At 47.3% G+C, this 275214-nt stretch overlaps 3 protein-coding genes, 1 long non-coding RNA gene and 1 other non-coding gene across 8 annotated transcripts; 2 read left to right on the forward strand and 3 right to left on the reverse strand.

The window, feature by feature from the left end:
- Window positions 1–709: 709 nt before the first annotated feature.
- On the reverse strand, window positions 710–88420 carry RASGEF1C (RasGEF domain family member 1C). Its single transcript, XM_058739716.1, has 14 exons — window positions 88265–88420; window positions 38403–38585; window positions 38125–38247; window positions 36778–36915; window positions 29682–29882; window positions 28502–28576; window positions 18177–18266; window positions 16498–16600; window positions 15928–16007; window positions 15749–15844; window positions 11024–11119; window positions 9066–9189; window positions 1883–1955; window positions 710–1410 (listed from the first exon to the last, which is right to left on the reverse strand). The coding sequence occupies exons 2-14, from the start codon at window positions 38577–38579 to the stop codon at window positions 1386–1388; spliced, it is 1401 nt and encodes a 466-aa protein (XP_058595699.1). The 5' UTR covers window positions 38580–38585; window positions 88265–88420; the 3' UTR covers window positions 710–1385.
- Window positions 81897–82002, forward strand: LOC131489490 (U6 spliceosomal RNA). Its single transcript, XR_009250602.1, has one exon. It is a non-coding gene; the product is annotated as a U6 spliceosomal RNA (small nuclear RNA).
- A 13723-nt stretch (window positions 88421–102143) lies between the features above and the next one.
- Window positions 102144–160790, reverse strand: MAPK9 (mitogen-activated protein kinase 9). 4 transcript variants are annotated; one of them, XM_058739749.1, is made up of 12 exons: window positions 160563–160790; window positions 143674–143844; window positions 132157–132286; window positions 129204–129262; window positions 124765–124903; window positions 115121–115286; window positions 114140–114211; window positions 110463–110645; window positions 109189–109313; window positions 108067–108130; window positions 106972–107043; window positions 102144–105230 (listed from the first exon to the last, which is right to left on the reverse strand). In XM_058739749.1, exons 2-12 carry the CDS (start codon window positions 143793–143795, stop codon window positions 105088–105090), a joined length of 1275 nt encoding a protein of 424 aa, XP_058595732.1. In that variant the 5' UTR covers window positions 143796–143844; window positions 160563–160790; the 3' UTR covers window positions 102144–105087. The 4 variants fall into 4 exon arrangements, with proteins under 4 accessions (XP_058595732.1, XP_058595724.1, XP_058595750.1 ...); XM_058739741.1 differs by lacking the exon at window positions 114140–114211 and adding an exon at window positions 113722–113793 and having other exon boundaries at window positions 160563–160789; XM_058739758.1 differs by lacking the exon at window positions 114140–114211 and adding an exon at window positions 113722–113793 and having other exon boundaries at window positions 105091–105235.
- Window positions 160791–161135: 345 nt separating this feature from the next.
- Window positions 161136–166889, forward strand: LOC131517541 (uncharacterized). The gene is made up of 2 exons (XR_009264638.1): window positions 161136–162364; window positions 165855–166889. It is a non-coding gene; the product is annotated as an uncharacterized LOC131517541 (long non-coding RNA).
- A 3998-nt stretch (window positions 166890–170887) lies between these two features.
- Window positions 170888–218750, reverse strand: GFPT2 (glutamine-fructose-6-phosphate transaminase 2). The gene is made up of 19 exons (XM_058739726.1): window positions 218101–218750; window positions 202600–202707; window positions 201155–201253; window positions 200500–200625; window positions 196873–196931; window positions 196096–196230; window positions 193479–193540; window positions 190708–190787; window positions 190147–190264; window positions 185627–185790; window positions 183920–184015; window positions 183742–183839; window positions 183342–183462; window positions 181001–181158; window positions 180724–180838; window positions 176855–176982; window positions 174919–175086; window positions 173663–173824; window positions 170888–171765 (listed from the first exon to the last, which is right to left on the reverse strand). Exons 1-19 carry the CDS (start codon window positions 218105–218107, stop codon window positions 171721–171723), a joined length of 2049 nt encoding a protein of 682 aa, XP_058595709.1. The 5' UTR covers window positions 218108–218750; the 3' UTR covers window positions 170888–171720.
- Between the last annotated feature and the right edge of the window lie 56464 nt (window positions 218751–275214).

Consider the following 275214-nt stretch of genomic DNA (forward strand, 5'->3'; position numbering starts at 1 on the left):
CCTCTCTGGGGTCTTGGATGAAAAGGGGGTGTGCTGGGCTGGGCAAAGAGCAGATCCTGCCCAACCCTAATGTTCTCATGCCTTCTGTGGCCTTGCTGACATCTGGGGTTTGCTGGGCAGAATTCCCCAGAGAGGAGGCACTTGGAAATGTTGTGGCATTGTCTCTGCCTGTCCCTCTCAGATGGGACCCAAGTCCATGCTACCAGGACAGCCAGGTCTGGGACTGAGCAGGGCCTGAGACTGGCCAGGGTGGGTCAATGAACTCCAACACACACCCCTCTCTGCCCAGCAGACCCTGACTGTGTGAAAGGTACACATCATACTCCCTGACTTCCTGGCTGGGTGACCTGGTCACATGCCAGGTGGGGGCTCAGCAGCTCCATGGCCCATTTGCTTCCTGGCACAGAAACGTGACTCAGTGTATGAGGGTCTGGGGCAGGGGGTGGGGTGGGGGCGCGGGTAATGGGAGGAGTCTCATGGTAGGTTCATCAACCCCATCTCACCCCCACCCTCCAGCCCTCATAAAAGAAGTGTCTGGTCACATGTAGGGCTGTTGGGTGTCCATTCACCAGGCCCTGTCAGTGCAACATGGGGTCTACAGAGTGGAAATGGCCACCGCATCCCCAGGCCCGAGCTGGGAAACTGCCCTTCATCCTGCCAAAAGTTTATGCCAGACCCACGAGTGAAAAGCACAGTGTGGACGTGGATATGCAGGGTGTATGAACATGTTTATACCAATTCTAGAGTTTACAATGTACTGTACATGTTGTCATTTTTGTGACTCAAATCTGTCCCATGACCTGTGTCACAGCTGTCACCGGAAAGCTATCCCCTGATACCAGCAGGATCCAGAAAGGGAGTGAATTGGGCTGCAGAAACCAGCCCATCTTGGGGCCAGGGGAGGGGGACAGGGTAGGGTCCATCAGCAGAATGGCAGGGGCCAGCGGCGTGGTGCCTGCTGGAGATGTAGAGGCTCCCAGGCCACCTGGTGACAGACTGGGGGTCAGCCCCTGTGGCACTCATCACCCAATGAGAGTGACACTGCAGTCACCCGGCCCTCTGGGGGTCGTGCCGTGTCCTTGCCGAGGTCACAGTAATGTGACCCCCACCATCCTGAAGGCAGGGCCCCTGAGGCACGTGCCACCCACATGTCAGGAGGCCCCTGGGCCTGCCGGGGCCGAAGTTCCACAAAAGGTGGAGGAAGGTCTCCTGTGCCGTGTGGTTGCTGGGGCGGGCGCCAGGCCGTGGGGGTCACGGTTTGCAAAGCAGGGAAGCACCAACACCTCCACTTTCTGCTAGGCCGGCTGAGGCAGGGCTGCGGAAGGCTTCTGCTGACTTCCTCCCCTCTTCCTCCTCCACCTCCTCCTCCTCCTGCTCAGAGCTTCTCACGTCTTCCCCAAAATAGAAGATCTGCAGATTTAAACATGCCCAGGGTGGTGATTATACTTCCCTCCAGCCAGTCCCTGCAAGGCAGGTGACTCCCACTCCAGAGGGGCTCTGTACAACCCTCTTGGCTTAGTCCTCAGAGCCCACTGCTGCAGGCTTGGTCTGACCGCTGGGCCGTGTTAATAGGCTGAACGAGCAGGAGGTGGTGTCCCACTTTCTGGCATAAGAATATGGACTGGGGTTTCCTGGACCTGGACACACATCCTGACGGCCTACAGGGCCAGCCTCCGGCCATGGCAGTTGGGGTGGGGGTGGGTTGCAATCCTAACCTCCCTTCCACCCAGTGCATGAGTCCCACCCCCACCCCTAAGAGCCTGGCCTGTCCTGCCCCCTCCCCACGGACCTGGGTATCCACAAAGCCCCTCGGCCCTGGCCTGGCCCCAAGCACCCACCTTCTCCCCCATGCCAGTCTTTACTCCCGTCTTCACAGACTCACCTTAGAGATTTCCACCTCTCTTTTTCTGTTTGGTTCTCTGGGCTCTCACTTTCATAAGAAGCCAAATAAAGACCTGGTCAGAAAACGAGGTAAAATCACACAGTTATGGCCTATGATAATAGCCTGCCCTATACCCAGAGTCTGACCTGCTTTTTATTCTTAAATTAAACCTGTTGGGAGGTACACATGCAGTTGTATGTGCTAATTAATACAGAGAGGTCGGTGTACCCTTTCCCTAGTTTCTCCCAGTGGTCTGGGAGAAACCAATGGTCTCGCATTTGCAAAACTATAGCACAGGACCACCACCAGCATGTTGACGGTTTGCAGAACACCCTCATCACCACCAGAATCCCTCACGCTGCCCTTTTAAGGACCACCTGCTTCCCTTTCTTAATCCCTGGCCACCACTAATAGGTTCTCCATGTCCAGATTTTTGTCATTTCAAGAATGTGATATAGGGGCACCTGGGTGGCTCAGTCAGTTAAGCGTCCAACTCTGGATTTCCACTCAGGTCACGATCTTGTGGTTTGTGAGATCAAGCCCCATGTGGGGCGCTATGCTGACAGCACAGAGCCTGCTTGGGATTCTCTCTCCCTCTCTCCCTCTCTCTGCCCTTCTCTCACTCTTGCTGTCTCTGTGTCTCTCAAAATAAATACATAATTTTAAAAGAAGAATGTGATATAAATCGTATCAGTATGTAACATATGGGATGGTCTCTTTTCACTCCGAGTGATTCTCCGTGTTTCATCCAAGCTGTAGTATGAATCAATACTTAATTCCTTTTTCTTGCTGAAGACTATTCCGTGGCATGGATATACCACAGTGTGTTTAGCCACTCACCCACTGAAGGACACCTGCATTGCTTCCAGTGTTTCGCTAGAACTATTTATGCTGCTGTAATCATTGGAGTGCGGGTTTTTTGTGTGAACATGAGTATTCGTTTCTCTGGGATAAATAAATGCCCAAGAGCACATTTACTGAGTCAGACAGGCGGTGCAAATTTAGTTTTATAAGAAACCCTTTGTCTAGTTCTACATCCTGAAGATTTCCTGTTACTTTTATTCTTCCTAAAAGCTATACAGTTTTACATTTTATATTCGAGTCTGTGATTCATTCTGGGTTAATTTTTCATAAAAGGTGTAAGGATGAGGTCAAAATTCATTTTTTGGCTTATGGATGTTCAGATGCCCCTGTTCCATTTGTTGCAAGGGCTCACTTTCCTCCGCTGAATTGCTTTTACACCATTCTCAAAAATCCCTGGGCACAGTGGGGAGTCTGGGTGGCTCAGTCAGTTGAGCGTCTGACTTCGGCTTGGGTCACGATCTTGTGGTTCATGAGTTGCAGCCCTGCATCTGGCTTGCTGCTGTCAGCTCAGAGCCCGCTTCGGATCTTCTGTCCCTCTTGCTCTCTACCCCTCCCCATGCACACGCTCTCTCTCTTAAAATTGAATAAACATTTAAAAAAAGTCACTGGGCATTTGTGTGGGTCTATTCTTGGGTTCCCTATTCTGTCCCATTGATCCACGTATCTGTCTTACCAAAACCACACTGCCTTGATTATTGTAGCTGTATAATATCAGCTTTAATATTGGGTAGAGTAATCCCCCCCATTTTATTCTTCTTTTTCAAAATTGTTTCAGCTATTCTAGTTTCTATGGCTTCCCATATACATTTCATTTAAAAAATTTTTAAAAAATATATATTTTTGAGAAAGAGACAAAGTGTGAGTGGGGGAGGAGCAGAGAGAGAGGGAAACAGAATCCAAAGCAGGCTCCAGGCTCTGAGCTGTCAGCACAGAGCCCAACATGGGGCTCGAACTCATGAACCATGAGATCATGACCTGAACTGAAGTTGGATGCTCAACTGACTGAGCCACCCAGGCTCACCCCCATATACAATTATCTTAGAATAATTGTATCTTTGTTTGCAAAAAAAAAAAAATACTGTCTTTTGATGGGAAAATCCTGGATTTTGATAGGAAATGCATTAAATCCGTACTTAAATTTGGGGAGAATTGGTATCATTGCTATGCTGAGTCTTCCAATTCATGCATGTCATGTCCCTCCATTTATTTAGACCTTCTCTGATTTCTTTCATTAGCATCGTGTAGATTTTGGCATGCAAATCTTGGATATGTTTTGTTAGATTTATACCTAAGTATTTAATGTTTTTGAGTGATTATATTGAGTGATGGTGTTGTATTTTTAATTTCAGTGTCCACATATTCATTGTTAGCACACAGAAATATGATAGATTTTTGTGTCTTTATCTTGTATTCTGCAACTTGTGCTGAACCCACTTAGTTCTAGGAGTTTTGGAGATTCTTTGGGATTTTTTACATTTTTTAATAAATAAGGACAGTGTTAATTCATCCTTTCTGATCTGTCTTTATTTTCTTATCTTGCGTTATTGCATGAACTAGATCTCCATTACTATCTTGAACAAAAGTGGTGAGAGTATATATCCTTGCCTTATTACTGATCTTAGTGAGAAAGCAGTCTTTCACCATTAAAAATGATGTTAGTGGAAAGGTTTTGGTAGGTGCAGTTTATCAGATTGATAAATTCCCCTCGATTCGTATTTTTCTGAGAGTTTTTCCCATGCATGGGTGTAGAAATCTGTCAAATGCATTTTCTGTGTCAGTTGATATAATCAAGTCATTTTTCTCTGTTAGTCTGTTAATATGGTAGATGACACTGATTGATTTTCAAATATTGAATAGTATCGTATCTCTGGAATAAACTCACGTGGTCATGATATCTAACTATTTTTCAATATTGCTAAATTCTATTTGCTAATATTTTGTTAAGGAATTTTTGCATCTATATTCAGAAGGGATCTTGGTCTTTACTTTCTTTGTTTTACTACCTTTATCTGGTTTTGGTGTCAAGGTAATACTGACTTCATAAAATGAACTGGGAAGTTCCGTCCTCTTCTGTTTTTTTTTTTGTTTTTTTGTTTGTTTATTTATTTTTGGGAGAGAGAGAGAGAGAGAGAGAGAGAGAGAGTGTGAGCAGGCAAGGGGTAGAGAGAGGGAGACACAGAATCCTAAGCAGGCTCCAGGCTCCAAACTGTCAGCACAGAGCCCAACACAGGGCTCGAACCCATGCACTGTGAGATCATGACCTGAACTGAAGTTGGATGCTTAACTGACTGAGCCACCCAGGTGCCCTGTCCTCTTCTATTTTTTGAAAACGATTGTGTAGAATCCATATTAAGTCTTCCTTAAATGTTTAATAGAATTCTCTAGTGTAACTGCTGTCTGAGCCTAGAGATTTCATTTTTGGGATGTTTTAAAATTACAAATGCAATTTCCTTAATGGTTATAGGGCTATTCAAATGATCTATTTTGTGGCAGTTTATGCTATTCAAGGAATTGGTCCATTTCATCTAACTGGCCAAATTAATGGGTCTAGAGTTGTTCACAGTATTTTCTTATTAGCCTTTCAATGATGACAGAGGCTATAGTGACATCTTCCATTTCATTCTAGATATTAGCATTTTCTGTCTTCTCTTTTTCTTTAAGAGGTTCTTTGCTGGAGGATGGCAATGTTACAGTTCTTTTCAAAGCACCAACTTCCTGTGGGTTACTTGAACAGTTTTTAGAATTCCATTTTGATTTATGTACAGTAAATTCCTGAAGGATATTTTCACTGGATATAGAATTCTGGGTTGGCAGCTATTTTCTTTCAGCACGTGAAAAATATGCCACTGCCTCTGGCCACCATGATTTCTGATGAGTACTCTAGTCATCCAAATTGTTTTGCCCTTATAGGTAAAGTGTCATTTCTTTCTCAGTGTTTTCAAAATTTGTGTCTTTTTATTTGGTGCTCAGAAATGTGACTATGATGTATCTTGGTATGGGTTTTTTTGGGTTGATCCTTTTTGGAATTCACTTGGCTTCTTGAATCTGTAGGTTTCTATCTTTTCCAAATCTGGGAACTTTCCAGCCATTACTTCTTGGATTATTTTTTCAACCCTGTCCATTTTGTCCCCTTCCTTCCCAGACTCTGATGACAAGAGTGTTAGATCTTTTGTTATAGTCCCACAGGTCCCTGACACTGTTGTTCAGATTGTTTAATTTCTATTGTTCCATCTTCCAGCTCATCAATTCTTTGCTTTGTCTTTTCCATTCTGCTGTTGAGACCATCTACTCAGTTTTTTATTTTAGTTATTGTATTTTTCAATTCTATAATTTCTACTTGGCTCCTTTTAATATCTTCTGTTTCTTTGCTGATACTTTCTATACTGTCACCTGTTTCAGGGAGCCTCAAGGCTGGCTGTATTGCTAGGCAGGTCTTGCCAGAGGAAGCCTGGAGCTTAGTGCTAGGCAGGATTCTGTCAGAGGCTGTGACTAACCCAGTTGGGGCTCAATACAGCTTAGGTCCCTTCTCTTGCTTTCTTCAGTTATTATTATTATTATTATTGTTTTTTTTTGGTGGGGGGAAGGAGAGGATGAAACAAGGGTCACTGGAAGGAGCTCCTTTCTTTTTTGATTTGTTTTTTAAAGTTTATGTATTTATTTTCAGAGAGAGAGAGAGAGAGAGAGATAAATAGAGAGACAGAGTGAGAGTGAGCAAGAGAGACAGAGAGAGACAGAGTGCAAGTGGGGGAAGGCAAGAGAGAGGGAAAGAGAGAGAGAGAGAGAGGGAGAATCCTAAGCAGGCTCCATGCTGTCAGTGCAGAGCCCAACACAGGGCTCAATCCCATGAACCGTGAGATCATTACCTGAGCTGAAATCCAGAGTTGGATGCTTAACTGACTGAGTCACCCAGGTGCCTTGGAAGGTGCTCCTTTCTAAGGGCACTTCAGAAGGGCTAAGTTTTTTTGCTGTATGTTCATGGCTAAATCACTGCCTCACACACAGCAGGTTCTCTAGAGATACCATTGGCTGAAGGAGTGAATGAAATGCCCTTCTCTTGGGACACTTGGGTGGCTTAGTCGGTTAAGCGTCCAACTCTTGATTTCAGCTCAGGTCATGATCTCACAGTTATGAGATGGAGCCCCACAATGGGCTTTACACTGGGCATGGAGCCTACTTAAGATTCTCTCTCCCTCTGCCCCTCCCTTGTTCATGCTCTCTCTCAAAAAAAAAAAAAAAAAAAGAGAGAGAGAGAGAGAAAGAGAGAGAGAAGAGAAATGCCCTTCTCTCACTCCTCTCCCTGCCCCCAGGCTCTCCCACCCCTTTCCTAATACGCTTTTGACACATTACTGCACAAGTTCTATTGGTTAATGACAACAGTTATCATAGTAACTAGTAGGTTAAATAATGGCCCCCAGAGATATCCAGATCCTACTCCCCGGGACATGTGAATATGTTAGCTTCCGTGGCCAAAAGGGACTCAGCAGATAAGATTAAGTTAAGGATGTGGAGATGGGGGGATTATCCTGGATTATCCAGCAGGGCCCTAAATGACACTGCAAGTGTCCTTCTAAGAGCGAGACAGAGGAGACTTGACCACAAGAGAGAAGATGATGTGATGGTGGAAGCAGAGGTTCAAATGATGTGCTTTGAAGATGGAGGAAGGGGGTCATGTGCCAAGGAATATGGGTGGCCACTAGAAGTCATAACAGGACAGGGAACAGTCTTCCCCTCAGAGCCTCCAGAAAAAACCAGCTCTGTTGACACCATGATTTCAGCCCAGTGGAACTGACTTTGGACTCTAAGAGAATAAATCAGTGTTGCTTTGAGCCACTTAGATGCAGCAGGTGAGGCTTAGAGAGGGTGAAGCACCTGCCTAGAGTCACACAGCTTGCTGGGGTGGGAACAGCCCAGGCTGGCTTATCCATCAGGCTGCTGAACTTCTTGTTGCAGGTAGGGATTACTGTTTCAGGTGAACACTCCCCTCCCCCCAACCCACCCCCAAAAGTTAATGGCTCCAAAACATAACATATAAAATGGCAAACTTGAAAGTATTAACAATTAAAAGCAAAATCATTAAAAACTCCTTTCTCCTAAGTTTTTGTTTTTGGCAGAACATGTTCTCTCAGGCACGGGTGTGGGTCCCTTTATAAAATGCTTGCTGTGGGGACGCCTGGGTGGCTCAGTTGGTTTAGCGTCTGACTTCAGCTCAGGTAATGATCTTGTGGTTTGTGGGTTCAAGCCCCGCATTGGGCTCTGTACTGACAGCTCAGAGCCTGGAACCTACTTCGGATTCTCTACCTCTCTCTCTCTCTGCCCCTCCCCTGCTCACGCTCTGTCTCTCTATCTCTCAAAAATAAATAAACATTGGGGCGCCTGGGTGGCTCAGTCGGTTGAGCGGCCGACTTCGGCTCAGGTTACGATCTCGCGGTCCTTGAGTTTGAGCCCTGCATCGGGCTCTGTGCTGACAGCTCGGAGCCCGGAGCCTGTTTCAGATTCTGTGTCTCCCTCTCTCTCTGACCCTCCCCTGTTCATGCTCTGTCTCTCTGTCTCAAAAATAAATAAATGTTAAAAAAAATTAAAAAAAATAAATAAACATTAAAAAAATTTTTTAAATGCTTGTTGTGCTCAGTGGGGACCTCCTGGGGTAGGTTGAGGGTCTTGGATCCAGGAAGCAGCTGACCATGGGGCCACATTGCCTCCCCTGAGATGATCAACTCAGGACCAAATGGCCACTTGCTTCCAGCACTTTCTCTTCCTGGAGTATGCTTGCTTAGAAAATTCACAAGCAAATTTGTCACATTTGATAAATGATCAGATGGGAATGCTGATTTACTGGAGGGCACAGACATTAATGGCACTCTGGAGAAAAGATGCCTCATCACACACACACACACACACACACACACACACACAGGCATGCACGCACTCACACAAACATGCACACACCCCCAGCTGTGGAAAGACCCATGGGGAGCCCAGGGCTCTGCCTTCCCTATGTGAGCACGGGGAGGGTAGTTCTCACCATCTTGCTTATTTTACCAATGAGGAAAGTGTGTGGGACCGATGGTTTCAATTTATGATGTCCAGCAGCAACCATACTGTGTCCAAGGGGAAGCCTGGCCCTGGGGACCCTGGAGGTCCCCAGCCTGCAGCTCCTCAGGCCCTGACTGGTGCTCAGCCTTCTCTGCTCCCTTTCACATCCAGCAAACATGGGCGTGATGCATCCTGCTCGCAGCAGGGGCCCCATATGGAGATGTGACTAGGAGACCACCCCAGAGTCCCAGAGCTGGGGGTGACAGAGGCCATAGGGTCACCTTACCATCCTCGCTGAAGATGGGGGCGGTGTGCAGGTAGTGGGTGATGCTGGGGTCTTGCTCAAAGGGACATTCCACTTGTTTCCACGTGATGAACTCTCCAACCTGCTTGGCCAGCTCCAGAAATTTCTGCCAGGGTCATTGAAACACAAATGGGAGCCCCTTACCCCGCCTCCACGCCTCAGTGCCTGGAGGTCACCTGTGAGAGCGGGCCAGTCTCACTCATCTGTCCCTGGGGGCCCACTCCTGGGCAGGGCAAGGCAGAGCACTGGGCAGTAAATGACAGACCCCCCATTAGGAAACCTGGGTGTTCGCCACATCTCTTCATTCCCTCTGTAGAATCTGGGGAGAGAGAGCATCTAGGGCCAGGTCATCGGCAGGCAGCACATCCAGCGAGAGGCGAGTATTACTTTAGTTTCATTCTTTTTCATGATTATCCCTGAGTTTGTTTATCTAGAGAATGATGCAAATAAATTTAAATAAATGTATTTAAGGAAGATTTAAGTGGATCCACTTAAAGCAGAATTTTATTTAAGTAAAATTTAAATACATTTATTTAAATTAAAAAAACATCTGTGCTGACTTAAAGAAGGCTTTTAAATAAACTGCCAGCATAAAGTCATGACCCGGTGGGAACGACCCTCTATGGCATCTTTCATCAGTCCTGGTGGCTGGCTCCAGCCCCCACTGCCCCTGCCCCAAATCTGGGGCCTCAGAAGCACTTTACAGTCTTGCCTTTCCTCCCTCGGTCTCAGGTCTGAGGACCAGTTTAAGAAGAGTGCAATACAGGGCTTTCCACAGCTGGTATGTGTGGGGTCTTCTGGAAAGTGTGATCTTGGGCTCCCGGACCCCTCTGTTAATTTAACCCAAGGCCAGCCTCCTCCATGTCACTTCCAGTCCAGCCTGTCCTGAGGATGCGGCACCCAGGCTCCCTGCTGGACTGGACTTCTCCCTGCTACACAGGTTCTCAGGGCTAACCAGGCCTGCAGGCAGCACAGGAAAGTCTGCAGGGGAGTCTGTGTGAGGCCCCAGAGCAGAGGCAGCTCCAGGCCAGAGGGCCCAGGCGTTGGGTGGGGGACCCACCAGCAGGGGATGCTGTCCCCACAGAGCCCTTGGTGGGCTCTGTGCCAAAGCCCTGTTTTAGAGAGGGAGAGACTGGGGCTCAGATAGCGCAGGGGCCAGCCCAGGACTGACTGTCCCTTGGTGTTGGAGGCTGGGTGGGGCCAGCACGAGTGTGGGCCAGCCTTCCTAGGGAGAAGAGTCTCCTCCTTCTTGCAGATTCGGGGGTTGTCACTGCTGCATGGCTGGCTTTGTCTATCTGACTCAGTGACCACTTGCTGTCACTGCCCAGGGCTCTCAGGGCTCCTGGGCCTCAGCTCCCACCATGCCTAGCCCACCAGCCACTCCAAGATATGTGTGCTGGGTGGTCCCGTGTGTGTGTGTGGGGTCAACCTGCCTTTGCTTCTAAGGAGCTCAGGGACTGGAGAGCTGTGACCAAGGAATGCCCAGTCCACTGAGTATGGGCTGGGCCACCCTCTGTCTGGGAGGTCAAGGGGAGCTTCCTGGAGGAGGGGGACACTTGAGCTGATGGCAGTGAGTGTCTGCAGAGGGAGTAGAAATCTTTCTTTCTCTGCCCACACTACTTGCCCACCTCCTCCTGTGTTCAGGGAGGCCTTCTCTGACACATGCCCTGTGCCCTGTGCGGGTCACAGCATCTCACCCATTGTCACTGTGGGTCCGTGGGGCTTTCTCACAGCCTTGTGCTCTTCGAGGGCTGAAAATGAGTCTGCCTCACCTGTGGCGGGCAGTGGGGGATCAGTGCCTGCATGAGCCTCAGTCTCCTGTGGAAGGGGTGGGGTGGGGAGACCCTGATAATCCCGCCGTGATGTCTTGTGAACCGTCCCCAATTCGTCTGGTGCCCCTGCCCTGGGGGCTTTGATTGTCGGGGGCCCCTGGACTCTACCTCAAAGTTGACATGTCCATTGGGGAGGCGGTTGGCACAGCCCTCGTTCAGGAAGTAGATGTCTTTGATGAGCAGGCTGAAGAAGGGAATGACGATCTGGAAGAGAGAGGGTACAGGTCAGCCTTCAGTCGGCAGGAAGCACAGGCCCCTTTACCCTAGCACCAGACTCTTTCTTCCCAGGCCCCATCAGACTCCAGTGCTGACTGAGCACCTACTGTATACGGCACCCCCCCCCCCCACACACACACACCGCCTCCCCGTGTTGGGGCTGAATGAAAGATGCATGGTTCTCATGCCTTTTGAACATTTCTTCCACTCTCCGCTGGGAGAGGCTGGTGGCAGTTCCCCTCGACCCTCCACCATCCAGGGATCTGCAGACCACCTGGTTCAAGTGTGCCAGGAGGACTTCAGGTGCATGCAGAGCCCACCATGAGATATGTATGGAAAGTGAGTCACCTGTTGTGAAATTCTGCAGCCTACTTTTTAAAATATATATTTCATGATTTGTCATTTTATGCCTTTCTTGATGCCTGAAGGAACAGACTTTGGAGCCCGGCCTGAATAGGGCGGGGGTCTCTGCGTATCACTGCCTGGATGTCTCATTTCTCCCTCCCTGCTCTGCACATGCCAACTCCTGGTCCCTAGGGAAGGGACACCCACTGCTGACAGCTCTGGCGACCCGAGGGGAGCTGGCTGGGTGCACGCTGCTGCGGTGGGTTGGACTGTGTCCCCCCAAAAGATACATTTGAGTCCTAAACCCTGGTGCCTGTGAATGGGACCTAGTTTGGAGATAGTCTTTGCAGATGGAATCGGGTTAAGAGGAGGTCATACCGGATAGAATGAGCTCTCCTCCAGTGACTGACGTCCTTGTGAAAAGAGGGAAATTTGGACACACACAGGAAGGATAGCCATGTGAAGACAGAGGCAGAGATGGGAGTGATTTGGCCACTGGCCAAGGAACACCCAGGGCCATCAGAAGCTGGGAAAGGCAAAGAAGGATGCCCCCTTTGGAGGGAGCACGACCCAGACAGACTACCTTGATTTTGGCATGTGGCCTCTAGAATGGGGAGACAATACATTTCTGTTGTTTTTTTCTTTTTATAATTTTCTAATGTTTATAAATTTATATATAACATTTATAAATGTTTATGTTTTTGAGAAAGAGAGACAGACCGTGAGTGGGGAAGGTACAGAGACAGGCGGAGACAGAATCCGAAGCAGGCTCCAGGCTCTGAGCTGTCAGCACAGAGGCCAACACGGGGCTGGAACTCATGAGCCGTGAGATCCTAACCTGAACCGAAGTTGGACACCCAACCAACTAAGCCACTCAGGTGCCCCTGTTCTTTTTTCATTTTTAAGTAGGCTTCACACCCAGTGCGGAGCCCAACACAAGGGCTTGAACTCATGACCCCAAAATCAAGACCTGAGCTGAGATCAAGTCAGATGCTTAACCGACTGCACCACCCAGGCGCCCCAACATTTCTGTTGTTCTAAGCCAGTTCCTAGGGAACTAACACGCCTGCTGTGCCCTCAGGCTCCAGAGCTGGGCATGTGCTGCCAGTCCGGCCAGGAGTGGCCTTCAGCCCATCACCCTTGGGACCAGGCGCCAGGGCCTGACATTTCTGGCTAACCCCTTATCTAAGTTGATAAAGGCTTTGAGATCAGGACCTGGGTATGACCACTCTGCACAGTACGGATGCATGGATGGCTCAGTGGGTCAAGGAAGATGGGAAACTGAGGCCCACACAGTGGCAGGGCCTGGCCCAAGGTCACCCAGTGAGTGAATGCTGAGGCTGGGACCAGAGCCAGATTTAGCAGGGAGATGAATTGCCTGGTTTGTCCAGGGCTGAGGGGTTACATGAGATACAGTTTCAGTGCTAAAAGTGGAGCCATCCCAGGGAAACTGGGACAAACTGGTCACCTTAGATTTATGTCAACTCCTCAGACATTTGCTCAGGTCTTCACTGTGCTAGGTGCTGGGGCTTGGAGAAGAGTGAGGGTATGTCAGACACATCCAGTGTAGTGGAGCCTTTTCCCTGAAGTCTTTGCTATCTATAGGCTGGGTTTAATTCCCATTTGGGCCCCTAAAGAGCCCTCCACTCATGCCCTGTCACAGGGGCATTGGTGGCCGGCCTGAGTGTTCCATTATGCCAAGCTATACATGCATGGGGATCGAGTTTCATCTCAGCAAGTTCTGAGATGCAGGGTTCTATTACCCTAACTTACAGACAAGGAAGTCGAGACCCAGAGAGGTTAAGCAACTCACACAAGCTCACACAGCAGTAAGTAGCTCAGGAAGGACTAGCCCCTGTCCTGCCTGCTTTCTCACTGTGCCAGGAGGGAGAGCAGTCTCTGTGCATCTCCCTATGCCCACCACAGTGCTGAGCCCCAGGCCCAGGGTTGGGGCATGATGGCTGCGTTGGGTTGTAATGTGCCTGAAATGTTCCAGGACAGGGAGGGGATTAAGGGCAGTGGTCCTCAGGGACTCAGTGCAGGCTTCCTAGAGGGTGGACATTGGAACTGGTCCTCAAAGAGGCAGCATTTTCTGAGAACTTCTCACCATTTCTGCCTGCCCACATGGGCTCAGACTACCATCCTATCAGGCTTTAGCATCCTGGCTGGTCTTCCTGCCCCCATGGGTTGACTGTAACCCACTGATGTTGTTTTCTGGAGTTAAGCGGTGGCATCAGGGGGTCAGCCAAAGAATCCTGTGTGGAGTGGGCCCCATCACAGAGATGGGGAGAAAGAGGGGCAGATAGGAACTAGCTATAGATAAGAAGAAAGCATAGAATGCCATGACCACTGAGACCTCCTGGCCTCAAAATTTCAGCTGTAGCAGTGAGGAACTGCGAGAGCATCAGCAAATATCCTTCCTTCCTTCCTTCCTTCCTTCCATCTGTCCCTCCATCCATCCAACCAACCATTCATCCATCCATCTTCCAGTCTTCTATCCATTTATGAAGCACCTTCTGTGGGCCCAGCCGATGATCCATATCTCTTTGGACGTTAGAGGAGAATGCAGAAAAATGAAAGGCACAGCTCTGTAAATCACCCATCTCGAGCCCCTGTACCCCAGAGCTGGAAGGGGGCTCAGCGTGCAGGAACGGGACATCACAGTCCACCCCACAGCCACCTGGTGATCACGGATGGAAGAAAAATAATGCAGAGTGCCAGTGCCATAATTGACATCTTGGACCAAAGGTGGCAGCCAACTCTATCTGCCCCCACTCCACAGTCCCACTCCTGGGCCACAGGCGAGGACCTCTGTGACTGCCACACAGCACCTGCGCTCTGGGAATAGGACGAGGCCTGGTGGTGCGCTGGAGAGGCTGACTCCTGGTTTTGCCACCTACTTGCTGTGAGACTGGACAAGTGAGGTCTCCTCTCTGAGACTCAGTCTTCTAATCTGGGTAATGGCACTGCTAGAATCCACCCGGTAAGTAGTCATCAGAATTGAATGGAAGGGAGAGACAGAGTCAAGTAGTCCTCACGTGGTAAGTGTTCAGTGAAGCAAGGTCTCTGTCCCTGCCACTCTGGTTTTGCAGCTTCCTGGCTCCTGGGGGACAGGCTCACTTGCCCGGGATTTTGAGGTTCTGTCTCACTGAATGCTGCTCCCTGGCATCAGCCCTCCTCAGACCCAGAGCTGCTGAAGGGCTCACAGCCTGAATAGGAAAGGCCAGCTGGATAGGACATAGCCATCAGTGGGGCCAGGGTCTGTGAACACCCACCCTGGGAGGGCCGGCTGGGTGGCACAAATGTGCAGGTCTTGGCCTGCTCCCCAGACTTAAACCTTGGTAGCCATCTCATCTAATTCCACAGGGACTTTGAATTTCAAGAACAGCAACTTGTTCTCAAACTGGAAACAGACCTCCACAAACACGGCAGAGACCTAATTCTGCCAATATTCCTGCCAGGAGATCAGGCAGAAAAGGTCTTGGTGTTTCTTCCCCATGGATATGATAACTCTAATCATCGGGCTGGTGACAGGTTTTAAGCCAGAGGTTCCCTGCAATCCCAGGGCCCAGTTTCTTGTATTGGAGGCCACCAGGAGAATTTGGGAGACAAATACAATTGATCAGGGTCAGCGAGGCCCCCAAATGCAAATGTATAAGAACAGAGCCTGTGAAAAGGCAGTTCTAGTGAGCGAGAAGCTTGGTTCAGTCATTGCCAAAACCGTGAATGTGATCTGAAGCTATATCAATGAAGGTATTGCGTTTAGAGTAAGGAGGTGTAAGACCCTATGTACTTGTAAACAATTTGATCTGAAACAGAAGGGACTCTGACAAGTCACACTGTTCAGGGACCAAAGAGATCCAAGTGGGGAGTGGACTGGAGACCGAGTATGGCGGGGCAGACCTGGGTTGTTGACTTAGGAGGGAGGGGAAGGGGACCCGGGGGTGCCGAAGGACTGGTGGGTAGAAGAGGGAGCAGCCTCATTCTGCCTGGTCCTCCAGAGAGGACAACCCTAGCCCCATAAGGGAACACTTCCTACCAGCTAGAGCTGCATGAGCATGGGCTGATCTGTTCTGTAAGGTGGTGAGTTGCCCAAAGTGGAGGCAAAGAAGGAACATGGCTGCCTATACAGATGCTGTAGAAGGGCAGGGGTTTGGACCCAGTGACGTTGGAGTTGGCATAGAGGCTCTCTGATACAGCCCATCTAGGCCAAGGTAGGGAGTAGGAAGGAGTAGGGAGGAGCTCTCAAGGCCAGGCAAGCCTCTGACCTACCTTCTCCCGGCTGCTGTGGGCAGTCAGGGAGCGGTGGGCTGCCCCCCGCAGGGCTGTCCTGTAGTTGCAGAAATTCCCTGTCGGGTCCATCTGGTGCTGGAAGGAGACAGGGAAGCATGTGGGGGAGCTGCATCCCAGGGTCGGCCAGTTCCAGCCGGCAGCCCGGCAGCCTTGCTTACCTCAAGGATGAAAAACTTGGCTGTCTTCACTTTGGCCCAGGTCTTCTTCAGCCTGGAGACAGGGCTCATGTTCATGCCGGCTGGAAGAGGGAGGGTCGAGCTAGGGGAGCGTCTCTGGGCTGCACAGTCTGCTTAATTCCCTAGGGCGGGAGGCCTGGGGGGTGGCCCCAGGTGGCCGCCTGAACCAAGGTTGAGGCCTCTGCAGACGGCCCGATGGTGGTGTATGGGTGCTGGGGACACTGTGTCTGGGCGAACCGGCCCATGTGTGCAGGCCCCTGTCCCAGTACCCGCCAAACTGGCCCCACACCATGACCAGGGTCTGCTTTGGGCCCCTGCTGTCCCTGGTTCTGGGGACACACTGTCCAGCCCTCACCAAACACCCTGGCAAGGAAGGCCTCAAAGGGGGGGGGTCAAGTCTCCAGGACCTCTGGGGCAGGGGAGTATGGGCTCAGCAGCACCAACCTTGCTCAGAGGAGGGCCCTGGTTTCCCCCCCCGCACCCCATCCCTGGCCTGTCTGCAAGTGCCTCTGGGGGCGCTCCCACGGGGCCCGGGCTGGCTGGCCTACTCACAGATAATGGCCATCAGAGAGTTGAAGTTGCCAATGTTGAAGCATTCACGGGCCACGTCAATGAAGAACTCCACCACCTGGGCCCTCTGCTTCTTCTTGGCCGGCTGGGGACAAGGCATCTGAGCCTTAGTGGTGACACGGCCCCACCCCGTCACTAGGCCAGTCCCTCATCAACATTCTCTCAACCCAGTTCACGGTGGAGCCGCTTGATGCTAGGTAGTCTGCAGCCAGAGAGTTCAGGGTCTCTGCGCGTCCTTGGCAGAGCCCGTAGAGCCCACCACCATGACGGGCTGCGGGGGAGGGGGTCTGACGGGACTCCATGGGGCATCCAGAGTGCTGAGGGGCTCTCCCTCCAAGACACAGCTCCTCCCTCCAGGCCCAGCTCCAGCATCCTCCATGGCTCCCTCACCCGTCCCCCGTACATCGAGCTTGCTCTCCCCACACTGGGGCTGCACGGACCCCGGCCCTGTCCCCAGAGTGGCCCCCTCCACTGCTTCCTGTTGAATGACTGCATGACTTCACCTCCAGCTTGTGGCCAAGTGCTTGGGACCCTGACTTCTCTGATGGCTCCAAACAATGTTATCCCCTGGGGCGTCCTAGACTGAGGCACTGCCTGACTCCTGGGAGGGCTCAGTCCAGCTTTGCCTATGTAAAAACTGCCACCTGAGCTGCCAGGCCAGTAATGCAAATGCAGGAAGCAGGTGGGGCCCGTGGAACCCTACCCTGTGTTCTTTCCATATGGATTTTGCCGGCTTGCTCTTACGTGCAGCAGTGGTCTTTACTGCCACAAGGAAGCATGAGACGTGCTGCCCAAACCCCGTTCAGAAAGCCTCCCACCCGAGGTCCTTCCTGTCCCTATCGGGGTGTCTGTACAGTGGTGGAGATGGCTGAGCCTGGCGGGGATGGAGGCCAGGCATTTCAGCCTGCTGTGGGTGCCCAACAGGAAGCACTCCCAAGGCTGAGGCATCACAGACCAGCTTCTCCTTCTGAGCAGGCCTGCCTCTGCCCCTTTCTCTGCCCCTTACCCCAGTTTTCATCTCAGCATTTGCTTCCAGAGAGCCCCACCTGGCACCTGTGTTGCCTTTAGTCTTTCCTTCCCTGACACAAGTGGCCCCAGGGCCTTACCTGATGGTGACAGGGGGCTTGGAGGAGGTTCCTCCGCTCTAAGGAAGAGAAGAGGGTGGGTAGGGTCTGGCCCTGAGGGACCGTGACTTGGTGACAAGGGCACCTGGCTCAGTATTGATGTCTTCCTGCCTCCTGGGAGAAGCTGGAGACCTGGGCTTTGCATGTACAATCTCCCAGTTCTTAAAAGGTTGGGGCATTTCTATTCTAAATGCTGAGAGAGCCAAACACAGTGTGGCAGCAGGGCAGGCCACGCCACCCAAGGCAGATAGGAAGAGATGGGGGCGGGACCACTTGGCAGATCTGACTCTTTCAGCAAGCCATCTCTGACACTCTCTGTCAGAGTCCAGTGGATCCGTGCCAGGCTCCATCCAGAGAGAAATGTCACGGTAGGCAAGCTGGGTGGTGACACCTGGTGTCCCAGAGAGGTGCCCAGCTTGGTCCCGGGCTTGGACACGGACAAGCTCAAGAGGCCCTTCTGGTTCCCTCCCAGGTGGGCTCCCCCAACCCCCACCACCTTTGGCTAAGCCAGGTCATACACCCCGGCTTTCTACGCACCATGCAGATCTCAGTCGCCACGAGGTAGCACAATCTGTTGAACCATTTCACATAAGCCTCCAGATTGTTGGTCTTGTCACTGAAACAAGGCTGGGAAAGACACAAGGATCATACTCAGTCTTTCTGTCAATAACTTTTGGAACATGGAGTCAGTTCATTGATCATTATTGTAGATGATCTGGAAACCGTTGAAACCTCAAAATCATCCACAAATACCAATGGTTTGAAGTGTATCCTTCCAGTCTTTTTTCTATATACTCGAAGATGTAAGTTAATATGATATATATATATATATATATATATATGTATATGCATAGCTCCCCCACATCTGATTGTCATTTTTCATGGATTCTGTCTTTGTGAATCTGTCTGCTTCCTAAAAACGTATTTGTAGCCCCAAATCGCTACTCATGTCACTGTCACTTGCTGTCATTCATGGATATGTGCAGAGTGGCAAAAAATTTGAGTCACGTGGGGTGCCTAGGTGGCTCAGTCAGTTAAGCACCCAACTTTGGCTCAGGTCACAATCTCACGGTTCATGGGTTCGAGCCCCACATTGGGCTTGGTGCTGACAGCTCAGAGCCTGGAGCCTGCTTCAGATTCTGTGTCTCCCTCTCTCTCTGCCCCTCCCCTGCTCATGCTCTCTGTCTCTCTGAAAAACAAATAAACATTAAAAAAAATATTTGAGTCACTCAAAGTGCCTTTTTGTTCCCAGCAGAGGTTGAGCTGACACCCTGCCTTCTCGTTTCAGCTCCCCTACTGTGAAGAAACTGTCCTTTTTTTTTTTTGTGGTCTGTTCAGTGTGATGGTGAGTTCCCTGCTTAACGTGGCTCCAAGCACAGTGCTGCAGTTCCTGAGCACATGAAGGTTGTGATGTGCCCTAACGAGAAAATACGTGTTAGATAAGCTGCACTCAGACATGAATCATGAGTTCAATGTTATTGGAAGAACAATATATGTTAAATACGGTGTCTTTGAACAGAAACACGCACAATGCAAGGTTATGTATTGGCTGGTCGATGCAAATGTGGTGGGAGGCTTGCAAGGAACTTACCCCTGTATTTCCCTTGGGAGCAGTGGCATTTGCTAATTCTGTGTTCACGACAACTTCATGGATATAATCATGTTAAATTATGAGAGTCAACTGTATGTATCTATCTGCACATAACTGTATATATGCTTCCGTATTTTTCCACATGAACCTTTTCATGTGTCATAAAATATCCCTTGGAAACATAATTTTTCGATTGATGTGGAATATTCAGCTGTATAAATGTACTGAAGTTTAAAAGATTTAACTTAACTTAAATATTCATGTTGAAATTGACAGGGTGACTTTCAATAAGTAGAGGGGGAGATGGAATTGGGGATCTATTAATCCAAAAGAAGTAAAGAGGAAAAAAGACAGGGAAGAGTTGGGAAGACAAGTCAAAGGTGCACAGAAATGGTAAAACCTGATCCATATATATCAGTAATTATAATTGCTGTTTTTTTATTTTATATTATTTTATTTTACTTTATTTTATTTTATTTTTCAGAGTGTGTGTGTGTGTGTGTGTGTGTGTGCATGAGCAGAGGAGAGGGGCAGAGGGAGAGAGAGAGAGAGAATTTTTTTCTTTTGGTTTATTTATTTTTGAGAGAGAGAGAGCATGAGCAGGGAAGGGGCAGAGAAAGACAGAGACACAGAATCCAAAGCAGGCTCCAGGCTCTGAGCTATCAGCACAGAGTCCCACACCGGGCTCTCATGAGCCATGAGATCATGACCTGAGCTGAAATCAGATGCTTTAACCAACGGAGCCATACAGGTGCCCAGAACCATTTTTTAAAATGTTTGTTTATTTTGAGAGGGGGAGGGGCACAGAGAGAGAAGGAGAGAGAACTCCAAGCAGGCTCCATGCTGTCAGTGCAGAGCCCGATGTGGAGCTCAATCCCACCATGAACCATGAGATCATGACCTGAGCTGAAATCAAGAGTTGGATCCTTAACAGACTGAGCCACCCAGATGCCCCGAGAGACAGAATTTTAAGCAGGCTCTGCACTCAGTGCAGACCCTGACTCGGGGCTTGATCCCATGACCAGAAGAAATCAAGAGTTGGATGCTCAACCAACTGAGCCAGTCAGTTGTCCCAATTGCTGTAATTTTAAAACCCCAGCTACTTGATATTTTCAAGTGGGACACCCCAAATCCAAAGATATAAGTTAAAAAAATGGAAAAATATATATGAAAAATATCACATAGCTGTACTAATATTAGACAAAATAGATTTTAAGGCAGGAAAAAAAGACTCTAGGGCAAAAAGCATCAGAGAAGATTAAAGGGTAACCACATAATGGTAAAAGTTTGATCAATTGAGGGTATGTCACAAGTCCAAACTTGCTTGCGCCTGACAACATAGCTTCAAAATATAAAGGCAAATGCAGTCAGAAAGTAAACCTCTTTATAGGGAGAAATCACATCTTCTTGCCACAGTGGAAGATTTTCACACATTGGCAGTAATCCACAGATTATGGAGACAAACAAGACAGTATAAATATAAATTTGAGCAACACAATTTACATAGTTGAAGTAATGGACAGATATGGAAGCCTGTCTACCCTCCAACCTATGAGAATGTGCATTCTTTTCAAATAGTCGGAAATCTAAAAACACATTTTAAAATGATCTATGGGTCAAAGATGAAATCGTCACGGAAATTAAAACAAGAACGAAAATGTTGAAAAACAAAATGTGGAGGATGCAAACAAAAAATATATTTAGAAAGAAATGGATAGTCTTTCATGCTTCTATTAGAACAGGGGCTCCTGGGTGGCTCAGCTGGTCGGGTGTCTGACTCTTGATTTTGGCTTGCGTTATGATGTTGTGTTGTGAGATTGAGCCCTGCGTCAGGCTCCATGCTGAGCAGGAAGCCTATTTAGGATTCTCTCTCCCTGCCCCTCCCCCACTCAGGCTTGCACACATGTGCTCTGTCTCTCAAAAAGAAAAAAAGAAGAAACGATAACAACAGGCTGAATATCCAACAATAAAAAATAATTAGAAAAGGAAAAAGAAAGAATCCAAAGCTTTCTGGATTTTTGGATTTCTACTTTCTTTAAAGTAGATGGAGGGAAATAATAAAGATTAGAGAAAAAAATGAAATAGTAAAGAAAGATGCAACACATAGGATCAAGGAAGCTAGAAGCTCTTTATTTGAAAAGGCTAACAAAATTGACGAACACTTAGCCAGAGGGATGACGGAACAAGGACGGATGTAAATACAGAGAATATTAGAGGTGAGTATGACTTGTTTGTTTAAAACAAACAAGGAAAATCTTGAATCAGTACATGAAAGTCTTCCCTAAATGGAAATAGCAGGCCCACATGGTTTCGCTGGCAAATTCTAGCCCAATGATCCAGGAGGAGGAAATTCAGTCTTTTATACAGAAGAGAGAACAGGGAAAGAGAAAAGAAGAGGGGCAGGCAGGAAAATAACAAGACCATCTCATGATTATAGCTGCAAAAATCCTAAACAAAACAAGAGCAAACGGAATCTTAGGATGTACAAAAAAGGTAACGATCACGACCCGATTTCATATATCCCAGAAATGCAAGGAGGGGGGGCTCCACATTGGAAAAAAAAAAACTAATACAGTAAGTAGTTCCCCTCTTATCTGTGGTTTGTTTTCTGTGGTTTCAATTACCTGCCATCGAGCAAGGTCTGGAAGCAAGATGATCCTCCTTCTGACAGAAGGTCAGCAGTAGCCTAACACCACGTCATTGTGCCTACATCATTCACTTCCCTTCATCTCTTCACGTAGGCATTTTATCATCTCACATCATCACAAGAAGGGTGAGTGCAGTGTAATAAGATATTTTGAGAGAGAGAGGCCACATTCACACAACTTTTGTTATAGTATGTTATTATAATTGATCTATTTGATTATTGTTATCTCTTACTGTGCCTGATTTATAAACTTCATTATAAGTATGTATGTATAGGAAAAAACATAGTATAGAGTTCAGTACCATCCGTGGTTTCAGGCATCCACTGGGGTTTTGGAGTATATACCCTGTGGATAAAGAGGGAGACTACTGTATAAATGATCACTTAACAGTTTAAAAGAGAAGAGAACCTAGGGTCAATCGATCCAGAAAAAGTAGTTGAGAGGGGCACCTGGGTGGCTCAGTCGGTTAAGCGTCTGACTCTTAATTTCGGCTCAGGTCATGATCTCATGGTTTTGTGAGTTCAAGCCCCATGTCAGGCTCTGCACTGGCTCTGCAGAGCCTACTTGGGATTCTCTCTTTCCTCTCTGCCCCTCCCCAGCTCATGCTCTCTGTGTCTCTCTCAAAATAAATAAATAAACTTAAAAAACATTTTTAAAAAAAAGAAAGAGTAGTCAATAAAACACAACAACCATTCATGATAAGAACTCTCTGCCAAGTAGGACCAGGATACTGCCTTAAGCTGATAAGGGACATCTAAAAAAATGATCTTATAGTAAACACCATACTCTATTGTGACCTGTTAAAAGCATTCTGTTTAAAATCAGGACAAAAGAAGGATGCTGGGTAGCAACACTTCTATTTAGCATTTTACCAGAGGTCCTAGTTAGCATAATAAGCAAGAAAGAGAAATTCTTATTAGTCAGAATTAGCAGGGCTATTCTGCAGTGACTAATAATCCCAACATTTCAGAGTTTTAAAAACTAGGATCCGTCTGTCATGTCCATTTCCTATCAGTGAGGATTCTTTGTATGGATACCATAGAAATAAAAAGAATAAGGATTGGAGTGGTGCCTGGGTGACTCAGTTGGTTAAGCGTCCAACTTCAGCACAGGTCATGATCTCATGGTTCATGAGTTCAAGCCCCATGTCGGGCTCTGTGCTGACACTGCAGAGCCTGCTTGGGATTCTCTTTCTCCCTCTCTCTCTGCCCCTCCCCTGCTCATGCTTTCTGTCTCTCAAAAATAAATGATAAAAAAATATGCATAAAGTACTCAGAGGAAAAAAGCCTAACAAAATCTGTTTAATATTTTTATGGAGAAAGTTATAAAGCATTAGAAAGGTATTACAGAGGGGTGCCTGAGGGGCTCAGTAGTTTAAGCATCCATCTTTGGCTCAGGTCATGATCTCATGGCTCATAGGTTTGAGTCCCGCGTCGGGCTCTGTGCTGACAGCTCAGAGCCTGGAGCCTGCTTCAGATTCTGTGTCTCCCTTTCTCTGCCCCTTCCCCACTCATGCTCTGTCTCTCTCTCAAAAATAAATAAACATTAAAAAAAAAAAGAAAGATATTACAGAGTAGATCTAAGTAAATGGAGGGACTCACCATTTGTATGGATTGGAGGACTTATTATCATGAAGATGATAATTCTTCCCAAACTGGTCCACATGTCATATATCTTAACAAAATCACAGTAGGATTTTTCATTGAATTTGACAAAGGATGTAAAAAGTCAAACAGAAAAACAGAAGGCAAGGGCACCTGGGTGGCTCCGTCGGTTAAGCACCCGACTCTTGATTTCAGCTCAGGTCATGATCTCTCAATTTGAATTCAAGCCCTCATGTCGGGCTCTGCTGACAGTGCAGAGTCTGCTTGGGATTCTCTCCCTCTCTCTCTGCCCCTCTCCCACTTGCATGTATGCACACACTCTCTCAAAATAAATAAATAAAACTTAAAAAAAGAAAAAAGAAAAACAAAGGGCCAAGAACAGCCAAGCCACCCCTAAAGAAGAACAGGAGAATTTACTTCACTAGACAGCGAGACTGATCATACAACTATAAAAATGAAGACTATGTAGGGGCGCCTGGGTGGCTCAGTCGGTTAAGCGTCTGACTTCGGGTCAGGTCATGATCTCGTGGTCCGTGGGTTCGAGCCCCGCGTCGGGCTCTGTGCTGACAGCTCAGAGCCTGCAGCCTGTTTCAGATTCTGTGTCTCCCTCTTTCTCTGACCCTCCCCTGTTCATGCTCTCTCTCTGTCTCAAAAATAAATAAATGTTAAAAAAAAATTAAAAAAAAATGAAGACTGTGTATATTGACACAGAGATAGAAAAATTGACCAGGGGAACAGAAGAGACAGTCCAGGAACGGATCTACACATGTGTGGAAACCTGACACATGATAGTGACAGAACTGTCTGGGCATATTGGTGGGCAAGGCAATCCATAAATTATGGTGTAGGAACAATTGCTATTTGTGTGGAAAACCATGAACATGGATCCCCACCTCAATCCATAGCCACAGAGTGGATTTCAAATCCAAGACTTAAATGTGAAGGGGAAAAGTTTTAAAACTTCTAGAGGAAAACATTGGAGATTATCTTCATGACCTGGGTAGGGAGTAGGGAAGGATTTCTTTACTACCTCCCCAAAACCTAACTGACAAAAAATAATCACCTACTACATATTTAAAAAAAACAAAAACAAAACAACTCATTAAAAAAAAAAAAAGCTCTTGATAATCCTTAAGAAAAAGCCAAATCACCAAAAGGAAACTGGCATTTCATAGAAAACAAGAATGTCCAAAACACATGAAAAGATGTTCCCCTTAATAGCTTGACATTTAAAAGTCTGACAATTTGAGGGGTGCCTGGGTGGCTGAGCCAGTTAAGCATCTGACTCTTGGTTTTGGCTCAGGTCATGATCTCACAACTTGTAGTTTTGAATCCCACATCGGGCTCTGCGCTGACAGCAGGGAGCCTGCTTGGGGTTCTCTGTGTCCCTCTCTCTCTGTCCCGCCCCTGATTTCTCTTTCTGTCTCTGTCAAAAATAAATAAATAAGCATAAAAAAAAAAAAAGGTGGGACAGTTTCACGTGTCAGTGAGGGTGTGAAGCAAGAATGCCTCCCTGCCAGTAGCGTGAATGGGCATCGCCTGGTAAGGCTGGCCATGGGCCCAGCCTGTGACACAGTGCTTTCTGTCCTAGGTATATTGTGGAGCCTAGGGCACAGCTATTTTCATATTCATACAATGTCATTGTCTTTTCATTGTGTTGACATTTGCACTGATGTGTAAAAGAAAATCGTGTAAAATGGCTTCCTTCTTAGCCCGAAGCAAGGCAGAGTCACCAAGCCATAATCAGTGGTCATTGTGTTCCTCACTATCACATGTTCGAGGTCAAAGAAGTGAGTGTGACTTCAGAATGTCCTTGAGGAGGCAAACATTTCAATTTTATTAAATCTCCATCCTTGTGTACACATCTTTTGGGTATTTTTTTTAATTAAAAAATTTATTTTTATCTTTTAAATTATTTTTGAGAGAGAGAGAGAGAGAGAGACAAAACATGAGTGGGGGAGGGGTGGAAAGAGAGGGAGACACAGGATCCAAAGCAGGTTCCAGGCTCCAAGCTGTCAGCACAGAGCCCAACACGGGGTTCAAACGCACACACTGTGAGATCATGACCTGAGCCGAAGTTGGTTGCTTAATGACTGAGCCACCCAGGTGCCCCTCTTTTTGGTGTTTTAAGTGACTAAACACAAAACACTTCTGATGAATACAGAATTCAGGTCTTGAGGAAAAGCACTGGTGTGATTGGCTTGTGAGAAGAACTGGCCACTTTTCTCAGGAGACACCATTTTTACTCAAAAGAAGGACTGACCAACTATGGTTTTTCAGACTTCAGTATTTGGCTAATATTTTCTTGAAAATCAACAAGATGAGTCTGTCACTTCAAGGAAGCAATTGATAGTATTTGTTGCCAATGATAAAATTCAAGTTTTTAAGAGAAGGTTTGGAACTTGTAAATCATGTATCTGTCTCTGTGACCTTGACAGTTTTCCAATACTCAAGGGCTGTTTTGGAAGGATGAGATCAGTAGTGATATCAATGGATATGATTTTAAAATATTGTATGATGAGGGGTGTGTGGGTGGCTCTGTCCATTAAGTGTCTGACTTTGGCTCAGGTCATGATCAATGGTTCATGGGTTTGAGCCCCAGGTTGGGCTTTGAGCTGACAGCACAGCGCTGGTTGGGATTCTCTCTCTCTCCCTCTCTCTCTGCCCACCTCCCTCTCTCTAAATAAACTTTAAAGAAAAAAAAGGATTTAAAAAATATTGTACAATGAAAGGTACCAACATTTGGAAGATCTGCCTGATTCAGTCAACTCCTATTTTCCAAATGACCAACATATGATGTTATAAAATCATGCATGAGCAAAAGATACATTCCGGATGCAAGACGAATCAATAGATTTCAATATAATAGAGTGCAGAAAGTCCACGGATATATTTTCAGATTCCAAATTGCAATTAATCTTAAAAAACTACCACCTGCTGAGTTTTTAGCATAGTATCAAGGAAAAATATTCACAATTATCTGAAAAGGCTTAAAATACCATTCCCTTTTCCAACTACATATTTGTGGGAGGTTGGATTTTCAACCAAAATAATGTGGAGCGAATGTGTTAAGAGATTGAATGCAGAAGCAGATAAGAGAATACAGCTGTCTTTTAGTTGTGTTGGTCATTATTGAGATTTGTAAAAATACTATAAAACAACGTCACTGTTCCCAATTTTTTTTTGCTTTGGAAAATCTAGTTAAACTTATGTGAACCTATACTAGGTTGTTATTGCTAATTTGAATAAATAAATATCTCTAAAAGTTACCAGGTTTTTTTTAAGGTTTATTTATTTTGAGAGAGAGAGTGAGCATGAGCAGGGGAGGGGCAGACAGAGAGAGGGAGAGAAAGAATCTCAAGCAGGCTCCATGTTGTCAGCGCAGAGCCCGATTAGGGGCTCTATCTCAGAAACCATGAAATCATGACCTGAGCTAAAATCAAGAACCATCCACTTACCCGACTGAACCACCCAGGTGCCCCTAAAATTTACTGGTTTTAATGGCTAATATGATGAATATCGGTAGATATAATCTCCATAATCAAAAGTTCTTTGGGGTCCTTCATACTTTTTAAGAGTATAAAAAAGGCCGTAAGACCAAGTCATTTGAGAATTGATGCCCTAGAAAAATATGCCCTGATGTATATGAAAACTTGTAAGTGTTCGTAGCAGCAGGATCTATACTAGCAGGAGGCTGGAAAGACCACACACGTTCCTCTACCATAGAGTGGGTAAAGAGAGGTCACTGCAATCTTGACGTGGTTCACAATAAAAAAGTGATACTTGGATATGGCCAAAAACCCAAACCCAAACCCAAATGTAAAAAACAATCTGCTACGAGTGGTAAAGTCTCCTTCCTACTCCGCCCGCCCGCCCCCCGACACCCCTCTGGTTTTCCTAGAGATCGTCTACATGCATGTGCTGTGCAAGCAGACATGTATCATGAACCTTCCTTTTTGTTGTCACATGAATGGTCACATCCTCTTTGTCACTCTCTTTGCTCTTGCTTTTTGTCTCTACAGCGGATCTGGGGGATTATTCTATACTTCCAGTTGTTCTTATTCTTTGTAAGGGTCGCACAGCATTCCATGTGTGGAGGTACCGTGATGTAATCCAGCCCCCATAAGGTAGTTCGCTTCCAGCCTTTGGCCATAATAACCACAGTGTATCCCAAATATCTTAACACATACATCTTTGTGTACATGGGTGTGTAATCTGTAGGATAAGTTATGAGGCATGGGAAGTTGAGGTCAAGGGTGTACATGTTAAGTGTTGGTGTGATTGCCAAGTGGCTCCCCAAAGCGATCATGCCAATTTCACCCCCTACCAGACGTATGTGAGGGTGTCCCTTTCCCTACACACCCACAACGTTTAATCTTTGCTTATCTGAGAGGTGAAAAGGCATTCATATTTAATTGCTCTTCTTTTATTAGGTCAGAGGGCAGAAGACAACAGCGTTTCCAGTTCTGATTAGAATTGAACCCGGTTGATAAGCACCAAGCACCCTGCTGGTTGGGCTCTGAGGGAGGAGGGGCAAACCCGAGATCCGGTGTGCAGATGCTGTCTGTAGCGCACGTCCCAGGGGCCACTGCACCACTTAGAGGGGAGAGCACACGTTTACCTTTCTTGGGCAGTGGGCACTAGCACGCACTACCCCGGGTGGCCACTGGAGGGCACCAGTGCCCACCGAAACGCGCAGGGAGAGCATGGGGGTCTTGGAGAGCATCTGGTGCCCCTCCACTTTCCTTCTCACCCAGGGCCTTGGCTCTGCCCCTCCCCTCCACCCTCCCTGGGTAGGTGACCAGCTGGCTTCCCCAGGACTCAGGGACTGTCGGGGTTCGAGGCCCTTGGGCTGGGTGGCAAGCTGGGTGGACACAGGTGGAGTGGACACAGCCCCTCCAAGCCCATCTGCTCTACTCTGGGCTCCTCCGAAGATCCTGCTGACACTTGTGACATTCCAGAGGGACCAGTGGGTGGGGGGGGGGATGCTGCTGGGACAGCCGTCCAAGGGCCTTCTACCTTTGTGCTGGCCAAAGGATCCTTGTTCACAAAAGCCTGGACAAACTCCTCAGGCCCGATGTGTCGTAGGCGTTCCTGCACCAGAAGGGAGAGGAGGAGTCGGGAAAGGGGGGAAGGTATGGAGAGGGTGCGCACTGGGGGCCTGGCATGGTGCTCCTGTGGGCTCCCTCCCTCTCAGCCCACCCAAAAGGGTCTCTGGACACCTGTCCTTCTCACTAGGGCTCCACAACCCCTATACTGATTTGTCACGGAGCTCAAAACCAACCTGAAGGAGGCGCCCTGCCTTTCCCATGCCCAGGGGCTGCCATGGTTCATGGAGGGCAGGAAGCAATGTCTCCATAGGGGGTGTGATACCCAGGAAACTAGGCTCAAAACTGGGTAATTGAAATGACCAGCTCCCTCCAGGGGAGGCCTGGTAGCTAAGAGCATGGGGTCTGGGTCAGAATTAAATCCCGGCTCTGTCCCTTCTACTGTGTGACTTCTGGCAAGTCACTTAACATCTCTGGACCTTGGTTTCCTCATTTGTGCAAAGAGGAGAATAACAGTGCCTACCGGGCAGGGTGGTGGGAAGACAAAATACAACAGCGCACCTCACATGTTGAGTCTAATGCCAGAAAGCAGTAAGGGGGCCATAAATGGTGGAGGTTTAAAAGAGAAGAAACCTATCCCCCCACCTCCCCCTCTCTCTCTGGGGCAGGCCCCTTACCCTCTGCATCTATAGGGAATCCACCATGCTGGAGGCTAGGCTGGGGTATCCCCTTCACAAGCAGAAAGGCCTATATGGACTCCTCTGGGAAGCTAGGGTGGGTACAGTGTGTCTGTGAGTCCTGGCTGGGGAAACTTAGGCCCTGGTAGGGAAGACACTAGTTGGTGGAAGATCACACAGCAGGTGGTAGCAGAGCCAGTATTTGAACCCGGGTCCTCTGCCCCAGGCCCAGACTCTCAGGCAGGCCGAGCGTATCCAGCCCTCCTGCTAGAGTGGCGAGACTGTTCCAGAGCTAGGGAATCCTGGAGACGCTGGCTGGCCCTGCTGTGACAGGCTCCAAGCCTTGGGTTATGCTGACACAATGCGGGGCGGTGGAGGGGAGGAGGGTGAGGAAGGGGGTTGGGATCAGGGACAGCTGGTTCTCAGCTGTTCCCGGCTCTGGGTCCCGGTAGAGGATGGCACAGGCCTGCTCACCAGCTCCACGTGGGTCAGCTGCTGGGCCAGAGTGTAGGGGTCACTGCAGACGCCGAGGAGCTCCCTGTGGATGGAGGCTGGTGGCTTGGTCCTGTAGGAGATGGGCTTGTCGGCCCCCAGCAGGCCTTCCGGGCCCTGGCCCTGAGCTGCCAGCTTCTGGTGCAGAGCCTGCAGGAGTTGATGCATCGTCTTCCGGTACGCCTGGAGAGGAGGCGGAAAGAGAGGGGCTCATGCCCGAACACCCATCTCCCCATGTCCAGCGTCTGGGGCTCCAGGCTGGCAGAGACAAGCTGTTGCTTGATGTGCCCGTGCCCGTCCCCTCCTGTGGAAGCTGGAAGATCACACATCGGGGAGGGTGACCGTGGTCCAGGGCCGCCCCGCCTCTTTGGGCTGGGGTGTGCACTGCCAGCGGGACAGAGGCAGGGAGAGAGGAGGGAGATGCCGCAGGTGCTGGCCTTTTGCTGGGCTTTAATGGGGGCCCCTCCACTGGGGGCCCTCCTCTTTCCTGACCCAGAGTGGCCTTCCTGACTAGCCATGCTGTCCTATCTCTGCCCCGACAGTACTTCTCCAGGTCACTGCGTGTGACTTCTCTATGGGGCCACTGCGGGAGGTGATCGGGGTTGTTTACTGCCCCACCAGAATGACAGCTCGGCAGGCTCAGGGAAGCCCGTGTTGCCACCTCTGTGCTGTCAGGGCTAGGCCTGGCTCTGGGCACACGGTGAGCCTTTAATAACTACTGACTGTACTGACAAAAGTGTCTCACCATTCAGCTCAGACAGATGCCTTCTTGCTTTGGGCTGCCCTGGATTGGGGAAGAAAGACCATGGCCCCACCCTGGAGGGGCACCCATCCTCCCCTCCCACATCCACAGGGAGATTGATTTTTCCCCCCCATCAGAGACCCTATTTCCAAGGAAGGCACCATCAGACTGGCTGTGTTTACTAAGCCTGACATCACTGTTCCCAAGGGTTTTCTCAGTAATCCACAGAAGGAGCCCCTGAACTTGTCAGCAAATGGCCCCCCAGAGGTTGATTCAACCCCCACAGGCCGAGGAGCCTGGGTGGGAGTGTCTGAGGCCTGGCCTCCTGGCCATGATGAGCCATCAGGCAGGGTGCCCAGAGGGCCTAGAGGGCTGGGAGAATAATGGGTGGTCAGTCATCAGTACTTTAGGTAATTTCATAATTTTTTTGATGTTTATTTTTGAGAGAGAAAGAGAGCGAGAGCGAGAGAGAGTGAGCACGGGCAGGGGAGGAGCAGAGAGAGAGGGAGACATAGAATCTGAAGCAGGCTGTCTGCACTGATGGCAGAGAGTTTGATGTGGGGCTCTAACTCATGAACCGTGAGATCATGACCTGAGCCAAATTTGGACCCTTAACTGACTGAGCCACCCAGGTGCCCCTAGTGCTGCCAGGTTATTTCAGACAGAAGAAGTGTGCTTTCTTCATGCTGCTTTGAATCACACAAATCCAGCAGCATTTTGCAGGTGGGGCGTCTGGCAAGCTGGGCCGAGTGTGCACGGAGAGGCGTCAACACTGAATCTGCCAGGGCTCCAGGTGGGGCGGTTGAGGCCCAGCATTGTTGTGGTGCCCAGAGCTCTGGGAGACCAAGATGGCATCCGCTTGGTGCTCATGGAAGTGCTTCTCTGTCAAGCGGTCATGGGCAGAGCCCTCAGGACATGGGAACCAGGATGAGAGGCTGTCAACCCTAACTGAACCCGAATGCTAAGCCTTGCTTCCAGAGTCATGGTGGGCAGATCCACTGGTTAGCTGGATAGTATGTGGATAAACTGAGGTTGCCTGCAGACTAGCTGTGTCAGGTCCAAAAGTGTGGTCAGCACGCTGCCTATCAGATCTTTATTTGTGTGCTGGGAAAATGGGGAGTTGGGTCCATCCTGTGAGCCCCGATACCTGCACTGGCCCCCTATCTCTGTCCTCACTCAGACTCAGATTTAAGCAGTCACACTGTCATCATGTTCCCTCCTTCCCCACTCACCCCTCCACCACCCCACCCCACTAGTCACCCACTCCTGTCAGCCTTCGGACTGGCCCTTGCTGCCTCCCTGGACCTCCTGTCAGGAGAGCCCAGGGCCCTTTCTCAGGCGGCATCTGCCTTGGCCTCATTGTCTCAGCCTCCAGTTCCTCCTGCCTCAGGCTGTCAGCAGGCTTGTCTGCATCATCCTTCGGGGTATGTGGGGGGAGTGGTCCTCCCTATCTCTGTCTGGTCCTCCCCTTCCCCTCAGTCATACGCTGTCTAGAGTGTCACTTAGTGTTTGTGTGTGGACAACATCCAACTTCTCTGATCTCCAGATCAGATCACGGCTCAGGGGTCACCTTGACCCAATGCATGTAAGTGGAAGTCACCCTCACCTTGTCCAGAGCTGCCCCCTCTGTCTGCAACCCTGTCTCAGTGACTGGAGCACTGCCGTCAGGCACGCAGGCCTGGAGCCATCCTCAAGCCACCCTCTCCCTCACATCCCTCCCGGTTATCACCAACCCTCTTGATTTTGCTTTCTGACATTTCCATGCTCTGTCTCTGTGGTCCTAAGAGACCTCAGAGGGCCCCCCGCATCCATGTTGGCCTCTCTAGACTCCACTCTGCAGCCAGAGCCGTCTGTCGAAAATGCACATCTGACCCCTGCCTCTCCCTTCTTTAAAATACCTCCATGCCTTTGCAAAGACAGAAACCCCGCAGGATTGGGGGGTCCTGAAATCAGACTCTGTTCACGCTCGATGGCTTCCACACAGCCCCTGCCTGCCTTCTCAGTGCTCCAGACACATGCAGCTCCTTCGTCCCTTGACCCCTTCCCTGCCCCCGGCAGGGCCTGTGCAGCCTTCTCTCTCTTGGCATGCTCTTATCCTTGGGACCTCAGAGCACCAGGCTTCCTTCAAACCCTCGGCCAAGCCTCGATCAGGGGATTGAGTATCTCCTCTCTCTGGACTATCAGCTCCATGAAGATAATACCGTGTCACTCTTTGCTCCTCCCCAGCGTGAAGGACACGGGGACTCACACACGTGCTGATTGGATTAATGTGGCCTTCACCTGCTTCTCATTGGTTGGCCTCTCCAATGTAGATGTCGGAGCCCTCCTGAAGTCAAGGATGCAGCGTATCCGTTCTAGTTTGCTAGAATCACGTGCTTACCCTATTTTTAAAATACACACATAGGGGCGCCTGGGTGGCTTTGTCAGTTATGCGTCTGACTTCTGCTCAGGTCATGATCTTGCGGTTCATGAGTTCAAGCCCTGCGCTGGGCTCTGTGCTGACGGCTCAGAGCCTGGAGCCTGCTTCAGATTCTGTGTTTCCTTCTCTCTCTCTGCTGCTCCCCTGCTTGCACTCTGTCTCTGTCTCTCAAAAATGAATAAGTGTTAAAAAATTTTTGAAAACATGCAGGTAATTTAGCAAGACTTGTTTGTACTGAACCAATATTCACTCCAAATGGTTATCATTTTCCTGTTAGCTCATTCCTTTAGAATTTATCTGGTGGTGTTAGCCTCAAGCTTACTGTTGGTTCTTTCCTGAATCTTCTGCACCCCCTTGGAATATGGGGATGGTATTTACCCTTCATTTCCTCGCTGATTCCTACACCCTTGTGGATACAGGCTGAGAGATCCCCTAGGTGCATCCGAGCAGGCTGAGAGAGACCTAGCACTGACAATGTTGAGGTCGTCTTTGTCCCCGTCAGGAATCCACATTTCGGAACACGTGGCTTTCCTGCATGCCATCCATTTCCACAGAGCCACCTGCTGTGTGCACAGAGCTGGGTTTCAAGTGCAGAGGTTGTCCAAGAGTGAAGGCTGTGTTTCTCCAAGGTGCCTCTTGGACTTTCATGGTTAGAACTCATCTCTGGCTGGACAGCCCTGGGCCTCTGTTCTTCGGAGTTCTGGCAAATCCCACCTGAGCCAGCCCAGGGTGCCTTGCAACGGGCTTGGCCCACCTTGCATGGGCAGGAGCTTGGCACCTGCTGCCAGTTTGTTCTCCATGTCAGCTTTTTGGTACCTGTGCCCTTGGGTGCGGGTGAGGTTCCAGGGGCAGTGGGTCAGCCCAGCAGACAGTTGTGTGAATGGCAAAGCAAGGTCAGTCCCCCGGAGAGTCCATGGTATCAGCTTCCTGTGTGGTTGGCCCCATGGGTGAGGCCAGGGCACCAAGATCCTCCTGTCCTGTCTCCCTTACTGGGGCTATGACTTTGGGGCCTTCCCTGGCTTCTCCTTCAGCCTCAGCACTGGCCTCCTTGAGCCAAAACTGCTGAGTCCAACCCACTGGAAGCCCCTCTAAGGCAGGGTCCTCTCCCTAGCACAGGGTGGCCCTGAGCAGGTTCAATGCAAGGGCCAGGTGCTGGGAAGACTTCCATGTTCAGTCATGAAGAAAAGCCTTTTCAGCTCCTCTCTGGCCTTTTGTTCCCAGATAATGAGAGGCAGTGGGCAGTACAGGGAGGGACATGAGGGTTCAGGAGAGGAGGCAGCTCATAAGAGAGAAGTGTCACCTTTCACAGTCCACTAGTGGGAAAGCCTCCTTGGTCCTGGCCCTGTGCTGTTTCCTCTTCTTCCCTGAGCTCCATTGTTATGTCACAGTCCTTACCATGCTCCCTCATTATAGAAAGAAGTTTAAGGCTCAGAGAGGTTAAGTAACTTGTCCAAAGACACATAGCTCTGAAAACACTCGTGCTCATTTCATGGATTTATGCATGGCATTTTATATCATTTGATCGTATTCCTATGTGAGAAATCTTTTATAGGATGATGCTGAAATATTTTTGGAGCCAAAGATATAATGTTTATAATTTGTTTAAAAATAATTTGGATGGACGGCACCTGGGTGGCTCAGTTGGTTAAGCATCCGACTTCAGCTGGGGTCATGATGTCACAGTTCATGAATTCGAGTCCCACATCGGGCTCTCTGCTGTAGGCCCTGCTTCGGATCCTCTGTCCCCCCCTCTCTCTGCCCCTCCCCTGCTTGTGCTCTCTTTCTCAAAAATAATAAACATTAAAAAAATAATTTGGGGGCGCCTGGGTGGCGCAGTCGGTTAAGCGTCCGACTTCAGCCAGGTCACGATCTCGCGGTCCGTGAGTTCGAGCCCCGCGTCGGGCTCTGGGCTGATGGCTCGGAGCCTGGAGCCTGTTTCCGATTCTGTGTCTCCCTCTCTCTCTGCCCCTCCCCCGTTCATGCTCTGTCTCTCTCTGTCCCAAAAATAAATTAAAAAAAAAAGCGTTGAAAAAAAAATAATTTGGAGGGAGGGGGAAGTGTGTGAAGGGATAGAAGAAACTATTTGGCAAAATGTTGATCATTGTTGAACCTAGGTGATAAATACACAGGTGTTCACAGTTACTATTCTCTGTGTTTGTGTATGCTTGAAATGTTCCACAATAGCAACTCCATAAAAGTTAAAAATAAGCCCCATATGCCTGAATTTTGGAAATAATTTGTTCCCCATCACAGCTCACATTTACCAAGTGCCAAAATAAGAACACAAGTAACTTCAGGGATTCTTTGCTGCAAAGTTGTGTAGTGGGAACAGTATTTTTGCTGATGAACAAACTGAAGCTCAGAGAGGTGAAGTAACTTGTCCGAGGTCACACAGATGTGGTTTCTGAGCCTGGATCTATGTGCGCTCACATGGTATGGTCCAGACCTCATGCTCTGAGAGTTCTACTGGTCCTGCCTTATCAGTCTGGTCACCAGCTCCTTTCTGAGCCCAGCCTTTGCCCCTGCTGGGGGGCAGGGAGCAACCCATAGCCCCATCCAGGCGAGGGGAGGTTGCACGTAGAGGACATCTGCTTTGGAGGGGCTGCTCCTGTGTAAGGGCAACTTGTGGATCTCAAAGACACATGGAAGCACCCTGGCCTGGGCCTGGGCGGGTGGGGAGGGGGCCACAAAACCCATCTACCCATCAACCTTTCCACATCTGCTCACACCAAAAGTCCATCTGTCTATCAGAATACCCAAACATCTATCTTCCCCCTCCACCCATTCACCAAAGTAGCCAACTATCTATCCAGCCAGTCAGCCAGTATCTCCCTCCCTGCTTCTGCCCACCCTCCTGATTCATCCAATCATTGAGCTTTCTCTGACCCTATTTCCTGCTGCAACCTAAGCCAAGTGTCAGGATCCCCAGATGGCTTAGGGGAGGCAGAGGAGGAGGAGAAGGAGGAGGAGGAGAGGGAGGAAGAAGAGATGACTTATCTCACTGAGCCCTCAGAATGGCTAAGTCATTTGTCTGCTCTGTGAAGTGACCCACAGGCAAGGCCTCCCTCTCTGAGCCTCAGTTAGGTCGTGGACCTTATGGCTTCTTATTGCCCAGCCTGATTTAGTTTTCCTTTGTTTCACAAGCACCTGGTTCTGCCATGTCCAGACCCACTTTGAGGCACATGACTAGCTACCAGCTTGCCACATGCAGTCTCCTCCCAGGGCAAGTGACGTGCATTCTCCCCAATGTTCTCTCCTAGGTAAAGCAACATCAGTGCTGGCCACGGAGTCATCCTGGAGATTCTGATAAACCTGCCCCTTCTAAATGTACCAGGAGATCTCCATCCCCTTGGCCGGGCCCTTCTCTGTACTCTGCTTAGAGGTGGGGACTTTTGCCCTTCTTTTACCTTTAAGTGTCTTCCCCAGAGTAATGCGGCTGGGAGAACAGGGCAGGGTGTGGGGTGCGGAGGCACCTGATGCCCAGTACACTGGCTGCATTCCAAGCCACTAGAGCATTTACCCTGGGATGAGGTTTTGGCCACACGGGGGCGCTCTCTCCTCCTCTGCCACTACCAGGGCCCTTCAGGTCAGCCTAATGGATCACTGACCAAGGGCCTGATCCCAAGAGCCTATGAGAGGGTCCTTCCTCGCCTGCCATCTGATGCCATGTATGAGTACAGGCCAGGAGCGAGGTCAAGAGACGCCTGGAACCAAGAGACGCCTGGAACCAGAGGCGTGGTTTCCTTGCCAGCTCTGTAGGGCCTGATTTCCTGATGGGGCAGAAAGGGGCTGATTTTAGAGGAGCTACAGTGTACAGATGGGAAGATGAGGGTCCTGAGGTTGGCCCAAGGAACGGGCTCAGGTCCCGGATGTAGGGGTGCAGACGGGGTTGTAGGACTCGCGCTAGGCCTGCCCACCTCGTCACAGGGGGCGATGCGGCCCATCACGTCCTTCAGGTGCCCGATGGTCGACTCCTCCTGGAAGTCCCGCGGGAATGTCTCCGTCCATTCGGCCAACAACTGGAGGAGTTTTGGGCCAAACTTCCGGACCCGGGCCTGCAAGGCAAGCCAAGGAGCGTCTGCGCCAGGTGAAGGGTGCCTGGAGGCGGGGCCACATCAGCCGCTGCATCAGCCCCTCACCGCGCATCCTCTGCTGGGGTCTGGACCACCGAGGCAGCAGCGCTGGTGGCCAAGGGAGGTGTGCCTCGTGCCTTCTCTGTGTCAGGTGACAGGGATGTGACATGGGGATGGGGCTGACCACCGTGGGACAGGGACAGACACACCTTTGAGGCAGGGTCTTCTCTTATTTTTGCCTGCCGGGCATATGGTCTCCCTTCCTCTGGTGATAACATCTCAGTTTGCTTTGGGGGTTTCCCCTCTCACTCATTCCCAGTCCTTGGGGTTCAGTGGCAGCTTACCTAGCTTCAGGTCTCGTGGCATGGGACCGGCTCAGTGCTGGCCAATCAGAACACAGTACACACCCATCATGCACAGTGATTGGCTCACACATGGACATGGCGTTTAAGCTAAGCCAATGAGATAGAGACTTTTATTGGGAACTATTTAGAACGCGGCATGCTCTTTCCACCCAAATTGGTAAGAGTAGATGGTGAGCCTAGGGCAGCAGAGGCCACCTGCCACTGTGCAGAGAAAGGGTGAGGCTGGCACAGAGGAAAACAGGGCGGAGGGTGGGAGGGAGAAAGACCACGTTTCAATGCGGGTCATTTGAGCCCCTGGAGCCAGAGGCACTTGAGACTTTGCAGTTACATGAGCCAGTAAATCCCTTTGTCTTAGGCCAGTTGCAAGTGGGTTTCTATCACTGTAGTAGCAGAGCCTGATCGACACACCTATAAATAATCATAGCCCGCGGGATCTGGCCAGGGACGGATGTGGGGAACCACAAGAAGGCTAGGCCATCAGAGGACCCCACAGAGGAGAGAAGGTTGGAACAGAGCGTGCGGAGGGCAGGAAGCCCAGTAGAGGCTGCAGAACCATCCCACGTGGCAAGGGTCCTACTGACGGGGCTCTGGGGGCCTGGGTCTGGACTTGGTGTAAGCCCAAGGGCTCCCATAGGGCATTGGAAAACAGTACCTGGTTAAAGGTTGCAACTTTGTCCCCTCTGTCTCTGGTCCTCTGATAAGTCAGAAACCCCTGTGGGCTTCTCCTCCGGAGAATGGGGACTCACTGCCACTCCAAGATGCAGATGTGTGAGGACACGTCAGGGGAGCGCCTGCGTACTCAGAGGGCCCCTGCCCTGCCCCTCACCTTGTCCAGCACCGGCTGGTCCAGCTGCTGCTGCTCAATGCACAGGTGGCAGACCCGGGCCAGGAGCTCCCGGGGCTCGATGAAGAGGCGGGAGCTCAGAAGGAAGGTGAAGATGTAGGCTTTCTGGGGGGACAAAGAGAAAGGCAGCATGTGCTCCCCAAGTCATGGCAGGGATGTGCCCTCAGGCCCCAGCCCAGCCCCAGCCCTACTGTCTCCCCATGCCTGGTGGAAGAAAGCCCACTCTTAGGCCCCTCCTCCCCACTGAGTGGGCCACCCACCTCGGGGTAGTAGTCAGTCGTGGGCACCAGGTGCTGGATGAGGGTGTCCAGGGAAGCTGAGGAGGGAGCTCCGTCCAGGAGGGGCTGCCCGGCCTGCTCGCCTTCCGTGGGCTCCGTGGGGGGTGGGCCAAGGCTGCCTGGGGTGACCATGTCGGAGGTGCTCAGTGTCCGGGGCATGCCTGCCTGCAATAACAAGGAGAAGTTGAGGCACGCCTGAGCTGGGGCCTGCTGGTCCTCTGAGCTCCTGGCTGCATGGCTCTGCCTCCTACAGGCACTTTGGTGTCCACCCAAGTCCAGTGATCACTTCCTGGGAGGCCTTCCAGGGATCCTTAGCCCCGCAGCACAGCACTCCTCAGGAACAAACCACCCTCTACTCTTGGTCCAAGCCATTTAGGGACTAACCCCTTCCACTCCTACCCCAAAGCAATGAAGGTTGCTTTTGATAAGACTTGGACAATTAACATATTGCCCCTACCCCTGGCCACAAAGACGATTAGTTCAGGGATGGGTCTGATCCAAACTGGAGAGCTCATGTGCAATCCCAGAACTTCTGTGGTACTCAGAAGTCTCTTCCCCCTGGAGTCCCTGAGCAGGCAAGAATGGCACCATTTGGGCCATCTTGGCCCCACAAGGAGCCAGGGAGGTGGGCACATTCCTGAGTTCCTTGGGTGGGGCCTTGCGTCCTGCTGTGCTTGAAGCTGCTGTGTGGACTCCTCCATTGCGTGAGCCTGTTTAACGTGCGGTTCTCTCAGGTGGCCCTGTGTAGCCTGGCGCTCCAGACTGTGTGATTCAGACCCACTGACCCATCCAGCTGTTTCCTCCACAGAAATGCTCTCCTGCCATGTGCACTCGCTTATCCCTGTGCACCTGGCTAAAATGCTTCCTCGTCTGTGAAGCCTTCCCTTCTTCCCTACAGTGACCCCCGCCAAGGCTGGGCCTCACTTCAGGTGGGCAGCACCAGATTCTCCTTGTCAGCGCTGCTGGGTGCTTGCGATGTGGCTGGTGGTGTCTGGTGCAGAGAAAGGCCACCTGTGGCCTGTTTGTATAGTGACTTCACCCGAACCTCATCCAGGTGGGTCTCAGCGCACGTGCTCTGAGCTGGCACTAGTCAAGGGCTGGCCTGTAGCAGGTGCCCATCCATGTGTGTGATGTGGACCTGGGTTTCCTCCCCCAGGTTCTTCCGCATATCCCTGTAGGCCAGTCTTCCTGAACTAAGCCTTCAGGGCACTTATGTCTGTGAGTCCTGGCCAAGCCTGTGACTGTTTAACCATCCCCCATGCTGGGCATTGAAGTCACCCCACAGTCGTTTAATTTTTTTTTTAATGTTTATTATTTTAATGTTATGTTTTTTAAAATGTTTTTTAATGTTTATCTCTCTGTTAGAGAGATAGCCAGAGCAGGAGCGGGGGGAGGGGCAGACAGCCAGGAGGGAAACCAAATCTGAAGCAGGCTCCAGGCTCTGAGCTGTCAGCACAGAGCCCAATGTGGGGCTCGAACTCACGAACTGTTAGGTCATGACCTGAGCCGAAGTTGGACACTCAACCAACTGAGCCACCCAGCTGCCCCTCTTTTTTAATGTTTATTCATTTATTTTGAGAGAGAGAATGAGAGAGAGAGAGAGAGAGAGAGAGAGAGAAAGAGAGCAAGCAGGGGAGGGGCAGAGAGACAGGGAGAGAGAATCCTAAGCAGACTCTGAGCTGTAAGTGCAGAGCCCAACCTGGGGCTCGATCTCCTGAACTATGAGATCATGACCTGAACTGAAATCAAGAGTCAGACACTTAACCGACTGAGTCATCCAGTCGCCATCACCCCCACATTCTTAACCAGGGAGTCCTGCAGGGTTCCTGTAGGGACCTTCCAGGAAACAGAGTCCCCCCATCACCCTGCTCACTCTGCCTCTGCATTTCCCATGGCAGACTGGAACCCAGGCCCATTTCTGTCTTTCCTGACCCCTTGGGTGACCTGGCTCTGAAAGTAGAGACAGGGGTGTGCAGAGTCAGAGCTGAGGTTGAGGGTTGGAGGGAGCCCTGAGGAGGGCTGTCCTGAGGGTGTACGGGGACTGGGTCACAGCACACACCCCACGGGTGGGGGTGGGGGGTTGGCAGTGTGGGAACCAGCGTGGATGTCTGCCGGCACAGTCCTGGCCCTGAGCACAGCGGCAACTTTATTTTCACCTCCCTGGCAAAGCTGTAAGTGTTCAATTTTCAGCTGATGCAACTGTGAAATGTCACAAAACCACCTCTTGCCAACCTGTGGGGGAGGCCGCAGGTGTGCATGTGGGCACACGGGAGGCTGCTGAGCTCACTGAGGGGGTGGCTGTCAGCTCTGGGATGAGCGCCAGCTCTGCCCCACACCCAGGGCCTGGTGTCTGAGCCTAATTCCATAAGACAGAACTCATGCCAGGCCGGCAAAGCGTGGTCTCTCCTGCTGGATACCTGGCACCTTCTCTCTCCAGGGATCCCAGTCCAATTTTCTCAAAGATGAGCCACTATCTTGGGTGGAGGTGATTCTAGAAACCTCTCTGCAGGGCAGGGTGGGAGAAGCCCTTCTGGGGAGGCCAGGATGCCACTACTTCAAGAGGTGAGCTGGGAAACCCCCAGATCACCTCCAGGCCTGGACTGCCACTGGGGGCTGGATGCGGGATGCTGGGCACGTGGGAAGGTGGGTGGGCTCAGACTCAGCTCTGCTTTGGAGCAACAGGCTCACACTGGAGGCTGGAGCGGAGCTGGATGCCAGAACCATCGTGGTCCACAGGGATGCCCAAAGAGTGGACAGGCTGCTGGCATCACCCCTCTGACCTCCAGCTACCCATTGTGACCTCGGCTGGGCCCAGGCCTGGGGCTCAGTGGATGGGTTTGTGTTCCTGCTGCTGCAGTCTCTGGCTCCCTCTGCACCATTCTAGGTGCCATGGACTCAGTGGGATCTCTCAGAACTGGCGGTGGGAAGTAGACCACGAGCAGACCAATGTGTGCAGAGAGAGTGTCCCACGGAGGCATGTGCTCTGCAGGGTGTGCCCAGGTGAGGGGAGAGGGGAATGGTGGTGCCCCACCAATCTTTCTGCCCCTTCCTGCAGGTGTGCTGGGGAGCACAGGGCTGTGGGGGCCCTGGGGGCACAAGCCAGCCTCCTCCTTCCTCCAGCAGGGGCTCCAGAGAAGGAGCCCAGAGAAGGGCTGGGGGCAGGTGGTGCTGTCTGTGCTGAGGACTGAGGGCAGGAGGCAGTCTGTCTGGAGACTTGCCAGGCCAAGGGGATTAGCGTGTGCAAAAGCTTAGGCAAGCTGGGGGTCAACACGCTGTGGTCATGGGAGTGTGTGCTTGGGTGGCAGGAGCCAGGCTGTGGTTCCTGGAGAGATAGGGGTTGAGTGACCTAGTAGGGGATCAGGGAAAGTACTGGGTGCTGGGGGCATCCCACGCCCATGTGCAAAAACACAGCCATGTGAAGACAGAGCCCCCCTACCCAACGCCCCAGTTCCATAAGCAACTGCTTGTAGGAGAGCTTCCTTATGCAAGGATGAAGAATATATATATATATATATATATATATATATATATATATATATATATGGCACCTTTTCTGTCTTTATTAGAATATTGTACGCATTCTCCTGTGCTCTTTTTACTAACAATGTATTTTGAAGATCTTTCCTTGGCAGCATAGAGAGTGTTTGTTCTTTTCTTTCTTTTTTTTTTTAACCACCTCATGGTTTTCCATGCTTTAGATGTCTAGGGATAATTTTTTTTTAAGTTTATTTATTTATCTTGAGAGAGAGAGAAAGAATGCATGAGCACAAGGGAGGGGAGAATCCCAAATAGGCAGAGCCAGACATAGAGCTTGAACCCAAAACCATGAGATCCTGACCTGAGCTGAAATCAAGAGTTGGATGTTTAATTGACTGTGCCACCCAGGCTCCCCCAGGGATAATTTTTAAAAGCCAGTGTTGGGGCGCCTGGGTGGCTCAGTCGGTTAAGCGTCCGACTTCGGCTCAGGTCGTGATCTCATGGTCCGTGAGTTCAAGCCCCGCGTCAGGCTCTGTGCTGACAGCTCAGAGCCTGGAGCCTGTTTCGGATTCTGTGTCTCCCTCTCTCTCTGACCCTCCCCCATTCATGCTCTGTCTCTCTCTGTCTCAAAAATAAATAAACGTTAAAAAAAATTAAAAAAAAGAAAAATAAAATAAAAGCCAATGTTGCAGGGCACCTGGGCGGCGCAGTCAGTTAAGCGTCTGACTTTTGCTTAGGTCATGATCTCACTGTTTGTGAGTTCGAGCCCTGCATCGGGCTCTGCACTGACAGTGTGGAGCCTGCTTGGGATTCTCTCTCTCTCCCCTCTCTGCCCCTTCCCTGCTTTCTCTCTCTCTCAAAAAAAATTTTTTTTAAAAAGCCAATGATACAGCTACTCAAGTGTCCACTGATGATGAATGAGTGAACAAAATGTGGGCTATCCTTACAACGGAATATTATTCAGCCTTAAAAAGGAAGGACATTCTGACATGTGCTACAACATGAATGAAGCTTGAGGACATTATGCTAAGTGAAAAAGGCCAGCCACCAAAAGACAAATACTGTGTGATTCCACTTATTCAAGGTACTAGAGTAGTCACATTCATAGAGACAGAAAGGGGAAGAAATGTGGTTGCCAGGGGCTGGAGGGAGGGGGAAATGGGGAGTTAGTGTTTAATGGGGACAGAATTTCAGTTTTGCAAGATGTAAAGAGTTACGAGGATAGATGGCAGGGATGGGGGCGCCTGGGTGGCTCAGTCGGTTAAGCGTCCGACTTCAGTTCAGGTCACGATCTCACGGTCTGTGAGTCCGTGAGTTCGAGCTCCGTGTCGGGCTCTGGGCTGATGGCTCAGAGCCTGGAGCCTGCTTCCGATTCTGTGTCTCCCGCTCTCTCTGCCCCTCCCCCGTTCATGCTCTGTCTCTCTCTGTCTCAAAAATAAATAAATGTTAAAAAAAAAAAAAAAAGATGGCAGGGATGGCCGCACAACAACATGAATGTATTTAATAGCATTGGACTGTGCCCTTAAAAATGGCTAAGATGATAGATTTTATGTTATGTGTATTTTACCACAATTAAAAAATTTTTAATATGTATTTTTGAGAGAGAGAGAGAGACAGAGTATGAGTGGGAGAGGGGCAGAGAGAGAGAAAGAATCCTAAGCAGGCTCCAGGCTCTGAGCTGTCATCACAGAGCCCCATGTGGGGCTCAAACCCACAAACCATGAGATCATGACTTGAGCTGAAGTTGAACTGAGCCACCCACACGCCTCTACCAAAATTTTTTTAAAAGCCAGTGATGATGGGAAAATTGTTTATTGTCACAATTTCCCTTGAAAAATCCTTGAAATCACCAGTAAGTCTTCCAATCTGTGTTTCTGTGAACACAGCCTGCATGGTGTATGTGCAGGGATTTGGGGGTCTGGGCATAGACAGGGTCTGAGCCTGAGGGGCTCACCATGGCTGGGGACACTGGGCAGACTGGCAGGCTGCTCTGCCTGTGACCTCTAAAGAGAGGTTTCGATTCTCTCCTTCTGCCCTGCTGGGGGCCTGGGGCTCTGTGTGTGTGAACAGACACGTGCATGATATGGCTCCAGTAGGCTTCTGCTTTATACCCATTAAATGCACAAGACTGCATTAAACAGCCGGTGCTATCAGGTATGTTGGAGCATCCCATTAAATACAGCTGGGGGGGGGGGCGGGTGTACTGTGTCACGGCCCCTTTGAATCGTACAAGATCTGGCTCCATGTGCCAACAGCCTGAAGTTTGATAGCGCCTTTCACCTCAGTCAAATGCTTGGAAACGCATCCCAAGAAAATCATCTGAAGGGGAAAAGCTGGGAAGAGCGGTCTGCTTTGGCATGAACTATAAGCAGGGGATTAAATCCAGAGCACAATAGATGATGAGCGAAAGGAGATGGGACAAGAACATTAGCATGCACCTGTTAGCGCGGTGTCTGTTGTCACCGATAATGGGGTAATGAAGACTTGGTGGCAACACAGAAGCGGTCATGGTATAGAAGGAGAGGGGCGCCTGGGTGGCTCAGTTGGTTGAGTGTCTGACTCTTGATTTCCGCTGAGGTCATGATCTCAAAGTTCATGAGACTGAGCCCCATGGAGCCTGCTTGGGATTCTCTCCCTCTTTCTCTGTCCCTCCCTCCACCTCTCAAAACAAGCAAGTTACCATTAAAAAATTATATAAAAAAAGGAGAGACCACTGCACACATAGAGCGATACAAAACATATTGGAGTGGATAAGACTACAATGGGGCACTGCAAAAGGTGTCACTGATATGCATCCCCCCCCCCCCACTGTTATTGTTTTAGTGTCCTTTATTCCAGCCCAGTCATCAAACAAAGCCTCGAGGATGACAGGCCCCAGGAACACCTGAACCAATCCCAGGGCTGCAAGGGGTGCTGGGGTCAGGGGCATGTCTACCCTGTGATGATGTCACTGAGGGGGCACAGATGCCTGGCTCTGGCTTACAACCGAGAGTGGTCAAGCCACACTGTGCACTCTCTGACCTGCCCAGGGGAGGATCCCTGCACTCCGGGATGAACGACTCACCAGGCCTTGGCACACACCAGACCTGCCTGCCTGGTGGCCTCCCAGCACCACGTGGCTCTCCCTGTGCTGCAATTCCTCTAGGAGGGGACTGGGTTGCTCACTGCTGCACTCCTAGGGTCAGCCCCCCCACCTGGCACATTCATAGTGGGTGCTTGGTCAAGATGTGTGCTGTTCAAGTGACTCAGTAATGCAGGTGAGAAGCAGTGAAGCCTGAGACTAAATAGTGCAAAGGGGATGTGGCTAACATACAAGTGGAAGGGATTCAGGTGGTAGTCAGTGGGGAGGAAGAAGCAGGGGAGATGTCTGGGGTCCTGGCCCAGGAAGGATGATGGGGCCACTTCTCCCTGCCTGCCCCCTCATCTCATCCCTTAGCCTTCCCATCTTACAGATGCAGAAAGTAAGGCTCAGAGAGTGAATGGTCAGTGCCCAGCTCACAAGCTAAGTACCCAGCAGAGCTGAGACTTGAGCACAGGTGTGTCTGGGTCCTGGGCCCTGTTCTGTCCACCAGCCCACATGGGCACTGATGTTGGCATCCCCAAACCACAGCCTCCAGGGGACTTGGCTGGCAGAGGGATCACCGCGGCCCCTCCTGGGACAGGCCAGCCCTTCCAAACATTGTGTTTGGCCTGTGGGTGCCAGCCTCAGGTGCTGTGTCTCTTTCCCACCCCAGACCCTAGTTCTGGACCCAAGTCCATCCTCCTGGTGCCTCCATCTGTTGAGTCTGCCTTCTCAGCATCCATTTCCTTTCCCTTCTGGCCAGAACACCAGGGTTTTGCTTGGGGAAATAACCACCACACTCTCTAATGAACACTGAACATCCTGGTGAGACTGTCAGGAAGGCTATGTCTTCAGCAGGCCAAAGGGTGGGCACCATCACAGGCTGGGCCAATCAGACGCTGCCATACTGAAAAATGCACCTGAAGGGAACCTGACCCGAAGAGGCCTAACCCCTGAAGGCAGGCTTCTGAGTCACAGCTTCCCCCAACTAGGCATGCACTTCAGCCTCCATGTCCCTGCTCATATCCCCTACTCTGGCTGCCCAGCCCACACCTGTCAGATGCATCCGTCTCTTCACATTCAGGTCTCCAAGCCCAGTATCTGGAGGTCCTGGGGCACTCCTGACAGTTATGAGGCAGCCAGTCTGCATGGCATCTGTAGAGGGGGGGAAGGCCTCCCTGGAGACCCACCCTGCAGGTGGGCATCCTTCCTTCTTGTGTTGCACGCGGTTCAGAACCGGAGCCCACTGGCAGCCAGGATCTAGTGCTGGACATTTTGGGACTGTGTGGCCTGAACCTAACTCCTTTATGGGAGACAGGGGGAAGTGTCTGCAGGGACAAGTGTTGGACCAGATGGGATTATAAGGAAGGCCCAGACCCAGAGGATAATCTTTCTTTCATTTCCTGTTTATTTTTTTCTTTTTTTTTTAAGAGGGAGTGAGCGTGAGAAGGGGATGATCCCACGAGCCTGGGATCATGACCTGAGCAGGACGCTCAACCGTCAGAGCCACCCAGGTGCCCCTCGTTTCCCAACTTAAAAAATTTTTTTTTTAAACTTTTACGCAGTTTTGAGAGACAGAGAGCACGAGCAGGGTGGGGCAGAAAGAGAGAGGGAGAGAGAGAGAATCTTAAGCACCCAGTGCAGAGCCTGATGTGGGACTTAATCTTACAACCATGAGATCATGACTTGAGCAAGAGTTGGACACTTCACTGACTGAGCCACCCAAGCGCCCTAATAATTATTTTTAAAAAGTTTTTAACATTTATTCATTTTTGAGAGACAGAGACAGAGTGTGAGTAGGGGAGGGGCAGAGAGAGAGGGAGACACAGAATCCAAAGCAGGCTCCAGGCTTTGAGCTTCCAGCACAGAAACTGACATGGGGCTTGAACCCACTAATCATGAGATCATGACCTGAGCCAAAGTTGGACACTTAGCCAACTGAGCCACTCAGGTGCCCCCCTTTTTTTTAATTAAAAATTTTTGTATGTTAGCCAATTTGACAACAAACTATATTAAAAAAATACAACAGACATTCCTTGTTTCACGCAAAATTTTTTTTAACATTTATTCATTTTTGAGAGACAGAGACAGAGTGTGAGTGGGGGAGGGGCAGAGAGAGAGGGAGACACAGACCAATAATTATTTTTTAAATAAAAGATGCATTAGTCTACAATATCATATAGAAAACAAAAAGTGGAGTAACAAAGTTATCATAATACAGGATTTTATAATTGCCCATGTACGTATCTTTACCAGAAATGTTTATATGGCTTCAAGTTACTAATTAGTGTCCTTTCATTTCAACCTAAAGATTCCCTGTGGTATTTACTGTAGAGCAGGTATAGTGGTAATGCACTCCCTCAGCTTTTATTTATCTGTGAATGTCTTAATGTCTCCCTCATTTTTGACATACAGTTTTGCTACATATAATTGATAGTTGCTAATTGTTTTACTTTCAACACTCTGAATAGATCAACCCACTACCTTCTGGCCTCCAAGGTTTCTGATGAGAAATCTTCAGATAATCTTATTGAGGATTCCTTGTATGGGACAAGTCACTTTTCTCTTGCTGCTTTCAATATTCTGTCTTTAGACAGTTTGATAATATGTTTCAGTGTGGGTCTCTTTGTTTTTACCCTACTTGGAGTTCATTATGTTTCTTGTATGTTTATATTTATGTCTTTTATCAAATTTGGGAAGTTTTGGGCCACTAGTTCTTCAAATAATCTCTCTTCCCCTTTCTCTCTTTTCTCTTTCTGGGACTCTAGCAACATGCATTGCGGTTTACTTAATGGTGTCCCCCAGACCTGTTAGGTTCTGTTCATTTTTCTTTTATCTTTTCCCCACACTGTTAGTGTGGAGCCTGACATGGGGCTCAAATCCACAAACTGTGAGATTATGACCTGGGCCGAAATCAAGAGTCAGGCACTTAACCTATTGAGCCACCCAGGTGCCCCAGGGATGGCTTCTTTGATTAATTTCCTCCCTTTAATTTTCTATATCTTCCTGTTTATTTGTAGGTCTTGTGATTTGTTGTTGTTGTTGAAATGGGATGTTTGAGTCTTATAATGTGGTAACTCTGGAGGTGAGATTTCTGCAGGGTTTTATCTATTTCTTTTTAAAAAATTGTTGTAGGGTGCCTCTGGGCTGGGATATACATTTAAGGTCCTTTTGGGTCTTTTCTGAGCCTATGCTTTTCTCTGCATGTACAGTAACTTTCTAAATTCCCTTGTATATGTGGTTGGTTCTAAATAACCAAATCCTTAAAAGTCCAGCTTCTAAAAGGAGAAAAAGGAATAAATGAAGGGGGAAAACAATAGGCCCTTGAAGTCCCCTGGAAGCCTCTTCAGCCAGTACAGATTGCAGCAATGGTGGCCTGCCTCTGTATCTGCACTTTTGTGATCAGAAACAGCAATAAGCATCAGATCCTCCAGAATTTGCAGACAAGACCCTTATTGTCCACCTTGGCTCCCACAAGCTGTGGGTAAACTATTCCAGGAACCTGTGTATGGCTGCCTGTCATGAGGCTGGGTGGGGTGAGGTGGGTGGAAGATGGGTAGCTGCTACTGTGCTATGATCTTAAATTGACCAAAATTAACTGAACATTTCCAAGCATTCTGATGGAAGCTGCAGGTCTTTGAACAGGCTCCAGAGTTCTAAGATAGTTACACCAGATGGATTCTGCCAGTTCAGCTGTCTGGCTGAAAAGTCTTGGTGCTTCCTGCTCCACTGTCTTCCCTGATACCCTCCTCTTTCCATTATATCTTTAACTGCATATTGGTATTGGATTTTACATGTGGGTTTTATATCTCATTAGTTCTAACAGTCTTGTTTTTCCAGAAGGCAGTTATGTCTACAATTCATGGTAATTTACTCTTTTCCTTTCTGGTGGTTAAACCTCACACACTTTTCTTATCATAACACATTGGACAGAACTTTTCAGGAGAAACAAAGAGAATAGTGCTGGTGAGAATAAGCATCCTATACTGTTCTATCTTACTGTCAGGGCCGGGTGTGCCGTGGGATAGAGCTCAGAGCCCTTTTAGGATGATGTTCCTAGTCCCCCTGCAGCTTTTTGGGAGGAGCTGAGGCACACAGCTCCTGGCACTGTGTGTGTCCCGAGAGCCCCAGCTCTCTTCCTTCCCTTGACATGAGAAAGAGTGCCTACTCCTGTCCAGCTATACCTCTGCAGAGTCCATGTTTCAGCATTGTTCAGTTTTACTTCTATCTGTGCAGGGCCTGCAGAAGCTCCAAGAAGAGGCCTGAATTACAGGTTTCCTCATAGGGTCCACATCAGACTTGCTCCCCAGATAGCGTATCTGAAGCTCCAGCCAGACCAGGGCATTATTAAAAGAGTCAAATGGGCATCTTTGCTTGGGACTACTTCTGCAGGAACAGGGACAGTCCCTGTGTCCTTGGTTGGGTGGTGGTGGTGGGGGTACTGAACTTGGACTCTTTCTCAAAGGTCTTGGGCAAAGTGCCTGCTCCACCTGACCTGGACAGTTTCTATGTCCCAGGTTTCAGTTCAAGAGAAAACATGTGTCATGCTTTATGTGTCTTTTGTTCTCATATGTCACCTAATCCTTAAAACAACACATGGGAATGATTACCTACTTTATAGATGAGAAAATCTGGACCCTAAAAGGTAAAGCAGGATGGGCAGGGTTATCAGCTCAGTGACTAGTACCCCAGGCCCCTGGGCTCCTGACTCTAGGCCCAGCTCTTGGCCCTGTCCCTGGGAGGGGAAACTGGTACAACCTGAGCAGAAGATAGATGTGGTCTAGAGATTCAGCAAAGGAGTGGGGCTCAGGGGCGGGGAGCTTGGGGAGGGCAACCTGAATATTGAGAACCCCAATGTGGCCTGGCTTCCAGGAAGTAGGGAGCCCACTGAGCAGCCCCTAATGGACTCAGCTGAAGAAGAGACCTTAGTCAATAGCCAAATTCTCCCTGACTCTCATAGGAACCTTAGGGGAGAAAAGAGTCCACCCTGGGTAGGGCCCTGGACCATGTCAACTCATGCCTGCTGCTCCGAGCAGTGGCAGTATCTTGTCCAGTGTCCACAAAATGCTGTGGTCCTCCACTTCTCCCTCCCCAACAAAGCCTGGGGCTGAGGCACTCATCTCATTCCAATTTGGGCCCCATAAAGGGCTCCTCCCTGTTTTCTGGTGTCTGAAAGGATGCCATGGAGGTATGAGGGCCTCCCCCAGGCATGAGCCCAGGGGTTCTGCTTGCCTCAGCTGGGAATGCACCTGGCTTTGACTTCAGGAGGCCACCCAATAGACCTGGCTGTGAGGGGAGGACTGGCTTCAGTTATTTTTATGCGCCATATGGCTCTCAGCTCCTGCTGACAGAACCTGCTGCTTCCACATCTCAGGAAGCTCCTGTGTCTGCAAGCTCAGGGTCCAACTTGCAGCCAGTCTGCCACATGCAGGTTGATAGCACCAAGACCCACCATAGGCTGGTAACTGAAAATAGAGCTCTTCAAAGAGGGAACAGTCGGCCCCTCTGTTGCTCCATAATCCATAGGGTCCCTCACTCTTGGTCTCCATCCTCAATTATTTCCTGAGGACACACTTCTATAAGGAGAGCCATTGGGCTGAAGAATGGTAGTCCTTTCAAGGGGATCAAAATATACTGCCCGATTGCTCCCCTGAACCACAGAGAAGGGGTTTTGTTTTGGATTCCCAATCGTCATGCTTCCTTACTTCCCGGGACAATTTCTCACCACTGGATGGAATCCTGGTTAGGGTGGGGTGAGGGGTTAACTAAAGCCTGGCCAGTGAGAGTTCAGCATCCCCTTCTCCCATCCCTGAGCAGGGACCTGGGTTATCTAATCAGGATAAATCCTGGGCCTTGTTTGGAGATCAACCCAGAGATGATCCCTCAATATTTTTTCCTCTCTATACTTTTATTATTTTATTAAAAAAATTTAATGTTTATTCATTTTTGAAAGAGAGAGAAAGAGACAGAGCATGAGTAGGGGAGAGGCAGAGAACAATGATGACACAGAATCCGAAGCAGGCTCCAGGCTCTGTGCTGACAGCTCAGAGCTGGACGTGGGGTTTGAAACCACAAGCCATGAGATTTTGACCTGAGCCGAAGTCAGATACTTAACTGACTGAGCCACCCAGGCACCTTATTATTATTTCTTAAAGTTTATTTATTTATTTTGAGAGAGAGAAAGTGTGTGCGTGCGTGTGTGTGTGTGTGTGAGCTCACGCACATGCGTGTGAGTGGGGGAGGGGCAGAGAGAGAGGGACAGGGAGAATCCCAAGCAGGCTCTGCACTCTCAGCACAGAGCCCCATGTGGGGCTTGAATTCACAAACCATGAAACCACGACCTGAGTCTAAGTCAAGAGTCAGACACTTAACCGACTGAGTCACCCAGGTGCCCCTCCTCTCTTATACAAAAATTAAACACAAAAGAGTTTATAAATACATCTACAATTTAAATTATAACAATTTTTTAATTATTAAAACTAAATGAACATCTGTGAACTGATATCCAGGCTGATATAAAAAGCATTATCAGTACCTTAAAACCCCTTATTCACCTTCTGCAAACAAGCTGACCTCCTAACCCTCAACTCTAGCTGATGACCATCCTTTCATGCTAATTGTTTCCTTGCTTTTCTTTATAGTTCCACCTGTGTATCCATTCCAGACAATATACCACCTATTCTTAAAAACAGAGGGTAAGCACACTGGACAGAGGCTCCAGGAGAGGGTGAGGAGAGCACTCTCTGGGTCGTGGGCTGACTTCCCCTTCGCTGGGAGCTGACAAGGCCCCTTCTGGGGAAGTGGCAAGCAAGGTCACAAGTGAGTCTGGGGAAACACAGGGCTCTCCACAGCCAGGCGACTGGCAAGGCTGAGGTGTGCACCGGGCACCCGACAGAAGTATGGCCAGAGGGAATGGGCTGCCTTGTATTTTCCACTTCTGAGCCTGCCATGGCCCTCTGGCTCTCGGGGAAAGCCAAGAACTTCTGGGAGTGATACATGTGTCCTCAGCAGAGCACGAGGGGAGAAATCCTCAGCAGCACATGGTCAAGGCAAGCCAAGTCCTGATGAAAATCTGGGCCAACCTCTCATGGGTGATCTGTCCTTGGGTTAAGAGCATGGCCCGATGGAAGTGGCAGGGGAAGGGGGATCTTAGTGATGACCGTCTGTCTGTCTCTTGTGTCACACAGAGCCAGAACGGCTCAGCTGCCCCCACATCTGGAGCAGAGCTGCTGATCTGGGATCACTCCGTCATCCTTTGAGGAATTCCCTCCTCACTTCCTCACTTCTTTTACTGGGTCTCCTGCTTCCTGTATCTTGTCTCCTCATTTTTCTTGGCTTATTTTCATTTTGATGGAGCACGTCCTTCAGTAGCTTCTTGCGAATAGATACTTAGGAACAAAATTTTGAGACCTTACATGCCTGGGAATGTTCTTACTTTACCGTCATACTTCTAGTATGTTTGAAAGCTCAGCAGGGTATAGAATTCTAAATCAGAAATCATATTTCTTGGGAATTTTGAAGACATTGTCTTGTGGCTTACCTCTCTGAGCTTTGTAGAATTTTTTTTTTTGGTTCTCAGTAGGATGACCGGTCATTCTGGCTTTCCCAGGACCATCCTGGCTTTAGCGTTGAAAGTCCCATTTCCTAATAAACCACTCAGTCCTAGGCAAATCAAGACAGTTGTTCATCCCAGCCCTAAGTGCCCTGAAATTTTACAATGATGCACCTTGGTATGGGTCATTTCCATCCCTTGTGTGGAGCACTTTCCAGATGGACTCAGGCCCTTCAGTGCTGGGATATTTTATTAAGTAATTTCACAGAAGACTTTCTTTTTTTTTGTTTGGGACTCTTAGTATTCATGTTGGACCTCTTGGACTTGTCCTCCAATTTTTTACCCTTTCTATTTAAAAAAAATTTTTTTAATGTCTATTTATTTTTGAGAGAGAGAGAGAGAGTGCAAGTGGAGGAGGGGAAGAGAGAGAGAGTGAGACACAGAATGTGAAGCAGGATCCAGGCTCCAAGCTGTCAGAACACAGCCCAACATGGGGCTCGGACCCAAGAACCACAAGATCATGACCTGACCTGAAGTTGGACATTCAACTGACTGAGCCACCCAGGTGCCCCTCTTTCCTATTTTCCATTAAAAAAAAACCATATCATTCTACTCTCTGAACATTTTTCAGTTTTGTATTCCAAACCTTCTATTGTTTATTTCTATTGACATGTTTTGAATTTCTATGATGTGTTTTTCCTTTGAATGTTCCTTTTCAAATGTATGACACTCTGTTCTTTTCTCACAGATGTAAAATCCTCTCTTACTTCTCTGAGGATATTAGTAATCTTATTTTTTAGTGACTTCATTTTATTAGAAATTTTCTTCTTCCTTCATTGCTTTTGTTTGCCCCAATTTTCCTTCCCCCCTCATTTGTCTTGGTCAACATGTTCCCTGTTGGTAGTATTCCTCAGGTGTCCGGGAATCTTCGGCTGTCACATAGAGACTAAGAAGCTGACTGGATATTCTGAGGGAGAGGGCAGGGCTTGCGGAGTAGCTCCTGGTGGGGAAATCATGGTGGGCTGCTTGGGGGAGGAACTCTAACAGGAGTCTGGAAAAGAAGCCATGGGCCTGACTCCTCACCGGAACCAACCCCCTTACTTAGTCCACTGGGCTTTGACTTCTCAGGTCTGCTCTGTCATTGGTTACTCATCCACCTGCTTTCCAGCCTCCTAAAGTTTCTTGCTGTTGTTGCTACCCCATCCTCCCTGTGTGTGTGTGTGTGTGTGTGTGTGTGTGTTTAACAAAAGTGTATTTTAGTGGAGGTTTTAGTGGGGGCAGGGTGTTCAGCCTGTCCTCCCGATGCTCTCTTTCCAGCAGGAATGGAGGTTGAGCAGATACAGGCCTGAGCTGTTGGTGGCCATTTGGTCACCAAAGGGAGGCTGGGAAGGCCCCTTTCTGCCCCTGAGAGGGGGTAGGGGGAAAAGCCTTGAGCACCGTGTTTGGGATCCAGCTGCACTCAAAGTTAGCCCCGGTGTTAGGCTTTTTTTGTATATGACACAGTTGATTCCCTTTTTTGTTTTGTTTTGTGTTGGCCAACTTGACCTGGGCCGGTATCACCGGACATGGAAAGAGTCTTGATGCCCCAAAATTGCTCCAGTGACACTTTGCCTGCAGGACTCGTGCCCGCCCACCTGTGGCCTCATTTATCCCATGAAAGGTGGAACTCTTTGGTAACTTGGAGGTACTCCCTGCAGATTCCCCCTAGTTCCTGGTGGCTCAGCACAGCACCCCTCCCAGATCCCTCCTGCAAGAAGCCATTTGGCTCTGGCTGGGCCTGAGGAGCAGAGAGGGGTCAGTGAGGGCTCCGGGGTCCAGTCAAGGCACCATTTCCTTCCATGTGCACTTGGCCTCTGGGTACCCCCAGACTGGCTGCCCCCTGCCTCCCACACACCTGGGTATATTGTTCTGCAAACTCAGACATCTTTCTCCAGGCTGTGTGAGGGGTGGGCTCCACGCTGGGAAGAATGTCCCCTGTGTCGGTGACACACACTGGCCACTGCTTCACTGCCTGGGGTCACTCCACCTGGCTCCCTGTAGCACAGCCTCCAGGGAGAGACCCTCAAGCTGCTCTCACACAGATCCCTACCCTAATGCAATTCCAGCATCATCCCCAGCATCCGTGCCAGCCTTGCGTCTGCAAGGAAAAAACCTGGCTCCCTACCACAGATAAGCCATATACTATATGTCCATCACCCATGATACAGTGTTAGAAAAGCCTTTAAAATGCCTTTAAAGGTAACAAATAGAAAGTTAACCTTGGGGCGCCTAGGGTGGCTCAGTCAGTTGAGCGTCTGGCTCTTGGTTTCAGCTTGGGTCATGATCTCAGGGTTTGTGGGTTCGGACCCGGCATCGGGCTCTGCACTGGCAGATTCTCTCTGACTCTCTCTCTGCCCCTCCCCTACTCATTCTCTCTCTCTCAAAATAAATAAAAAAATTAAAAAAAAAAGAAAACGAAAGTTAACCTCTAGCTAGGAGCACAAGAGGGGGCAAAAACTGAGAAAAATATCTCCTTCGCTGAGTCTCTTGGCAGCAATAATCCACACACGGCTTGAGAACCTGCCTGTGAAAACCTGGCAGATCCCTAGGGTGGATTCAGAGGTACTTCCCACAAATGCTTTAAGGCGTGTTTGCCTTGGCATGCTGCTGTTTACATACACATCCACGGCATCCGTATTTACGGCATAAAGGTGGTGGCATTAGAGAAATGTGTCAACGCAATGGACGACAGAAAACCTGAGCAGGGGTACATGCCTCCATTTGGCCCCTTCCCCTGGAAAGTCGTGGATACTGAAAGGAGGAGGGGCATCACTTAAGACCCTACCCCGCCTGCCCCCAGCCAGGCTTTGCTCAGAGCCCCAGAAAGGATGTGAAACAGGCCTCTCCCAGGCCTCTGCATTTTATATGCCTGGGACAGATACCATGGGTACAGGCAGGTCTCCTCCACAGCCTCCAGGCTAGAGAAGTGTCTCTCAGGCTTGGGGGAGAGAGGGAGGGGTTGCAGAGAGCCATGGGGCTGAAACATGATTCACCTGCATGGCCCAGATGGGGCCACGGGGATTCCCAGGCTGAGGGGCCTCTGACATCAGTGCCTCATCCTAGTTTCCTACACTTTAGTGCCTTGGATGCAGCCTGGAGGGCAGATGTCCAAACAGACCTTGATCTGCACTCCCAGGTGGGTGGGGATTGCCAGGACTCTAAAGAACAGCTGGAGGGCAAGAGAGGTCAATCAGATACAATCTGCCCTCCGCTGGGCTCAGCCCCTGAAACCAATCTGCCAGGAGCACCGTCCCCTCACTTCACCTGGCTGATTCCCCATCATTCAGGGCTTGCTGGGATGTGTCTCCCAGAGGGGACCTCTGTGATCTTGTGATTCATAATAAGAAATACATTCATCCCATGGGGCACCTGGGTGGCTCAGTCGGTTAAGAGTCCAACTTCGGCTCAGGTCATGATCTCGTGGTTTGTGAGTTCAAGCCCCAGGTCAGGCTCTGTGCTGACAGCTCAGAGCCTGGAGCCTGCTTCGGATTCTGGGTCTCCCCTCTCTCTGCTCCTCCCCACTCATGCTCAGTCTCTCTCTTTCTCCCTCTTTCTCTCTATCTCTCAAAAATAAAAAAAAAGAAAAGAAAGGAGAAGGAAGGGAAGAAAGAAAGAAAGAAAGAAAGAAAGAAAGAAAGAAAGAAAGGGAAAATGGCAAACTCACTGTCAGTTTGGTGGCACTTCAAATTCTGCTCTTTTTCTCCAGCCTGCCTGCTATTATTTACTTTTCCAAGTCCCCAAATAGCTGTTCCATGCATTCTGTCAGATTCGAAGGCGCATTCAGTGGGAGAGGTAGAATGGAGCCATCCTAGAACCAGAACCCTGGTATTTTTATTTTTAATTTTATTCTTTTTACAAATTAATAATGCTTGTTTTTGTTGCATTACTTTTTTTTGTTTTGTTTATTTTGTATTAGTTTTGAGAAAGAGAGAGGCAGAGAGGGGTTGGGTGGTAGAGAGAGAGGGGGACAGAGAATCCAAAGCAGGCTCTGTGCTGATAGCAGAGAGCGCCAAGCAGGGCTCGAACTCATGAACCGTGAGGTCATGACCTGAGCTGAAGTCGGGCACTTCACTGACTGAGCCACCCGGGTGCCCTGTTACGTTAGTTTTTATAGTCACTTTCTATTTATGGTGATTTAGGTAGGAACATAAACTTTCATTATAAGATACATTCATTTTATTTTTTTTTAAATTTTTTTTTTTCAACGTTTTTATTTATTTTTGGGACAGAGAGAGACAGAGCATGAACGGGGGAGGGGCAGAGAGAGAGAGAGACACAGAATCGGAAACAGGCTCCAGGCTCCGAGCCATCAGCCCAGAGCCCGACGCGGGGCTCGAACTCACAGACCGCGAGATCGTGACCTGGCTGAAGTCGGACGCTTAACCGACTGCGCCACCCAGGCGCCCCTAAGATACATTCATTTTAATAAATAAGTCGATTTTACAAAAAAACAGTAAGACTACACTGGACCTATCTGCCTGCTTGCTGTGCCCAAAACATGCTGTCCACACTGCCACCTCCAAGTCAGGCTCTTCATGGTCTCCTCTGTTTTAGAGCACCCTTCTCCTGTTCCCCTGGGAGGTCCAGATGCCATGTCCCCTCCCAGAAGAGACCTTCAGAACTGCAGCGGACAGGGGGCAGGGGCCAATGACTGCATTTGGAAGATGCACAAAGGGTCCTCTGAGCCAGTGGGGTCCCCGAAGAGGACATGTCCGAGGGTTGGTCTGCTGGGAGAGGAAGAGCTGTGTCAGGTGGATGTGTGGGGCAAGGGAGTGTGCAGGCACCTCACTGTGCCTCAGTTTCCCCCCATGCACAAGGAGGCTAACAAGCCTGTGTAAGCTTGGAGAGCTTGGAGTGATGATTGGCACCAGCGTTGGTGACATCCCGTGACATGCCTGGGCCTTTCCCTAAAGTCCTTCTCGTGGCCCATGAGCTCCCACCTCTCTGACCTTGTGTCTAATTCCCCCGCCTGCCCCCCACACCGCCCTCTGGCACACGCTGCACTCATTCCTGCCTCAGAGCCCTGTGCTTGCTGTGCCCTCACTGGGAATGCTCTTCCTCCAGACCCTCACCTACTACCGTCCATCAGAGCCCACTCACTGTGCCCTGGGCCCCGTTTCGTGCGCCTGTGGCATTCATCCGAGTGTGAAGTTAACAGGCGTCTTTTTATCTACTTGTTTATCTGCCTTCCTCCCCACAGGGCTGTGAGCTCCTCGGGGATACAGCTTTGTCCGTCCTGCTCACGGCATCTGGAACAGAGCTCAGGCAATCAACACTTGCTGGCCGAATGAATGCATGGGTGGATGGATGGATGGACAGATGGACGGCTGAAGGAATGACAGTTACCAGGAGGTGACTGGATGCAGGGGCCGATGGAGGAGATGGAAAAAGGGCTCCGCAGCGTCTGGCCACCAGCCGAGGTTGACAGCGGTGACCAGGCTGCTCTGCGGCCTGGCCAGCAAGGCAGCAGCTGTCAGGGAGCAACATGGCCTGTTTTGTGCAGGGAAACAAGTGTCTTATTTACCATCACGGAGAATGACTATCAGACTGTGTGAAGAACACATTTGCCACTGAGACGTGTAAGGGGAGGGCCAGGCATGAAAGCGCTAACTGTTCCTCCGCTGAGATGCTTTTAGCTCCACCAGCCCCCTGCTAGGCCACTCTCCCAGCACTGCCTGCCTCATCCCTGCAGGACCACTGCCCTGGCTGTCTCACCGGCCTCCTGTGACCACCCAGGGTCAGATGCTCGAAGTTTCCTCTCCCACCAAACCTTTCAATGGCTCCTGTGGCCTCAGCCCTCCCTCCTTGCCATCCTGCACTGGGGCCCTCCAGACCTCCACCTGCCTCCTCTGGCCTGCACCCCCTCTCTGTGTGGCACCTGCTCATCCGCTCATGTTCCTCTCCTGCTCCCCTCGTCCTCAGGGCTGAGTCGCCAACATGTTGGCAGCTGTGGGAGCTGTCCCCAGGTCCAACCTGGGTATGTGTGTCTCCCTCCTGACAATAGAGTCAGGAGGACCCCTCTGTGGCTCCTGCCCGGTGTGGGCCTGGAGGCAAGGGGCTCTCGTAAGCACCGCAGAGCCTCTCCAAATTGAAGCCCTTGAGTCCCAGACAGTGGGGGACAGCCTGGGTTAGAAGGCCACAGCCCTGGCTCCAGGATGTGGGGACCACACTGTGTGACACTAGCCACGGCCCTCCAGTCTGGGTATCCCCACTCCCTTAATTTCTTTGGGGAGGGAGCACCTAGTGGGAGCACAGAGGAGATAAACCACCCTGTGCTGAAGATGTGTAGCTCCTGGGCCACAAGAGCTTGGGATTTTCAGCTTCCACAGCTGCAGCCACAAAGGGAAGGCTCAGACGGATCTGGAAGAAAGCATGAGCCATCTGGGGGCACACAGCCTGGAGTCGGCAGGGCAGGGGGCGGCCACCAGAGTCACGGTCCTCTCTCCCCACAGCCTGGAGCCAACATAGTCCCTGAGAGGGCGGGAGACCCTGGGGTTGACTGGCACCCCAGGGAACTCAGAGCCTGCCTTTTGGGCTGAGGGGCTTGTCTTCAGGCATGCTTACAACCCTGGGTACACTGACTTCACGGCCCTGTCTCCTCCACTGTGGGTCAGCCTGGGCCACCTGCTCACCTGGCAGAGATGCTGCCCATAGCTTGCCAGAGTCTGGGACAAAAATAGCCAGTTCCATCTCTGCATGTCTGCATGAGTCACCCACACCTCCTGACAAACACCTCTCAGGCGCCTTCAGGGATGGGGAACAGTTGGCAAAAATAAATGTTTTGTTTTCTCCCTGCAGCTTCTGGGAGTTGTCTGAAAGAATGGTCTGGAGAGGTAAGCCTGTGGGACCAGAGACCGGTGCTGTGACCAAGGGGGGAGGCAGCGTGTGGCTCGCTGGGGGTCTTCCTCGCTGTCTGGTTGTGAGACAGCCCCCTCACCTGTCTGAGCCTCAGTTTCCACATCTGTAAAGTGGGTTCATAATACCCTCCAATAGGTGGGTCCACTAGGGTTGGGAGCAGGCATCAGTGTACCCTGCCCTGTTGCACATGAAAGGGGGCCAAGGAGGACCAGTGGAGCTACCTAGTCTATGACAGGACACACTGAGGCCCCCGTCATGCCCAGACAGCTGGGTGGTCGTCCCAGCCTGCTCTTGCACCTCTACCCATGCAGGAATGTCCCCCCAGCCCAGGCTTCCTGACCTTCCATTGCCACTTGCATTGTCTTGCTCCCTCTGAGTCTAGACCCAGGGCCTGGCCACATGAGCGTGGGGCTGTCCTGGTCAGGGCCCGGGGATCACAGGATGGCTAAGGAAGTGGGGCCCAGAGGTCCAGGGACGCCCAGCAGCCAGGACAGAGTTGAGGCTGCACAGACATCACCCTCTGGAACCATTCATTTCCTTCTAACTGGAGATGTCTGTCAAGGTTCTGGAAAATCTTCAAGGACAGAGAAATCATTTCATTTCTGCCCTAAATTTGGTAATCTGGGGGAATGAGTTGGAAACTGTGCAGGTTTTTGTTAATGGTGACCTGTGACTGGCATCCACAGGTATGGGGGCCACTCATATGGGGAAGTCCCAGGGAGTCGGTGGGCAAGTGACCAGGACAGGGGCTCCTAGCCCTTCTCCCCATGGACAGGAGGAGTTGGAGACCTGTTGTGAGCCCAAGTGAGGCCTGAGTGACACCGGGAAGGGCCACTTAGCTGAAAATAACTCCAAGAAGCAAGAAGCTGCCTTTAAATACTTCTCATTCTTGCTATAAGGGGGGGCTTTCGCAGCTGAACTTTAACAAATTCGTCATCATCTTTTCTCGGAAGAACAAGGATGGATGAAGTCATCAGTGTTATAATAAAACAAAGAAACATACTGTTTTTCTCCGGCTTCTCTCAGAAACATCCAGCAAACAGAGAAAAGGCCGTTGTCAGAAAGGCTGGGACGACATGTGCATGTGTGCATCTGAACCACCCCCCCCAGCTTGGCGGCTACACTCGCAATTGTGGGTTCAGTCCCCGTCCTGGGCTGCAGCCAACACCCAGGCTGCATGTGCACAAACACACCATTGTGAATCTGCTGTCCCCAAGATTTGCCGAAAAGCAGTTTCGTCCTTCTCTGCATTTCACAGAAGGGGAAACTGAGGCTCAGGAAGAGGACCTGACCCATGCTAGGTCACTCAGCTGGAGCATGATGGGGACAGAATAGCCCCCACCGCTTCCATGGACTCAAACTGATAGCAGGCTTTTACTGTCTTCTGCAAGCGGGTCCAGAATAGCCTGAAACAGGGACTGACTCTGACTTGGGAGGATCTCTGCATGGAGACCCCAGGCAGCTCGTGTGGGGAAAGGCTCAGGAAGGATGAAGGATGACAGGCTACACTGACCACAGGCCCTAGAGCCTGCCCCCCTGCACAGGGTCAACCCCAGGAACCTGGGAAAAATGGAGTCTCCCTAGCCACCGTCCTGAAAGATGGTCAAGGAGGCAGCTGGGTTAGAACCTGAATCCTGGCTTGAAGGCCACATGGTCGTGTCCACCACTGCAGAAGCCAGCAAGTCCCTGCCTCAGAGGCCAGGCCGTCTCACCACTGGGGGAAGAGCCACCTGCTCAGCTGCGGGCATTGGACATTTGTCCCTGCTCTCTGCCTCCAGGGGGCTCACAGATGCTTCTGATCTTGGTCAGCCTGCATAATTCTGATGCTCAGGCTGGCAAGAACCTTAAACCAGCGAGGTCCCTGATTTGAGGCCACAGACTTGGGTCCTCACCTGGAGCCTCCTAACGAAGTGGCCACCAGTGCACTGCCTCGTGCTGGTGGAGGGGAGGGTACAACTGTGAACCAGCCACTTTGCTTCAGACAAAGTCACAGTCCAAACATGGCTGATACACACGTGCTCGAACATGAGCATGTGATATCAGAAAGCACCACAATGCCTTGGAAGAAAGGGGTCTGGAGCAGTCGCGAGGGGGAGGAGCCGTCATCGTGATCACAACAGCAGGAGTCTGGGCTCATTGCCTCCTCTCCAGCAGCCAGCACTGTCACCTGCACTTGCCCATCTGCATGAGGCTGCTCTTGTTCTGTTTCACATGACGAAATTGTGGTGCCTGACTTGCCCCTGCAGGCGAGGGAGCCGGGCTGTGGTGGTGTGTGACTCAGAACCCAGCTCATCCCACCTCCTCCGTGGTGAGCCCTGGGCTACAGGTGGCAGCGTGTGGAGTCCCTGAGGAGTGCTGGAGGAGCGAGGACCCCCACCAGGAGGGGGGCCTTCCCAGGATCGGGGACACCTGTATGCCAGGTACAGGTGGGTGACATGGACGGGGCTCCCCCTGGGCACACCTGTCCTGGGCAGCACCTAGGGTCCCTCCAAGAACCCTGAAGCCTCAGGCTTAGGGCCTTTGGGAAGTGGTCCCTCCATTTCAGCGTTTGTTGAATGAGGCACTCCAGGGTCAGTTTGCGGGTATTTCCAGGCCTGACTGCTTCCTGCACAGCTATTCAGTCAATCACGTTCCTCATATCAATCCACATTTTAAAATCATCATCGTCCTGGGGCACCTGGGTTGCTCAGTCAGTTGAGCGTCCAGCTCTTGACTTTGGCTCAGGTCATGATCTCATGGTTCGTGGGTTTGAGCCCCTCACTGGGCTGTGTGCTGACGGCGCAGAGCCTGCTTGGGATTCTCTCTCTCTACCCCTCCCCTGCTCGAGTACACACACTCTCTCTCTTTCTCTCTCAAGATGAATGAATAAACTTTAAAAAAATGTTTATAAAATTAGCATCGTCCTTACCAACAGTATCTATGACCTCATGGGTCTAATGTGCTGGCTGTATGCTTTTCAAAATGTGTTAAAATAACCACATCAACACGTAACAATGACTGAACGGTGAACAAACACATGGCTGTATTTAATCCTCAGTCCAGCCTGAAGAGGCAGCATCACTGGCTGCCAGTGGGGTGGGTTTTGGGACCTCCTACTCTGGGGTCTCTTAGGCAAACCAAGCTGGCTCCTTGACATGCCTGAACCCTGCAGGAAGCCTGGACCTCAGCCGGTGACACCCTTGGGCAGCAGATGGCCCTTGAGACAGAGGCCACACCCTCCCCGCAGCCCTCCTGGCTTCTGTGGGCTCCTGCAGATGAATGGCCAGGGAGGGCACTGGATGAGCCAGCCTCGATGACTGCCTGCTTCATTCTTGCAAAGACTCAGCTTGAGTGGCCATCCATCCTGTCATCAGGGTAATGACTGTGGGCTCTGTGTGGACCGTAGGCCAGGCCAGGTGTCACCCATTACACCTCCTGGCCCTGTCGGGCTGCACCAAGGAGGAATTGCTGCTGGTCCAGACAGGCCCCGCTGCTCAGGTGACAGGGGGGCCCTGGTTTGCTCAGGCTAGTATCTTTCTTCAGAAAAGATTTAGCCACACAGATTCAATGAAAACATTGCTGCTCTGGCAATCGCTTGGCAGAAGCCAGTGCCTGCGTGCATCCCCTCCTGGCACACCTTGGTAAACCTGGCTTCCTGGAGGAGGGGGCTGCAGACAAGAGGGGCTTCCAGGGATGGATGGAACCGGGGTGAGGGCAGTGAGACCCTCGGGGTGAGAAGGAGGGGCTGGGTGAGAGGCAGCGATGGGGAGGCTGGCCTAAGGGCCATAGAACTACTGGGGGCTACTTCCAGAAACATCCACCCTGGGGGAAAGCATGCCTTTGGGGCCAGCTGTGCATCAGACCCCTGACTCAGCAGCCCTAGTCCTTTCCCTCTTGGGGCCTGCCCCCCTCCCGACACAGGGGCTGGTCTGCCTTAGTCCCTTAGTACTCAAGCTGAGTTCACGGAGTGCTCAGGCTCCGCTCACCTAGCAGCTTCCCTAAGGAAGTAGGCTGTTAACTGGCTCCATTTTTAGCCTCCTCTCAGCTCCAGCAGCCCCAGTGAGGGCACTCAGGTGAGTGTCTGCATGATCCCTCCTGCCAAGCTGCAGCAGTTAATGGATTGAGGAAGGCCAGGGGGCAGCAGGTGCCAAAGGGAGGCTAGGTTTGCCTCCAGGTTTCACGCCAAGACCTGACCCTGCCGCGGCTGCCCAGGGTCCCCGGTCTCTGTGGCTTCTGCTTGCCCATCATCTGTCCCTCCTTCTTCTGTCAACAAAACCCATTTTGTCCTTCCTCTCTTGTCTCAGGTAGAAGGCTCCCACGGCTCTGGTAGCCACTCCAGGCAGGAGCTGCCTTGACCTGCAATGGTTTGAGATGGGCATGTGATCCAGGCCTGGCCACTCAGCATATTTCATCCTTCCAGCTTTTGAAATTGATTCATGGTAGGCATGTTACCTGGTTGGGCCACTGCACTCTGTTCTTGGAACATGTATTTCAACTGTCAGAGCAGACACTCTGTCTTTCTGCTCAGGTCATGGAAAGCATAGGAAATAAGTGTGAAGCTGCTGGGGCTTCCTTGTAAGAGGAACCCATGTGGAGAAAGCAGAGCCAAAGGCAGAGAGACTGAAGCCATGTCCTAGATCTAGCCATGCCTGAAGTCCATCCCCTGGGCTTTTTATTTACAGACACAAACAAATTATCCCTTTGAGCTTAAGTGTGATTGAGCTGAGCTTCTGCACATGCAATATGAAGAATCATACTACCCCAGACTCTTGAGATGGATGGAATATGCCTATCTGGAATATGCCGTCACCAGTAGGCAGGAGCTGTGCTGAATTGGCAATGGCCTATGGGACCAGAGAGTAGAGGTGGGCTTGGTCCTTGTTGGCCAGGACACTCTGAGGAGGTCACTTTCCCTCTCACATTCTTGTCTGTAAAATGGGCCTAGTGACCCCAGCTCCCAGGCTGATGTGTGGAGGTGACATCTGGTCAAACTCAATGGCAGGAAGAACCAGCCTTGGGAAGGACATCCGGGGACTGGGAGGAGGGTGTGTGGAGGGGGCCAGCTAGTGCCAAGGCCCAGAGGAGGGAGTAAGCCAGGAAGGGCAAGGTTACTATGGCTGCAGCAGGGTGATAGGGACCCTTGCCATGGGGCACAGGATGGGGAGGAGGTAGGTTTGGTCAAGTGCTGCAGGATGGCCTGGAGGGTCTCTGATGGGTCTCTGACTGTTGGGAGAAGACCAGGTGGAGGGAGAGCCAGGAGTATGGAATGAGCTGGAATTGGGGTGGAGAGTAGTGGCTGCAATCTGGACAGATTGGGAAGGTGAGGCCCACAGGTTATGCTGATGTTCAGATGGCAGGGGCATTGCTGATGGGAAGGTCACTCAGCTACTTGGGTAACACTTGGCCACCGGGGTGACTTGATGAAGATGAGGGAGACTGTAGGGAGAAGAGACTGGAGGGGTGGGTGGGGAGAGATGGGCACCACAGCGGGAGGAGGTTGGGGGAGAGGGTCTTGGAGGCCTGGAGGGGGGTGGTGCAGGACGGAAAGGCTGATCAGTGGGTCCAGGGTACAGCCAGGGGCAGGGGACCACAAGGCACAGTGACCCCACAGGTGATGCCTGAGGCTTTGAGGACCCTCCCCAGACCCCCTGGTGGATGGCATGAAGGCAGAAGCTGGCCTGGATCAACACCTTTGACCTTACACAGCAACTACTCAGGGACCCAATCCAGCGTTGGGGTGTGTGTGTAACCATCAGTAGCACCTCACCGGGCTGAACATGAGGGGAGCCCAGAAACAGAGCACTGACCAACAAAGTGTGAGCCCATTCTTCATACCACCTGGCCATCAGAGTAGCGCCAGAGCCTCTGAGAAGAATATCTGCCAGCGGTGGAGTGAGAAAAGCCAGTTATAATTCAGGCTCTGCTTTCATAGGAATGGATCTTTGCAAAAGAAAATGACACTTCCATGCGCCCAGAGAAAAAGCCCCAGTACGTTCAACGATGAGAGGGATCATCTCATTTAATGGGCTAGTGAGGGGTTTTAATTTCTCATTTACCCCTTTCTGCATTTCTGACTTCTTTGTGTTCCTTCAAAAAGAAAGGAGAGAGCCAACAGGTGGTGGGGGTGAAGTGTGGGGCCTCAGGTGGGCGGGAGCGCTGGTCACTCTGCAGGTGCCAGGTGGAGGCCACCTACGGGGCTGCACTTGTCTGCTGCTCTGGGAAAAGCAGCCAATTCCACTAAAAGGCAACGGCCACTGGGTGGCTCAGTTGGTTAAGCGTCCAACTTCGGTTCAGGTCAGGATCTCACGGTTCGTGAGTTCAAGCCCCGTGTCGGGCTCTGCACTGACATCACAGAGCCTGTTGGGATTCTCTCTCTCCCTAATTCTCTCCCTCTCTCTCTGTCCCTCCCCTGCTGTCTCTCAGAATAAATAAGCTTAAAAAATAAAAGGCAACAGTCTCCTCTCTCTCCAGGCTTGTATGAATTCGTGGAGGTAATAACATGCAGGCGCATGTAGGGCACATTCGTGTTTAACAAAAGGCAGGGATAACTGATTCCAAGTCATCTGTCAAAGCAGAGGCTGGCCTACGGGGTGGCCCGGCTGCTGCCTTCAGACACAATAGCTGCAGGGCCCCTCTCCTCTAAACCCAGAGCTGCCACCACTGACCAGAAGTAGTCGGAAGGCAACCTGCTATTTGGGGGTTCGGATGGGTGTGTGCAAGCACTTTACAGTTTGCAGAGTCCTTTAACAGTTGTCATCACCCCTGGGTCCTAGGTCCCTGCCTACAGGCTCAGGGAGCTAAGTTCTGGCCCCAAGCCGCCCCTCAAGCAGGTTCCACACTGTCAGCGCAGAGCCCGGCATGGGGCTTGAACTCACGAACTTGAGATCATGATCTGAGCTGAAATCAAGAGTCAGACGCTTAAGTGACTGAGCCACCCAGGCTTCCCCTGCCCCCAATTAGTTTAAAAGAATCAGAAAAAGTAAAAGGAATAAAGAGTACATGAAACAACTAAAACACATAGCAAGATGATTTAAATCCAATAATATCAATGAATACACTAAATGTAAATGGTCTCCACAACTGGATTAATAACCAGAAATTTTCAGATTGAATAGGAAAGCAAGAACCACATAGATGCTGTCTACAAGAACCCCTCTTTATTAAAAAAATTTTTTTTAATGTTTATTCATTTTTGAGAGAGAGACAGAGCATGAGCGTGGAGGGGCAGAGAGAGAGGGAGACACAGAATCCAAAGCAGGCTCTAGGCTCTGGGCTGTCAGCAAAGATCCTGATGCAGGGATTGAACTCACGAGCTGTGAGATCATGACCTGAGCTGAAGTCAGACGTTTAACTGACTGAGCCACCCAGCACCCCTATAAGAACCCCTCTTTAAATATAAAGACACAAATAGGTTAAAACTAAAAAGATGAGAAAAGGAAAGAAAGTTGGTATGTCCACATTATCATCAGACAAAACAGACTTCAGAGTAGAGGACATTATAATAGATAAAGAGGGCCATTTCATAATGGAAATTGCAGGTGAGATTTGAACACCACTTACTCATTAATGGACAGAACAAGTAAACAGAAAACCAGTAAGAATATTGACCATTCCAACATTACCAAGTAACTTAACCTGATTTATATTGATAGAACCCTTCACACAACAACAGCAGAATCCACATGCATATTTAACAAGACAGACCATATTCTGGGCCATAAAACAAATCTCAATACATTTAAAAGGATTCAAGTCATAGAAAGTATGTTCTTTGGCTGTAGTGGAATTAAATTAGATACCATTAACAAACCTTTTGAGACTAAAAGATACGCTTCTAAATAACTTATTGGGGTAAAAGAAAAAATAATAACAGAATTTTAAAATATTTTGATCTGAATGAAGAAAGAAACACAACATGTCAAAGTATGTGGGATGCAGCTAATATGATACTTAGTGAAAATTTTACATATAAATGCCTATATTAGAAAAAAAAATAGGGGCACCTGGGTGGCTCAGTCAGTTGGGCATCTGACTTTGGCTCAGGTCATGATGTCACAGCTTGTGAGTTCAAGTCCTGAGTAGGGCTCTGTGCTGACAGCTCAGAGCCTAGAGCCTGGTTGGGATTCTGTGCCTCCCTCTCTCTCTGCCCCTCCCCTGCTTGCACTCTGTCTCTCTCTCTCAAAAATAAATAAAGATTAAAAAAATAGATCTTAAATCATATACTCACACTGATGACCTCAGCTTCTACCTTCAGAAACTGGAAGAAGAACAAATGAAACACAAAGCAGAAGAAAGGAGATGATACTATTCAGAGCAGAAATCAATGGCGTATATGACAGAAAAACAATAGAGAAAAACAATGAAACAAAAAGCTGGTTTTCTGATAAGATTAACAAATTTAATAAACTTCTAGTCTGGCTAATAAGGAAAAAAGAGGGGATACACAAATTAGCAATATCACAAATGGGAGAAAGATATTAATACAAGTTCTAAAGATATCAAAAGAATAATAAGGAAATGTCATGGACAACTTCATGCCAATCGATTGACAATTTAGGTGACGTGGAAAATTTACTTGAAAGATACAAACTACCCAATTTCACCAAACAAGAAAAAAATGGAAATTGTAGTTAAAAACCTTCTCATCAGGAATAGGACAAGGATGCCTGCTTTTATCACTGCTACTCAATATTTTATTGGAAACTGGGCAAGAAAAAGAAATAAAAGGTATTATATTAAAAGGAAACAGTAAAGCCATCTCTATTCACAGATGGCATGATCCCATATAGACAAAATCCCAAAGAACCCATAAAAAAGCTACCAGGGCTGATAAACAAATTCAGGAAAATTGTGGAGTACAAGATCAAGACACAAAAATCAGTCGTGTTTCTATACACAAGCAATTAACACACTGAAAAGGAAATTAAGAGAACAATACCATTTTACAATAGCATCCAAAAGAAGAAAATATCTGAGAAAAAATGTAGCCAAGAAAGTGAGAGGCTTGTATACTATAAACTACAAAATATTATTGAAAAGACATGAAAGAAAATCAGAATTTTAAAAAAAGACGTCTCATTTTCATGGATTAGAAAATTTAATGTCATAAAAATGGCAATACTACTCAATGCAATCTATATATACAACGCAATCCTTACCAAAATTCCAATGGCCTTTTTTTTTTTTTTTTTTTGTTACAGAAATCCAAACCCATTCTAAAATTCATATGGAATTGCAAGGGGTCATGAAGAGACAAAAGAATCTTGAAATGAATAACAAAGTTGGAGGGCTCACAATCCTGATTTCAAAATTTACTACAAAGCTACCGAATGTACAGCAAGTAGAACTTCCACACATCACTAGTGGGAATGTATAATGATTCAAGCACTTTCAAAAGGAATTTGGCAGTTTCTTATAAAGTTAAACATGAACTTACCACATAGCTTAGCCATTCCACTTCAAGGTATTTATCCAAGAAAAATAAAAGCATATATCCACACAAAGACTTCATATAAATGTTCACAGCAGTATTGGGGCGCCTGGGTGGCGCAGTCGGTTAAGCGTCCGACTTCAGCCAGGTCACGATCTCGCGGTCCGTGAGTTCGAGCCCCGCGTCAGGCTCTGGGCTGATGGCTCGGAGCCTGGAGCCTGTTTCCCATTCTGTGTCTCCCTCTCTCTCTCTGCCCCTCCCCCGTTCATGCTCTGTCTCTCTCTGTCCCAAAAAATAAATAAAAAACATTGAAAAAAAAAATTAAAAAAAAAAATGTTCACAGCAGTATTATTTATAATAGTCCCACAACATGAACAACCCAAATGTCCATCAGCAGGCGAAACAGATACATGTACCAGTTTCTTATGGCTATGTAACAAGTGCCACAAATTTTGTTTACAATTACCATGAACTTAAATAAACACAAACTTATTATCTCCCAGTTTCTCTGGGTCAGGATTCTGGAACATTCTGGTTGGGTCCTCTGCTCAGGGACTCACCAGGCCGAAATCAGGTTTCAGCAGGGGCTGCCATCTTATCTGAGCATTGGGACCCTCTTCCAACCTCAATGAATTTAGTTGCTTGCACTTGTAGGACAGAGACCCTCAACTCTAAGATGCCACCCACTTTCTGATCACCATGATAGTTTGCTTCTTCAAAGCCAAGAGAAGAATCTCTCTCAGGCTTCAAAGCTGTCTTTTGGGGGACTCAGTTCATCTTTTAGGGTTCACCTGATTTGGTCAGACCCACCTAGAATAATCTCCCTTTTTCAGTAACTCAAAGTCAACTGACAAATCGCCAGAAATTTCTTCATATTCAAAGGTCCTTCCCACACTCAAGGGGAGGGGATTATCTAATGTGTATCTATTGGGGTGGGGAGAACCCTGGGGGCCATCTTAGAATGTTGCCTACCACAGAAACAAATTGTGGTATATCCATGCAATGGGGATCTTGCTCAGCAATGACAGAGATGAAGCTTTCTTTAAAAATTTTTTTAATGTTAATTTTTGATTATTTTTGAGAGACAGAGAGAGAGACAGAGAGAGAGAGAGAGGGAGGGAGAGACAAAGCATGAGTGGAGGAGGGGAAGAGAGAGAGGGAGACACAGAACGTGAAGCAGGCTCTAGGCTCTGAGCTGTTAGCACAGAGCCTGACTCAGGGCTCGAACTCAGGAACCTTGAGATCATGACCTGAGTCGAAGTTGGACACTCAACCAACTGAGCCACCCAGGCGCCCCAGGAATGAAGCTTTCAATACACACAACAATTTACAATGACCATGCTGAGTGAAAGTAGCTGGATAGATACATGGAACATTTTGTGGTGATGGTTTCATGAGTATTTACATATGTTTATATATGTTGTGAGTGTTTATTATACAACTATACAGATGTTTAAAAAATAACTAAAAAATCTGATATTTGATACAGTTATTAGAAAACATTTAAGTATGCTTTTCAACTTTTCTACCATTATTTTTATGAAATTTAAATTCAGGTCAATTATTTCTTAAAAAAATTTTTTTTTAATGTTTATTTACTTTTGAGAGAGAGATGGAGCACAAGCAGGGGAGGGGCAGAGAGAGAGATACAGAATCTGAAGTAGGCTCCAGGCTCTGAGCTGTCAGCACAGAGCCAGATGCAGGGCTCAAACTCATGAACTGTGAGATCATGACCTGAGCCGAAGTTGGATGCTCAACCGACTGAGCCACCCAGGCGCCCCCCAGTCAACTATTTTTGATGGAAACTTAACATTAAAATTGAGATGTGTGGTAAGCACTAAATGCACATCTGATTTTGAAGACAGTATGAAAAAGGCTATATCATTGTATTATATTGATCACAGGTTGGAATGGTAACATCTTGGAGATACTGGGTTACATAAAACAGGTTATTAATCTTTTTAAAAACATGCTTATTTATTTTTTTGATAGAGAGTATGAGTGGGGGAGGGACAGAGAGAGAGGGAGACAGAGGATCTGAAGCGGGCTCCACGCTGACAGCAGTGAGCACAACGTGGGGCTCGAACTCATAAAATTGCGAGATCATGACCTGAGCCGAAGTTGACACTCAACCGACTGAGCCACCCAGGCATCCCAAAATAGATTATTAATCTTAATTTCACCTTTTTTAATGCGGCCACAAGAAAATTTCACATGACTCACAGGACTCTGTGGTATTTCTACCGGACAGAGCTGGTCTAGATCAGAGTACTCGGTGAGGGCAAGTAGGGGGTTCACAAACAAGATCAACAACACCAGGAGACAGACAAATGCAGAAGAGGGGCCACTCTGCAGGACAAATGTCCCTGTTTCTCAAGGAAATCAGTGGATTAAAGACCAAAAAAAAAAAAAAAAAAACCCAAACAAAGCAAAACAAAGAAACAAACAAAGTAGAGGAGAGGGAGAGAAGGACAATTCCAGAATAAAGGAGGCTTAAGAGTCAAAAGATCGGGGTGCCTGCCAGCTCAGTTGGTTAAGCGTCCAATTCTTAGTTTTGGCTCAGGTCACAATCTTGCAGTTTTGTGAGTTGGAGCCCCATGCAGGGCTCTGTGCTGACAGTGTGGAGCCTGCTTGGGACTCTTTCTCTCCCTCTCTCTCTGCTCCTCCCTCACTTGTGCTGTCTTTCTCTCTCTCAAATAAATAAACTTAAAAAATTTTTTTCAAAGAAGTTAAAAAATCAAATGCAATGTGCAGAGCATGTCTTAGATCCTGGTTTGAACAACCCAAGTGTGAAAAGATATTTTTGAAGTCATTGAAGCATCTGATTATGGACTGGCTTTTAAACGATATTAAGAAATTGTTATCCATTCATTAGGTGTGTCAGTGGCATGGTGCTTATACAAATACAAGCCCTCCACACCGGAGTCACGGCAGGGAAGGGGCAGGCTGGGTGCACACATGGAGGAAAATGAGCTGTGAGTTTAGCAGAGGAGCTGGGACACGGGTACGTGGTGGCGGGTCATGTTTGCCCTATTCTTTGCATGTTTAAGTTTTTGAAATTTTCCATAAGAAAAAGTTAGAAGAGAAAAGAGGGGCGCCTGGGTGACTCAGTCAGTTGAGCATCCGACTTTGGCTTGGGTCATGATCTCATGGTTTGTGGGTTCAAGCCCCGCATCAGGCTCTGCACAGCTTGGAGCCTGGAGCCTGCTTTGGATTCTGTGTCTCCCTCTCTCTCTGCCCCTCCCTTACTAGTACTCTGTCTCTCTCTCTCTCTCTCTCTCAAAAATAAATAAAAAACATTTTAAAAAATTTTTCTAAAAAGAAAGAAAAGAAAAGAGAAGCAAGCCTATGACTTTCTGCCTGAAAGTCCCATGAGACATGGGTGCTGTGTGACCTTGGGCTGCCCTCCCTGACTGAGCCAGGGACGAAGACGGCAGCAGGGACACAGGCGTCCTCATTAAGGTGAGTGGCAACACTGCTGATCAGTTTATTACACGCAATGTGCATCTGTCAACAACTCTGCTCCTGAAATTGGTTACAGCCAATAACCTAATTTGTCCCCCACCCCCTTTACACTTGCTGTTTGCAAAATATAAGGACATTTTCCCCAGCAAACATTTCAGAACTGCAACATGCAGACACTTAAAGCCCTTTTCATCATCCAAAGTGCTAATACAATTTGGCTGCGTTCATGCAGAAACATCTGTTTTCAATCCGCAGGCCACCGGGGGCCTGCAATTCACGCCCGGAGCAGCTGTCACACACTCTGTCACCTCAGTGTCTTTAACCCTTTCCACAATCCCCTTGCACACATTCACACAAACCGCCAAGTGTGCAATGTTTGATTCTGAAGGGGCTTGTCAGAACAGCCCTGGTATCAGAACTGCTGAGCCGTGAAAGCCCCTGGCGTGGTCAGGACACAGTGCCCCTGGGTGACTGAAGGGCACCACCATTAAACTCGAAAGGACTAGAGACTTCATTTCTCTGGGGATATGTCACAATAGTGCGGGCCTTCGATGCACTATTAACCTCTGAGGATCAGAGCCAGCCAACCCCCGCCCCCCGCCATCACCTGCCCAGGGTGGGTCTGGGTGTGTGACCCAGTCTAGAGCCCCAGCCCCTTTCTCCTGGCTCCTCTGCCTGCTTCTGTTGTGTTTGTGTATGCTGAGGGTTGACAAGGAAGCCAGGAAATGGCTTAAGAAGGTAAGAAGGCCCAGGAGTGCCTGGGTGGCTCTGTTGGTTGAGCATCTGACTTCAGCTCAGGTCATGATCTCACAGTTCGTGAGTTTGAGCCCCACATTGGGTTCTGTGCAGAGCCTGCTTCAGATCCCCTGTCCAGTCCCCACCTCTGTACTTCCCCAGCTCACGTTCTCTCTCTCTCCAAAATAAATAAACACTAAAACAAAAAGAAGGTAAGAAGGCCCAGAACCCTCCCATACACCCCATGCCACACCCCCAGCCTGTGTGCATGCAGGTAGCGACAGTGGTCCAGTGTCTGTCCTCAAGCTGCACACAGCCATACTGCCCGAGTCTCTGATACTGGGGGCCTGGACCTTCCTCCCCTCCTACCTGACCACCAACATTCTGCCTGGGCTCCTGGTTGACCCCCTCCAGAGCAGCCGGGGCATGGGTGCCCCCAGGGAGCCTCCCTTGAGTTGTCCCCACCTGCAGCCCTCCTTCACTGGGGTGTGAGCTCAGGGATGCCCTGGGCCTGCTGCAGAGGGGCGGGGGCGTGTGGGGGCTGGTGACCTCGTGGTTGGATGAACTTAGTGGTCTGCCAAGGGCAAAGGGTGTCCCATAGCACAGACCAACATGAGGAGTATGGGAAGAAAATATGAGAACTCCTTTTAATATTTTGCATTCACTGAAAGTGATTTTGTTACATGGGCGCCTAAGTGGCTCAGTTGGTTAGGTGTCCGACTCTTAGTTTTGGCTCAGGTCATCAACTCATGGTTCATGAGTTCAAGCCCCTAGTTGGGCTCCATGCTGATGGTGCAGAGCCTCCTTGGGATTCTGGGTCTCTGTGCCCCTCCCTCACTCATGCTCTCTGTCTCTCTCAAAATAAACTAAAAAAAAAAAAGTGATTTTATTATGTAATGGTTGCTATGTAAAAAGATTACCTGTAACATATATGTTATGAAGCATGATAACAAGTTAGATGCCTAGAGGCCCTCCACCCAATCAGGCAGGGAAACATGATCAATCCCTCCATTTCGTCCACCTGGGCCATCCTCCCTACCCACCCCACTTCCATCATTCCCACTATCCGCAATTTTTAAAAAATTCATTAAGAATATTTTATCTAACTCATATAACTCAATAGCAAAAAGCACCCAAACAATACAATTAGAATGGATTAATTATGATTAATTAATGGTTAATGATCACTTACACTTTAACTTTAAAATTTGGGTTGAGGATCTGAATAGATACTTTTGCAAAGAAGACAGATGGCTAACAGGCACACGAAAAGATGCTCAACATCACCCATCATCAGGGAAATGCAAATCAAAAGTACAATGAGATTGGGGTGCCTGGGTGGCTCAGTTGGTTAAGCATCTGACTTCGGCTCAGGTTATGATCTCATGTTTGTGGATTTGAGCCCCAGGTCAGGCTCTGTGCTGACAGCTCAGAGCCTGGAGCCTGCTTCAGATTCTGTGTCTCCCTCTCTCTGCCCCTCCCTTCCTCGCACTCTGTCTCTCTCTGTCAAAAATAAATAAACATTAAAAAATTTTTTTAAAAAAGTACAGTGAGATAGTAGCTCACACCTGTCAGAATGGTTAGTATCAAAAAGACAAGAAATGACAAGTGTTGGTGAGGATGTGGAGAAAAGGGAGCACTTGTGTGCACTGTTGGTGGGAATGCAAACTGGTGGAGGCACTCTGGAAAACAGGATGGAGGTTCCTCACAAAATTAAAAATAAAACCACCTTATGATCCAGTAATTACACTAGTGGGTATTTACCCAAAAGAAACAAAAGCACTAACTTGAAAAGATATCTGCGCCCCCATGTTTATTGTATCATTATTTACAATAGCCGAGATATGGAAACAAACTAAGTGCCCACTGATGGACGAATGGATAAAGACAATGTGGTATGCCACCGCTAACATATCCTCAGTGGTGAAAACCTGAGAGCTTTCCCCCTGAGGGCAGGAACAAGACAAGGCTGTCCACTCACCACTTTTATTCTACATAGTACTGGAAGTCCCTCCACAGCAATAAGACAACAAAAAGAAATAAAAAGCATTGAAATTGGTAAGGAAGAAGTAAAACTGTCCCTATTTGCAGATGACATGATACCCTAAATAGAAAAGCCTAAAGACTCCACCAAAAAACTACTAAAGCTGATAAATGAACTTAGCAAGTTTGCACCATAAAATCAATGTACAGAAACCCATTGCACTTATATACACTAATAATGAAGCAGCAGTAAGAGAAGTCAATAAAATAATCCCATTTATAATTGCACAAAAAATAATAAGATACCTAGGAATAAACTTAACCAAAGAGAAGAAAGATCTGTACTCTGAAAACTATACAGCACTGATAAAAGAAATTGAAGAAGACAAAAAGAAATGGAAAGACATTCCATGCTCACAATTGGAAGAACAAATATTGTTAAAATGTCTATACTACCTGAAGCAATCTACACATTTAAAGCCATCCCTATCAAAATACCACCAACGTTTTTCACAGAGCTAGAACAAACAATACTAAAATTTGTATGGAACCAGAAAAGACCCTGAATAGCCAATGTAATCTTGAAAAAGAAAAACAAAATGGGAGGTATCACAATCCCAGACTTCAAGTTATATGACAAAGCTGTAGCAATCAAAACAGTATGGTACTGACACAAAAACAGACACATAGGTTAATGGAACAGAATAGAAAGCCCAAAGATAACCCCACAATTATATGGTCAATTAATTTTTGACAAAGGAGGAAAGAATATGCAATGGGAAAAAGACAGTCTCTTCAACAAATGGTGTTGAGAAAACTGAGCAGCTACGTGCAAAAGAAAGAAAGTGGACCACTTTCTTACACCATACACAAAAATAAACTCAAAATGGATTAAAGATCTAAATTTGAGACCTAAAACCATAAAAATTGTAGAAGAGAACACAGGCAGTGACTTCTCTGACATCAGTTGTAGAACCTTCTAACTAGATATGTCTCCTGAGGTAAGGGAAACGAAAGCAAAAACAAACTCTTGGGACTACATCAAAATAAAAAGCTTCTGCACAGCAAAGAAAACAATCAACAAAACTAAAAGGCAAACATACTGAATGGGAGCCTGCTTGGGATTCTCTCTCTTCTTCTCCCCCCACTCTCTAAACATTAAATAAATAAACATTAAAAAAATTATAAATTAAATTCCTTTAACAGAAATAGATTTTCTATTTCTCCTTGTGTCAGTTTTGGGAAGTTACGTCTTTTAAGGCATTTGTCCCTTTTATCAAATGTACTGGTATAAAGTTCCTCATAAAAATCTGTTATCCTTCTAATGTCTGTGGGATTTGGGTAACTTGTGTGTTCTTCTAGGCAGTCTTGCTAAGACTTGATCAATTTTATTAATCTTTTCAAAGGGTTTTTTCTCTTTTGCTTTCTATTTTATTTATTTCCTTTCTTGTGAGGTAATGTTTAAAAAACAACGTGGCACACACTGCCTGATAGATAGTAAGCACTCAGACAGGCACTCCTGGCTGCTTAGCACATGTCTGTCCAGTGGTCAGATGGATGGACAGCTGGGTGGCTCAGCAGAGTGGAGGCCCCATGAAGACAGAAGGAGCAGGCAGGTCACACCACCTAAATGTAAACATCTGAATGTGAACAGCCCTGAATGCAAACATCTCAGAAATAAACACACAGACCAAGCTCTAAGGCTCGCATGGTCTGGATGACCCTGTGAGGTCCCCTTATGTCCCTGAACCTCTGTTTTCTCATCTTTTTTATTTTTTAACTTTATTTATTTTGAGAGAGCGGTGGGGAGGGGCACCGAGAGAAGGGGAGAGAAAGCAAGCTCCGTGCTGCCAGCGCAGAGCCCGACGTGGGGCTCAAACTCAGGAAACTGAAAGATCATGACCTGAGCTGAAATCAAGAGTCACCTAACTGACTGAGCCACCCAGGTGTCCCGTTCATTTGTTTGTTTTTAAATCCAAACAGCATCCAAAAGCAACAGAGTTTGGCTAAATAATAATAATGAAAGGGTCACTTCTCTCTGATGCTTGGAGCACCCACACAGGGCCACCGTGTACCTGTGGCCTCAGGCACTTGTCACAGCAACCTCCGTCTGCTTCACGAAATGAGAGAACCAGGGTTCCCTGGGTGGCTCATTTGGTTGAGCATCGGACTCTTGATTTTGGCTCAGGTCATGATCTTGCAGTTGTGGCTTTGAGCCCTGCGTCGGGCTCTGTACTGACAGCTCGGAGCTCGGATTCTCTCTCCCTCTCTCTCTCTGCTCCTTCTCCACTTGCACTGGTTCTCTCAAAATAAATAAACTTAAAAATGAACAATATACTGACCAAATAAGTCAAGGAAATCTTTACTCTGCAGGGGGCAGTGTTTTGCTGGTTTCAAGAGGCTGCGCTCCTTCCCACTCTTGGTGAGATCTGTTTCGTGTAAAGCAGGAATTCACCAATTAGGATGATCCTGGTGCAGGATGGAAAGGCTGTTAACTGGCAATATTGGAGCCTGTGTTAGCTTTCTCCAAAAATAATAAAACTGAGCACTCCTTCCACCCCCAGTCATGGGCCTTTCACAGATTAGTCCATAAGACTCTCCCTGGCTGAGTTTACGTGGCTTGGGGTTTGGGGCATCCTTGATGGCCAGGTGGCAGTGGACTGGGTAGTAAGGCCTTCCAGAAGTCATGGAGACAGCGGCGTCTGGGTGGCTCAGTCAGTTGAGTGTCTGACTCTTGGTTTCATCTCCACTCATAATCTGTTTGTGAGTTTGAGCCCTGTGTTGGGCTCTGTGCTAACAGAACCTGCGTGAGGTTCTCTCTCTCTCTGCTTCTCTCTGTCTGCTCCTCCCCCGCTTGCACCTCTTTCTCTCTCTCAAAATAAATAAATAAATAAACTTAAAAAAAAAAGGAAGCAATGGAGATAGACATGACATGCATGAGAAGGCTCCTTTGGGAGCCCACAGAGCTCTGCTGGGCAAGGGAGCGCCAGGCCCCACTCTTGCTATTATTACTGAAAGTGACGCACACATGCTGGGTCTCCAGGAAGGGAAGGAAATGAACACAGAGTGGAGGCCTTCTCTGCACCAGAGACACTGCCATTATGAGCCCCATTTTGTGTCTGGAACGCAGGGTGATCCTGGGAGTGTAAGAGCAGTCCCCCAGCGAGGAAGCAAGGGGTTCAAAGCCTGGCTTTGGTGATGTGGGCATCTTCTGCTACCTCTGGTTCCTGGAGGAATCTTTGTGGGGTCTGCATGAAATGGTGAGCACCTTTCCCGAAAGAAGGAACCTGCTAAGGCAGAGCCTGGTGCATAGGCCAGGCAGCCTGCTGGGAGGGCACAGTGACAGGAAGGGGACCAGGAAGGAAGACAGGAGGGTGGGAAGGGAAACTGAGACCGGAGCCCAAGAGTACCACAGGACACCCCAGTAAAGCCTGCAGCCCCAAGGCCCTGGCCTCTTCTCCCAACAGCCCCTCCCCACGTTGCTGCTGGCCCCTGTCCAGCCCCCAGGAGGGTACAGGATGGGCTGGCAGAATATGGGGTGGACTTCTCTTCCTAGGTGTGCATCCTTGTCTGTAACTTTATTTTATTTATTTAAAAAATTTTAAAAATATTCATTTATTTTTGAGAGAAAGAGAGACAGAGCCTAGCAGGGGAGGGGCAGAGACAGTGAGGGAGACACAGAATCCAAAGCAGGCTCCAGGCTCTGACCTGTCAGCACAGAGTCTGACAGGGGCTCGAACCCACCAACTGTGAGATCATGACCTGAACTGAAGTTTAACGCTTAACCAACAGAGTCACCCAGGCGCCCTTATTTTATTTTATTTTATTTTATTTTATTTTATTTTATTTTTTATACATGTTTATTTACTTATTTTGAGAGAGAGAGAGAGAGAGAGAGAGCATGAGTGGGGTAAGGGTAAGGGGACAGGGCGACAGAGAATCCCATGCAGGCTTCATTCTGTCAGTGCAGAGCCCAATGTGGGGCTTGATGTCACAACTACGAGATCATGACCTGAACTGAGATCAAGAGTCTGACACTTAACTGGCTGAGCCACCCACGTGCCCCCTGTCTGTAATTTTAAAACAACTTCAACCCAAAACACTTTGCCTGAATCGAGTTTTGAGGAAAGAGTCCAACAAATCCAGATTATGGGAGAAAACTGATGTGGAGCCTTCATGACACCAGGAAAGACAGACAAACAATATGGAGGGACTGTGGTAGATTAAAAGACTTTAATAAACATGACAAACAAGTGCAATGCTTGATCATTGATTGGATCCCAGATGTAAAAATAAGGCCCAAAAGGACATTACTGGGGCCACTGGGAAAAGTTGAATATGGACTGTATAAGAGAAATGTTTTTGTGTTAATGTTTCCTGGGTGTGACACCCGACCTCAGGTTTTGTAGAACGTCCTTGTCCTAAGGAGATACTGAAACACTTACACTTAATGGCTCAGCTAAAGTTATGAGGGCTGAGATAAAACACACACTGCCAGATGTTAATGAGGAATAGATTGAAGTGGGGTGTACACCATTCCATACGAAGTTTTCTGAGTAAAAAGCTTGGGGGCATCTCCAAGTCCCTGTAGATAATGGCAGCCACCTAAAGGCAAACTTCTCCATACAGATTGACCAAGAGCGCAAATAAAACCACCCACACTGGGGCCTAGAGCGTGACCAGGAGACAGGCTGCTGCCCACCTGTAGTTGGTGTGAGCGAGGTGAGAGACCCCACCTGCAGAGCCCGCTCCAGAGAACCGCTGGCATGGCAGGTCGGGCAGAGACCAGGTGGGAAAGAGGAGCAGGGAACTGGGGCCAAGAATTTAGACAAAATGACACCAGAAGGAGAAAGTCCCACTAGAGTGGGGCAGTTCTGAAAGCAGATGTGAGACCAGGTGAGAGGCAGCACTGGATTCTGGGGGGATTCAAAAGGGACAGAAAGCGTGCAGGACCAGGGTTGGCTGTCTTGGAAAGGTCCTGCTTCTAGAGGATGTGGCTCAGAGGTGGAGGCCTTTAGAGGGTTGGGGGTAAATGGATAGGGTAAAAAAAAAAGTAGTATGGGGAAATCAAAGGCCTATAGAAGCAAAAGTGAATGGTAAATTTGGCAGACACCAAACCATCCCACACCGGGTAAGACTCCAAGTAAAGGAGTCCTTAAACCAACAGAAGAGGGCACTCCTGAACTAAGAAATCTGATGTTACCCAAATCCCCAAGGCTAGCCTATGATTGGTCTATTATTCCCACTACCTGCAAACATAAAGACATTTCTTTTTCTTTTTTAAGTTTATTTATTTATTTTGGGGTGGGGGGAGAGGCAGAGAGGGAGAGTGAGAATCTTAAGCAGGCTCCATGCTGTCAGCCTGGAGCCTGACACAGGGCTCAATTCCTCAAACCATGGGATTGTGACCTAAGCCAAAATCATTCATCAGACACTTAACCAACTAAGCCACCCAGGCTCCCCAAGACACTTCTATGTTAACAGAGGGTAACAAACAGTATCTATACAAAAGCAATATAAGGGGCTGACAATCATTCTCCCCACAAACTAATTTACATGGGAATAATGTAACACAGAATCCTGACTTGAATAGCCTTACGAAAGCGTCTGAGACGTGACAAAATACCTTACATATAAACTTGAAAACTCAAAACGGAAATGGGCACACACACAAAAAAGGTACACACAAAACTAGAATTCCCAAACTCAGGAGAGAAAATGAAAAACACAACATCATCTCAGAAATGAACACTAAACTAGACGCTCTTTTAGGGAGAATAGATTTGACTGAAATTTTAATAAAGTTCATTGAGGACATGAATGAAAACAACCATAAAACCAAAATTAAATAAAAACAGTAGCAAAGAGGATTATATAGAAAGTGATAGATACAGAAGATGGGCAAAAAAGATCTAGTGTATAGACATAGCATTGGAAGAAAAACAACATAATTAGCAGCATAATGATTTTCCAAGAAATCTTTCTGGAAATAAAAGCAGACTTGAATCTGCATAGTCAACTTCCCCCCCACCCCTTGCCCAGTGCACTTGAGAAAATCGATACCGAATGGGCAACTCCAAGATATTTCTTAGTAAAATGATCAGACTTTAAAGGTAAAGAAAAAAACAATCTTCTGGAGCTCCAGGAAAAATGATCAAGTGACTCATAAAAGGAAGAAAAGTGTGTTTACATCAGACTTCTTGACAACTGCATGTAAGCAATACAACCCAGAGCAACGTTATAATGAATTCAAAGAAAGCAAGTGTGAGCTAGGATTTTATAACCAGCCAAACTATCCTTCAGGTATCAAGAGGACAGAAAACAATGTCAACATGAAATGAATCAGGGAACGTCATACTCATGAGTCCTTCTTGAAGAACCTGTCAGAAGCTACACTTTATCAAACCAAGGAATGACTAGGAAAACTAGTAAAAATAACTATCAGCAAACCAAATCTAACACCATTGTGCTGGATGGACTAAAGCACCTGCCATCCCTATCTCCTGGAGTTCACGCCCTGGAGTGTGGATGGAACCATTGACTTTCCTCTAACCAACAGAATATGGCAATAAGCTCTCGTCCTGCAACTAAAAAAAGGTGAGTGTTGCTGGCAACTACATAGGTAGAAGAGCAGATCCATTCCTACCTCAGCCTCTAGATGAGGATTAGTCCTGGCCAACACCAGTAAGAACCCAGCAAAGCCACACCTGGACCTCACATCCAGATGGCTAACACAATCATATTGAAACATAATATATCATGCCCAAGTGGCTTCCATTTCAGGAAGGCAAGGATGGCTTAATATTCATATTTAATAAATTCTGTGTCTTATTGTTTGCCTTATCCTCTCATCCTGGACCTGGTATCAGGAAATCCATTAGTATGATTAATCTTATCGTGCTTGCCTTGGCAGCACATATACTAAAGTTGGAACAATATAGAGAAGATTAGCATGGCCCCTGCACAAGAAGAGAGGTAAGTTTATGAAGCCTTCTGTATTTAAAAAAAAGGTGGGGGGCACCTGGGTGGCTCAGTCGGTTAAGCATCCGACTTTGGCTCAGGTCATGATCTTGTGATTCATGGGTTCGTTTGAGCTCTGCGTCAGGCTCTGTGCTGACAGCTCAGAGTCTGGAGCCAGCTTCAGATTCTGTGTCTCCTTCTCTCTCTGCCCCTCCCCTGCTTGCATGCATTCTCTTTCTCTCTCAAAAATAAATAAAACATTAAAAAAATAAAAAAATAAAAAAATAAAAATAAAAGATTCATCTTATTAACGGTGCTAGGAGAAATACCATATAATTATCTCCATATAGGTCTTCAATGAAAATCAATATTCATTCTTGATTTTAAGAAACCACCCAATAAAATAGGAATTAATGTGCACCCCCACATATACATACATACATCTCCCTATCTCTGTTCTAAAGTCAGTACCTCTCTCTCTCTCTCTTTTTTGACATGCAAGGCAGAATGTTATTCACTTTTGTGTTGAACAGGGTAAAAACCACAAAATCTGGATTGACTTTAGGTAACAATAATTTAAAAGATAGAAAGCCCCTATTACAGAAATTTTTAAATTGACTATTTGACAATTTATACAATAAATGAAGAAAACTAACACTAGAACAGGCTAGGGATCAACCAACACAATGCAACATGTTAACACATGTGGCCAAAGGATGGATGTGTATCATCCATCACCTTCCATGTAACATCCTGGCTGGTGTTTGTTTTATTTTGCGGGGGGGGGGGGGGGTCGCTAAAGTCAGCATCTCCTGTAACAGGAGAAGTACTAGAGACTTTTTTTACTAACCTCAGGAACAAGGGAAGGAGGCCCATTATACCTAATATTTAATATTAAATGGGAAGGGTGTCAGGTAGCTCAGTCGGTTGAATGTCCAACTTCTGATTTCGACTCAGGTCATGATCTCTCAGTTCTGGAGCTCGAGCCCCACATGGGACTCTGTGCTGACAGTGTGGAGCCTGCTTGGGATTTTCTCTCTCCTTCTGTCTCTGCCCCTCCCCCACTTGTGCTCTCTCCCTCCCTCTCTCTCAATTAATAAATAAAAACTTAACATGTTTTTAAAAGTTTTTTTAAATGTTTATTTATTTTTGAGAGAGAGACAGAGCGTGAGTCGGGGAGGGGCAGAGAGAGAGGGAGACACGGGATCCGAAGCAGGCTCCAGGCTCCGAGCTGTCAGCACAGAGCCTGACTCGGGGTCGAACTCATGAGCCACGAGATCATGACCTGAGCTGAAGTCAGAGGCTTAACCGACTGAGCCACCCAGGTGCCCCAATAAATAAAAACTTAAAAAAATAAAAAAATATTGAATGGGAGGTATTTAGCCAATTTAATTAGATAAGAGAAAGCAAGTAGATGCATAAAAATCAGTAAAGAAGAAGTCAAACTATTTCAAGTTTCAGATGATAGAATCCCTAAACTCTCTAAAAGGATTAATGCTGAAACTAATAACAAAATAAATTCAGTGAGGTAGGTGCACACAAAACAGCACACATACACACACATACACACACTGACCCATTCTAGACAGGATGGAAGAAAAAAATTATAATAACAACAAACAAAGCCACATCCTCATGAATAAACTTAATAAAAACATGTGAGGAAAACTTCAAAATGCTCCTGAAAGTGGTCTTGAACAAATAAGACTAAATAGTATTTTTTTTATTAAAAAAAATTTTTTTTAATGTTTATTCATTTTTGAGAGACAGAGCACAAGTTGGGGAGGGGTAGAGAGAGAGGGAGACACAGAATCAGAAGCAGGCTCCAGGTTCTGAGCTGTCAGCACAGAGCCTGACGCGGGGCATGAACTCACGAACTGTGAGATCATGACCTGAGCCCAAGTCAGACGCTCAACCGACTGAGCCACCCAGGTGCCCCAAGACTAAGTAGTCTTGAACACACAGAAAGATGTTCCTTGGTTTTGGATAAGATGGCTCAACTTGATAACGGTGTCAATTACTCTGAAGTTTGTCTGTAAATGTGATATCCCAACAAAAGATAGTGGCCACACGCAGGAATAGCTAGGATGCCCTGACACGGAAGCAGACAGAGGAGGTCTAACTCTACCATATATTCAAACACAGTGATGGGAGTTGAGTTCAATCTCTCCCTCCTATTACAACAATTGTGGATAAAGCCCTTCCTTGTCGTTTGCACACACACGTGCAACATAATGACGCCTTTACAATGCCCACCATGGGGGACCAGCACATGAAGAGGCAGAGCTAGTGAGACAGACTGGAAAGCCCAGAATTAGGTCCAATGCATTTGGGTGTTTATTATATGACACGGGTGCATTTCAGATCACTGGGGAAAAGACAGCCTCTTCAATACATAGTGCTGGGATAGAGAGACACACATTTGGAAGAAGATTCAACTGGATCCATGAACCAAACAAGCATTAGAAAACACACGTAGGGATGGGGTGCCTGGGTGGCTCAGTCGGTTAAGCGGCCGACTTCGGCTCAGGTCATGATCTCGCGGTCCGTGAGTTCGAGCCCCGCGTCGGGCTCTGTGCTGACAGCTAGAGCCTGGAGCCTGTTTCAGATTCTGTGTCTCCCTCTCTCTGACCCTCCCCTGTTCATGCTCTGTCTCTCACTGTCTCAAAAATAAATAAAACCTTAAAAAAGAAAAGAAAAGAAAAGAAAACACACGTAGGGGCGCTTGGATGGCTCAGTCAGTTAAGCATCCAACTCTTGATTTAAGCTCAGGTCATGATCTCAGGGTTCACGAGTTCAAGCCCCGCTTGGGCCTTTGTGTTGACAGCTCAGAGCCTACGTGGGATTCTCTCTCTCCCTCTCTCTCTCTGCCCCTCCCCTGCTCACTCTCTCTCTCTCAAAATAAAAAAACGTAAAAAAAAAAAACCAAACATGGGTAGATTCCATACAATCAGATATAAGAACAGTCTTTCTAACTAGGATTCAAAATCTAGATGCAATAAAAGAATAATTAAATCAACTATGTGAAAATAGAAAGCTTTTACTGGCAAAACCTGCCATTAACAAAATTTTTAAAAAACTGGGAGCAACACTTGCAAAAAAAATAATAATAATAGATAAAGCACTAATCTATGTATTTAAACAAACTTCAATCCAAGGGGGAAAAAGGACCAAAAATCCAATAGGAAGCGGGCAAAATAGACAGGCATTTGACAGAAAAAGATAGTTAAGTGACTTGAATTCGTATACAAAGATGTCCAGTTGCATTCATAATAGAAAGGTAAATTAAAACACACTGAAATACTATTTCCTGGCTCTGAGAGAGGTTGCAGGGGAAACAGACACAGCCATTCACTGCTGGGGAAAGGGGAATTTGGGAGTAGCTAACAAAACAAATACATATTTATTCCTAGGAATTAAAGATACACCTTCACAAATGGAAACAACATGTATGTGAGGCTATCCTTAACCTACTGATTGTAATAACAAAGGCCTGGAACAAACCAAATGTCCCTCTGCAGGGCACAAGCCTGATACACACAAGTATGATACAGCCACTCCGTAGAGTAGGTCCTTGTACAAAACCAAGAGGAAAGTCTCTATTAACGGTAAGGAGACATTTTTAATTGCAAAAAGCAAGGTGCAAAAGAGATGGATATGTTAATTTTGTGATAACGCATAAATGGACGAATAAACCAGAAATGGTTTTAAGTGGTTACACCCAGTGTAGGAACAAGGAGGAAGAATCAGGGACCGGATTGAGACTTCTTGGTATAGCTTTTTTTTTTTTTTTTTTGAAATTTTGGCATTGAACCATGTAAATGTTTTACGTACTCAAAAAATAAAATTATATCATAAACACTAAAAAAACCCAAATCTCATGCAAACAGAAATAGCTGAAGCTATTGGTATAAACAAACTGATAACATGCTCACATAGGGCCGACTACACACCCAAAGACATCCTGAACTTGACCTGGTAGGTTTTGGTAAGCAGTGGTTTGGATGTAGTGACTCTAAAACTCTTTGGGATATATTCTAAGACTAAGCGAATGATTACCTATGTTGATGTTTGGGGAGAACCAGGTTCTTACTGTGGGAGGAAGATGAAAATACAAATTTTTAGTTAAAAAACAAAAACCTGATTTCTTGCCTCGGTGTACTGAGAAGGCCTAGAGACAATGACGCCAAGCACTCTGAGCACATTGAAAGTCCAGATACTAGTTTCTGAAGCCCACCCCCCACTCAGAGGTATGGAGGCTTCTTGGAGAAGTGGCTGACTCTAGGTCTGGGTCAAAATACAAGTGAGAGCTGGAACAACGCGCCAAGACCTCTAGGGACATGTCAAAAGGACGCAGAGAGACCAGCCTAAACACCCAGCCCAAGTATCCAGCAGCACCCTCTCTTATCTTTGTGAACTCCCGGCAGGTGCCCTGCTTCCACGGGGAGGTCTGAGAGCAGCGGGGGCCCACTGGGGACATGCCAGGAGTGGGGCAGTTGCTTTAGCCCAAACCAGGCTCCTCTGGCCACTACCGCTGGCAACCCCACCACCTGCAGAAAGCCCCTCCATACTCATGCCCTCCTTGCCCTGTGAGGAGGGAGGAAGCCTCCACGTGGCTGCAGCCCCACTGGAGTGAGGGTGACTCCACATTGGGTTGGTTTGCTCCTCCTCGAAAATCCTTGGTGGACTCCAGCAGCCTCCTCCTTGCTTACTCCCTATCCTGCCCCAAGTCCTCTCTACCCACTTGGGGTGGGGGGGGGCATCCTTGCAGTACACAAACTGTAATCTCTCCCCTTCCCCCCTCCCACTGGGACTGTGCATCGCACCCAGAGAAAAACCCAAACTTCACAGCTCTGTTCCAGCTCCTTCCACCCACCACCTGTGTCTGCCTCAGGGGCCTCGCATCTGCTGTTCCCTCAGAACTTTTCAGTGGGCTCCCACCTTGTAACTGCATCACAGCTAGTGGTCACTGCTCAGGGACCCTTCCTGATCCTCCCCTTACCAGGCTAAGTCTCAGCCCCCACCCCAGTCTCTCTCTCTGCAATAACTCTGTTTTGTTTTCTTCCTAGCAGGTATCCTCGGCCATGACCTCAGTCTTCAATTACTTGTTCAGCTTCCCTAAGCACTTACTGGGGCTGGGAGCAGACAGCACACAATAGGGACTCAGTGAATGCCCTGGGTGAGGGAGTGGACAAACTCACCCCGGTCACCAGGCATAACGGCTGGAGTATGGCTTCCGTGGTTGGAAAGCCAGCTTTGTCAATTCCTAGTCCTGTGACCTTGAATAAGTCCTGTCACCTCCCCAAACCTTAGTTATTTCCATGGTAAGATGAGGACATAGCTGTTGCCCGCAGGTAAGCCTCCCCAGGGTGCTTCTTGGGCTACTGAAGCCCAGCAGGTCATTTGCCTCAGGGGCCCAGGAGGCAGGAGGGAAGAGGCTGGGGTGAGCCCCTCCACCACGACCCCAAGCTGCCAAGTCTGCTCTCTCCACACTGCCCCCTATACAGAGCAGAGCATGGGACAGGGTTGGGAGCACACCTCACCACCTCCCCTCCAGGCCTGCCTTTCCCTACCTGAACACAGAGAGGAGTGGACTAGGGGTCCCCTGACCCTGTCCGCTGCCACCGTGTGAGGCACCACTCAGAATCCCAAGCTGACTCCACTGTCCCTGCAGGCTCTCTGATCGTAGCATTGATCCTTTCCTCAATCCGATCCCAGCTTCAGAGACAACACCCTCTTTCTCTCATTCACAAGCAACCGGCAGGTCAGCTGTTCCCATTTCATAGACCGGGAAACTGAGGTCCAGCGCGGGGTGGAGGCCTTGGGTCCAGGCTGGCTTTTTCTGCCACTCCGGTGGCGGCAGGAGGTGGCTGCTCACCCCGAGTGAGTGGCGGGGGGCTTGCAGCAGAGCCAGTCTCTCGCCCCGGCGGGCGGCCGGGGGGTGTGCCCTCCGCCGGTGGCCTCCCCGCCGCCGCCCTGGCGCACGCACCCTGCAGCCCCCTCCCGCCGTCCCCCCCCCCCCCCCCTCAGCCGCTCCGGCCGCACACTCCCGCGCGCCGCGTCTCCGGGGCCCGCCAACCGACCGGCCACGCGCACTGTCACCCGCGCGCGCACCTGTGCTCCGGGTCAGGCCCGCGCGTCCCCGCGCCGCGGCCCGGACGCCCGCGGTCCCCGCCCGTTCGCCGCCCCGCACCTCCCGCCTCGGCACCCGCGCCCCGCCGCCGCCCGCAGCCCCTCCCCAGCGCCCGCAGCCCCGCGCCCTTGCCCGCAGCGCTCGTGTTCCGCCCGGCCGCGCCCCCACTCACCGGCTCCCGGCGCGCTAGGACCCAGGGCCCGGCCCATGGGCAGCGCCCGTCGCTCTCTCTGCGAGCCGCGGCGCCTCGGACCCGGGGCGCTGCCGTCGCCCGCTGTCAGCGCGGCTCCCAAGCGCAGCCCGCCGTGCGCTCACGGCCGACCCCGGAGCAGCGCGGCGCGGCGCCCCCTCGCGGCCACACGGGGAAGTGCGGGCCGCGCGGGCCGCGGGGTGGGGCTGTGGGCGCCCTGGCCAAGCGGCGCCCTTGCAGCTCCTATCCTGGGGCCTCCGGTTCCGCGGGCCGCCCTGCCCACGCGCCTCTCCTCTGCTCCAAGCCTCAGGGTCAAGGCCGAGCGTCTAGCCCTACGTTCAGGGCCCTCCTTTGCTGCTCACCTCCCACCCCTGTGGCCAAGACCCACTATGAGCATCATTCGCTGCGCCTCCGAGCGTGGCTCCTGCTGGATTCTGCACCCGAACTGCCCCTCACTGACTTCCTCACCTGGCAAAGCTCTGGTACCCTAAGACCTTGGTTTACCCCTTTTCCTCATTGTTGGGCTCTGGCCACTCCTCTGGCCTCTCCTCCTTCTGCCATGGCCACTCAACTGTGGTTTGTGTCCCTGAGTCATGTGGGCACAGAGTGGGCATCAAGGGGGTGGGGAAGACTGCATGTAATCCCCCGACTGCCCTCCGTGGGAGAGGGACTGCAGGCCCAAGAACTGGCCGACAGGGAGGGTAGGTCACCACTCTGAGGACGCTGGGTGCTAGAAAGAAAATGGTGTGCTATTTCACTTTTAGAATGGTGGAGAGAACCTGAAGAGGATCTGGTGAAATTCCTCAACTGGCTCCACCTGGACATTGAAAGCTTCCTGGTTTATTCCAACATAGATGTCAGGACAGCAGTCCTCTGTATCAGTTGTAACCTGACCAATGAGATGTGGCAGCAAACCCAACCCAAACAGCTCAAGCAAAAATAATTTATTGGCTCATGAAGCATTTTTTTTTTTTTTTTAAGCCAGGGCATGCTGCTTTCAGGAATAGCTAGATCCAGGTGCTGAAACAATATGAATAGGAATCTACCTCTCCCATCTCCTAGACCCGCTGTAGCAGAATTGACCCCAGCAGCCTTGGGTTGACACCCTCAGAAAGAGCATACCTGCCTGATAGTTCTGGTGAGAGCCCGGGCTGCCACACACAGGCTCAGAGGAGCCTGGCTCAGGCCATTTCCAGAGACCTGGACAGTGAAGATCACAGGCCTGGGTGTTGCCTCCCTGGAGCTGGGGTGAAGTTAGGTCTGTGTCAACCCTGAGAATGGATGGAGTAGGGCTCTGTCTGCTCCAAGCATGTCTTGAGGGCTGTTTCCAGAATGCTGGACAAGTGAAAACAACAGAGTCCAGCCTGTGGCTTGCGTAGTTGGGGAAACTGAGGCCTGGAGTGAGTGAGCAGGTGCCTGCCTGGGGTGCACACATGTATTAGGGTTGTGGCTTGGTTGGACTGGCAGGGAGGCAACAGGGCCTTGGGACAGGACCAGGCCAGAGGCTGACCCCAGTGAGGCTGATGCCCAAGACCAATGTCAAGGGTCAGGCTGGGGTGAAGAGGCAAGGGGAGACAGAGGCAGGCCGGGGACGACGGCAGGTGCTGGGGCCAATCCTTAGGCTGGTGTGTTTGCTCCAATTCCCACCCCACACCCCTGGCCCTCAGGTGTGTTACCCAGAGGCATGCTGGGGGTCTAGGAAGAGAAGGTTGCAGGAGGGAACTTATAAGAGCTGGCCCACTCACCTGTGACATGCAGGGGCCAGAGCAGCCATGAGGGACCCTCTAACTGACTGTAGTTGCAGAGAAGCAGGGCAGTCTCTCCCTACCCTGTCCCGTCTCTTTGAGCAAAAGCCTGGGGGTGACTGATGCATGATTGTCCCGCTGAGTGAGGGGTGGGGTGCTGGGAGTCAGGGGACAGGGCCTGGGAGAGCAGCTGAAACCCGAAAGCAAACTTTTTTGTGGCCGCAGTTCATGTCCCAAGTGGGTGAGTGGGCGGGGCTCTGCCCTGTGATGAGAGAAGGTGGCCGTGTCCCCTCCCACTGCACAGGAGGTCAGGTCAGCGGTGCCCAGCAGTCCCTTGGGCTGAGTCTTGAGGCCAGCATGGATTTCTGGCCCAGGGTAGTACTGGCTGCTGGTGTGTATCCGGGCCCCGGGAGAGGTCTGGCCCAGTGTTGGTACCAGGTTTCCCCAGCCCCCTCCTAACTCCTCTGAGAACACACTGTCCAGCAAGGCCCCTTACCCTGCCCCGCCCCACCTACCTTCCTGCTCCCCAGAGTGTGGGGCCTGGGATGCAGGGGTAGCCTCCTGTGAGCTGTCAGCTCAGCTTACCTGCCCCCCACCCCCCCCCTGAGATATCCAGTGAATACTACCTGAAGCCCTGTGTGTGCCACAGAGAGCCCTGCCCCCTCAGAGCCCACAGTTTAGAGAGGAGACACTGAAAACTAACCATACAAACAGAAGAATAACAAAAGCAATCTTTTCAGAGAGTGCTTAAGTGCCATACATTAATCAGTACAGGGTCAGGTGGTGGAGCGGGGCTGGGACTATTTTAGAGGGGAGGCTCAGGGAAGGACCCCTCTGCCCAGGGCATGTAGGGTTTGGGTTGAGACCTGAATAAGGAGCCAGCCCCACAAAGTCTGTGGGAGGAGCGTCCCAGGTAGAGGGGATAGCAGAAGCAAAGGCCCTGTGGACAGTACATGGTTCTCACCTTTGTGAGGAAGGAAAGAGGCCGGGTGCCTGGATGGGAGAAGAGGGTGGTGGACAGAGCAGGATCCCAGGTGGAAGGAGGCAAGGCAGGTCGGGGCCTTCTGGGGCATGAGAAGCTGGGATTCTGGCCCAGGGGAGGCGATGTGCTGTCCCCAGGTGTACTGGTCCTGGCACCCATGAGCCCTTTCTGGCACCCCGTGGCCCAGATGGTACCTGTCACACACAAGCGACTCTGAAGCCACCTGAGTTTGCTCCACTAGCCCAGCACTGGGATGGCAGGGCTGGGGTCCTTGTCCCCTGAGGAGGCTGCCCCTGGAGCTGCTGTACTGAGGGTGGGTGAGAGGGAGGGGGTGGTGGGCAGGGGAAGGAGGCTGGGGGAGTCCTGAGAGTTATTGCTGGGGGAGAAGCCACTGGGTGATGGAAAGATGACAAGGATGTGTGAGGGGTGACAGAGGCGCCTGGAGCCTGGCCAGAGTGGACAGGGGGCCTTCTGAGACTGTGGGGCCAGGGCGGCATTTGGGGGACGCCTGGAGGCGGCCAGATTTAGGGTTGCAGGGCCTGGTGTGGCCGTCATGGGTGACAGAAGGAGACACCAGGGTTCCAGTCGCTGCAGACACTCAGCCCCTGGACCCTGGGAGAACTGTCTGCCCCAACTCTTGGCTCAGCCAGAGCAGGTGACTCAGGGAGGAGCCTGACACCAAGAGGGACTTCTGAGCAGTGTCACCAATAACCTCAGAGAATGGTGAGGACAGAACTCTGGGCCCTGGCCCGTGTGTTTATTAGTGTAACTAACTCGTAACTCATCTGTTCTTGGGTCTGGGAAAAATTCTTCAAATTTACTATAAGAGCAAAGCTCCAGGAAGAAGTCATCATATTGGCAGCCACTAGTGGGGGGCACTGTTAGGGACTGAATGTGTCCTCCCACCCCCTGCAAATTTACATGTTGAAATCCTAAACACCAAAGTCATGGTGTTACAAAGAGGTGGGCCTTAGGGAGGTTACTAAGTCAAGAAGATGAACCCTCATGGGGTGCTTGAGTGGCTCAGTTGGTTAAGCGTCTAACTTCAGCTCAGGTCATGATCTCATAGTTTATGAGTTCAAGCCCCATGTTGGGATCTGTGCTAACAGCTCAGAGCCTGGAGCCTGCTTCAGATTCTGTGTCTCCCTCTCTCTCTACCCGTCTCCCTCCTTTGCTCATACTCTGTCTCTGTAGCTCTAAAAAACAAATACACATTAAAAAAAAAAAAAGAAGGTGAACTCTCATGAATGGGATTCATGCCTTTATAAAAGAGACCCTGGGGCACCTGGGTGGTTCAGTCGGTTGAGCATCCAACTTTAACTCAGGTCATGACTTCAGTTCAGGTCATGATCTCACAGTTTTGAGTTCAAGCCCCACATCAGGCTCACTGCTGTCAGCACGGAGCCTGCTTCAGATCCTCTGTCCCCCTCTCTCTGCCCCTCCCCTGCTTGTGCTCTCCCAAAAATAAATAAATAAATATTAAAAAAGAGAGAGAGAGAGAGAGAAAGACCCCAAAGATTTCCCTTGCCCCTCTGCCTTGTGAGGGCACAGGAAAAAGATGACCATCTATGAACCAAGAAGCAGGCTCCCACCAGAACTCAGTGATACCCACACCCTGATCTTGGACCTCCAGCCTCCAGGACTGTGAAAGAGAAGTTTCTGTTGTTTATAAGCCGCCCAGCCCGTGGTACTTTGCCACAGAGGCCTGACTGAACTGAAACAGTCACATTCGATTATTGTTTATAGACCAGGGCCCTGACTACCCACCGATTCCCACTGGGTGAGGACCCGAGAGAGAGAGTGAGTGTGCACATATATGTGTGCACTTGTGCTGTGTGTTCCATGTATGTACATGGTGCACGTGTGTGGTGTGTGTGTGTGGCTCGTGTCTGGCATGCACGTGTTGGGGGGACACATGTGGGTTTGATCCCCTGCTGGGTCCTCCAGCACAAGGCTCCAAACAGGGCTGGTCTGAGGACAAGGGCAGGCATTACAGGTGGGGTCCCCCGGGAAGCAGAGCCTGAGACGTTAGTGCAGGTGGTTTATGTGGGTGGGGAGCCAGGGAGGACAGAGAGGGCTAAAGGGGGAGGGGGGACAGCCCACACAGGGTGCATTATTAGGATGGTTCCCATCATGGGTGTCACAGGCCCAAGCTTCAGGGAGCTGCGTAGGAAATGTCTTCACTTCTCCCGCTGGGCAGAGGCTTATCTGTGTCTCCTGACTTCCTGGTGGCTCTTGCATGAAGGCTGAGCAGACTTCACATCTGAAGCAAAATTTCTGAGGCTGAAAAGCAGAGCGTGAGGTGGGCCTCTCCTGGCACATGCACAGAGCTGTCCACCCAGCTCGGAGGTAGGCGAGACTCAGCGCAGGGTGCAACGCTTGCCTGCAACATGTCCCCTGTCTGGGAACCCTCAGGTTCCCTCAGGTGCCACGTAAGGGTCACATGCTCACCCCTCCTCTTCTGCCAGAGTCTCCTGCAGGCAGCACTTCCGCCAGCCTGGGTGGCCACTAGGGGCACCCAGTGTCCCACAGGCGTGCACTGTGGTTCAGAGGAGCCCTTACAGGGTCCCGGAGGCAGCCTAAATCTGCAGGCCTGTGAAACACCTCCTGAGGGTCTTCAGCCTCCAAGCTTGGGGCACAGTTGCAATGTAACAGGCCCGCAGGGTTCTTGGGGGGACTAATGGCATAAACGTCCTGTCTCCTCCAAGTGCTCCTGGCACTTGCCACACCGGAGACCTCACTTGTCCAGGCTGTCAAATGTCCCTGTGCAGAGGCATCACCTGGAACTTGAGGAGAGGCGGTACCCCAAGACCCCCATTGAGACTCGGGTTTGGGGGGTTGAGATGTCCCCCAGTCTGTATGTGTCACAAGAGCCCCAGGTGACACAGATACAGGCAGAAGATGGGGCACACTCTGAGAAGTGCTGATGGCCAGGGGTACAGAGTGATCACCCCATTTGTGGCAGGGAGAGGAGAAGCCACCCAGAGATGTCCACATCCTAATCCTTGGAATCTGCAAATATTTGCTCTTATACAGCAAAGGGGACGTGACAGGTGTGATTCAGTTAGGACTCTGAGACGGGGACCTTATCCTGGATTATCTGGGGGAGCCCATGGATTCGCATGGGTGCTTGAAAGCAGAAGATAGGCAGAAGACTCAGAGAAAGAGATGTGTAGACGGAAGCAGAGTCAGAGAGATGCCAGGCTGCTGGCTTGAAAATGGAGGAAAGGGGCCATGAGCCAAGGACTGTGGCCAGCCTCTGGAAGCAGGAAAAGGCAAGGAGCAGATCTTCCTCCTAGAGCCTCCAGGTGGAACTCGCCCTGTGAACACCTTGCTTTAAGTCCACAGACACCCACGTGGGACTTCTGGCCTACAGAATGTAAGCTAATGCACTCGTGTTGTTTTGAGCCATTAAGTCTGTGGTAATCGGAGAGAGCAACAATAGGAAACTAAGACCCCATTCCACAAAAGAGGCTCAGAGAGGGCAGGTGGCTTGTGCGGGTGGCACAGCAGAGCCAGGGCCCAAGCCCTCCATGCTTTCCTCTGGCTGCCCTATGTGGGTTCAAGCCCCGTATCCGGCTCACTGCTGTCAGTGCAGAGTCCACTTCGGATCCTCTATCTCCCTCTCTCTCTGCCCCTCTCTCACTCTCTCTCTCTCTCTCTCTCTCAAAAATAAACTTAAAAAAAAATAGAACTGACCAACAGGAAATCACAGAAGGTGGTTTGAGGACATCCATCTGTCCTAAATGTGATGCTGGCAATGAGCAGGATGGCAGTGGGAGCTCAAGTTTGAAAAACACCTCGGGAGGCAACTGGGGGCCCACGGAGACAGGGACACGGTGGTCACAGCCGCATCCTAGGAGGCTCATTCCAGGGTCGGGTGAAGGACAGACAGTAGCTGGGCAAGAGTGGCAGCCAGGAGACCCTTTGGCCACTACAGCCATGTCCCCATGCACAAGGGCTGGTTTACAGTCCGGGTGGTGGTAGAGATGGGTGATAAAGTTGGGGGTTAGATCTTCCTTCACCCAGGCAACTTCTCTTTGTCTTTAGCTGTCAACTGACTTGCGTTAAGTATTTGATGGCAGCCACAGAGTGAGGTCTCCAGAGGCAGGGGCAAAGTGTCAGATTTATGGCCCACTTATTTATGAGCTGCCTGGCAAGCATTTGTCTAAATGAATGAAGGAATGGCCTGTGGTGGAGTGAGGTGAAGAGGGGACAGGAGGGGTCCTGGAAGGGGAGCCTGAAGAGCACTACAGCCCAGCTGAGGAGTCTGAACATGGTCCTGGGGGAAGGATGCATTTAGATTTGCACAGAGGTGGCAGGATTTCCCTGGGCATCAGTGCTCTCTGCCTCCAGCTGGGCTGCTGGCTGTTTCTAGACAGGGGCAGGGGTGGGGGTTGGCAGGCTAAAGGGATGCCAGCACCGAGCTTCAGCAGGGCCGCTGATCTGAGCTCAGCAAGGCTAGGCCTGGTCTATGTCCTCTTGCTGGGCACAGCCATGGCCTATTTGTCCTGGTCAGTGGTGCCAGGTGGTCCCATACTGGTGGTGTGCGTGCATTTCTGGTGGTGAGTTTGCATGCGTGTACATGCACACACACACACACACACACACACACACACACACACATTCACTCCAGTCTCCATCAGGATGTATCTTCAGGCTGTGGCTTTGGGATGTTTGACATTTTCTGCTTCCTCCTGCTCTTCTCTGAATAAGCCTGGACACTTCCCAAAGGAAGCTCTTTTTTATTCAGAGTTTTGTGGGCAATTTACAAAAAAACAAAAAAAAACCCAAAAATAGGTTATTTATTGCCACAGTTGTGTTGAGTCACCCTTGAATTCTGGAATAAACCGTACAATGTTGGATTCAGTTAGCATCTCTGAAAAGGGCACATAATCTTGATCTTTTTCCAGTTTTCGAATCAAGATTATACCAACCTCCTAAATTGAGTTGGGTGGTTTGAAAATTTTGGATAAGATAGGGTTCTTCTGTTTTTGTGGAAGTTTAGTAAAAATCGACCTGTAAGACTGATGGGTCCTGGAGGGATTTAGGGGTGTAGGGGTGGGCTTTGGTTGCCATTTTCCTTTCTCTGATGATCACTGGTCCATTGGAGATTTCTGGAGGCCATCCAGAGCATACTTGTCCAGCCTCAGACCCTGTCTGGGCACACACTGGTGTGGGAACTCATGCAATCTTCCTGCCTACGTTTCCCCAACTTTACAATGGAGAAAATAATATTGACCTCACAGGAACTGTTGAGATTAAATAAATTCATGTGTATGATGTACTTAGTGTTATCATTGTTTTTTTCTCTCTTAAAATTTTTTTTTAATTTTTACTCTAGAGAGAGAGAGAGAGAGAGAGTGGGGGAGGGGCAGAGAGAGAGGGAGACACAGAATCCAGGTTCTGAGCTGTCAGTACAGAGTCCGACGTGGGCTCTAACTCATGAACTGAGAGATCACGACCTGAGCCAAAGTCAGACGCTTAACTGACTGAGCCACCCAGGTGTCCCCATAGTGTTACCATTCTTGAGACAATTTCAATCCCTTCTATTTCTATGGAAAATGGTCTGCTTCTCTTCACCACAAGCATTAGAACGTTGTAAATATTACTTCTACTGGATCCTGGCTGGATATACCAGGAAAAGACTTTGGGGATACTGGGGAAACCCCAAGGCCTAGGTATTAGGCCAGATGAGAACTTATGGATGTGGATGGTTGGAGATCGGTAAAGGAGGACTGCAGGTTATAAAAAGCACATATGGCATGACTTCATTTGGGCAAAAAAACCAAAACCAAAAAAAAAAAAAAGTCCTCCAAACAAAAAAGAAAACCATCTAGATGTTCACATGTCCATAGAAAACCATGTGAAAAATACACAAATAAGGTTATTAACAGTGGTCATCTCTGAAGGGGGGAATACGGTAGTTTCTCATTCTTTTTTCTTGTTAAGTTTATTTATTTATTTTGAGAGAGAGAGAGAAAGTACATGCTTGGGGGAGGGGCAGAGAGATTGGATCCCAAGCAGGCTCCACGCTGTCAGTGCAGAGCCTGACTCAGGGCTCAAACGCATGAATCGTGATATCATGACTTGAGCCAAAACCAAGAGGCGGACACTTAACTGACTGAGCCACACAGGTGCTTCCTAAGTTTCTCATTCTTGATTGTATTTTCTAACATATGTATACATGGAATATACATATTTTGAATTTAAAAAATTTTTTAATGTTTATTTTTGAGACAGAGAGAAGCAGAGCACGAATGGGGGAGGGGCAGAGAGGGGGGGAGACACAGAATCAGAAGCAGGCTCCAGGCTTTGAGCTGTCAGCACAGAGCCCGACGCAGGGCTCGAACTCATGAACCATGAGATTGTGACCTGAGCCGAAGTCGGATGCTTAACTGACTGAGCCACCCAGGAGCCCCTTTGCATTTTTTGAAATAGGGAGCAGATGGGAGGAGAGGAGGTGAAGAAAGGGAATATAGACTTCTAGTGCAAAGAGGAGTAATCGAGGGTGATATTAGGTGTTGAGCTCACTCTCTCTAACTTGGCTGAACTGAAGTTGGGATACGGAGGAGAGGGACAGAGAGATATCACACAGCACAGAGACTCCGGTAGGAGTGAGGGTTCTGCAGAGGGTTGGGTGCAGGAGCGGGTGAGGGCAGGGGGGCAGGCCGTGCTGGTCCCTAGCACTTCCCCTAGCCACCACCACTGAGAAGATGTGAGAATAAACACGTACAGGTGAGTGTTGCTGCTCAAATATTTATTTCTTATAGCTTCTTTTTTTAAAATTTATGTTTATGTATTTTTGAGAGAGAGAGAGAACATGAACAGGGGAGAGGCAGAGAGGGAAGGAGGCAGACGATCAAGACAGAGGATCTGAATGAAGCGGGCTCTATGTGGATGGCAGAGAGCCTGATGCGGGGCTTGAACCCACGATCCATGAGATCATGACCTGAGCAGAAGTCAAACACTTCCAGGCACTCCATCTTATAGCTTCTTTGGTCTGTCAACTGACTGCTTGAAAGTACTGAAGAGATCTACTTTGAAACAGAGAGCTGTCCAAATGTACCTCTGAGGGTCTGTATGGAGCTCTAGGCTGGATTAAAATCAGATGAAAACGAAGTAGCATGAATATTTTTAGTTGAAAAGGAAAGCAAACAGGCGAAGCCTCAGAAGAGGTTACTCAAGGCGCTAAACCTCTGAGGTCACACACACACACACACACACACACGGCTTGAGCCTGGCTCTGCCCCACGAGAATGCTGTCATCAGCAGGCCCCTGCGGAATCACGGTTACAGACTTCCAAACACACCCTGCCTTCATTCACCCGGAAACAAAATAAGGCCACCACATGCTACCACCCTGCTCCCCTCCCCAATTCACTTAACTGGGGACATGGGAACAACTGGCTGTGTTTTCTAAGTGGCCACAGGACATCAAGAATGTAGATATAGAAGGGGAAGCTGGCACTCACTGCCCAAGAGAAAACAAAAGAATGAATTCGGAGCACCAGCACGTGGTGACAAACTGATTTCTCTTCTTGAAACGTGACTAGGAAGTAGATCAGAGTGTGCTGCCAAAGTGCCTTCGTGATTTTGGTGTGGGTCCAAGACCCTTCTTCCTGACCTCGTGGCAAGATAAGACTCCACATGGGCTACACGACGTTGCCGTTGAGGCCCTCCTCCCCCAGAAGGTGACAAAACACTGGCCATGTGGGTCCCTCTCTGTGGCTGCTGGGGTCTGCCCTTGGGCTCTGTCCTCCTGCTCAAGGCTGTTAATCACCACTTGGATGAATTTTCAGAAGACCCGCTCGTGCTCATAAAACTGACAGAGGTCACAAGCTAGCAGAGAGAACCCTTATGAAGAATGACAGACCCTGGATTAAGTGCAATGTCACAAAACCCAGCGGTTCTGATGGACTACAGGTGTTGGGTGTAACTGGCTGTTAAAGCTAAGGCCAGTTGATGTGCTAATTAGCTGGGGAGGCCCTGGATGCAGAGCACGCCCCTCGGGCTGCATCTGGAATATTACACGTTCCCCTCGGGGCCCATATTTGCAGGGTGAGCCAAGGTGGTGAGGCTCTGGGGGCTTTTTCACGTGAGAGAGACGTGGATGACCTTTGGGTTCAAGCTGGAGAAAGGAAGATGTGGAGCTTACTCTTTCGACTAACGTAGTCAATCCTGTCTCATGGGATGGATCACACCCACTCTGTTTCACCCAAGGGGAAGGCCTGGGGTCCAGCGGTGGAAGCTTGGGAGTCAGGGTGCGGTTCTGATTAAAGAAGAACTTTCTAATGGTCAAAACTACAAAAAACTCCATGGGAAGGGGGCCCTTCCCTTCACTAAAGCCATGTGAGCACAGGCTTGGCGGCCATCTCTGGTGGATTCCGGCTGTGAACGAGGTGTTGACTGGAGGGCCTCTCCATCCATCGTCATGTTTTATGAAAGCCAAGTGAATGAATGAAATGAAGTTTAAAGCATGCTTATAAAGATTGTAAGAAGGTCACAGGGATGCTTTAGGAGAACGGGAGAAAATATTACTGGAGAATCAACAATTTAAAGTAGGGATTTCAGGGGCGTCTGGGTGGCTCAGTCGGTTGAGTGTCTGACTTTAGCTCAGGTCAGGATCTCACGGTTTGTGAGTTTGAGTCCTGCATCGGGCTCGCTGCTGTCAGCAAGAAGCCTGCTTTGGATTCTCTGTCTCCCTCTCTCTCTGCCCCTCCCCTGCTCACACACTGTCTCTCAAAAATAAACATTAAAAAAATAAAGTAGGGATTGAAGCGCAAGTTCAGTTTATCTCAAAGCTCAGCACGAACTTCTTTAAAATGAAGAGTTGGATTTCATTTTATCCGCATCTCCACAAAGTCTGTATAAGCTTGTAGCTCCTTTCAATCTTGCACCTAAATTCCACATGGAAGGAATTGAAATGACCCATTTCACTGGACCTGGACCCTTATATTCTCTTTTTGACATCAAATAAGCCCTACTGAGTAGTGCTGGGGCTCAGAGTGAAGATATCCCTGGTTATGTCCCACGTCACCCCACGTGCAAGTGTCAGGGCCAGTAAGAGCAAAACAGGCTTCTACAGTCTCTGCTTCCCTCGATGGACACAAAGCATCTAGAAGCTGCTCCGGGGATGGGAGCTTTTAACACGGTTACCTACCAGGGGCAGTACCCCTCGGAAAGTGTGGCAGAATTTTGTGCTCATGGCATTTTTCTTGGGAGAGGGGCCCTGTCTGCTTCAGACCACCAAAGGGGCTTATGAATAAAAGAAGCCTGAGCTCTGCACCTGCAGGAACATAAGGCAGCGCGTAGAGGCTCTGCACTCTCTCTTGACTCCGCCAGGGCTACAGCCTCGGGGTTGTGCGGGGCTGGGGCTGTGTTAGAGAACTTCCCTTCCCACTTTAAAGTGCCAGCAGAGGGGGCGCCTGAGCGTTAAGCATCTGACTCTTGATTTCGGCTCAGGTCATGATCTGATGATTTGTGGGCTGAAGCCCCACATCAGGCTCTGCACTGACAGTACCGAGCCTGCTTGGGATTCTCTCTCTCCCTCTCTTTCTGCCCCTCCCCTACTCATGTACTCTTTTTTTTTTTTTTTTTTTTGTCTCTTTCTCTCAAAATAAATAAATAAACTTAAAAAAAAAAAAAAAAGCGCCAGCAGAGAAAGGGTAGTGGCAAACACTCTTGTTCACAAGAACCCTAGGCCCCCAAAATCTTGGTCTTTCCAACTGTGAAGGAGCGTGTGGCCAAAGGCCTTGAGGACTCCGTTAATGAATAGTTCCCAATGGCCATGATGGGCACGTCCCTTCTAAATCCTGGTCACATGGTCTCAGCAATACATGACTGGCCACTCTGTTTGTTACCAGTTCTCCTGATTAAAAACAAAATATTGAGTAACTGCCTTATTGCCAAAGGTAACCTTTGGCTTAAATTCATATAAGGCACCATAGCATCTTTAGGACATTAGGTTGTTTTGAACGATTACCCTCCCCCCTACCAAAAAGCCCCACCCCAATACAGTCACCATTCCATTCAATAACTAAAAAGTATTTTAGTACCATCTGTACTGAAGGGGGTATGCTACAGAAATGGAACCCAGACCTATATGAGGGACATGTGTTCCTTCTTTACAGAACTTTAGAAATAAGACTGATGAACTCATCTATCTGGAATGATTCTAGCCCTTTTATTATCTGTATTATTTTTTATTTTAAAAATCTTTTTCTGTTTATTTTTTTGAGAGAAAGAAAGAGAGAGCAAGCAGGGGAGGGGAAGACAGAGAGACAGAAAGAATCCCAACCAGGCTCTGAGCTGTCTGTGCAGAGCCAGATGTGGGGCTTGAATTTACAAATACTGAGATCATGACCTGAGCAGAAACCAAGAGTTGGACGCTTAACCGATGGAGCCACCCAGGCACCCCTGATTCTAGCTAGCCCTCTTAAAAAGCAGAGAAAAGAAAGTGAGCTGTGAAGGACACTTCTAGTCCTGTGGGTTTTTTTTTTTTTTTTTAACGTTTAGTTATTTTTTTTGAGACAGAGCATGAACAGGGGAGGGTCAGAGAGAGAGGGAGACACAGAATCTGAAACAGGCTCCAGGCTCTGAGCTGTCAGCACAGAGCCCGACGCGGGTCTCGAACTCACGGACCGTAGGATCATGACCTGAGCCGAAGTCAGACGCTTAACCGACTGAGCCACCCAGGCCCCCCTAGTCCTGTGGTTTTTAAGTCCTGAACATCTTAAAGTGTCTCCGAAACAGAAGCAAAGTCAAGGTGGCTCATCCCGTGCACAAACCCACAAGCACACAGGCACCATTAATGATTTAGGATTTTATGTAATATGAGGAAAGACTGATGAGCCATGCCTTGTGAGAAAAACAATTACACCAATACTGGGAATACTCGATTTTGTACTTGCCTAGTTTTGAAAACCGAGATTCAGAAAATTGCAAAATATTTTCAGGGAGAGAAGTCCAAGACATGTTTTGACTTTCAATTAAAAATATCTGTTAATATTGCTGGAAATGATGACACTCCGACATTGACCGTGTTCACGTTAAATCTGTAATCGGAGATGGTGACGTAGAAATATAGTCAATTGTCACTTAAAAACACACAAAAATTGGACATGCTATACACTTGTCTTTTAAAATGTATCTATATTATTTTCACCAATCAAAACACACAGAATATATTTTATTATAAAACATTAGGCAATGTTACTTTTGAGATATGCAGTCTGAAAGGTCACACCTGTATTTACTACCAGTATGAAACACCAGTGGAGTACATTAGAAATCAACCAGACAAACTCGTACATCATTACCATGACTCACACGGTATCGAATCTGGATTAAACCGGGATCCCATCCAGGGATGTCAGCAAGGGGCCCCGCTAAGAGTTTTTTCCTTTCAGCACTGAGGCTCTGAGTTCTGTGTCCCGAAGAGAAAAATAGAGCCCCACTTCTGTTTCCACGACCACAACTGATCAATATTGAGCAGTCTGTGTTTCCACAATGTTCTCCTACTCTGATAGACTCTACCTGCTCTTGAGGTCAAGACCCGACGTAGGGGGAGGCAGTCATTTCCTTTTTGACCAAAAAATAAGCCAACAAATAAAATAAACCTAGTCCAAATTCCAGGCTAATAATAAATTACCTGGTTTATAAAAATATGTGTCCAAAATAGTTACTTCCAGGGTTGTGTACAATATAAATTACAAAAATAAAATAGAAAAGATGAAAAAGTTGAGCACGTTTTAGTTCTTATCTAACGTCAGCATTCACCCACGGAGAGCGGTTTGAAACCATCTGCATTGCACCAGGACTCTGGTGCATCTCGGCTCAGGAGGGAGGACCCTGAAGTGGGGTGAGGTATTTCTGCGGAGCTCTGCTATCTGCAGCCCTGTGGCCTGTCCTCGGTGCCCTCGCTGCTACCTGGTAGAAGGTGGGCTCGGCAGGAAACCCATCTGCACCAATACAGGCTCCCCCCATGAACGCACGGAGGAATGAGTAAGCAGGAAGCCAGTCTGCGGGGGCACCCAGCTCCGCTTACAAATGGTGCCCAGCGAGGAGCTGAATGTGCCCACGGCATCCCTGTGCTGGGTTCACGTAAGCCTAGGGCAGATAAAGCATTTGAAAGATTCTCCTCTTTCTTTGCTTTTCTTTTTAAAGATAGATTTAGTAAAGTCTTTTTGAAGAATGAGTATTAGTGAGAAGGCTATTGTAAATGTTTGTATGTGTATGATGATAACTTTCTTCACTATACTATCAGGCCTCCGAAACCAGAACCACCCTAAGCCATCTAATAGGTGTTTCTACTTCAGTCCAAGTTAGTATTTCCATCTTGTACTTGAATGTGTCTAAACCTCACAATATAAAACTATTTCTTACTTCAGTATGATTTTTTTTCATCAAGGGTTCCAGTTTCCAGTGATAAGACCAACCAATAAGATACGCAACTGGTACAGACAGAATTGTATATATTTTAGGTAATATTTGTGATAGACTTTCTTATCAAAGTTCCTCTTCAGAACACATTCTATAGAATGTTAACCCAGTCGATAGCTTCTGCAACAGTGAAACACAAGATATGAATCTGTAACACAATAAGCTCAAGGGACAAGCATCATGAGCACAGGTGGCCAAAATGTGACCATTGTAACTCCATTTCTGCAGTGATGCTTCAATACTCAGTATGTTAGTGAACTCTGAATGATTTCCATATCAGAAAGTCTGAAAGCATCAATTTCAGGTGAGCAGTTTTAAATCAGAAAAGACTCAATAGTTAATCACTACTCTTGAGGGTGCTTCCTCCATATCCCCGTGAGGAGTTTTTCCCAGAAAATTCATGGGTTTCCCTCAGGAAAAGGAAATGCTCCATAAGTGGAAAACACCACCACCACACAGGCCTTCCAAATCACCTTGCTTCCTAAAACAGACCCAAGGGAGGGGGGGCATTTAATGTGGTTTCTTTCAGCAAAGAAAGAAAATCGAGTATGAACGAACGTTAGATTAGAAACCAGAAACGCTGCCTTGGGAGATGGTGAGTCTCACCTTGAATGAGGGAAGGTAAGAGAGGACCCTGAGCAGTCTCGGGCAAAGCAAGCACTTGGAAAGTGACTGCGGTCGCCTTCAGTGACCATTTCACAAAATTCTACCCTTGCCGCTGATGGATTCAAGAATCTGTCGGCCATCATGTCATTGATGTGGAGTGTTAGGTGCCTGATAAAGAAGGTGAAGTTTTAGGTAGCATTTTAAACTAATACGTCCAGAAGACCAGGAAAACAGAGCAAGGGTAGATAGGATTTTAAAGGTATATATGGCCTAAGCAGCACAAAACTTAAAATTTTATCATGCATTAAAGCTGAATGCACAGTCATCCCAGACTAAGACAATTTAGAGGAAATAAAGTGTCCCTATAAGTGTCTTGGTTTTAGCAGTGATAATTCTCAGCCCAAAACATGACAAATTTAAGAAAAGTTGTATTTTTTATTAAATAGATTTAATTATATTCCTTCTGAAATACAAAAGATAGAATAAATCATACCATAAAAGAAGGTAAGATATGATAATATGATGGTGGCCAATTAATACACATAAATCTATTTTTTCTGGACAGACACCAAATCACTTCAGAGGATTAAGAGATCATTCTAGAAGCAGCACTACCTGGAAGATTATTTGGCATTTAGATACTGATTTCCAAAGTGCTAGATGGCAAGAGCAAGCACATGTGGTCACATGCATAGAAGTCCCAACAGTTACTGAGGATGAGAAATTGTCACCACTATTACCGTACAACTTAAAAAAAAAAATCACCTATTCTAATTGCTCACCTGAAATGACCTTGGAACATAATCTCTAAGAGTGTGGCTTGCACTTGTTTCCTTCAGACATGATCTGCTTCATTTTATAATCTAGGCAGGCAATCTTATTAGAACTGAGTAGGGGCAAGGCATTGTGTTTCTTACATGCAGAACATGGAGTTTTTTCTATTTGGTTCCATCAACCCCCCCAAGCATTTCAGGCCCATGGAAGCGAGAATTCCTTCACTGATGACAAGCTCTGCTGCTCATAACTTATCATCGACAACCTTCCAGGGGTCCCGTCGAGGCATCGAGGCTGCTGTCTGTGTCTGAGGCCAACGTCTGCTCGGTTGACATGGATGAGATGTCGTTGATGGAGGACGACTCGGAAGGAGTGGCGTTGCTACTTACTGGTGCATCTGTGCTAAGAAAACCAAATATAATAAAATCTGAGGCACGACATTGCTGCAGGTTCGGGCAGTGAGACTTTAGGCCATCCCTCAGCTCCGTGCTCGTGCGGTTCCCTGGCCCACCTGCAACATTCTTCTTTTCTTCCTAGTGGCAAAACGTCACATATGTGCATGTGTATAATCATCTTAAAAAATACCTGCTGCTTTAGGGGTGCCTGGGTGGCTCATTTGGTTAGGCGTCCGACTTTGGCTCAGGTCATGATCTCACGGTTCGTGAGTTTAAGCCCCATGTTGGGCTCTGTGCTGACAGCTCAGAGCCTGGAGCCTCTGCTTCGGATTCTGTGTCTCCCTTTCTCTCTGCCCCTCCCTGCTCACGCTCTGTCTCTGTCTCTCAAAAATAAACATTAAAAAAAAAGTAAAAAAAAAAAAACCTGCTGCTTTAAAAAAGATTTTTAATAGAAAAACTACTGAACCTGTCCTACAACGATCAGTGTCACAAAAAGGCTGAAGCCCAAATAGAGTTCAGGTGTCCATCAACACTTTGTCCAAGGAGAAAAGCAGTAATCTTTGAAGAATTCTTTTCTAATAAAAACACCTGCTAGCAGAAACAAAGACTGTATACAAACAAAACAACAAAAAAAAAAAAAAAAAAAGGAAAAAATTTAGCGGCCTCTTGTTCATTTTATTTTATACATCCCCAAAACTGACATTTTGAATTTTTAAGGTATGTGAAACTATCCTATTTCCTACCGTCCATATTTTAGTCTGGTTTGAGCAAAAATAAAACATCCAAGCTCTCAGAGGTCAGTGCTTGCAGTCTGAAATTTGTGCTTAGTTAACCACAAGCACCTAAAGTGTGGAAGTTATATAATCTCTAGATGCTTGACACATAGATCATGCTGAATACAAAATTCAAGAAAAGTAAGCAGTGCAATCTGCACTTCTCTGTGTGTGTGCACGTGTGCTTTTGGGGAGGGGGGTGCGAGGTGAGGAAGTAAATATAACTTGAAGGATTTCATTTAGGAAGCAGGTGGGATCCTACGGACCTAAATTAACACCACATATGTCTCTAGCAGTCATACAATGAATCTACCACTAGGTAGATCAAATAGAAATATGGGAGAATTATATGAACAGTTTTTCTCAAAGAAAACCAAATTCCATTTTTCTTAGATTTGCACTGATTTTCTTTTTAAACTGGGTGGGGCCAATATGAAGAGGGTCATGCACATAAGAAATGTTTAAAAAAATTTTTTTTAATGTTTAGTAATTTTTAAGAGACAGAGAGAGCGAGCGAGCAGGGGAGTGGCAGAGAGAGAGGGAGACACATAATCTGAAGCAGGCTCCAGGTTCTGAGCCATCAGCACACAGCCTGACGCGGGGCTCGAACTCGTCAACCGTGAGATCATGACCTGAGCAGAAGTTGGACGCTTAACTGACTGAGCCACCCAGGCACTCATTAAATTAAAACATTGGAAGAGTTTTAAATTCAACTCCCTCGTTTGTAAATGGAGCTGATGGCAGCAGTTGCAAGCATGAGACGAGACTGTCTATAATGCAGTTAGCTTAGTGCCTGGCCTGTCAGTAATATGTTAGTTGTCACAGCCAAGACAAACCCAAACAGGAAGACTACCTCACACAAGGAGCTTCCAGATCCAGGGCCGGTCGAGCTGGCATTTAATGCATCACTGCCATTTGGATAAGTTGTACAGGGAAAAGGAAAACATCAACTATTAAAGCAATCACTAACCTGAAGGCTGATCTTTCACAACACCATTCTTGCTTCTTTCTTCCCAGTCCAGTACTTCTTTGTAAATCAGCTCTTCAAACAGAAATGCAAGTTAAAAGGCTCCATCAGTTTCTCTGCATCTCTGAACCCTGCTTCCAAATCAATTGAAACCCCTCCAAGGGCACTGTGGTGTCTTATTTTTAATTGTGATATACAGTTAATTCAATAATATCTTTTGCCTAGATCACAACATCCACACTTTGTTGATCCATTACATCTTTCAGCCCAACTGTTAAGGCAGCCAAAAATGCAGGCAGTTGTAAATTCACATGTGGGTTTTACGAGGGGCAGGGGACTAGAAAAGTGACTCTCACAGAACATTTTAAAGGATTGGATGCTTTTGTACTGTTTGCACATGTTTCTCTCCATCGTTACTTGGGATTCTCCAAATGGAACCAGTATCCATATGTCGGCCAGAAGCCCCTCCAGAGTGGCCAGAAATTAATCCAAATTCCTCAGTCATTTCTTGGCTTCAACTTCAGTTTCTTCCATCCTCCCTGGTGAGAAAAGCTAACAACCTACTAAAGATGCATTAGGGGTTTCTACAATTTTGGTATTTGTGAACCAGGATGAGCACCTTGCAAGCATTTCCTGAGGCTCACAAGGCCGCTCTTGGCCAGAGTGTGGCCATGTGTGTCACCCTGTTGAGTGTTCATGAAGGTCACGGCATCCCCGATACCCTGGGGAAAGCAGACATAATCTGCTTGGGCAAGACCCGTTGCCACTTCTGACCTGCACTGACCAGGGTTCTTTCTCAATGACCCCTGATTCTTCTTTTTAATGAAAAATTATTAGTTCAACCTCCTGATTACTGGCTGAATTTGCGGTGGGTTTTTGGTCAATCTTACAATCTTTGGAAGCAAATGGTATGCAGTTCCAATGTGCTCCTCTCTAATTCTGTTATCTTCAAGTTCCTTCTCTACCAGGGAGGGGCAAGAGATGGGCCAAGAGAGACTCTGCTAGCCTTCCCTAGAAAGGCTACTGCAACAAGTGAAAAGCCGCCCCTTTACAGAACTTGAAGAAGTGCCATGAGTAAGGGGCAAAATCAGCCCTTACCTTTCCACTCCTCGATTGCATGCTCTCTTTCTTCCAACTGGGCATCATAAATCTGAGGTGGTGGCTGAAAATTAAATCACAGTTAAAGTCAACGGTTAAAACAGGAATGAGGCATGAATAAGACCATAACATCACTGTGAAGATTCTAATCTATTTGTCATGTGGCTTTCATGCAATATATGGCTTCTTAGAGATTTCCTCCTAAGTGTGATATTACATCAGTTTTGGAATCAAAATAATTAGGGAAAAAATTAACCAAAAAAATATGGCCCTCTTAACAATCACATGACCTCCACTCTAATGACATCTGCCCAAATGGAACTAAAAAAGTGGTAATCAAAGGCTGTTTTCTGGAGACCCGCCCCAGACAAGGGAAGGGCTAGGAAATCCGGAAGGTACAGAATAGAGCTCAGGTTTGCAGTGCTTCATGGTAGAGCCCCCAAACCCAATCCTCAACTCAAATGGGCTGTTCCCAAAACCTGCTTAAAAATCACATGCTTATAACTAGGATTCCTTGCACACAAAACAGTGTTTCATGTGATGGTTAAATCCATAGGCCAAGTCATAAAAATGTGCTCTACGGTGGCATAAAGTGAGCCTGCCACTATGTGGTTACTTTGCTCGTAGTCAGAGGTTATCCACACCAGTGCCACTAAGGAAAAATGCACCTGGGCACCAAACTCGGAAGCGGGACTCCCCTGGCAGGTGCCTCGAGGGAAGGATAAATAAACCTGTGATTTTCAGCGAGTTTCTTAGCCTCTCTGATGGGGTGGCCTGAAGAAGGTGTTCTAACCAAGGCGCACATGGCACAGTGCCAGGCAAACAATGGAAGCTTAGCAAATGGCAATGTTAGTACAATCACACATGAGCATCTGCGTAAAGGAATAGTATCTCCACCGCAGAAGCATGTTCCCTCCCGAGCTACACTGAGCTGCAGCCCCCGCAGCAAGTGTCCCTAAAGGGAACCAGGTCCCAGACGACTGTAGGCCCCTTGGTATTCAGGGGTCCTTTGAAATCTAGAACTTACTATCCTTATGTGGCCACTCTGGACTAACAGACGGAAGACCCGAGGGAATGTTGAGCCCTGCCTTTACACACAAGCCTTGGAAAACAGGTGCTTACCGCTTCTGCTTCAGCAGGGTCATACCAAACAGTAATGTAAGGGTGACGCAGAGCCTCGTCTACAGAGATGCGCTTGTCAGGGTCTATCACTAACATGTTCGATAACAGATCTCTGGCTTGATTTGCTGGGGTGAAAACAAACATTAGATTAATAAACTAATGCTCAGACACAGGAAATTGTATAAAGACAACATGACAGTACAGAGAGAACAAAGATGTGTGATCTTTGAGAAATTTGTGACAGGTTCCTGATCAATCGAGCCTTTTTCTTGAAGAATGAGCCGAGCAGCCACTTTCACTACACATCACTACACTACACTTTCACTACACAGATTTTCAAATGTGGTTTCTTGCCTCTGGATCTGGGAGGAGAGGAGGGGTGGCAGGGCCTGGGGAAAGGGTACCAGGTGGACACAGGCCAACCGGAGGCTGAAGGGGGGGTCCGGGGGTAGAACCCACCAGGGAAGGCACAGGATGCAGCTAAGGGCGGCACTGCCTGAAGTGCAGGCATAAAACACGGGCAGGCTTTTTTTCCCGCCTGATGTCCCATCAAAATGAAATTAGAGCAGACCTTTTAAGCCATACAAATAATCTCACGTTTGCACACTAGACAACACTTCGCAGATACCTCTGCTATGCTGACCTGTATAGAATGTTGGCAACAGACACTTGAAAAAAAATCTAGAGATCAGTTGTTAGGAAAAAACCCAACAAGTTCAATAACTCAGTCAAATATAAGGCTCACCTAGGTTTCAGCAATTAAAGCTCACATGGGTGGGCAAAGGACAGATGGGGTTTTTCTGACTGAGGCACAGTTTTGCCCTGATGTGGAGAGAAATCTGTTCTTTGCCTTAAATCACATTTTTAGAGGTGGGCACAGGTGGAAGGGAGGAGAAACTTTTTAAATTGAACTGTAATACAGTTTCTGACTCTTCAATTGGGCGAGAATCGTAATTCAAGTATTCCTTATTCCTTATGCCTGAAAACTGTGTGAATTCCAATTGCTGTAATTAACATCAGAGTCTTTCAGACTGACGTGAACCTTTTTATTTGGACCAAAGGCTCAGTGAGGCCATTTTATCGAGGATAGAACTTTTAGGTCTTTTAGGCTTTCTCTCCACCAAGCCTTCATTCTAGTAAATAACTTTGAGACTTTCAACTATGTTATCTCCTAACGTTCGTAGCTGTCAGAATGCAAACCTGAAAAGGTGAAAGCGGCCCCTGGATTGAGAAAACCGATATGGGGGGGGGGGGGAAGGGGAAGGGCATCTTACTTTTTATTTTGTCTCGTTCAGATTCTGATGGGAATATCCAATCTGGGAAGAGTTCTTCAAATTTGATTCCAGGGTACTTTGGTCTGTTTTCTACATAATTTCTCACGGTCGGCTGAAGTTTCTTCATAAAATCCGCAGACGGCGTTCCTAGCTGCTCAATGACTTTATTCCACTGATCAATATCTAAGGAGTCTCTTGAGGAAAATACAACTGAAGGGGCTTACAGTCACGTTACACGGAGTAGCATTATTCAAAGAAACACTTAAATCCTATTTTCACCTACTGACAGGTAATTAACTAGGCTGTCCCACTGGGGCAGCCGAGGTATTCTAAAATAATATTCACATGGTGGTTGGGGTCTCCAAAGTTGACACTACTTTTAAAAACTCTGCTCCTTTATAAACTCTGATCATGGTTTATTAAACCAACACACTGAGGAACGTATGCCTTCCCTTCTAGATCAAAATACAGTTAATCTTGTAACTGAAGAATACTTATGACAGAAGTGATTAAAGATGAAATTAGATATTACTTAGGCAGACTGAAATCAATTTTCACATCAAAGTTACTTAGATTGGAAAGCTCCTTAAAGTGGACAGATCTGAGTCCTCGGTCTAAGGTGGGGTGCGGCACGTGAGCTGGGGCTTTCTGAGCCTTGTCCTCTCTCACAGGACCACATGTCTTCCTGTAACTGGGCTTAGACAGCTTTGGGAGGTCATTGTGTTTTACTTGGCACTGACCATGCCCATCACTGCAGTACCTTGGAGCACATTTTATCTCCTTTCAAAGTACATGACCCGGGTTCCAGACTCCACTGTGCACTAGACATGCATCAGGTGCCGGGCAGTCAGTCTCCCTTGGGTCTCAACTCCCTTGTTTGTAAAACGCAGAAAATACCAGCTTTGCCTGTTTCACAGGGGGCTTGGAATAATGAGGTGGAGAGGGATTCTGAAACTGTTAACAATTATATGAGAGAACGTAGGACAGAAAAAAATCATGTAGGCAGCAATGTTTAAAAAGCAGTTTTTAAAAGTTTTTAGAAAAATCTAATAGAGGTTTGTCTCAGAAAAATCCAATTACATCATTATGGAAGAACCCAGGCGGCAGAAATGCTCTTAGAAGAACAAAGAAGACAACTCCGTTCTTCCAGAATGTTGGCCATCTGCAGTCCTGCTTGGGAGAGGAGTCCTGGCCATTCGAGTCACTAGTGTATTCTCTTCCCTCACTCTTTTGTTCCTATGTGATGCCGAAGCAGAATTGTGCGGCATTCAAGCCCTTCTCACCGAACAACTGAAACAGCCCCTCATCTCCCTGCTTCTGCTCATGCCCTTGACAGTCTGGCTTCGGCTCAGCAGCTGCAACAACTGTTCCCAATGTGAGTCAGACAGGAGCCTAGAAATGGGTGGGCGCTCAATAAATGTCTAGCGTGTTCATGATAAAGGGTCGTTTTTGTAGACTAAAGGGTGGTGGGAAAGGAAAAGACCATCCCAAGAAGCCTGGCTGATCTTCCAGGTGTGTTCGTGCATTACCGTCCCTTAGCTACCATGGGCTTCTCATTATACCCAAGAGGAACCAAGGCTCAGAGAGGCCCTGACTCATCCAGCATGCACAGCCACCATGTGCACCCAAGGTGGTCTGGCTGAGGCTGTCTTTTCCTTGTGGGCTACTGTGGGGACAGGCATTCCTGTTCTATCCCAGATCACACATCTGAAAGCAAATCTCAGAGAACTGCAGTCTGCTTTCCAGAATCTTTTTCCATGCTTACAATTTTTAATCTAATGTTTGAAGGTGTGGGCAAAACTGTCTTTGGAGAATGACGTTAATCTCGGTGTGTATTTTGAGAATGACATTAGGTGGCCTTATATATAAAACTATTAATTATTGACACTGCAAGATGGTAATATGTAAAGTAGGAACTTTAAATTACTTAATAATGCTCCAAAAAGTATTCACAGTTTTCTTTTTTGTACTTTCTGAAGAAAACATTCAATTAAAAAAGGAAAGGCATAAAATGAATAAGAATTGAGACAAACGAGATGTTAAATAGATACTTCTAAATTATTTATCTTTAGAATTTATCAAGTTTTCCTTTTTAAACTGAGTCTGTTTGCAGACTTATTTATAGTTTGGAACAAGCAAATCAAAGGAAAGGCTATGGAAAACTGCTGGAAAATTTATTAGAACAAAATAAAATGTTGTATTTAACTCCACATAAAATCTGTGATGTGAAAAATGTCAAGGAAGGCAAATAAAATGACAGAACAAAATCTTTTCATTCCATGTTTGTGTTGTAAAGAATTTATATTACAAGAAAATCACCCTTATAAAATTATAAAAAATGAAAGCAACTTTAATAAAATACATACAAAGCACTGACTACACAGCTTGGTTTCCTTTAAAATTAACCATCAATCTGCCAATGGACAGAGACCACTTTAAGCTTTCATAACAAAAAAACAAAATCAAAGACTAATGAAAATAGTAAGTGGAACACAAATGAAAAAGGGAATATGTGAAGAACCATGTTAGAGTAAAAAATATTAACGATGGAGGAATATGAGGAAAGAAAGCTATTATAAGTATTACATTATCTCTTCTCTTTTATGGTTGATGTCATTAATGTGATTTGCTAACCACAGTATAAATTAATCTTTTGCATTTTATATTTATTAAGACTTCTCCAGGTGTGTCACAAAAGAACCTTCTAGATGGATCTTTTAAAAATTTCTACAAAATGTCAGTAGAGTAATAGGTAAGAAAATTAACATATCCTGTTCCTCACAAACTTTTCCTTTTATTCTCTTTTACTTTGGTCTTATGTAGTGTGCTTCAGTTCTTACTTTGGGGGCAAAATATTTTAATCCATACTGGTAACTAACAAAATGGTATGCTAATTAAATGACACAAGGGTATTGGCTTATTAAATTTAGATAGGAACTTTCCTTGTTAAATTAACTGAATGGTCTAATAAATGGTATTTTCACTTAAATATCAGAATACATCTGTCAAAGAGTAAGTAAATTTCTAAGCTATTTTTGATAAAATTAAAAACTAATATAATTGGTTTAATAAAACCATTACAGGTAGTCAAGTAAAAAAGAAAACGTAAAGTTGAACCACTTGGTTTGTGACACTACTTTAACAAACATAATATAGACCCCCTTAGAACACAGTCTAGAATTATAACATTTTCCTTTTGAGCTCCTGCTGCCTTTGGCATTTATGGAAAGCATGGCCGGGAAGGTCCCGGGAAGGATACGATCAGTGCCTTGGAATATCACACAACCTTTCACCAGCTCTCCCATGATGCACCCCACTGACCAGATATCAACTGAAAACAAAATGAAATGACAAAATTATGAAGTGCCATGAACAAAACAAAGGTGAGGAAAAGGAATTCTAACAGTGTACTAAACACACAAATATGGAAAAATAAATTGCTGGCTAAGGGTGAACTTTTTACACAATGCGAATGAGTGCTGGCCTCTCCTCTGGCTTTCAGTAAGCGGCAATCTGGGCTTTAGCGCCAAAGATTCCCGGACTTCCCAGCTTGAGAAGCAAACAAAACCCCAAAAAGGAGAGGTGGCTGTCCCCGCAAAGCTGTGTGGCCATGTGCCCACCTCCATCGCTACCCCCACCCCCGTGGCCAGTGCTGGGTCTCTCCCTGTGAAGGATACAGTCTCTTCCTGGGAACAGGACTTTATGGAGGACCATTTCTGCCATGATGCACCCGACAGACCAGATGTCCACTACCAAACACCAGGTGATTAAAACCAGCCGGAGACCCCCACACATCTTTCTCAAACCCCCTCCCAACAGAGACAGACCCAGCTTGTCAATGGGAACTTTTGTAACATATGGACATGACACCCGCCGAACGGTCCTCGCTAAACTGCCGTGTCGGTGGGAACTCACAGAGGCAGATTGCTCGTGTGGGCTCCAGGTGAGGACCCGCCAGAGGTGCCCTGACTTCCAGCCTTTCCCCCTCTTCCATGGGGCCCAGCTGAACCCCAGGCCTCAGCCAGGCAGAGGGCTATTTACTGCAGGTGGGGGTGGGACGGGAGGAGCCAGCAGGGAGCCACAGGGCTGTGTCCCTCATCTGTCAGAGTCAGAACACTGCTTACAGAGCATCTAAAACTTGAAGCACAGCTCATTCCCCGATGACTTGTGCAAACTTTCAGACTCTTAGCAAGGAAATGTGATTGAGTTCTTTTCGACAAATTTGTCAAGGTCTAAGTTACAAAGAGCTCTGATATTGCTAGAGTAAGTTAAGTTTTGGTGTTAAAAAACCCATTTTACACAAAAGAGAACATGTATTATTCCATTTATACCAAGTTCACCAATAAGTAAAAGTAAGCTTTGGTGCTGGAAATTAGGATAGTGGCTTCCTTTGGGGGGTTGAGACCCAGAGGTGGGCTGGGGAGGTCTTGGGTACCACTGCTGTTATAGATTTGCATACTTCTCTATAATAAATATGTTATACTTTGATAGATGTTCACAGATACTCATTTTGGAAGTGAATTTGTAACAGTGGGTGATTTCTGCCAGTAGAGATGGGCCACAATGACTTGTGTATAACGCAGCCCCCACATTGTGCTTCCTTTGGCTCACGGGACAAGGCTGGTGGTGACCAGCAGCCATGTGTCACCCACACTCACCATTCTCTTTGTAGCCCATGCCCAGGATGACTTCGGGTGCCCGGTAATACCGCGTCACCACGTACGGGGTCATCATGAAGTTGGTGCATGCTGTCCGGGCCAGGCCAAAGTCAAGGATCTTAAGCGTGCAGTCTGATTTTACTACAATGTTGCTAGGTTTCAAATCCTAGGGCAGAAATGGTTTAAATGAACACAATGAACAGGAGTGGACAACACTGTGTGGGTAGGGATTTGTGAAGCTGGGGGTTGCTGATGTACCTGAGTCCTGGGGGAAATGGTGGGGGGGGCGGGCAGAGTTAGAACTGAACACAGATTTTGGAAAATGTTTCTCTCTTAAGTTGAAACGAATACAGATCAGCCTAAAGGAGTCAGATGGTCACCCTCAGGCCCATGTGGGAAGCTTCGTGACATCCTTTTGCTTAAAACCTCCTCAGTGCTTCCCTAGAGCCCACCCATCCCTCCTCCTGTTCATCCCGCTGCCCACAGAAATATAATGTAAGCCACGTACTGAACTTACATTTGCTAGTAGCCACACCAGGAAGAATGAACACAAATGGGTGGAATGAATTTTAATACTCTACCTTATTTAACCCAATATATCCACAATATTATCATCTTATTTTTGTTTTGTTTTTGTTTTATTTTAGAAAGAGAGAGAGCATGAGCGGGGTTGAGGGACAGAAGCACAGAAGCACAGAGAATCTCAAGCAGGCTCCACACTCAGCATGGAGCCCAATGTGGAGTGCACAAGTGAGATCATGACCTGAGCCGAAATCAAGAGTCAGATGCTCATCCAATGGAGCCACCCAGGCGCCCCCATAGTGTTATCATTTTAAAATGTAAGCAATATATACAAATTACTAATGACATACTTTACATTCTGTTTTTGGTACTGTCTTTGACATCTGTGTATTTACAATAACAGCCACATTCTGAGCGCTCAACAACCTTATGTGGCTAGTGGCCGCCATGCTGCACAGCACAGAGCTAGAATTCTCTGACTCTGCAACCTTCGGATGGCTCTTTCTTCTTTCAGAAAAAGAATTCCACAATCACTTCCTTATCTCCAAAAAGAAAGCCCACCCCACCCTTGAGGCACCTTCGTCTTCCCCTGCCAGCACCAGTTCTGTGACAGGAGATGCAGGACCCAGGTTGACGTAGCAGAAGCTCAGGAAATGCTTGCTGTGTGAACACACAGGTCACACTCGCCTATACCCCATACCCTGAACACATGAACACAATTTCTGCAGTTTCTTCCCCCACAACCCCAGGCCTTTTTTCATGGTGACCCCACCTTCCACCCCCGATCCCAGAACCTTCCTCAGGCCACAGGAATCCAACTTCTGCCTGAGACAGCAGCCTGAAAACTCACCCTAGACACTGCCTTCCAAACTATCCCCATCTATTCTTTTCCCAAGTCACATCACACAGGAGGACCTGGGAGGGCTTTAGGTGTGAGGTTTCAGGCCCAGTACCTACCTGACTAACGCTTTCCAAGTGATGTGTCACAGATGAGCACACACAGGTGTGTGTGATGGCTACAATGCGTTAGCAGGATAAGCAGGAAACCACTTAAAAATAACATCAGCTGAAATTATGTTCCATTACTGTTAAATGTCCTCCTTCCAAACTTCCTGGATTTGGTTTAAATATCTAATGTGTGAAAATTGCAATGAAAATTCCGACCAATTCCCATGCAGATGCTCTGGCCCCTCATCGGCCCCAGAGCACCATGTGACCACCTTCTCCGTGTGTCTTGATGTGGGAAAGACTTGGGGGAGCACCACCACCCCACACCCACAATTCTGCAGGCACTGAATCAGCCCCTCACGCAAACCAGTGACTCTTCCCTGTGAGGAGGCAGTAATACGCTAAGGCAAAATAAACCAACCTGTTCCTAGTTTCTTTTTTTTAAACCCAAAGACTGTGGCAAGAAGAGGCAACTGAGAATACAAATTGCTAACAAATGAAATAATGCTCAACTTTGTGAAAAAAAAATTATTATTATAATTTTTTTAAATTTCCAAATGACAAGGAGTTATTTTTGGTCTCTCCCGTGGCAATGAGGAAAATCATGATAATATCCAGGGCTGGCAGGAGAAGCCAACACAGAACCTTCCTTACACTGTTGGTGGGGATGTCAACAGGTGCTTTCTTTTTAGGAGGCTGATTTTTGAAAAATTTGTAGTGTCTATACTTTGCCACCCAGCAGCCCCTGAAATACACTCTGGCCTTGGATCTAAAGCACAGCCACAGGGAGAAGGGTTACTACAGCTGCACCACTGGCCAGTTCAATGAACTGCAGAGTGACTTAGAAAACATGCCCACACTCAGCACCCAAAAACAGTCCAGTGAATAAATGGGCAGAAGATGTGAATAGACACTTCTCCAAAGGAGACATCCAGATGGCCAACAGGCGCATGAAAAGATGCTCAACATCACTCGTTAGGGAAATACAAATCAAAACCACAATGAGATATCACCTCACACCAGTCAGAATGGCTAAAATTAACAACTCAGGACACAATAGATGTTGGTGAGGATGTGGAGAAAGGGGAACACTTTTGCACTGTTGGTGGGAATGCAAACTGGTGCAGCCACTCTGGAAAACAGTGTGGAGGTTCCTCAAAAATTAAAAATAGAACTACCCTACAACCCAGAAATTGCACTACTAGGTATTTATCCATAGGATACAAAAATTCTGATTTGCAGGGGCACATGCACCCCAATGTTTATAGCAGTGCTATCTACAATAGCCAAATTATGGAAAGAGTCCAAATGTCCATTGACTGATGAATGGATAAAGAAGATATGGTGTATATACACAATGGAATACTACTTGGTGATGAAAAAGAATGAAATCTTGCCATTTGCAACTACGTAGCTGGAACTAGAGGGTATTATGCTAAGTGAAATCAGTCAGTTAGAGAAAGACAGATACCATATGATTTCACTCATATGTGGAATTTACGAAACTCAAAGGAAGGAAAAATAAGATAAAAATAAAGAGGGAGACAGACCATAAGAGACTCTTAAATACAGAGAACAAACTGAGGGTTGCTGGAGGGGAGGTGGGTAGGGGGATGGGTTAAATGGGTGATGGACATTAAGGAGGGCACTTGTTGGGATGAGTACTGGGTGTCATATGTAAGAGATGAAATCACTGGGTCCTACTCCTGAAGCCAAGACTACATTGTATGTTAACTAACCTGAATTTAAATTTGGAAAAAAGAAAGAAAAGAAAACATGCCCCTTTCACCTGTCAGAAAATTCTTGTCGGCTACTGATTTGGTTGGAACATACTTTACTGCCATCTGCTGGAAAACTGTGATAATAAAATGCAAATCAGGCTGTGCGGTGTAGACAGTGGTCTTGGCAGGCTTTGGGGAAAGTGGCCAACCTCTGGATGCCTGCTAATGGGAGGCTCCCCACTAATGTGCCGCTCTCTCATCAGCCTTCACACAAAACCAGGTGCAGCTTTCCAAAACCAACTGGACTTAGAGCTTCAAGGCAGCAGAGTCAAGATAGTTCTGTCCCTTTAAATCTTGAAAACCACCCCAAACAAGGAAAATAAGAAACACACATTAAAATAGGAAGGACACCTGAACTTGGGGCTTGACCCACAGGGTGTGGGGATAGTGAAGAGAGTGAGGCATCCCTGGGACAGCCAACAAGAGTGCACAAAGCATGTGTAACCGAAGAAAGGCGAGGGCAGCAGAAGAGGAGGAGGCCGAGGGCATCACCCCACAAAGCACCACAAGGCCTGGTCACTTCTCAGATCAGAACCCACTGACTGAAGGGGTATCCTAGGAAGGAGGACTCTGCACATGGGGACAAACATCCACTGCCTTGATATCCCCAATTCTTCCCCACAGGTACCATAGCCACTCGCCTGGGTGACCAAACCTTGGCATGGGAGGCTATGCAGTTATCTGGAGGACTACTGGACAAAAGCTCTGCATGGACCTTGCAACTCGAAGACCCACTTAGAAGGGGGTTGGGAGGCTGGGTAAAACATGGAGACTGGTCCAGACCTCTTCCAGCTATGTTATGATCCTCTTTTCCAATCCGTGTAGATGAATGCATTTGTGCAATCAATGGCTTCACGCCGTCCCTGGGGCCTTATTAATCGTTCCAGCAACTCTACCACATCGTGCACAGCAGCTGCAACCAGGACTATGAGCTGGTTATGTCGCAGAGGTCTACACTCTCTAGGACCACCTAGTTTCTTCCGGGCTGGACTAGTGAGTCAAACTGAGATATGACAGAACCACTATCCCCGTATTCCTTAAGTTGCAATGGTGGCGCTAATCTCCTCTATCCCTCCCAACCCCCCGAGATCAATATTTTTGACTTGAGGGGACAGTCTCATGTTTCCACTTGGCCTTCCCCATCGTGATACTTCTTACCTCACAGGCCAAGGAACCAATGCAGAGGTCACTCCAACTGCCAAGTGTATCCTTTCCAATCATACCCTTGCAGGGCTGGGGAGGTGACTGCCGGGTGGATCCATGGACCCAGTGGCCCACCGTGAGCCACCAGAGTCAGACCCCTCAGATCTGAAGGTTTGGGTCACATGTAGGCAAGCCATAGTGACCTGCCAAGGTGGTGGCTGAAGGTAGGGAGAATGGAAAAGGGAGAGAATGAACATCTGTTGGGGCCCAGAGAGCAGCTGCAATGACAGGAGCTATAGTTTGTCCCAGTGGCCTACCTCCTCCTCAGTTCCCCTCAGGAAGAGAGGCCCATGGGGAGCATCAGGGAGCTTCTCTTGACCTGTGTGGCTCTTGATCAGTGACTGTGCGTGGCAGAAGCCCCTTCTTGTGAGACACCAGACTTCCCTGGCGGGTGGCTCATGGACTCCAGGGCAGGCAAAGCTTTCTGAGAGCTGTTCTGCAGCTCTGCCCTCAACCCCTCCAAAGGGTCAGGCCTGTGCTGCCTCCTTCTGGCCTCTCCACCTGCTCCAGCTGCTCCAGCCCACTCCCCAGTTCTTCCTCACAGGCCTTCTCCCAAAATGTATCCTGCAGATCCAAGCCTATCCTGGCACGCCAATGCTGTCAGTGAAAAACCCCATGCGCTCTATGGGGACAAAGAGCAGCAGAGGGGCAGGAAATGACTTGACTGAGTACAGCACATTCCAACCTCAGTGAGTGGCCCAAGCAAGACAAGGGGGACCACAAATCCAGGAGACACTCAGGAAGTGAACGACAGGTGTTCCAGAAGGCAGCGTGCAGCAGGGATGGGACACTGAGGGAGGTTTTGGAAAGATCTGTATAAAGGTAATGGTAGACCTTCCAGATCCCCCCCAGCTTCACCGCAGAAGAGAGGCCTGGGCTCCTTCTTCACTCGTACTGGCCCATAATTGAGAAAAACTGAAATCAAATTTCCAGACTAGGGCCTCAGGCATAATACCAACAGATGTGCTGGTATGTGGCCCAGGGAGGGCATGGGTGAGGGGTGCAAGCCTGAAGACAGGGCTCTGTGGTGGAGGCCTGCATCCCACCTGGTGAGAACCTGGCCCCACCCCAATTCTCACCGCTCTATGGCATGGCCTTCCAGACTGAAGGGGCCACGAAGTGCCCACCACAATTAAAAATTTCCACATCAAGGCATATCATCATAACATTTTAGAATGCAAGAAATAAAAGAATATTTTTAGAAGATTCCAGAGATGAAACCCAACAGGGCACTTGCAAAAGATCAGGAAGAAGAATGGTATTAGAAAGCTCAAAAGCCAAATCATACCACACTACAACGGGGTGCTGCATTTACAACCTGGAGGGCGACTGATGTGTAGCGGAGAATTCTATGTCCAACCATACTATGACTCATGTGGCAGGGCAGAGTAAAGAGTTTCAGGCATATGAGGCCTCAGAAAATTTACCTCCCATGCACCACTTCTGGGGAAGCTACTGGAGGATGTGTTCCACCGAAACAAGGGAGTAATCCGAGAATGATGGGACAGGGGTCCAGAAGCAGGGGGTCCAACACCAGGAAAAGGCAAAGAGAACCACCAGGAAAAGGCGAAGAGAACCACCAGGAAAATGCTGGGCCAGGTCCAGGACAATCCCTCCGCATCAGGTATGGGGGCAGCCCATCCATCTGGGAGCAGCACTGAAGCTCCAAGAGCGAGATCTCACAGGTGATGCAACAGCATATCATCTGGGTGAACTGAGAGAAAACCTAGATGCCCTGCAGAAGGCTTAGCGTTAACTTAGCAAGTAGAGCATAGAAAACCACCCCATCCTTGAAAAACAAAACAATGAAAACAGAAATGCAAACAAATCAAAAAACAAGTACTGTTAACTTCAGGGACAAAATGTTGAAAGGAAAAGAAATACAATCATGGTATAAATAGGAGGCTGTGCAGCAGAGAGCATGTAGGGGGTCACGATGATGTAAAACACACTATCGATACTGGCCCAAACTTGAGATTTACAGGTTTACAATTCACAACAGTGTAAATACCTGGGAAAGCAGGGGACAGGAAAGGTGGCAGGGAGTGGGTCTGGGTGGGTAAAATGGAGCTAAATTGGTACCTTACGTCCCCAACTGAAAAAAGGCCAATGGATAGAGATCCACTATTATTTCAATATACAGACAGAAACACCAATGTGACAGCTAAAAGAACAGGGTTTGCTTCTGGGGAGTGAGAAATGAGAAGGAGAGAGTGGGGACCCTCTTTTCAAATAAATATTAGAACTATTTGATCCTTAATTAAAATAAGGAACAAATCAACCGACTTGCTCAGCAAATTGCAGAACAATTACATAAAAGTTGATCCCCTTTCTGAAAAATATAAATTCAAAAGGACATAAGTACATGCGGATATGTTGGTATCAGCACAAATAAGGAGAGAGTGTCACTGTAAAGTTAGTAAGGAAACACACCTAACTGCTATCACTGGCCACCTCCAGGCAGCAACGGAGAGCTGGGGGCCTTTTACCTCTTTTAAATTTTGAATCATAGAAGTGATTCTAAAAAGTGGTAGGACCATGGGTGTTTTATTTTTCAAATAATTAAATTTTACGTGTAGTATGAAAGCACTTTAATAAGCCAAACCGAAAGCGTGTATCTTGTGTATGGATCTGTGTATAGGAGAAAGGACTGGAGAGGCTCACGGACAACCGTTAACCCACTAAAGGACTCTTGCAGTTCACCTCTTGGGTCCTGGAGGGGTCCCAACAGGGCCTCTCACTCTTTGCTTTCTCTCTCATTCCCACAACGAACATACATGACTTTTCATGAGCAAACACAAAGCCTGGCAGGCACACAAATGTGTGAACAGATACAAGAATGGCAAGGCCTGTGGGGTGGTGACAGGATGGAGAAGTGGTCCGTGGAATCATTTGCTCAGGTGTCCTCAGGTTTCAAAACATTGTGCTGGGCAATACAGACACCTCTTTGGACTTTGGACTCTTTTTGACTTTGTGGTCAGCAGGAGTGGGACCAACCTTCAGGGATGGAACATTCTGTAACATGGGCATGTGTGTGCCTCAGCCCTGAAAAGGTCCCCAGGAATGTGAAGGTATTGCTTCCCTATGAATCTCCTGCTCCAAGAAGGGAGAAACAAGTGAGGCAAAACTTTACAAAACTGATAAGGCTGAACATTACGAGGCCTAGTAATAATAAGGCTGGAAATTTATTCTAAAACGTGAATTTAACACAAAATGTGTTCAAGAGTGTCTTCGTTTATATGAAGGCCTATGAAAATTTTAGAAAGAGAAATAGAATGGTATGTTGGGAAGTCTTTATTTTTAATTAAAAAATTAATATTACTTATAATGCTAAGTGAAAGAAGGCAGAGACAAACACCATATTTCACTCATATGTGGAATTTAAGAAACAAAACAAACAAACAAAAAAAGCAAAGGAATAAAAAGAGAGAGAGAGAGAGAGAGAGAGAGAGAGAGAGAGAGAGAGAGAGAGAGACAGGCAAACCAAGAAACAGACTCTTAACTCTAGAGAACAAACTGATGGTTACCAGAGGGGAAGTGAGTAAGGAATGGGTTAAATAGGTGATGGGGATTAAGGAGGGCACATGTTGTGATGAGCACTGGGTGATGTATAGAACTGTTGAATCACTATACTGTACACCTGAGACTAATATTACACTATATGTCAACTAACTGGAATTTAAATAAAAACTTAAAAAAGAGAAATAATGCTATTTTTAAACCAAATTTGTATTATTCGAACTGAACACTTGGTGGCAGCAAAGGCCATATTTTAAGAAACAGCACCCAGTCAGGAGGACGTATCAGTGTGTGATGCGCCAGACAGGCCCTGGGAGGACCAGGTACGCTGCCCACGCATGCTGGCTTTGGGGTCACAGACCTGAGGCCCAGGACGAGGATGAGGGGCGAGGGCAGATTAGTCCTCTCAGAATGGGTGGGCTGTGCCGCTGTGGCCAACATTTCCTGGCACCTAAATGATCTACTCTGCATCACTGAAAATCTCTCTATTCTTTTCTATGTGAATAGGCTTCATTGTTCCTGTCTCACTATCTTTCTCCCTGCACAGATTTTCGTTCAGAGAAATTACAACTTCTTGATGTTGGAAGAGAATATCTAACAACAGTCTGTCAACAAAATTAGTATGGTAATAACGTAGGGAATGCTAAGAATGGTTCCAACAAAATTATATTATCTCTGCCTATAGCCTCACACAACATTTTAGTTGTTAAAGAAAAATCTATCATGATGGTCTGCTTACACAGTGCTACAAGTCAAAAAATAAACAAGAACTCCTAAAACCAGCTTACAGAATTACACTGTATCTCACTGGTTTTTAAATATTACTTCCTGATAGTCCAGGCAGCTGTCGTTCAAATCCCAGGAGAGCCCAGTCAAGAGGCCCACCCAAGGCCATTCCCAGAGTTCCCAACAGTGGGGCTGGGATGCTGGAGTGGCAAAATTTTACAACATAAGAAATGGATATTTGGTCCATAATTTAGGTAAGATTTCTCAAGCAATGGTATAATTTACTACTTAGTCTCTAACCATTCCCAACCCCAAACCTAAATTCCTGGCTCTTTAAAAATGCCATTTCAAATATGGTGAATATATTAATAGATGAATCTGGGTAAATAGTTTGGGATAATTTGGTAGTTCTCTGTCCTGTTCTTGTAATTTTTAAGTCACTTCAAAATTAAAGGTTAAAATTTTATTTTTTTCTTTTGCAGCATCAAATGGAGCAGCTCAAGCCTACATCCAGGGTGGCTCAAGTGGGCTGGGGAGAACCAGGCACTTCACAAAAACATCTTCTACTCTCAACAGGATTTGGAAACTCGACACGATCCCACGGTTTCTTTGGATTCTCAATGCTGACAACTTTTAAAAAAAATTGGGGTGCCTGGGTGGTCGGTTAAGTGTCCAACTTTGGCTCAGGTTAAGATCTCATGATTAGTGGGTTTGACTCCCGCATCAGGCTCTGTGCTGACAGCTTAGAGCCTGGAGCTTGCCTCGGATTCTGTGTCTCCCTCTCTCTGCCCCTCCCCTACTTGCCCTCTCTCTGTCTCTCTCTAAAATAAACAAATATCAAAGAATTTTTTTTTTGAAAATATTAAATTCTTTTGTACCTTGAGAATCACGGTAACAAAATGATTGTGATTTTAAAAACAAAACTGACACGGCATCACTACTTACTCTATGAATTATACCAGCTGAATGCAGATGTTTAATACCACAGAGCATCTGGTAGAGAAGGTAGGACATTCTTTCATGGTCCAACTCCATATGAATAACCTGACATAAGTTAGCATCCATTAATTCCATGACCAAATACCTGAGGAAAAAAAAGATCAGCCATGTACACATAAAAATTACCCCAAATTCCTTCATGGTTACTAAACTGTATTTATAGGAAACAGTAATAACTTACTACCTAGTTATTGCACTGGCTAAAGCAAAAAAAGAAAAGAAAAGGAAAAGAAAATAAAAGAAAGATAACTTTCCTCCAAACATTTATAAGGTATCCTGTCAAGAAGTAAACATATAATGGAACTTAGTAGAAGCTTAGGAAAAAACTGCCACTGTGATGTATTTCAAGTTAAAGACAAAACAATTTTATATCATAGTAAATAGAATCTCAAAATTCAAATTCTCCTAAATCTTTATATATATATATATGTATATATATGTGCATATATATATATATATATATATTTTTTTTTTTTTTTTTTTTTTTTTTTTTTTTTTGGCTACTGGATCATACTTACCAGGATAGAAACCATGCTGTTACTTGCTTCACCTTAAGAAAATTTCTGACCTTGGGGCACCTGGGTAGCTCAGTCGGTTAAGGGTCCGAGTTCGGCTCAGGTCATGATCTCATGGCTCATGAGTTCGAGCCCCGTGTCAGGCTCTGTGCTGACAGCTTGGAGCCTGGAGTCTGCTTCAGATTCTGTGTCTCCCTCTCTCTCTGCCCCGACCCCACTCACACTGTCTCTCTCTCAAAAAATAAAGGTTAAAAAATTTTTTTTTTAAAATTAAAAAAAAAAAAAAGAAAATTTCTGACCTTCTTCTCCCACCAGCTGTGCTCCATATTCTTATTCTGTCTGCAAGCAAAACTCCCCAAAGAGGTCTGTATACTTGGCATCTCCAATTCTTCTCCCATTTTCTTTTACTCCCATTTTGAGTAAGTGGGGCATAAGCCCCACCCCTCTGCTGACACTGTCCTCCTCAAGGCTCCTGATGACTTACTGCCGTGTCACAAAATATCCCTGACTGATCGTGCCCTGCTCCTTTCCCCAACTTCTTACCGTTGGGGCTGCCAACCCTTGGTCCTTGGCCTCCCCCTCTTCTCTATCACAAGTCTTGGTCATCTACTCTGATCTCTGATCTCAATGCTTTAAATACCATTCACAGACCATCAACTCTCAAGTTCCTACCCTCCACCCAGGCCCCTCTCCCAAACGCCCAGTTCCCAGGCCGACTTGGGCATCCAAGAGATGTCTCGAGGCCCATGTCCAACACTGATCCCAGCTTCTACCTTGCCCTCCAGTCTGCTCAGCCTGCAGCCCACCTCATTTCAGCTGGGAGCACCTTTAACCTAGAAGGGGCTCGGGCCAGCACCAGGCTCTGCTCTCAACTCCCCTACCCTCACACTGCAGTCCTCCACAGAGGAGTCCTCCACATTACAATCCTCACACTACCGTCCTCACACCACAATCCTCCACGGTGGAGTCCTCCACACTGCAGTCCTCTGCACCGCATTCCTCATACTGCAGTCCTCACACTGCGGTCCTCCATGGTGGAGTCCTCACACTGCAGTCCTCCACGCCACAGTCCTCCACACTGCAGTCCTGCACACTGCAGTCCTCCATGCCGCAGTGCTCACACTACAGTCCTCACACTATAGTCCTCCACACTGCAGTCCTCCACACTGCAGCCCTCACACTGCAGTCCTCCACACCGCAGTCCTCACACTACAGTCCTCCACACCGCAGTCCTCATACTACAGTGCTCCACACTGCAGTCCTCACGCCGCAATCCTCACACTACAGTCCTCTACAATGTAGTCCTCCACGCTGCAGTCCTCACACTACAGTCCTCCACACTGCAACCCTCACACTGCAGTCCTCCACGCCACAGTCCTCACACTACAGTCCTCCACACTGCAGTCCTCACGCCGCAGCCCTCCACACCGCAGTCCTCCACGCCGCAGTCCTCACACCGCAGTCCTCACACCACAGTCCTCCACACTGCAGTCCTCATACTGAAGTCCTCCATACCGCAATCCTCACACTACAGTCCTCACACTACAGTTCTCCACGCCACAGTCCTCACACTACAGTCCTCACACCACAATCCTCACACCACAATCCTCACACTACAATCCTCACACCACAATCCTCCATGGTGGAGTTCTCCACACCGCAGTCCTCCACACCACAGTCCTCATGCTACAGTCCTTCACACTGCAGTCCTCACACTGTAGTCCTCCACAGTGAGGTCCTCCACACCGCAGTCCTCCACACCGCAGTCCTCACACCGCAGTCCTCTATGCCACAGTCCTCCATGCCGCAGTTCTCACACTGCAGTCCTCACACCACAGTCCTCCACACTGCAGTCCTCATACCGCAGTCCTCCATGCCGCAGTCCTCACACTACAGTCCTCACACTACAGTTCTCCACGCCGCAGTCCTCACACTACAGTCCTCACACCACAATCCTCACACTACAATCCTCACACCACAATCCTCCATGGTGGAGTCCTCCACACTGCAGTCCTCACATTGCAGTCGTCACATTGCAGTCCTCACATTGTAGTACTCACACCACAGTCCTCCATGCCACAGTCCTGCACACTGCAGTCCTTGCACCACAGTCCCCACCCTGCAGTCCTCCACACCTCAGTCCTCCACACCGCAACCCAGAAACCAAAGTTATTGTTTGAAAATATAAATGTAAGTCAGAGAAGCTCATGCCTCTGCTCAAGCTTCACTGCCTTGTCTTAGAGTAGAAGGAAGTCCTTACAATAGCCCAGAGGCCTGGCAGTGTCTGGCCCCATCACTTCTCTGAGCGTCCCCCACTTCTCTCCTCTGCTGCCCAACTCCAGCTACACCGGCCACTTGCAACTCAGAGCCCACCAGGAATGGCCCCACTTCCACACCTTCTGCCGTTCCTTCTATCTTGATACCATCTTCCCTCAAATACCTGTAGGACTAACCCCTCACCTCTTTCAAGGCTTTCTTTAAATGTCACCAATCCAGTGATGTCTTTCTCCTACCACCCTGCTTACTATTGCAGCCTGACTCCTAACTGCCAGCACTACTGACCCCTACACCATGCCCCACTTCTTCCAGAGCACTTGCCACATTCTTATGATGGCATCATTGCCCTGCTTGTGCTGATTGCTTATCTTCTCTGGCCTCCTCAAAAGCTCTCAGAAGGACTATGACCACCCGCAATTTTTTTTTTTTTTTTTTAAGTAGGCTCCAAGCCCAGCACAGAACCTAATATGGGGCTTGAACTCACAACTCTGATCAAGACCTGAGGGGAGATCAATCAAGAGTCAGATGCTTAAGGGGCACCTGGGTGGCTCAGTCGGTTAAGTGTCTGACTTTGGCTCAGGTCATGACCTCGTGGTTTGTGGGTTCAAGCTCTGGGTTGGGCTCTGTGCTGACAGCTCAGAGCCTAGAGGCTGCTTTGGATTCTGTGTGTCTCTCTCTCTCTGCCCCTCCCCTGCTTGCGCTGTCTCTATCTCTCAAGAATAAATAAACATTAAAAAAAGAATTAAAAAAGAAAAGAGTCAGATGCTTAATAAACTGAGCCACCCAGATGCCCCTCACCTGCAATTTTAAATAATAAAAGGGATTTTTGCCTGCTTTGGGTCACTAAAGTATGCCAGGTCCAAGAGAGTGCTTAGCACACAAATGGCAATCAAATATTTTTTCAATGAATACACCAGTAAATTTAGGATGAATTGGGCATTTCAATATGATAAATTAACATTTTATTCTAAGATAATTCTATTTCAGATTGTGGAAACATACAATATTTAACAACATAATCATTTCAAATAATAATTATAAACACTCAAACCCTACAATCCTGGGTTTTGGGGGAGTGGAGAAAAACATTTTGTATTTCAGCAAAGTGAATTGGCAGCATTAATGGTCACTGTCTCCTCTGAAGAATTATTTTCAGTCATCCTTTACCTGTTATGGAGATGATAATATCTAGGCACAAATACTGAATATTATTATCGATCTTTCTTAACATTTCTCCAGAGGAAAAAGGTGTCTATCATTAAAACTATACTGCTACTTGGGGCGCCTGGTTGGCTCAGTCGATTAAACGTCCAACTCTGGATTTCGGCTCAGGTCACGATCTCAGTTTGAGGGACTGAGACCAGCGTTTGGCTCCATGCTGGCAGCGCAGAGCCTGCTTGGGATTCTCTCTCTCCCTCTCTCTGACCCTCTGCTGCTCACATGTGCCCTCTCTCTCTCTCTCTTAAATAAATAAACAAACAAATAAATAAATGTATAGCTACTACCTACATTTCCTAAGTAAAACAAGCAGTTATTTTTCTAAGTTTTCAGTCTTTGATACACAGTGCATCACTGAGTAAAAATGATACTTACACATCTTGAAATTCTTCTAGAGTCTTCTGTGGTGTAAACACATTTAACAAACTAATTATCTGAAAAGAAAATTTATTTTACCTCAGCATGTCGTAACTTTATAAAAATTAAGTTTAACGTTAAAATGTACTAACACTGAAAAATCACAGCAGAACTCAGTATTTATTATTGTTATTAGCTTTACCAAAATATCCTATTACGTGGCATTTGAGAAAAGTAAAATGATTAGGGTTCTCACCTTGGAAATAAGATGTACTTTTAATCAAATCACATTTTATGTGTTTCTAGTAACTTATTATGACAGAATTTTAACATATAATGTCTTTCAGGCTCTGAACATAAAAGAATAGAAATTGTGGGTAGAAAAAGACTAAACAAAGCAATATGTTAACTGTGAAAACTTAAATACTATCTACAAATTTCTAAAGCTTTGAAATATGAAGGTGAAACTTGTATCTTTAGTATGACAAAGATGAACCCCTCACAGTGTTATGTATTTACTTAAAGAGGGTTCTAGAAAGGCCTCTACCACAGGCCTTGGTCCTGGCACCCCAACAGTTAAGTGATGAGTCCCACTGCTTGAGCATCAAACACACATCCTCAGTCATTTCAAATGACCAAGGGAAAGAGGAATGATTCAGTATATAGGACCGGGGTGGCTGGTTAACCGAGGGAAAAATAAAATCGGATCCATACTTCAATCTTCACATCAACTCCAAATGGAACAAAGATTTAAACGTAAATCATGAAATCATAAAACATTAAAACATGGATAAACATTTATGTAATTCTAATGTAGAAAAGCCTTTTTCTAAGCATGACAGGAAACCTACAAAATTTTATTACATTAAACCCAAACTGAGATTAAAAAAAAAAAAAAGCATGGCAAAAACAACTTAATTGGGGTCAAATGGAAAAGAAGTGAGAGTTGGTAGCTTTAGCATCCAAAGATCCTCTCTAAATGCATAAGAAAGACACCAACAGCCCAAGAGAAAAATGGACAAAGGCCACAGAAAACAAATTCTTTAAAAATAAATGGCTAATAGAAATATGGAAAAGAACTCAACTTCACAAGTAAGAATAAGATATCATTTGTCATCTCTTAGATTGGTAAAATACAACAAAAATCTCAGATAGTCTTTTATAAATATACATATATACACACACACACACACATATACACACACGTATATGTATACATATGTATATGTGTGTATGTGTGTGTGTTTGTGTGTGTGTGTGTGTGTGTGTGTGTGTGTATAAATGTTTATTCATTTTTGAGAGGTGGGGAAGGGCAGGGAGAGAAGGAGACAGAAGCTCCGAAGCAGGCTCTGTGCTGACAGCAGTAAGCCTGATGCGGGGCTCAAACTCAGGAACCATGAGATCATGACCTGAGCTGAAGTTGGACACAAAACCGACTGAGCCATCCAGGCACCCCATTCTCAGATACTCTTAATGGAAGTGTAAAATTGATGGTCTTTCTTGAGGTCAATGTGTCAGCATATATTAAAACCAGAAGTGCGCAGAGTACGCTTTGGCCAAGAAGTTGACCTGGACAAGCGTGCGAAGTACATGTTAAGGATGTTTGTGGCAGTATTGATTATAATAGCAAAAACTGGAAACAATCTAAATATCCAGGAACAGGTGACTAGTTAAATAAATACTGTGCATCTGTACCATTTAAAAAATGGTTTCCATGTATGTTCATTAATATATCTGAGGTCCAGAAACATTCCATGAGGGAAAAAGCAGTATTTACAATAACACAGAAGGTCGAGTTCATGTGTGTATGTACATACGTATGTAAGAATGCTCACCAAAATGTTAATGATAATGAACTGTGGGATTCAAGGATTTTTTGCCCCTTTGTTTTTATTGTTTGAATTAAAAAAATAATAACCATACTTTTGTATAATCTGAAAAAATTTTTAAATGTAAAAGTAAAATAAAGCATACACTGGAGAAGTTAAAAACAAACTCAAAAGAATAAACTTATCTTAGTTTTGTATGTGATGTCCCTATACCAGAAAGATCCAGCATTTATGCTAAAACAAAGGGAGCAGCATGAAATTGAGTGTAGTCTTAAATACTCATCAACAAAAAAAGGGGTTGTGACAAGGGGTGATCTCCAAAGACCCTTCCAGACAACATGTGATGATTTTTTTTATAACAAGGCAAGGTTATCAAAATCATGCTTACAATAATGCTTAGAGACTAGTGGTGGACATCCAATGTGCCTGAGTACCTCATTTTTCTGGAAACTTACAATTTCTCCTTAAAATTTACAGTGCTTTGATTTCTGTGGAGATGCCAAGTACAGCTATCTTGAATATCACACCATCTACTGACATATTTAAACCTGAAATGTCCAAGGTAAAAAGCTACTTCTAGAACAATGTTTTTCTAAAAAGAATATGTAGTGTCTCAGTTTGTTAGGTTCATACTATTGCCATTTTGTAGAAATAGAAATACTGAAACTCAAATGGTTACAGGGTTAATTGATATTGCTAACCCTCTTCAGTGACCCAAACTGGACCATGCTGCTTCTGGCTGACTTCAATTTCCCCAAGGTTAATTAAGAATTTTATCAACAGGGGTGCCTGGGTGGCTCAGTCGGTTAAGCCGTCTGACTCTCGGTTTCAGCTCAGGTCATGATCTCATGGTCTCATGGGTTCAAGCCCCACATGGGGCTCTGTGTTGACAATGCAGAGCCTGCTTGGGATTCTCTCTCTTCCTCTCCTTCTGGCCCTCCCCCACTCATGCTGTCTCTCTCAAAACAAATAAACTTAAAAAAGTTATTTAAAAAAAGAATTTTATAAATAAAATAGAACCATTTAAATGGTTACTGTTATTAGCAGTTTACCCTAAGTCTAAACCCAATATATATCCAAAGACCCAGAAGATTATCCCATTATGGACAACATTATATGGAGAAAACATAGACATAACTTACATTTTTATGATTGACACATTTTAAGAGGACGAGTTCACGATAAGCTCTCTTTGCATGGGTTTGATTCTGAAAAGGACGGCTTAGTTTCTTGACTGCAACATTTATCCCAAGAACTGTATCAAAAGCAGCACTATAATTAGGAAATATAATAAGGAACCCATTAGGATGATTCTGGAAAATACTGCAATGTAGAATGTACATTCAAGGCATTATCTTTTTAAATAAGTAACAAATAAGGAAATCTCTGCTTGTTTCTACTCAAGGTACTTCTACATGTCAAGACCAAGGTAAGTTGTCTGAGAATGTGGGATGGACTCACTGCTCTGCAGAGGTACAGACAGGGCAGCTACAGTTAGGATGGGATTCAACGATTCTTTGCACACTGACTTCTCATCATATTAGTTGATATCATTATATTCAGAACGAAGTAATTCAATACACAGGATGTAAGACTAGTCAAGAAACGAAGTCTTCAGTTTAAATATGCCAATAAGTTGGGGCGGGGGGGGGGGTGTCACTGGTTATCACAGAATAAAATAGAAGTATATTCTGGAGTATAATGGTGGAGGAAATGGTTGAGATCATGAGAAGAATATAATAAATATAAGTTTTGATTGTGTTTTTCCCAGACAAAAAAATCTAAAGAGAAAACAGAAGCCAAGATCTCAGCTCATGGTAAATCCTCAAGATACAAAACCGCTAACGTAAGCAATTACTATATATAAAATTCTACTAGAAATAACTCCTTGTACTGTTATAGTAAGAATAAAATCCTGCAGAGGCTGTGTTTCTGGCATCTCAAGTTCCCAGTTGAAATTTATAGTTCCTTTTCCTCCAGAAAATAGGGAGAATTGAGTAGCCTGATGGTACATTTTGTACAAATTAGTACTAATAGCACATCAGAGGTTAAAAGCTGCCAAAGACCACCTCAGAACTGAAGCACCATTTAAAACACTGTTTCTATTTATTCTATTCAGTTTGTAACATTGTTTCCACTTATACACTTCTATTAATGTTTTGTGGGGTTTTTTGTTTTGTTTTGTTTTTTTTTGCCAACAGCCCTAACTTAATTGAATGGGTTTTAAATTGAAGGCTGTCCTGGTAGCATTTGGTTAATGATTAGAAACTTCACGTGGCTTTGTAATTGTTTCTCTTTAATTCAGTTCACATTATGTGTACACGTATACACATACGTAAATCCACATGCCCATATGGAAATGCATCATTCATATGAATTATAAAATGTTAAAGATAAATCTATTGTGCAACAGATAATTAATGTACATATATACATGTGCATTTGTACCTACATATATTTTTCAGTGTTAAGAACTTGAAAACAGACATACCTTTCTTGATCTCAAAAGTTTTTGTCCCAAATGAGCCAAATGGACTAATTCTGAGCTTCTGAGCAGACATCTACTTCCCCACTAGTAGTTTGAACTGCAGGAGCAACCACCTTCGATTTTTCCTGGTTTTAATTCTTGTGGTCACTTCTCAACTCCAGATGAATATACTTTTTTTACCGTTTCCTCATGTATCAACTTCAGAAATTGTCTGTCTACTCCGCCAAACTGAAGATATAACTACTTACTTGAAACCCCCAACTCTTCCCAGCTTTTTGCTCTCACGTCATTTTGAACTTTTCCCTTGGTTACCTTTGTAACTTGAAACAACATGCCTAAATTTCTTGTTCCATCAACCTTCAAGGGAGCCTCTGGACTCCCAGTATGTAAGATAAGACCATCACCTTCCATCTCTTTTGCCTTCAGGGCTCTACTCTCTTTCCCCTCCTCCAAACTTCTGTCTCGAATGGTCAAGCTAGAGAACATATCTGTTTGGTCTCTACAACCACGTTTTCCGTGTGTCTTCTTTCGGATGTGTCTATAAGTTGAAAGCCAAGACACACAGAGTATGTATGCATGCACACACAAATGTCTCTAACAGCAGAGCCGGGATGACAGTTCATTTTCCAAGGATCACATGACCCTTCTTGTCACTCACAAGGGAATGAGATTGTTTCTGGCATCAAAGTCAGACGGATTTTCTTTTCTTACATCCCATCAGTTGCTCAAACATCATGTCTTTTTAAAGCTGTTTGACACTTTAGGCCATGACTTCTTCTAGCTGTTCCATCATAAGATTCCAATAAGCATTTTTTCTTTTTTTAAAATATTTATTTATTTTTGAGAGAGAGAGAGATGGAGCATGAGAGGGGGAGGGGCAGAGAGAGAGGAAGATACAGAATCCGAAGCAGGTTCTAGGCTCTGAGCCATCAGTACAGAGCCCGACGTGGGGTTCGAACCCATGAACTATGAGATCATGACCTAAGCCCAAGTTGGATGCTTACCTAAGCCACCCAGGCACCCCAGCATTTTTTCTTTTTAAGAGAAGAAAAATATCCTTTTCTAAAGTCTATCCCCCGTGCTTCCCACCTTCTCGCTCACATGAGCTATTGTTTAAAGTCTATTCCATTTTTTTGAAGATATGTTTTCTTGGAGTTTCTTTCACGGCCTGCTGTAAAGCCACCACCTTGGGACTTCTTTTCACTGGTCTCCATGCTTCTGGTCATATATGTTCCTGTATTCTCTTTCTTGGTGGAGTACATCCTCAAGGAATTGCTTCAGAAAGAGTCCATGGAAGATAAATGATCTTGTTCTGCCCTCAGCCTTGACTGATAGTTTGTCTTCTGACTTCAAAATCCGCTTTCTCTTGGAACTCCACGGATTTCCAACGTTGCTTGTCTGATTTTCATCCCTTTGCTTCTCTTCCTGTTCCTCAGTTCAATGATGTGTCACAAAGAATCATGTTTCTTCAGCATCCCCAAAGCCTCCCCTTACTAGTCACTATCCCTCCTGTCTCCAAAGATAACTAATTCTGATTTTCATGATCATCACCTCCTTGCTTTTACCAGCTAAACATGCATCTTCAAGCTCCCTCCTCCTCCCACCCCATGGCTTATTTTTGTCTGGTTTTTTAAACCGTCTGTGTCTGACTTCTTTCACTCAACATTACATCTGGGACACTCACCTATTGTTGTGTGTAGCTAGAATTCATTGTGTGTCATTGCTATAATATTCCTTTGCATGACTACATGATATAACGTTGATGTATACTTCAGTTATTTTCAGTTTGCTAGCAATTATAAGAAACATGGTCATAAACATTCTCACACATGGCTCTGGGTTCCTTATACACGCATTTCTGATGAGTAGATAGCTAAGAGTAGGAACGCTGAAGCATTGTCAAAGTGTTTTCCTGTACCAATTTCTAGGCATTTGGTTTTTATGTATGCTGACCCTGTGTTCTATAAATGGGGCTAAGCATACTCATTAACAAATGGGAGATGGGGTCTAATCTAATCACAACAGACGCCCCCCCTTTTTTAATGTTTATTTATCTTTGAGAGAGACCGAGATAGAGCATGAGTGGAGGAGGGGCAGAGAGAGAGGGAGACACAGAATCCGAAGCAGGCTCCAAGCTCCAAGCTGTCAGTGCATAGCCTGATGTGGGGCTCGAACTCACAAACCACGAGATCATGACCTTCACTGAAGTCAGATGCTAACCAAGCCATCCAGGTGTCCCACAACAGCTCTTTAGAAGCAGAGTTTGCTCTGGCTGGTGGGAAGAGGGGAAAGTCTGAGAGATTTTTATCCTGAGAAGGATTAGACGTGCCACTGCTGTCTTTAAGGTGGAGGGGGCCATGTGAGAAGGAATGCAGGAGTCCCTACGAGCACAATGGCCTTTGGCTGACAGACAGTGAGGGATGGGGACCTCAGACCTATGGCTGCAAGCAACTGGGTCCTGCGAATGTGCTTGGAAGCACATTCTTTCCTGGAGCCTCCAGATAAGAGCACAGTCCAGCCAACATCTTGATTTCAGCCTCATGAGATGTTGGGCAAGAGCCCGGGCAAGCCCATGCAGATTTCTGACCTACGAGAAGTATGAAATCATAAATGGGTGTTGCTTTAAAACACCAAGTTTGCGGTAACTTATTATGCAGCCATAGAAAATGAAAACATCCTCTCTTCTGTATTTTTCTACCCTTTTGTCTCTCCAGGCTTCATTCTGAAATTTTTTTTAATGTTTATTTAGTTTTTTGGAGAGACAGGAGTGTGAGCCGGAGGAGGGGCAGAGAGAGAAGGAGACATAGAATCCAAAACAGGCTCAGCTCAAAGCCTGACGCAGGGCTTGAACTCATGAGCCATGAGATCACAACCTGAGCTGAAGTCGGACGCTCAACCGACTGAGCTACCCAGGTGCCCCACTGAATTTTTTTTTTTTTCCTGACCCACCTTTCAGATCACTAAATCTCTCTTTGGTTATATCTAATATGCCATTAAACCCATCCATTAACTTCATAATTTAATTTCTATATCTTACAGTTCTAGAATTTCAATTTAGTTTTTTTTTTTTTAAGTCTTCACTTTTCTACCAAAAATTTTTCATCTTGCCTTTTACCATCCTGAACACAACGCCATAGCTATTTAAAGTTTGGATCCAATAACACTAATATCCCCTGTGGATCTGTTTCTTTTCTGTTTGTGCTGGGTCACATGCATGTTGTCTATTCTCCTGTGTGACAAGTCATTTGTGATGGTGTGTGGGGCCTTGCACTTGCAGAACTGCTTGCTATCTAGAAATAGCTTGATATCTAGAATTTAAATTCACTTCTGCTGGGCACGTGGTGGGGGGCACTAGCAATTTGGGTTCACTTCAAGTTCAGCAAATGAGGTGATTTGAGGCTGAGTGGCAGTGCCTGCAAGGGTCCATTTCTTTCAGGTTCATTCTTTTTTTTTTAAATTTTTTTTTTAACATTTATTCATTTTTGAGGGACAGAGAGAGACAGAGAGGGAGTGGGGGAGGGGCACAGAGAGAGGGAGACACAGAATCCGAAGCAGGCTCCAGGCTCTGAGCTGCCGGCACAGAGCCCAACGCAGGGCTCAAACCCACGAACTGTGAGATCATGACCTGAGCCAAAGCTGTGCGCTCAACTGACTGAGCCACCCGGGCACCACCCCCTGCTTAAAAAAAAATTTTTTTTTAAACATTTTCTTTCGGGCTCATTTTTAACTTCTTGGGTGCAGTCTTTTTTTGGTCAAGGCAAAAAGTTCACCTGGCCCCTTATAGGACCCTGGGCTCCAATCCGCTGGTCACCCAAGGCAATCCAAAGTATTACTCAATCTCTCAGCTATGTACTCTAGAATTCTCAAATGTCCTCAGGGGAAAGAGCCCCAAATTTTGGGCTTCCCCTACTAGGATTCTGTCCATCCCCAGATCCTAGCCTAGTAATTCTTCACTCACTTACTTGCTCTCTAGGCGCAAATGCTGAGCACGGGGATGGCGGGCGGATGTGGGTAGCCAACTAGCACAACTGTTTCATAGACACACTTTTAATTAACACCCCTATTTCTGGGCACTTGTTCCACCTTCGTTTTCTGTCTCTGTCATCCCTACACCTACAGCCTCTTTGGGGTTTTACTCTAGATAGGTTCTCTTCCTCACTGCAAATGTCTCAGCTACTTATTCTCACTTCCCCTGCTCTGTTTATCTGCATCAAGTTTCCAATTACTTCTTACATTTCAGAAATGTGTTAAAAGCTCTCATCCCACTGACTACTGTCAGTGCCCTCCTGCTCTCTTTGTTGGGTATCTGATCCATCATTCTAATACAGAAGCTCTAAAACTGCTCACTTTAGAGGTGAGACTGTTAAGACATACAAAGACCCAAGGATTTGTCCAAGGTCACAAAGAACTACCAGTGTGTGGATCAGAGCCGGCCTTGGAGCTCAGTTTTCCTACATCACAGGCTTCCTGTGCTTTACACTATAAGTCTTCTTTATTGCAGAAATTTTGTTACAGACATTATATGTTTATTTACTCATACTAGTGGAGAGAAAATAAAACAGTGTAAGAAGAGGCTGACATTCATGGGTGAACAGAACTAGAAAGATAAAGGAGTAAAAGCCAGACTAACCATTTAATGCTCAGGTTGTAACTGTGACTTCTAGGGTCTGCCAGATCTAACATTAAACTTTTTTTTTTTTAAGTTAAAAACTTCATGCAAGTGTTCCATAAAACAGATAATTCTCACTATTTTGGCTGAACAACTTGAGATTTTAGGAGAAAGAAAAACTGAACAGATAAGAAAGAAATGTACACACTTTTCCCCCGCTACAGCTTCAACAAAATCTTGCAGTTACTTAATTTTACGAAATAATATAGTTGATATTTATGAATGATTCAAAGTGATAAAGATTTCAAAACTTACTTCCTAATTTATTTCATTAACATTTTAAAAATGTTTATTTATTTTGACAGAGAGAGAGAAAGCAGGGCAGGGGCAGAGAGACAGAGAGGGAAAGAGAGAATATACCAAGCAGGCTCTACACTTGACAGTGTGGAGTCCAACGTGGGGCTCGATCTCATAAACTGTGAGATCACGACCCTAGCTGAAGTCAAGAGTCGGATGCTTAACCAACTGAGCCACCCAGGCACCCCTATTTCACTAACATTTTTAATGAACAAAAATATGGAAACAAGAGGCAATTGCAAAAGCTATTCAAAATTAAGAGGCAGAATATTTTCCTCTGGTCCCAGCTCTTCCACTTAATCCCAGACCAGTACCTGCACTTTGGTTTCGCTGCACCCTAGTCCCTAGGTCTTCATAAAGCTCTAGTTTACACAGATGATTAACAAGTTTTGTAAACCATGCACTATTGCTACTACATTTTATTTTCAAAAATGTAAGAACACACATGCCTCTGTTAGTTTCCTATTGCTGTTGTAACAAATTACCACAAATTTGATTTAAAACACAAATCTATTATCTTCTAGTTCTGAAGTGTGTGTGTGTGTGTGTGTGTGTGTGTGTGTGTGCGCGCGCACGCTCACGTGGTGTGCACATCAATGAAGCATTTGGTTCAATCAGAGAGGAGACTTTATTCTAAATGTGAGCTGAGATTAGCTGGGGATGTTTCATAGATGAGATTAGTCTTGAAAGACCAGTGACAGTGTCTTAAAGACTGGTGGGCTTCTGAGGACAATCCAATCCCCACATGCAGTGGGGACAAAAGTAATGGTCATGTTTGCAGGGAAAGAACGGCTGCAGAGAACCAGTTTTGTAGAAGTTAGGGCTTGATGGTGGGGGACACTCGGGCCCTTCTGTCACTGGAGGAGAAAAAGGGGCCTGACTGGTACCGTTAGTAGTTTCTAACTAACGGTATTAGTAGTTTCTAGGAGAGGGTGAAAGACCCTCTCCTTGCACCGCATACTGAACACTTTTCTTTTGAGGCCCTCAAAGCAGAATGCCAATACCCACGATGCTGTGCAAAACAGATCTGGGAAAAAATCCTCAGAAGATGGGGTGGAGCGGGTATCACAGGAGAAGTACTCTCTCATTCTGAGGATCACCATTGCTGTGGCTCAAGGGGACCCCAAAGCCTCAAGCCCACCGGCAAGGCGAGGAGCAGTCAGTCACCCACCCGCCTGGCCAACAGCAAGGCCACACAGACTCTGGGAGAAAGGAGCAATGACGTGATAACAGAAGGCAGGTCTCCAACTATATAGGCCCAGCTCCCAGGATAGCACTTCATCTGAAGGCCAACAGATGAAACATCCCAGAAGCCCAAGAAAGATTTTCACAGCTGTACACACATCTCTACCAGAAGACATCAGTCATCTGAATCAAGTTAACTAACCCCTTTTCCATGCATCCTGTGAAGTTAGCCCAACAGGCTTTGGTTTGGTAACAAGTAACTGTCTGGGTTACAAAGCTAAGTGAATAAATAGTGACATCGAAGATTGTGAAATAAACTGTTAGCTGCGCATGGGCTCATCAAGTTTTAATTAATTAATTAAGCTTAATTAGTTCCAAGTAATGACTTCTCACTTGAGCAGAAAACAACAAAAACCCAGCCTTTGATCTTGCCTTAGAATCAAAACTCAGGCTAACGGAAATGGGGATTTGCAAGAGATGAGATTTAGAACAGCGTCAGGGTTTTAGCCCTCATGTACTTCTTTCTGCCTACCTTTCTGCATGTGGGATAAAAGCTGCTCCCACAAGTATTAACAAAATTGTCATGAAATCATGTAAAGGAAAACATTAAGATTTAAGTGACTTTACTATTAAGATTCTGTCAATATAGAAGTCAAGCTACTACAGGGAAATGACAACATATTTTACACACTGTACAGTGTAAAAATACCATTACATACAATACTTTAGTATCAGGAGTTAAATATCCAAATGACAAAATGATAAAATAGCCTTGCTGTAAGGCACCTTCTGGTTTGCTTTTTTTTTTAAAAGTAGACTTCACGCCAATGTGGGGCTTGAACTCACAACGCTGAGATCAAGGCTGAGTGACCCAGGCATCCCTCCAGTTTGCTTTCTTTTTTTTAAAGAAAATATTTGAGGTGAGATTCACAGACACACAAAATTAACCAGTTGAAAATGAATGATTCAGTGGCGTTCAGTCTATTCATGATGTGCGGACACCAGCTCTGTATCATTCCAAAAGATTTCCGTCAACACAAAGGGAAAGCCCATACCCTGTAAGCAGCTGTGTCCCATCCCCCCGTCCCCCCTGCCTCTGCTAACCACCAGTCTGCATCTGCCTCCAGGCACCCACCTCTCTAGACATCTCATATAAACGTCTGGCTTCTTTCACTTAGTGTGCTCTTGAGGATCATCCATGTTGTAGCACGTGTCAGGGCTTTGGTCCTTTTATGAATCAAACCCTATGTGTGAACAGAACACAATTTGTGCATCTATTCATCATCTCCTGATGGACATTTGGGCTACCTTCTGGCTATTGCGAATACTGCTGCTACAAGCATCTGTGTACACCTTTGTTACAGTGTACAAAGCATCTGTGTAAGTTTTTGTTGGTACAATGGCTTTTAATTCTTTGGGGTATATACCTAGGAGTAGTTACTGGGTCACGTGGTAATTCTGCGTTGAGGATCCGTCAAACTGTTCTCCACAAGAGGCCGCAGCATCTTACATTCTCACCAGCGATGCATGAGGCTTCTAACTTCTTCACATCCTTGCCAACATTTTTTATTTTCTGTTGTGTCGATCATGGCCATTCTAGTGGGTATGAAGTTGTAACTCACTGTGGTTTTGATTTCATTTCCCAAATGACTAATGATGAGCACCTCTGCATGTGCTTATTATCTATTTATATATCCCCTCTGGGGAAATTCTATTCAAGTCCTTCGGCTGTGTTTTTTTTTTTTAATTGGGTTGTCTTTTTAAAGTTGTAAGAGTTCTTTATACATTCCGGATACTAGACGCTTACCAGATATATGATTTGCAAACATTTCCCCATTTTGTGGGTGGTTTCTTCACTCTGTTGACAGTGTCCTTCGATGCACCAAAGTTTTAAATTTTGATGGAGTCCAATTTGTTCTTTTGTTGCTCATGTTTTTGGTGTCATTTCTAAGAATCCAAAGTCATGAAGCTTCCCTGGTTTTCTTTTAGGAGTTTATGCTTCCAGCACTTACATTTAGGTCAATGATTTATTTTGAGTTAACCTTTTACACAATGTGAAGCAAGGGTCCAACACATGACGTGCCTTCTGCATGTGGACATACACTTGCCCCAGCACTATCTGTTGAAGAGACTGCTCTTTCCCCAATGGATGACCATGGTGAACTTTTCCAAAATCAACTGGCCATAAATGTATGGGTTTATTTCTGGGCTCTGAGTTAAAAAAATTTTTTTTTAATTCAGAACTTTCCATACTATAATTCTGCCACTGCTTTTCTCAGATGAGGTTTAGCTTACGATGGCATATTAGGAACTTTTGTTTAAAAACTAAAAAATTTTTAATAAAAAATACACATCTGTGATGAATAATTTCATTATTAAACATGTCTGTAAAAATTAAAGATGAAAAGTAGCGTATACAACCTGGAAGTCAAAACCAATCTCTGCAAAATGGTATTTTATAAAGTAACATGTGATTTTACTGTTATTTACATGCTGCAATGAAGTCATTAATTTTAACTGCCTCCCATTTACAAAACCTTCCATTTTGCAATTACTTATGAACTTTTTTTACTCATGAACTTTATTTAGAATTACTTATGAACCATATTGAGAGGTTGACTCTCAATGTGGTTATTACATTAAATGTTGTTAATATCAGCCTTGCCAAATTACCTGTATCAAATTGCTGTGCAATTCCAAGTAAGAGATGGATTATAAATCAAAAGAATGTTTTATTGTCTAGAACTTTTTATACATTTCAAAGTGTCCTCACTTGAACCATCCAATGACTTTAAAACTTCTCTTGGCACAATGGATTTAAATAGCAATACAGTGTGTTATCTTTTGGAAATTAAGATCACCCTTATTTTAGACCCAGACTGGGCATTCCTCCCAAACAGCCCCTTCTCCTACATTAGTTTTTCTGTGAAGTTCTGAATGTCATTTCCTCTTAGCTCCCAGGGCTCCAACCACCTAGGCTAAAAGGAACAACGGGAAGGATTTCCCGGATCTCAGGTCTCCATAACCGAGGATCAATTACAAAGCGCTGGGTCTCTAGACTCAAAATCTCTAATGACAACATTAAGCCCCCCTACCAGAACATCTGGAAGAGTTAGTTCTCTTTTATCTTGAATCCCCTCTGCCTACAAGTTGTAAACAGTGGATATTTAGCTCCATCACAGTTTATTTTAGATGCAAAGACAACCTTGTTTTTATTGACCCAAAAAAGAAAAAAGAAAAAAAAAAAAAAGAAAAGAAAAGAAAAGAAAAGCCTTGCCCAGAAAACTATGGGTTGAAAAGTTTGGGAAGCGCTGATAACTGTAGTCTAGAAAACACGTGAAAGACTTTACCTTTAGCTGGCCGGTGATGTCGCGGCAGCTGACTGTCTTACCATGCAAGAGACTAAGGTTCAGGGTCAGACCAACGGTTCTGACGGGCTGGACACATGGTTGAAGTGAGACACCAAGGAAGAGACGGCCAGCCCAACCCCTCACACAGCAGCCCTTCCTGGTTAATCCATGGGGTGATAATGACACTGACTGGCCTCATCCTGCCAATGAAGGGCAAGGCACTGCAGTGACGGCGCCTAGAAATGAATAGGAGTGATTGGGGATAAAAGGGGGAGAGGGGAAAGGTGGCCAGGATGAAGAAATGAATAAAACTCCAAATTTCTGTTACAACTCACTGTCATACCTATTAGTCTAGTATCTAATGACAGGGAAATGGAAAAAAAAAAAAAAAAAAAAAAGAAAAGAAAAGAAAAGAAAAAAAAACAAAGGGAAAAAAAGAAAAATCGCAAACTATAAATTTATGCAGCATTCTAAGAATTGAGGTCTGTATCCTACAATATGTCTACATATAACTAGAGCAAGAGCTTGATCTGATATAGTTCAAAAACCTATTGCAAAGAAAAGAGTATTTTTTTAATCATCAGCGTTTCTAAGTTCTGACAACTTCATTTTATTGGGTTTTTATTATGACAAAAACTCAGTCCATGCTATTGAAACAGAGCATACTTACCAAACAATCCCTTGGGCTCCAGAGCCAATTGGTTTCAACTGCTGGTAACGTTTCAGGACAGTGAAAGTTGAGTCTGCCACTTGCACACTGTAAAACTGACTATCACATTTACTGTCACTCATGATGTAGTATCATAGAATATTCCAAAGAGCTGGTACAGTGGTCAGGTTCCTTAAAAGAGAAACAGAATGAACATGCACTCTTTCTGAGATGATACAGGCACAGCTCACTTCATAGGGTTGCAAGTTTATTGGCATGTAAGACAACGTGGCTGTAAGTTGATAAAGTTGGTTGGACCAAGTTCTGAACTTAAGCAAAGTGCAAAACAAACAAAAAAATGCAACGACATTTCAGAGGCACAAGACCATCATGAAAGGAAGGAACATTGAGGCCCCACATGACCATGTTTTAAGGGAGCGGACTAGAAACTAACAGCCCTTCTTTTATTTGTCCATTTTTGCTAGCCATGACAGGATTATGTCACTGAGTGATTCTCATCAGCTCGCCTCCTTTGGAACTAGCTTATGCCGGGCTGCCTCAACCAGGGATGAAGGCACTGGGGAGAGGTTTCCAAGGGATTCTGTCTACAGTTCCTGCAGAAAACACAAGTGGACCAGTCTTCTTCTAAGTCCACAAATTCAGGTGAAATGATGGAGCAGAAAGCAAGTCCCACTACATATCTAGATTGTAAAAGGAGGAAGTGATGGAACATTGGGGTGCTGGGCCTGGAGACATGGGTGTGTGGGCCCACTGGGCACGTTGAGGCCCCACATTCCCCAAACCCCACATCACTGGTGGGCTCAATACAGACAGTTGTAGACAGAGAACCATTGTAACCTATAGTCATTAACATGGATGCTCTGACAATTATTCATGATAAACTAGTATAAACTGGTGGTTTAGGCAGCCACCTTTTGGTGGCTTAGGCAGTAGGCTGAGATCCCCGCCATGCAAGAGCCTATGTGATTTATATAGAAAACAACCAAACACAAATCAGCAGTTACACTGATTTGGATCCCTGGCTCTTTTCTGAAGATGTTTATTTAGAAGTCATAAACTATTTCTTTTGCTCTTTTTTAAAAAATTAAAAACCCAACAATAAAATCATAGGGGTAAACATTATATACTATTTAAAAACATGGAATTTAAATTTTATTCTACAGCTTCAGCAAATTCCTGTTTGTTCTACCATCTAATATTTAATGCCTACCTGCTAAGTTCTCTGGAGTGATGATTTGTATTTCAATACAGTGATGCCTAGAATTTCCATTAAACATGGAAATAAATTCATGAATAACAAGCCTAAACGAAGAATTTAAATCAAATGAATAGCTTCTCCCACTGACCACTGCTTCACCCCCGCTCCCCCCCCCTCATCTTTTTAAAGTTTATTTTTATTAATTTTGGGAAAGATACAGAGAGCAAGTAAGGGAGGGGCAGAGAGAGAGAGAATCCCAAGCAGGCTCCATGCTCAGCATGGAGCTTGACTAGGGGCTCAAACCTACGAACCCACAAGATCATGACCTGAGCCAAAATCAAGAGTCAGATGCCCAACTGACTGAGCCATCCAGGCGCCCCTCCCCCTCTTTTAACCATTCTCAGGGCAGTGGCTGAGGCACAGCTCTTAGTACCACCAGCGACTGTGACTGAATGTGCTGTACACAGGCTGGGGAGTGCCTCCGGGAGGCCAGCACTGCATTAGATGAACCAACACACTGCTCATGACAACCTACAGTGGGATGATCAGCCCCTGCTACACTGTGAGCTAAACAGCCTGGCTGAGCCACGCTGCGGTGAGGAGGGGGCCCAAGCTCCAGGGCGGTGAGGGCAGGTCTGTGTTGCTTACTGTGGCATCTCACACTGCTGGGGACAGGACCACAATAGAAGCATTCAATAAACTTTTGCCGCTCTGACCCATAATTCAGTACCTAATGATTCCCTGAGGAGGCTGCTTCATTTTACTGACATCTGAAGGAATATCTATTTCTAGAGATGATTTTTTTTTACAGTTTTTATGGGGCTGAGACAATTCAACTCAACGTTTATGGGGTGCTTTTGTATAAGAAGTGGTAAGTAACATAGGTGATAAAGCAAGATCAGTTCGTCTTAAAGCAGCTAGTTGGGGGAATACTGTAACACAAGTTGTAACACAAGTTATAATAACATAAGGGCATAAGTAAAAAAGTAAACCAAGGCAAAAGAGGTCCTACCCTTTGGCAGGGGTGCAGAAGGCAAGGAGAGCTTCATGGAGGAGGTTGCATCTGGATCTGCCAGAGACAGACAGCAGAGGTACAGAGCTCGAGCTGACTGTGCTCAGACATGGTGAATTGCTCAAACTGGCTCTTGGGGTACAAGTGCAAAGGTTCAGAGATGGACTAGGTGAAAAGGCAGGTAGCCACTACAACCTGCTGTTTCTTTGCCTTACTGGAATACACCTGCACTGCCAGTCATTCAAAAAGCACTTCCTGACACCACTGTGGACAAAGTCCTGTGCAGGAACAGCCAGTGTGCCTGCCCTTGGTGAGCTCACAGAGAGTACATACTGCGGGCACGTTCAGGAAGAGCCCCGATGCAAGGAGACCCCTAAACCGAGAAGGACAGAGAAGGCTCTGAGCTGTGGGGAAGAGAGAGAGCATGTGCAGAGAGGTGGAGGTGCGTTCTGAGTGTGAGAAGTCATTTAAGAGTTAGTTTTGCTGGGCAGTGGGGGAAAGAAGCTGGAGAGAGGAAACCAGGCCAGATCACCATGGGCCCTGGAAGCTGCTGGGAGCCATCTGGACCTGGGCCCGAGGGCTGTGGAGCCATCAAAGCAGAGAGGCATGTGCTCTGGCTTGCTTTGCTGAGGGGTCATTCAGGAAGCTGTGAAAGGGATGGACTGGGGTGGGCAGGACTGAAGGCAGGGAGGCCCAGCAAAACATGGCAGGGTTGTGGCAGATGGGGAAAAGAAGTAAATGCACGGCATGGAGGAAGAATGTGCATGACCTGTGCTGCCCAGGAGAAGATGAGGAGGAACGCGGGTGAAGCAGCTGGAGGTGGGCAGGAGACGCATGCAGTCTGCAAACCTGGCTTCAGACAGGTAAGTCTGCAGTGCCTGAGAGACAGGCAGCATGACAGCCACAGGCTGCTGACATCCTCCAGATCCTCCCTCCTTTGTTTCAGGAACAGAAGCCTCCCTATGCGAGCTGGACAAATGGCTGCCCAACTAGAGAGGACATCTGGCTGCTTTTTGGCAGCCAGGTGTGGCCAGATGACCAACTTTTGGCTGATGAGATGTAAGCAGAGTGATGTGTGTCATTTCAACATCCATCCATCCATCCACCCATCCATCCATCTTGTTATCTTCCTTCCTTCCTTCCTTCCTTCCTTCCTTCCTTCCTTCCTTCCTTCCTTCCTTCCTTCCTTCCTCTCTCTCTCTTTCAAAAGCTACTTGCTGTCCAACTTATCTTTCTCCCTTGCTGCTGGCTGGGGGAACAGCTGTCACAGACCCAGAGATGGCAGTCACATGTTGAAGCTGGTAGAGCTGCCCACTGGCCAGAGTCCTGAATGACCTTGTGGCCCAGAGCTGCCCCCCCATTCTGGTCCACCTGCCCACACTCAGGCTGGTACAAACTAATCTCAACCTTGTTGAGCAACTCTGGAACTCTCTCTGCTACAGCTGTTGTAACCTGTACTTTGACTGGCACACGATTAGGTTAGCTTTTGTGAATTTGGGGAGAATGTCACATCATTAGGTTAGAGAATTAACATATTTTCATCTCAAGATTTAAAGTAATTTTTATTTAATTTTTTTAAAGTTTATTTATTTATTTATTTTGAGAGAGAGAGAGAGAGAGAGAAGAGAAGAGAAGAGGAGAGGCAGAGGGAGAGAGAGGGAATCCCAAGTAGGCTCTGCACTGTCAGTGAGGAGCCTGATGTGGGGCTCAAACTCACCAACCGTGAGATCATGACCTGAGCCAAAGTCAGACTCTTAACCGACTGAGCCACCCAGGCGCCCCTAAAGTAATTTTTAAATTAAAATAAGTTGCCCTTAGTAGGCAGAAAAAGCTACCTAAGTGAGAAGCTGTCAAAGCCATCTTCTCCGTCAAACTTGGGCTTTGTGAACATGAGAAAGCACGCAAGAAAGCCAAGTAATTTAGCTATTAATGAAATCAACTGTTGAGATTATATTTCAACAGAATGGATGTCAGCTGGGTTTTAGAAAACAGTTTACAAATTGGGAAGTCCTATATAAGAATTCTTCGTACAACCACATTATCAACACACTGAGGTGCGGGCACTGCCTTCACTTCCCTCACCAGTGGGTGCTGGTTCCGCACCTCGGCTCCGAGCAGTGGGACCCCGTCTCCGCCCACGCTGCTTCTGTGCTGTGCAGCCCCCGCCAGGCTGTGCTGTTACTCAGTTTCTGCAGGTCTGCCCATGTCTCCCTCCCCCAAGGCTGGTAGCACCTCAAAGGCAGGGAGGGGCTTTCTTCCCTCTCACATGTCGATAAACTTAAGGAAATGTCCAATGCCCACCAATGATCCACTGAGAAAGCTTCTAGGGGGACACACTCTGCTCCTTGGGTTCTTCAGATCTGAGGGTGGTGGGCAGAGCCCAGGGGGAAGGAGTCAGCACAGCCTTTGATGAAGCCATCTGGCTCACGTCCATACCCTTCCCACTTTACCATGCTGCTTCAATGAATCCTGGTTGAATGAAAGGCTCTAATCTAAAATCCCTATTTGTCTGGGGGCGCCTAGGTAGCTCAGTTGGTTGAATATTCAGCTTTTGGTTCCTGTTTAGGTCATGATCTCATGGTTCCTGAGTTTGAGCCCCGCATTGGGCTTTGTGCTGACAGCATGGAGCCTGCTTGGGATTTTCTCTCTCCCTCTCTCCTTGCATCTCCCTCTCTCTCTCTCAAAATAAATAAAAATTTTTAAAAACTTACTAAAATCCCTATTTGTCTAAGACTGAAGACCCTTATAGAATCCCCTCCAGGATTCTAGAGTAAAATCTACCCACTCTACAGATAAACGTTGGGTAGGAGGGATGTTCCTACTTTGTTTGGAGTTTAGAATAAGAAATGCCTTTAAAAAAAATTCTCTAGGGGTGCCTGGCTGGCTCAGTCAGTAGAGCACGTGACTCTTGATCTCAGGGTGGTTTAAGCCCCACAATGGGCATGGAGCCAACTTAAAATAAAAAAATAAATAAAAATTTCAAAACAGCTTTATATTAAAAAAATTCTCTAACTCTAGAATCCTTTAAATATAAGCAGTTCAACTACTGTAAATATACTATTTACATCCAAGTCTTGTGGGGACATCGGCTACCATTCACTGAGATCTCCCAATATCTCATGAGGGCCTCCTACACACCAAGCACAAGGTAGGGATTGTTGAGAGAGCACTAACTAGACAGTCCATTCCCTCAAACCGCCAAGAGCATAATTGTCACACTACTGGGAAGTGTGTCATAGGGGCAGACGTAGAAGTGGGCCCAAGGGCGGTGTGGGGATAGCAGCCAGTGAGTGAGCAGAGGGAGTGTGTGAGTGGGACATGGATATAAAGGAAGGTTTCCAGGATGAGTCAAGACCTGAGTGCAAGTTTGTGCACAGTATCAACCCAGGTGTGAGGGAACAGGCATTCTCATACATGCTGGTGAGCCCTGTAAGTTGGCAAAACATTTCTAGGGAGGAAAATATGTAACATCTAATGAAAATTTTAAATGCACATGACTCCTAACCTGGCCACTACAATTCTATAAATGTACCTGATAAATATATATGTACAAATGTTCAAAGACATTTGTGCAAGAATGTTTGTAGCACTTTTTATAACAGGCCAAAACAAACAAACAAAAAAAAACAAAAACAAAAAAACCAAGAAATAACCTAAAACATACACTTGGAATGAGTAAACTATGGCATAAAAGCACAAAAAAGCCATTAAAAATAATGCATGGACTTTGTGTACTGATGAGGAATGATGTTTAAGATGAAACAAAGGAAATGAAGCAAGTTAAAGAGTGTGTATGGTAGGGGCACCTGGGTGGCTCAGTCGGTTAAGGGTCTGACTTTGGCTCAGGTCATGATCTCATGGTTCATGAGTTTGAGCCCTGCATCAGGCTCTGTGCTGACAGCTCAGAGCCTGGATGGAGCCTACTTCCAATTCTTTGTCTCCCTCTCTCTGCCCCTCCCATGCTTGAGCTCTGCCTCTCTCTTGCTCTCTTAAAAAATAAACATTAAAAAAATTTTTTTTAAATTAAAAAAGTGCCTGTAGTGAATGTGAATATTCACAGCCCCACACACATGCACACACACACACGAGTATACTAGCAAGTACAGAGACACAGTGGGAAATGAGACTTTGACTCTTCCCATTACAACTTTCTGTTGTTTTTTATTTTTATTTTTTTTAGTCACACACACATTTCACATTAAAAAAAAAAATAAATGAAACCTTTGAAATGGAAAGCCAAGACCTAAAATTCGGGAAGGTTTGGGGCAGACGAGACTGGAGGCAGAAGAGTAGGCCAGACTCTGAGCTCCACAGTTATAAACATCCCCGTAACAGCCCGTCAGGTGAGCAGTGCTGTCCTCCCTCTGCAGACAAGGAAGAGAGCTAGAAGACAGTGAGGAAGTTGCCCAAATTCCCAGCTGGGAAGTGGCGCAGCCTGGATCCGAATTTAGGTGTGTCTGACTACAATCTTCTTGTTCTTCCCAATACTCCATTCTAATTAACATCCCTAACTGCATTTAGAAACTGAAGTGATGTGTCCAAGGGCTGGTCAGGACCAGGCCAGGAGAAAACAAAGGACTGGATGCTTCATCCTGCTGGCTTTACTCCACCAAGACAATTTTTCTTCTGATAATGAATCAGTCATCCACAGCCTCAAGACAATCTTTAACTACGCTAATGGTACAGAATATCCAGGACATGCAATAGTTAAATTAATTGACTGCTCTGGTTAAAAGCAGAGTTTCACAATCCTTCTCTTAGCTTCAATACTTGTTGAAATTTTTAATCAAATTGTTCTTTTTCCTTGCCTTTTTTTTTTTTTTTTTTTTTTTTTGAGATAGAGATAGGGTGAATGAGCTTGTGAGTATGGGAGGGGCAGAGGAGAAGAGGAAGAGAGAGGATCCTATGCAGGCTCCACACTCAGTGCAGAGCCTGACACAGGGCTTGATCTTATGACCCTGAGATCACGACCTGAGCTGAAATCAAGAGTCGGACGCTCAACAAACAGAGCAATCCAGGTGCCTCCCCCCTTCTTTAATTCTTAATAAAAATGGCAGAGCGCAACTCAATCTTTCTTTGATAATGAAGAATCTTACAACATCTCAGAGCCATCCTTCTGGACATCAGTCCTTCAACTACACTGCTTACTATGATAAAGAACAGCCACTAGTGTTTGGTAATCACATCATCCATGGGTGGATCCTAAGGAAGGATCTGTCGAGGATTCCAACCCATGCGCCCCTTGGAGGCACTGGGCCTGTCTGTTCCTCCTCCCCAGCCCCGACTCCCAGTGCTCTGGTTGGGGTGTTCTAAGTGTTCCCTTGATGGGGCAACCGCCCAAGTGTTCTCCCAGCCTCCATTCCTGCTACCTCCAAACCACTATTCACACGGCATTCCCCCAGGAAAACCTTTACATGAATGCTCACAGCAGTGACATTTTCTACAGTTCAAAACTGGAAACAATCCAGGTGTCCTTCAGTGGGTTAGCAGTTAGGCAAAGTGCTGTACATCCATACCATGGAATACGGGGCAGTAGTAGAAATGAACCAACTACTGATACATGCAACAGCTTGGGTGGATCTTCAGGGCATTATCCTTAAGTAAAAAAGCCAATCTCAAAGGGTCCATACAGTATAATTCCATTCACACAACATTCTTTTTTTTTTTTTTTTTCAGTTTATTTATTTTGAGAGAGAGAGAGCGTGCGTGAGTACTTGTGTGCATGCATGCTTGAGAGGGGGAGGGGCAGAGAGATGGAGAGAGAGAATCCCAAGCAGACTTCGCACTGTCAGCGCAGAGCCTGACGCAGGACTTGAGCCCAAAGACCGTGAGATCATGACCTGAGCCGAAACCAGGAGTCAGACGCTTATGCAAATAAGCCACCCAGGCGCCCATACACAACATTTTTGAAATGACAAAATTATAGAGCTGTGGAACAGATTAGTGGTTGCCAGGGTTTATGAATGGTGGGCAGTGGGGGCGGGGTGTGGTTATAAAGGGTAGCACAAGGGAGAACTTTGGGACGATGAAATAGTTCTGTATCTTGACTGTGGTAGTGGTGTTTGTACAAATCTCTCCATGTGATAAAAGGACACAGATTTGTACCCATACGCTGCACCAATGCCACTTCCCTGGCTTTGATACTATACTGTGGGTATGTAAATGACAACCAATGGGGGAAACTGGGTGAAGGGTGCATGGGACCTCTCTGTACTATTTTTACAATTTCTTATGAATGGAGAATTATTTCCAAATAAGGAATTAAAAAAGAGATTTGTTGAACATATGCAGTGATCATACTGCTCTTCTGTTTAAATTCCTTGGATAGTGACCAACTGCTTTGAGAGTAAAACTCTGATCTTTAGCAGGCAGAGGGGTTCACAGGACCTCTGGCCCACTCTTGGGCAATACTGAATCACCTGACACCAGCTGACACACCAGATACTGCCTCTTCTACGCCTCTTCCCGAGCTGTCCCATCTGCCTGAAATGACTTTCCTCCCCATTTTGTTCTCCTGGCCAACCTTCATCTTCCTTCAAAATCTAGTGCATGCACCTGATTCTCTTGAAAGTTTTCCTCTACAGGAAACTTCAAGCTGTGCTGGGCATGCCCCCGTTTTTGGCACCACAGCCTATATTCGTTTTATTGCAAGTCTACCTCTACTTCTACTCTGTGAGGTCCCTGAGGGCAGAAAATGCATCTGATTCATTTCCTAATCCTCTACTAATTACATAGTGGGTGCCCAGTAAATATTTGTTATAGGCAAAACTAAGCAGAAGAATAAATGTAGGGCAGTGTGGTACAGTGGTTAGCATGAGGACTCTCAAGTGGGAGGGCAGGCTCCTGGGCAGACTCCATCAAAAATTGTTAGAATAAACAAATTCATAATGGTTCAGGATACAAACTTAATGCACAAAAATATTTTGTGTTTCTATATGCTGATGAACTGTCAGAGAAATTAAATGATGTTCTCACAATTGTATCAAAAAGAATAAACTACTCAGGAATAAATTTAAACATGGAGGTAAAAGACCTTTACATTGAAAACCAAAAGACATTAATGAAAAAAGTTAAAGACGCAAATAAATGGAAAGATATTCTGTGTTCATGGATTGGAAAAATCAATATTGTTAAAATGTCCACACTACCTAAGGCAATTTAAAGATTCAATGCAATCCCTATCAAAATTCCAGTGGCATTTTTCACCAAAATAGAACAAATAATTCTAAAACTTGTGTGCAACTACAGAAGACTCTGAATGGCCAAAGCAATTTTAAGAAAGAACACAGCTGGAGGCATCATGCTTCCTGATCTCAAAGGTATAGTAATTAAGTATTACAAAGCTATAGTAATTAAGACACTACAGTATTGGCATAAAAACAGACATACAGAGGCACCTGGGTGGCTCAGTCAGCTGGGTGACCAACTTTGGCTCAGGTCACGATCTCACAGTTTGTAAGTTTGAGTCCCGCGTCGGGCTCTGTGCTGACAGCTTGGAGCCTGGAGCCTGCTTCAGATTCTGTGTCTCCCTCTCTCTCTGCCCCTCCCCTGCTTGCGTTCTGTCTCTCTCTCTCAAAAATAAATAAACATTAAAAAAAATATTTTTTAAAGAATATTAAAAAAAACAGACATATAGATCAATGGAACAGAACAGGGGGCCCAGAATAAACCCACATATATATGGTTGATTAATTTGTGACAAAGGAGCCAATAATATACAATGGGGAAAGGACAGTCTCTTCCATAAATGGTGTGGGAAAGCTGGACAGCCAAATGCAAAAGAATAAAACTCAACCACTCTTACACTATACACAAAAACTAAGTTAAAACGGATTAAAGACTTGAACATAAGACTTGAAACCACAAAACTCCTAGAATGAAGCATTGGTGGTAAGTTTCTTGACATAGGTCTTGACGAGGATTTTTGTAATCTGGCACCAAAAGTAAAAGCAACAAAAACAAAAATACAAAAAGCAACAAAAACAAAAAAAAAAACAAGAGGGGCTACATCAAACTAGAAAGCTTCTGCACAGCAAAGGAAACCATTAACAAAATAAAAGGCAAACTATGGAATTGGAAAAAAATATTTGCAAATCAGGTATCTGATAAGGGACTAATATCCAAAATATGTAAGAAACTCATACAGCTCAATGGCAAAACAAACAAACAATCTGATATTAAAAAATGGGCAGAAGATCTGAATAGACAGTTTTCCAAAGAAGACATACAGATGGCCAGCAGGTACATAAGAAGATGTTCAGTATCATTAATCATTAGGGAAACACAAATCAAAGCCACAAGATTATCACCTCACGCCTGTTACAATGGCTAAAATCAAAAAGGCAAGAGATAGCAAGTGTTGGTGAGGATGTGGAGAAAGGGGCACTTGGGCACTGTCAGTGGGAATGCAAACTGATGCAGCTACTAAGGAAAACAGTATGGAGGTTCCTCAGAAAGTTAAAAACAGAACTACCATATGGTCCAGCAATTCCACTTCTGGATATTTATCCAAAGCAAACAAAAACTAACTTGAAAAGATAGTTGCGCCCGCATGCTCACTGCAGGATTAGTTACAGTAGCTAAGACGTGGAAACAACCTAAGTGTCCATCAATGGGTGAGTGGATAAAGAAGAGGTGGTCTACATACACAATGGAATATTAATCAGCCTAAAAGAGAAGGAAATCTTACCATCTGTGACAATATGGACAGACCTCAAGGGTGTTATGCTAAGTGAAGTAAGTCGGATAGAGAAAGACAAATATCGTGTGATCTCTCTTATATGTGGGATATAAAAAACAAAACAAAATGAAACTGCCAACCTTATAAATCCAGAGAACAGATTAGTGGTTGCCAAAGGTGGGGTTAGGTGTAGGAAAGAAGTGGATGAAGGAAGCGAAAAGGAAAAAGAAAAAAATGTGTATTACTCTCTTCTAAATTACAGTATACAGACTTAAGATTCAGAGTGTATATTTTTACAAGAATTGTCAAAATAGCTGTCTAGATTAGGATTTCTGTATTTTCTTTTTAGATATTTAATTGTGACACATAATAGCATAGTAAAAGATATCTGTTTTAAAAAAACACAGATTAGGACTCTGGGGTCAGAGGGCAAAGAGCCTACCACTTATCTGGATGATCTCAGACCAGTGATTACACACATCTGTAAAACAGGGATAAGCACAGAATCACCCTCAGGGGACAGTGAGCACAGTGCCCAGCACAGGGCAAGGTCTCAATGTCAGGTGACATTAGGACAGGTATTACCACACCCATTCTGTTTCCTGCTCCCCCAAATAAACGTTTGCATTCTGAAAGTGTGAACTAAAATCTGGGAAATGCAAAAGTTGATGACATGGCCAATGGTGGGTGAGCATCTCGGTCAAACTGCACAGAATTTACTTTTCATTTTAGGCTGTGACCGGCAGATGATGTTTCAGGACATTTTTTGAAGACATCTGCTTCATAGGATGTGTGTGCTATGTTTCTGAGAGCATAGTTAAGAGTTGATGAAACAGAATCAGAGCTTGTGGATTTATTACGTGGGCTGCATGTTCAGGCCTAGATATGCTAAAATCAAACTAGTGACAGCATTGGTTAAGATATACAAATACTTAAATAGTCTAACAAATTAAATCACAGTTCTGTACAACTATACATATACACACACACTGACATAATTTTTAAAGGAAGTTATTTTAAAAGCCAGTCATTCTTCCTCAATTATTCTTTCTCTTAGCATCGCTGTGGGGGAGGGGAGATAAAAATATTTTTTAAACAAATCCCCAAGTTTCTCCTATCCTGGCCTATGGAAAGACAAACTTTTGGCATACCACTAAAATGTGTTCACACTGTCCATTCTCCTAATAGCCAAAAAATTCACTTATAAAAATACTTCAAATTCTAATTTCAGAATAGGCAAGAACCTATTTAACATAAAGGGAATTAATATTAATGCCTCATTTTTAAGAAAGAAATAACAACTATCCTGTTTGTAACTACATATCTTTAGAATCTAGTTTTACTATTTCCGAAAAGTTTCAGAGTATATAGTCCTTGCTGTCTTTTACTTTAATGTAAAGTTAGCTGGGGGCAGGGAGGGAGAGCACACTATTTTATGAGACCAAAAAACAAACAAACAAAAAAACAACAAACAAAAAAGCCCAAATGAATTAAATAAAATCAAATTTGTTGAATTTCACCTTCAAATGTTGAGTAAACTTCCTTAGTTATGGGAAAGTCCTATGTTAAAATACTGACTACTCTTGCTCATTATTTTTATATCTATTAATTTATACACCAACGTTTTCCAAAGAGGATTTCAGGTGTCAATTAAAAATATTTTAACTGGCAATTCAAAGGCCAATATAAGGGGCACCTGGGTCGCTCAGGCTGTTAAGCGTGGACTTCAGCTCAGGTTGATCTCACGGTTCATTATTTTGAGCCCCAAATCCAGCCTAGCACTGATAGGGCGAAGCCTTCTTCGGATCTTCTGTCTCCCTCTCTCTGTCCCTCCCCTGCTCGCCTGCTCTCGCTCTCTCTCCAAAATAAATAAACATTAAAAAAATAATAAACCACAAATGCCTAAAAAAAATGAGCTCTTGTTGTGCAAAGGATATATAAACTTGCCTCCCAAATAATAGAACCCCTAATGAATCAATGGGTCTAGACACTGAGCCTCAATAGCTGCTAACATCGCAGCATGAGCCAGCCAGCTTTAACTGCTTCTAGATGGAAGATGGGGGTGTCTGGGTGGCTCAGGTCATGATCACGTGGTTTGTGAATTCGAGCCCTGAGTTGGGCTCTGTGCTGACAGCTAGGAGCCTGGAGCCTGCTTTGGATTCCGTGTCTCTCTCTCTGCCCCTTCTTCTCTCACTCTCTCTTTCTCAAAAATGAATAGTAAACAGTAAAAATAAAAATTTTTTTAATGAGATGGAAGACAGTACCCCACCCAGGGTATTCTGATTCTAGGGCATTAAGCCTCATCTTAATCCCACTGTGAATTTTCAGGAGATACAGAGAAACACATTAAATTACACTGCAGAGATGCAGCCAGTAAAATCCCAACTATGGAAATGGTATAGAACAACCAACTGCTTCAACAAATACACTACAAGGAAGACAAAAGAAGAGAAATAAAGGGGGAATCTATAGATTAAAAGAAACTTAAAAGATGTATCAACCAATCATAATGTATGGAACTTATCTAGATCCTGATTCCTATAAACAAACTGTTAAAGAACTATAAAACTTATAGGACGTCTGGAAATTTGAATATTGACTGGTTATTTGATTATACTGAGGAATTATTGCATTTCCAAGTTTAAAAGAGTCCTTATCTTTTAGATATATATATCGAAATATTCATGGATTGAATGACATGACATTTAGGATTTGCTTGAAAATAACATGGGTGGGCGGTGTGAGGGTGTAAGTAGATGAAGTTGGGGTGAAACAAGATGGGCCAGGAGCTGATAACTGTGGAAGCTGGATACTATTGTTTAATTTTGCATATGTTTGAAAGTTTTCATAATAAACAGTAAAAATAAAGACTGACCTTGAAACTAGCTCACACAATCACAAAAGGTCAAGTATGAGTTTAATTATTCTTAAAGAAAATTATGTTAAAAAGTCACCTTCTTTTTTTATACATTAAAAAAAATTTATTTTAATGTTTAGTTATTTTTGAGAGAGAGTCAGGGTGCGAGTGGGGGAGGCACAGAGAGGAGACAGAGAATCTGAAGCAGGTTCCAGGCTCTGAGCTGTCAGCACAGAGCCTGATGCAGGGCTTGAACTCACGAACCATGAGATCATGACCTGAGCCGAAGACGGATGCTTAACTGACTGAGTCACCCAGGCACCCCAAAAATGTCACCTTCTTAACTAGTAGTGAAGTATAGCTACATATGTATATAACAAATATCTGTCCTGCTGCCAAATGTGGTTTCTGTTTTACCTTATGCATCACAAAAACGACTGCTTTACTGTTAATTGCTTCATCTGGCCTTTGTCTTTATCCATAAAATTAAGAACCCTTTATTAAAAAAAAATTTTTTTTAATGTTTTTATTTTTGAGAAAGAGAGAGAGAGAGAGAGAGGGACAGAGCATGAGTGGGGAGGAGCAGAGAGAGAGAGAGAGAGAGAGAGAGGGACAGAGCATGAGTGGGGAGGAGCAGAGAGAGAGAGAGAGAGAGAGAGAGAGAGAGAGAGACAGAGCATGAGTGGGGAGGGGCAGAGCAAGAGAGGGAAACACAGAACCTGAAGCAGGCTCCAGGCTCAGAGCTTGAACCCACAGACCGTGAGGTGATGACCTGAGCTGAAGTTGGACGCTCAACTAACTGACTGAGCCACCCAGGCACCCCAAGAACTCTTTATTTTAAATCGACAAATTGAATATGCCCTCTAACACTTATTTGAAACACATTTTCATCTGTCCTGGCATCCCCAAAATTAAATCCTTAGGAAAATCAAAGCTCTCCAGAGAAGACTATGCCACAATAGGATTCTTTTTAACCCCACAGGATCCTTTTGAAAGAAAAAAAAAGGGTTAAGTGAAGGAAAACTTCTAGATTGGATGTTTTGCTTTCAGAACAAATTAAAAGCCAAAAGAGAAATATCAGAGTTGAGGCACCCAGGAAAGGACACTTAGCTGGGGGAAACCTGGGTTCAAATTTCACTTTCCAGCTACCTGCCTTGAAGCTGATTGCTGGAACTCTGTGAGCCTCCAAGTACTCCTCTGAAGAAACGGGTGTCACAGCTGCCACTTACAGGACTTCAGCGAAAATTAAGTGGAAATACATGGACAAACAGGGCCTACCTTCGCTGGCCTGGGGCTACCTTTCCAGCTCACTGCGGCTGTTGCCTCCTATGTAACCTGCCCTGGAGATCGACAATCCTGCAACCGAACTAAATGAATTTTACATGGTTCAGAGCATTAGTTATTACAGCTAATAATTAATTGCCAGCATTTAAAAATCAGGAGAGCAGAAATGCAATGTAGAGTTCTGACCTCGTTTTTAAAATTGCTGGGTGAGGTTTGGTTTTCCAAGGTCCCCACCACTCCATGCTCTTTTACACCTGGCCCTGTAGGCTGATTCCTGACCCCACACTGGGCTGATGTCCTTCCTTCACCCTGCCCTTTCCCTTTCGGTGCCTCTCCCTGCCTGGCAAATTTCTCGCAACCCTTCATGGCCCAACTCCAGCGCCACCTGTCACCTCCACCTTTCCATGCCATGGCACAGCACCTCCACTACAACAAGCATCATCACACTGTCCTGGCACTAACCTGTCTGCATGTCTGCCTCCTCTACTGGGACTCTCAGGAGGAAGGGACCCTGTTGCTATTGCCTTTGTGTCCCCAAGGCCGAGCAGAAAGCCTGACCTAGATAATGTAGAATTCAGCAAATGCCTCCTGAATGTGTGGAAGGAAATGAGAGCTAAAATATTACAAAAATGTCAAAATTTATATTACAGCTTGTTCTGACAGTTACCAAATAAAGGGGTCAAGGACTTTTAAATGAGAACAAGCTTCCATCTGCTTACAGGTTTCACAAGTTAGTTAGAAGTCATTAAATAAACTGACAAAACAGAAGGAACAGCAGGTAGGGTCATTCATTCATTCATTGAACTGATATCACTGAGTACTTACTGTGTGCTTTCTAAGTACTGGGGACGAAGCAGTGGACAAATCCGACAACTACCTGTTTTCATAAAGCTACTTCCTTGTAGAGGAAACAAAGTAAACATAAATAGAATCGTTTCAAACCAGAGTGAACACTAAGAAGAAAATTAAATTAATGAGATAGAATGACTAAGGGGAGAAAGAGAGTAGTCAAGGAAGGCCTTGTTGAAAAAGACACATCTGACCTTTGGAAAGACCAGAAGGAGCCAGCTGTGCAAAGCCGCTGGAGACAGCTCCAAGCATTGGAAACGAAAGTGCAAAGGTCCTGAGGCAAACGGGGCTGCGCGGTGAGAAGATGGGTGGGACAGGAGAGCAGAGCTCTGGGTGGTGGGAGTGGTAGGGGAGGTGGGCAGGGCCGCTCTGGCACTGCTAGGCACTGAATGTGCAATGACTAGGCACTGGAGAAGCATGGGGATGGGGGTCTCTGTGTTGATGGGGAGGGGGTTCGTGCCCTACTCACATCAGCATGGGCAGTATCCCGACCAATTTTCCACCTATCAGCCTGGGCTCGTGCCCAGGCACTTTCACACACATTCACATAGCCTGACAACAATCCTGTCCAAAAGGGTAGACATTTCCCCACTTTCCCTGGGGGAAAACAGAGGGTCAGTGCCTTGGCCAAGGTCGCGGAAACCAGACTCCGGGATCCTTAACATCCCGACGCGGGTATGCAACTGCGTGCCCCTCAATCTGGGGGGTGGCGTCCACAGATCCCCCACGACACGTCTGCCAGGGCCAGGCCAGGGAGCGGGGCCCGCAAGCCCCTGGCGGCTGACAGCCGGGCAGGAGGAGGCGACTGCGGCAGCCCGGAGGGCAGGGGCGGCGGCCGGGGCCGTCTGCGCCCCACAGAGTCCGGCCCACTCCGTAGCCCCCAGCCCGGCGACCCCGCGCCCCCTGGCCCTGCAGACCGCGGCCGCGCGGCCCTCCTGCCGCCCCTCCCCGGCGGGGCCCCGCTCGAGCAGCCCCCGCCAGGCCTCGCCCGCCCGCCCGCCCTGCTCACCTCGCCTCCCAGCCGCCGCGCCAGGGGGAGAGGGCGGGCGGGCGGGCGGACTGGCGGCGCTGCGCACTGGCGGCTCGCGGCTCCGTTGCCCCGGGCTCGGCCGGCCGCCCCGCCCCACTCCGCTCCGCCCCGCCGCCGCCGCTGCAGTGGGTGTGAGGGGCGCCGGGGCGCTTCGACCCTTCCGGTCCGGCTCCCTTCTCCTCCTCCGCCGCCGCTACCGCCGCCGCGGCGCCCGGCCTGAACGACCTTCGCGCCGACCAATCAGCGTCCGGAGAGCCGGGCAGGCGCTGCCAATCGCGCCGGGGGGCGGGTCGTGACGGGCGGGGCGGGCGGAGCCGGGATAACAGTGCGGGGTTCGATGGGGCTCGGTGTCCCTCAGCAGCCCAGCTCCTCCGGCTTGTGCGGAGCATGCCCGGGGCTGGGGACGCAGGTCCGGCTCAGTACGCGCGCTGATCCTCCATCCCCCCACGGGGACCTCGAAGCAGAGGCCCGACGCGGAGCCAGGAAGCTGTGGAGAGGGCCGACCGGCGGGGAGAGCCGGGCCCTCTGGGCTGCAGGTGCAAGGTGGCAGCGGCGAGGCGGCCTGTAGGGGAACGGACCGGCCCGTCTGGGGGAGAGTCCCGGGCGAGGACGAGGGGAGACCGGGGTGTTGGCATCCGGCGTCCAGGAACCCGGCACGGTGTGGCCCCTGGAAAGACGAGGAGACCGACGCGGCAGGGGAGCGGGAAGGAGAGGCAGGGGTCTTGGACTCTGCGGCTTGCTAACGGCTAGAAATCGAGTGGTGCGGAGGGCGGAGTGCGAGGAGATGGCCACGTGCAGACTAGTGTCCCCGGCGGGTCCGTGACAGAAGGGAGGAGGGGAAAGGCTGGCGTATTCGGGCCAGGGGTCAAACCTCTGGCTCAGAGAAAGGCAAGGTCGTAAATGGGGAGAAGGGAATGCAGTGCTGAGGGTCCCCTAGGTCCTGGGGTCCCTTGACACCGACCTTCTTTTGAGCCAACTCCTGCAGCCCTCTGGCCCCTCGGTCGGGTTCCAGCAGGCCTGGGGTCATATGAAACGATGGGAGAGGCCAGGATATTTCGTGTTGCCAGATTTGCGTTTAAATAAGCAAAGCTGGAAGGGAGGGAGGGAGTCTGGACACACTGAAAAAAGGATAGGGATAGGGTGGGGGGAGGTGCACACTTTGAGGACAGGGAGAGGGGGGACTGTGGAGGAGGAGCAGCTTTCGCAGGGTGCAGGAGCCCAGCATGCCAGAGCTCAGCGGGTGATCAGGGCAGGGGCCAAATTGGGAGGAAGGAGCAGGATCCTAACGAGGAGGAGGTCAAGGGTCTGGGAGGCATGGAGGGTGGTGGCAGAATTTGGGGAGGATGGAAAGCCAGTGATGCAGGGCCAGCTGAGGGCACCAGGGCCTCAGAGGAGGAGGGTAGAGGAAGGGATCCAGGCATGGTGTCCTTCGTTAGGCCACCCCCTACCTTGGCCACCAGAGGGAGTTTTCTAAAATTGAGTATGGCCCATCCTTGCTTGAAATTGTAGCTCCTGAATGTGATCTGCGTTGAGGAGGGCCCTCTGGTGGGTTCCTGCCCATACTGGTCCTCACATCAGCCTCATCTGCCACCTGCTCCAGGTGCACAGGAGAAAACGGAGCCAAAAATTGCCATCATCAAGGATTATGGGAGGCTAGTAAAGCCTGGCTGTCAGAGCTGTGGCTTCACTAAGGAGCACTAGTGGGTGCTTCCCCTTGGATTAGGAAGGGGCACCCATTCCTGCACTCTCCAGTCAAGTTTACAACACTCATCCCATGAAAAGTGAGTACCAAAAATCACTGCGCACACATACACACCTATACATATTTCGTGCTGAGTTTTCTAAAAGGATTCTGCCTTTTCTGGTTTATGAAATAACAGCAAACACTTACAGACACAAAGCTGAGGTGACAAGGTAGGGAAGGGTCTAGTCCATGCTTTGAAGAGTGCACAGAATTTTGGTGGAGACCAAGGGAGATGAGAAGCGGGGGCATGTGGGGGGTGGGGGGGTATACACATGAGCATGACTGACAGCTGACCTAGCCTGCTAGCTGGAGAGGAATAGTTGAGGAAGACCTCTGGATAAGAGGAAGCCTGAGCCGAGGCTATAAGGCTAGCAAGAATGTGTTAGGCCAATGGTTTAGGCAGAAAGGGCACTGGGACCCAAAGATTCAGAAGTCAGGACCTGCATGCTGTGTTCAGGAAACCAAGGGTCACCTGGTCTTGTTGGCGATGGGGAAATATGGCCTTGAGGTGGATGGGTACTGCTGACCACAGTCCCATGGACTTGCTTCAAGTCACTGATACGCTTGTTTAGCCCAGTGTGGCTTTTTTTTTTTTTTAATTAGTTGACAACATTTGAAAATTGGGAGCTTTCACTTGAAAAATCTCAACTGGCAGTTTCTCTTGAATAGTTAGAAGCTCTGACAACATGGGGTCTGCATTCCCAGAAAGTAGTGGTCAGCTGGAGCTGAGTGGCAGCTGCCCCTTTAGGGGAGGCCCTTACATCACCACATCCCCTACTACTCCCTATCACCCCACTCTGGCCATGACTTCACCATCCCTTACCTGCTGGCCCTTGAGGCATTGCAGGGTAGGGGCTCCATCTCTGGAGGTCAAGGGCAGCTGCTGAGGGGTGTTAAGAAAGGAAGTGAATGATGCGATTAGGTATTTATTTTGGGAGGATCACTAGAGCACATGAAGTTTCTAGGATGAGGGGCTTATATTCACAAGACCAGTTAGGGAGCTGTTGCAAAGGCCTGTGTAGGAGAAGGTGAGGCCTGGCCTGGGGCCAGGTGTAAGGAAAGAACTGATTTTAAAACTGCTTCAAGACTTGAGGGAAATGAAAATTAAAGTCACAGTGAGCTAGCACTACACACCCATTGTGATAAAAAAGGCGGACAATATCAAGTGGTGATGACTGATGTGGAGCAGTCAGAACCCTCATCCACCGCTGGCGGAAAAACAAAATGGCTTGTCCACTTTGGAAGACAGTTTGGCAATTTCTGGTAACATTAAACATATACCTGTTGTATCACCCATCAATCCTATTCCTGGATATGGAACTGAGAAAAATAAAGACACGTCCACACAAAGAGCTGTACGTAAATGTTTATGGCAACTTTATTCAAAACCGTCAAGAACTAGAAACAGCCTATGTCTGTAGATAATCCAGCAAATGGGTAAATAAACTGAGGTACATCCATACAGTGGGATATTACCTGGCACCAAAAAGGACTGACTGACAAATGCACAACATAAATACAAAAACATCATGCTTGGCCTTTGGGTGGCTCAGTCAGTTAAGTGTCTGACTTCCACTCAGGTCATGACCTCACGGTTCATGAGTTCGAGCCCTGCATCAGGCTCTCCGCTTTCACCACAGAGCCCACTTCGGGTCCTCTGACCCCCTCTCTCTCTGTCCCTCCTCTGCTTTTGCTCTCAAAAATAAATAGACATTAAAAAAAAATCATGCTAAGTGAAAGAAGCTAAAAAAGGCTACATCCTCTATGATTCTGTTTACAGGACATTCTGGAAAAAGCAAAATCAGATCAGTGGTTGCCAAAGTCAAGTGGAGGAAGTGGGGAATGATAACCAGGGGCCAGGAGGGAATATTTTGAGATGATGGGTATACTCTATTTTAATTATGGCGGTGGTCATATCACTATATGTTTATCAAATTTCAGAACTGAGCACCTAAAAGAAGGTGACTTTTCATGTATGTAATTTATACTAAAAAACTTGATGTAAGGAAAAGATGTCCATTTAAGAGACAGAATTGTCCTGGGGCGCCTGGGTGGCTCAGTTGGTTAAGCATCCGACTTCAGCTTAGGTCATGATCTCACAGTTCATGAGTTCGAGCCCCGCATTGGGCTTCATGCTGACAGCTCAGAGCCTGGAGCCTGCTTTGGATTCTGTGTCTCTCTTTCCCTCTGTGCCTCCCCTGCTCATGCTCTCTCTCTCTCTCTCAAAAATAAATAAACATTAAAAAAAAAAGAGGCAGAATTGTCCATCCTAGAGGTAGGATGTAGGGATGAGTCAGGAGGAGGAGTCAGGGAGGTTCCTGACTTGATTTTTGGGGTGGGGACCTCTGGCCTTGGCCTGCTCACCCACCTGTGGAGAGGAAGGACTTATTGAATGTGCATCCCAGCTGCCCACCTGCTTTCTATCACCTCCCCCTTTCCTGTCACCTTTAGCCTTGCAGCTCTGGCTATGTGCCCTCTGAGATGAAGGCCACTGGCCATTCCTTTTTCCTGAGACCTCACTGCTCCCTGCTCCTCCCTTCCCTGCCTTGCACTTGGTTCCTTGATGGCACAGCTGATACCACCCATCTGGCAGACACTGTCCACTTCCCTGCCCCACAGGGGAGAAGAGAACACAGGAGGGAAGGAAGAGTTCAAGCTCCACTCCCTGGCCTGAGGCTGGCCCAGGGGTCACAGTGCTGACAGATTTCCTTGGCTCCAATCTCATCATCCACTCTTGACTTGCCTTGACTGGGTTCTGACTGGGCTTTCCACTTTGTTGTGCTCTTGTGGGCAGGAGGTTGCTTCTCTGAGGCTCAGTTCCATGGGGAGTGGGAATGGGTGGTGACCCCCACCTGATGGGGCTGCTGTGAGGTCTCAGGGAGAGAAGTACCAAGCTCGGGGAATAGACTGCACACAGGGACAATGAGTGTCTTCGTGCTGGCCTCCTCTGCTCCCCCCTCCCCCAACCTTGACTGCTCTCCTCCCTCTTCCCCATTCCCTCCCCACCTCCTCCCCACCCCTGACCAGGACCCGATGTGCCAGGGGATGCAAGCCAAGACTGTTCAGGTTGTGTGTTCAAGAAAGCCAAGCCGCACTGAACCCAATGGGGACAACTATTGGGAGGTTCCTGCATTGTTGCACCTGGGAGATCAATGGGTGGAGCCGGCCCTGGGACCACAGCCTAGGAACCTGGCCAGAGCCTTGGAAGCTATGGGCAAACGCTTCATCACATTCCTTTCTCCTCTGGGTCAGCTTCCTCCTCCCCATATCAGCTGCTACTCTTCCACCACCCAAGGAGGGGCAGGCCCTCTGTGCCACATTAAGTTTGAAAATCCCCAGAAGAGGAGTCTGATGGGCTCCTCGGGCAGGGCTTGCATCTGTGGGCTGGGCGGTCAGACTCATGTGAAGACATGGCAGGAGAAAGGGCAGAAACAGCTGGGAAAGGCAGAAGCCAGGGGATAAGAAAGGGGGCGTAGGTGTCGTATAACTGAATGCTGAATAGACTAGATCTCGTCCCCTTTTTCCAGGCATCTCCCAGAGCACCAGCAGTCCCTTGACAGCAAGGGACTGGAAAACTCTTCTCAGAAGTCTGACCAGCCCTAAAACATAAAACAAACCCTCCAGATTGCCCAGCAGTCGATCTCGGCATCAACAAGCCCCACCATGTACTCAAGAAATTTCCCACCACCTTGAATCTGCCTGGACAGTCCAAGGTCATGTGGCAAAGTCAAAACAGAAACCAATGAAGATAACCAAACAAAACTATCTTGAAAGAAACAGAGACTATGTGAAAAAGGAAATTCTGAAAGGAATAATATATTGCCGGCTTCAGACAGAATGAAAAAGTATTGCATCCTTGAAGTCATCAAAAACATATTTAGCACACCTATATGTCCTTACTCTCTCAGCTGAGATGGCCTAGAACCAATGACACCGCAGCAGCCAAAGCACACCCAGAACCCAGGAACTGTTTTCTGATGCCATTCTCCAACAGAAGAAACCAGGGGTCCTAAATCAACATTAGCTGATTCTCAGGCTGGGGCAGGAGATGTACAAGATGAGTCTGGAGCATCTTGTGGTACAAGAAAGTAAGGAAGGGGCATCTGGGTGACTCAGTCGGTTGAGCATCCGACATTGGCTTAGGTCATGATCTCACAGTTTGTGGGTTCGAGCCCCGCATCAGGCTCTGTGCTGACAGCTTGCTCAGAGCCTGCAGCCGGCTTCAGATTCTGTGTCTCCTTCTCTCTCTCTGCCCCTCCCTGCTCATGCTCTGTCTCCTTCTGTCTCTCAAAAATAAATAATGTTAAAAAAAATTAAAAAAAAAAGAAAGTAAGGAAGTGCTTACAAAGTACACACACACACACACACACACACACACACACACACAGAGGGGTATGTCGAAGGGACACAAGAGCCAACAGAAAGAGCTCCCAATGGCCACAGCTGGGACAATCTGAGCAATAAACGAAATAACAGTATTGTATTATAACCCAGCATAAAATACATATCCATGAGCCTATACTAATGGATATAAATGATTTAATAAATGAAAAAATAAATGGGGGAGAACAAACCTGTACTGAACCCCAAATAATTTATGTAAATAATCCCCTCTCAAGGAAGTGATGCATAACTTCTATCTATCATCTATCTATCTATCTTTATCAAGACAGCACAAGTGAGGAAGGGGCAGAGGGAGAGAGAGAATCCCAAGCAAGCTCCACACTGTCAGTGCAGAGCCTGATGCAGGGCTCGAACTTATGGACCGTGAGATCGTGACCCCTGAAATCAAGTGTCAGATGGTTAACTGACTGAGCCACCCGGGCACCACATCTCCCCACTGTTTTAAGTGTGGGGCGGGTATAATGACTTCCTTCCAAAGAGTTCAGTATGGAAAGGGAGAAAAATTAGAGTACATGACAAGCACTACCTGAGGTAGGTGACCAAACTGACATAACAGTAACAAGACATGTTGATAGCACGTGCCCCCTCTGCATTATGAAGTAATGAGAATGGCACTTTACTCCTGGGGCTTCCTCCCTGAAACACATTACCCCAGTCTAACCATGCAAAAAGCACCAGACAAGCCCAATTGAGGAATATTCTCGAAAATACCCAACGACTGGTATTTGACAAAAATGTCAAGATCATACAAAAAAAAGGAAAATCTGAGAAACAGTCACAGCCAAGAGAAGCCTAAGAAGACGTGTCATGTGATATCAGGAAAAGGGCAGCAGAAAAAGAACATTAGATAAAAACTAAGAAATATGAATAAAGTATGGGCTGTAGTTGATTTTAAAAATATGTATTAAAAGTATATATGTCCAAAGCAAAAAATAAATAAATAAAAGAACTTTTGGAAATTAAATTGTATTGGCAGAAATGAAAACTCTTAGTAGTAAACAGGTTGGGAAAATAAATTAAATCTCCTATTTAGTAAGAGCAAAAAAGATAAGATGCCCAATAAAAAACATAAGAAAGGAGAGGCTAGTCTAGTAGCTCCAACCTCTGAAATAAGAGAGGCCAGACACACAGAAAGAAATCCACCAAAAAGTTATTCAAGGAAAGTTCCCAGAATGGAGGGGCAGGAGGTACAAGCCTGAAGTCAACACTAAGTAGGAAGATACCCAAGACCCCTTGCTGTGATATTTCAGAACACAGGGGGAGACAAAGAAGGAAATAAAAAGGTCCCCTGTATCAGAGTGACTTTGAAGTTCTTAAACTGTGAACAAGATAACAGAGCATCACGTTTACAATTCTGAAGAAAACATTTTTTTGGTGACCTAGAATTTTTTTTTTTTCTTTTTTTTCAACGTTTTATTTATTTATTTTTGGGACAGAGAGAGACAGAGCATGAACGGGGGAGGGGCAGAGAGAGAGGGAGACACAGAATCGGAAACAGGCTCCAGGCTCCGAGCCATCAGCCCAGAGCCTGACGCGGGGCTCGAACTCACAGACCGCGAGATCGTGACCTGGCTGAAGTCGGACGCTTAACCGACTGCGCCACCCAGGCGCCCCTGGTGACCTAGAATTCTATGTGTAACTAAACCCCCAGTCACATGTGAGGAATAATGTCATTTATTTCTCAAGGTCTCAAAAGTTTACCTCCCAGGCTCCTTTACTCAAGAAGGATGTATTCCACCAAAATGAAAAAAGGAAACTAAGAAGGAAGACATGAGATATGGGAAGCAAGAGGACAAGGGAATCCCTCGGAGGATGATGGAATGATCCCGGGACAGCAGCTCTGCTCCAGATGTGGAGGGCAGCTGAGCTGTCCTGCCTCAGTGTGACCTGAGAGGCAGACAGCTGGTCATCACCAAGGCTCCCCCCACCACTTCCATTGAACCATTCTCCTAACCCAAGGACAGATCACCCAGGAGAGCTTGGCCCAGATTCTCACCAGGACTTGGCTTGTTGTGACCGTGCGCTGCTGAGGGTATCTCCCCTCATGGTCTGCTGAAGACAAACATATCACTCCCGGAAGTTCTCAGCTTTTCCCCGAGAGCCAGAGGGCCATGGCGGGCTCGGAAGTGGAAAGTACAGGGCAGCCCATTCCTTCTGACCGTACTTCTGTTGGGTACCCGGTGCACACCTCAGCCTTGCCAGGCACCCGGCTGTGGAGAGCCCTGTGTTTCCCCAGAGTCACTTGTGAGCTTGCTTGCCACTTCCCCAGAAGGGGCCTTGTTAGCTCCCAGTGAAGGGGAAGTCAGACCCCGGACCCGGGAGAGTGCTCTCCTCACCTCACTCCTGGAGCTTCTGTCCAGCGGGGGCAGTGATGCCCTCTCCTTGCATAGCTCCTGTGTGCTTGCCTTCTGTTTTTGAGACTAGGTGGTATATGACTTGGGGAGAGATACACAGGTAGAACTATAATGAAAAGCAAGAGACTGATTTGTACAAAAGTCAGAATGGTCATTGCCTCTTGGGTGTAAAAATGAAATGCATCTCTCTAGGTCTTGTCCAGATAAAAATGTTCTGGCTAGTTCATAAAGTCTCCTAACCTCTGAAATTGTAATGACCACGGTCTGGTTAAAAAGGCAGAAACCAACACTAGTAGTATTTCCAGCAGGACTTATGCCCTGGTTAATCTGTGGGAAGGGCTGGTGGATGTGGGTTGGAGAATGCCGCTGTGGCTCCTGGGCTCCTGCCAGCTCTTCAGAAGCGGGATTCTGGGGGCGCCTGGGTGGCTTAGTCGGTTAAGCATTCAACTTCCCCTGAGGTCATGATCTCATGATTCGTGGGTTCGAGCCCTAAGTCAGGCTCTGTACTGACAGCTCAGAGCCTGGAGCCTGCTTCAGATTCTGTTCTTCAGATTCTGTTCTACAGATTCTCCTTCTCTCTCTGCCCCTCCCCTGCTCTGCTCTGTCTCTGTCTCTCAAGAATAAATAAACATTGAAAAAAAATTTTTTTAAAAAGCAGGATGCTGCTGTAGTTGCAGGAAGCCTCTGCTGGTGGCCCCCACTGTGGGGTAGGTGAGTTTTAGGCAATATTGCCATGGCGAGTGCTTTGGGGCTAAGGGCCATGGCAGGACCTCCTATCTGCTGAAGCCACACTTCTGTCTGCTTCTGCCAGGGGAAAAATAAACAACATGATTTCTCAAAAACAATATGACTTCTAAAGTATCTTCCAAATCTTCCATGATGCTTCTCACTGGTGAAATTTAACCTGGAAATGTAATTCCCAGGTTTCCAAGTCTTGTGATACAGGGGACAGCATAGAAGAGGATGGAAAAGTTAACGAGTAGCCCACAGATAATTCTGAACAAAGGTCTGATGCTATACTAGAGCTACTCAAACCGACCAGTGGTCATGAGGACATAGCGGTCATGAGGACAAGCCTCTGGGAGAGCCACTTTCATTGGGAGCCTAAAGTCAGACCCCACAAGCCTTCAGAACCCTATCTCTAGCTTCTGATCTTCCTGCCTGATTATATCAATAAAATCGGTGACCAAGATAGACTCATGGAAATAAAAAAGTATACATTAGAGAGTTTCACATGCCTGCATGATGCTTTCAGGTTCTGGGCAGCCATCTGAAACAGCATCACGTGGTCCAGCCCCCTCCAACAGCTCTTCAGTGGACTCAACGAAGAGTCTCAAACATCCTGCATTTTGTTTCATCATGTAAAATAAACAGTCTTCATTTTCATATAAGAAGGACGCAGGTCACAAGTGTGGGCACAGCGCCACGGGCTACCAAGAAACAGGGCTTGGGGCGCCTGGGTGGCTGAGTCGTTTAAGTGTCTGACTTTGGCCCAGGTTGTGGTCTCATGGTTCGTGGGTTCGAGCCCTAAATCGGGCTCTGCACTGACAGTGCAGAGCCTGCTTGAGATTCTCTCTCTCTCCTCTCTCTCTGCCCCTCCCCCACTCATGATTTCTCTTTTTCTCAAAATAAATAAACTTCAAAAGAAAGAAAGAAAGAAAGAAAGAAAGAAAGAAAGAAAGAAAGAAAGAAACAGGGCTCACTCCCACCAGACACTGCTGAGTTCCTGTTTTGAGAAACCCTCACAATCCAAGTACACAAAAAGAATGAGAATAACAAAAATCCAAATGCACAAGCCAAAAAAGAATTGTACTGTCTTTATTGTCTTAAAATTGCATAGTATCTTGATTGTGCACGCTTTTAAACAGAGGGCAAGATAGCCCACTTGAAAACTACTTTCTTGCACGGGATATTTCAAGCTGTTTTACTATAGGAAGAAGCAGGGACCAAAAATGCTGCCTGGGCTTAAAAAGAACCATGATCAAATTTAACAGAAGTTGGAGAGTCAGAGGGATTTATAGGAGAAGAATCTGTCAAAGGACATTGAGATTTTGAAAGGATTTACAGGAGGCACAGGGAAATGGTGGGAGGGCTTCCCTGACGTCAGGGGACTGGGATTCAGGGGCAGCCAAGAGAGGACAGGAGAGGAGAGAGGAGTGCAGGGAGGCAATGCCTTGTGCTCAAATCTGAGATGAATGCCCTCTGCCAGGAGGCTGGGGTGCATGGGTCTGGGCATTACGTTGGCTACAGAAAGCCACATACTAGAAAAATAACTTAAAAGCTATACAATCATCATTATAAATATTTTGTCTTTCAAAACTAACTAGCGTTGGTTACAAAAAGGTTCACAGTTACTCTGAAGAGAGCTGTGTCTCTATTGCACAGTAGTGGAAAAGTCCGCTCTGATCCCCATGTGTAAACAATGATTCCCTTCTCCTCTGGCGACTTCAGGACACAGAGAAACAGTATCTGCTGTGAGCAAAGCACTTGGGTACAAGGCACGTGAAAGCTTGTCAAGTTCTACTGGGATCTACTTGGAACACACAGAACGCCTGCTGTTCTTCTCACTTGATGTCACCGGGACAGGCCTTGAACCACACTGCAGGTGGCGATGGCCTTCTCGGGCTCTTGTTCTCTATTCCACTGTTACAGACTTGGCCAGATTTCTGGGGAAGTCGACCTGCAACGATACATAGAAAGGAGCTGCTCAGGACCCCACAGATCCCAGCAACCTGCTGTATTACAAAGCCTATTATCGGGGTACTTGAAGATGAGGTGATGGGTGTTCCCGGTCACCTTTGACCATGAGCCCCTGGAGATCTGCATCTTGGAAGCGTTCCTTACTCCAGGAACTTCACTCAACTATAGAAGGTTTAGTTTGTTCAATATACATTTATTGTGCACCTGACATGTGTCATGCTGTGTTAACCCTATTAAAAGGATATGATGCATGCTATTAAAACGCTAACTCAGCTTGTCCTGTTCACGTTTCTTGGAAGGAGACACACTAAATCCATGAGGCTCATTAGTTCAGGGTGGAGGCTGGAAGGAAAATGTGACGGGAGATGGTTGATATGGTAGGCTTCAACTTTATCTGCAGTGTCTTATATTGCTTAGTTATTTTAATTTTAATTTTTTTAATGTTTATTTCATTTTGAGAGACAGAGAGAGAGATAGAGAGAGACAGAGAGACAGAGAGAGAGAAAGAACACAAGTGAGGGAGGGGCAGAAAGAAAGGGAGACACAGAATCCGAAGCAGGCTCCAGGCTCTGAGCTGTCAGCACAGAGCCTGACGCGGGGCTCAAACCCATGAACCGTGAGATCATGACCTGAGCCGAAGTGGGATGCTTAACCGACTGAGCCACCCAGGCACCCCTTATTTGGTTCTTGTTTTTAAAAGAGAAACAAATAGGACAAAATGTTAGCCGTGGCAGTTCTGGATTTGTATACCACCAGGTACTTGTTACATTGTTTTCTGTAAGGTTATGTATCTTCAAAAGCTTCTCAAAATACAATTGTAATAAAACTTCTATTTCTATATGCAGTGAATTGTAGGTTCTTCCATACTTGTTGGTGGTTCTTTTCTGGAACATAAATTGATGGTATATGTTTGGAGTCTCAAGGGGCACCTGGGTGGCTCAGTCGGTTAAGCATCTGACTTCGGCTCAGGTCATGATCTCATGGTCTGTGAGTTCGAGCCCTGCGTTGGGCTCTGTGCTGACAGCTCAGAGCCTGGAGCCTGCTTCAGATTCTATGTCACCCTCTCTCTCTCTGCCCCTCCCTGGATTGCACTCTCTCTTTCTCTCTTTCAAAAAGAAACATTAAAAAAAAATTTAAAAAAGGAGTCTCAAAATGTTGAATCATTTGCTAGACTGAGGAGATATCTTAAATGTGGGAGGAAGATGTACATGCAAAGATGTTCACTGCAATTGTGATTCATGCAGATATTCTCCCAAATCAGCAACAGTTTAAATAATAGAAGACCGGCTAAGTCATTGTTATAATCCATGTTATAAGACTATGTTGGGATATTGTGCAATGATTAAATGTTGCTTACATGAAACTCAAGATGTAAGAAAATACTTGTAAATACACTCAAAAGGAAAGTGTAAAATGTCATCCTTGATATACTGTCAAAAATGTTAAAAAATCCACATGCACAAGGAAAAGACTGGAATAAATGATTAAATTTGCTAATTAACATTGCCTCTCTGAGTGATGAGTTTAATGATATGGTCTTCGTAATCTTGCAGTCCCAAATTGTTTCCAAGGGATAGAAGTTACTTTAAAAACAGAGTTGTTTTAAATGAAATTACCTTTCCTATGAATATTTACACCAAATAAGCATTTAAGAACAAAATCAGGAGCGCCTGGGTGGCTCAGGTGGTTAAGGGTCTGACTGTTGATTTTGGCTCAGGTCAGGATCTCACAGCCCCATGTCGGGCTTTGTGGAGCCGGCTTGGGATCCCCTGTCCCTCTCTCAAAATAAGTAAATAAAGTTAAAAAAAAAAGAACAAAGTCAGACTCTGGGGTTATGCTTTTCCCCTCTGGGGGATTCGGTGCGATTTTAGACATACGTCATATCCTCGGAGAACAGCCAGGTGGAAGGACAGGAGCTGCAGCGGAATCACACTCAGGATACCCTGGAGGCAGTCCACTGTGTGGGGCAGCTCGATCGTTTTATACGCAAACTTGGAACTCTCAGTGTCGTCCCTGGAGCACAGTATGATCGGCCGACCCTAGAGCGGGAAAATAGGATCACAATGTGCAGGTGGTCTCTGAAAGCAGCAACCCCCCTCACATACCAGCAGTTTCTGAGGTCAATCTTATTGAGGGGATAACAGTCCTCTTTTGCTTTTGTGGAATTATGTGTGAGGTGATGTGCACGACCAGTGTGAGGGGCAAGGTGTTTGATGCTGTTTGGTGAGTTCCTCTCCCTTCCGTGGTAGGATGACTGCCATTCTGAGCCATTCATCCAGCACCCATTTGTTGAGTGGCTTCAATGTGCCTTGCCAAGGGCAGGGCACGCCCACTCCTCACTCTGAGGGGGCTCATAGCTGAGTGGTAGAAAATAAAAATGTAAACAAGCCACCCAATGAGTAACGATGAATTCCAGATGAATGCCAGAAAGGCAATAAAACATGGTAATGTGATTGGGAGATGCTGGTGAGGTCTGGGAAGCCCTCTCTTAAAAGGGGATGTTTGGACTAAGATGTGAATAACCACAGGCCAATTCTCTAAAAGTGGTGGGAAGCACATTCAGGTCAGAGGGAATAGCCAGAGCAGAAGTTCAGAGGCAGAAATCAGCTGGGCTCCTTCAGCTTGGGACACAGAAGGAAGGGGCCACATAATACCGGCTTGTGGTCACTCTTGTTTTATGGGAAGCCACCGGGAGGTTTTAAGCAAGGCAGTGAAGTGATTTGTGTTTTATACCTTCTCTCTGGCCACTGTGCCGAGCCAGGCATGGCGGCCACTGGCTCAAGGGCATTGTTGGACTTCACCTCCCTATAACTTCATGAGCCCTCCCAGGATGCATCTGTGGGGGCTTTGCACTCCCATCTCAGGGCAGCTCCACGCCTGGAATCTGGGGCAGCTCGGGGCAGTCTGGGTCACAAGGTCTCACTGAAGAGCCATTGTGCACGTGGCCACAGGCTGGCCAGTCATTTCTGAATGTGTGTGCCCCTCAGGAGGGGGCGCCTAGGAGAGAGCACGTGATCGCACCTGCTCAGTGGTAGGGCTGCTCATAACCAGTGCTGGCCGACAGTGGGTGAGGTGGGCTTGTGTGGGAGAGGACAGGAGAGAAGGGGACCCTGGCCCAGCTGAGAGCTCTCACCTGGCGGGCTGTGACCTGCTGCAGGGCATTCTGGCATTTGGCAAAGCAAGGGTCCTTCATGATGACCATGATGACGGGCATCTGCTTGTCAATCAGTGCCAAGGGTCCGTGCTTCAGCTCCCCCGCCAGGATGCCTTCTGAGTGCATGTAGGTTATCTCTTTAATTTTCTAGGGAAACACAAGGCGGGGTCAGTGTGACACTGGACAGACAGGGGGCTGGAGGAGATCAGTCAGAGAGGGGAGGACGGGGAGCTGTGGGAGGGATGAATCCAGAAGGCAGGGAGCTGAGGGCTGCAAGGCGGATGAATGCATTAGGTGGTCAACAGCACTGAGGGCTGCTGGCAATGCCAGGCCCAAGGGAGAGGGCTGGCTGCTGTCCAGAGCATGCACAAGGCCCAGCACGCAGCCTGTGTCCCCCAGACCAGCCCCCAGCACAGCCACCACCCTTGGATAGACAAGTCAATGTCGATCTGGCTCTCCCTTCTGCTGTGTGACTAACCCGTGGCCTCCCCACATTTGTAAATTGTAATGATGGCACTGTATTCTATCTAGAAATACCTTTCTTCAATTATCCGATAGATCATCCCCCCGAATCTAGACCATTAATAACTTCCAAAGGGATGCTCCAATTTACTTATGAGGCAAAATAACACGCATCAGGACGTTACTAGAACTTCCCCCTATGTTCAGGAGATCCATTTCTATTCAGTTCCCATTAACCCTACGTCACTGAACTGGTGAGTGTCTAGTAAAATATTTCTCAGCTCCCCTAGAACTATTTATTTGGGGGGGGGGCAGGACACTGTCAGGAGTGTGGGTGACTCCGCCCTGAATGCCACAGACAGCTGGAGTGCTGGCCCCCAGGAGACCACAGAGGGACCATTGATGTGTGCCAGGAGCAGCGTCAAAGCTTCTTTCTTCCCCCCCAGGACTGACTGGGAGCTGCAGTTGAATATGCATCTTTCAGCAGCGCGCTGGGGACACTGCAGATGAGCCCCCCCGACCCCCTGCACCAGGCGGCAGAGGCATGGGGGGAGTTGAAAGTGTACTCCACCCAGCCCCCTGCAGCGACCTGCTCCCTACTAAGAGGAGGGGAGCCAAGCTGGGTCAGGAAGGATGCCCTTGCCCGGGTACCAATGGCTGCCTCACCTGTGACCCTGTCTCCCGTTTTCTTTGGTTGGGCAGTCCCATCCACAAGCAGCAAGCAGACAGTGAGTGTAGGCTCAGCCCCCTGGACAGCACTGTCTCACCCTCTCTGTGGTCCTGGAACCTGCCCCTTACCCAGCTCTCTTACTCAGGTTTGGCTCTTTACTGTCGCAGTGGGACAAAACAGCCAGTTAAAAGTTTAACAAAAGCAGGGCCTTCAGAGCTCACTCCTTCAGGATCTCTGCATCCCCTTGGAAGTTTGAGGGGTAACAGGGAAACTCCACAGAGAGCCTGCCCCACAATTCTCATCGGCCTGAATCCTCCCGCACAGTCTGCTTGTGGTCGTGGAAATAACCCAAGGCCACATGGACCTGAATTTGAATCTCAGACCAATCACTCCCTCCTGAGCAAGATGAACCTTTGGGGGTCCAGTTCCCTCCTAGGTGAAATGTGGACAATAACTGCCAGCCTCTCAGAAGATGCTCATGAGGAACGAATGGACCATCCCAGATGGAGCCTGGTGCAGGTTGACACCTCAGGGGCTCACCCAAGGGTGCCCTGCCCCTTTCTCCTCAGGAGATTGGCAGCGTCCACCTCAGGATCCCCAGGGCCTGAACAGATCATGAGCTGGTGCTTGATGCAGCCTCACACAGGTGGCAGCAAGTCCCCAAGCGCTCCCCTCCCCTAGCCCAGCGCCCTTCCCCCCTTCCCGCTGGTGTCTCGGGGTGTCTCCCATGTCTGCCCTCATGCCCAGGCTGGTGGAGGTGGGGGGTGGGCAAAGGAGGCTCACCAGGGCTCCTTCCAGGCATGTGGCATAGTTATAGCCCCGTCCCATGACCAGGAGTGACCTCTGGGTGTAGAGCTCCAGGGCCAGGTCATGAATCTTCTCGTCCAGCGACAGCACTTCCTTAATCAGCCCTAAGCCGCAAACACAGTGAGGGGTTGTGAGTCACACAGATTTTACAGCAAGATTCACAAAGAAAAATCATGGTGTATAAGACATAGTTTTGGAATTCACACCACTTAATACACTTGGCTTCCTTGCCTTGGTTTAAAAAGGATTTTAAATTTTTTTTTTTTTTCAACGTTTTTTTTATTTATTTTTGGGACAGAGAGAGACAGAGCATGAACGGGGAGGGGCAAAGAGAGAGGGAGGCACAGAATCGGAAACAGGCTCCAGGCTCCGAGCCATCAGCCCAGAGCCTGACGCGGGGCTCGAACTCACGGACCGCGAGATCGTGACCTGGCTGAAGTCGGACGCTTAACCGACTACGCCACCCAGGCGCCCCTAAAAAGGATTTTAAATGTAAGAGCACCTGGGTGGCTCAGTCGGTTAAGCATCTTACTTCAGCTCAGGTCATGATCTCACAGTTCGTGGGTTCAAGCCCCATGTTGGGCTCTGTGTTGATGAGCCTGGAGCCTGCTTAGGATTCTGTGTCTCCCTCTCTCTCTGCTTCTCCCCCACTCTGTCTCCCTCTCTCTCTTTCTCTCAAAAATAAATATTAAAAAAAGTTAAATGTAGATTGTGGGCAGTAACTTGCGGGATTTGCCTGGGTTTTGTTGGATGGCAATTCATATTTATGTTCATACTTTCTTGAGCATGTAAGATAAGCAGTGAGGTGTTATTTCTAGCTCCATTTTACAGGTAAGGCAACTGAGGCTCAGAGAGGCTAAGTCACCAGGTGGAAAGCCACAGAGCTGACACTCCAAATTAATGCCCCCCCCCCCAATCCAGGCCACATGCTAAATCTAGAGACAATGCCCAGTGTAAGATGGACCAGTGTTTCCCAGACTTTTTGTTCTCAGGACTTCTTTACTCTTAAAAATTACTGTGAATCCTTAAGAGCCATTATTTTTGTTGGTTCTGTCTCTCAATGTTTACCAGATTAGAAACTGAGAAAAGTAAAGATATTTGTATTCATTCATTTAAAAGTAACAATAAACCTATTATACATTTTTAAAAATTAGTGAGAATAGTAGTTTTAAATTTTTGGAGATTTTTTAAATGTCTGACTTTTTAACAAAGACAGATTCTCATATCTGTTTCCTCATTCAAACTCTCATGATACATTTTTTTTGGTTGAAGTATAGGAAGAAAATCCAGCCTCACAGAGATTTGTAGTTGGAGAAGGGAGGAGTATTTAAATAACTTTTTCAAAAAATTGTGAATGTTCTTCTCTGATATTACATGAAACTCAAGAAATGGTCATTTCTTTTTTTTTTAATTAGTTATTTAAGTAATCTCTGCAGGCTTAAACACATGACCCCGAGATCAAGAGTCACATACTCTAGTGACTGAATCAGCCAGTCTGGAGAAACAGTAATTTCTTAAAAGAGTAGTTGCAAATGTAGAATTTGAAATCATCTCAATAAGCTTTTCCTACCTTGTTACATTAAAACTTTTATTTTTTTTTAAATTTATTTACTGTGAGAGAGAGGAGAGACAGACAGAATCCCAAGCAGGCTCCACACTGTCAGTGCGGAGCCCGAAATGGGGCTTGAACTCACCAACTGTGAGATCATGACCTGAGCCAAGATCAAGAGTCTGACACTTAACCGACCGAGCCACCCAGGCACCCCTATTGCATCTATTTAATTTTTTTTAATGTTTTATTTTTGAGAGAGAGAGAGACAGAGCATGACTGGGGAGGGACAAGCAGAGAGGGAGACACAGAATCAGAAGCAGGCTCCAGGCTCTGAGCCATCAGCACAGAGCCCAACATAGGGCTTGAATTCACAAACCACAAGATCACGACCTGAGCCGAAGTCAGATGCTTAACCGGCTGAGCCACCCAGTGCCCCAATCTTGCATCTATTTAAATGGATGTTTTACATGGTGTATAATTTTGACACATCATGCATTGACCATCTGGAAAACATAGGTTGACTGAGTTATGCAAATCTTCTAAAAATGGACACACTTCATCATAAAATATTTTTTAGAAATCACATATGCTAAAGTCACCGTGGCTTCATCAGAGTTGTGTTTAAGTGTGGGAAGTGGTCGAGCTCATGCTGGCAGCTACAAGTTTTCCCAAATCCTAAATTTCACTGAAGAGCTTGAAGTTTATCACTGGCAACAAATACTGTCAGTTTTTCTTCTTTAGAGTGGCGGGCTAACTTTGTTCATTTTTGAGAAAACATCTGCCAAGTACTCTAATCAGCTTGTTACTCAAACAATCCCAGGATGCTTTTCTTGGAAACAGAATACTAAAGAGTGTTGCGATTTACTAAGACTAATACATTTTACTGCCTCGTGAAGAAGTCCTTGAGTGAAGTGGGGTGTGTGGAGGCATGTGCTAAGGTGCCAGCGGTAGCCACCGCTGCCTTTGCAAATGTCCACACGGCAAAAAAGGCAAACACATCTTATTTGCTATAAATAGTGTGTTTACTGTGAAAATAGTAATAGGACCTGCAGACCATATCTTGAGAACGGCTGACTTAGACATCAGGATAGAGTCCTGTTTTCGCACTGTTTACCTGGCTGAAGGTGAAGACCAGTTTTTTGTCAGTAAATTTTCAGCATGTTGTGTGGGCCAGATTCAGATCTCTAGGCTTTGTATGATTAGATGGTGGCTTTCCCTCACTGCCTTCTCTGGGGTTTGCCCCTGGCTCCCAGGATGGACCCAGTGCCTACCCCATCCCTGGAAGGGGCTGTCCCACAGCCTTGTGACCATCCTGCCCCCGGCATTTCATGTCAGCCAAGGGGTGAGGTCTGTTTCATTTTGCAATCTCAGGGCTGCACAAAGAAAATCCAATAGGTCTCTCTCCTTCCCTGGAGAGCAAGTGTCTGAAGGAAAGGAGCTGTTATCTCCTTGGCCCTCAGGATGGCACACAGGACAGGGCACACCAGTAGGCGAATGATGGAAACCATTATCCCCCCCAAAAGCTTGAGATTCAGTGTGATAAACACTGCATCTCACCAACTACAATAGATGGGAGGGACCCAGCCAAAGAGGGAAGTTTGGGGAGACTGAAGGAGCACTCTGGTTCAGGAAAAGGCTCAGGGCCATCTGCTCCTTCTCAGATATTTCCTGAGCACCTACTCCATGCCTGCCCTGGCTGGATATCAGCAGTGATCCTGACAGTTAGGGTTATATGCTCACTGGGCTGACATACTCATTGGGAGACAAGCCAGCACACTGGAGGACAGGTAATTTCATACCATGGCACACGCTATAAAGAAAAGAAATGGGCTAACATTTCACAGCTGGGGCGGGGGTTAGTTAGGATAGCAAGGAAGGGTTCCAGGAGGTGACATCTGAACTGAGACTTGAATAATGAGAAGCCATCAGTTGTATGGAGAGCTGGAGGAAGAGGGCTCCTATAAAGGAAAGGGTCAGTGCAAACGTCCTGTGGTAGACAGCTTGGTATTGCTGAGGATCAGAAGGTCAATGAAGGAGCCCAGGGAGGGGAAGGAGAGTGGGATGAGGTCAGAGGTGGCAGGGGTCCAGTGTGCAGTGTTCAAGGACCCGGTGAGGAGTGAGGACTTTAATCTTGGCCCAGTGGGAGCTTCTGGAGGCATTTAGTGGTGAGTAGGAAGTTTTGAAGAGGAGGAAGTGATTAACAGCATTGTTTATGGGAAAGAGTCAAAAGAGAAAGCAACTAAGGACAGTCTACTGGATTTCAAAATAAGGAAAGTTTCATTCTGAAACATACCAGGTAAAGACTGTAAACCATGGATGATCTCTCGCCTTCTGTTTTGCAGTGAAATGCGGTCTTCCGACATCATCAAACCAAACATCACCAGGGAGATGAACTGACTGGTATAAGCCTGTGGATAAAATGGTGACTCTGGCAGAGCAGGGGCGAATGTGCGCATGTGAACCACGCAGGAGGAGACAGATTGTTGGGAGCGCCCCCTCCCCAACCCGCAGCCTCCTGTCCACCCATCTGGCCGAAGCCCTCCCTCAGGACACATGCATGAGGTGACTACCTTGGTGCTGGCCACGCCGATCTCTGGTCCTGCGTTGATGTGGACACCGCAGTCGGTCTCTCGGGAGATGGAACTGCCCACGGTGTTGGTGACGCCCACGGTCAGGGCCCCACGGTCCTTACAGTAGCGCAATGCCAGGAGGGTATCTGCGGTCTCACCTGCCACACGGGCCCCACCTTTCAGCCATGTGTTCTCAGGAGCGTGGCTCTGCCAGCTCGAACCCCCTGTCCCCCAACTCATTTACTCTTTTATGCAGAAATCAGGGCCCACAGGCAGCCGGCGTGTGCTCAGAAAGGAAAATGCACTCTCAACCATGTTTCCGGTGGATTCTTGGATTCAAGATTCGGCTGCTATTTATGTGGGAAGCACTTTCTCATACGCTATGTCATGGAACTCTCCTGGCCACCCCATGGGGCCATTGTCCCCATTCTCCCCGTGAGGATGAGATCCCCAGAGATGGAAGAAACCAAAGCCTTGCTCCTTCAGGGCCACGCAGCTGTGGGCGACAGACTGGTGCCAACCCAGGTGAGCCAGGTGCCCAGCATCCTTTCTAGGACTTTAAGCTGCCTTCTTCAGAATGTGCTGAGATTTAACATTTAAAAAGCAAGAATGTGAGGCGCTTGGCTGGCTGAGTCGGTTGAACGGTTGAGCATCCAACTTCAGCTCAGGTCATGATCTCATGGTTCATGATCTCATGGTTTGTGAGTTCAAGCCTTGCATGAGGCTTGCTGCTATCAGCACAGAGCCCACTTCAGACTCTCTGCCTCTCTCTCTCTGTCCCTCCCCTGCTTGTGCTTGCTCTCTCTCAAAAATGAATAAATATTTAAAATAAATAAATAAATACAAATAAAAAGCAAGAATGCAAGGCGCCTGGCTGGCTCAGTCAGAAGAGCATGTGACTCTTGGTCTCGGGGTGATGAGTTCCAGCCCCACACTGGGTATAGAGATTAAGTAAATAAATAAAATTGAAAAAAAGCAAGAATGCCACTAAATGGCATTTCTCCAATAGATCTAACATTGCTTTAAAGCAAAACACTTCTGCAGCCTGCCAGTGTGAACTCAAAATTATTTTTATAACTAAGCTACTTAAATAGATTCACAAATAAGCCAGCACAAGCACCCTGTATTTGTAAGCCTTGAAACCTCGAACTAAATTAAATACGGTCCGATCATAAAATTAAACCCATCAAGGGGTTCCTGGGTGGCTCAGTTGGTTAAGCGTCTGACTCTTCATTTCAGCTCAGGTCATGATCTCATTGGTTCATGGGCTCAAGCCCCATTTCGGGGTCTGCGCCTGTTGGGATTCTCCCTCTCTCTCTGCCCCTCCCCCACTTGTGCATGCATGGGCTCCCTCTCTCTCAAAATAAATAAACAAACAAACAAACAAAATGAAGTCACAGAGCAGCACATGGCTATAGGTTGTCAGCCGGAGGGTGAGTGTGTCTGTATTCGTTTTTCTTAGTTTGTCATGGAAATGGAAATGGGTCTTCAAAATTCAAACCGGAAGCAATATTCGAAGTCCCAGTGGATATTAGAGCATTGCTGTTAATGTTTTAATTGTGATAATGACATAATGGTTATGTTTTTTTTTTTTCTTTTACCATTTAGAGATCCATTCTGAAGTATTTGTGGAGCAACATGATGTCTGGGATTGACTTCAAAATAACCCAGGGGAGGGAACAGGTTAATGTGGATCTGGATGACACAAACTCTGCTCAGCTGATCGTTGCTGAGAATAGGCAGTTCCTTATGTAAATCTCTCTACTTTTACAGAGATTTGGAATTTTCCATAATTAAAATGTTTTAAAAATCCTTCTGGAGGTCATAGAAAGTCCAAGCATGTGGCCATGAATCACCTCCCTGACTCTCTGCCCAGCCTGACTGGAGCAGGTGCCCACGTTTAGAGTTAGGATGGCACCCAGGCAGGGTTTACTGAGGGTGTGCTGGGCCTACACCTGAGCAATGTCTCTCAATGCAACCCCTGCTGGACAGCATGGGAACTGCAAAGCATCCACATAGTTCTTGAAGTGACACTCAACCAGCAGAATTTTGAAGAACTTTCTCTCTTTGAAATAAACCTAGCACCTATGTATAAGCACTTTGGTGAGTGGTCCCTTAAGTTCTGGATTTGGAATGGCAGGAGGAGGGAGAATTCTTGGTCGCATGGCTCCCCCCTAAAATGAGACAGTGACTGATGGTTCTGAGGGTCAACTGAGAAGAGAGTTTGGCACATGCTCAGTGTGCAGAGAACTCTACTGGATGAAGGAGGGAAGGAGATACATGGTGTGTTACCAAGAGGACAGAGCCCTGAGATGAATACATGTGAACCCGTATTCCTTACCTGACTGGCTTATGAAAAAGCAAACATCATCCCTGAACACAGGTGTGTTCCTGTCCAGAAAATCACTGGCGAGTTCAACCATCACAGGGAGCTCAGTCAGTTCCTCCAAAACTTGCCGTGTCTGAAGCCAACAAGAATGGGGACCAAAGTCAGTCACACACAATACAGAGACACAGGCAGCTGGGCTTCTGGGGACAGTTTTATGAAGTGGCACCTCTGGGTCCTGGTGGTGAAGGGAATTTCAGACATGCACAGGCCACACTGCAGGAGAAAGGCTCTCATGTTGGCTTATGGGCACCAAATTTGGGAGGTCAAACACATGATGGCATTTAAAACACATCTTGTCCTGGGCTGCTGCTCCCTCCCCAGCGCTATCGAGGGCCCAGCGCCTTGGACTTACAGCCACTGCGGCGTGGTAACTGGTTCCACAGCCAATCACGATGAGCCGTCGGCATCGTCGAATCTCCTTCAGGTGATCCTTCAATCCGCCCAGGAGCACTGTGGGGCACATGCAGGGGGTATTAGTGCTAACCCCACACGGGGACGCGCCTCGACCTAGGGCATGGATGGGGGATTACCTGTGTTGGTCTCAAAATTCACCCGACCTCTCATAGTATTGAAAACTGATTCTGGCTGTTCGAAGATCTCCTTCTGCATAAATGCACTGAAGTTACCTGGTCAAATAAACACCAAAAAAGCAGGTCAATTTTAATTCAGTTGTTTTACCACTGCTTAACTTCCAATCAAGATGGAAAGCTGATATGCAGTTTAGTGTCAGTGACACATGGGAAGGCCACTGCACATTACCAAGGGCATCCCAGGGGCCGTCCCACCTGATTCTCCTGGTAACAAGTGAGAGGCAAACAGGTCAGATAAGATTACTATCTCCAGTGTGCGTATCAGACCCTGCAGCTTGAAGGAGCAAAAGAAGTAAGCAACAAATATGTGGCTGGTCTTTCTGGGGCAATACTCCTCTCAGCAGGGGCAGAGGAAAGGAAAATGCTTCACTTCCAAAAACCAACCTACTTAGGGAAGTACAAAAGAAGTAAGCCCTGAGAAATAGGCAATTTTATTTTATTTTTTTAATTTTTTTAAACATTTAATTTTGAGAGAGAGACAGAGTGTGAGAGGGGGAGGGGCAGAGAGAGAGGGAGCCACAGAATCTGACGCAGGTTCTAGGCTCCAAGCTGTCAGCACAGAACCTGACGTGGGGCTCGAACCCACAAACTGCGAGACCATGACCTGAGCCGAAGTCGGACGCTTCACCGACTGAACAACCCAGGTGCCCTGGCAATCTTCTTTTCAACAGATGCCCTCCGAGCTTCTGTATTAAATAAAAACCTTTTCAGCCAACACATGCATTTCCAGGGCTCTGATCTGAATGGAACTGGATGACATCAAAGGGATGATCTGGCCGCAACGGGTTAAGGCCCCTGACAGGTGTTGTGCCTCAAGCTTTGGAAGTATTCACAGACAGGGTGGGAATGTTCCAAACACTGCAGTGTTTCCTGTCTGCTACCGTTAGCTGGGGACTTGACAGAGGGTGCCATAAAGCAAACAAGACAAGTGAGGAGGGTCAGGGAAGAGCTCTCTGACTGGGCGATGATCAAGGTAGAATGACCAAAAGTAGTCAGTCAAGTACAATGACCCTCAGGTGAGTAAGCACTTGGCCTGCTAAGTAACAGTGAGGTGGTTGGAGAGGGGGCAGGGCATAGTGGGAAAAGGGTAGAGTGAGGTGGGGCCAGGTTGGGCATGGGGTATTGTGGGCTGTGGCAGGAAGTGTGGATTTTATTCTCAGAACAGTGGGTGGCCATTGGAGGGCTTTAAGCAGCTGGATAAAAAGGTCTGATTCACATTCCTAAATGTTTACCCAGGCTGCCCTGTGGAGAAGGGGGTGTAGGGAGACAGGCTCTCCTCGCAAGGAGGAAATAGTCCACAGACCCCTGTTATTGCAGGCCTCTGACCCAGAGAAGAAATGTCTGGGTAGAAGAATGTGTCCCAGAGAGTTAGTAAAGGGAGGCAGTTGATGGACTGGTCAGATCAAGCAGGGAGACCTAGTGCCTTTATATAGTCAGGAACTCCTGCTGGGGGAGCAGGACAAGGCTCCCCGCATCCCCTGGGCTGGGCAAGCCACAGAGCACCTGCAACGCCACCCTAATGGCCATGGCAGGTAGGAGGGCTGTGGCACCTATTCAGGGTAGGACAGAGAGTCTCAGGAGCTCCCCCATCGAGCACCTGCCCCCCCCCCCAAGGCCGCTGCACACGGACCCTCAGAGGACACCTGCCTTTCATGATTTGCTGCAGTTCCATCTGCAAGGTCTGGATGGCTCGAGATGGGTCATCACTAGCTGAACGCTTGACCCGGTGAATAGAGAGCTTCCCATCAGCCACTGCGGCGATGTCGTCATCCTCGAGGAAGATGACTCGGTTGGTGTGTTCTATGATAGCACTGGAGCAAGGGAAACACGGGCATCACAGACGGGGCCTGCACGTGCTTGACAGCTACAAGGCAGTCACTCACTTGCCTCCCCAGTATGGGTCCCCATCAGTAGCATCAGATGGCATTTTAGGAGGGACAGGGACACTACACTATACACATCAATTCACACCTTCCTCCTTCCCCCCAGAATTGTTTTGAATCCAGTCTCAGACATCACATCATTTCATCTGTAAACATTTTACCTTCTATCTCTAAAAGAGAAGGAAAAATTTTAAACCCACAATACCATTATCACATCTAAAATTAGTAGTTATTCTTTCATATCATCAAATATCCAGTATGTTCAGATTTCCCCAGTAATCTCACAGATGGCCTTTTATGACAGCTTTCTTCAAATCATAATCCAGACAGTGTCACCTTTGGAGAATGCTTGGGAACCAACACATTACTCTAAATCGGAACAGGAAAGAATGAAACATTTATCTTGCTTTTTAAACTGATCTGATCTTTCAGAATAACCACATTGTTCATGAAGGCAAATTTATGGATGGACTACAGCTAATAAATAAGGAATGACAGCATCAGAATAGTCAATTTATGGACTCCTAATTACTAATAGTTCTAAGTAAGGACCATGAAGTGCTCTGCTGAAACCAAGAGGTGAAAAGCAGAGAGCAGCTTTACAATGGATGGGTGAGGCTGTCTGGCGCGTGAACCCCCTGATCAATCTTAACAGCATAAAAAGACAGACAATGAGACATATATGCTTCCTGATAGAAGGACACACCACCATCTATGAAGCCGTCTTGCCAAAAAATCAAACCAGAAGGAGATCAAATTTGTAGACACCTGTGAACGCCAGTGCGCAGGAAATGCAGTGGGCAGGGGAACGTGTTAAATGACACCATGGGGGGTTCTCTCAGCAAAATCCAGACAGTGGGAAAGTCATGAGGACAAATGACTCAGTTTCATAACACACACACACACACACACACACACACACACACACACACTCCCTGCAAGGAAAAAGGGATAGTTTAAAAGCAAAGTAAAAAATACGTCCACCAATGAAATGTGGAGTCATTATGCTTATTTATTTTTTTTTTTGAGAGAGAGAGAGAGTGCAGGAGGAGGGCAGGGGCAAAGAAAGAGGGAGAAACACAGAATCCCAAGCAGGCTGCGTGCTGTCAGCATAGAGCCCAAGGCAGGACTGGAACTCATGAACTGTGAGATCATGACCTGAGCTGAAATAAAGAGTTGGATGCTTAACTGACTAAGCCACCCAGGTCCCCCATTGTGCTTATTTTTATAATAACTTTGTATGGAAAGTAATGATAATTTTTGTCTTGCAAAATGGCAATACAAAGTTTCTTTTAAATATAAATGGCGTTAGAAAAGTTGGTAGGTGAAAAAGCAAACTAATCAATAGCACAAGTGGTACTTAGTTATGGTCAAAAATAAAAAACAAATAAAAAACAAAACCATGAAGGTGGCACTTGTAAGACCATGGGAGAAAAAAATCCTCATTCCACCAAGTGCCACACCCACACCTGCCCTGTGCCAAAAAATGAACATTTATAATTCCTGATGTAAAGTTAAAGAAAGAAGTGGCCACATTCCATGGCCCTAAGAAAGGTGTCTCTAGACAGATGCTCAGGAAGACAGACTTCTAAAGAAGGATGGGAAACCACCGCACTGGAAAAAAATACTTTGAACAGTATACATGCATTGTTTAAACAGTAGAAAACACAGAATAATAAGAGGAAGAAAATGGCCTGATCCCATCTCCAAGAGAGAAACACCACTTATATTGTATTGCTCTCCAGGCAGTGCTAAATACACGTGTGTTTGCATTTACGTGTGCGTGTGTGTCTGCATGTTAATTTATTTATTTTTTATTTTTAAAAATATTTTATTTATTTTTGAGAGAGAGACTGAGAATGAGTGGGGGAGGGGCAGCGAGAGAGGGAGACACAGAATCTGAAGCAGGCTCCAGGCTCCAGACTATCAGCACAGATCCCCGTGTGGGGCTCGAACCCACAAACCATGAGATCATGAGCTCAGCTGAAGTTGGATGCTTAGCTGACTGAGCTACTCAGGCACCCCTGCACGTTTAAATATAATTATTTTTATTTACAAAATGGATGGTGGTATAATCCATCATTAAGACTACTGGCCCAGAGGTGCCTGGGTGGCTCAGTCGGTTAAACATCCAACGTCGGCTCAGGTCATGATCTCACGATTCCTGGGTTTGAGCCCTGCGTTGGGCTCTGTGCTGACAGCTTGGAGTCTGGAGCCTGCTTCTGATTCTGTGTCTCCCTCCCCCTCTGCCCCTCCCCTGCTCACACTCTGTCTCTCTCTGTCTCTCTCTCTCTCTCAAAAATAAATAAATGTAAAAAAAAAAAAAAGGAAAAAAAAAAAAGACTACTGGCCCAGGAGTTAGACAGACCCAATATGGTATCCTTATTTCTGTTACCAGCATTGTGCCCTCAAGCAGCCCAGATATGACCCCTCTGAGCCCCTATGTCAAATTCCTCATTTGTAAAATGGGAGATGATCACTGTGCCTTCACTAGAAGTTTGTTGTGTTTACTTTTTTTCCATGCTTATTTATTTTGAGAGAGAGAGAAAGAGAGAGTGTACAGGAGAGGCAGAGGGAGACAGAGAAAATCCCAAGCAGGCTTTGTGCTGACAGTGTCTGACTCGGGGCTCAAACCCACGAACTGCGAGATTATGACCTGAACTGAAATCAACAGTCAGACGCTTAACCAGTTGAGTCACACAGGTGCCCTGGTTGTGTTTATTAAATGAGACCATCCTGGCGAAGCCCTCAGCACTGGCTACTGTTGCCCTGCGGGTTCTACAGTGTGCCTCCGTATCTGGGAGGGTCACCCATATCTGGTCTACACACCATACACTGTAAAATCATCTTTCCAAGTTCCAAATCCTAAATAAGCAAAGAAATCGTGAGGATTTTTAATTATAGCATCAAATTTGCAGATTAAGGAGAGTCAGTTATCTTTAAAAAACAATTTTTAATTATTAAAATAACTTTAAACCAATTAGTTTTTTTTTTTAAATAATATTAAGCCTTTTTACCAAGGAGTGTGGACTCTCTCCCTTTATTCAAATCTGGTCTTGTTTCTCATTGCTGACTTTTGTAGTCTTCTCTGGAGACACTCTGGACTATTTTTATTAAGATTTATCTTAAGGGATTAAAATAGTTTTTCTAGCTCGGGTAAATAGATTACTTTTTTTTTTTTTTTTTTTTTTTTTGGTTTTTGTTCAAGAAAGGCTTGCTGAGGGTTTACTGTGCCAGTCATGTGAGGAAGCACAAGAGCAAACGGGGTGGATATGGTTCTGCAGCCTTGTTCAGCTGATAGCCGAACTGCTGGGATGTCTGATTTCCACATCTTCATTCTCTGACTAGCCTCTAGGATTAGTTCTAACAGGCTTTCAGTTGGATTTAAAAAAAATTTTTTTAAATGTTTATTTGTTTTTGAGAGAGAGAGAGAGAGAGAGAGAGAGAGCCCAAGCGGGGAGGGGCAGAGAGGTAGTGAGAGAGCGAATCCAAGCAGGCCCCAAGCAGCCAGTGCAGAACCCAATGCAGGGCTCGAACTCACAAACCGTGAGATCGTGACCTGAGCCCAAATCAAGAGTCAGACGCTTAACTGACTGAGCCACCCAGGCACCCTTATGGTAGTGTTTTGTATTTCAACTACCAGGAAAGTGTTTTGGTCTTTTCTGAGTATGTGTATATGGATGTGTATAAATTTTTTGTACTAAAATGGATATGAAGCAGACTTCCTCAAATTTCAGAAGTATTGTCTGTTAATGAGAACATGGACTTAGAAATGACTTGGACCACACTCCTAGGTCTTGGCCCTCTCATCATGAGTGCTCAGACTCAGGCAGAGTCAGGTGGGGTGAGAGAAGGACCAAAGGTCTGAAGACACCTGCCTCAGCTAGCTAAAGGGAGCATAGCCTTTGAGTGGCCCCAGACATCCTGGGCCAGAGGGAGCACAACCCAGGGTGCTCAGATCTGCTGATTTTCCAGAGAAGTTAGAAACCCAGAATTTTATGTGAAATCTCCCCCCTTTTAAAATGTTGGCAAATAATTCAATTATTCTGTGCAGGCCCCAAAACATTGTGGAGGTCAGTGAATCCTGCCCTTGGTCATGAGGTGCTCTCAGTGGTTCTCTGAGGTTCTCGGAGAAAGGTCACAGAGAACTGAAATCTGCCATCATCCCTGCCCCTTGCTGTAAGAAAACAGCTGAAAAGCGGGGATAAATGAAAAATGGTGGTGTCTGGGCAGTCATTTTTGGTTACATAATCCTAGCAAAGAAAGGAAACAAGCTTTAGCTACCTTGCGTCAGAAGCAAAGAAGAATTCCACTGCTTTATCGCCCACGGCATGAAGGCAGGTTGAGCTGTCCAGCCTCTTCATTCTTGTTTTGCAGATCTTCTTTACGTTCTCGAAATTGCCTGGTGAAGGAAGGATTGCAAGTGACATTAAACTATTTTGTTTGAATAACATGAAGCAAGGCGCCAGCTTCCCCTTTGAATATGTGTGGGAGAAATCTGCAATTTTTAGCTTTGGCTGCATCAGCCAAATCGTGAAAATGATCCCCAAATAGCACAGTGCCACTGCAAGAGCTTTTTGAATGGCTGTGAACAAAACAAAGCAAATCAACACTCATACCAGAGCGTGGATGCCTTTATGTAATGGAGCTGCATGCCTTCCCCTGGACTTGTGTATGTGTTTGAAAATATCTATAATAAAAAGCTTTTGCAAAAAGGGACCCAAGTCTCAGTTGCATGAAAGCCTTTTTGACCTGGAGCCATATGTGGACCGGCCCCGGCAGACAGAAGACATCTGCCTGCACGAGAGCCCCCTGCCCTGTTCAAGGCCTTCTCGAAAAACTTACGTGTCCTGTACAAGACGGGGATCTGTTCCGTGGAAAGCTTGTATTTGCTGCGCACTCCAATGAGCAGGGGGCTGCCTCTCCTGTAAAGACAACAGGGAGTCGAGTTGCTCATTGTCTCAACACCCCAGGCAGGGCTGGATGGCCTCTTAGCACTGAGGAGGGGTCCCCGCATCTAGCCCTTCCAACAGGGGAAAGTGTCCTGTTGAGATCCTACAGGACAGACTCCTGAGCCACAGGAAGATGCTCCCAGGGCTTGGGGCAGGGACCAACCGACTGGCAGAATTCTGGCTCGCTTTCATGGTGCCACCCACCTGCCCAGTGAATCCCCACATGGTTAGATCACTGTGGCTGAGGCATCAGTAGGCCCTCACTTTGTGGCTCCAGCTTGCTGCTATTTACTGCCATCTTTAAAGCAGGAGCCCTGGACGCCCATGACCTGTCTGAAGACTCTCTTCCCTCCCCCTTCCCCGCCCCTTTTGCTTAGCTCGGCTGTTCTCCAGCTTTGGGGGGGCATTCTGATGACTGGCTTTGGATCTGCTCAACTTTGTGGGCCACTTAACACACTTTCAAGGGTGGTTTTGTCTCTGAGTGTCACCTCCTGGGAGAAGTTTCAATTCCTTGACCTGCACGAGCTGGACTCCGTCACAGAGGGGACAGTGATGTTTCCTCTGTGGGAGTTCCTGCAGCTTCAAACTCAGGTTTCCTCTCCCAGCCCCGCATCCAACTTCCCCAAGTGGGGGGACAAAGTACGTGGCTTTGAAGAAAGGGCTGTGAGCACCTTGAATAATCTGGACCATCTTTTATCATATCTGAAGCAGAGGAGACATGGCTCTGGTACAATGGAGAGCCAGCTCGAATGGCCTTTATAACATTGACAATGAGAAAGTACTGTGGTTACCTAATTTTCTTTGCAAACGTCTCCCCCAGATTTTATTGTTGTAGATAGAGCTCTATGATTTCTCTGAACTTTGCCTCAGATAATGCTCCCGAGGCATCCCAAAGATTGCCCAGGAGGTTACAGAGCCGGCAGGTTATGGACAATTTAGAAATATAAAGCTTTATTGCTTCTTCACATGGCCTTCTTTTGCATTCATTTAAAATAGTAATACCATGATAGTATCAAGTTTTAAAAGGGGTTTCTAATTTTTTTTAATGTTTATTTATATTTGAGAGAGAGAGGGAGACACAGAATCTGAAGCAGGCTCCAGCCTCTGACCTGTCAGCACAGAATCTGATGCGGGGCTCGAACTCATGAACCGTGAGGTCATGACCTGAGCTGAAGTCGGCTGCTTAACTGACTGAGCCACCCAAGTGCCCCAGGGTTTCTAAATTTAATAGGGACAAGCGGTCTGTTATAATTCTATGATTGAAGAAATTGAATGCCAAGCGGTAAATTCCTTCCTATCCTGAACAAAAATTAAATCATGATACATTCCCATTATTTCCTGCCTAGAGAATATGACTGTCTGTGAGGGACTGCCTCGTTCTCTCTGTGTCTTCCAGGCCACAGGTGCATTCTCCATGGCTCCTCAGAGGCTTCAGAATGAAACTTTCAGTCCACAGTGCACCTGAGACCCTGCAGAGCAGGGCTTCTGCCAACATCCTCACTCCCCACCAGCCCTTGGAGCTAGAGGGGCAGAGTGTACACGACCTTGCTCACTGCTGTCTCCAATGCCTGGTACACAGCAGGTGTCAGTCTGTCTTTCTGAAAGAGCAGAAAGTCCCCCCATGACTGCTACCATGAGGAACGAGCTTACAAAGTATCTTGGAAATAGCCGCTGCTTTCATTATAGAATCTGGGCCACATTCCAGGGGCTCCTTTGAAGAGCAAGGGTTGGCGTGTCCCTGGTGACCCCATCTGTGCCCTCAACCAGGGTCTTTTCTATTTTTTTTCTGAAGGGGACTCAAGCTGCTCTGGGTCAGATCCCCAAATGCTGAGCTCACTCTAGGCCCCTTCCTTTTGCTCACACTGGTGCTTCTGGCTACCTCCCAAAGGCTGACATTTGTACCCCCTCAGGCTCCCCAATGCATTGCCTCCCAGCCCCCAACACGGAGTATCAACACCCTCTGCCCTGCTCTGTCCTCCTGCACAAATGTCCAGTCCTTAAAGACAGGACTAGGTCAGGTGTTAATAGATCCCTAGGACCCAGTATAGACTAAGTGCTCAACAAATATCAGTTGGATGGATGGAGGGAGGGAAGGACAGATGGACAGGTAGATGTGTAGATGGATGGTCAGACTGATGGCAGATGGACAGATGGATAATCAGTTCATCTGAATATAAAATAACAGGATGGCACTCATGCTCCCACTTGTGTGAATCCACACATCACTGGGGGCCATGTGGCTCTGTCCAACAGAGGGACATGTCGGCTGGCCCTCTAGGACCTCTGGTGTGTAGGTGATGAAGCTTGAGCGCGGGGCCTTCAAGGCCTCTTCTTACTGGATTCAAATTAATGTTCACTTGTTCCTAGTTTCACGTTCATAATTTTGCAAGCTTTTTCCAGAAGGCATCTCCAAAACTGAACTGCAACCTGGATCTGCCCCTTGCTATACAGTTTTATTTTTACTTTGAATTTGTTGTCAACTTCTGAAAATCTGGAGATTTCAAATAAAAAATCAACTTTTTGCTTTCTCTTTTAAAAATCAGAAGCCCAGCCACAGAGATGGTAGGGTGCATAAGCCACGGTCTCACTTCTCCCCTGTTGTCTCAAGCTAAGCAATCTTATTTTATTTATTTGTTCTTGAAATGTCAATGTGTTTTGCCTCACCTGGTGGCAACAGCTTCTCCCGGGTAGTGGATGCTCTTGAAAACCAACGCGAATGCACCTTCCTGTAAACACAGCAAATAAGAGTGAGCCACATGTGCTCTGGCCCCACCTGAGCTGCCAGGGCTATTGCAGCCTGGTCCACCCCACAGGGGGGGTCACTCTTCACAGTGGGTGGTCCTGGGGTTCCTTCCTCAGGGTGCTGAATGCAGGACAGCTCTTTCAGGGTGATGTCAGGAGAAGAAAGTGACACAGTCTGTACCACGAGGAAAAACCAAAGACCAGAACTTGTGGATTTCATGGTGCTCAGCAGAACCCACCCCTGCTCAGGGCCACAAGGAGCGATTCCCCGCTCTGTGATGATCTGGGTGGATGGGGGCAGTTAGAGCCTCAGGAAATGAGAACTGTGGCCAGGGGTCCTGCCCTGGAACTGTGAGAACGAAAGGGATTACTCCATGACACACAGTAGAGCCTGGGTTCAAACCCTGTCTCCACCCCTTAATTGAGCAATTGCCTAGTTTGTGCCTCGTGGTGAATGGAAATGAGAATAGTTCTACCTTGCATGGCTTCTGTGAGCTCATGTACTTTTGTTGCTCATTTTTGAGAGAGAATGTGTGAGCAGGGAGGGGCAGAGAGAGAAGAGGACAGAGGACCTAAAGTGGGCTTTGTGCTGACAGCGGTGAGCCTGAGTTGGGGCTTGAACTCACCAACGTGAGATCATGACCTGAGCCCAAGTCAGACGCTCAACCAACTGAGCCACCCAGGTGCCCCATGTGAGCTCATGCACTTTAAGTGCTCTGAACAGTGGCCTGCCATATGAAAAACCCAACAGTGCCATGGGTTGTTATTAGTGTTGCTATTATTTCTTTAGCAATGACTGTCATTCACCCTCTGTTGCGTTGTGCAAACCAGAACAAACCTAGTTCTCCTAACTCAAGACTCCAAATTCTCTATTTAAATCCCTGGTGCAAAATTCTCTCCTACATTCTGACCACCCTGTACTAATTTTACCATGCCCCTAGTAGACTGGGGTTATGTATAACCAGCTAGAAGTCTGGATTTTCATGTGAAATGCCCCATGTTTTGGAATCCTGGGCAGACCCAAGGCCCCACGCAGCCTTGGCCAGTTTGCCAACTCAGTCACACAGCCAGAGGGACCCAGAGTCAGCATCCCCAGGCCTCTAGGGGCCTTTAAAACTGCCCAGAAGCCTGATGTTTACCCTGCCAGTTCTGTAAACAATAACGTGGTACTGAACAGAAAAACACTTCCCAGTCCCAAAGAGCCCCAAAGAGCCCCTCATTGCTTCAGCTAAGAGAAATCACTGAAATTTACACCTGTCATCACTGGGGAGGCATTTCCAAAATTTAAAATTACAAATGGAAATGAGAAGATACTGTGCAGCAAAACCAAACTGGTTTACTGTAAATTACATAGTAATTATACTATGTATTACGTATAGGACAGGCTCTTGTCTATAAATGTCTTCTAAATTATGACTTCCAAAAATGGGAGCAAAGTGTTTGACAGTAGACTTATTTATGAAAAAGGCTCTGAAAATACCAGAGGGTGATATATTTTAAACCATAGTGTTGTACCCTCTGACCCTGGATATTCCAGATTCCTGGCCCCAAATGCTGTCTCCAGGCTGCCCCTGTGTCGGAGGAGCTCCTGGATGGCAGGGATGCCCAGGAGGATGGACTCTGGGAAATCTGGAGACCACTCCTCCTCCCCCTACCATCTCATACACGGCCTGAGTCTGTTGTGCCTCGTCCTTGTGGACAACTCCCCCTCTACCCCGCCCTTGCCCCAGCATGTGCCCCTTCTTGGGGCTTAGTTTTGTGGGTCCAGCCCTCTGGGACATCACCAATCTCTCTCTCTCTTCCTGGATAAGCACACAAACCTGATCTGGTATCTCCTATCACAAAAAACAGTCTTCCCTCAGAACTGCAAGACTCTCCCACCACCACTGGGCCATTTCCTGACACTCTTTCTCTAGAATCAAACTTCTCAAAAGTTCACACCTGCTTTTACTTCCTTTTCCTTCCAACTCTGCTCAGTAAGGATATGTGGGTATTTCTGCCCCTTGATGAACAATCACTTCACTGAAACTGGAGGAAAAACTACAATTCTGAGTCTCCAACATCAGTTCAATGCACCCTGGGTATGTAACTAATGGCACACACAGTGGACAAGATGACAAAGGTCCCGCGTGCAGTGCACCATCATGAGGAACCAATGATGGGAAGCTCTGATCACGGACTCAGAGGGGTTAAGATGGAACAAGCCACTTCTTACTCGATATTTACTACCAAAACCTCAGGATTTCTCTCAGTTCTCCATGATGTAACATCTTAAGGCCAGACATCGTAGACTTTTTTTGTTTTTAGTAACTTCACGCCCAGCACAGAGCCCAATGCGAGGCTGAACTCATGACCCTGAGATTAAGACCTGAGCTAAAATCAAGAGTCAGATACTTAGCCAACTAAGCCATCCAGGCACCACTGTAGTCAAGCCATCTTTAATCCTCAGGTACTTTGCACAAATTCGGCTCATAAACGCTACTGAAAAGTGAAGGAATGAAAGGGCGATTTATGTACACAGGTGGGCCTGGTAACTCACCAGCTGCTGAATGACTCTTTCGACCAGTGTTGAAAACGTAATGTCCTCAGTTTCTCTGTTGTCAAACACGTATTTAATCAGCTTGGCGATGGTCTCTGTGTCTGTTTCTGACTCAAACTCATAGCCTTTGCTTTCCTGGAATATTTCGTTGGACAGAGTGTTAGATAACGGTCATTGCATAATGTTGCCTGGCCAGCTCCCTCTCCTCCCTTATGATCCACCCTCACAGTGACTTAAGATAAGAACAAGGAAAACGGGGGGTAAGAAATGTCGGCCAGAATCACATAGCAAGCTGAGTCATTCCAGTATTCCCTGAGATCATCCTGCCTCAGAAGCCTGTCCTCGCCATTAATCTGGACATTGCAAAATAACAGCAGTCAAAATGATCAAATATGTTGAGTCAAACCCACCCACATCCCAACCAACACCGCAACCTTTTCATATGTGAGACAAACACTGTCTGTCTTCTCACCCCACATTCCATGTGGTGTATGAGTCGATATGTTAGGCAGTGCAGATACTTTAATAAAAGGAAGTTCATGTTCTTTTGATTATGTGAATCTGCGGTGGTCCCTGAGGGACATGCAAATGCCCTGCTATCTTCTCCTGCAAGATCTGGAAAGGTGGCGGAGCCAGGATGAGGTTTATGTCCAATGTGGTGACATGGGTCTTACTCAGCTCCTGCTTTTGCTTCCAGAGGGAAATGAGCTGGTTGGAAAGTTCTGGGGAAGATAGACACCATCTGACTTACATGTTAACCCAGGGGAAGTAGCTTACCAGAAATTTCCTTAGGTCTTTGTAATTTGTGATGATCCCATTATGGATGACAACAAACTCTGGAAGAAAAGTTTGGTGAAGAGAGAAATGCTATGAAAAGGTGAAGTTCAATTCGGAAGTGAAGGACAACGATTTGACAGTCTGAAACTCTCTACAAGCTTTCCTCCCACAGAGACTCCTGTGAGCAAACATCACTTAGCGGTGATGAGAGTGGACGTGTTACCATCTACTACAAGTTATTTTTTATTTAATTTTTTTAAACTATTTTTTTAAACATTTATTTATTTTTGAGAGAAAGAGAGAGAGCATGTGCACGCAAGTGGGGGAGGGGCAGACAGAGAGGGAGACACAGAATGCAAAGCAGGCTCCAGGCTCTGAGCTGTCAGCACAGAGCCCGATGCGGGGCTCGAACTCACGAACCGTAAGATCATGACCTGAGCCGAAGTCGGACACTTAACCGACTGAGCCACCCAGGTGCCCCTATGACTACAATTTAAACCTGAGGAAATACACTGCTCTCTTTGGGTTAAAAGCACCTACCAACCTGACTACGCACAGACCTCTGACCTGTGGCCTACAGTATCGTCAAACGTGTTTTGGCATCCAGAAACTAGTTCAGGCATTCTGAAATGGCTTTAGGCTCAATGAGGCCACAAGCTAGCAATCCACATGTGTTCCATTTGATCCACACCACATTGTGAAAAGAGTGAAGTTTGAAATTTTGAATCCTGATTTTCAGGTGCCTGCGCGGCTCCATCAGTTAAGGGTCTGACTTCAGCTCAGGTCATGATCTCACGGTTCTTGAGTTTGACCCCCAGGTCGGGCACTCTGTTGTCAGTGCAGAGCCTGCTTGGGATCCTCTCTCTCTGCCCCTCCCCCATTCTCTCTCTCTAAATAAATAAACTTAAAAATTTCTGGGTGACCCCAGAAATTCTGGCATCTTTGGGCTCACCCCCATTCTTGTATGGCCATGAGCATTTCTCTCTACAGGGTCTGCCTGCTGTGGCTCCTCCCTGCTCTCTGAGCACCAGTAGGGTTCCTTGCCCCCAGCTGGCGGGGGGAGGGGACCCCCTGGCCAACCCTGGAAGAGGGATATGCCTCAGTCACCACTGCATTTCCTCAATAAATAGCTGATGGATAACATGAAGGTCTAAAAGCAGCCTGAGAGTTTTTCTGGGTAAGGAATTCCCTTTCCTCCTGGGCCTAGATGATAGACCCTTTATCATCCTTGGCATTCAGTAATTCCACAAGGATGCATCTAGAAGGTGGGTGTTCTTCATAAAGATTACTGTTCAGTGAAACTCTGGATCTCTAATTCAGTTTTTGGTCAGTACAGGCTAGTTCTTTACTGTTTTTCTTTGTTTTTATCATAATTTCCTCTCTCTCTCTCTCCCTCTTTTTTACAGCCTATTGTTATACTTGTGAAGTCACACACAGACTGGAAGGGCTTGAATAGAAAAGCCATTTTCGACAAGTGTGCTGGGCACAGCTGAACTCATTTACGGCTTTACCTATTATTATTATTTTATTTTATTTTATCTTATTTTATTTTTACTATTTCACTTGTGTTGTTCTCTTCTTAGGGGACACCAGTAACTCACCTATTGGATCTCTATTCACTGTCTCCATATTCATCCACCTCTCCGATAGTTTTCATATTGACTGTGACACAGTTGCTTTATTTTCTTAACCTTGTCCCATTTTTTCATTTAATTGTCTTCTCATCGGTAGTTGGCTTCCTAGAATCTGTGTTTTCTTTACGAATGCTTCTTTGTGTAATTTTCTTGTGCAACGCTGTTCCTGGGTGTAAGTGTTCCTCAAAAATGTGCTCTTCGGTTATCCCTGATGAGTTGCTAAAGAAATTCTACGAATCTCTGCTTACTTCTCATGTTTTTCTTTTCAATTACTCACCCTGAGTCAGGGCAGGCATTTTCAAGTTTGGGTGTGGGGCAGGGGGATCTGCTTGGAGCCTCCCTGCTTTGGGGACACAGAATCCCCGACTACACTGAAGTGAGGCTTCACTTTATCACCTAGGGTGGCAACCTCTCAGGGTACATGGTCTTGGTACAGTTTTTCCCACCAGCCCCACTGCTCCAGGGGTCAACCTCTGTATCTGGCTTGAGATTTGGCTGGAATAACATTCTAGGTCCTCAGCACCATGGGGTCTGCTGTCCCCCTCCTGGATGTGGGGCACTGACCCCGGAAGTGGGATGCCCTATGGTTCAAGGCATGGACCAGATCCAAGGATCTGTCCTCACTACCCAAGACCCCGACCACGTGGATGCATGTGTAGCCCAGCGCCCAGGGTTCTCTCCAGCTGTTCTGCCAAGCAGGAGGTATGGGGCTCTCCTTCCATTCTCCAGAGGAGTCCTTCCCTTCCAAATTGGGCAGGATGAGCCAGTGTTCCCAGGAGTAAGGGACATTGAGCAGAGAGGTGCCAGTCTCTCCTATGGCCCAACTTCCATGACGATGAACTGCAGTGACTCTTGCCAAGTGTTTAGCTAAAGTTTCCTGCCAATAAGCACTCCTCAACGACTCTGGTGGATCTGATTTCTACTCTACTATGGGGCTTGGTAAGAACTGACACTATGCCAGGGAATGTCTTGGGATGGGGGTCCCAAGGGACTCCAGAGGTCATTCTCTCTGCCGGTCACCCTCCCCCATCATGCCCAGGGGTGGGTCACTGGGGGCTTCTGACCTAATCATGCCTAACCTAGAACGGAGACCCACTGGAATCTCCAGACCTACCAGCCTTTCTCTGATGAGAGGGCCTGGGGGTGTCACTGAAGAGAACTATCCTGTGGGCCCGGACATGGGACATGGACCCACAAGCTGGGGCATTTGGGAGAACCAGGGATCCTGCAGCTCACCAAAGAGGGCCTGGTATCCCCGTGACTGCCCTGAGCAGTCACCATGTCCCCACTCTCTGTGGGGTCACTCTCTGTGACCCTAGACCACTGCTTTTTCAGTGGAACTCCAAGGTACTGTGAGCCCAGTTACCATATCTTCTAGTTTTTCAAGGAATAACAAAAGTCTGGACTTTCAGGTTTGGTAATTCTCATATTTAAAAAACATGACACAAGCCAAGCAGAGGGCTCTGCTGCTTGGAGGGAGGCCCTGGGCTGCCTGCTACAGTCTCTGCTTCTCCAAACCTCAAGCCTTTGGCAGCTGAGGCCTCATGGCAGGGCCCAGGATTGGAGCAGGCACTTCAGACATTAACCGAGATCAGCACTGCCCTGGCTCAAGACCACTCTCCTCTGGGGAAATGAAACCCATCCCTCCCTCGGGCACCCAGCCCTCCAGAACAACACAGTCCCTTGCGGAACAGTGCCCGACTCTTAGACCTCTCATGCTGCCAAGTTGCACTCAGGCTGGGTCTCAGAAGCTGGGAGCAGTCATGGGAAGTCGCCACTGTTTTCCTGTAGAGGCCTGGGTAGGGGTCAGCCCTGCCCAGGAGCCAGGCTGAGTTCACCTCCTGTCTAAGGCCCAGTGCTATCTGTTTGGATCCTCGGGGAAGATGAGGCAGGGAGAGAAGCATGCCAGTTGGCAGTGGGTGTGGATCCACAGTGGCACAGGTCAAAGCCAGGCAGAACCTTCAGGAAGGGGACGCAGGGCCACGCTACATACCGTTGCCTTTGTCTGAGCGCTGTGGATGGCTGTTGACAGCATTGGGGACCCCATGGGTAGCCCAGCGCGTGTGGGCAATGCCAAAGTGGGTCTCAAACTCCACCTTCAAGTCCATGCTGTCTTGTTCTAGAAGCAAGAAAAATAATCATTGACACATTACTGTTATGGTGAGGTGGCATGATTACATGGACACACCTCAGCCACGTCAAAAGCACATCCCACCTTGGACTGCAAAGGCCCTACCCTGGGGATTTCTGCCAGATCCCTGCTGTAGTTTACTTAGTGCTTATCAGTAACCTAAGTCACCAGCCAAAATGAGCTTACTTTAAAAAGAATATTATAGATCATAACTATAAATGGAAAAATAGTATCATTTGCCAGAAAAATTAAATACATACGTACTAAATATTAAAAAAAATTATCATGCACCACCTCCTAGAAAAACAAAAAACCTCAGAAAACCAACATTCCCCCAAACAAAACAAAAACAAAAACAAATCCCACACTCTGAGAAACACAGTTTTATGATGTAGGCTTAACTCTCCTTCTATTTATCCATGCTTGGATAAGTGAATATTTTTAGTCTCGAATGCTATTGGAATAAAAGACTTTAAACTGACCCATGCTGCTTTGAATGGGCATGTGTCCCACTTACTGTAAAGTTCTTCATCAAGAGCCTTGACATTTCCTCTTTTCTTGACCAGCTGGATATGTCTTTCTTTGACTTCATTATTATTTCCATCGATTGCCACACCTGTGGGACACACATGATTTTTTTTCCTTTTTTTTTTTGCATTGGGATTTGTTTGGTCTCCTGCACTTTGTTACAGAGTACAACCCAGGGTGAGGGCTGCACAGTGCTGTGGATTTGTCCGTTCCCGTTGGCCAGGCTTGCAGCCTGGAAGAGAACTACACAGCGTTCAGGATGTTGATTCAGCAAGATTATGATGTGGCAGCAAACAGGGGAGGTGCACCTGGGACCTGGGCTGTGGCCGCCTCACCTGGGTTTGAACCAGGGTGCATCCCCGGGAGCCTGCCTGTGAGGGAGGTTCCTCCACGCCCACCACTGAAGGTGGCGGGCTCGCTTGAGGGCACTGATGGTGCCATGCCCTGTGCTGACATCCCTACTGCATTAGTGTTCCTAAGATCCTTCATCTGACATGCTTTCCGTTAAGAATGAACAGGGAGGGGAGCCTGGGTGGTTCAGTCGGTTAAGCATCTGACTCTTGGTTTTGACTCAGGTCGTGATCTCTCAGTTAGTGAGTTCCAACCCTGAGCAGGGCTCTGTGCTGACAGGGTGGAACCTGCTCTGGATTCTGTCTCCCTCCCTCTCTGCTCCTCCCCCACTCGTGCTGTTTCTGTCTCTCTCCAGATAAACTATACAAAAAAAAAAAAAAAAAGAATTAACAGGGATATGAAAATATCTGGCTCCCCCTTTCTCCTAAGGCTGCTTAATTAAAAATGGGAAGTGGACTAAATATCCACCAGTCAGATGGATGAAGAGGTAAGCTCTGAGATAGTCACCCAGGGGAGGATTATGCAGCCACTGAGCAAGATCCTTAGGAAGAGTTTAGGGTAACGGGAGATGTGGGAGATAAATGAAAACAGGACATAAAATTACAATTCTATAGTTACGATCAGGTTAAAAACAAAAAGTAGCTACGTGTGACACCCCCACATCCCCATACCACCCCAACATACGCACAGCAGTCACCAGAGGAGGGACACAAAGATATTAATGCGAGAGCTTTGGTAGAGATTTTTTTTTTTACCTTTATTTCTTCTTTCTCCTGTTCTCTAGTTTCCTTGTCTTTTAAAAAAAAACTTTTAATGTTTTTTTATGTATTTTTGACAGACAGAAATGGAGCATGAGTGGGGGAAGGGCAGAAAGAGAAGGAGACAGAATTCAAAGCAGGTTCCAGGCTCCAAGCTGTCAGCACAGAGCCCAACGTGGGGTTTGAACTCACCAACCATGAGATCATGACCTGAGCCGAAGTTGGGCACTTAACCCACTGAGCCACCCAGGCGCCCCTCCTTTTCTCTAGTTCTCAAGTGACAGGAACAAGCGTTGTATCTATGAGGGCAGTCTGCGGGGCCTACCTGCCGAGTCATAGCCTCTGTACTCAAGCCTCTGCAGGCCCTTGATGAGGGTTTCGAAAATCTCCTTCCTCGTCCGGGGGACTCTGTAGTTCATGTAGGCGAAGATTCCTGTTGACAGAGGGGGAACCACATGTTTGTAAATCATTCGGTTGGTGTTGAGGGAAAAAAAATGCTTCTGGGGACGCCCACCCAGCTGGCATCCCGGGAGGCCTTGTCGGCTGCGTGCGTGGCCTTTCCCTGACATAGCCGAAGAATGGTGTGCTCCCCTCTGCTTCCGGAAGGACAGCCCAGCAAGCAGCCCAGCCAGGGACGAGAAGTCTCGCGTAGCATGTGAAGAACGAATGCGTACGCCTTGGCCTTGCGATTTCACCGCAGAGAATTTATCCTACGGACGCAGTCACGTGACCTGGCTTTCACCATGGCAACATTTATAACAGCAAAGATCAGCCAAACCACCCAACCACCTAGGGACATCTCGAGGTCCCAACCCATGTGGATTCCTTGATTTGCACAGAATATGCCCGGGAAGGGTCCTAAGGAGGTCACAGCAGGTGAAGGAGGCTGCAGCAGGTGAAGACAGGGGCTGAGGCCTTTACTCCTTCCTGCTCAGCCCTGTTGCCTGGAGCTTTAGCATCAATAAATGCTACTTTCGCAACAGCAAAACCAAAATCATCTCTTGGCCCCTGGAGAATCCCTACCTTCAAGGGAGGCCTGCACTCCAAGATTTTATTTGGCTTTATTCTCCATATTTGTATTTCGAAATAACATTTTCCTAAATAGGAAGTAACAGCCGTCACACTGGCTCTCTCTAAGCTGCTCCACTCCCTCCCTGATTAAGACTATGGACCCTTGGTCTGTCTCTGTCCTGCCCTGCAAGTTCCCTACCCTGACATCCCTCTGTCCTTCTGTCCTCCCTGCTCCACTTGGGAAAACCTGCCATCCTCAAAGCTCAGCTCTGACCCCGCCCCCCCCCCCCCCCCCCCCAGCAGGCTTGTTCAGGCCCCAGCCTCCCCGGTTTTGGGCCACCCCAGTGCTCTTGCATCCTGAGACATCTACATCCGCCGACAAGGACACAGGCTGGCACTTCTATTTTTTCATTTCTCACTGTGTCTTGGCATACCGTCCTTATTCAATAAATGCATGTGGAATAGAACGACTGTAAATCTGCATTAATCAGGGAAGCAAGAGTATGGATCATGAACAATACTGGCCTTCAGGAATATTTATAACTCATCTTTTTTTTTTTTAAGTTTATTTATTTTGAGAGAGAGAGTGAGATGGGGGGGGTAGGAGAGAGAGAGAGAGAGAGAGATCCTAAGCAGGCTTTGCACTATCACCACAGAGCCCGACATGGGGCTCGAACCCATGAACTGTGAGATCATGACCTGAGCCAAAACCAAGAGTCAGACGCTTAACCAACTGAGCCACCCAGGGTACCCCATAGTAACTCATCTTATTGAGAACTCACTATGTGCCAGGCACTGGGCCAACCATTCCCATACAGGTGTCAATCAAAGTTCAGAGGCTGTATTTACCATTACCTCCCTTTACTTTCTAGAACAGAAGCTTGGGAGGCTGTGACTGGGAACCAAGGAGACCCGACCTTAGGACTTAAATGCTCCTAACCACCAGGCAGGGCTTCCTCAGGGATGAATGGAGTTAAAAGGTTTATTTTCCAAATTTTAATGATTTGATTAAAAAAATTTTTTTAATGTTATTTTTGAGAGAGAGAGAGCACAAGCAGGGGAGGAACAGAGGGCGAGGGAGACACAGAAACTGAAATAGGCTCCAGGCTATGAGCTTTCATCACAGAGCCTGGACGCGGGGCTCAAACTCACGAACTGTGACATCATGACCTGAGCTAAAGTTGGACGCTTAACTGACTGAGTCACTCAGGCACCCAATGATTTGATTTTTTAATTTTCCTACTGTTTTTCTGGGATGCTGGAAAGGTCTGACCAGGATTAAAAATTTGCCAGATATCTGCACCCCCACGTTCATTGCAGCATTATTTACAATAACCAACACGTAGAAACAACCCAAGTGTCCATCCACAGATGGATGGATAAATATTTACAATGGAATATCATTTGGTGCCATTTGCAACAACATGGATGGCACTTGAGGGCATTATGCTGCATGAAATAAATCAGACAGAAGAAAGACAAATACTGTATGATCTCATATGTGGAATCTGAAAAAAACCAAACTCATTGATACAGAGATCAGATTGGTAGCTGCCAGAAGTGGAGGAGTAGGGGATGGGAGAATTAGGCAAAGATGATCAAAAGGCATAAACTTCCAGTTATAAAATAAGTAAGTCCTGAGGATGTAATGTACAACATGCTGACTATAGTTAACAATACTGTATTGTACACTTGAAAGATGCAAAAAGAGTAGCTCCTTAAAGTTCTCATCAGGAGGGGGGCATTTAGGTAGCTCAGTGTTGGTTAAGTGTCCGACTTGGGCTCAGGTCATGATCTCACGGTTCATGAGTTTGAGCCCCGCATGGGGCTCTGTGCTGACAGTGTGGAGCCTGCTTGGGATTTCCTCTCTCCCTCTCTGCCCCTTCCGTGCTCTCTCTCTCTCTCTCTCAAATATAAATAAATAAACTTAAAAAAAAAGTTCTCATCAGGAGGAGAAAATGTTAACTGTGTGAAGTGATGGTTGTTTAACCTTATTGTGGTGATCATTTCACAATATATACATATAGCAAAGCATTGAGTACACCTAAAACTTTTACAGTGTTACATGTCAATTATATCTCAATAAAACTGGGGGGGGGGAAGGGGGAAATGCCAAAGATGAACCACAGAGAGGACAACCTGCCTGAGGGCTGACCACAATTATACACAAAACCTCCCGTAATATCTCCAGTCATTAAGAAGATTAGGTTCAAATCAGTATAGTGTATCTGAATGAATGACAAAATGTCCATTAAAGGAATGTTGTATCCCTAAGCAGTGAGTGGGGTCACATTATATGAACATTTAATTTGCTAAAATTCATTCTTCTAGATGTAGACAAAAGAGAGGTGATGAAATTCAGAGGTGCTAAAAATGGTAATTTGAGGGGCACCTGGCTGGCTCAGTTGGTTAAGCATCTGACTTCAGCTCAGGTCGTGATCTCATGGTTCAGGAGTTCGAGCCCCGCGTCGGGCTCTGTGCTAACAGCTCAGAGCCTGGAGCCTGCTTCAGATTCTGTGTCTCCCTCTCTCTCTGCCCCCCCCCGTTCATGCTCTGTCTCTCTTTCCTTCAAAAATAAATGAACATTAAAAAAACATTTAATGCTATTTTTCATTCTTACGTCCTGTGCGTTACCATACACAGTATATATTTGCACACAAGTATTAAAGTGCAGAATTTCTATATAATTTCTTTTATTATTTATTTTTGAGAGAGAGAGACAGAGCACAGTGGGGTAGGGGCAGAGAGAGACAGAGACACAGAATCCAAAGCAGGCTCCAGGCTCCAAGCTGTCAGCACAGAGCCCAATGCGGGTCTCCAACCCGTGAATTGCAAGATCATGACCTGAGCCAAAGTCGGACGCTTAACTGACTAAGCCACCCACGTGCTCCCAGAATTTCTCTATAAAAAACATGAACACTGTGCTTTCTGAGCAGTTACAGATGCTTTCTTTTTAAAATGGCTAAGGGTAATTTTGGTGGTCAGCTATTTTTGTCTTCCTGGCTGACACTAGATCAGGTGAGAGGCGTTGAGTGTAAGGCCTTGTGTATAGTTGGGGCACCTCCCCAGCGAAGGCGCCTGTCCCCATAGGGCTGCTGAGCGTTTGGGTCACAGGAGTTCACACTTTACCCTACACTTCAGACCTCAACACATCTGGGCAGATGATGTATTTTTGTCACCTTGCTCATTAAAAAAAAACAACCGAATAGTTACCTTCTAATGGAAATACTATAAATTTTGAACAGTTCTATTCAGATATAAGTCACATGCCTTAATATTCTCCCATTTCAAGTGTACAGTTCAGTGGTTTTCAGTACAGTTGATCATTGAACAACACGGTTTGAAGTGCTCGGGTGGACTTTTTTTGATAACTTCAGTACTGTACTGTAAACATCTTTTTCTCTTCCTTATGCTTTTCTTCATAACGTTTTCTTTTCCCTAGCTCACTTTATTGTAAGAACACAGTATAGACTCCATAGAACATTCAAAATATGTGTTACTGCTTATTGGTGAGGCTTCCGATCAACAGTAGGTTATTAGTAGCTGGGTTTGGGGGGAGTCAAAAGTTATCTGGAGATTTTTGAATGTGTGGAGTGTTGGTGCCCCTAACTCCCCAATTGTTCGAGGGTCAACTCTGTGTTCATAGAGTTGTTCAACCATCACTACAATCTATGTTCAGGTGAAACTTTTCTTTCTTTCTTTTTTTTTTTTTTTTGCTGTTTATTTATTTTTTGAGAGGGGGGAGGGGCAGAGAGAGAGACAGAGACAGAGATAGAGACAGAGGATCCAAAGCAGGGCTCTGTGCTGACAGCAGTGAGCCCGACGCAGGGCTTGAACTCATGAACTGTGACATCATGACCTGAGCCGAAGTCAGACGCTCAACCAACTAAGCCACCCAGGTGTCCCCAGGTGAGACTTTTCATAACATTAATTTTTATAATCTCTGTGTGGGTGAAACTTTTCATAATATTAATTATTCTGCAAAATATCAAAGTTCTCGGGGGGGGGGGGGAGGGGAGGGGAACGTGGTCAAATTCCAGTCACCGTAAAGACCACAGAGCTACGTGAGACAATTCTGTCTGATCATTTTTGGAGTCTTCCCTGGCATCCCGGGAATCCTTCTAGAATTACAGCTGCGCCTCACGAAGGGGAGCTGACAGGCATTGCAGATGACTTGAAGGCCCCTGTACAAACTCTGGAAAGGTTTTAAATCTGAGATACTTTCATGAGAGTGCTCTAGGGCCTCTGTTGTCCACCTGTCTCCTGCAACTCCCCTTCTCCGGGCCGGCCAGCAGTCTGAACTCCTGTCAGGCATGTATGTTCTTCGAGTGTGTCTCTGCCTCTCAGATCCAGAGTAGCCTTCTTGGTGGGAATGTGGGGGTGCTGCTGCCAGAGCCCCAGCGGCGGCTGGGCTGGTTAAAGCGCCCTTGTCCTGAGGACCACCAGCTGTGTCCACACCCAGCCACTCGGGCACAGTTTGGGAGAATATTCTGGGGGGGCGGGGGGCGGGGGAGCAGCTGCCAGGAGTGGTTTCCGAGGTCTTTGCGCAAGAAGGCATAAATCTAATTTCAACATAAAATCTCTTGCATGCTGACATCTATTCAATAAGCTCTTTCATTAAACTAAGCACCATCTCTCTCCCCTTGCAGCTCTCCCTCTTGGCAGGCTTCTCCCTGCACTCTACTGAGATGAAGTAAATAAAACGGCCTTGACACCATGCTCTTACTATTTTAAAAAAAGTTGGGGCGCCTGGGTGGTGGCTCAGTCGGTCAAGCGTCTGACTTCGGCTCAGGTCATGGTCTCACAGTTCGTGAGTTCGAGCCCTGCGTCAGGCTCTGTGCTGACAGCTCGGAGCCTGGAGCCTGCTTTGGATTCTGTGTCTCCCTCTCTCTCTCTGCCCCCGCCCTGCACCGCCCCCGCTTGTGCTCTGTCTCTTTCTCTCAAAAATAAATAAACATCAAAAAAAGATTTTTTTAAATGTTTATTGATTTTTGAAGGAGAGAGAGACAGGGTGTGAATGGGGGAGGGGCAGAGAGTGAGGGAGACACAGAATCCAAAATAGGCGCCAGGCCCTGAGCTATCAACACAGAGCCTGATGTGGGGCTCCAACTCACAAACCGCGAGATCATGACCTGAGCCGAAGTCGGACGCTCAACCGACCAAGCCGCCCAGGCGCCCAAAAGATTTTTTTTTTTTAATTTAAGAAATGGAATAAAGCTGCTTTTCTCAGGCATTTCTTTTGCCATGCACGTCAGAATTCCTGTCTGGAATCCCTTGCATCTGTAAAAAGAACAGCAGTGAGGATCCATTTTTCACCTATGAGATCAGCAAAGATCCAAGAGTTTGACAAGAAGCAAGAGTTTAAATTTGTGCACCCTTTTTGGGAGGCAATTTGGCAATCTTTCAAAATTAAAAATGTACACATCTGTTGGCCAGAGCTGTTGCTAGGAACGTATCCAACAGATAACTCCGCAGTGGGGTATGTGTGAGTGCAGGAGGGTGGTCGCTCAGTGCTGGAGACTGGGGACAGCCTGCTGCATGGCAGGGACCAGGGAAGTGGCAGCGCAGCCATGTGGTGGGGCCCCTATGGGACCATAGGCAAGTGGCCTTCCCTAGAGAATGAAGTGAAGCTCGGTGTTTTCCTGGAAAACTAGCTACATCTCCAAGATGTGTCAGGGGAGAAAGCAGCTCATAGAACAGGAGTAAATTATGCAAGGAGGAGTGGGGAGACACATATTTCTGGAAGGGCACCCGAGACCTGGGTGGGGGTGGGGGCCGTGGTTGCCCCTGAGGAGGGGACTGGATGTAGGGCAGAAACTTCCTTTCCACTCCACATGTGCTCTTTGTAAGGTTACAATATTTCGCCACGTGCCCATATATTCTATTTTACCATGTGCGGCTCTATGAATGAGATATTCGGGGGTATGGGATTGTCATCCAGCCCAGTCTGACTTTGCAGACTTCTCCATGACTCCCCAGTCCCGCTCACCCAGAAGAACGATGGCCACAAGGAGGGGAAACTCTGCCTGAGCACACCTTCCCATGTATAAAAGGGCGGGCTCAGGGTCACCCAGGGGTGTTCCCACTTCTGGGTAGTGTGAGGTGCCCATGTAGAAAATGCGGGGGATGCACAGGAAGCCAATACTTTCAGAACCTTATCTTGTCTGATCCTCATGACGTCCTGTGCCAAGGCTGTGGTTCCCATGGACAGACAGAGTACCTCTGGCTCTTGTAGTGAGTCACAGCCGGGTCTATCTGAGTGACTGCAGGTTGTCTCCCTGGTGCTCCCCCCAAATCAGCATAAGCCCTGTCTTACGGTCCTACCCCAAGGAGTGAGAAATAGCTCCCATAGAGGTGACTTGGTTTTTGGGGGGAGATGCCCACCCTGATGAAAAAACCTCTGAGCTCCCCTGGTGGGGTCCAGGCCATGCTGCCATGCCCTCTCTCGATCCCTGGGAGACTCCTTCTTGGCCCTCACCAGACATTCCTGCTTCTGACTCCACTTTCTCTGCCCCTCCGGGTCACGGCAACTACAGCAAGTCTGGCTCCTCCTGTGTCCCTCCCTCCCTTGCACAGGCAAGACGGTAAGATCCCTCCTGAGGTGGCTTAAAGAAATGCTTAGCCCTGGGACAGAGGCCACTCTTGCCCAACCACCCCAGCTCAGCACCTGCCCCGTGCCCACACCCCACTCTGGCATCCAGAGCTTCCAAACAGCTTCCCAGGGCCCTACTCTTAAATCACATGGGGAAAGTGAGTGAAAGGGAGAAAAGCCAAATTAAACCCCAGGAAAAGCTCCAGATGAAGGCAGGATGGAGACTAGTGGCCCCTCTGCCTGGCTCACCTTGGGGTCTTGGGGGATCCAACACAACCTCTGCAAATAGCATGAAAGATCATACTGGAACTCAGGATGAAAGGCACCACAATGAGGTCCTTCCATGCAGGCAGGGGACTCTCAGCCTTGGAGTGACAGATGATGACAATGATCAAATCGGGAGGCCAAGTCCCCTGGACACATAGCCAAAACTGAGAGCACCAAACTCCTAGAATCTTCTTTATAACCCTTGGAATGCCTGGGGTGGTGGAGAGGAGCAGGGGCTATTTGAGGCCTGGAGGATGAGGGAAGAGGTCAAATTCACAGTGGGCAGGCTGGAGTCTGTATTATGAATCTGTGACTACAGTTTTGGAAAATCTCTCCTTCCCTCTAGGCATTAGCTTCCCAATGAAAGGCCTGCCCTCACTGTAAGTGAGGGTGGATGGTTCAAGGCAGAGATCCAGCCTGCATCCCCCAAGGGTTAGGGGCTCACTCCATGGGTGCACATTACCACCCAGCCGGGCTGGGCACCCCCCCCGCCCCCCCCCCCAGGACTGAGGGTGCTTTCTCCACCACCATCCCATGCTTCTCCACACTGAAGGGGCTGACCTTCTTAGTCCACGAGCCTAGTACAGATTAGATACTAGTCCAGTTCTCAAGTCGGCTTACTCTCCACCCAGGCAGAAGACATGCCGGTTGGATTTCTTTCTCACAAAATTCCTGAGCATGTGTGTTTGTGAGAGTGTGTGTATACATGTGAGTGTCTGAGTATCAGGGTGTGTATGTGTGTGAGTGAGCGTGTTGGGGTGTGTGAGTATATATGAGTGGATGTGAATGTGTGTTTGAGTGTTGGGTGTGTGTGAGAGTATGAGTGTGCATGTGTATGTGTGAATTTGTATTTGAGTGTTGGGTGTGAGTGTGCATGAGTATGAGCATGTGTGGGTGTGAATGTGGGTTTGAGTGTTGGGTGTCTGTGGGTGTGTATGAGTATGAGCATGTATAGGTGTGAGTATAGGTTGAGTGTTAGGTATGTGTGTGTGGGTTTGGCTGTTGTGTGTGAGTGTATGGGTGTGAGTGTGGGTTTGAGTGTTGGGTGGGTATGGATATGAGTGTGGGTTTGAGTGTTGGGTGTGTGTGTGTATGGGTGTGAGTGTGAGTTTGAGTGTTGGGTGTGTGTGTGTATGGGTGTGAGTGTGGGTTTGAGTGTGGAGTGAGTGTGAGTGTGTGTGGGTGTGAGTGTGGGTTTGAGTGTTGGGTGTGTGTGTATGGGTGTGAGTGTGGGTTTGAGTGTGGAGTGAGTGTGAGTGTGTGTGGGTGTGAGTGTGTGTTTGAATGTTGGGTGTGTATAGGTGTGAGTGTGTGTTTGAGTGTTGGGTAGGTGTGGATATGAGTGTGGGTTTGAGTGTTGGGTGGGTGTGAGTGTGGGTTTGAGTGTGGAATGAGTGTGAGTGTGTATAGGTGTGAGTGTGGGTTTGAGTGTTGGGTGTGTGTGGGTTTGAGTGTTGGGTGTGTGTGAGTGCATGTGGCTGTGAGTGTGGGTTTGCCTGTTGGGTATTTGTATGTGGTGTTCTAGTTATGGAGCAGGTCTACTCTCCTGGGTGAGGCCCCCAGGTCAGGGAGGCCACTGGGCCAACCAAGAGGACCACAGTGGAGGCTGTGACCTCTCTGGGCAGCACCATATTGATGCGTGGGGACTACAATTCCTGCTGCCTCCTCGCAGAAACAAGACCAAAGGCAGAGGTGCCAAGAGGACGAGAGGTCCCACGGCAGTGTTCTCACACAAAGACACAGGGACCCCAAAGCCTGGCTCAAGGTCAGGAGGGAACTGGATCCTCTGAGGACGGCCTCACCCTGCCTCTGGCTTCTCTGGGACCCCATGGGTTAAAGTTTACCACACCACTGGAATCCCTGTGATAACAGGAGACTCCACTTCCTGCAGTAAATGTGGGCAAGGCATTTCTATTTTTAAGAAAAAAGTTCTTGTTGTCCTTGTCATTTCAGGATTTCACAAAGAGCAAAGGGAGAAACAACATATACTCTAAATTGTACTAAAACACGCTTTCAAGAAAGTGTGAAGTCTTGTTTAAACTGCCAAAATTTGGCCGTAAAAATAAAGTCAAACTTTTTTTGGTGAAATATTCCCTTGGAAAACGAAAGAGGCAGCCGATCAGATCAACTTGCTTCTTTTTGCATCAATCTCCAGAACTTTCTCCCAAGGGTGTTTGTAACCTCCAGTCCATCTCCCTTTACGAGCAAATTTCACTAAATATGAAAATAATCCTTCAATGTAAAAGCACTGTCTGCTAATGTTACATCATCGAATTTCCAGAAGGTTCCTGTGAAATTGGGAAACCCCCAGTGAATAAGACCAACTGATGGAGGAATGGCGTGATAAAGGGGAGGAGGAGGTGGGAAGATCACTTCCAGCCCTGAGCCCCTCCCCAGATGGTTTCTGGGAAGCCGTCTGTCTGAGAGTGCATGCAGTGGTCTTGTGGGCAGGATGCCAGCAGGGTTCGGGAACTTCTAGGACTGGCTTCCGTGAGCCAACCATATGCACCTCTTCTCAACTCCACCATGAGGGACTTCACATTGATGACCTGAAATTAGCCATGGTGAGCCAGTGGTCAAACATTTAGCAGCACATCCCTGAGCAGGGGCTCTTGTGGCTTGGGGACATAGCAAGGCAAGCAATCTGACCCCAGAGTCTGTTCCCCAAGAACTCCAGTCCAGCCCCTTCTGAGGTACCCTTCCATGAACTGAACCATTACAGGGAGGAAAGGAGTGTGTTAGATATGACGGGGTTCCCAGAGCCAGAAGAAGTCTGAGCTCTCCCCTGTGTCTTGTAAACTCCCTGGAACTTTGTTTCCTCAGCTGAAATGAGAGACAACCTCCCTAAGTACATGACAAGCTCTCCTAAAGACTGCTGTGTAAGCAGATAGATGTGTGTGTGTGTGTGTGTGTGTGTGTGTGTGTGTGTGTGTGTGTATGTGTGTGTGTCCTGGCCCCTTTTGATTCTGGGGAATGAAACCACACCTGCTTCTCACAGGGAAGAGATGAGTAGGAAGAATATCTACATGCATGGAGGCCAAATGGAGTGAGTGCCATATTTACAGGACACAAGCCCTGACTTCTAGAAAAACTGGTAACTATTTGGTCAAACGGGGTATGTAGCGGGGCGCCTGGGTGGCTCAGTTGGTTAAGCGTCCGACTTCGGCTCAGGTCACGATCTCGCGGTCTGTGAGTTCGAGCCCCGCGTCGGGCTCTGGGCAGATGGCTCAGAGCCTGGAGCCTGTTTCCGATTCTGTGTCTCCCTCGCTCTCTGCCCCTCCCCCGTTCATGCTCTGTCTCTCTCTGTCTCAAAAATAAAAAACAAAAAAACAAAACAAAAAAAAAAAACGGGGTATGTAGCACCATGCCAGTGAAGGATGGGGTCTTTAACTGATGCCTACATTCACCTTCTGACTATGGTGGGTCCAGTCTGCAAGTTCTGGGACCAGAGCACTTCCATGTGTGTGTCAGACATAGAGGGGAGACTGGTAGCCTCTGGCCAACATCCCTGTGGCCATGACTTGACCATCTGAGATTAGCAACACTGGACTATTCTTGGGGAAGGCACCTAAAAGCCAGAGCCCAAATAATAATGGATAAATTATTGGATAATGGATAGAGGAAGCTGGGTGTCTCAGTCGGTAAAGCGTCTGCCTTCAGCTCAGGTCATGATCTCACAGTTCATGAGTTCAAGCCTTCAAGCCCTGGGTCAGGCTCTGTGCTGACAGCTCAGAGCCTGGAGCCTGCTTTGGATTCTGTGTCTACCTCTCTCTCTTCCCTTCCCCTGATCACATACTCTCTCTCTCTCTTGAAATAAATAAACATTAAAAATGTTTTTAAAAATTATTGGATAATGGATAAATAAACAATGGCCCTCAAAGATATCGGGTCCTAATCCCTGGAAGCTATAAAAATATCTTGATGCAAAAAGGTCTTTGGAGATATGATTAAATTAAAGATCTTGAGATGGGAGACTTTCCTGGATAATCCAGTATACTCCTGGATTCCTGGAGTATCCATTATACTCATCTCTTCCAGATTATCCAGATTACCCCTAAATGCAATCACAAGTATTGTTATGAAAGGGAGGCAGAGGGACATTTGACATGGAAGAGAAGGTGAGGTGACCACAGAGGCACAGACTGGAATCAAGAGATGCAAGCCGAGGGATGCTGGCAGCCACCAAAGCTGAAAGAGGCAAGGGACAGATTCTTCCCTAGAGTGTCCAGAGGAAGTGGGGCCCTGCTGACACCTTGATTTTAGTCCCATAAAACTGAGTTTTGGACTTCTAGCCTCTGAAACTGTGAGAAAATAAATTTAGGTTGTTTTAAAGCAACAAGTTTGTGGTAATTTGTTACAGCAGCCAGCGGAAACTAATATACCAACTAAGACAAAAGGTAACGGCTTCAAAGTCTTTTTACTTTCTAGCAAAATCTAAGAATTTGCTAATTTTCCATGGCCAAGTTTTTTTCCACCCCTCTCATAAATTACTAAATGCAGGAGTAAAGGATAGGGCAGATTTAAGAATTCATGGATGGCGGTGCAACTGGGTGGCTCACTTGGTTGAGCGTCTGACTTGACATAAGCTCAGCTCATGATCTCATGGTTTGTGAGTTCAAGTCCCACATTGGGGTCCCTGTTGTCAGTGCAGAGCCTGCTCCGGATTCTCTGCCCCCCTCTTTCTGCCCCTCCCCTCCTTGCATGCTCTCTCTCTCTCTCAAAAATAAATAAAACATTAAAAAAAAAAGAATTCATGGATGGTAAGTGCAATCCTTTTTGCCAAACTTTCATGCGTGCGTGGTCCACACCGCCATACCGTTGAACATGCTGTGCCCTCAGCCTGGCACACCTGTCACCCTCTTCTCTCTGTGGAGCTCATACTTGAGGCCAGGCTCTTGCAGCACTGTTCCTGGGAAAGTTAGTGCTCCCTGCCTCTGCAGTGCTGGGGTCTCAACTAAGACTGCGTGTGGGCCATCAGGTAACATCAGTGAGTGAGGCAGCTGGGCAGGAGGACTGGTGAGCTAGCACCCATCATCCTAGGGGCCACCGTGCACTATTCAGATATATATAACTCAAGGCTGCTCATCTTCAGATTTTTTCAAGAGAACTTGAAAATCCTCCCTACTTATGTGAAATCTCCCAATTTTGTAATGGAAGACTTTAAAACATAAAGTTTAAGCCCTGTGTACCACACAGAAAGATGTCTGCCGACTGGTTTGGCACAGAGTTACCAGGCTGTGGCTTGTGTCAGATGTCTTCTCTCTGTGGCAGCTTTTACCTAGTGAGCTACCCCATCCCTGCTTGGTGACCACCTGCCTCTCCAACTCCTTGCCCCTTCTCTGAGGGGAGGCTCATGCCCATGTGGCCCCAGGGCCTGGAAAACACAGGACCTCTCCAGGAGCAGCACTTCACTAATGGCTGAGCAAAGAAGGAAGGAGAGGAGGAATGGGAAGATAGTAACCTTTCTATTGGCAGACAGCAACATGCCAGCGTCTCTCAGATGTCAACAAAACCTACCTGTCCCTCAGCTAAACTCTCAGTGCACTGAAGCTCTGAGGGGCATCTTCTCAGTGTGTGCAGGGTCAGCTAGCACTGGGTCCAGGTTTCTGCGGGAGAAGTGGCGTAGACAACGGGGAGTAAGAGCCAACCTAAGCCTGGTCATTAGCAGCTGAAGGGAAGGCTCTCAGCTCAACCCCTGCTGACCATGGACGGAACAGCCCTGAAGATGTGACCACATCACAGGTGGCATTCGCGGTGGCAGATCACAGCAGGGCCACAGCCAGCCCAGAGAGAAGACCTAAGACTGCTCCTGCTCAGACAGAGGCATGAGCAGACCCCTTCGGCTTCCAGTTCCCCAAATGGAAAGTTGATGAGGGTAAGCGACTTATTCCAGGAGCTTCTTCACAATTTCTGCCCTGTCCTTGTACCAAGTACGCAATCATTGCCTTAACATTTTTCTATAAAATTGACCAAGTGTTTGAAAACTGACATAAATGCTCCACAAAAGAACACAACCATAAAAAGGAAAACCAGTATCACTTGTCATGCACACACAGGCCATTATCCAGAAACAAACAAACAAACAAAAAACGAGAACAACGTGTTTAATTCTCGACAGCAGCTGTTGTCAGGTTTGACTTGGGACGGCCTTCTCCATGCAAGGGGTGCTCAGCCAGTGGGGGGGGGGGAGGGGCTCTGTAAATGACACATTAGCACCCAGGTGAAAAGAAATAACTTTCCCAAGTTGGATATCACTCCCTGACTTAACCAAGGGCTGCAAGGTGGGTGGGATAGGCTGGGGTGGGGGGGCTTGATGTAAGGATATAGGTAGTCACAGGGCCAAAGCTCATCCTTTCCTTAGGGGACAAGACATGTGCAGCCCTTTAAGAGAGCAGAACTAGACCCCAGATTTGGAGAGTCTGAGCCCATCTCTCTTTGCAGAGATGGGCTCAGAGAGACAACAGAGAAAGCTAGATGCAAGTTGGAAGCAGGAAGGCAGGCTGGGGGGAGAGGCGGGCCCAGAAGGGAACCTGAAAGGAGAAAGGAGGGAAATTGCCGGTGCTGGAGAGGCAGAGCAAGGGTCTTGGTCAGTGCACTAGTCTGGCTCTAAGGCCACCAGTTGGCCAAGGGCCTTGAATGCCACACTGAAGGGTTTAGAACCCAAAGGGCTTCTGGCAAAACTGCCACCTTTGCTTCTCTCTCTCTCTCTCTCTCTCTCTCTCTCCGGAAACATCCAAGGCAGCCCTATACATTGTTAACGATGCCCTGTAGCCCGGAGATTTTGGCTGAAAGTTCAGGAATTTAAATTGATGCCCGCTTGGCCTGGGGGAGTCTGCATCCCAAAGCGAGCTGTGGGCTCCTTGGTCAGTGGTTCTTTTACACTTTCAGGAGCCGTTGGCCTCAGAAACAAGGCCTGTACAGATCTTGGCCCAGGGCTCACCGCTGGCACATCCCGCCCCACAGCCCTGGGCGAAGTCAGACAGAGGCCTTTCATGGCTTCAAAAGTTCCACCAGGTCCTCCAGCCACAGGAGGCTGGAATGGGTAACTGAATCCTACTCAGGGAAAAAAAAAATAAAAAAGGCACAGTGACCTTTTGTCCCAGCACAAGTTCCCGGCCCTCTCCCCAGCCAGCGGAGGCGGCCCAGCCAGGAGAGTAAGGAATTGCAGATGTGCGCGCAGGGCCGCAGCAGCCCTCGCCATGGCCCAGCAGTCTCCCGGGACAGCGCCGAGGCGCCGCGGTGTTCAGGACGCCGGAGCCCAGCCCCACTCCTCGTCCCGGACTCCTTCTCCCAGCTTTGCCTCGAGGCTCGGCGGTCCATGCTGCCTTTCCCCCCAAGCCTCGCCGAGAGCTCTTTCAGCAAAGAGGCGGCAACATGGAATCGACCCTTCTAGGGACAAGAGGTTCATTTTGGCACGCGAGGAGAACGCACAGGCCCTTCCCGAGCGCACGAGGGCAGCTCCCGACGCCACCGGGCGAGCCCGGCCGGCTGCCGGGAGGTTGCAGGTGGGGTCGCCTCTCCTGGGTGGGCGCGGTGGGCTGAGAGCAGTGCTGGGCACCCCGCGCCCCGGATGCGTGAGCTTGCGCGTGGCCGCCTTTGTGGGCGACTTGGGGTGCTTTTCTCACTGGACATGGGGGGAGGGAGGGAGGATACCTCTGTGTTGTGAGGGTCCAGGCCCGGGACAGGACCAATTTCGTCCCCTCTGTGGGCGGCCGGGCCGGGTCGCCCTCATCAAGTCCGACACCAGGGTTGGGCACCCTTCTCCCCCACCCCTCCCTGGGACACCCACTCGGAGACAAGAGGCAGAAGGAGGCAGGCCCGGCCGGTGAAAGCCCCTTCTCGGACCTGGACAGATCGATGCCCCCATCCCGCACCACCTCCGGGTCCCCGGCGCCCGGCTCTCGGGCCCAGGCGCCGAGAGACTGGGGAGCCGGAACCCGCGGCCACCACACTCACCGCACATCGTGGCTGCTGCTTGCGCCCTTCGCGGCTCTGGGATTCTGCGCGCTCTGGACACTCGGAATTCCGTGCGCGCCTGGCGCTCCGCGGGCCTGGACTCCTGCCGCTCGGCCTCAGGACCTTATAGCTCGGAGCCCTCCGCCAGAGGCGGGGCCAGGGCGGGGCCTCCTCCTGCCTGCCTGCTCCCCATTGGTCCCCGGTTGTCGTGACAACGGTGGGGACTGGGCCCCCAGGAGTCAGGGAACTGGGCGAGGGGCGGCTCCCAGGCGCAAGTTCGGTCTGTAACGCCTGGGTGTCGGGTCCTGAAGATGGACCGGGGGGGTGGAGACCGTCTGAGTTCAGACCCAGACTCAGGCTCGGTCTAGGCGTGGGACCTTGGACAGGGGACTGAATCGCTTTGTGCTTCAGTTTCCCAGTCTGTAAAATGGGATGACAATGGAACCTACCTGCCTGGTCCTGATGAGGATTAAGACGCAGAGCACAATGGCGGGCGTGACGCACGTGTTCCCCTGTGCGCCCGTCTGTTTGCCGGGTTTCTCCGAGGGCACCAGAATCGCTGCACACTGTGGGTGTTCAAGCCTGGTCCCCTCTCTGTAAGGAGAGAACTCTAGAGCCTGATTGATAAATGAGAAAACTGAGGCTCCCTCCGAGGTGGAAAGGGACTTTGCCAAAACAGGGCAGCCGGAATTGACAAACAGGGCAGCCGGAATTGACAAATTCCGGCAGTGGCAGAATTCGAACCCGGGATTTCCTGGAGAGCCGGAGCTTCAAGATGAGGATTCCCCCCAGGTCGTGAGCCAAGCAGGGGCGACCCAGGGAACCACCCCCTCCCGGAGCAGCGCTGGCGGACCTGTCCTCAGCGCACTGGCCTGCACAAGCCAGGGGCTTCTCCGCCCACCCGCCTGGAGCCCGAATGGGGCCCAGCTGTGAGTCACTGAGACTTGAGTTCCTCCGCCCTGGTTCCCGGCCGTCTCCTCCCCTCCCCACTGCGCTCCGGGCCTCGGTCTCCCGAGGAAGGTCACGAGAACTGGCCCAACACTGGCGTACTTTGAAGCCATCTGGTGTTTTTTATTTTACTTAAAAAAAAAAAAATCTTGATATTCTAAACAGATCCTCCCCAGTCGTGTTAGAGCACAAAACGAAACTTTTTGCGTCTTGTCTCTGGCATTTTTCCTGATGTAATTAATCTCTGTAGCTTCACCAGGGCTCTGCAGGTCCTACGGGGGAGAAGGTGTTTGGTTTACCCACTTGCCCGTTGAGGAAACTGAGGCTCAGCCACAGTAAGGAAGGGGTTTGGTTGAGTCATCCTGCTGGGAAATAGTGGAACCGGTTCTGGAGCAGCTGTGTTTGCCTTTCACCCTTCACTCTGCAGGGTCACTTTCATTTCGTTCATCCATTCATTCCCTCATTCCTAAGCAGCTGCTTCATACCTGTCCTGATGCTTAATGGGACTTAATGATGAGTGGAAATAGTCCATTCCAGGGACTCATGTGGCACTTACGGAGTGGTGGGAGGCAGACATTAATCCAGTGACACCAGGAGAACAAGAAAATTCCAGGTTGGGATTGGGAGACAGGGAGGGGGCAGGGCAGGTTGGTGGGGAGGGGGCCAGACTCTGCCTGGGACTGGGCTGGGGCTGGAGTTGGTATAGGTCAGTGTAGACCCAGGGCAGCTTGCCAGAGGAAGTTAACAGACTGGAGAAGGGAAGTTCAGGCATGTGCAAAGGTCCCACTGCTGACGATGATAGCTGGAGTTTGGAGTCTGGAGATGAGGCTGTTCTGCCCCAGCCCAGAGATGGGAACTCGAGTCCCACCCTATGTAACTGAGGTGGGAACAGCATGGTGTCATCAGGCCCTCTGCAAGCACCAAGACACCAGGAGCCCTGGGATCCTAGCAGCTTCCAGATCTATCTCCCATCCAGCTCCCCAGTGAGGAGTGGCATGGATGCTAGGACCCCTGTGGAGGTATCTGCATCTGCTAGCCCATTATCCCTCCTGCTTTGGGACTAGTTATGTGACCTGGACCACATAGCCACTAGGTCCCCCTGGCCCTGGCATTGGTTCAGGAATCAGCATGTGGCTCATGCTGAGCTCTGGACAACCTGCTCAGGGACATGGGAGAGATCAGAAAAGATGAGCTTCTTCCCTGTCTGATGGCACAGCTGTCTGGAAGGTAGACTGGTGATGCTGGGGACCCTCTTGTCAACTTTGGGGTGGGGTGGGGAGAAGCTGTTCAAGAGTGAGGCAATCCAGAGCAAAACAGATCTCTAGGATGGAGACAGGTGCACATTTGTTTTTTGAGAGAGAGAGAGAGAGAGAGAGAGAGAGAGAGAGAGAGAGAGAGAGAGAGACAGCACGAGCAGGGGAAAGGAACAGAGGGAAAGAGAGAAAGGGAGAGACACAGAGAATCTTAAGCAGGCTCCACACCGAACATAGAGCCTGACAACGGAGCTTGATCCCATGACCCTGAGATCATGACCTGAGCTGAAATCTAGAATCAGGACACTCAACTAACTGGGCCATCAGGAGCCCTGAAGATGCACATTTTTTTGGAGCCCCTGGGTTTAGCTGGGGCTGAAGCCAGATTTATTCCTGGAATTCTTGGTATCAAGGCTCAATAAGTTCCCATCTTCACTGGAGGCACTTCAAAGTGACTTCTGTCATTCGCAACCAAATTGAGTCCTGATTGCTTCAACCTCCTGGAACTGTGATCTGAGGTTCAGGGAAGCAGTTACGCAGCTGGTGGCCCCAACCTATAAGGTGCTGCCCCTTCCTGCCCTCAACCTGGTCAGGGACCTGTCTTGTTACAACCCAGGAGGCCCCTGGGATTTAGTAAGATTAAACAATCTGCCCCAAGTCACACAGCCAGGAAGTAGGGGGCTGGTCTGGATCAGGAGGCCCAGGCGTGGCCCCTCTCAGAAGAAGGATACAAGACCATGGGTAGATGCCTTGCCTAGCCTGGCTCCATACCTGTGCTCCCAGGAGAATCCTGTGCCTGAGAATTGAGCTGGAGCCAGAAACCCACAGGGCCTGGCTGATCACCATGGATGGCTCTGGCCTCACTTTCCAGGAGTGACCTTGACCATTCTGGCCAACAGAATAAGACCACATGCTGGATTAGGTAAGAGCAGCCACAGATGTGGTTTCTTCACCTGCCCATTTTTTTCAGATCTCAAGTCAACTTTTATATAACTGGGGGAATTTGTTCACTGACTGGTTTCTCCCAAAAAACCCAGAAATCTACTTCCTTCTCCTCTTTCCACATAGTCCACTAAGTCCCATGGCTGTCCTGGTAGACACGGAATGTGCTTGCTAGCCTTGGGCCACAGCGTCTGTTCAGATGCTTTTTTTTTTCCTTTAACGTTTCCACTGGGTCCTGGAGTGGGTTATAGGGTTCCAGGTATGATGAGGGCTGCCCTCTAACTCCTGTGGGATTCCTAGCTGGGCTTTCAACAGCTCCCATGCTGTCATCGGGGCCCTCACCACCAGTCTCCACTTATCCCAGCTGGGCTGTGGCCACTGGATGGCCCAGGGTAGTCACCGGTTCCTCCTGATCTTCTTGTTCCCCTCTGAAAGCAGAAATGCCAGGCAGACCTTGATGTCAGCTCCTGAAGGTCCCAGGGACCCAGCCCTGCCAAGAGCCATGCGGCACAGGCCTTCCCAAGCTTCAGCAGAGGGTCCGGGGAGCTGGGGGGGGGGGGGGGCAGGGTGCTGAGGTGTGTAGTTGGAGCTCTGCATCGGATCACTCCCTCCAGGGGTTGGGGCACGAGATTCTTAGGGAACTTGGAATAGTGCCCATGGCAGACAAGGTTCAGGGAACCCAGGCCAGAGACTACCTGGGTAGAGTTCCTTGCCTCAGGGTGGCTCATCCTCAGCTGAGATCTGCGGTGGGGAGCACAAGCAGAGCGAGGTATGAGGCCAGACCTGGGCTTGGGGCAGGAAGCCACGCCCCCCAGACTCCTCCCTTTTCTCTTCTATGGGGTTGGGTTCTGGTGGAGCGGATAGGGGTGGGGTGGGGTGCAGAGGCGCAAGGCTAGGGAGGGTTTTAACGACTGGCCCCAGGACCAGGGTTCGAGGACAGCCAGCAATGGAGATCTGGATCGGAAACTGAGGCAGGAATTCTGCCCTGAGTGTAGGCCTGGAGGGAGTAAGGCCTCAGGAGGTTGGCCAGGGCATGGGAGAGGGGAAGCATTGTCCGGCTCATTTTGGGTCACCAGATGGCTGCCCTCACTCTCCCACCCCCAAGGCCAGCATTGAGGCAAGAGAGGCCCTCCCTTCCCTTTCAGCTCAGCACGGAGGTGACCTTCCTAAAGAGTTCCTTGGAGCCACGGACTTTTTCCAACTTCTTTCTCTCTTCTGCAGGGACCGAGGAGGAGTTCTGTCACAAGCCTGAGCTCCCATATTCTTTTATGACTGGAAATTAATTTAACAAAATAACAAATTTAGTTATAAATCTGTATAACTTTGTTCTTCCAGGAAAGATACACATTCATTTTAGGAAGGAAATAAAAAAGAATCTTGTAAGAGTTAATCCTGTCAAGTTTTTTTACGACCTCCCCAAAACAATATTCTTTGCATTGGTAGTCATTATTTAAACAATAATATGGTTATACCACAAATACTGTTTTGTAGCCAGAGTTTGATCTTTGGATTAGAAAGAATTGTGGGGGCGCCTGGGTGGCTTGGTCAGTTAGGCGTCTGACTCTTGATTTCGGCTCAGGTTATGATCTCACAAGCAGTTCGTGAGTTTGAGCCCCACATCCACCTCTGCAGACAGCATGGAGCCTGCTTGGGATTCTCTCTCATAATAAATATATAAAAACTTAAAAATAAATTTTTAAATGTTTATTTATTTTAGAGAAAGAAAGACAGACAGAGGCATGAGCAGAGAAGAGGGCAGAGAGAGAGGGAGACACAGAATCCGAAGCAGGCTCCAGGCTCCAAGCTTGCAGCACAGAGCAGCAAGGCCATGACCTGAGCTGAAGTTTGACACCCAACTGACTGAGCCACCCAGGCTCCCCTAGATATATAAAAATTAAAAAGAAAGAAGAAGGAAAGAAAGAAAGAAAGAAAGAAAGAAAGAAAGAAAGAAAGAAAGAAAGAAAGAAAAAGAAAGAGAGAGAGAGAGAATGAAAGAAAGAGGGACAGAAAGAAAAAGAGAAAGAAAGAATTGTGCTGTGAAGAAGCCCGGATGTGGCCCAGAAATGCCAGCACTGTCAACGCACTTCCGGTGCCATTGCACCCAGGCAGAGCTGGGCCTCTGGTCTGCCCAGCCAGGAGACAGTGGGGTCTGTCCTTGCGGGCGAGCAGAAATCTGGGATTGCACGCATTGGCTGTTGGCATTGGTGAACGGAGAGCAGCAGCTGACCCCAGGAGGTGCAGGCCCTGGGGACGCAGGAGCTGGTGATAGTAACACCTGCACAGCAGAAGCTCAGCCTACTCCGAGCAGTGAATTCTTTCTGGCCCCATCACTTCAGGCAAGCATCTCCTCTGGGACAAAAGGGCACCAGATCCATTTCTTTACCCCTCCCCCGCTCTGTGCCCTGGGAGGCTGACCTTACCAGGGGTCCCAGGCCCTCTGGCTTCTGGTTGGTTCTGGCCAGCAGGAGGTCTGGAGAAGGAGGGGGTGAGGTCAGGATAGAAATCTTCTCCCTAAGGCCTCAGCTTGGGTCTGGCGGCCTCTCCCACACTGCCCTCTCTGGATCCTGCCCCTTGAGGTCTCAGAATGGTAATGCTCTGGCTGGGCACCTCTGAGGCTGACCCAGCCCTCCCCACTCCCTTTAGGAAATGCTCTGTCATCCTGTCTGAGGGTGTAACCCAAGGTGACTAGTTGTCTGAGTTTCACTGGGACCGTCCTGGGGTTAGTACTGAAGTTCCCACACCCCAGGGAACCCCTCAGTCCTGGGCGAGCCAGGCGGGGGTGGCAATTGGTCACTCTAGGGCCACTAATGTCGACTCTGATGCTGCATTCCTGCTTTCTTACCTTTTTGTCTACTAAGACGAGACTAAGAAGGGCCCAGGGGGTGTCCTGGGCTTCCAGTTTCTCGTCACCAATCAGATGAGCTAGCAATTCTGGTGATGGTTTCCCAGTGCTTGAGTGTGGCTGTGTCCTGAGAGGGGCTTGCCTTCCATGTCCTCCCTGTGCTTCCCTCCAGGCTGGGTGCTGGCTGTCCTTTTAGCCTTGATTTCCTGCCTGGCCCCATGGGCAGCTGAACTGACTATTCCATACACTGCTGATGTCCTGTAGATTCTGGGAGTGGGTAGAGGAGGGGCTCTTTGAGTGTGGTGGCTAATGTCACGTCCATGTTGTCCAGTCTAGCAGTGGCATTTGGCTATGATTTTTAGAGGCTGGGGCAGGGACAGAGGGTGAAGGTTTGGGGTCCAGGACTCTTCCGGCATCCCTCTCCACTCTCTGATAGAGAGGACCATTTCCAGGTGGGCCATGCAGATAGGGCAGTGAAAACCATCCTATACAAGGGTCCGTCCAGCTCCATGAGGCCGCGTCTGGGCCCCAGAGCAGACCCAGAGCCATTCTTATGTCATGTGTGTCCTGGTTTCCATGTTTGTTAAGGCAGTGGGGATGCAAGAACCTCCTGGCCCCTTCTAGCTTCAGGGAGGGTCTGCCTGGGCATTTACTTGGCACGTAGGCAGTGGAGCGACTTCTGGAGCGACTGATGGGCAGTGGGGGAGTTCGGGCCTGTTTTCCTTCCCTCTGGGATCAACACCCTGGATTCCTCTGTGGAACTATCCCTTCTCTCCTCTTAGCCTCTTGGATCCCAGGGGGCTGCCTTCCCTCCTGGCTGCTGTGGTGGGCACATGGCCCAGGTCTGGACAATGAGGGCACCACTGGGAACATAGGGATGGAGTCTGGACTGGACCTGGGCTGATAACAACCAGTGAGTGTCATCCCGGAGGAGTTTGGCCGGAACCATCAGAAAAAAGTTTTCTTCCAGTCCCTCAGGTATTAGGGTATAGGACGGGGGTGTTGCCTGTGCCAGCTTCACCCCAGTGGAGAGAATCCAAGAGTGTAGATAAAACAGGAAAGGAGATCTGTGTTGGCTCCAGCCTTGCCTGAAGGCAGGTGTGCCTGAACCACTCACACATTTTGTCCTTGAGTGGGTGGGGGCCCTGGCTCACCTGGGGAGGTTGACCCTTGTGCATGTTTGCCCTCTCCCTGGTCCCTGTCACTCTGCTCTCGGCTGTGTCTGGGGGCTCCCAGGTGGCCCACCCAGTCACTGAGACTGCATTCATTACTTTCACGTGCCATGCACCGTGGAGGCGTGTCCTTCCTGGGATGTGGTCCTCCAAGAACTGATCTTTGTGAACTGCCTGAGCTTCCTCCTGGGATGTGGGTGGTACCACCACCTGTTTCTAGAACCTGACAGCCAACGGTCACCCTCACTTTGACTTTCAGTGGAGTGTGGGAGGTAAGGGGGGATCTACCAGCTCACAGGGCTTCTCCACTCTGCCAGCACGTCCAGGTCTTGCACACTTTCTGGAATGACTCGACCTGTCTCCAAAAACCGTCTTTCTTTTCTTGTAAATGGAAACCAGAGGGTGCAATTTTTAACCTTAGCAATATTATCTTTAGAAAATATTTTGGGTCTCGGCAAATATGTATCCCCACACAATGACATACACGTCCACATGTGCTTTTTTTGTTCTGAAAAATTTCAAAAATAGTCGAACGAACCCCTTCATACTCATTCCCCAGAGTCAACAATTATTGATGTGTAACTGATTTTGTCTTAACTCTCTTTCCAGTTTTTGTTTTATTGGAACACATCCTGCTATGATTTGATTCATTAATAATTCATTATGTGTAAAGCTCTTAAGACTGTAATAGCAGTATCACACCACACAAAATTAATAGCAATGTATTAATATTATCTAACACTCACCTCATCTTTAATATTGATACGTATTGGAGTATATTCAATATTCCCCGATTGTCTCAAAAGCATCTTTTTATAGCTTGTTGGTTTAAATCAGGATACCAACACCATTTACCCATTGCCTTTGGTTGGTATGTCTTGAAGACTTTTTTTTTTTTGAACAAAAGTTTTTTTAATGTTTAGTTTTGAGAGAGAGAGAGAGAGAGAGAGAGAGAGAGAGACTGAGCGCGAGCAGGGGAAGGGCAGAGAGAGAGACAGGGAGACACAGAATCCGAAACTGGCTCCAGGCTCTGAGCTGTCAGCACAGAGCCCGACATGGGGCTCGAACTCTGAATGGCAAGATCATGACCTGAGCCGAAGTCGGACACTTAGACTGAGTCCCAGTCTAAGACAGGCGCCCCGACTTTTAAATTTATAATCTGTAACAGCATATACAACCTCCCTCCCCCACATGTGATGGTCTGATATTAGCAAGTGTTTTTTGGTTTGTTTTGTTTTTTAAAAATGTTTACTTATTTTTGAGAGAGAGCAAGTGAAAGAGGGGCAGAGAGAGAGGGAAAAAGAGGAACCGAAGAGGGCTCTGCACTGACAGCAGAGAGTCCAACATGGGGGCTTGAACCCATAAGCCTTGAGATCATGACTTGAGCCAAAGGTGTGCGCTTCACTGACTGAGCCACCCAGGCACCCCTCCAGACACAGACAGATGTACAGACCACAGACTTCTGGTAAAACAACAACCCCAGGGCCCAGAGGGGGCAGATGTGGACACCAGGGAGCAGACCTCCAGCCCAGAGCCGGACTAAGCAGGTTTGCACTCCGGCTCTGTGCTGCCTTGTTAGGTATGGCCTTGAGCAAAACAGCATCCCTTCCATAAAATGGAGGATAGCAGCTTATCGGACACACTAAGAAAGTGTCAGTTAGTACAGCCTTCCAGAGACCAATTTGGCAATATGTATCAACAGAGGCCTGGTTTCATGAAGAGTGTGGAACATTTCATTCCACCATGAAATGCTGTGCAACTCTGAGAATCGGGTGAGCACAGGCTGTGTGATTCGGGAGGAAACAAGGGCTACAAAGATACTATGTACTGTCTACTCCTCACTGCATTTGGTTGTATTGATAACGATAACGGCTTTGTTGGCATATAATCCAATGACACGCAGCGTAAAATGGTTTTGTATATTCTCAGAACTGTGCAACCATCACTGCAATCCATTGGAGAATATTTTCATCATCTTCCCGTAAAGAAGAAATCAAAAGCTTTCAAGCCTGGCAGGAAAGGCTTCTTGTCCAAAGGGCCTCCTGCTCCTGGGAAGCAGACAGCCCCACCCCAGCCCAGGAAGAACAGTGCGGGCCTCCTGTCATGCCTGCAAAGTGACCAGTTACAGGCCTGTGACTTAGGCCCCGGCCGGCCCTGTGAGGCCAAAGGCTGTGGAGGCACACGCGGGGCTGGCCTCTTGGCACAGCCCGCCTGGCTGACCTGCTCTGTGGCGGAGAAGCCAGGGCAGGGAGAACAAGGCTGTCTGTGTCCTCCAGGGATGCAAATTGTCCCATGTCACGAGGCTGACCAATTTCAGTCTATGGAGCGAAATAGTTTGGATCTTCTCGTGGGTCTGCAGATGTTGGTGAGCAAAAATAACTGAAAATAGGCCAACATCCAGACTCTTAGCCCTCCAGCCTGGCATGCCGATGTGCACAGATGGAATCATGGCAGAGATACTGCTAACAAGCAAGCACAGAAAAGCCTTTCCCAGAAGGAAAGCCCTGCCTTGGCTCCCACCAACCCTACACAGACACAGGCAGGTCACCGTGATTGCCCATTTCAGGGATGCTGGCTGACCATGGGACTTCATACCAGGTGCTTTTCTCTTATTATTATTTTTTAATGTTTATTTATTTTTGAGAGCGCATGTGAGTGTGAGCGGGGAGGGGCAGAGAAAGAGGGAGACACGGAATCTGACACAGACTCCAGGCTCCAAGCTGTCAGCACAGAACTCACTTGGGGCTCAAAATTACAAACTGTGAGATCATGACTTGAGCTGAAGTTGGGCACTTAACCGACTGAACCACCCAGGTGCCCTTACCAGTCTTTCACACCTGGCACAATGAAGATACTGGGGGATGTGACTCTGTGTTCTCTCATTTGCCATCAAAGAAATCCCTGTAATCCTGTGACTGGGGCCACTCAATGGCTCCATTTTGATGGGACTTCCAAGATCTCCACTGAGCACAGGACTTTGGCGGGCCGTCTTCTGCCTTCTGTCCCCTGAAACCCTAAATCAGCCACGAGGCTGGCCTGGAGTCCCACACAGTTCTGACCTCAGGCCTCTGTTCAGTTCTTGGACCAAGAACGCACCTCAAACTGGCCATTTGACTGAATGTCTTCATCCCTTCAAAATTCCTGTGTTGAAACCCTAACTCCCAGTGTAATGGTGTTTGGAGGTGGGGACTTAGATTCAGATGAGGTGATTAGATTTAGATGAGGTCATGAGGGTGGGGGACCCGCTCGGTGGGATTTGAGTCCTTACAAGAGATTGCTCTCTCTCCACACACGGGCCACCAAGGAAAGGCCACGGGAAGACATGGCAAGAAGGCTCGGTCTACGTTCCAGGAATAGGACCCTCACCAAGAACTAAAAGAATCGAATCTGCTGGCACTTTAATCTTGACTTCCTGGCCTCCAGAGCTGTGAAAAATAAATGTCTGCTGTTTGAATCACCTGGCTATTTTATTACGGCAGCCTGACTGACTAAGACATCAACTTGAGCAAAAAAGAACGAAATGGTCTATTCCCAAAAAGTAGATCCAGGGGCTCAAATAGCATCTTCATGGTGCTGTCTCCCTCTCACCCCACCTCCTGTGGTCTCTCAGGCAGGTGCCCAGGCCTAGTGGCCGGGTCTATACAATGCACCACCCTGGTGAGGTTAGACACATGAGCTCACTTCCCCACTCAGGGACCAGTCCTGGGAGCTGAGGACAGGGGTTCACTCTGGAACCACCTAGAATGAGAGGTGAAGGGAGGGTCCTCAGATGGGAAAAAGGGAAGATGCTGGGTGGTCCAACACTACATCCATCCATCACACTCACTGAGTGTCTGAAGGTCACAGGTGGGCTCAGTCTGAGAGAGCCTGCAGAAACTGCTTCTACAGAGAACCTTCCTTTCTCATTACTTCTCTTTCCCAAAAGTAGGAATCTTATCTCTTTCCTGAGGCGATCAAGAGGGAATGCAGTAACACCAAAAGCAAGGATGGGGATCCGCTCAGAAAATATCCCTCATGGCTTCCTCTCCCCCAGGGGACAGAATTCCTTTACCCCTTGGATCCCTCCTAGGCTGACCATGCACGGGCCTCATGCTGGCAGTGAAGGATGATGATGAGTCAGGCTCCATCCTTGCCCTTGACAGCTCACGGTGAAGCTGGGTGGCAGATGTGAATCCTCACTGAGCCGCAAAGAACAACAGATAAATGGGAACAAGTGGAGGAAGCCACCCACTCTTCCTAGAACTGATCTGGATGGCGTGTAACTGGGAGGAAAAAAAAATGCAAACCAGTGCAAGTCATAAAGGGACTTCGCTGGTTCACGTAACTCAAAATTACAGGGGTAGGTTCAGGTATTACCTGATCCAGGTGCTTGGATCCTGTGTGCAGTCCCTCAGCTCTGCTTTGGCTTCAGGTCAGCTTCCCTTACTTGCTGGCCCCTGGCAGTCCCAAGCTTATATGTTACTGACAGCAACCCCAGTGGGCAGCAGCACCCCTCCCCAGAGATCCCAGCAGAAGTCCTGGGGACATGCCTCAGATTGTCCAGGGATTCTTGCATTCCCAAACTAATTGTTGTATACACCATCATAGGTCTGGGTTACATACCCACCATGGGGGTGCAGGTGAACATTCGCCAAGGAAAGTCTGAGGTGCTGTTACCAGACTAAGGGCATGGCGAACGGGTTGCAAAACCTTCTGTCTATCACAAGTGGGTAGGACAGGGATCAGGCAGAAGAGAAGCATGTGGGGAGCCCACCTAGCCAGAACCAGAGCTCTGTGGTTGGAGGCGCAGTGATTGCCCCTAAGCGGAAGTGACTTGGTGGGCTTTTCACTTTAGAAAATGTCTGGGGCAGGAGGAGGCTGGGTGGCTGGGCTTGGGTGCATGCCTGGCAACAGGAGGGAGGTCCAGGAGGCTGCACAGGCAGAGTTCTAGAGCTATCAGTTAGGGGCAGTGGGGAGGAAGAGAGCCATGGCATGGCCCTCAGTATCCAGCTCTGGGGGCAGCAAGAGAGCCATTTGCTTTTCCTTGGAACACAAGAGGGTAGCAGGCTGAGGGGGTTAGGGCCTTGTTGGATACCTGTCCCTTCCACAGATGGGAGTCTGGAGCCCAGAGAGGGACTGTCCTGGATGCAGGGTTTAGAGCTGAGGAGCTGAGGTGGAGGGTGCATTTCATTGGGGGAACAGGAATACTGAGGAATCCCCTCTGTCTGGCCTGTGACCCTGAAAGCCCCTTTGCCTCCCTGAGCCTCAGTTTTCTCTTCTGTGAAATGGGGCTGAGAAAGCCCAGCTCCCCGTCAAGTATGAGAACGGATGAGGATGGCCTCTACAAACCACCAAGCACAGGACAGGTGCTTACAGGACAGCAGAGAAGTGGGTGAGGCAAGGGGAGGCCACAGAGGATCTGAGAACCGCAGCCCAGGGATTGACAGTGCCCTGTTATCTGAGGTAAAGTGACCATGGCCGGGACCAGCAAGTGGGACTCCAGCCAGGGTAAGAGAGCTTAATCAGAGGGGGCTCTGCCGCAGGGTCACCACCAAGGACAGCCACAGAGCCACCCACTTGACAGCATTTGGAGCCTTAATTATTTACTCCTAAAAACACAGCTGGAAAGTGAATGATCACTGGCCTTAGGGACGGGTGTTGCCCAGATGGCCTTTCTGTCACCCCTCCCAACGTAACAGGATTTTTCAAGATTGTCTTGTCATCAGCAGATGAAGAAAATGAACTGTGTGTTACTTGTTTGCAGAGTGAGTCAGACTGTGCCGGACTGCGGAGAGTCTGGGGCCTTCTGGGCCGATCCGCCCATTGAACAGATCAGGAGAGGGGCCGGAGAGGCCGGGTGCATCATGCATTCATCTGGCAGGACCAGGACCCTCGAGCAGCCACCAGCTGGTGCTGACACTGGACCTGCAGGTGGGGTGAACTCCCAGGGTTGGTACATGCTCCATTATCCCCAAAACCTACCCATGGCCATGTTGGTTCAGGATGTTATCAGAATGACCCAGCATGTTCTGGGCAGGTGTGTGTGTACATCTGTACACGTGCGTGTGAACAAAGAGCAAAGGCCAGAAGATAGTGTGAAAGACCTCAGGGCCATTCTCAGAGGTATGAGCTCCATTCTCTAGTGAGCACAGGTCATTCGTCCCCTGTTCCAGGCCCTCGCTGTTCCCTCAGCTGGGAAGCCTCCTTCCAGTCCCAAAATGCCACACAGTCTGACTCATGTCACCTATCAGGAAAGGTCACCCCCGAGGGTGCCCGCGTGGCTCAGTTGGTTAGGCATCTGACTTCAGCTCAGGTCATGATCTCGCAGTTCGTGAGTTCGAGCCCCGTGTCGGGCTCTGTGCTGTCAGCTGGGAGCCTGGAGCTTGTTTCAGATTCTGTGTCTCCCTCTCTTTCTGTCCCTCTCCCGCTTGTGCTCTGTCTCTCTCTGTCTCTCAAAAATAAATAAAAACTTCAAAAAAAAAGATTTAAAAAAAAAAGAAAAGCTCACCCCCAGGCACCTGGGTGGCCCAGTCAGTTGGGCATCTGACTTTGGCTCAGGTCACGATCTTGTGGTTCATGAGTTTGAGCCATGCATCAGGCTTGCTGCTGTCAGCCTGTCAGTGCAAAGCCCACTTAGGATCCTCTGTCCCCCTCTCTCTGCCCCTCTGCCCCTCCCCTGCTTGCACTCTCCCCACAATAGATAAATATTAAATAAAAAAAGAAAGAAAAGCTCCCCCCAGACTGGTTCTATCGAAAGTGGCCACCTAATGGTCCTGGCTTCTTACCTGACACCCACCACTTGCCCTGTACTCCTTGGCTTTGGTCACTCCAATGCCTTTGGGACAACAGGCCATAGATTGCCTCCCTGCCAGCATACTTTTCCCTCTGCTGCACTGGAAGGAGGGTCAAGCATGGTCCGGGATGCTGCTGGGATCTGAGGGGTGGCTTCTCAGCCTGAGAGAGAGACTGTGCATCCCTAACCAGACAGTCTCATCCCTCTGCTGTCATCCACTGAGAAGAAGCAAGTTTCAGGACGGGGCTGACAACAGCTGCCCAGAAAGCTGTTTTGTGGAGAGCCTGTTCTCTCAGAGCAGGGAAGTGGGTGCTCTCCCAGCCTTCTGGGTTAGGCTGGGATCCCCACTCTGTCCTTAGGACCCTTAACTGCTGGCCCTTTCTGAACTTCTGTTTTCTCATATGTGAAGTGGGACTGGTATACTGCTGCATGAGCTGCTATAAGGACTAAATAAGAGAAGGTGTCAGGAACATACGTACATACAGTAAAAGCATAGTAAAAAAAAGTCTTGAACACAAGAAGCAAAATCCTTCTAAATAATCCTAGAGAAGAAGAGGGATTCGAACTGAAACTGGGTTGCTCTGTTGGTGGGGATGCAAACTGGTGCAGCCACTCTGGAGAACAGTGTGGAGGTTCCTCAAGAAACTAAAAATAGAACTACCCTACATACCAGCAATTGCACTCTTAGGTATTTACCCAAAAGATACAAAAATACAGATTCCAAGGGGTACATGCACCCCAATATTTACAGCAGCATTATCAACAATAGTTAAACTATGGAGAGAGCCAAATGTTCATTGATGAATGGATAAAGAAGATGTGGTATATATGTACAATGGAATATTACCCAGCCATCAAAAAGAGTGAAATCTTACCATTTGTAACAACATGGATGGAGCTAGAAGGTATTATGCTAAGTGAAATAAGTCAATCAGAGAAAGGCAGATACCATATGATTTTACTCATATGTGTAATTTAAGAAACAAAACATGAACATATGGGAAGCGGGGGTGGCGGGGTGGGGGGAAGAAGAGAGGGAAATGAACCATAAGAGACACTTGAGGATAGAGAACAAGCTGAAGGTTGATGGAGGGAGGTGAATGGGGGATGGGCTATATGGATGATGGGTATTAAGGAGGGCACTTATTGGGATGAGCACTGGGTGTTCCATGTAAGTGATGAATCACTGAATTCTACTCCTCAAACCAATATTGCATGGTATGTTAACTAATTAAAATTTAAATATTAAAAAAGAAAAAAAAGAGCAAAGAACTAAAGCTGGGTAAGAACATCCACATGAAAACCTGAGGAGTGCATACAAAGCGGTATTCAGAGGAAAACTCATAGCCATGAAAACATCATTTAGAATAATAGAAAGAAGAAAAAGTACTTGCAAGCAGGACCTTTCCCCCCTCTTCCTGTTTTGTTCACTGATAAGTCCCAAAGGCCTAGAACAGGAGGCAGAAGAAACTAAGAGAAAGAGAACAGGGAAGGCTCTGTGCTCAGGAGAGAGGAGGAGGATGCCACTGGAGTCTTCAAGGATTAACATCTCAGGACCATACTAGATAAGGCAGAGTGTGGCTGATGCCAGCTGGAGAGTCTAGACAAAGAATAAGATCATCCTCTAGGCAGACCCAGCATATTCTATACAGGGTCACCACATCACTTACTGTCTAACCCGGGACTCCGAGAGTGAAGGGGGACACTATTAATAATGATCCTGAGACAGCAGGTGTCAACTGGGAGTCTCCCCCACAAGTCAGTCATAGGGTCACTCTACTTAGAACCCCAGAGAAGGCAGGGGCAGGTGTCTGTGATGCAGGCGAGTGTGAAACCTTGAATTAACAGAGTTTACCAGAAATCTACTAAAGTTAAACCCAATCCTGGTGGATTCAGCTATAGAAAAAAAATAAGCCAAGTTATGCTTTGTACCAGTCAGGCTTCCTGCGGGATATGATGACACCTTCAAATCATGGTAGTTTGGGAAGATTTTCATAAAAGGACATTTCGTGAAGGTGTGGAGAGGATGGAGGGAATATAGCAGCAGTGAACCATTAGTGTGCCAAGGCCCGAAGGGGCAAGAGGAGGGAGAAGCTTCTGGAACTCTGACATTCCTGGAAGGGCCATGTGGAGAGGGCTGTCCAGCAGAAGCTGTGACTTTTGGCTATGGGAGGCTGACCCATCAGGAAAGATCTCACTCTCCTTTCTGCCTCCAATCTCCTGCTAAAGGCCTGTTGCTGGAAGTCAGAGGAAAAGAGAGCCCTTGAGGTGGCTAAACAGATAGAGAACAGGGTGGGTGCAGAGTGGGTCTAGAGGGGCAAATGGAAGATATCCTAAACATCCCGCCCCTTTCTGCCCTCCACATCCTTTCATTCAGGGAAAACTTTGTGTCCCCACAAGGGGCCCGATGATTCCCAATAGTAATAGCAGGGCTTGGACAACCCTCTCTTTCTTTTCTTAATTGAGATATAATTGACATATAACATTATACAAGTTTCAGGTGTACAACACGATGATATTCGCTATGTCACTATTATGAAATAATCATCACAACAAATCTAGTTACTATCTGTCACCATGTATAGTTAGAAATTTTTTTCTCATGATTAAAAGTTTTAAGATCTCCTTTCTTAGCAAATTTCAAATATACAATACAGTATCATTAACTATAGTCACCATGCTGTGCAATGTATTCCCAGAACTTATTTATTTTATAACTGGAAGTTTCTACCTTTTGACCCCCTTCACCCATTTCTCCCACCCCACCCCCTACCTCTGGCAACCAGCTACCTGTGCTGTGCATCTGGGAGTTTGTTTTTTGTTTTTGTTTTTGTTTTTAGAGTCCACATATAAGTGAGTTCATACTATATTTTCTTTCCCTGTCTGACTTATTTCACTTAGCATAATGCCCTCAAGGTGCATCCATGTTGTTGCAAATGGCAAGATTTCCTTCTTTTTAATGGCTAATATTCCATTGTATATATCTACACCAAGTTTATATTCATTCATCCATCGATGGACACTTTGTTTCCATATCTTGTCAATTGTAAATAATGCTGCAGTGAACACTGGGTGCATATACCTTTTGGAGTTAGTGTTTTCATTTCCTTTGCATAATTACCCAGAAGTGGGTTTGCTGCACATGGTAGTTCTGTTTTTAACGTTTTGAGGAATCTCTGTGCTGTTTTCAGTTGTGGCTGCACCAGTTTATATTCCCACCAACAGTACACAAGAGTTCCTTTTTTCTCCGCATCATTCCCAGCTCAACGTTTTCTGTAAAAGATCAGATAATAAATATGTGAGCTTTGTGAGCCATACTGTCCTTGATGTAATTTGACTTCGCTGCAATAGCCATGGATGATACACAAACAATGAATGTGACCATGCCCCACTGAAACCTTATTTACAAAAACAGGTGGCATTAGGGGTTTGGTCCATGGGCCTCAGCTATAGCCTTATTATGGGATGGATGTGCTTCCTTAGTTGGTCCCATTGGGAGTCTAAAATGCTTACCACCAAATATGTTTTTCACGTGTGATAACAGGAAAAAAGTGTGTGATGGGACAGTGGAGAAAAATCTGATGACATACCGGCCCAAGTCCTTGCTTTGTGATGCTCAGGAGACCTGAGTTGACAATCAGGGCTCCTTCTTCCACTGCCCATTCTGCATCCCCCTTGCCCTCTGCCAGTACCTTGACCAGGTAAGGTTCTTTCTCAGATGATTCTTTTCCAAATCTTTACTCCTGCTGCATCTAAGTCCTTTCTTAGTGGGCCTATCTTTGTTGGGTTATAACATTGACTAGTACTCTTAGGTCAGGGGTACTAGAAGGCACCCCTAGGGAATCCCCTAGATTCATACGGGGTCCTTCTTCCTCCTACTGCATACAACAATCCAATTTCTTTCTCGTAATTGGGATCAATTCCCTGCCTGGTACAGTGACCCCTTCTATCTGCCTGTTAGTTCAGTGAGTGGAGAGCCCACGTGGCAGGGAACACACTCTTAGCATCTAGTAATGGAAACAATACTTGCACTCCTTCCTGGATGCTAGGACCTGTAGGCTCCCACAGGGTCTAAGGTGACTGGGAGGGAATGCAAGACTTCTGTAGGAAGGTGTCAGTGGAGTGGAGGACACGTCAGGTGTCTGCTGCTGGTTCTCAAACCTGTGAATTCTGCACAGCGGGGAGATGGCACCATATTCGGTCATCAGTTTGATGCCTGTAACACACTTTGCAGGCCAGCACTCCAGCCTCAAAAGGTATTGTCCTCCAGAGGGTGTCCTAAAGGAGCCTTCCGGCAGGCTCCTCCATGACTCCCACAGGCCAGCTGCTTCTTGGTGAGGGGACATATGAGAGCCCACTGGCACATCCTTTGTTGCAAAATGCATGCATTGGTTGGAGGCAATGTTGTGGGGAGACCATGCAGTAGGTAAGGTGGTCTCTGAGTCTATCAATGGTGGTGCTGCAGAAGTTCCATAGGCAGGAAGGCAAGGATGCATTTGGAACATGCAACATTCCGGTGAGGACAATGCAATTCTTCCGTGATGGCGGGGGTTCAATGTAATGAACTTGCCAAGAAATGCCCAGCTGATCCCTCCAGGGAAGGTGCCATGCGGGGGGCTTGGCACTGGCCCCTGCTGTTGGCAGGTTGGTCACTCAGGAGTGGTGGTAGCCAGGTCAGTCTTGATGCAGCAAAGTCTGGGCTGTTGAGCCTTTACTTACCACAGTCACGTTCACATGGCTTTTATCCCCATCACCACAGCCACATTGTACATGGCCTCCATCCCTGTCACCATGGCCCCTTCATACCCAACCACCATCCCTGCCACCATGGCCACCTTACACGCAGCCCTTTAAGGAAGCACGTGGTGGTGGGAGAGAAGCTGGCCGACAGCCACAGGTGGGTTAACTTGCCTGTTTGATTACTGAGCATGTCCTTCACTGTGGATGCCCTTGGGGAGGTGTTCACACAGAACGCAGACGTCATCACAGTCTGTGCGCATCTCAAATGACCCAGACCACCTGGCCCCCAAATTTCCAATCTTGTTCTTTCCAGGCCCTGACCAGCCAGCCAATCTGTTAGCCACCACTCATGAATCCCAGTGTTTCTGTCTCCGCCATACTTCCTTCCACAGAGAGCAGGTAACCGGTTGAGTTGCCTGAAGTTCTGTCCATGGGGAAGATTTCTCTTCACCATGTTCTTTTTCTGTCAGCTGGGGGAGGGTTCATAGGGGGCTGCCAGCTACTTGTGGTGCTGGCTTACTATGGTACCCATGCATGAAACAGGGACTTTAACTCTGTTAACTGGTCATGGACCACCTCATCTGGTACTCTGTACCTTCCAGACCTTCTAGACCTGCTTGCTTACTATTTCTATTTTAAGATGGAAAGCTATTCTGGGGGCACCTGGGTGGCTCAGTCAGTTGAGCATCTGACTCTTGATTCCAGCTCAGGTCATGATCTCATGGTTCATGGGATCGAGCCCCACATTGGGCTCTGTGCTGGCAGTGTGGAACCTGCTTGGGATTCTCTCTCCCTCTGCTTGTGCTCACTCACTCTCTCTCTCAAAAATAAATAAATAAACTTAGGGAAAAAATGTAAGGCCATTCTGCACATACAATTCTGCCCAGTTCCTGATGAGTGTTTTGGATCATGCCCTGCAACCTGCCCCCTCTGAGGTAAATATGCATGCTGCCTCCCAAGACCCAGCTGTAAGTTAGGAGCCTGTTTTCAGGTGGAGAATTGTGCTGGTAGAAGAGGGCATGACTTTCCTCTGGGACCCTGGCATCTGTGCCTGGGAAGCCTCTTTTCTGTTCCCTCTCACAACCACTGGCTACCCAGGAAGTGGTTGGAGCAGGCATACATTGGCTTCAAAATCCAATGGTTTTGCTTCTTTTTTCCTGGCAGGTGGCCTAAGGTGTAGCAACTTATCTCTTACTTTAGAGGGATCAGCCAACATCACTGGATCCTTAGAAAGCTTGCTGATGTGGGGGTCCCAGAATTTCCTATGATTTCCCTCCTCTTCTCTGGAAGGAATGTGTCTCACTAGGGGTCTCCCCTCTGACCTCAGACCCTGCACCTCTCTGAATGGTTTTAGGGAGCTATGACTCACCATGGGCCCCATGGTCCTGAGGGACACAGGTGTGCCCAAGCCTAGTCAAAGAGAGGCTTTTGTGCAGGGGAGTCTACCTCCCAGGCTGGGCTGTCTCTGGTATCAAGGGAAATTTGGGGTCATTTGAGGATTCAGAGTTCAGTCTCATTTGTGTCTGTCTGATGTCCCTGTTTTATGTCTCCCTCTCAAAAATAAATAAACATTAAAAACAATTTTTAAAAAGGGGTGCCTGGGTGGCTCAGTCAGTTAAGAGTCCGACTTCGTCTCAGGTCATGATCTCACGGTTTGTCTGTTCGGGTTCTGTGTTGGGCTTTGTGCTGACAGGTCAGAGCCTGGAGCCCACTTCGAATTCTGTGTCTCCCTCTCTCTCTGCCCCTCCACCACTGTCTCTCTGTCTCTCAAAAACAAACATTAAAAATTTTTTAAAAAAATAATTATAACAAACAGCATAGGAAAAACTATTAAAACAACTAAAGCTGTATATTTCACTGAAAGTGTATATAGATGAACAATTATAAAGAATCATAATTACATTAATAACTTTTTTGTCATTTTGCAACTCTAAATAAACCAAAAGAAGTCCACTGATGATTCCCATGTTTGAAGTTTTAATGGACTGGCTTCTTGCTTGTTAATTTTTAGATAAATTGAATTGACCAGTGCTACTAAATTTAGTAATTTTCATGGTCGTGAAATTAGTCTCACACAGAGGTATGTTGACAGAAACGAAGTGTAGAAATTTCAAAGTGTGAGCCTCAAGGTTTTCATTTTAAACTTCTGTGTACAACGGAGCAAATGCTCTTTAAAAATGCTTTTAAAAAATGCATCTTCAGGGGCGCGTGGATGGCTCAGTCAGTTAAGTGTCTGACTTTGGCTCAGGTCATGATCTCGCAGTTCACGAGTTCGAGTCCCGTGTCAGGCTCTGTGCTGCCAGCTCAGAGCCTGGAGTCTGCTTCGGATTCTGTGTCTCCCTCTCTCTGCCCCTCCCCTGCTCACACTCCCTCTCTCTCTCTCGCTCTCCCTCCTCACCCCCCCCCCCAAAAAAAAGACTGGAATCCTAAAATCTCACACCAGGTGACCAGGTGACACAGTCCTGCTACACACACCCAGGACATTCTTGCAGCACGTGTGGCTGACCATGTAACTCTGACAGTACCCACATAGATCCTTCTGCCTTGCGCAGTAACACTGGCCATACTCATGGATGTACTTGGATGTCATAGCTGGACCAAAATGCTACAAAGGTTTCCGAATTTCTGTACTTCTTTCATCTCTGATCAGCAACAAGCAGTCAGTCGGTGGCACCAGTTTGTGGACTGGGCCACATTTTCACAAATGATGCTCCAGGGTCATTACTATTCCCTGGGCCATGGTTGCTATAGCAACTGAGTGTCGCAGCCACTTGATGCTCCAATGCCTTGCCCTCCACCTATGCTTCTCTCATGCCACTACTGGCTCTCCTTTGGGGAATCACGATGCCACCGCATGCCAAATGTCCCATGTCCCCTTTTCTCCTGGCTGGGGGTGGGATGTTCCTCAAATAGGTGAATAACAGGATCCCAGAGACCATTCCAAGGAAAGGCTTTCTGAATGAAGCACATTCAAATAGGATAAGTGTAATAAAGGAGCTCAGTGGAGGTGGGTAGGAGATATAGGAAAATCATGAGGGAGAGTACAGTCCATCTGGTAATAGCCAGGTGCTGCTACCACCCTCTGCCCTTAGGAGCAGGGGCAGTGCCATTATCAGAAACCTGGGAAGAAAGGGGCTGTATGGAGGGGCCACCAACAGGAACTGTGATTTCTGGCAAAGGAACATAGCCAGCCCTAGAGGATCTTGCGGGGAAGGGACATTGGGAAGAAATAACTTGACCTCCTTGCCTGTTGGTTTATGATTTACCTTACAGGTTAGGCACCTGAGGCACAAAACAGGGCACAGAATGGCTCTTCAGGGAAAACTGAAGTCACTGGCATTCATTGCTTGCCCTTCTGAGTTCACGGCTGGAGAGTCGGGTTTCCTATGACTTGCACCTGGCAAGCTTCTGAGCCCGAAACCTCCCTAGGGACTCGCTGCCCTACCCCATTCCATCACGGAGACCCTGTCTCCACCCCCACCCAAGCTTGTGGAGCCACTGGGACTTGGGGACACGAGTATGCCCATGGGGTCATTCCTTTGCATGCTCCCTGTGTCTTAAAAAATTCAAGTCAGACTCATGCATGCACATGATTCAAAAACCATGCCAAGCAAAACCAACCTGTAACTAAACATTGGTGTACTTCACTCTATACCCAAATATCTGAAAAACCCCAGTATAAAACTGGACTTATTCCTGGCCTGTCCATCGTCCAAGGAAGAAGCTCATACCAATTTAAATCACTCATTCCCAGGGGGCCCCTCTGCAGTCAAGCCCGGGTCCCAGCTTGGCTGCTGTGCCCCTTCCTTGTGGTTCCCCCCAAACCCTGCCTACCCCGGCAAGGGCACTGCTTGCCTAGATGTAGGCTGTGTGGAATGGGGCCATGCTGACCGCAGGGGTACAGGAACAAGGAGTGGCAGTGTGAGAGAGACTCCCTCTGATGCTGATGACCTTGATGCCCCCTCTGACATTAGCACTATTTTATGGTTTTAGATACAAAGAAGAGGCCATGGGCTCAGACAGCTGGGTGGGCGGCAGGGCAGGACGTTAGAGTGTGGCAACAGTCTGCTTTTCCTTGAATTTATTTTCATGGTTACTTTCTACATATGGAAAATGAATTTCTTTTTATATTTAACTTAGTGATCTAATGTTGCATTTTTATTTTCATTATTTTTAATTAAAAAAAATTTTTTTGAGAGAGACAGAGTGTAAGTGTGGGAGGTATAGAGAGAGAGGGAGACACAGAATCTGAAGCAGTCTCCAGGCTCTGAGCTGTCAGCACAGAGCCCGAGGTGGGGCTTGAATGTGGCAAGATTGTGACCTGAGTTGCAGTCAGATGCTTAAATGACTGAGCCACCCAGGTGCCCCTAATGTTACATTTTATTTTTATTTTATTTATTTATTTATTTATTTATTTTGGACAGAGAGAGACAGAGCATGAATGGGGGAGGGGCAGAGAGAGAGGGAGACACAGAATCGGAAACAGGCTCCAGGCTCCGAGCCATCAGCCCAGAGCCTGACGCGGGGCTCGAACTCACGGACCGCGAGATCGTGACCTGGCTGAAGTCGGATGCTTAACCGACTGCGCCACCCAGGCGCCCCCCTAATGTTACATTTTAAATGAGTTTATTGATGTTAAAACAAAGTGAGACATTAAGGGAACACCCAGGTGCTGAGTGAACATGGCAAACCCTGCGTATAGTCTGGTCCGATGGGCTTGGGTGTCACTGGGTGTCTGTGTCATAGAGTGACCTCCACACTGGTCTCCCCACATCAGCTCCTTGCAATGGTGGATGCATTTCCTGTGGCTGCCATAACAAATCACTACTGAGTGGGTGACTTAACACAGTTAGCCTCACACGGTTCTAGAGCCAGACGCCTGAAATCGGCTTCACTGGGCCAAAATCAAGGAGTCGGCTGGGCCATGTTCTCTGCAGGGCCCTTTGGGCAGGATCCTTCTTTGTCTCTTCCAGCACCCGGTGGCTCTGATTACCTGGCTGGTGTCTGCATGGCTCCCATCTCTGCTTCCCAGTTCACATGGGCTTCTCCTCTGTGTCGATGCCTCCCCTCTGTGTGTCTTTTATAAGGACACTTGTGATTGGATTGAGGCCCCACCTGGATATCCAGGATGCTCTCATCTGGAGATCCTCAATTCATCACATGGGCAAAGACCCGCTTCCAAATAAGATGGCCTTCGCAGATTCTGGGACGTGGACATTCGTTTTGATGGAACCTGTTCCGAGTGAGTCCTGTCCTTCCTCTGCTCAGAGTCACCACCTTAGCCCCTTCCTCCACTTTCTGCCACCCCCCACCCTCATCCCTTCAGTGCAGCCACACAGAATGGTCAGCTCTCTGAATGTTTCTGGAACATTCTGGTCTCTCTGCCTGGCACTCTCCTCCCTCAAAATCCTGCATTCTCCTCTCTCACTTCTTCAGACCTTTGCTTTCCTGTCACTTTCTCAATGAACTTTTTCCTGAACATCATGCTTACTAATGCAGCGCCCCTGCCCATGTCCTGGCAAGGTCTCCTTCCCTTCTTCCCGGCTCACACTGTCTTCAGAAGAGAGCGCTTATCAGCAGGCAACACCCTGGGTGTGTATCCCTGGTACATCACCCTCATAAAGACATCCACTCCATGAGGGATCGGATTTTTTTCTGTTTTGTCCCCTACTGCAGCCCCAGATTCTAGAACGGTCCCTGACATGTAGTACCTGCTCAATAAATATGTTGACTGAACAGTGTGTGCTGATAGGATGGAGGATGGGGTGAAGACAGGGGGCCCCCAGGGCCCACCCAAGCTCTACATAAATGGGTGGAGACTCAAGCCCAGGACCTTCAGAATCTGCCAAGTTAGACTGCCAAGTCTAACTGCTCCTGTCTCTGGGTCTGTCTGTAACAGGCTCCCTGTCCATCTTTTTCTCAAGAACTGCATCTTGGGGCACCTGGGCGGCACCTTAAGTGTCCAAGTCTTGATTTCTGCTCAGGTCATGATCTCACATTTCATGGGTTCGAGCCCCTCATCAGGCTCCTCACAGCTCAGAACCTGCTTGGATTCTCTCTCTCTCTCTCTCTCTCTCTCTCTCTGCCTCTCCCCCACTCACATACACTCTCTCTTTCAAAATAAATAAAGTTAAAAAAAAAAAAAGAACTGAGGGGCGCTTGGGTGGCTCAGTCAGCTAAGTGTCCTACTTCGGCTCAGGTCATGATCTCGCGGTTTGTGAGTTTGAGCCTCGCGTCAGGCTCTGTGCTGACAGCTCAGAGTCTGGAGCCTGCTTCCCATTCTGTGTCTCCCTCTCTCTCTGCCCCTCTCTGCTCATGCTCTGTCCGTCTCTCTCTCAAAAACAAATAAACACTAAAAAATCTTTTCTTTAAGAAAATAACTATTTTGTATTTATGTTTTATGAAAGCATGATTCACTGCTTCAATTAAAGCAATTAATTCAATTAAAGCAATACAAAAAAAAACAATAAAGAAGAAATTCACCAAGTACTTTAAGAAGCTCTTTTTGGGAGGAATGCTAGTGAGCGTTCCTGCTTCCTGTGTTTCGTCCTCAGGGCGATATCTGTGAGCAAGGGAAGTAGCTCTGAGGACCCTGAAACCATCTTGGTAACATGTGTGAGGCCTCCTGTCCTGGAAACCTGACGCCAGTCCTGGCCAAAAATTCTAAGATGAACCTAGAGACTAGTTTGAAACTTGGAACTCCGAGTCCTTGAAAAGGAGAAGCCCCACATCTGAGGATGCTGTGATCTTCTTTTCCGGTTGAGAATTTGGCTGGGCCAAACCCCTCCCAGCATGGGTGAGGAGCCGAAGGTCTGGCCTTCGCTCTTCTTGTGGAGGAAGAAAAGAAACTCTGTTCAGCCAAGTTCGCCCACCTGCTCCTTTCAACTGTGAGTCCACATCCCGTGCCCGTGAACTTGAACAGGAAGGCACTGGGAAAGGTCTGCCTCTGGGGGACTGGAACAAGATGCTGCCAAGAATGTGCTGGAGAAAGCGGCCAGCACCCTGGGGGGGGGGGTGGGGGGGATGGCGTACAGGGGGGTGGGAGGGAGTGGGGCTTTCAGATCCTGGGATAAAGGTGTCCACATTGCAGTCCTGCAGGCTGGTGTCCTCACTCCCAGGTTCTCAGAGGAGGCTCTGTGGGAACACACCTGCACTGCTCCCCTGCTCCCCGCTTCACTCCCAGGACCGGGGGGTGGGGGTGGGGGGCAGAGGAGCCTGAGGCCTTGGCTGGGGCGTCCTGCCTCTGGAGGCCCCAACTTGCGATCTTGCCCAAGTGACCTCGCTTCCTAGTCACCTCCCTTCTGTAGAATGGGCTAACAGCACCCCAGGTGGTGGTGACACTTCAGAAGGAAGCCCTGGGTACAAGGGCACCTGCCTCAGGCTGGTCTTCCAGCGGTGAGGCCAGAGTCTCCCTCCCGCCCCATCCCTACATATCCTTTTGCACACAAGCTCACTCTGGCAACCAGAACATTTGGGTTTCTTGTACAACAGGAAAGTTCAAGGGATGCTGTTTCTCCGGGCAGTAAGAGGGTCTGGGATGTGCCCCTGACCCCAGCCTCCGTGGGCCAGGCCTATTCCTCCATTGGTCCCTTCTTGGCCTGGACCTCTGCGTCCCACCCCTGCTGACCTCTCTGCTCCATCCTCTCAGTGGGCCCTTGCCCCCAGGGCCTCAGTATCAAAATGGCCAGAGGAGGGTTTCAGGAAGGCGTGCTCCTGTCATGCTCAGGTCCCCCTGGGGATGCCCCCCAACCTCTTTGAGTTTTCACCCTCCTTGGTGAGGGGAGGATGGCTGTGCCTACCATGCAGAGCTGTGGCCATGTGACCTGTGGGTGTCCTCATCGAGGCCTTCCCTACGCCCACCCCCGCAGAGACTGGCCCCTTTATTCCCCGCAAAGATGCCCACATCCCCCAGATCTGCATGTCATTCCATACCCCCCTCCCTCCCCATCTTGGCCCAGGACTGGGGACCCTTTCATGATTCCCACCCCCAGCTCTGTTTGCTTTCCCAGCTGGGTGCAGACAGCAGGAGGGCCCCACTCTCCACTAATGACTTCCAGACTGGTGTACAGCTGAGTAGCCTGACCAGGCAGGGCGGTGGGACCCCCAGCTGGCTGGCTGGGGTGGGGGTGGGGTGGAGGAGAGACTGGACACTTGGGAGGGTGGAAAATGCTGCTGGAAGGACCACGTGGTCAGGACACAGCTTCTTGACACTGAGAAAGATCCAGATGTGTCCACTGGAGCTGGGGCCATGCCCCGAGGCCTGCCCTGTGCACTCTACCCCGGCGACACTACTGATTATTTCATATGTGGCCCTTGGATGGACCCAGCAGCTTTGTCTCTGCAGCTGTCCCTGTCCCTGCATCCCTCCTTTTCAGGTCATGTCTTCTGTGGGAAACACTACCCCTCACCCCTCCTTCAAGGCCTACTCTGGGATGCCCTCAGTGTCCATGACCATCAGGCCCACAAGTACTCCCCTCACAGAAACTTCCACGGCCTCCTTTCCTGGCCTGGGGCTCCTTTGGGCCAATTTGGCCACAGGCTGGAGCCTTCAGGGGAAGCTTGTGAGTGGGATCCTCACCCCTCCAGTGTGGGTCCTACCCACGCATGCCATGGGGCGCCATGTCCCCAAGGCCTTCCCACCTTTGCTACCTTCAGACTTCTGGCCCCAGGTCAGCCAGGGAGCAAGAGTGAGCACCTGGGTTCTGGAGTGGGGACAGTGGCTGAGTACGCTTAGTGGCCAGATGTCTTGCTCTTCTCTGTTTGCAAGGTCAGCAAAGGAAAGCCAGGATGACTTTCACCCCAAGGAAGGTGCCATTGAGACTATCTCATCGAGTCGCCAGGGCAAATGCAATGTGAGCTGTTTGCTGAGATTTCTTGGAGTGCAACCCTTCCTCTTGATTGTGGAACCTCTAGAAGAGACCTCTGCAGGGAAAGTATATGAGTGTAGAGCTGGCAAAGCTGTTTTGTTAACATGAGAGCAGAGTCTGGAGGATCCAGGGTCATCTAAAGGATGTAATCACCATGGAAGGAAGAGCAGAGATAGAAGAGTTGGGTTCTTGGTGATATTCTCTGCGAGGCTAGAGCAAGCCTCACCTGAAGTCCACTCCTGGACTTTTCAGGTACATGATCCACTACATTCCCTTTGCTACCGTAGGCAGTTTGACATGATTTTATGTCATGTGCATCTCAAACGTCCCTGAGAGAATCCTGCCCTCCCAAACTGGGAGACAAATGTGAGCCACAGTGGGAGGTTGGGTGTGCAGGAAGCTGGATGGAGGAGAAGCTCTTACTAGAAGTAGAAGTCAGGGTCCGTGCTGCTGAGAAACACCAGATAGGGGAGAAGACACCTTTTTGGTGAGAATCAGTGTCCCCACAGGAAAGGGATAGTGTCTCTGTGAGAGTGGAGACTGGGACACATTCCCAGCCAACAGTGTCTCTGATCATCTGGGGTTGGAAAAGAATGTAGAAGCGCCAGACCTTCAGACTTTGGGGGAAAAGTGCCTGGTGGTTCTGAACAAATGCTAGACATTAGGAAATCTGAAGAGCTTACACGAGGCAGTCCCTGTTCTAATATGTGCTGAGCTCAGGCAGGGCCTCTGACCCTGGGTAACTGTTCCCTGGTGGAGATAGCAGCCTCTTTGCAATAAAGCCCAGCTTTGCAGGAGGGAGGTGCTCACTGGTCTTGGCCAAGGGGCTAGCGAGCATGGATATGAACATAGGGGAGTGGGGTCTTGATGGATTTAAAGACATCCGTGGCTTTTTGGTCCCAAGAAGGCTAGGTTTGGGGACTGTCTGGGGAAACTCCCAAAGATTACTGCATATAGTGGACAGCCTGGGGGCTGCCAGAACTACAGGCTGATGCCTCCTGTATCCTCATGTGGGCTACATGGCTGGATAACACAGGTGCGGGATTCCTCTGCAGCCCCCTCCTGCTTTCCTCAGGGTTAACCCGTGGAAGGTGGGAGGGACTGGGTATGGGGCTTATTGCCACACTTTTATTCTTGCAGTAAGGTGAGCTGACTCTTTTGTTACTTCCCTCAGCTGGGAAAGGAAAGGACAGTGGCTTAAACAAGGCAGAAATACATTTCTGTTTCATGTAAAAGTAGTCTGGGCCTATGCAGGCTATGGTTGGAGTGGTGGCTCCATGGTGTCACCAGGACCAGGTTCCTTCCATCTTCCTGCTCCACCATTCTCAACATGTAGCATTCATCCCCAAGGTCACAAGATGGCTGTTGGGCCTCCAGCCATTACATCCAGTTTCTAGATAGAAAGAAGGGGGAGGAAAGGTAAGCAACAGAAGTATGAAAGGGCAGGCTTTCTCCAAAGACCCACATAGACTTCTATCTACAACTCACTGGCCATTCTCCATCAGCAAGGGAGGCGGGGAAATGTAGCTTCTCATCTGGGCACAGTAGGTAGTGGAGCTGGTATTTAAATTCAGCAAGGCTGGCTCCTGGGTCTGTGCTCTAACCACTATGCTGTATAGCCTCCCAAAGGCAATGGTATATAAAGAGAATTTAATTTATACTTCTATTTTCTTTCTACTTTATTTTTATGATTATAATTAGTTTATGGCAAGTCGATAGAAAATTAAAACCAGTATCTATCTATCTATATCTATCTATATCATCTATATCTATATCTATATCTATATCTATATCTGTATCTATAATCTATCTATGTTGTGTGATCAAATAAGGCTTATTCTAGATGAAAGTTATTCAGGGTCAGAGTCAGAGAACATTTACATAAAGGTGAAAAATCATGTGGCTCTATTAACAAGGCATTTAATACAATTTAGCAGTCATTCTTTTTTTTTAATTACTATTTTTTATTTTTTATTTTTGAGAGAGAGTGTGTGTGCAAGTGCACACACATCTGGGAGAGGAGCAGAGAGAGAGAGAGAGAGAGAGAGAGAGAGAATCTTAAGCAGGTTCCATGCTGAGCCTGGAGCCAACCCAGGGCTCGATTTCTGGACCATGAGATCATGACCTGAGCCAAAATCAAGAGTCAGGTGCTTAACTGATTGAGCCACTCAGCTGCCCATCAGCAATCATTCCTAATAAATATGCCAAATAAAATAAGAATAGAAGAAAAAAGAGTTAACTAAGACAAATATTTATCAAAATCAAAGGTAAATATCATACTAATTACTGAGGCTGAAACCATTTTTCATTAAAATTACCAGCAAAAGTACATGTCTGCCATCACCATTAAACCAAAGACTATTTTAGAGGCTCTTGCTGAAGAAATAGTGCAAGAAAATAATGGGTTAATTGGTTATATTGGGGGAAAAAAGACAGAATTATCTTTGTTTGCAAATAAAATTAGTGTTATACAGAAAAGCCAACACAGTTTTGGAAATAGGCTACCAGGATCGATAAGAGAATTTAGGCAGCTGAAAATATGATATATAAGAAATAATCTGTTTTTCTCTAAAATAGCTAGAAAGGAAAAACAAGAAGAATGCATTCACAATAACTATAAAATCTTAAAAATGATTAAAATTATTTTTCAATGTTTATTTTTTGAGAGACAGAGAGACAGAGATGAGCAGGGGAGGGCCAGAGAGAGAAGGAGACACAGAATCTGAAGCAGGCTCCAGGCTCCAAGCTGTCAGCATAGAGCCCAATGTGGGGCTCGAACCCACAAACTGCGAGATCATGACCTGATCCGAAGTCGGATGCTCAACCGACTGAGCCATCCAGGTGCCCCAGAAATGATTTTTAAAAGAAACATACAGGGGCACCTGGGTGGCTCAGTCAGTTAGGCATCCGACTTCAGCTCAGGTCATGATCTCACACTCCGTGAGTTGGAGCCCCGCGTTGGGCTCTGTGCTGACAGCTCGGAGCCTGGAGCCTGCTTCAGATTCTGTGTCTCCCTCTCTCTGACCCTCCCCCATTCATGCTCTGTCTCTCTCTGTCTCAAAAATAAATAAACATTAAAAAAATAAAAAAAGAAATATACAGAACCTGTATGAGAAATCCTATGAAATTGAATAGAAAGTGTCAAACGTGTAACAGAGAGAATTTAAATTCTTGAATGGGAAAATGTAATACCATAAAAATGTAACCTCTGCCTAGTTAGAATATAAGTTTAATATGTTTTGGCTTTGGAGGAATGGGGGGACAGAGATAGGACAATAGATAGGGAGCCGGACAAAGGATTTAAAAGATTATAGTGAAGACTAAGTATACAAGGAAATTATTAAAATAAAAATGGTTAGGGGGAATTGACCTACCAGATGTTAAATCTCATTTTAAAATCCCTTTAACTAAAACAACATGTTGGGAATGGCTTGTATTTAGAGTCTGGCACAGCAAGATGAGTAAGCTTCCCATGGCCACTGGATCTCTGGAAGGCAGCTGGCTTTGAGTTGCCAAGACCCAAGATGGTGTCTACAGAGTGAACTTCCAGATCAGGAGCAGAGGAAGGGTCCTTCACAGAGGACGAAGGAAGCACTGCCAGTGTAAGGAAACTGCCAGTCAGAGGTTCCCTGTCAGTGGTGGCTGAGGGAATCCCAGAAGCACTCAACCAGGGAAAGAATTAGCATCTGGATATACGCCACATCTAGAAGAAATCAACACCAAGTTAAACCAGTACCTCTCCTCTCTCCCCAACCCTGTAGGGGCTGGAAGAACACGGCACAGGACAGCAAAGGAACTGGCCAGCCCCCCCCCCGCCCCCATTTCCACTACAGGAATCTTTCAGCATGAGGCTGGCCCCATTGAAGTTTGAGGACTGTTCCGCAAGATGGAGGGAAAGGTGTGGAGTGACGGCAAGGTGCTTCTGCCTGCATCCTCCGGTGTTTCAATCGACCAGGTATTCTAGCTATAACCATCCGTCAGTTTAGGGTTGCCTATTACATTTCTCTGTGCTGGTTTCCTAGGGCTGTGGTAACAAACTACTGCAACCTGGATGACTTACAAGAACAGATTTATTCTCTCATGGTTCTGGAAGCCAGGAGTCTGAAATTGAGGTGTCAGCATGGGTCCTTTCGGTGACTGGGAGGGAGAATCCATCTCATGCCTCTTCCAGTTTCTGGTAGCTGTGGGCAATACTTGGTGTTGTTTGGCCTATAGGTGCATCACTCCACTCCCTGCCTCCATCTTCCCATGGCTTTCTCCCTTTTGTGTCTCTCTGGGTCTCTTCTCTTTTTCTGTCTTTTGTAAGGATGCCTGCCATTGGATTTAGGGTCCACCCTAATCCAAGATGATGTCATCTCAAGAGTTTTATCTTAATTACATATGCAAAGGCTCTTATTTCAATTAAGGCCACATTCTGAAGTTCCAGGAGGGCTTATCTTTTGGAGGTGGCAGGTGGGCAGCACCAACCCCCTACAGAATTGTGGCATGTCAATAATAGAAGCTGCCACACACCATCCTTCCTTCCATGAAAAAACATTGCATCTGAAGTTTTCTGTTCAGGGGAGGAGTATGTTGTGCTTGGTAGTGGGATCAGGTTGGTCCTCAGATTCAAAGGAGATTACACTTAGGAAGCTTGTGGTTTTGAATGGGCCAATCAGACTGGCTCCTTTCAAAAGTTGCATTGAAAACATGTACACCATAGTTGGGAGAGAGAGGAACCTGTGACAACTGCCATTACAAAGAGACCGAAGTGGTATAAAAATCTTACATACAATAGAATAAAACATTTTAATTTTAATGAGAGATGTACATGATTTCTATACTACAAACTACAAACCATCACTGAAGGAAATTAATAAAAAACTAAATAATGGGGAGATATACCATATTGATGGATTGATAACTCTCAGTGTGGTTAAGATGTCAATTCTCATTAAATTGATCTATAAACGCAAGCTATTCACATAAAAATTCCAGCAAGCTCTTTTTGTAGAGATCCACAAGCTGATTCTCAAATGTGTATGGAAACATAAAAACCCAAGAGAAACCTGGATGGAGGATTTCACCGGGTGAAATTCTACAATAGGGACAGACACACAGATCAGTGGAAATACGGAGTCCAGAAATAGATTCACACAGGGGCGCCTGGGTGGTTCAGCTGGGTAAGTGGTTGACTCTTGGTTTTGACTCAGGTCATGATCTTGAGGTTTTGTGAGTTTAAGCCCCGAATCTGCTCTGTCAGCTCTCTCTCTCTCTCCCTCTTTGACCCTCCCCCACTCACACTGTTTCTGTCTCTCAAAATAAATTAAAAAAAAAATTGATTCACACACATATGTTCACATAATTTTCCAGAAAGTCTCCAGTGCAATTCAGTGGAGAAAGGAAGATCTTTTCAATAAATGGAACTGAAGCAACTGAAGATCCATATAAAACAGGGAACCTTGATCCCTTACCTTGCACCATACAGAAAAATTATCTTGAAATGAATCCTAGACCTAAATGTCATAAAACGGTAAGGTTTCCAGAAGAAAACAGGAAAATACCTTCATGATCTCATGTACACAAAGCTTTTAAAAAACTGGATGTAAAAGCACTAATAATATGAGAAAAAAAAGATCAATTTGATTTCAATAAAATTGAAAACTTTTGCTTACCCCCAAAACCCATCAAGAAAACAAAAAAGCAAGCTACAGACTGGGAGAAAATATTCATACTACAAATATCTGGCAAAGAAAGATACAGAATATCTAGAACATATAAAGAAATACTACTCATCAAAAAGGAAAATGATAAAACACACCAAAAAAAACTGTAAAAAATCAAAAGGCACGTCATAAAAGAGGATATCCAAGTGATCAATAAGCATAGGAAAAGGTGCTTAGCTCGACTAGTCATCAGAAAAACACAAACTAAAATCACAATGAAATACTAGCACCGACCCCCTGTGTTGGCAAAATTTGGAAAACTGACAATACTAAGTGTTGACAGAGAGAAAGGGGCAAGTGGAATTCATGAGCATCTCTGGTAGGAGTGCAAAATGACCCCACTGCTTTTGAGCCGCTTGAAAGTTTCTGATAAAGTTGAACATCCTACTACCCTGTGATCCAGCAGTCTTACTGCCAGGCACTTACCCAAGAGAAACCAAACCATAAGTTCACACAGACTTGTATAGGAATGTTTGCATAGTGTGATTCAATTTATATGAAGTTCCAGGACAGCTGAAATTAATGCATAGTGATAGAAGTCAGAACAGTGGCTGTCTCTGGGGAGCTGTGCATTTAACTGACTGGGATGGGGTACAAGGGGACTTTTTAGGGTGATGGAAATATTCTTTATATTGATCTGGGTGGAGGTTATGCGGGTGTAGGCACAGATAAAAATTCACCATCTGTGTACTTAAGATTTATGCATTTTACTGTATGCAAACTCTACCTCTATAAGGAAAAAATGAGAAAACAGGAGACAGAGAATAGCTAGACCCTGCCCCCCCCCCGGCCCACCCATGCTATCTTTATAATAAATTCCTTGTTTTTCAGCATGGCTTGACATAGTGTCTGGCCCTTGCAGACAAAAGAATTTGCTCGCAAGTTGTGAGGACCTGTCAGGCTTCTTGTCAGTTACCACAAAGCAACTGTGCCAAATGGGACAGAGTGTGTGTACGTGTGTGCATATGTCTGTGTGTGTGTGTGTGTGTGTGTGTGTGTGTGTTTGTGTGTGTGTGTGTGTGTGTGTGTATGTTTAAGCTTCCATTTTGGCCAGCAAAGTGTTTTGTTTTGTTTTGTTTTAAATAGAAACATCACTTTTTTTAATGTTTATTTATTTTTGAGAGAGAGAGACGGAGCGAGAGCTGGGGAAGTGGCAGAGAGAGGGAGGGAGACACAGAATCCGGAGCAGGCTCCAGGCTCTGAGCTGTCAGCACAGACCCTGATAAGGGGCTCAAACAGCTGAACTGTGAGATCATGACCTGAGCCAAAGTGGGAGGCCCAACCAACTGAGCCACCCAGGTGCCCCAAGAAAGATCACTTTTAGAGGCACCTGGGTGACTCAGTCAGTTGGGCCTCCCACTTCAGCTCAGGTCATGATCTCATGGTTCATGAGTTCGAGCCCCATATCCAGCTGTCTGCTGTCAATGCAGAGCCCACTTCAGATCCTCTGTCCTTCCCCCCTTGCGCTCTCTCAAAATTAAATAAATATTTATAAGAGAAAAAGGAAGAAAGAAGAAAGAAAGAAAGAAAGAAAGAAAGGGCGCTTTATTGGCAATTTAGGACCACAATGGTCACCTTCCAGAGCAGAAATGAGATGGTTATAAGACAGCAGAGTGTCAGATTGTAGCAGACAGGCTATTACTCTTCACCCTCATCCTCTCCCTCAGCACCATCCGCTCCAGTCTCCTCATAGTCCTTCTCAAGGGCAGCCACGTCCTCACAGGCCTCAAAAAACTCTCCTCCCCTCATGCACTCACCCATATACCAGTAGCCAAAGGCACGTTTGGCATACATCAGGTCAAACTTGTGTTTTAACCTTTATGAATGTGAATGCCTTTGGGTAGGGCAGGCACTCTCCAGTCGGTGAAGTCTGTGTGTGTCTTCAGTATCTGGTCCCTGAGGGCATTTTGCCTCAGGGACCAGTATTTGGGGGATGGAGTGAAATTGAGGGTCCCTCCTATTCGCAACAGAAACTCCAGGGTTGGTTTGCTCCCCCTCCTCCCTGGTGCTGGCCCATGTGGGGCCCTCTTTCCCTCCTTCTTTCTGAGGCCCTTAGGACTGCTCCCTAGTCCCCCTTACTTGGGACCCTATATCTGGGCCTTGCATGTTCTTTTCTGGGAGATCCAGAGGCAGAAAGGCAGGATAAGGCACAGAGCTGGCCATCCCCTTCTGCGTCCCTGTTGTCATTCCCTTCCAGGAGCTTCCAGCTGGGGCCCCAGATCTGCCTGCTCCGTGCTGCTCACAGAGATGCCAAGCTGCCCCTGGGGCACCTCACAGCCCATGCCCTGTGCCAACCCCGGGTAGACAGCTGCCGGGAAGGTCTGTCACCTCCAGGTCAAAGTGCTTCCCTGATGCTCATTATCCAAACTGCAGACAAATAGCTGTGACCCCTTCATCCCTGCTGAAATGGGCTGCTGCAGGAGTGACAGTGTGTGATGCCAGAGAATAAGTCAGAGGCTGGCTGAGTAGGGAAAGTGCTGTGTGGCCCAGCAGAGAGGAAATGACGGGCGCCGTGTCAGAGACTCATAAACAAGCATGACTTCACACTCGTCCCGAACACACCCCTCTGAAGTCATGCAGACTCCTCCCGTCCCCAGGGCCTGCTGCGCACAGGCCCTGACGCCATGGGGCACGCGCTTCTGGGGTGGGCCTATGGCTTGCGCAAGGGCCATAGGCACATGGACCGCTTGGAGAGGACACGCTGGCCCTGCCCCATGAACCATGGAAGCACCAGGCACCTCTCTATGCCAGGCCTTGGCCTGGGTACTAGGGACACAGAAGATGGTCCTCGGTCCCAGCTTTCAGGGACTGCTGGGGAACATGGTTGTGTGACTCTCCCATCACAATACAGAGTGCCTGGCCAGTGGGATAATGGAGCAGCGTCCAAGGCCCTGAGGACACCCAGCAGAAAGAGGAATTTCTTCCGCTGTGGGTCAGAAAAAGCTTCTGGGAGGAGGAAGCTTTGCAACTGTGTCTTGATGTAACTCTCCAAAGAAAGCTAAGGAAAAGGACTCCAGGCAGGGAGGCCAGAAAGGGCTGCCCAGGGGAGGAAGGCGACGTGCAGGGACCACAGGACTATTGACCCACCTGCCCCTGGTTTCCTGCATTCTGCCTCCCAGAGCCCCTGCAGGAGCCACACGGATTCCAAGCAGCCTGGCAGTCCTGGTTTCTTGCCTCCAGCCCCCTAGAGCAAGGAGAACACGTGGGGATGGCAGGAATGGTTTTCTGTGATGGGACCCCCCTCCCTCCCAGGGACACCCCACCTACCTACCCCAGGCAGATGCTTCTCAGTTACAAAGGCCGGCCTGCATGGCCAGACCACCCTGGGGGTGGTGGCACCAGTTAGGGCAGCCCCCACTCTGGGCGTCTGCGGTCACCCGCGCCCTCCCCCCGCCCAAGTCATCCTGTTCAGTCCGCAGCTGGCTGGCGGGAAGAGGGCCTTTCCCGTGCAGGACTGGGGACAATACCTGGGACACAGCAGAGCTGGTTCCGGAGCTGAGAACCCATGCCGGGGACGCCTCGTCTGCCGGGGTGTGCCCCGCACTTTCAGGCAGCGTCACCCGGAGGCCTGTGCCATGAAGCTGGCAGGCCCAGACCTGGCTGTCTGCCTGGAGGAACAAGTAGCTGGGCCCATGGCCAATGGGAGAGGTGGAGGAGGCCCTTGTAGGAAGGCGGGGCTACTTCCCGGCTGCTGTTGGGGGGGCTGTGGGTCACATGTGGTCAGACCACTGCCCCTTCCCATTTTCAAAGAGGAGCTGCAAATTCAGATTTTCGGCCACCCGTCTTCGGATGTTAAAATGTCGGCAACGAGCTGGAAATGTTAAGATGATCCGTGAGGATCAGATCACATACATCTGGTCTGGGTGTGGGCTGGCACAGCCAATCTCTGAATCACGTGACCTTTCACTACACTGTTGTGCCCAACAGAGGCTACTGAGATCCGGAGACTGGCTCCATCGCAGTGGCCTCTCACAGGGGGCGAAGCCAGGTGGGAATCTGGCGCAAAGAGCCAGGTCAATGCAATCGCCACCACCCCCTGCACCTCTCCCCAGGATGGCTGCCTCACTGAAGGCGTGATGGTGGCCCAAACCAGTACGGTCAGCCCCTGTTCCATGCCTGATGCAGAGGACCTTGTCCGAGTCTTGCCGCCAGTAGAGGCTTTTGAAGCTCAGGCCTGGGCCTGGGAACAATCCGTAGACCCTGGGCATTGACTTCTCTTTTGTGCAGACGAGGACATGCTGCCTGGGGTCCAGGCTTCTCTAGGCCCAGATGCTACATATGCAGGCTGAGCTTAACCTCCAACCTCTGCCCCACAGATCCCATCAGAGGCTGGCATGCCAGAGATGCGACCCACAGCCTGGGCTGTCTCCAGGAGGCTGCCACCATCACCTTTCCAGGACTTTCCCATCTGTGGCTCCCCTGGGGGGAGGTGGCGAGCAAAGGCCTGGGTCCCCCAGGCTGAGCTTTGATAGCCCCCTTTGGAATAAAAGGGGTTCAGTTGTCTCCTGGGGCGCCTGGGTGGCTCAGTTGGTTAAGTGTCTAACTCTCGGTTTCAGCTCAGGTCATGAGGTCCTGGTTTAGTGGGTTTGGGCCCTGCGTTGGGCTCTGTGCTGGCAGCTCAGAGCCTGCTTGGGATTCTCTCTCTCCCTTTCTCTCTCTCTCTCTGCCCCTCCTCAACTCATACTATCTCTGTCTCTCAAACAAAAAAAAAACTTAAAAAAAATTTTTTTTATAAGTTTATCTTGGGTCACCTGGGTGGCTCAGTTGGTTAATTGTCCGACATCCACTCAGGTCATGATCTCATGGTTCATGAGTTCCAGCCCCGCATCAGGCTCTGTGCCCACAGCTCAGAGCCTGGAGCCTGCTTTAGATTCTGTGTTTCCCTCTCTCTGCCCCTCCCCCGCTCTCACTGTGTGTGTGTGTGTGTGTGTGTGTGTGTCTCAAAAATAAGTAAACATTAAAAAAAATTTAATAAAAAATTAAAAATTAAAAAGTGTGTCTCTTGCCAGTTTCCCCAGAGCTATTTTTGCACTTCTGGCTGGAATTAAGTGAGCCATTCTACCTTGTCACCACCACAGAGATCCCAAGAGTGCATATCTATGCATCATTCACAGCACTCTGTGAGCCATGCTAAGCACCCTTCTGCTGCGCTATTTCACGCATTCCTAGGAACAGTCCTCCGAGACTATTATTTTATTTTTCTTATATGGGTGAAATTGCTTGTGGCAATACTGGAATTTAGTGGCAGAGCCAACCAACACTGGCAGGGAGTGGGGGATGTTGGGACGTGCCCCTGGGTGGCTTAGTAAATTGAACGTTGGACTTCAACTCAGGTCATAATCTCTGGATTCATGAGTTCAAGCCCAGAGTTGGGATCTTGCTGACAGCTTGGAGCCTGGAGCCTGCTTCAGATTCTGTGTCTCCCTCTCTCTCTCTCTGTGCCTCTCCTGCTCACACTGTCTCTCTCTCAAAAATAAATAAACATTAAAAAAAACACAACACACTGGAACACTGGCCCATCACGTCTTGGAGTCCTTGCTTTTAGTCAGTGTGTGCCTTCCCACCTCTACAGTCCTGGGTTCAAGTCCCTGCCCCAACCTGTTACTTTGTATCCCTGAGCCTCAGTTTCTTCACCTGTTAGAGTGTCCTTGCACAAGCTCCTTATGAGGCTATGAGGAAAGAATTAACACAGTAGGTCCGGTTCCCCAATCCTTGTATGTTTTCTGGGGAACCTGGAACCAAGACTGAAGCCTGGCAATCCCTGGGAATATGACCCCCGGAATCTTTTTGCTCCTGACTGTTGATGTTGCATATGCCCAGATCAATGGGGTATTGCTGAGAAGTGGTGGCTTCTCAGGGCCTGTCAGAATTGTTTCCTGCACACATCAAGACAGCTGATACACCCGGTTTCACCCTTGGGATCCTGAGATTTGGTTGCCATAGCAGGATGTGTCTATGTGACCAGCTCTCTGTAAGACCCTGAGATCCTGGGGCATTTGAATGGCTCAGTTGGGTGAGTGTCTGACTTCGGCTCAGGTCATGATATCATTTTTCGTGAGTTTAAGCCCCATATCCGGTTTCAGATCCTCTGTCCCCCTCTCTCTCTGCACCCCCTCCCCCACTTGTGCTCTCTCTCAAAAATAAATAAACATTAAAAAAAAGGACCCTGAGACTTCAGTAGACTTCCCTAGATGAACATTTCACATGTGTCCCTATAGTTCTCTGCTGCAGAGAAAAGTGTATCCTGGGTGGCCCTATGAGGGAAGGACTTTGAAGTCTGTGCCTGACCTTTCTGGACCTCACTCAACGCATATCTTTTTCCTGCTTTTGCTCTGTGTCCTTTCCTGTAATAAACCTTAGCCATGGATATAACCTGGCATTGAGTGTTCTGAGTTCTAGTGAATCATTAAACTTGAGGTTGGTCTTAAGACACCATCCCCCCGCCCACAACCAAACAGCAGCTTAGAGGGAAGTTATATAAAGCTTCTGCCCATGGCTGGCACATGAAGTGGGCGTCAGCGGTGGTGGTCAGAATTCAGCCTGTTTCTGGCTTTCTCCATAGACCTCATCCTCTGCTCTGACCTGTGGTGGGGTTTGACATTGACCTTCAGTTCTGCTCTTTACCTCCCTAACTGGATTTAGCATTCATTAACCCATGGCTTCTTCAGAACTGCCCTCCTCCTAGAGCATCCCCGATCAGGCTGGGCCCTGTCTCTGGCTGGGAACACAGAGTAAAGGGGCTGACTCATGACCTGATGGGCGAGTTGAGTCAATTGTACAGTCCAGCCCATGCCTGAGAGGTGATAAGGTGTATTCCGTGGACAGCAGCACAGACCTGCAATCTGGCTCAGCTGCAGTCATACTTCTCAACTTCCTGGCAGGGGCGCCTGGGTGGCTCAATTGATTGGGCGCCCAACTCTCGGTTCTGGCTCAGGTCATGATCTCGGGATTCATGAGATCCAGCCCCATGTCAGGCTCTGCACTGATAGCATGGAGCCTGCTTGGGATTCTCTCTCTCCCTCTCTCGCTCTGCCTCTTCCCCACTCACTCACTCTCTCTTAACATAAATAAACTTAAAAATGAAAACAATGCAAAAAAATCCCTGGCAGTTAGAGCCATTCTAACTGCAGCACCATCAGACGAATGAAGAAGCCGTCCCAGACATCTGGCCCCAGCAGATGTCACATGGCACAGACATGAGTCATTCACTGTGCTCTGCCTGAACTGCTGGCCCTCTTCACCTCTACCTGCCTTTAATGAAGACATGGAAACAAAATTTTTCTGTATCTTAACATCCTCTTAACTTTCTATTACCCTACCATGAGAAATGAGGAAATGCAGTGATAAGTTGCTGCTGACACTTGGTCTCAGAAATGGGGACAGAGGGGCATATGAGTGGCTCAGTGTTTGACTTCAGCTCAGGTCATGATCTCGAGGTTCATGGGTTTCAGCCCCAATTCAGGCTCTGTGTTGACAGCTCAGAGCCTAGAACCTGCTTCAGATTCTCTCTCTCTCTTTCTCTCTCTCTGTCGTTCCTCTGCTCTCACTCTGTCTCTCTCTCTCGAAAATAAATAAAACATTACAAAAATTAAAAGTTTTAGAGACACACATAAAACCCTTATTCAACAAGTTTAAAATAAAAAACAGATATCATTTAGAAAAAAATACACACATACCAGGATTCAGCTCCATTTCCAATATATGGAGAGTGGGTGTTTTCCCCACCACGGAGCTATTGTCCAAAACCAGCTGAATGTCCTACAGTTCAACTCAATTCTGACACTATGTACTTGGAGACAGCATCAGATCCCACAGGTTGAGGGCTTGGTCCTATAAAACTGCTTTCTGCTTCAGATACCAATCCCAAGTCCAGGGATTCTGTACTTCTGACTGACTGGCATAAATCAGAGATTCCCACCACCCAGTCCTTGGGTTCAATCCATTTTCTAGAGCAGTCACAGAACCCAGGAAACCCATTTACCCACCAGATCACTGTTTTATGACAAAGGATAAGAGGAGGTGGGTCAACAGCCAGACGAAGAGATATGTAGGGGGCAATCCCCAACAAAGGTGCTTCTATTCCCATGGATCTTGGGCCCAGCATGGTGACACATGGAGGGTCTGGTTCACCAACCTAGATGTTCTCTGAACCCCTCACCTTCTGTTTTTTTATGGAGGCTTCATTTCATGTGCATGATCGATGAAATCATTGACCACTGGTGACCCATTCAACCTCCAGCCCCTCTCTCCTCTGTGGACATCAGGGGGTGGGACTGAAAGTTCCAACCTTCTACTCATGGTTGGTTCCCTTGGCAGCCAGCCCCCACCCTTAGGGACTTTCCAAAAGTCACCTCATTGACATAAAACCCAGTTGTGTGGAAAGGAGCTTGTCATGAAAAGCAAGACACCCATTTCACCTTTATGACAGTGAAGCGCTTTCAGGAACTGAGGACAGGTGACCCAATATAACAAAATATGTTCCAATTATCTTATCACTCAAAAGATTTTAAGGGTTTTGGTTGCTGTGAGCTGGGGACCATGGACAAATATATTTTGGTCATCAGAATGGCCAAATATATATTTCTTTCTTTTAAGCTTTTTATTTTGATTCCAGTATAGTTAACATAAACTGTTATATTATAGTTGCAGTTGTATGATACAGTGATTCAACAGTTCTATGCATTACACAAGGCTCGTCATGGTAAGTGTACTCTCTAATCCCCTATCATCTCTTTTACCCCCCCGCCACGTCCCCTCTGGTAACCCTCAGTTTGTTCTCTATAGTTTATATTTCTTATAGATTACAGTATTGCACAAATGAAGTCAGTTGGACTCGACTGACATCATCCAATCAATACAATTAAGGCAACAACAAATACCAATGTGTGGCATAGTGTAGGCACTCTACCAGTGTTGTGTCAATTAATCTGTTTCTCCAGCCAAATCAGTTAATTGGTCTAGGCAATTTGGGTTGGGAGGTTGGGTTTGCCTGGGGGAGACTGACTGAATCATTTGGTTGGGGTTTGCCAACTAGTGTGTGATTTCAGTATTTTTTTAAATGTCTATTTATTTTTGAGAGAGAGAGAGAGACAGAGTGTGGGGTCGGGAGGGGCAGAGAGAGAGGGAGACACAGAATTCGAAGCAGGCTCCAGACTTTGAGCTGTCAGCACAGAGCCTGACATGGGGCTTGAACTCACAAACTGTGACATCATGACCTGAGCTGAAGTTAGACACTTAACTGACTGAACCAGCCAGGTGCCCCTGTTTCAGTGTTTTGAGTAATCCATATAAACTGTGATTATACAGGAATTAATTTATACTTGCTTTGGAACATATCCTGAAGGAAATCCCCCTTTGGGGGGTAACAGTGGTGATCTCTGGATGATGGGATTGTGGTAATTATATTTTACTTTTTAATATTTGTCTAGATACTACTTTGTTTCTAATTTTTGCTCTCACCTTCCTGTGAGACATCTTTACCCATTGCCTGTGATACTGTAGGGCCTCCCCCTGAGAAGAATATGCCACCTTCCTCCACTGCCATTGCACTTGGCCATTGACTTGCTCAGCCAATGCTATATGGGCAGAAGTGAAATGTACAATGTCAGAGCAGAAGCTTTATAAACCATTGTATGGTTCAGCCAGTTCTGTTTTCCTTGCTACGAGAACAGCATATCCTAATGGGACTGATTCTGCAGCCTGTTTCTTGGAATGGAGACACAGAACAGAGCCTAGCAGACCCACGGCCAGGATAAAGCACAAGGGAGAAATAAACCTTTGTTGCCATAAGCCACTAAGATTTGGGGGATCATTTGTAGCATATCTCAATGAAAGCTGACTAATACTCTTTTTTATTTTCCAAGTTTGCTACACTATACATGAGTTTGACAATCAGTTTCTAAAAGTTTTTAACATACATATTACTCTCTAGGTATTTAATGTGTTACTTTGAATCTTTTTTCCTGTCCAGAGTCTGTTATAAAAACAAGACTTAAATAATCTCACTAAATTAGATTTTGATGGACCACAGGGGTCTAAAAGTTACTTGAGAGTAATTTAAATAAAATCAGAGTTGTTCTGGGCCCCTTTGCCAGCCTGACCCTGCAGACAATGCTCAGAAGTAGTCTGCTGGTCCTGGGCGGAGGGTCAAGATGCATCACCCGGGGATTCCGGGGATTACCGGTCAGCATTAACTCCGCTTGCCTGGCACCCATCTCCCCTGTTGGTATTAGCACACTGATATCCCTCCAGGGAAGCAGACTTCTTCCACAGCCAGCAAGGGAAGTTTGAAGGGCTGACCCACTCCACCAACGTTAGGGATGAGCGTGTGGCCCAGGCCTGTCCAATTAGAGCAGTGAGAACGTCTGGCCTCAGAGATTAGCCCAGAGAGTCATAAAACCCACAGCAAGCTATAATACTACAATTTTACAAGGCACCTCATTCTCCTCCTGCACCAGCTCTGGCCAGTGGAATATGGGCAGCAGTGGTGAATGTCACTTTCAGGTTTGCAACTTATCTTCTTTTGTTTTTTTAAGTTTGTTTGTTTGTTTATTGAGAGAGAGAGAGAGAGAGAGAGAGAGAGAGATGGGGGGAGGGGCAGAGAGAGACAGAGAAAGAATCCCAAGTAGGCTCCACACTGTCAGTACAGAGCCCGATGTGGGGTTCGAACTCATGAACCCTGAGATCATGACCTGAGCTGAAATCAAGAGTCAGACACTTAACCAACTGAGCCACCTAGGTGCCCCAATGTATGTTCCATGTGGAATATTCTCTTTCCTTTCCCTGATAACCATGAGGCTTCGCATTGAAGACAGTCACAAAATGGGGGGGAGCCTGGACACCTTAGTGACTAATTGGCACAAGGCCTCCATGTCCCAAACACATTGGACTGTCATGTGAGTAAGCAGTAAGAGATTTCAGGATTTACATGTTACCATGGCAAAGTCTAGCCTACTCTGACAAATATATGACCCAAACCTAGGCCAGACTAGTTACAGTTATCCCCAAGGACTTAGATTTGGAAAGAGTTACTCTCTTTTTCCTAGAATTGCTAAGCTAACAGGATGTAAACCTGGAGTGCTAAACCCGTTGTTTGTTTATTCATTCATTCATTCCACAAGTATTTGTTGAACCCTAACAATATTCCTAGCACTGGCCTAGGCTCGTGGGCCAGGGCTGTGTAGTGGGGAGCATGCAGTCCAAGAATGAGACTAACAGAGGAATGCTAAACTGAGAAACAGAGCATTGGGTTAGACTGCTGGATCCAACCATACCTGAAACCATTAGTACTCTATTTTGTAAACCATTTGAATTGAGTTTCTGACACTTGTGTACAAGTCATAAGTGATTCAAGGGTAAGACTGAAATGAGAACGAAGTCCTAGGTTTGTGTTGTCATTCTAGAGATAGGGTGCAGACAGAGCTTGCCTCTCAGAGTTAGCTCAGACAGAGCTTGCCAGAGCAGAGTAAGTGGACACAAATTATAGTGTGCAGGATTGGGCATGTTCTGGTCATTAGGACACAGCCCTAAGGACAGGGGAATGAAGAGCAGCTATGACACCAAACCTAGCACAGAAGTTTGCTCTGACACCTACCCAGACTGTGCTGTGACCGCTCAGATCAACTCCACCAGCAGCAACCTCACTCCTGACCTCAGACATTCAAGCTCCCCTGTCCTGGGCTATGTCTGGCTATGGGCTTGGATTTGACAAAAAGCTACAAGTCAAAACTTGGAGGGTTGCCTGGGTGGCTCAGTTGGTTGAGTGTCTGACTTTGGCTCAGGTCATGATCTCAAGGTTCGCCTTGGGCTCTCTGCTGTCAGCCCAGATCCTCTGTCTCCTTCTCTCTCTGCATCTCCCCCACTTGAGCTCTCTCTCTCAAAAATAAACATAAAAAAAACTAGGAGTAACAAAAATGAATGTCGATTTAATTGTATTCAAGGCACGTTTATAATGCTCCTATTGTGTTCCATTTTCAGTGCTGTTTAGAGAAACTGTCTTGAACACTTTCTGCACACCAAGAACTTTATCCTTCCTCCTCCTTCCCTTCCTTCTTTCCTTTCTTCTCCCTCCCTCTCTTCCTTCTTTCCACCTTCCTTCCTTTTAGTCAGTAGTAACTGAACATAATCCCAGCCAGGCCCTGTGTTGGGCAGTGATCCCTGAAAAATCAATGGAATGAGGGGCTCTTTGGACTCACAGAAAGTGTGCTAGTCATTAATGCTGTTTGCTAAATAGTTTTAGCTCTCTCCTTATGACCTCCTTGTTTGGGTGGGTTTGAATGACTAATGAATCACACAAATGAGTTGGTGTCTTTTAATCATCCATGCAAGTCTCTCTCCCTCTGCCATGGTGACTATAGTGTTTCAAATGGTGGCTACTGCTTCAGCCTGGGTCGTGGAGATAGAAAATATGGAGCAGAACCCATGCATAATCCATTATAAACATGTAACACGAGGAAGAAGTAAACCTTTATGGTTATAGTTCAGAGAGTTCGGGGCTCTTTGTTATTGTAGCATGGCCTCTGCTGTGCTAACTGATGCACCCATTTGCCAAAGGCTGTAATACTGAGTAGCATTCCCAACAGAGATGCTTCGCTATGGTAGCTCCACAGGTATCACAAGAATCCCTACTCAGAGGACCATGGATTCCTCTCTGGTTATAAGTCTTTGCCTAGGGCTTCTGCCTGCACACATCATACTGTAGCTGACTTTTCATCGGTCTGCCTGAGGTCTTGCTTCTGGCCTGAGCTGCTCTGGGCAGGTGACCTGCCAGCAGTCTAGCTTCTCTGAAGCCATATGAGTTTCTGGGGGCTGCTGTAACAAATTGCCACAATCTGGGTGGCTTCACATGAGAGAAACTTAGTCTCTCCGGTTCTAGAGGCTAAAAGTCCAAAACAAAGGCATGGGGGGGTGGGGCGTGGGCCACAGGCCCTCCTGAGTTTCCAGAGGAGAATCTACCCTTCGCCTCTTCTAACTTTTGGTGACTACTGTCTTCTTGGATTCAGGCCACACCACTCCCATATCTCCCTTCATGTTTATGTCACCTTCTCCTTTGACTCTGTCTCCTCTTCTGTGTATCTCTTATAAGGCCACTTGTCATTGGATTTAGGGACCATGCAGATAATCCAGAATGTATTCTGGATTCTTAATGTAATTACATCTGCAAAGACTCTTTTTTCCAAATGAGGTAACATTCACAGGTTCCAGAAACCCTGGGCACACCTTTTTTTTTTAAATTAATTTATTTATTTTGAGAGAGTGAGAAAGTGAGAGTGAGGGAGGGGCAGAAAGAGAGGGAGAGAGAGAATCCCAAGCAGGCTCTGTGCTGTCAGCATGGACGCCAATGTGGGGCTCAAGTTCATGAACCGCCAGATCATGACCTGAGCTGAAATCAAGAGTTGATGCTCAACTGACTGAACCATCCAGGTGCCCCTAAGCCTCCTTTTTGTGGGTCACACCAATCAGGTACTATGTGTGACCCCAGGGTCAAGGAGTGGGATGAGGGTTCAAGACTCCTCAGAACAATAACACCATCTCTCTCTCTCTCTTTTTAAAATGTTTATTTATTTGTGTGTGTGTGTGAGAGAGAGAGAGCATGCAGCAGAGTGGGGGGGGTGGTGGAGGAGCATGGAAGATAGAAAGTGGGCTCTGCACTGACAGAGATATGGGGCCTGAACTCACGAACCGTGAGATCATGACATGAACTGAAGTCGGATGCTTAACCGACTGAGCCACCCAAGTGCCCCATAATATCTCTTTTGTTTGGCTTTTACATTTTTTTATAACAGAATGTTTAAGCAATATAAAATAGACAGTGAAAAATAAAATGAAGTCCCAGTGCCCTGTTGCTTGAAAGAGTGGGGGCCAGCATCTGCTGGTTCCCTCTTCTTCCCACCTGAGCAGACGTGGTATCCGGGGCTGAAATGAGAATGTTCACATTGTTTAGAGGTTATCTTTCCCCCAAGCAGCACTTTGTGTGGGCTCTCCATCTGTCCAAATAGCCCATGACATATGCCCTCAAAATTATTCTGACCACTAAATGTGAGTTTATCATGCCTGCGGTTTTTTGGAGATTGTTTAACGATTTCTTTTTCTAATGATGTAAGTAATAATGTGCATTAGACAAAAGTTGGAAGTGACCAAAAAGTGAATAAGAGCCCTTCCCAAATTGTCCTACCCAGAAATAACTGGTAAGATTTTGTTAAATATCCTCTCGGTGTTATCTTCAATCATATATGTATTGTATTTTGCCCGAAGGATAGAGTTCCTATCTCTCCCTCTAAATGCAGTGAAAACCCCTGGACAGAATGTGTGGAACAGCTATCTGAGGCCTCTGAAAAATAAATGAGATGTCCAGTTTCCAGTCTGGCAGATAAGGAGCTGGGAAGTCACCGCTCCACTGTAACGATAAGAAAAAGGCTAAACAAACTAAAAAAACAACACCCGGGATGCCTGGGTGACTCAGTTAAACACCCAACTCTTGGTTTCAGCTCAGGTCATGATCTCACGATTCGTGGGTTTGAGCCCCACATCAGGCTCCATGCTGATGGTGCGGAGCCTGCTTGGGATTCTCTCTCTCTCTCTCTCTCTCTCTCTCTCTCTTTCTCTGCCCCTCCCCTGCTCGCTTCTCTCTCTCTCAAATAGATAAATAAACTTTAAAAAACGTTTAAAAATCAACACCTCTTCTTAGATCTGTCAGAGAAGTGACTTAACAGGGCAAATTGCTATTCCCCAAGTTGGACACACAGATGAATACAGAGAATCACAATTTAATGGAGGAGAAACCAGGGAACAGAAACCTGCCCAGGAACCAGTGCCAGAGTAGGAAAACCTGAATTGCAATCCACCAATTGGAAGCTTGGTGTGGACAGTTCTGAGAGTTAAAAACCCCAGAGGGACCCAGGCAGGGGGCCCCCCACACTCTCATGAGTGAGTTCTACCTCGAAGACCTCCACCGGATCCTCACAGTGAACATCAGAGAAAATCTCCTTGTGCTGCCTGTAGAGACAGGGAAATAACCTTTCTGATATACACCAGAGAACACTGTGCTCTGAAAGTCCTGTCTTGGGAGCACCTGGGTGACTCAGTCAGCTAGGCGCCCAATTCTTGATTTCTGCTCAGGTCATGATCTCACGGTCTTGAGATCAAGCTCTGCATTGCGCTCCATGCTGGGTGTGGAGCCTGCTTAAGATTCTCTCTCTCCCTCTCCCTCTGCCCCTTCCCTGAGTGCACATGCTCTCTGTCTCTCTCTGTCTCTCTCTCTCTCACGTCTACCCCCCACCCCAATAAACAAACAAACAAACAAACAAACAAATAAATGTACTGTCCTCAAGAGAAAATGTTTTTCAAAAAATGTTTTATTATGTTTATTTATTTTGAGGGAGAGACAGAGCACATGCAAGGGAGGGACAGAGAGAGAGGGAGACACAGAATCAGAAGCAGGCTCCAGGCTATCAGTGCAGAGTCCAACATAGGGCTCAAACCCTCAAGCTGTGAGATCATGACCTGAGCTGAAGTTGGGACGCTTAACTGACTGAGCCACCCAGGCACCCCTCTCAAGAGAAACTGTTTTACCAAAACCTAACCCATTGGAATTTTAGCAGAGTTGACTAACCCCGGGGAAGGAAAATATCTGTTGCCAGCCCCCACTAGCTATGTACCTGGAGGAAGGGAAATACCCAACTCTAGCCCCTCTATCCATCCTGTCCCACCTAACAGGGTGAGAAACTGAGGAGCACTTATGTAGTTTACAGTCCAGGGTACAAGCTCACTAACAGACTGGGACCTAGTCATAAGTCTGTTGAGCACTTCTCCCCTCACACCTTACTAACAGATCACTAAAGGCCCATTTGCTGGAGCTCCCTTTACACAGCACATCGTACCTGGCTTTCAACAAAAAATTACAAGCTATACTTAAAGGCAAAAAGCAAGCAAGCAAACAAACAAAAAAAACCCTACATTTTGAAGAGACAGAGCAATCATCAGACCCAGACTCAGATACGGCAGGGATATTGGAAATATCAGGCTGAGAATTTAGAACAATTATGATTAGTATGCTGAGGACTCTAAACAGTAAAAATACACAACATGCAATAGATAGGCAACATAAGCAGAGAGATGGAAATCCCAAAAAAGAATTAAAAAGAAATGCCAGAGGGACACCTGGGTGGCTCAGTCAGTTGAGCATTTGACTCGATTTCAGCTCAGGTCATGATCTCATAGTTTGTGAGATCGAACCCCACACTGGGCTCTGTGCTGACAGCACGGAGCCTGCTTGGGATTCTCTCTGTCTCTCTCTCTTTCTGCCCCTCCCCTGCCTTCTCTCTCACTACCAAAATAAACATTTAAAAAAAGAAATTCCAGAGATGAAAGTCTCTGTAACAAAAATGAAAAATGCCTTGATGAGCTCATTAGTAGATTTGACATGACTGAAGAAAGAACCTCTCTCTGAGCTTGAGGATATGTCAAAAGAAACTTCCAAAACTGAAAAACAAAGAGGAAAAAAAAGAGTAAAAAAAAAAGTCACATGAAATCCCAGAACTGTGATATAACTATAAAAGGTGTGACATATGTATATCAGGAATACCAGAAGGAAAGGAAAGAGAAAACAGAAGAAATATTTGAAGCAATAGTGACTGTGAATCCACCCAAATTAATGTCAGAACCAACCACAGATGCAGTAAGTTCAGGGAACACTAAGCAGGAATAATGCCAAACAAAAAACTACAAATATGATGTTCAGACTGCAGAAGATCAAAGCTAAGACAAGGTGACTGGGTGGCTCAGTTGCTTCAGTGTCCACCCTGATTTCGGCTCAGGTCACGATCTCACAGTCATGAGATCCAGCCCCATATTGGGCTCTCCACTGAGCACAGAGCCTGCTTGGGATTCTCTTTCCCTCCGCTCCTCCCCCACTCACACGTGCTCTGCCCCTCCAAAAAAAAAAACATGAAGAAAAAATATTGAAAGAAACAAGAGGGGGGCGAGGAATACTTTACTTATAGAGGAGCAAAGATAAGACTAACACTTGACTTCTCAGAAATCACACAAAGCAAGAAGAGTGGAGTGAAATATTTACAGTGTTGAGGTAAAACACTGTATAAAAATATACAAATATAAAATTTTATATTCTGCAAGATAATCTTCCAAAGTGAAAGTGAAATACTTCCTCGGACGAAGAAAAATTGGGAGAAATTGTTGCCAAGGAAATGCCTTGCAAGAAATTCCACGGCTGAGGCCTCAGGGTCCTGGCACCTGCAAGCACCCAAAGTGCAGCAGCATGAGGCTGAGCTTGGAGAGAGGACTTGACTGGCACTTGTCCCACTCCACTCTGAGCCTCCTTGTCACCTGATGTTAGATGGCGTCTACAATGATGGATGGCAAGAAGAAAGAGGACCATTCTGCCATCAATGAGGTAGTGACCAGAGAATATACCATCAACATTCACAAGCACATCCATGGAGTGGGTTTCAAGAAGCGTGTCCCTTGGGCACTCAAAGAGATCTGAAAGTTTGCCATGAAGGATAAGGGAACACCAGATGTTCACATTGACACCAGGCTCAGCAAAGCTGTCAGGGACAAAGGAATAAGAAATGTCCCATTCAATATCCATGGGCTGTTGTTTAGAAAAAGTAATGAGGATGAAAACTCACCAAACAAGCTCTATACGTTGGTTACTTAAGTACTTGTCATTGCTTTCAAAAATACACAGACAAGGGCCCCTGGGCGGTTCAGTTGGTTAAGCTTCCAACTCTTGGTTTTGGCTCTGGTCAAGATCTCCTGGTTCATGAGATAGAGTCCCGCATCCAGCTCTGCACTGACAGTGTGGCGCTTGCTTGGGATTCTCCCTCTCTCTCTCTCTCTCTCTCTCTCTCTCTGCCCCTCCTCCATTCACTCTCTCTCTCACAAAATAAATAAATAAGCATTTTAAAAAATCCATAGATAGTTACTACAGAGGGGAACTAAACATTCTGTGTCAAATTAAGGTATAAAACCACCAAAAAATCCCCAAAACAAAATGTTAAAATAAATGCTTCAGAGAAAAGGAGAATCATAGAGGTCAGAAACTGAGATCTACATAAAGAAAAGAAGATCATCAGAAGAAAAATAAGTAAAGATAAAATAAAAACTCTTACTTGTCTTATTTTTAGTTGATCTAAGAGATAATAATTTGCTCAAAATAAGAATAGCAGTAGTATATTCAAGGATCATATATAAGTGAAATGAATGTCAGCAATAATTCAAGGGATCAGAGGGAGGAATTAGGAATATTTTATTTTTGTTAGGTACTTACGCTATCCATGAACAGGCATAGTGCTATTCAAAGGTGAAATTAGGTAGTTGTAAATGTATAATGCCAACTTTACTGAAAAGTGAAAAAAAAGAAGTATCATATCAATAGATGCAGGAAAATGATATGACAGACCACCCACTCATGATAAAAACTCTCAGCAAACTAGGACTAGAGGGGAACTTCCTCAACTTGATAAAGAACATATACAAAAAACCTACAGCTAACATCATACTTTATGGTGAGGAATCCAAAGCTTTTCCATTAAGATCAGGAATAAGGCAAGGATGTCCCCTCTCAACACTGCCTTTCAACATCATAATGCAAGTCCTAGCTAATGCAATAAGACAAGAAAAGGAAATAAAATGTACACAGATTGAGGAGGAAAAAATAAAATTGTCTTTTTTCACAGATGACATGATCATGTTATGCAGAAAATCCAAAAGAATTGACAAAAACCCTCCTGGAACTGATAAGTAATTAAAGGAAGATTGTATAATATACCAGGTTAACATATAAAAGTCAATCATTTTCTTAAATGCCAGTAATGAACAAGTGGAATCTGAAATTAAACACACAATACCACTCACCAGCAATGAAGCGACAGACAGAGAAATCAAGGAATCAATCCCACTTACAGTTGCACAAAAAAACCATAAAATACCTAGAAATAAATCTAACCAAATCTATACACTGAAAACTATAGAAAGCTTATGAAAGAAATTGAAGAAGACACCAAAAAATGGAAAAAGATTCCACGCTCCTGGATAGGAAGAACAAATATTGTTAAAATATCAATACTACCCAAAGCAATCTACATATTCAATGCGATCCCTATCAAAGTAACACCAGCATTCTTCACAGAGCTAGAACAAACAATCCTAAAATTTGTATGGAACCAGAAAAGACCCCGAATAGCCAAAGCAATCTTGAAAAAGAAAACCAAAGCAGGAGGCATCACAATCCCAGACTTCAAGCTATACTACAAAGCTGTAATCATCAAGACAGTATGGTACTGGCACAAGAACAGATACTCAGATCAATGGAACAGAATAGAGAACCCAGAAATGGACCCACAAATGGATGGCTAACTAATCTTTGACAAAGCAGGAAAGAATATCCAATGGAATAAAGATAGTCTCTTCAGCAAGTGGTGCTGGGAAAACTGGACAGTGACATGCAGAAGAATGAACCTGGACCACTTTCTTACACCATACACAAAATAAACTCAAAATGGATGAAAGACCTCAATGTAAGACAGGAAGCCATCAAAATCCTCAAGGAGAAAGCAGGCAAAAACCTCTTTGATCTTGCCCGCAGCAACTTCTTAGTCAACACATCTCCAGAGGCAAGGGAAACCAAAGCAAAAATGAACTACTGGGACCTCATCAAAATAAAAATCTTCTGCACAGCAAAAGAAACAAAGGCAACCAACGGAATGGGAGAAGATATTTGCAAATGACATATCAGATAAAGGGTTAGTATCCAAAATCTATAAAGAACTTCTCAAACTTAACACCCAAAAAACAAATAATCCAGTGAAGAAATGGGCAAAAGACATGAATAGACACTTCTCCAAAGAAGACATCCAGATGGCCAACTGACACATGAAAAAATGCTCAACATCAATCATCATCAGGGAAATACAAATCAAAACCACAATGAGATACCACCTCACACTTGTCAGAATGGCTAACATTAACAACTCAGGCAACAACAGATGTTGGCAAGGATGTGGAGAAAGAGGATCTCTTTTGCATTTTTGGTGGGAATGCAGGCTGGTGCAGCCACTCTGGAAAACAGTATGGAGGTGCCTCAAAAAACTAAAAATAGAACTGCCCTACAACCCAGCAATTGCACTGCTAGGCATTTATCCATGGGATACAGATGTGATGTTTCAAAGAGACACATACACCCCCATGCTTATAGCAGCACTATCCACAATAGCCAAAGTATGGAAAGAGCTCAAATGTCCAATGACGGATGGGTGGATAAAGAAGATATGGTATATATATATATATATATATATATATATATATATACACAATGGAGTATTACTCAGCAGTCAAAAAGAATGAAATCTTGCCATTTACAACTACATGGATGGAACTGGAGTGTATTATGCTAAGTGAAATTAGTCAGAGAAAGACAAATATCATATGAGTTCACTCATATGAGGACTTTAAGAGACAAAACAGATGAACATAAGGGAAGGGAAACAGAAATAATATAAAACAGGGAGGGGGACAAAACAGAAGAGACTCTTAAATATGGAGAACAAACTGAGGGTTACTGGAGGGGTTGTGGGGGGGGATGAGCTAAATGGGTAAGGGGCATTAAGGAATCTACTCCTGAAATCATTGTTGCACTATATGCTAACTATATGCTAATTTGGATGTAAATTTTAAAAAAATAAAAAAGAAAATCAAAAAAAAGAAAAAGAAAAGAGGAAAAAACCCCCCACAATACCACTTACATTAACACCTCCCCCAAATGAAATGCTTAGGTATAATCTAACAAAATATGTACAAGATCTCTATGAAGAAAACTACAAAACTCTGATGAAATAAATCAAATAACTAAATAAGTGGAAAGATATCCCATGTTAGTGGATAGGAAGACAATATTTTCAAAATTTCAGTTCTTCCCATCTTGATCTGTAGATTCAATGCATCCCAATCAAAATCCCAGCAAGTTACTTTGTGCATGTCAACAAGATGATTCTAAAATTTATATGAGAAGCAAGAAGACCCAGGATACCCAACATTAAATCAGAAGAGGAAAACACGTGGCTCTGTCTGTTAAGCGTCCAAATTCAGCTCAGGTCATGATGTCGAGGACCATGAGTTCAAGCCCTGTGTCAGGCTCTGTGCTGACAGCTCAGAGCCTGGAGCCTCCTTTGGATTCTGTGTCTCCCTCTCTATCTGCCCCTCCCCCACTTTCTCCGTCTCTCAAAAAATGAGTAAACATTTTTCAAAATTAAAAAAAAAGAAAATTAACAACACAATTTTAAAAATAGTCAAAATACCTGAACACAGGTTACCTGGCTGGCTCAGTCACTGGAACATGTGACTCATTATCTTGGGGTTGTGAGTTCGAGTTGGAGATAGACTTTACTTAAAAAAAAAACAAAAACCTTTGGGGCACTTGGATGGCTCAGTCAGTTAAGTTTCCAACTCTTGTTTTCAGTTCAGTTCATGATCTCACTGTTATAAGATCAAGTCCCACATCAGGCTCTGCTCGGGGCATGGAGTTTGCTTAAGATTCTCTCTCCCTCTCCCTCTGTACCTCCCCCACTCTCTCTCTCTCTCTATCTCTCAAAAAATAAAATAAATAAACCTTAAAAAAATGCCTGAATAGACACTTCACCAAAGAAGATATACAGATGGCAAAGAAGCATTTGAAAAGATGCTCCACATCACATGTCATCAGGGAAATGCAAATTAAAACAACAATGAGATACTACTGGACCCATGTTTGAATGGCCCAAATCCAAAACACCGCTAACACCAAATACTGGTCAGGATGTGGAACAGCAGGGACCTCATTCATTGGTGGTAGTAATGTAAAATGGTACAGCCACTCTGGAAAACAATTTAGCAATTTCTAACAAAACTAAACATGGTCTTACACAATCCAGCAATCATGCTTCTTGTTTTTACTCAAAGGAGTTGAAAACTTATACAAAAACCTGCACGTGGGCATTTATAGCAGCTTTATTCATAATTTGAAAATTTGGAAGTGACCAACATGTCCTTTAGTAAGTGAATGAGTACATGTATGGAATACAATGGAATATTATTCGGTGCTCAAAAGAAATGAGTTATCAAGCCATGAAAGCCATAGAGCAACTTTAATTCATATTACTCAGAAAAAGCAAAGCCAATCTGAGAAGACTGTGTACTGTATGATTCCAACTACGTGACATTCTGGAAAAGGCAAGACTATGGAGATGGTACAGAGATTAGTGGTAGCTAGGAATCTGGGAGAGGGGAGATAGAGTGGGGGTAAGGAAGGATGAATAGGAGGATCACAGAAAATTTTTAGGGCAGCAATATTATTATATATGATACTATAATGATGGGTACATATTACACACTTGTCAAAAAAAAAGCCCTTAAGTGTACAACGATTCAAGAATGAATCTTAATGTAAACTACGGACTTTGGGTGATAATGACATGCCAGTGCAGGTTAACTGACATAACAAATGTTCGCTCTGGTATCGACTGTTGATAATGGAGAGGCTGTGGTGTTGGGGAGGTAGGGAATATATGGGCACTCTCCGTACTTTCCCTTCAGTTTTGCTGTGAATCTAAAACTGCTCAAAAAAAATAAATTCTATTTTTTTAAAATTAGAGCAAATGAATTGGGAATGAGAACAGATCTCTATATACAACTGAACCACCGTGAGTTTCCCATTTTTCTCCTTTGGTATTACCCAGCCTAGACTCAAGTCAGACCAAAACCCAGATGTATGCACTGTTGTGAATAAAAAGAGCTCTAAGAGAAACCCCCGATTCAAAGAATGGGAAAGAAGTGTAATAGAGAGTGGAAGAAATCTATTTTCTTCCTGTCTCGCTCACACCCCTACCCCAGACAATCCTCCCGAAGTAGAGCGGAAGTGGCTGCTGGGAAGGCACCTAAAACTCTGAAGTAGGAAAACCCTTTCTGCCTAAAGGAACTGTGGGCTCAAGAATGTAAGGATAATACCCATGGCTTTTGTTTTCTTGATCCTCTCACTGCTTGGTCCTAGAGGCAGACACAGTTCCAGAAAGTATGTGCCAGAGCAGGAAAACTAAAGTCCTAGTGTTCTAATTAGAAACCCAGGTAGTGTGCAGGGTGGGAGTGGAAGCAGGAAAGCATTGGGGAGATTTCCTAGACGAAAAAGCTCAAAATAAAATTGGTTGTAAATTCCTGGACTATTAACCTCTGAGCTGTGTCTGTGCATGCATGGATCTGACCGTAAGCAGCAAATCAGTGCCTTTGAGATCTGAACTATGGGATGGATCACCATCCAGGTCCCAAATTAGCCACCGGTGTGGTGCATACACAGGGCATATATAAATACCATTGCAAAGGCTTTGGAAACAGAACTGAGATTAGAACGCAAACCCTCAGGGACACCTGGATGGCTCAGGCAATGGAGCATGCGACTTTTGACCTCAGGGTTGTGAGTGTGAGCCCCACGGTGGGTGTAGAGATTACTCAAAAATAAAATCTTAGGGGCACCTGGGTGGCTCAGTTGGTTAAGCATCGGACTTCAGCTCAGGTCATGATCTTACCATTTGTGGGTTCGAGCCCTGTGTCGGGCTCTCTGCTATAAGCATAGAGCCTGCCTTGGATCCTCTGTCCTTCTCTCTTTCTTTCTTTCTTTTTTTTTTTTCAACGTTTTTTATTTATTTTTGGGACAGAGAGAGACATAGCATGAACGGGGGAGGGGCAGAGAGAGAGGGAGACACAGAATTGGAAACACGCTCCAGGCTCTGAGCCATCAGTCCAGAGCCTGACGCGGGGCTCGAACCCACGGACCGCGAGATCGTGACCTGGCTGAAGTCGGACGCTTAACCAACTGCGCCACCCAGGCG

The sequence above is a fragment of the Neofelis nebulosa genome, chromosome 1 (assembly GCF_028018385.1).
Source record: "Neofelis nebulosa isolate mNeoNeb1 chromosome 1, mNeoNeb1.pri, whole genome shotgun sequence".
In the NCBI taxonomy this organism is placed as follows: Eukaryota; Metazoa; Chordata; class Mammalia; order Carnivora; family Felidae; genus Neofelis; species Neofelis nebulosa.

What these genes read in the sequence shown, in the direction of transcription:
- RASGEF1C (XM_058739716.1), bottom strand. Translation starts at nt 38,579, where the DNA reads ATGCCCCGGACACTGAGCACCTCCGACATGGTCACCCCAGGCAGCCTT. An exon ending in CTCTCTGATGGCCATTATCT is followed by an intron (nt 16,008 to 16,497) that starts GTGAGTAGGCCA and finishes TCCCTCTTCCAG; the next exon opens with CCGGCATGAACATGAGCCCT. An exon ending in CCCCATCTTCAGCGAGGATG is followed by an intron (nt 1,956 to 9,065) that starts GTAAGGTGACCC and finishes TTTTCTGACCAG; the next exon opens with GTCTTTATTTGGCTTCTTAT.
- GFPT2 (XM_058739726.1), bottom strand. An exon ending in TCTTGATGAAGAACTTTACA is followed by an intron (nt 200,626 to 201,154) that starts GTAAGTGGGACA and finishes TCTTGCTTCTAG; the next exon opens with AACAAGACAGCATGGACTTG. An exon ending in ACTGCAGCAAATCATGAAAG is followed by an intron (nt 184,016 to 185,626) that starts GCAGGTGTCCTC and finishes TTATTTGACCAG; the next exon opens with GTAACTTCAGTGCATTTATG.
- MAPK9 (XM_058739749.1), bottom strand. Translation starts at nt 143,795, where the DNA reads ATGAGTGACAGTAAATGTGATAGTCAGTTTTACAGTGTGCAAGTGGCA. An exon ending in CAGCTGGTATAATTCATAGA is followed by an intron (nt 115,287 to 124,764) that starts GTAAGTAGTGAT and finishes TTTCTGCCCTAG; the next exon opens with GATTTGAAACCTAGCAACAT. An exon ending in TGTGAAAGATCAGCCTTCAG is followed by an intron (nt 105,231 to 106,971) that starts GTTAGTGATTGC and finishes TTCTTAGCACAG; the next exon opens with ATGCACCAGTAAGTAGCAAC.